This window comes from Perna viridis, chromosome 4, assembly GCF_037379345.1.
Source record: "Perna viridis isolate PV_CMFRI_1.1 ecotype Kerala chromosome 4, ASM3737934v1, whole genome shotgun sequence".
Taxonomy (NCBI): Eukaryota; Metazoa; Mollusca; class Bivalvia; order Mytilida; family Mytilidae; genus Perna; species Perna viridis.
The window spans coordinates 34,491,266-34,779,623 of record NC_142448.1 but is presented as its reverse complement, the minus strand read 5'-3'; the positions used below and the strand labels follow the sequence as shown (position 1 = coordinate 34,779,623).

At 32.2% G+C, this 288,358-nt stretch overlaps 9 protein-coding genes, 2 long non-coding RNA genes and 1 pseudogene across 28 annotated transcripts; 7 read left to right on the top strand and 5 right to left on the bottom strand.

The window, feature by feature from the left end:
* Nucleotides 1-14,076: 14,076 nt before the first annotated feature.
* LOC148619872 (uncharacterized) lies at nt 14,077-30,837 on the bottom strand. 2 transcript variants are annotated; one of them, XM_088580241.1, is made up of 9 exons: nt 30,666-30,837; nt 29,493-29,663; nt 26,933-27,042; nt 26,367-26,481; nt 25,423-25,545; nt 21,212-21,283; nt 20,571-20,696; nt 17,572-18,055; nt 14,077-17,132 (listed from the first exon to the last, which is right to left on the bottom strand). In XM_088580241.1, exons 1-9 carry the CDS (start codon nt 30,721-30,723, stop codon nt 16,589-16,591), a joined length of 1,803 nt encoding a protein of 600 aa, XP_088436367.1. In that variant the 5' UTR covers nt 30,724-30,837; the 3' UTR covers nt 14,077-16,588. The 2 variants fall into 2 exon arrangements, with proteins under 2 accessions (XP_088436367.1, XP_088436369.1); XM_088580243.1 differs by having other exon boundaries at nt 14,080-17,132; nt 29,493-29,648.
* An 11,183-nt stretch (nt 30,838-42,020) lies between these two features.
* On the bottom strand, nt 42,021-58,455 carry LOC148619871 (uncharacterized). 5 transcript variants are annotated; one of them, XM_088580237.1, is made up of 11 exons: nt 58,195-58,455; nt 53,134-53,283; nt 51,864-51,979; nt 48,917-49,040; nt 48,488-48,598; nt 48,081-48,152; nt 47,550-47,636; nt 46,299-46,442; nt 45,784-46,020; nt 45,512-45,575; nt 42,021-43,459 (listed from the first exon to the last, which is right to left on the bottom strand). In XM_088580237.1, the coding sequence occupies exons 1-11, from the start codon at nt 58,280-58,282 to the stop codon at nt 42,745-42,747; spliced, it is 1,908 nt and encodes a 635-aa protein (XP_088436363.1). In that variant the 5' UTR covers nt 58,283-58,455; the 3' UTR covers nt 42,021-42,744. The 5 variants fall into 5 exon arrangements, with proteins under 5 accessions (XP_088436363.1, XP_088436362.1, XP_088436366.1 ...); XM_088580236.1 differs by having other exon boundaries at nt 42,022-43,459; nt 47,550-47,675; XM_088580240.1 differs by having other exon boundaries at nt 42,022-43,459; nt 47,550-47,675; nt 58,310-58,455.
* Nucleotides 58,456-65,642: 7,187 nt separating this feature from the next.
* LOC148619870 (uncharacterized) lies at nt 65,643-71,750 on the top strand. Its single transcript, XR_015921660.1, has 3 exons — nt 65,643-65,742; nt 66,359-66,427; nt 70,246-71,750. It is a non-coding gene; the product is annotated as an uncharacterized LOC148619870 (long non-coding RNA).
* A 6,400-nt stretch (nt 71,751-78,150) lies between these two features.
* On the bottom strand, nt 78,151-82,467 carry LOC148619869 (uncharacterized). 2 transcript variants are annotated; one of them, XM_088576964.1, is made up of 5 exons: nt 82,257-82,467; nt 80,558-80,668; nt 79,874-80,029; nt 79,451-79,544; nt 78,151-78,951 (listed from the first exon to the last, which is right to left on the bottom strand). In XM_088576964.1, exons 2-5 carry the CDS (start codon nt 80,598-80,600, stop codon nt 78,867-78,869), a joined length of 378 nt encoding a protein of 125 aa, XP_088433090.1. In that variant the 5' UTR covers nt 80,601-80,668; nt 82,257-82,467; the 3' UTR covers nt 78,151-78,866. The 2 variants fall into 2 exon arrangements, with proteins under 2 accessions (XP_088433090.1, XP_088433091.1); XM_088576965.1 differs by lacking the exons at nt 78,151-78,951; nt 79,451-79,544; nt 82,257-82,467 and adding an exon at nt 79,553-79,682 and having other exon boundaries at nt 80,558-81,493.
* A 17,311-nt stretch (nt 82,468-99,778) lies between these two features.
* LOC148619868 (uncharacterized) lies at nt 99,779-107,522 on the top strand. Its single transcript, XR_015921317.1, has 5 exons — nt 99,779-99,926; nt 104,845-105,027; nt 105,434-105,649; nt 106,623-106,725; nt 107,151-107,522. It is a non-coding gene; the product is annotated as an uncharacterized LOC148619868 (long non-coding RNA).
* Nucleotides 107,523-114,173: 6,651 nt separating this feature from the next.
* On the top strand, nt 114,174-126,156 carry LOC148619867 (uncharacterized). Of its 2 annotated transcripts, none has more exons than XM_088580233.1 (7): nt 114,174-115,056; nt 120,168-120,407; nt 120,661-120,948; nt 121,644-121,670; nt 122,225-122,324; nt 122,781-122,927; nt 126,019-126,156. In XM_088580233.1, exons 2-6 carry the CDS (start codon nt 120,203-120,205, stop codon nt 122,914-122,916), a joined length of 756 nt encoding a protein of 251 aa, XP_088436359.1. In that variant the 5' UTR covers nt 114,174-115,056; nt 120,168-120,202; the 3' UTR covers nt 122,917-122,927; nt 126,019-126,156. The 2 variants fall into 2 exon arrangements, with proteins under 2 accessions (XP_088436359.1, XP_088436358.1); XM_088580232.1 differs by lacking the exon at nt 114,174-115,056 and adding an exon at nt 118,115-118,225.
* On the top strand, nt 123,313-130,679 carry LOC148619866 (uncharacterized). The gene is made up of 5 exons (XM_088580235.1): nt 123,313-125,132; nt 126,522-126,809; nt 127,152-127,175; nt 128,270-128,336; nt 128,761-130,679. The coding sequence occupies exons 1-5, from the start codon at nt 125,066-125,068 to the stop codon at nt 129,047-129,049; spliced, it is 735 nt and encodes a 244-aa protein (XP_088436361.1). The 5' UTR covers nt 123,313-125,065; the 3' UTR covers nt 129,050-130,679.
* Nucleotides 130,680-145,467: 14,788 nt separating this feature from the next.
* Nucleotides 145,468-154,584, top strand: LOC148619865 (uncharacterized). Its single transcript, XM_088580231.1, has 6 exons — nt 145,468-145,620; nt 147,016-147,255; nt 147,614-147,874; nt 150,087-150,185; nt 151,445-151,514; nt 152,730-154,584. Exons 1-6 carry the CDS (start codon nt 145,542-145,544, stop codon nt 153,058-153,060), a joined length of 1,080 nt encoding a protein of 359 aa, XP_088436357.1. The 5' UTR covers nt 145,468-145,541; the 3' UTR covers nt 153,061-154,584.
* Nucleotides 154,585-164,002: 9,418 nt separating this feature from the next.
* LOC148619864 (uncharacterized) lies at nt 164,003-166,450 on the top strand (annotated as a pseudogene). The gene is made up of 2 exons (XR_015921659.1): nt 164,003-164,078; nt 164,742-166,450. The product of XR_015921659.1 is annotated as an uncharacterized LOC148619864 (transcript).
* Nucleotides 166,451-170,237: 3,787 nt separating this feature from the next.
* On the top strand, nt 170,238-180,766 carry LOC148619863 (putative cytochrome P450 49a1). Its single transcript, XM_088580227.1, has 10 exons — nt 170,238-170,380; nt 171,967-172,199; nt 172,658-172,886; nt 173,543-173,721; nt 174,237-174,426; nt 174,857-175,040; nt 175,619-175,785; nt 178,338-178,419; nt 179,043-179,261; nt 180,150-180,766. The coding sequence occupies exons 2-10, from the start codon at nt 171,998-172,000 to the stop codon at nt 180,264-180,266; spliced, it is 1,569 nt and encodes a 522-aa protein (XP_088436353.1). The 5' UTR covers nt 170,238-170,380; nt 171,967-171,997; the 3' UTR covers nt 180,267-180,766.
* A 1,532-nt stretch (nt 180,767-182,298) lies between these two features.
* Nucleotides 182,299-193,006, bottom strand: LOC148619862 (cytochrome P450 10-like). Of its 3 annotated transcripts, XM_088580229.1 has the most exons (11): nt 192,923-193,006; nt 192,657-192,683; nt 190,964-191,206; nt 190,407-190,632; nt 189,588-189,766; nt 188,309-188,498; nt 187,724-187,907; nt 186,618-186,784; nt 186,254-186,335; nt 184,933-185,148; nt 182,588-182,857 (listed from the first exon to the last, which is right to left on the bottom strand). In XM_088580229.1, the coding sequence occupies exons 3-11, from the start codon at nt 191,160-191,162 to the stop codon at nt 182,735-182,737; spliced, it is 1,566 nt and encodes a 521-aa protein (XP_088436355.1). In that variant the 5' UTR covers nt 191,163-191,206; nt 192,657-192,683; nt 192,923-193,006; the 3' UTR covers nt 182,588-182,734. The 3 variants fall into 3 exon arrangements, with proteins under 3 accessions (XP_088436354.1, XP_088436355.1, XP_088436356.1); XM_088580228.1 differs by lacking the exon at nt 192,923-193,006 and having other exon boundaries at nt 182,299-182,857; nt 192,657-192,922; XM_088580230.1 differs by lacking the exons at nt 186,254-186,335; nt 186,618-186,784; nt 192,923-193,006 and having other exon boundaries at nt 192,657-192,795.
* Nucleotides 193,007-210,177: 17,171 nt separating this feature from the next.
* Nucleotides 210,178-280,566, bottom strand: LOC148619861 (multidrug resistance-associated protein 1-like). Of its 8 annotated transcripts, none has more exons than XM_088580218.1 (32): nt 280,428-280,566; nt 273,160-273,336; nt 271,260-271,385; nt 269,505-269,639; nt 266,868-266,993; nt 266,472-266,533; nt 264,320-264,451; nt 263,744-263,977; nt 261,424-261,601; nt 260,621-260,875; nt 258,054-258,119; nt 257,170-257,307; nt 256,563-256,709; nt 256,033-256,117; nt 254,475-254,541; nt 252,800-252,926; nt 252,061-252,237; nt 251,419-251,586; nt 250,720-250,915; nt 249,899-249,974; nt 248,525-248,545; nt 245,801-246,029; nt 244,743-244,962; nt 243,496-243,806; nt 221,814-222,013; nt 221,261-221,387; nt 220,295-220,396; nt 219,105-219,251; nt 218,117-218,275; nt 216,346-216,512; nt 215,427-215,621; nt 210,178-214,783 (listed from the first exon to the last, which is right to left on the bottom strand). In XM_088580218.1, the coding sequence occupies exons 1-32, from the start codon at nt 280,464-280,466 to the stop codon at nt 214,669-214,671; spliced, it is 4,704 nt and encodes a 1,567-aa protein (XP_088436344.1). In that variant the 5' UTR covers nt 280,467-280,566; the 3' UTR covers nt 210,178-214,668. The 8 variants fall into 8 exon arrangements, with proteins under 8 accessions (XP_088436344.1, XP_088436348.1, XP_088436346.1 ...); XM_088580222.1 differs by lacking the exon at nt 243,496-243,806 and adding an exon at nt 240,320-240,630; XM_088580220.1 differs by lacking the exon at nt 243,496-243,806 and adding an exon at nt 236,908-237,218.
* Nucleotides 280,567-288,358: the final 7,792 nt, after the last annotated feature.

The following is a 288,358-nucleotide window of genomic DNA, read 5'->3' as shown; positions in this document are numbered from 1 at the left end:
TACCATGATTTGCTTTCATCAGTAGGCACAGTATATTTTCCTTATCACAAGAGGCATCTATAATCGGAATTGTAAAAGTCTTTTAAAGTTGTACTATGTAAAATTATATAGTTAAGGGCTGTAGGAAAATATTTTGGATCTTCGTTTTTAAGTTGGAATTTCCATTGAGCAATAGGCAATGATCTATGGTTTAAAAGAAATAAACTACCCTCAGGGGCTTTAAACGGCCAAACACGTTATTTTAAGATCACCCAACATATAGCGAATGCAATCCGGTGTATGCGCAACAGATCCATACTCCTATGTTTAGTGCCTGGGTTCCTCGTTTACTTTTGTTTCTATTCACGTGTAATTTGGTTATTTCATTTGCTTTGTTGTGTGAGTAATGTTATGTTGTGTACTTAATTATTTTTGATCCATTACATGTTTCTACAGACAAGTATACTATAATGGACAGATTCAGAAACTGTATGACATTCTAGGATTGTTCACGCCTTATTGGTCAAGACGAGTATTAATGAGTGTCCTGAGACTGTGGTGTGATGTTGTTTTACATGGACGGAAGTTAAGTTTCTGAATTTGTTCATTATTTCAACATCTTCAGAAAAAAAAGAAATATTTGAATGGTACAAGTTACTCGGGAAATCAAATAATCTTATAGGTACAATATAATGATAGTAATAATAGTGTGCAAAAATACTTTTCAAAAGCCAAATTTCCGTCCTTTTAATCTAATACCTTTATTTACAGAGGAAAATGATAAAGTTACATGCATAATCTTAACAAAGAACTTTACAATACTATGGACCAATTTAGAACATGTGTGGCATTATGGGGTTGCTATTGTTCATGACTACATGACTTGGTCAAGATGAGTTTTATGAATGCGCTGTGATAATACGATGTTTTTAAAAGAAGTTTTATTTCTGAATCGGTTCAATAGTGAAACATCTACATAATAAGGTTTTCTTTTCATCAAATGGTGCAAGTAAGTATGAAAAGCAAATGACAATAATAGTCACGTATTAAAAATACTTTCAAATCTCTACTTCACCTTAAATTTAATTCTACAGATTTACATATTCGTTTAACAATATATATGTAAATAAAATAGTTAAAAAGTGTTGTTTACTTACAATTGTTGTTACGGCTATTGTAATTCACTGCCAGATAAGGCCGATGAGTACTAGTATTTGTGTGATTGTTTTGGCGAACGTCTATGATACACCTCAATCTTTGATTTTGAGACTGAGTTGGTTCTTCATTGTTTAATACATTTAGGTAGCACTCCAGCTAAGGATTATGTGATCCATGGGTACAAAGCCTACATATTTTTATTTTTGATATTTTGTTTGAAATGTCAGTTAGCAGAAATTAACATGTGGTTTTTCATATAACCCTTGTTCATAGGAGATAAAAAAACATATAGAATGCACTGTAGATTTAAGAATTCAGAATTCAGGGAGATAGGTCTGTAAATCACGCTGACAAACAATAGAATCAACTTGATTTTCAATGTTGATTATCTCCTAAGAGCAGGCAGATTTAAATGAATAATTACACATTTCATAAAATAGACCCATAAAACAACTTAATTACAAACATCACTATGTTTGTATTCAAAGTATAAATGTTTGATCTATGTTTCATATACAAAATTACTGCTGGTCATTTTTTTATAATTATTTTAAAAACTACTTAAGGGTAATAATAGTGTTCATGTCAAAAACCATTATAATTTTTTGTATCCATAATTCACATTTCAATAGTGCTTTCATCGGGATACGTATGAATTGTAATAATAAGATTTCGATCACAATGTTGCTATGCAGTATTAAAAAAAATATGTATTTTAAAAATCGTTCAGTCATGGAGCTTAAATCGATAATGATAAACAAAAATGATTTTGATTATGTTGGAAGGCCACTTGGACACGGATATGTTTCTGGGAACCACCTTTCATTCGGGTCCGTGTGGTTTCATTTCCGTTTTACGTTTCATTCCTTTGTTGTGCGTGCTTTGTTTAGACTATTTCGGTGCTCCTGATATTTCTATGTTGAAGTATTTGTTTTGATATATCTATGTCAATAATTTTGTTTTTTTACAAATGAGAAAATATTAAATATGTTTATGTATCTTGTAAATGTTTTTACAACTTATAAAAATGGATATGTTCTCCTTCGCCACAGATGTATTCAGCAGAACAGTTACCTAGAGGAGGTGTTACTGGTATATTAGTATAACATGCGCAGCTGTAACCATTAATACACAATAATATATGTAGAAAAAAAAGTAATCAAGGGAACCAAGGCTATAGCGGCAACCAAAAGAATGCAACCTAGGAACAAAGACCAGACACGGAAATAAGACATACACAACAAAGAAAAAGCAATTAAAATCATACATACAAAGTAACAAAAGCAAATGAGCAACTTGGACTTCACTAAATTATGGTAGCATGGACCAGGTGCACCGGTAGTATAAGCGTCCTCTGCTTCTCTAGAAACACACGCCGAGTTGCTCATAAAAAGGAAAGTCCGGGGTAGACTAACCAGGAAACGAAAACCATGACCCGTTGAGTAAATCAGTTTTCATGGTGCAGATGGATACACCATAACGATCCACGAGTTCATCATGACGACCATAAAACTTCGGTAGTGATGACTTCAATCTTGTAGCAACATAATTCTGTTCCAGAAGCCTATTTGTTAGAGTTCTGGCGAATTACAAAAAGTCTGCGTAGTTTCGGCATAAGCTCTGGCATAACGTATGAGTTGTGATATGAACACTCCAAACGCAGGTGCTGAAGGGATGTTGCCACAGATGAAAGGAAAGTTAACAATTCTGAATGAAAAGTCACCACGTTTGTCGTAAAGTTTGGTCAATAGTTTTCTTTACCATCGATTTCTAAAGGTAGGTCAAAATATGAGGCTGACCTCACAGTGTTTGTAGTACCCCATTTTCTTTTGGGTAGATGCGATGTATCAAATCCCCGAAATTAGGATTGTTTAAAGATAATACGTCATCAATATAGCGGAAACTGAGATTAAAGTGTATAGCCAAACGATATTTGTTCTTACGGATCAGATCAGTTATAAAGTCAGCCTCATAAGAGTGGAGGAATGGGTCAGCAAGTAAAGGAGCCCAATTTCATGCCACTGGAATGTCGACCGTTTGTTAAAAACCACATCCAACACACTGTATAAAAAATCTCTACCAAGAACTATATATTGTATCTAGGTGTAACATTTTTGGGACAATTAAACGATGTATAATGTTTGTAAGTCGGGATTTTAACTGAGTATGGGGAAAAGAAGTAAACAGTGCTGAAAAATCATAGGTTTGAATGCTATTATATTCAGATAATAGTCTTGAACTGATTGTCTCCAGAAGATCTTTCGATTTTTTTCAGGATCCAAATTGAATAAATACCACTACGGAAGTAATAAGTGTTGTGGTATGACTGCAGACTCTCTTTTATAGAAGTCAAAAGTTTTGGAAGAGGTTTGGTGGTACATTTGGCAGATCCAGCTATGAAACGTTGTTTGTATGCATTCTTGTGGAGTTTAGGAATCCAGCTCATAGACGGTAAATCACAATCATCGACCTCGGTAGAGAGACCAAAAGAGAATAGCGCAGATTTATGGTTTTCCACAATGTCTTCTTTCGAGAGTGTGGTAGAAGTATAGGTTTTATCATTGCTATCATTCTCTACGTCTACTGATATTAAACGTTTTATGTAAAACGTTTTGCAGACAAAAACAATGTTGTTTTGGGGTTTGTCTGCTGGTACGACAACATATTTTTCATGTATGATAAACAATGTTTTTGCTACATCGATGTCTTTGAAAACTAATGGAGCCTTGGCACTCATTGACCTACTGAAAACTTTCATTCGTTTCAAAATTAAAGACCTAACGGCCTTTAACCATTCTGACAGAGAATCAATGCCTTCTTGTTCTCGTTTGATCCATTTTTCTTGCATAGTCCTACGCTATATGTTGAAATGATGTGAAGCTTCGCATGTAATTGTATATAAAATCGAATGAATTTGACAATTTGACACTGACCCTTAGACTTTCTGACTATATTTGTGTTTCTAATGCAATGTTAATTCTTGATAAATCGACGTTTTTATTATGGGCATGTTTTTTTTTTGTCTTTATGTAAAACTCTGCGTGGAATTATGTTTGTTGTCGTTTGAGATTCAAAATCATATTACATATTTATTTCATCAATTTTCTCTATGGATACACTGAACATCTATGAATATCTCGATTTAAAGGCACACAAAAGCCCACTGTTTAGTTTTTTTTTAAACTTGAAGTATCTTTATTTAGCAATTTTGTAATGTAACTTTTTTTGTAAAATACATTACCACATAGTACTTTTAATAAACATATATTGTAGTGAAATTGTTATTTCTTACTTTGTACGCAAAATATGTAAAGTCCTTACAAAAGATTGAACATTTAATTTGGGTTTTCCTTTTATTCACTTAATGGCTTTTCAAAATCTTTGAGGCATTCTAAATCTAAAAAAACAATAATAAGTTGAGGAAATACACTGCAATTTTATTAATTGGTTCTAACACATTCCCATGTTCTTAATCTTTAGAAACTTTCTTCTCCTGTTCAGTCCTTAGAAAGTAACATTTCCCTGTTTTCGATATTGAGCTTAAAATGTATTTACTTAAAATATTTTTTCTTTGACATTCATACTCTAGAAAAAGTAGTATGTTGACATGAAACTTCAATCAAAGCTGGATCAGGTCGGAGTTTTGATAGATCATATTACAAATGAGCATCCCATAAAATACCAGTATCGTTTAAATGTTAATTTAAATATGCTGTTCGATTGTACAACAACAGTTTTATAACACAATAGATGGGAAGATCTTTATTTCGAATATGCAATTAATTTTGACAGAAAACAAATAAAATAACAATGTGCAAGTAAACCATGTCTGAAGATAAGCATGTTGTAGTATATAAGGTTGAAACGGACAAAAAGCTCATTGTTTAGTCAAAACGATTAAATTTCACTAGGTGATTCAATAGACAATAGTTGACAAGGGCTTATACATATTGTGAATAAGCTGATGAGTGATCTTAAACCGATAGAAAACTAACTTTTGCACGCAACAAATAGTCGCAGGGTTCGGTTCAGGTAATATTTACCGTAATGACTCATCCACTCAGTATTCATGTAAATTGATCCAGCCCAGCCTATTAACCTGTTATTTTGCAATTAATTTTGTCCAGCACTTCACAAAAAACTGTTAAACCAAAACATTTGTGTACCTGATAGCCACAATTCCTTTTCTGAAACCTAAAAATTAACTGATTTTGATTGCCTATTTATTAATGTAGTCTAAACGTTATGGTTATTTTCGTATTTACAACCACTCACTTTTACTAATCCTGTATTCATTTTTCTTTCGTCCATGACAAGCTACATGTTTTAACCATAGTCAATGTTCATCGATTATATGTGTTAAAATACATAAGGGTTACTAACAGTATATATCTACAAATACCTTTTTTTTCTAATTGATATTTTCTGCAATCTATAGTACTGATTGTATCGAAAAATATATAAAAAAAATTAACGTAAGAACACAAAAAACTACTGATTGGTTTGTTCAATAAAATAAGGGTGTACTTCGAGACTTGGTTAATTTGCCGAATTACAATGATGTCTGCAACTAGCAAAAGCAAAAAGAATATCATTTATAGTTACATTATTTAAGAATATTAAAAAGAAAATATTTATTTTAAAGCATGTCAAAACGAAATTGAAAAAAAAATGAATAAATCTGGGAAATTAAATGACATCCAATTAATCAGTGATTTGAAGACTTTGCACTACCATCCACTTTCAATATTCTATGGGGAATTACACAACACGGCACTAAACCATATTACAAATGACTTTCTGATAACAAACAAAAAGTGCGTATTAAATTTCTGAAGAAATTAATTTTTCGTCAAAATATGAACTTCTGATCAGAAGAATTTTTCGTTTTGGAACTCAGGCTCGTCAAGGATAATAACATTATATAGTCAGTACCCAAGTTGAAAGTAAATATTATTCATACATATATATCGTATAATAATTGTTTTCCAAAGACGAAAATAGTTTCCCTTAACATTTTGACCATGCTTATTGCGTAAGACTGGAATATAAGTCATATTGCTTACCTATTGGCTGTTCATTTGCACCAAAACGATAAGGGTAACTAAATCCATCATTTGTGTATTCGTAAAAAGTAACAAAAACATTTTCGATATAGAAAAAAAATATAAGTCTTCTGGAACACCAAGCTGTCAACCATAGGGAACGGAAAAGGCAAATAGAAATGAATTCATATTCTTGTAAAATGCGGAAAAAATCAAAATGAATTATTGATTATGCCTACTATAAGTTGAATGTTTGTTTACAAATATGATATAACAATAGAATAAAATTTCAGAATACGGATTATTCTCAAGCATTGGTTGACATAACGTTTTTAAAACAACTATGTTTTACAGCTGGTTTTCCTTACAGACCGATTGGCATGGAATTTGGCAGCAAAGGAATGTTAGTGAGCCATTCGATATTGTAGGTTCCTTAATCTGACACTGACACTAAAACTGACACTCGATGATTCTTCTGCCACCACAATTTACACCACTGCTAGATTTTGTGGATGAAAATTGTCTCCACTGTCTCTACCACCTCTTAGGATGTTCAAAATACTTTATTACCTAGTTTTTACAAATGGGCATTGTCTGTTCAATAAAGTTTGATGTCATGGGCGCTTATGCCACTGTATTTCCTTCATTTAAAATTAGTTTTCTAATAGTTCTATTTAATAGCCTTCGCCAAGTGGTGTATAATGTCATTATCGTCTTTGAAGCATATCTGACCAACAATTACAGTAGGTTTAAATAATGCATTGTATCGTAACAATAAACATTTCATGTTTTCAACCATCTGAATGCTAGTTGTTGAGTCAGTTAGGTCGTTGTCCTAATGGATTACTATAAAATCTGGTATGGGATTTTTTTCTTTGGAATTTCATGAAAGTATTCTAAAAAAGTTCCTTAAAAGTTAACCCCTTTTACCCATCCAACGAATGCTTATCCCTTCTGTTTGTCCCGATGAAGTTCCGCCCTGTTGATTTAAGCATCTATTTCTGCCCAATGTACTACTGATGGCGCGATGATCCAAACATTTCTTTGACCTGAAAATACTTATATTGTAGTGTTGGTATACTTTACTTGCATTTATAACATAAATAACTGCTTGATTATCTATGTGAAACAAAGGCTCTATATTACGGAATCGTGATTCCCAGGTCGCCAAGGCCGCGACCATTGGACACATCTCTAGCAATGTCATGTCCATAACAACTCCAACTTTTTTATGACAACTGTCCTGTACTTTTTCATCCGGCCATTAATAGTCTCATTATCATTTTCTTATATCGAATCCAACACCTTGATAGATCAGAGTGTCTGTTGAATGAACATTATTTTTTTCTAGTTGTGGGACGCCAATGTCTGAATATATTGTTCGAAAGATTTTTAATGCGTTTCCGGGATTTGTGAGATCATTGGGTTTAATAAAAAGGTAGAATACAATTATTTCCGCTATCCTGTTGGATAACCCATCGTAAAAAGTCAAAAATTTCTTGAAAAGATGCACCGAATGGACACATTTTATCAAAATGATTGCAATTAACAAACGTGCCTAATAGAGATAATCGGATAGCTAACGTAACGTACTGATGTAATGTGAAAAGCAATAAAAATACATTCCAGTTATTTTTCTTTTCACAGAAATGTCCTGAAATAAGTTCTAGATCCGGATACGAGCCTTCTTGACGCAACAAGCTTCAAATTTACTTTCGATTTATTCCCCTTTGGTTAGTTTTTTTTCTTTCAAATAGTTTGTTTGGAGATGCGTAAATTCTTAGTACAATGCAAAACATACGAATGATATGAGATTTGCAAGCAATGGTAGGGTTTAAACTTTGGAGATGGATTAAAAAGGATGCAATCTTGAATGGGTTTGATTTTTTCTAAGAAATCAGTTTACTAGGAACAGCTTTTACAGAAAGGGGAGTGGTAATTAAAAAGAAACGCCAACTATTAAGGCTTGGATTAATTACTGCCTCCATTTTTAATTACTGTCATACAAACCCTACGAATGATTTGCAGTGGTAAGGGTTGGACTATATTTTAAAAAAATATTGGTAAATGTATCTTAATTGGGGAAGGGTGGGAAGGGGAGGTTAGTTAAAACAAAAACAAAAACAAAACAAAAACAAAACAAACCAAAAAAAAAAACGAGTTAGGCTTGTCACCTGGTTGGTGCCTTAATTGATTCCATTCAAATCATGTTGAATATGTAATAGTAATAAAAAATTGTATTTATTCATAATGTTAATAACAAAGTTACAGCATACATTTGGTTTGAGGTTTGGCATTTTGTATCTGGTAGTTAATACTGAAGCGTTAAAGGGACTTGAGCTACAAATATACCAAAAGTAAAACAATATATATAATTATGTAAAACAAATTAAAACTAACAAAATTAATTTTATTGGTGCACTGAGCCATTCTCTACCTGGTAAAAAGCAGTTGCATTGACACTGCAATTAAGCTTAATTCCGATGACAAAACAAAACAAATTATAATAAAAAAAACGTTTAAAACCAATATAACTGTAAAAACTGGGGGTATATCCGTTACAGCATCATCCAGTCTAGAGATGTTGTTAGGTGGTAGACCTCCATCAACAATGTATCAAGTTAATTACGTAGATAATTTATATTGCTCAATCTTTTTTTCCCGTCATAATCGTTTCTTCCAAATTTGGATTAATTGAAGGTCAACATGAGAATTAAACAAAAAACAACCTCCGGTGCACTTCTAACAATGGCATCAAAATATACAAGTTGAAATGAAAAATGCATTTATTTAAGTTCATAGATGTCTGCAAATGATAACGTGACTGGTAAGGGGGTGCTTTTATTTCGGTAATTTTATTTTATTTTATTTTATTTTTTAAATTTGTGTATGTCGGTTCGTGTTTAACTAGTTCGCGAGGTATTCTTTCAAAAATATTAGCATTTTAAATTTTAAAGGTATAACCCCAATTTTAAAATATTTCAAAAAGCACACGTAAGTTATGATATAATAACATTTTTGGAAATTATAAACCAATTCATCATCATCGCTAGACAAATGCTTTATTTCAAATCTGTGATATATTCGAGTTGAGTTGAAGTGAGACGCCCAATATCTGGGATCCCTCTTGTATAGGTTATATACTAGTGTGGCTGCCTATTTTATAGTAGGAGCAAGCCACTTTGCTTCAACCATAAGAATTATGCACGTAAATATAGCGTTGAAGAAAACTATTCGTATTGCTAATTATACTATGTAGATCCAGACCGACATTCGTATTCAGCATATTGACCAGAGAGGCAAAACAGTCAAATACTACCAAGAACATAAAGTCACTAAAATAATACATACAAAATAACAAAAGTAAATGAGCAACTCGGAATCCACTAAAAAATTGGAGCATGGACCAGATGCACCGGTAGGGTAAGCGTCCTTTGCCTTTCTAGAAACACCCACCGACTTGGTTATAAAAAGACAAGTCCGGATTAGACAAAACAGGGGAGTAAAACTATGACACGTTGAAGAAATCAGTTTTCATGATGCAGATGGATACACTGTAACCATCCACACGTTCATGATGACGACCATGAAACTTAGTAGTGTTGGCTTCAATCTTGTACGTATGAGATAAAGATATTTACTACATGAAAGAGATGTATGTAGGATCTTTGAATTTACTTTTGTACGCCTGTCGGTCCCAGATCCCCTGTCGCAATGCCACCTCTCCGATGTGGGCGTGATCTAGTGATCATTGAAGCCTAGCTACGTCCCTGTGATACATTGTTGTCGTCTAACTTGTAACTAAATTTATTCAAATGTTTTTCAGCTGTTCATTTCGTCAAATAAGCTAAGATTTAAACATTTGCAAATAAACTGAAAATCTATTTTAAACTATAAATCCACTATTTTCTTGGCCAACAGAAGATAATGTTTATAATAAAGAATTAGCAAAACAAGTGGCGGATCCAGAGGTTTACACAAAAGAAGATATTTTCCCTTGGCTGAAAATACGCAAAGAATTCACGTTTGCTATACAATACTAAACAATAAATTGTTAAATTTCATTTTCGGAACTTTAAGTATTCCTTATTTGAATCTTAACTGTTACAGTGTATCACGAAACTTGAGATTAAGGAGATAATCATTATTTAAAATACTGACTCTTTTGAGATTCTTTCGTTGAGTAAGAACGTTAGGTACTTATGTTAATTATCCGATTATTAATTCACAAGGTAAAATAAGAAGAAGTCTGAATGCAGACTTCATATCACTGGAGCTGTTTGGCTGATGTCCCAAGTTTATAAATGAAAAAAGCCACATCGTCAATTTAACTATTTTGTACTGATCAAGACGTATAATCAGTAAAACAGTCTATAGTATGGTAGATGATGTATCGGTCTGTACTTGTTATTTTTCTTTGACAATAGCCTTGTTACTAGATATCTGTAATGTTGGTTATCGGGGATGTGTACGGCCCTGCAATACTACTTCCTTGTCGGTCGTTTCGGAGGATTATTCCGTCCGTGTGAAAATGAGGAAAAAACGTGGTTGTTGTCTAGGGCCAGTCTTCTCTAAGAATGAACCAAATTAAAAATCGTTTCTTTAACGGGGTAAAAGGATAGGAATTATGTCATAACCGAGACTTTCATTCGAGAATAACCTTAAGAATACCGGTGGCTATCAGACTTTATTTCTGCCTTGTACTTATTTGATGACTTACACTCTCGTACAATGTTTACCTCCACATGATTCACATTGGAGTAAGTACCTGCGACGAGGGTAAAGATTGGCAGTCAATACTCTTCAATACCTTGACTGTAAATCCTTCGATACATGCTTGAGGGTTTGTGTTTTGTGATTGTTTTGGGAAATGATGAATCATGTCTAGGGTTACTATGGTAATTTGAATTATATGCATATGGCTCGTTTAAGGTCGTGTTAAAGTTATATGAGAAAGTATGATTTCTTTGGAAAGGTGGTCAAGATCTGTAAGTTTTATATAGTTTTCTTGAAACGACATACACGAGTACATATTCGTGGCGTATAACTCCCCATAATGATTGTGGATCCCTGTCCTTTCTTAATCTCCTTACTAGTTCCTCAGCTCTTGTTCTAAATTTTTCAAACATTACACTCATGCATACCATAAAAACATATATCCATTGATCAATATCAAGAAAAACGTTTTTATATAATGCTAGCGTCCATGCCTAGTACATCGGCAGCCTCTTTCTCTCATTTCAAGAGTGTTTAAAGGTCAATGATATTTCCGGCCCATGTTTTCTCTTAAATTTAATGGAACGTTACCGCTCATGCTGTCGACAAAAAAAAGTAAACCATCACCAATCAAATCACTGATTCTTAAAATCTGCAGTTACCGAAATTTAATATTTCGAATGATATTTCAGATATCAAACTTGAACTGATAATTATAGCTGAATTACTAGGAATTCTGGATCGGAAAGAGGAAACTGAAAATGGTTAATACAATATTTGCCCTAAATATGTGTTTCAATTTTCAATATCCCATTTGATGGAAAGTTTTTTCAGTGCTTTCATATTTTTCCTTCATGTGGTCTATGGTCATCCTAGTTTTCTTTTCTTTCAGGTATCCAGAACTTGGATTTTTTAATCCAATTTTGAAAATACCCTATCTATTCCCATCCTTTATTGACCAGTAAGGTAACTATTGAAATCAATTTAAATGCTTTCTTTTTTATACTCAACTACACTTTGTTTATTTGTAACTTTTCATGAACGAGAAGTTTTCAGAAAATTAACATTACGGAAGAAATCATACATTTGAATAAATTTACCTACGAATTATAATTTTAGAATCGGAAAGATGAACTAATATCACGATAGTAAATTTCAGTAAATTCAGTTTTTGCAACGCCAACACACTATGCTTTATCTTTGCTTTTTATTGATTTGTTAATATTATCTTACTAGTAGCATCACAGCTGATATTTGTTAATGAATTACGAAACTGTTCATACACTTCAGTAATATACACTGAATATTGAATGCTAAATCTTTTTATTACAGCCGTACATCTCTGTTCTGTATTAAACTATAGTAGCACAAAAGTCAACGGATTCATGAGTAGTTTAGGGTTGATTTTACATGTGATTCAAATTTTGACACGTCAGATACATTATTTCTTATATGTGTGTTTTGGATAGGGGTGCCAAAATAAGGTATGAGCGATAGGCCTACGGATGCAATATAGGTAAATGACCTGGGTTTAAACGATCGCTTATAATGATTGAATTAAAATATATATATTTACATCAAAATGTATGACATATAGAAATAAATATATATTCTGTGAATATGCGGTTGAAAAAAAAACTAATAAACATCTTTTGATAAAAATGAAGGTACATTGATTTTATTTATAGTGTTGTTAATATATATTCTACTTTTAATATAACGTGTTCGTATCCGGTTTGCATCATCTAGTTTTGTTAGTATTAAGTTAAAAAAGGTTGGCATTTCCATTGACATATGTCGTTCTGATTTTTATATATCTGTACATTGATAAAATAATGTCTTAGGGGAGGGGGGTTTTTATTTGGGGGTGCTTTTCTCCTGATCCCACCTACACATCATAATACAATTACAAAACAATTAGGGTCAGATTGAGGAAGTTTTATTATCAAGGTTATTTAGATTTGAATGTCATCAATCAGGTCTAAAACGGGCAAATATAACATGTTGATAAAGAGTTTGAAAATATCATTGTTGATACTCCAGCTTAATTTGGATTATTAGACACATTTAACACTGAAACAACTCGGTCTACTTCTAAACATGATCTATAATAAATGAACTTATGAGACAGTTTGTTGCATATTACATATATTGTATGTACAGGGAAATGCCCATGAAATCTAATAAACAACGCATTTATTGTTTTTTTTTTTAAATGACAAGTTAAAAAGTTATCGAAATATACCCTAGGGGAAACATCTGGTAAGAAAGGAAAGGTTATGATGATTGTCTATTGTTCTTTGTCGTTTGTTCTTTGATTCCCCTTAATTCGTGAATGTTTCAAAAAAGGAAAATCCTCTATCAACTTACAAACAACCAACTGACAAACATATTAACTATTAGTTATTGTTTTATCATATCTAATCGACGCCCAAATTATCTGAACTAAGTTGATAAAGTCCTTTAAATATTATCTTTATTCTATATGAAATGAGTCACATTTATAAATATAAGCTCTTATGATATTTTAACTTGAAAATACTGCCTCCAATATTTCATAAGCACTCTTTTTTTATACTCTATACATGGTGTTTTAATTATGCTGTCCTTCAAGTCTTATTCGTACTGTTTTCTAAAATTTATATCCTAATTTGTCTTTGATGCATCATAACCAAAATCCATAACATACATACATACACTTGTTAAGTAGAATGGTTACTCTTTCTACTTCCGGTTACAATTTGAAAGGTGATACCAACTAAGTTCCTATACTTTTTTATAACTTCTTTCTTTAGGAATGAATTTAGCGGAAAGTCTGATTAGTGATGTTTTTTTCACGTAAACTTCAAAGTATCATACTGGTTATTACATGCGTCTTATAGTATGATGAATCGGTATAATGATCACCATGAATATTCGAATTGATAAGAAGCATGGCAGTTCATTGATTCAATATTTAATCTTCATTGATTTATTGTTGTTACATTTTTAAGAGGATTTAAATGTAGAAAGCCCAATGGGAGGCTTTAGTGGTAAGCTTTACTGAAAATGAAAGACGATGTTAACCGGAAAAAACGTTCAATAATAAAACTATGTAATCTTTTTTTTTATATATAAAATTGAATTCACTTCCAAATATCAAATTATTAAAAATGTTCAAAAATACATTTGACAATAGTAATGTCAAGATCACATTTCATTCAATAGTGCAAAGAAAAATAAATTATCTAACACCTTTTTTATAAGTGAATTTTTTTAAACTGAAATGATTCATGAAAATACTCGTTTTGTTTTATTCGAAAATTACACTGCCTGTTCGGAAAACCAGAACGACACAGACTTCTAAAATTGTGGACGGTTTAACCAATAAAATATATTCTTACCGTCTTTTGTACCAAATAACTGGTAAATTATTAGCTAAAAGTAGTACTGCAGATACGAGTAAGGCTAAAATTGCATATTCAGTATATGCACTGTCATTATAATTATAATGTAAGTTGTAGTTGTAACATATTACATGGTCTCGGTATTTGTGATTGCGTTTAGTCCAATGATAACAATAATAAAAAAAAAAAACTTTACTGGTACCACACACTCCAAAGAAGAGAAAATTGAAAACCACTATCCTCTTTTGGTCTCTCTGCCAAAGACAATGAAAGTGATCTATACCGTCTATGTACTGGATTCCTAAATTTCACTGGAATCCATATAAACAACGCCACATAAATGGATCTGCAACATGTACCACCAAACCTCTTTCAAAATAATAAATTTCTTTACTCACAGCCGTCAAATAGGGTATCCAGTCCTACAAAGACACTTGTTACACTTGCAATGCTATTAATTCAATGTTCAATCTGATCGACAGATCATCCGGAAACTCTCAATTAGATATGATTATCAGAATACAAGACCATCAAAACTTATAATTTTTTAAATCTTTATACTTCTATTCCACATACTAAGTAAAAATACCGATTCAAAAATATCAGACACCGTTGGTATTCTAAAAACAAAGACGGCATACCTAGATAAAAAAATATTGGTATAGATTCCTCATACTTTGTTAAACATGGTTTCAAATTATCTTCCAAATATACAGAACAAGATGTTTTATATATATGTAAATTAATATATTTACCATATATCAAACTCTTTGGAGTTGAAATTCTATTTATTTTATTCCAAAAATGTATTATACAAATACGCAAATATGAACACTTAAATAAATATGTGAAGCATGTCCACCCATTTTCGATTTTAAAATATGTTTAGTGAAGACAGATGTTCGCTCTTCTCTGGTAAAACACACACTAAAGTTGAATCAAGAGGTATTGGTTTAGACAGGTTTTCGGTTTTTGAATGTCTTGTTTACTACATGCATTAAATAATGAGTACTTAAGAAAAGGAAGATTCCAGAAGAAATTTTAAAGAATTTTAACCAGGTACAAAGACCAAATAAGGAAACTTTAAAAACACAAAAAAATAATAACATTCAAATGTAACTGAGGAAGAAGTCGAATCGAGCGGTCGACATTATGTCACCGCATAATAGTTTACTGTTGTTTCCTGAAAATTCGTGTTAACAGCGCACCCCCTTCTTTGACAGGAATGTTTTTCGAAAAAATGTCAGTAACCGCGTTATATGGCCATTGTTAAACGAGGAAATATCACAAGCAAAGGATCACATGCTGGATTCTGGTAAATGCCCTGAAAGACATATCCTTACATTAATATTCATTTCAAAAAAGTATTTTTTTTTTTATGTTTCCCTGTGTTTGCAGGCCATATATGAATTAAACTACTGAATTGGATCCATTCATCGATTCAGCTTTGTTCGTATGCAAATCGTGAGTTTCACAAAAACATTGATACAGAATGTGTATATGTGTATTCCATCATTTACAATTTTTAAATTTAATTACTACTTGTAGTAATAAAATTTATAATTTGTAAATGATGGAATACACATACTCACGAAATCATTATACTGCATGATTTTTTTTTTCATTTTAAACGTTAATCAAAACAGTTTTGCCTGATTGATACATTTAATTGTTTGAGCATGCAGACAGATGTTTAACAAGTTGCTTTGTCTATTTTCGTGTTTGAAAAAAGTTATTAAGAAACACGGCATAAATAAACACAATTAAAGCATATTCAAGCAAAATTATTGATCGAATTAATAAAATTTGATGTTTTCTCTCGTTCCATTTTCCATTAACAGAAATAAATTATTGATAATAAATTTAGTAAGTGTACACATATTATGTATGCATGCGACAGACGCAAACACATATCTTTTTCTTGAAATTATAAAACCAAGCGTGTACTATTTGGCCCTAAATTAATAAAAAAAAAGGTGTTGAATAGTCAATCGTATATAACTGCACATATTATTTACATTGTACCCACATCCGAAAAGGTAATCTGGTCAAAGCGAAAATCATCTAAATAATTTTGCAATTTCACCTGAATTCCATTTAAAGTTAGTAAGTGGAAGAAACTTCCAAATACCAGCATCGTTTGCTTTCATTTCAGCTACCTCGTGAAAGTCGCTTATTTGGTCGTCTGCTTTACAATTATATTTCATTGGATGCGACCACGATAGTAGTGCCTTTATTTTTCTTCTCAACCGACAGACGTTTGCTTCAATTATCTTCACTAAGGCCATTATCACTCCCAAGTAATTATTTTGGTTTAAATCGTTTTTCTGTTCGATCTGGCGCTTTTGAAATGTTGTCTTTGTTCAAACTGCCAAGATTTGCCCGTATTGGTCCGTCAAAGGAATGTATATCCTCATTAAATTTCGGTACATTGTAAATTATATCATGGAAATTAATACTTGATGAGTAGTAAGCGGCGACATCTCCATCTTTTGGTTTAGGTTTGAAAGGTGATCTTAGAAAATTGATCGATTTCCTCAATGTGTTTGACTTCTTTTGAACATTATTAGCTACATTTGCTGGTGTACCAATCGTGTATATGCTGTTGCGCAAAGTAAAATTTAGAGTATTATACTCGCCATCCAATGCGTTTGGTGTTTCGGTTGGATCGGAAGAATTAACACGTGAAAAGCCATATTCAAAATCGATTACAGGTGAGGTGTAGCAGTATATCGATTCAGTATTTGATTTTCGTTGCTCTATTTCTGTGTCAGCTTCACTAATATCATTGGATTTAAAATAACCAAGTCCACCAAAGGGGTTCAGGGATTTTTTGTACTGTGCCTTACTAAAATAAAAGCGTTGCATTTATTAACAGAAAATGTTTTTAGGACTATGCAATTTTCTAAACCTGAAATTTCTAACTTTAACTCTGATCTACTCATTAGAAAGACAAGCTGAAACAATATAAATAGCTAAAAAGATATTTAGAATTTTTTTTTTTTTTTTTTTTTTTTTTTTTTTCAGATCAGTTTGAATTAATTGATAAGAGGAAAATATTTTATTTATTTTGTTTTATTTTTTTAAACCTCTTTTTCTTCGGTTAATAAACACACAAACTTTTCAAATTACTACACAAACCCACACAACACAGACTGTTAAAATTGGGGACAGTTTTACCAATACAATACATTCTTACCGTCTTCTGCACGAAACAACTCTTTGGGAATACGTACGACACACTACTATCAAATGGAGACAGTTGAATACATAAAATATATTCTTACCGTCTTTTATACCATATACTTAGTACAATGACAGCTATAAGTAGTACTGCAGACACAATTAACGCTAAAATGGTATATTCAGTGTATGGACTGTCCTCATAATCAATGTTGCTTGTAGTTGTTCTTCCATTCTTCTTGGTCACGTTATTTGCGATTGCGGATTTCAAATTTGTATAACCATCTCCAGTAGAAGACATATATTTCCAGGGTTCTGTTGTTGAAGGTTTCCATGTTCCTTTTGATGTCTCGTGTAACGTTGCATGTTTATCTGGTATAATTGTTGAATCATATACTGTTGTTTTGATCATTACTTCATTTACGTCAGTAGTATTTTTCTGGTCCGTTGTTGCAAACATTGTATTGGTGTAAGTTAATGGAATTGGTTTCGTTCTTGATTGTACCCCAAGAGTTTGTTCTAATGTCAAAGTATCTGCTCTGTCTTCTGATATGTACGACTGACTTGTCATTCCCGGTAATGGTGTTTCTGAAGTAAACGTAATACATATATTATTTCAATTTACACTTAATAACACCAACGATGTTTCAATAACAAATTTACATGTTTAGGTTAAATATCGATCAATTAAATTTTCAAATGTTTGCGTTTACCATACAGACTATAAACGTTCAATATACGTACAACATCCTACCCTGTGGTGTTAACTGGAGAAGAATAGCAAAACGACAGAGAAAATAACTTTTAAAAAGTGAAATTTAGTTTAATTGTCTTTGTTTATTGTAATGACATTGGTATCTTACTATACAGATATTAAGTATGTTCAGAATATTGATCAATTCATACATTTCCAATTTAATGGAGATCCAGTATGTAATATGAACTTCAATGTCAATTAGAAACAATGGATGTTGGAGAAAGCAAATGCTAAACGACATCCAGTTGCTATCTTTTAGATCTGAATATATAACCTTAACTTCAGGATTGTATTTTGTTCCCGGACAGTAATGTAAATTACATGCAATGATCTAAGTTTTTAATTTGTTTCGTTAAAGTCTTTTTCATTGACATTTTTAATTCAGAAACTCTAAAGAAGATATCTACGAATGCATCAGCTAGTTAAACTCTTAGCAGGGAGATAAAAAAACAAGCTGTTTCTGCGTTCTCCCTTATTTCGAGCTCTGGTGAATATACGGACGTCAACCAAAAAGGGGTTGGTGATGGGCACTACATCATCAATATATCTGTATGTAAAGTTAAAGGTTTTGGCATCTTTTAAATTTATATTCTTTACGAGATTCTGCACAAATACAGTTTCGTATGAATATACAAAGAAATCGGTTTGGGAAGATCACAGTTAGTGCTCATTTGTTTTATATTACTTTTAAAAATCATTTTAATTACAAAAATACATGTATTGTACAGCAACAAAATAAATTTTGTATAACTCTACCACAATATTTAGTCGAGGTTGGTTTTTCATTATATATATCTAGAAATTGTTCTTACTACGTTCAACTAAACGTTACTATTTTTTATAAGCACGATACACAGATTGCGTCCGAAAAAAAGGTTTTTTATTTCGAAATAATTTTCTAGTATAGCATAGTTTGAATTCTTGAACGTATTTTGAATTGAAACAAGCTCTCTGCATCTTGCTTGTATACTTAATATATACTCTGTTATTATTGATAAGGTGCCCATGGTAGACATGGACAGTGGTAACACACACAAGGTTTCGTTAGTAAATGATGAGAATAAAAAGAGAGAGCACTTTGAACTATGAAAATATCTTTGATTTGTTTATTATTTAATTAGAAAACGTGAATCATCAATTTTCGGTGAAGGCAAATTCTAGAGTTTTTGTTTTTTCTCTTGAATCCAAATGATTTCAACATTTCATTGGGAAAAAAGATGGGGAAAGATTTGCTTTGTCCCACCCATTTAAAGAAATCTACTTGAAAAGTCTAGTAAATATACATAAACCTATAAATTACTCTGCGAAACCGAAACCATCGACCAATAAAAGATTTAGAGTTTTTCCCGCGTTATCAAAAGTTTCATATCAAATAATAAAAATGCTTTAGATTCAACTAAAATAGTAGTTGAATTAGGAATAAATCAGGGACACCCGATTTCATCACTTTTTTAACACGGACTGGCCATTTATGTCGCATTGTTTAACCCAGTTTAGTATACTGATATTATAAATGCAATATATTACGCATATTCAAATTAAGTACATGTAACACATGCCGTTTATGTGATTCTTAAAAAAGGTGAGTCTCGAGAGCTAGGTTGGACCGTGTGAAAATTTGTCATAAATTTGAAAAACATAGTATCAATATAATAGTTGGTAACTTTTAAAAAAAGCGTTTAAACTTGTCCCCTGGATATGAGTAACTGGGCAATCCTCCCAAATTACAATCGTACTTATGATTATAACTATCACTATATGCCGTTAAGAATCGTTAACAAGAGAACACGTACATTACATGTACTTATAGTTTTTGAAAATTAGAACATAAAAGACGTGGCAACATCACATATATTGATGCTGTGGACATCGCAAAATCTTTACATGATATCCACATCCATCTTAACCTGCATGCATTTACTTGAATGGGCACAAATGATTATACCAAACAAATTATTTAAATCAATGGTAATTTTATTTTGACAGCTTAACTTTAAACAATCGAATTCCACGTGTTTCAATAATAAGATAATTAATTGGAAAGACTGAATAACCAAAATATGATCACTGATGCCACGAACGCATTACGATTTAACTCGTGCGCGTTCACATTTTTTAAATCTTTGCGTTTTTCGGCACTCGTTATTATATAGATTTCATCCATTATTCATTGTTATTTACAACACAAATTTAAAATTTTGAGAACGGAGGATTGATATTCGTGTTGTGGCGTTTTGGCGGGAGAAAGCGCGAGAGTAAAATTATCGAACTTATTTCGGAAAAATATACACTGGGAACAATCCGTAAATCACTGCTATCTATATGATAAAAGTATATATTTCTTACGTTCATTCGTAACATTTTCACATATAGCGTGATGACGACGTCCGCATTTTTCCTCGGTTTTTCTGATTGTACCATTCTTTTCGTTCATGAGTAGACATAGTATATTTTCCCAATCCAAAGAGGCATCTATAATCGAAATCGTACGAGTCACTATTAAGTTATACATCAGTAAAAAAAAATGATCTAGGAATGTAGGAAATAATTTCGGATCTCCACCCTTAAGTTGGAATTTCCTTTGAGCAATAGGCAATTATATGTTGTTAAAATGAAATAATCTACTCTCGGGAACTGTATGAAATGCTTTAATTTATGTTATTCTAATAATATCCAACATAAAGCGAATGCATTCCGGTGTATGAATGAACACTATGTAGATCTTTACCTACCCTACCTGTGCGCATGGACCAAGCTCTCGTGTTTAGTCGTGCTCATTTACCTTTATTACTATGTACGTGTTATTTTGTTTATTGCATTTTCTTTCCTGCGTGATTAATGTTTTTTTTTTTTTTGTTTATAGATGTTTTTTACAGGATTTTGTCATTCTTTATTACAAATAGGTTCCTAGTTTAATTTGTTTCTGAATAATTGTTTATCATTAATTTTTGTTTCAAATATTTACTCATTTTTTTTTCATTTCTCACCGTGATATTTCTCATTATGGGACTCGTCGATCCATTTTATGTACTTCATTCTTATTAATTCAATACATGTATCTACAAACAAAAATATAATAATTCAATGTCACATAAGCTGGTTAAATAATGTAAAGAAAACAATGGACTGATTCAGAAAATATATGACATTCTAGGATTGTTCACTCATTATAGGTCAAGAAGAGTTTTAATGAGTGTGCTGAGACAGTGCTTCGATGTTAGTTTAAAGGTTTAAATTTATGAATTAATTCATTCTTTCACCATCCACAGATACAAATATTTAAAAGAGTAATCAAGGGAACGAAGGTTATAGCGGTAATCAAAAGAATGTAATCCAGGGACAAAGACCAGACATGGAAAACAGACATACACAACAAAGAACATAAAGTAACTAAAATCATATATACAAAGTAACAAAAGTAAATGAGCAACTCGGACTCCACTAAAAACTGGGAGCATGGACCAGGTGCACCGGTAGGGTAAGCGTCCTCTGCTTTTCTAGAAACACCCGCCGAGTTGCTCATAAAAAGTCAAGTGCGGGGTAGACAAACGAGGAGAGGAAAACTATGACCCGTTGAATAAATCAGTTTTCATGGTGCAGATGCATACACCATAACGATCCACGAGTTCATGATGACGACCATACAACTTCTGTAGTGATACTTCAATCTTGTAGCAACATAACCCTGTTCCAGAAACCTATTTGTTAGAGTTATAGCGCGATACAAGAAGTCTGCGTAGTTTCGGCAAGCTCTGGCATATGTTGTCGATTAAAAATTCCAGCATTTTGTAAACGTCTTCCTCTGTATATTTGGAAGATGATTTGGAATTATTCCTTACAAAGTATGAGGAATCTCTACCAAGAACTATATATTTATATCTAGGTGTACCATCTTTTTTTGGAAAAACAACGATGTATAATGTTTTTAAGTAGGGATTTTAACTGAGTATGGGGAATAGAAGTATACAGTGTTGAAATATCATAGGTTTTAATGTTATTATATTCAGATAGTAGTCTTGAACTGATTGTCTCCAAAAGATCTTTTGAATTTTTCAGGATCCACTTTGAATTAATACCACTACGGGAGTACCAAGTGTTGTGGTAGGACTGTAGACCCTCTTTGACAGTTGTGAGTATAGAAGTTAAAAGTTTTAAAAGAGGTTTGGTGGTACATTTTGCAGATCCAGCTATGAAACGTTGTTTGTATGGATTCTTGTGAAGTTTAGGAATCCAGTACATAGACGATAAATCACAATCATCGTCTTTGGTAGAAAGACCAAAAGAGGATAGCACAGATTTATGGTTTTCCACAATCTCTTCTTTGGAAAGAGTGGTAGCAGTGTAGGTCTTATCACTGCTATTATTTTCTACGTCTACCTCTGATAATAAACATTGGAAATAAAACGTTTTGCGGACAAAAACAATGTTGTTTTGGGCTTTGTCTGCTGGTACGACAATATATCTGTCATGTATAGTAGACAATGGTTTTGCTACATCGGGGTCTTTGAAAACTGATGTAGCCTTGGCACTCATTGACCTACTTAAAACTTTCATTCGTTTCAAAATTAAAGACCTTACGGCCTTCAACCACTCTGACAGAGAATCAATGTCTTCTTGTTTTCGTTTTATCCATTTTCTTGCATAGTCCTCGACGGCATCCATAAGAACTTTAAAATTATAATTCCAATTTATGAAGCGTGGTTCACGGTACTTGGGACCTTTAGAAAGGATATTACTCAGAGATTCGTTTTCGATAATGGTTAAATCTCCGGTAACGACGTGACCAGAAGGACCATATCTGAATGGAGAGGTTTTTCAAGAACAGTCAGGTGGTTTAGCCTTGAAGTCCTCAATCTCGAGATTCTGCAATAGTCTTTTATAATTGAAAATTTTTTATGCGATGGGTGAAGTACAGGAATATGAAACAATTGGTATGGATTTGTTATATTTGTTATATTGGTTTGAAAGGTTTCCTATACTTTTGATGTTGTCATTGCATCCGTAAGGTATTGCAGTACCTACTCTGCGTATCCAGTACTCCTCTCTTTCCCTACGATAGTTTTTACTTAGAACGGGACTGTTCGTAGGATGGTAAATGTTTTTCTAAAATACGAACCTTCATAGAGAGGATTGAATGATCTTGTTGATTAAAGTGTTTATAAATTGTTGGGAATTTGGTGGTGTTAATTCCCGAACGATGACCGCACATTCTTTTATTTAATCATTCTTGCGTTTCTCCGACATAGATTAAACTACATAAGTTGCATTCTAATCCATATATTAAGTTTGTTGATTTGCAACTTAAGTCATCGAGACTTCTTGTATGGAAGGTTTTGTTTGTAAGGGAACTGGAGAAGTGAGGGTCGGTTTTAAGAATGTTGCGTGTTTTGCAATTTTTTATACCACATTTTGATATGGTGCAATGTGGTTCGTCATCGTTGTAGTCAAATATATCGTTTAAAGTGATGGAACATGGTTTGATAATTTTAAAATAGCCAGAATTTTTGTACTGGAATAGATGGTCTGCAGACTGAACGTGTGATTGGATACTTTTAGTTGAATTGGTCGGGGCACTTTCTATACCAGATGTGAGTGTACTAAGATTCCCATCTGGGGACACCACATACTTACAAGACAACAGTGTCCGATCTGCTGTCAGGTTCGGACCTTTTCATACTGGGTGACGTTCGAACCAGTTTATCTTTCATTCCTCTTGTTAAAACCATTAATTTTAAAATTTGTACTACTGGGTTGATGATACCCTCGGGGACAAAATCCACCAGCAGGGATATCGACCCAGTGGTGTGAAAGAGTAATCAAGGGAACCAAGGTTATAGTGGTAATCAAAAGAATGTAATCCAGGGACAAAGACCGGACATGGAAGACAGACATACACAACAAAGAACATAAAGTAACTAAAATCATACATACAAAGTAACAAAAGTAAATGAGCAACTCAGACTCCACTAAAAACTGGGAGCATGGACCAGGTGCACCGGTAGGGTAAGCGTCCTCTGCTTTTCTAGAAACACCCGCCGAGTTGCTCATAAAAAGTCAAGTGCAGGGTAGACAAACGAGGAAAGGAAAACTATGACCCGTTGAATAAATCAGTTTTCATGGTGCAGATGGATACACCATAACGATCCACGAGTTCATGATGACGACCATAAAACTTCTGTAGTGATGACTTCAATCTTGTAGCAACATAACCCTGTGCCAGAAACCTATTTGTTACAGTTCTAGCGCGATACAAAAAGTAGTTTCGGCAAGCTCTGGCATAACGTATGAGTTGTGATATGAACACTCCATACGCAGGAGTCGAAGGGATGTTGCCACAGATGAAAGGAAAGTTGACAATTCTGAATGAAAAGTCATCATGTTTGTCGTAAAATTTGGTCAATAGTTTTCCTTTTCCATCGATTTCTAAGTGTAGGTCAAGATATTAGGCTGACTTCACATTGTCTGTAGTATCTTTTATCTCAAGTTCTTTTGGGTAGATGCGATGTATCCAATCCCCAAAATTAAGATTAATTAAAGATAATACGTCATCTATATAGCGGAAACTGAGATTGAAGGATCTAGCCAAACAATATTCTTTCTTTCTGATCAGGTCAGCCTCATAAGAGTGAAGGAATAGGTCAGCTAGTAAAGGAGCACAATTTGTTCCCATTGGAATGCCGACCGTTTGTTGAAAAACACGTCAACCACACTGGACAAATATGTTGTCGATTAAAAATTCCAGCATTTTGTAAACATCTTCCTCTGTATATTTGGAAGATTATTTGGAATTATTCCTTACAAAGTATGAGGAATCTCTACCAAGAACTATATATTTGTATCTAGGTGTACCATCTTTTTTTGGAAGAACAACGATGTATAATGTTTTCAAGTCGGGATTTTAACTGAGTATGGGGAATAGAAGTATACAGTGTTGAAAAATCATAGGTTTTAATGCTATTATATCCAGATAGTAGTCTTGAACTGATTGTCTCCAAAAGATCTTTTGAATTTTCCAAATGGTACAAGTAACTAAAATAAGGAAATCAAATAATCTTAAAATTGCAATATAACTATAATAATAATAGTGTGTAAAAACACCTTTCAAATACCAAAGAACTGGAAAAAAAAGTGGATTCAATTTATTCATATAAATCCATTGTATTTTTACAGAATACACCGAAAATCGATGTTTACTTACAATTGATTTTACAGTGATCGCAGTTAACTGCCATATAAGTCCCTTGAGTACTAGTGGTCGTGTGATTATTTTGGCGAACATCTATGGCACATCTTAATCTTTGATTATGAGACTTAGATGGATCTGCATTTTCAAAGAAATATACAAGCTGTCACTAAAGTGTTGGCTTTCATAATGTGTAGAATGATAAGTTCTTACATGAGTGGGTTATATATTGATCTTTTGCGAGTGTGAGAAATCCATTTTTTTTTCAGAAATGGAGCGTAGTGAAAAGATCATGAAATTCTCTAACGAGTTAAGAAAACCCAATCTTTGATCTGCAGCGGGCAGAAGTACATGTGTCATCCGTGAAAACATAAATATGTTTTTTGTAGTGACGTCTTATTTCCTCTAACCTTTGTTTTAAATATGTCTATGATGCTGCAAATTGTAAGGCGTTCCATCGGTTTAGAAAACGAGTTAAGATGAGTGCGTGTGAACTCGTCTAACATGCGTCGTCTCAACTCGCAAACGGCCAATGCCGGAATAAAATAGATGTTTGAAGTCTAGGTGTTCTTTTATTTGCAGTGTGTACATAGAATGTTTTAATTGTTATATTCACATGACAGTGTGGAAACGTATGTTCCATTATTTTGTCTGTTCCAATTACTTTTTACGTCATGTATGTTTGAGTAATTTCTATGAGCAGCTGATATGAATAAAGATAAAAATGCATGCGGTACCAATTAACGTTTCCAGACAAAACTAAAATAACAACCTATGTTTTGAAAGATGACTGCCACTCAATTTGTAACGTTATTGTTTTAAATTACGAATATAATCATAAAAAATAAATTGGAGACAAACTTTACCATGGATCCTGCATTAATTTCGATATCCGGAATCAAACAGGAATTTATCATTTTTTTTTAACAAATCGGGAAAAATTACAAAAGTTTATGTACCTGGAACATGTTTGTACGACATGTAAAATTTGTTTTCACCACAGTTACATTTCGCATCGCATCCATGTCGGGGAACTGTTGCTGGTTCATTCTGATAACATGCACATTCGCTACCCTTTCATGCACAATAATATATGAATAAAATAAAATGAATTTTCTATTCAGGTCTCGCCAATATCGTTTTTAAAATTTGATACATTTACAATTTGACAATGACCCTTACACTTGCTGACTGTTAATTTTTCTTGTTTATTTGTTTGTCTGTTTGTTGGTTTGTTTGTTGTTTTGTTTCTTTTGTTTGTTTGTTTGTTTGTTTGTTTTTTTTTTTTGTTCTTTGTTTTTTTTTGTTTTTGTTTTTGTTTTTCTCTTTTTTTTTGCCGCAAACTTGGTTCTAAACAATTCTACGTATTATAATATGACCATGTATACTAAAGCCAATCTTTTTGTAAAAATTTAGTATATCACTTTTATTTTCTCAGTTTTTTTTTTTTTTTTTTGTTTCAATTATAAAAGTTATAAAGTATTTTTCAATTGATTAAAAATGCTGTTGGTTGTTTATATCTTACTTTGTACGCAACATATGTATAGTTTCCACAAAAGATTGAGCATTTAATCCTTGGTGACTCAGTTATGTTCGTCTTTATTATGTCAGCTTTTTTTAAATCTTTGAGGCATCCTAAATGTAAATAAAGAAAAGGAACACATTTCAAGTGAATAACATATATTCCGCATTCCACATCTTCATTTTCTCATCTTGTAGGCACTCTTAAATTTCACAGCCTTTGGAAGGTACCCTATCCTAGTAATCAACGTTGATTTTTCAATGTAATATTGTAAATATGTTTATTAAAAATAGTGTTTGTAAATTCTTAAAAATTATAATCAGAAAAAAAATTATCTTTTGAAAAAAAATCAAAACCCTATTTCTCATATGCTTCCAACGACAAAATTTCATTTCCTGTTACAATAAAGCAATTAGTAAAAATCCAAAAAAATGAATGAAGTAAAACCGTTCATTAACGACGAAAACCGACATCATCCCTATCAAATTAAACAATTAGAACCAGAGACAACTAGTTATTTTCCAGTTTGATGGAGTGCTCGCTTTTTCTGTTGGTTTGATTTCACTATTTTTTTTTATATTTTTTTATATATAATAGATTGGAAATTGTTATTTGTATCCTGCTTTTTAATAAATTATGTGTGTTTTTGTTTATCAACATTTATATCTTTTTATTCTCTTTAGACAATATCGGAGATGTTTACAAAATGCTGGAATTTTTAATCGACAACATATTTGTCCAGTACGGTGGACGTGTTTTTCAACAAACGGTCGGCATTCCAATAGGAACAAATTGTGCTCCTTTACTAGCTGACCTATTCCTTCACTCTTATGAGGCTGACTTTATAGCTGATCTGATCAGAAAGAAAGAATATTGTTTGGCTAGATCCTTCAATCTCAGTTTCCGCTATACAGATGACGTATTTTCTTTAATTAATCCTAATTTCAGGGATTGGATACATCGCATCTACCCCAAAGAACTTAAGATAAAGGATACTACAGACAAGGTGAGGTCAGCCTCATATCTTGACGTACACTTAAAAAGCGGAAAGGAAAGCAAAACTATTGACCAAACTTTACGACAAACGTGATGATTTTTCATTCAGAATTGTCAACTTTCCTTTCATCTGTGGCAAAGCCCTTCAACACCTTCGTACGGATTGTTCATATCACAGCTCATACGTTATGCCAGAGCTTGCCGAAACTACGCAGACTTTTTGTATCGCGATAGAACTCTAACAAATAGGCTTTTGGAACAGGGTTATATTGCTACAAGATTGAAGTCATAACTACAGAAGTTTCATGGTCGTCATCATAAACTCGTGGGTATCCATCTGCACCATGAAAACTGATTTATTCAACGGGTCATAGTTTTCCTTTCCTCCTTTGTCTACCCCGGACTTGACCTTGGAACTCAGGGAAAAGCAGAGGACGCTTACCCTACCGGTGCACCCGGTCCATGCTCCCAGTTTTTAGTGGAGTCCGAGTTGCTCGTTTGCTTTTGTTACTTTGTATGTATGATTTTAGTTACTTTATGTTCTTTGTTGTGTATGTCTGTTTTCCATGGCTGGTTTTTGTCCTTTGATTGCATTCTTTTGATTACCGCTAAAGCCTTGGTTTCCTTCATTACTCTTTAAATATCTGCATAACATTCCAGGCGGTCAATTTGTATTGCATTTCTGACGGAATCCTAATATGAAATAAGTGAACTCGTCCGTGTTAGATCCGAAAGAGCATTCAAGGAAAAAAGCCTCGTGTCAGTTTAGCACTTTGTAAGTATTTTACATAGAGTTTTTACAGTCTTCTATCTTGTCGTTAAATACACTAAAACCAAGATATTAGATGTTGTCCATATGCTAGAGCTCTGGTATGACAATTACAGATGAAGATATTTTTTTTCGCAATAGATTGAATGGTACCATAGATGGTTTGAAGAATAATAGAACTGACAAACATCATTACGTTTGCTATAAAGTAATCCAACAAACTCATTATGCGCCCTTCTCCTTTAGATACCCTAGACCAGTTCCATTTAATCAGTTGACTCATTGATGGCGATACACGAGTTATATATGACGGATCGAAGAAGAATAAGTGACTGACAAGGGGCTGGTGAATGAGTTGTTGGATCGGAGATTTGACATGTAAAATCATGGATAGCCCAACCCCCTAAACAAATTATAGCAAAATGATTATATGGCAATTTGTTTTTTGCTTTTACATGTGAGTGACCAACACATTGAAATAACTTAATTTTAAATATGTTTAAAATTTTCCGATTGCAATTGATTTATCCCCCCCACAAAGAAAACCAAACAAAATAAAGTATTTTATGTTTTGCCGACCCACGAAAGCCAAGAAAATTGGTTCCCCACGAACAATAGTACTTTCAGTAAAATATTCTGTCAAAACCATCAAATGTCACCTGGAGCATGTAAACGCAATAGGTGACTAAGGCTAATGAATATTTTGAATGGGTTGATGAATGAAATGTTAACGATAGAAAAGTAATCACGGATCGCGAAAAAAAAATAGACGCACGGTTTGGTTCAGGTAATACTTGCCTAAACTAGTCATCCACTTTGTATTCATGTAGATTGCTCCAGCCCAGCCTACAAAGCTGCTTCTTTCCAAGGAATTTTGTCCAGCTAATTTGCACTTCAAAGTACTGTTATGCCAAGACATTTGAGTATCTGATTGCCACAATTGCATTCCTGAAACTACGACATCATGTTCTGCACATCATAAAATAAAGAATTAGTTTGCCAAATTATTGGTGAAGTATAAACATTTAATTCTTTTCCCATTGCCATTTGATATTTTTTCTCCAAAGTATTTGTTTCATTCCAATAAGTTAAATTCGTATGTTTATACTGCTGATGTGTTGACATTTTGATATTTAAACCCACTTACTTTTATTTATCATTTTTGGTATTTATTATTACAATTTTTTTCACTTTTCTTTTCTCCATTTCAAGTAACATTTTTACCATAGAAATTTTTAAACGGTTATATATGTTAAATAACATAAGGGCCACTAGAAGTTTGTATCTACAGATTTATAATCGTCTATCTGTAATTCGTCGATGTTTCGACTCGATATTATGTATATCTTCAATACTTGAAGTACCAATATAGACAATTTAAAATAAACACAGAATAACCCATTAATTCGATTGTTAAAGGAAAATCGATTTTCAAAATTAGTGTGTTCTTCGCAGCGAATTATATGATTTCGTTTGCAACGTTAACAAACTATGAAAACGATAAAAAAAACATGTTTTTATCACTACATTCTAAAAAACATTATTTTAAATAAGATACTAATAATACTTTCCTTTTTAAAAAAATGTTATAACAAATCAGAAATTAAAAATAATATATCTGGGGAAATTCAATGACATTCAATTAATCAATCAGTGGTTTGGAAACACTCTATGATACGACACGGTACTTAACCATACCACGAATGACTTTAAAAAAACGTTGCGTATCAAATTGCGGAAGAAAGTAAACATTTTTCGTCAAAATATGAACTTTTGATGAACAGAATAATATTTACTTTCATTTTGGCTCGTCAAAGAAAATATCATGATATAGTCAGTATCCTAGTGGAAGTAATTACTATTCTATACATACAGTAAAAATATAATTTGTTTCCATATACTAAAATAGTTCTCCTTAACGTTTCGAACATGTGTGTGGTGTTAGATTGAAATTGAAGTCGTATTGCCTACCTATTGAGCGAATGGTGTTAATATGCACCAAAACGATAACAATAAATAAATCCATCATTTGTGTATTCCTTAATAGTTACGAAAAAAAATCATTGTTTAAAAAAATACATTTTTTTCTGAAAAAAAAACACGTTGTAATCCATAGGGGATGGAAATGGCAAATAGAAATGAATTCATATATGTGTTAAATGCGGGAGAAAATCAAATTGAATTTTTTGGATATTCCTATTATTAGTTCAATGATTGTTTAAAAATGAATAATTGAATAAAATTTCAGAATACTGATTGTTCGCCAGCATTGGTTGACACTAGTAAGCCAAACATTCACTGAAACGACAAAAATGATCTGAACATACACTGAATTTACTGAACAACAATATGTTCAGTGTAAATCAGTAATTCAGTGCAAATTCAATACGATTTATTTAAGTCGTGTTCATTTTTTTTTCAGTAAAGCGGTCAGTTTGTTCAGTAGACCTTTTTCAAAGTCAATGTTGTGTGTTCGGTAGCCGTTTAGTAATTTTCAGTAAATAAAAACGTGTGTTAAGTAGCAAACATGAGATCTTCCATTATATTTCAATATATAGAAATATATTTATCTCATTTTGACATCCACATTGTTTAAACATGCATTACTATAAGGAGTTGTACACATTGTAGAAATCGTTCATGATAAATATGATAAAATAAACAATGCAGTTTTAAACATTCTTCATGATCGTGTAATTTTAATTTGACGCGTTTTCTCGGGACCGTGTTTGAAATACAGGTACATACATACATTCTCAAATGAAAGGAAAATAAGAAATTCAGGTTGCCGTTTCCTGTATCCTGAACCAAAAAAAGAATGTTATGGTCTTACAATGAAAGTTTTCTGATAGATTTATTTAGCTGAACCATTTCAGAGTCGGTTAAGGACACTTCGAAAAGAGGGTTGCCAGCCGAGAATTCTCAGAAAAAGGGGTGCAAGGACATATTATTTGCCATTTTCGCCAATTTTACACTCGAAAATGACAAAATAAAAACGGGGTACTAACCCCGTGAATACTTTTGAAATAATAGTCGTACAATCAACATCTCCACAAAAATAAATTCAAGTGTTGGATAAACCGACACCTGAAGTTTCTTCTGCCACAAGAGTGTACAAAAAAGGGAAGGGAGGAAAAGGCCAGGTAGATAACTGCTGAAAATGTTGCTGTGTAAACCTCTTGTGATTTTATGTAATGTTAGTATATCTATTCGTGTTCTAACATTTCTATTGGACCCTCTTGTCCTCCTCAATTCTTCTAGCGCTTTTCTTTCAATAAAGTATTTCGTTGTATCTACCAGGCTTTTTATTAATTTGTGATAGTATGAAATACCCGGCATGTTAGAAGTTGTTAGAAGCAGACAGGTTTTGTGTTGTTGAGAAAGCTATTAAGTAATACAGTTCATTTACGTCGGCCACCAACCTACGTGTTTGGCTTCTTTTCTCAATTTTCCTCACTTTGAATGAGACAGAGATTCTTATTTGGTTTGGATGGTATACATACTGCCTTAACTAGTGTGTAGTTGTGTAAGTTTGTCAAGGTCATTCTTCTTACTAAATGCATTACTTTGTTGGATTTAAAGGTTTTAGTGTTATAATTTCAATAACAAATTATGTATGTAAAATAAAAGTTTTATATTCTAAATCGTGATTGCCAAGAATTGTATGATGCATTTTTTTGTAATTTTACACCCATTGTGGACTAAATTAGCCTTCTTTAGAATGGTCTACCTGAGGCAATGACCCTTCATGCTAATTCATGAGGCTGAGTAGGCTTTTGCATTGTAACCAAGCTCACATTTCCTTAATTCTAAACTTATGTAACTTTTCAACTCAACCATTTTGTTTTAATTTTGTAGTCTCATTATGCATATTTTGTATCAAATTCAAACAGATCAGAGTTGTCTATTGGCTGTATGTACTTATGGTAGTGGGACGCCCATATCTGAATATATTGTTCGAACTATTGTTAATGCATTCCGGGATTTGTGTGACCTACAAGTTTGATAAAAAAAAGTAGTCATCATGGTAATGTAAAATATAATTAATTCCGATTTCCTGTTGGACTACAAATCATAAAAAAAAGTAAATACTTTTTTTTTAAAGATGCACCGAATGGAAATATTTTATCAGAATAATCGCACAATTCACAGACGTGCTTTAAAGGTCAAACTCACAAGGTAATAAAGGTCGAAGTCTGAATGCAGACTTTATGTCGCTTAAGCTAAGTTTGGCTGATGTTCCTAGTTTGTAAATGGTGTCTGCCACATCGTCAATTTTAATATATTGCACCGATGAAGCTGTCTTATCAGTAAAACGATTTATAGAAGCATTTACTATGTACGGCAGATGAAGTATAGGTCTGTACTCGTTATGTGTCTTTGATACTAGCTCCAAAGGTGATAATGTAAGGTTGGGAATAGCCCGGCAATACAACTTCCTTGTATTTCGTTCTGGAGGTTACGCGGATAACTCAGAATGTTAATGAGGTTCCTAAATTCGCTGTTGTCTTTGGCCAGTCTTCTGTCAATATCAATAAAAACCTTTGCTTTGCTTGACTCGGTCACCATTCTCTGATTTCTTTTTATTATTGTAATGTTAGCGTCCAGATCTAGCACATTGGCCGCTTCTTTCCCTGATTTCAAGAGTGTTTATAGGTCATTGAATTTTCCGGCCTATTTTTTTTTAATTTAACATAATGATAGCACCCACTTTGTCGACAAGAAAATAAACCAACACCAATTAAATCCCTTATTCTTAAGTTTTCCAGTTTTCCGAAAATTAAAATTTCGAATTAGTTTATTTCAGGCATCTAAACAAACTTTATATATAGCTGAATGACAGGAAATTATAGATCGGAAAGAGGAAATTGTACAAGTATCACCTAAATGAATTGCCCTTTAGTGTTGTTGTTTTTTTTATTATTACTATTATACTATATGTGTCAATCGTGTGCTTGAGATAACCTTTAATTTAATTTCATATCGTGTGTGATCAAAGTGATTATCCCGTGTTTGATATAAAGTGAAATCCGTCTAAATAGAACCCGGGATACTTTCTGTCTGATCAAAATTTTAATTAAAATTACGAGAAGTAAAATTGTCATATATTTAAATAAATATAATTCATTTACTAATTCTAATTTGAAATCACTTGATGTTTGGGAATCGGAAAGAGTAAAATATATAATAATAGTAAATTTGAATTAAGGGTCCTCATGCGATCTTTGCAATGCCAACACACCATGCTGTATATTTTGCTATTTATGGCTTATTTGATATTGTCATCACAATTTATATTAATTCATTAAATGATTTATGAACAATTCATACACTTATGTGATATACACTGAATATTAAACAATGTTTATCATGCCGTAGATTTCTGTATCAAACTGAGATGTCTATGGTAGCATAAAAGTCAACGGTTCGATATGTAATTAAGGCTTGATATGACATGTGATTCAGATTTTGACACGTCAGACACATTATTTCTTACATGTGTGTTTTGGGTAGGTTTGTGATATGAGATATTAGCGATAGGCCTACGGATACAATATTGGTAAAAACGACCTGGGTTTAAAAGATCACTTATGATGAATATATATATATTATGTGGATATTTCGTTGAAAACATCTTATAAACATCTTTTGATAAAAATAAGATATATAGATTCTATTAGTAGTGTTGTCAATATCTACTCTACTTACAACATAAGCTGTATGTATCCTGTTTGCATCATTTTTTTGTTAGTGTTATGTCGAAAATAAGGGTGCCATTTCCATTGACATATTCAATGCCGATATTTATACATCTGTACATTAATAAAATAAGGTTCTTGTTGAAGGGGGGTTTTTGTCTAGGGTAGCTTCTCCCAAGATCCCGTTTGCACATCATAATGAAATTAAAAATCAATGAGCGTCAGAATGGGGAAGTTTTATTATCAATGTCATTTAGATTTGAATGTCATCAATCGGTTCTTAAACGGGCAAATATAACATGTTGAAACAGTTGTTAAAATATCAAGTGCTTGTCATCGTTTTTAGCTTTATCATTTGGATAAATAGACACATGTAACATTGAAAAATTGTGGATAACTGCTCGTCTACTTCTATACATTATTCATAATAAATGAACGTATGAGAAAGTTTGTTGCAGATACATATATTTCATGTGTATGTACAAAGATGTGTACATGAAATCTAATGAACAACGCATGTATTGTTTTTCGAAAGTTTAAAAATTATCGAAAAATATCCTACGGAAAATATCTTGCAGAAAAGGAAAGGGTATGATATGTGTTGATTGTTTAAATGTATTAATATATCTAATCGACTCGCAAATCATCTTAACAAAAAATTGTTAAAGTACATTCAAAATTATCTTTGTCGTTTTGGAAATGAGTTACATTCATGAATATCACCATTTTGTAATGTTTCGAACAAATTCGATAAGGTTGTTGTTCTGTCCGGCAGATCTCATGACATTCTTCGTAGGTTTGACCTTGCCTTCAGTTTTTCAAAAGCATTTCTTTTTTATACATTATACATGTAGGATTTTGTTCACTCATAAGTGATGATTGTATTTTTTTTCGTACATCCGTTCGATCTTGTTTTTGTAAGTCGAAAGGTTATTCTTTGTCTTTTAGGTTACCTTTTGAAGGGTGGTAACAACAAAGTTCCTTATATTTTTGTGACTTCTTTTGAAAATTATGGATACATTTAGTGGTTGCACTGGGAAGTGGTGTTTCCGCTGGTAAAATTCAAAGTATCATACTGGTTATTCCACGCATCTTGTAGTATGACGAATCGATAGAATTATCACCATGAATAGTCGTATTCAAAAAAAGCATGGCAGTTCATTGATTCAATATTTAATCTGTTTAATTTGTTTCATTGTTGTTTCATTTGTAGATTTTTCAGAAGATTTAAATATAGACAGTCCAATAGAAGGCTTTAGAGGTTTCTGGTGATTAGCCCCGCTGACAATGAAAGATGTTCTTAACCGAAAATAAAGTTCAAGCATATGCGGTATAATTTTTTTTATAAGATTGAATTCACGTTTAAAACTCCTTTCAAATTTTAAATCGTTTAAATATTACAAATACATTTAATAAAAGTAATATCAAGAAAAATTTTCATATATTAATGCAAATGAAATTAATTTATCTACTACTTTTTTATAAGTAAAGTTTTAAAACTGTAATAAACATACGCTTGTTTTGTTTTAATTAAACTGCTTTTTCGGAAAACTAGCACAACACAATTTTTATTCAATAACAATATTTCAATATCAAACTTGTATACCTGCTTGTGATATTGACAGATAAAACTCCTAGATATGCACGTTTACCATACCGATAATAGATAATTAAAATTGGATCTGCCCCCTACGTTATTGTGATTGATAATTCGATACATGTTCATGTATATACAGCTGCCCGGACAGTAATGCAAACAGTATGCAATGATGTCGATTTTCTTTTAATGGAATGCGTTTAGGTCTCGTACATTGCCATTTTTATTGAAATAGTGATCCACGGACGAAACCGTACACAAATCAGTGATACATCTTTGAGACTTTTTGTGTTATTGATTGTTCAGGTATAATTTGGCAGTCATAAAGAATACATTATCAAAACGTTTTACACCCTGAGCTTTAGTAAAAAAATGATAAAAATACAGTGAGTTACCTGCAGCGAAAAATGTTTGCATCTTCAAATTAATATGACAGCTTAAGTTTAAATGTTGGTGTAATGATTCGATTTAAATAAAAAAAATGTCATCAAAAAGGAAGAAAACTAAATATTTTGAAAAAAGACGGTACACCGAGATTCAAATATATAGTCTGGTCTTGACTTGGTAAATAAACAACTTGGTGAGTGTTTCTAGAAAAAAAAAACAAAGGACGCTTACTCTGCTTGATACAATTGAATATATTGAATACATTCTTACCATCTTTTATACCAAATAACTGGTACAACGATAGGTAAAAGTAGAACTGCTGATACAACTAACGCTAAAATGATATATTCAGTGTATTGACTGTCCATATAATCAGTGTTAGTTGTTGTTGTATCATATTTCTTTGTCACGGTATTTGTATAAGCATCTTCAGTTAACAAATTATATTTCCAATTATAGTTCTGTTGTTGAAGGTTTCCATGTTCCCTTTGATGTTGCGTGTAAAGTCGCATGTTTATCTTGTATAGATAATGATAATGAATCTTGTAGCCAAAGAGAGTATCTGCACTGGCTTCTGATATGTACGACTGACTTGTCATTCTCGGTAATGGTGTTTCTGAATTAAACGTAATACATATACAATTTAAATTTGCACTTAACAACACCAACAATATTTAAAAATCAAATTTGCATGCTTATGTTTGATATTTACCAATAAAAGTTTCAAATGTTTGCGTTTACCATAGATACTATAAATGTTGAAAATGCTTGCAACCTCATCATGCTCCTATTCTTTGGTGTTAACTGGTGTAGAATAGCAAAATAAAAAAAACGACAGATAAAAGAACTTTTGAAAGGTGAAATTTAGTTTACTTGTCTTTGTTTATTGTAATGATATTGGTATCTTACTATACAAAAACAAATACTACTAAGTCAATTAAGAATACTGATCAATTGATACATTCCAAATTTAATGGGCATAATATATGTAATATGAACTTCAATATCAATGAGAAACAATGGATTTTGGAGAAAGGAAATGCTAAACGACATCCAGTTGCTATCTTTTAGATCTGAATATATAACCTTAACTTTAGGATCGTATTATGTTTTCCTTAAACTAGGTTCGGAACTCCCATCTAGCGTGTAATGTGTCTGTTCCGTTTGTACTCCGTGGTACTGCGAGCCTTATTCCATACAGGCGGTTTCCCTCATAGGGAAAATTGTTTTCAAACAGATGTGATTTTTTAAGAAATATAACCTATTCTATAGTTTGATATTACAAATGTAAGTAAATTCAATAGATACATATTTACTTCATAGAAGCTGAAAGAAACATTAAACGTCATTACAACAATACCGGAAACTGATCGATTCATTATCAAGTCTAAATTCAATCTGGCAAAATAGATATTACACCACTGGAGCAGCTGGTCCCGCATTGGTCATGAATTGGTACAGACATTTCAAAGAAAATTGTGGGGTTGCGCGCTAAACCTTACTGTTCCATTGTGGCGTGAATATACCGTTGGTGTTTAAACTGCATTTGAATGATATTGTCATAATCGGTAAATCAGCGGTCAAATCAGAACAAAGTACAACTTACATAAAGACAATCATTACTGATTATTTAAGAAGAAACTGAGTATTTTCAACCAAGGACTGATATCTCAGAAAGAATTTAGTAAGATATATATATATCGAAACAAGCTCTCTTCATCTTGCTTGTATACTTATTAATAAATACTCTGTTATTATTGATAAGGTCGCCATGGAAGACATGGACAGTGGTGACCTTATTCTGATTGCAAAACATTGTAACCCGTAAGATAACACACACAAAATTTCGTTTAAAATAAATGAGTGTTAATAAATGATGAGAATGAAAAGAGAGAGCACTTTGAACTATGGAAATATCTTTGATTTGTTCATTATTTAGTTAGAAAACGTGAATCATCAATTTTCGGTTCAGACAAATTCCAGAGTTTTTTTTTTTCTCTGAAATCCAAATGAGTTTAACATTACATTGGGAAAATGACGGGAAAAGATTTGCTTTGTCCCATCCATTTAAAGAAATCTACTTGGAAAGTCTCGTAAATAAACATAAAACAATAAATATATCTTACTCTGCGAAACCGATACCATCGACCAATGAAAGATTTAGCATTTTCCCGTGTGTCAAAAAAAAACGTCAAAAGTGTCATATCAAATGATAAAAAGGTTTCAGATTTAAATAAAACGGTGGTTGAATTAGGAAATATACCCGATTTCATCGCTGTTTTACCACAAACTGGTCATTTTTGTCGCCTTGTGTAATCCAGTTTGGTATACTGATATCATCAATGCAATATATTATGCATATTCAGATTTAGTACATGTAGCCCATGCCGGTTATGTTTGTGATACTTCAAAAGGATGACTTTTGATAGCTAGGTTGAACCATGTACGAAAATTGTCATAGATTTCAATTACTTAATACAAATATAATAGTTGGTAAGTAAACAAAAACGTTTAAAATTGTCCCCAGGATATGAGTAACTGAGCAATCCTCCAAAATTACAATCGTACTTATGAATATACGTATCACTATATGCCGTTAAAAATCGTTAACAAGAGAACAAGTACATTACATGTACTTATAGTTTTTTGAAAATTAAGAACATAAAAGACGTGGCAACATTATAAATATTGATGCTGTGGCCATCGATAAATCTTTATATGATATCCACATCCATCCTAACCTGCATGCATTTGCATTAATGGTCACAAATAATTATACCAAAGAAATTATTTAAATCAATGGTAATTTTGTTTTGACAGTTTAACTGTAATCAAGAATAATGAGATAATTAATTGGAAAGACTGAATAACCAAAATATGATCACGAGTGCCGAAGAACGCCTAGATTTAAAGGATGTGAACTTCTTCCGCGCACGAGTTAAACCTTAATGCGTTCTTGGCATCAGTGAACATATTTTGGTTATTCACGATAACCAATTGATTATCCTATTTTTATATAGATTTCCTCCATTATTCATTGTTATTTACAACACAAATTTTGAAATTTTGTGAACGAAGGATTAATATCCGTGGTTAGGCGTTTTGGCAGGAAAAAGCGCGAGAGTGAAATTAACGAATTTATTTCGGAAAAAATAGACTGGGAACAATCCGTAAATCACTGCTATCTATATGAAAAAAAGTATATATTTCTCACAATCATTCGTAACATTTTCACATATAGCGTGATGACGACGTCCGCATTTTTCTTCGGTTTTTCTGATTGTACCATTCTTTTTGTTCATGAGTAGACATAGTATATTTTCCCTATCCAAAGATGCATCTATAATCATTTTTAAGTTGTACATAAGTAAAATAAAACAATGATCCAGGAATGTAGGACAAAATTTCGGATCTCCACTCGCAAGTTGGAATTTCCTTGGAGCAATAGGCAATTATTTGTGCTTAAAATGAAATAATCTTCTCTCGGGAACTGTATGAAATGATTGAATTTACGAAAAAGGTTATTCTAATATTATCCAACATAAAGCGAATGCATTCCGGTGTATGAAAAAAACACTATTTAGATCCCTACCAGCGCACCTGGACCAAGCTCTCGTGTTTAGTCGTGCATGGGTTCCTCATTTACCTTTATCATTATACGTATTATATTGGTTATTGCATTTTCTTTGTTGTGTGATTAATGTTTCTTTTGTTTATATATGGTTTTCCAGGATTTTGTCATTTTTATTACAAATAAATTCCTGGTTCTCTTTGTTTCTGAATTTTTGTTTCAAATATTTACTTATTTTTTTCATTTCTCACCGTGATATTCCTCAGTAAGGGAATCGTCGATCCATTGTATGTACTTCATTCGTATTAATTCAACACATGCATCAACAAACAAAAATACTATAATTCAATGTCACATAAGCTGGTTAAAGAATTTAACGAAAACAATGAACTGATTCAGAAAATATATGACATTCTAGTATTGTTCACGCATAATTAGTCAAGAAGAGTTTTAATGAGTGTGCTGAGACGGTGCTGCGATGTTGTTGTATAGGTACGGACGTTAAATTTATGAATTGGTTCATTATTTCATCATCTACAGAAAAAACTTAAATGGCACAAGTAACTAAAATAAGGAAATAAAATAATCTTAAAATTGCAATATAACTATAATAATAATAATAGTGTGTAAAAACATCTTTCAAATACCAAAGAACTGAAAAAAATGTGGATTTAATTTGTTCATATAAATCCATTGTATTTTACAAGAATACACCGAAAGTCGATGTTTACTTACAATTGACTTTGTTTTATTTTGCGGACATGTTGTACAGTCCTTGAACCGATCCGATCCGCGCAACGATTTGACGGATCGGTGATCGTTGACTGATTGATCGCTGACGGATCGATGACTGATGACCGGTGACCGATCTGATCGCAGTTTTTTTTTATGTAAAATAACGTAAGATCTGTTTTAAAAAAAAGAAATGTAAAATAAAAAATATAAATTGGTGTTTAAATTTATTACATTATGTAAATATTTGTGTAAAATTGAAAAAGAAATTGTAACAAAAGTAAATGAGCAACTCGGACTCCACTAAAAACTTGGAGCATGGACCAGGTGCACCGATACGGTAAGCGTATTCTGCTTTTCTAGAAACACCCGACGAGTTTGTCATAAAATGCAAAGTCCGGGGTAGAATAAGGAGGGAAGGAAAATTATGACATGATGAATACGTTTCTTATTTAAAAGCGTATTGCATTTATTCTTCAAACCAATAATGTCAAAAGTTTGGTTCAAATCATCAAGGATGAGAAATCGTAGTTATTAATCACAAATACTTCATGAATAATGAATGGTTTTTTTTTTATTCTATATATATAAGTCTAAAGGAATCTGCCAACCAGCAAACTTAATGGGTATCGGATCGTCCAGTCATGACGATGCAGCACAAACAAAAATAATTATATAAGTCTAAAGGATTGTACAACGATACCGATAAAGATGTTTTTTGAAAGTGAAGAAGAATGAAAGGCTAAAACTCGGTAATACATATGTTATATCATTCACCATAATTGCGTTTTTTTTTAATTTTCTTTAAAGAAATATATTTTAGTTGTTTCCTACATTTCACCGATGGAAAATGATGAAAATAATACAATGCAACCAATCAAGTATTCTATTAGAATATACATATTGTTACCCTAACTAACTTAACAAAAATCTATGTACCGTACTAACAATACAAAAATATTTAATATAAATGTCATCCTGAAAATAATTTTAGCAATCATTTAGTCTCTAAGTATAGTAACACATAATCAAGAAAAGAAACTAACAAGTTAAACAAAAGGAGCTTATTAAATAGGTTATTATTGAAAACTGAATCAGCAATGATAGATGTTAGAAGAATGTGAATTAATGTTTTCTAGGGTTTATCTTTTTTTTCTATTTTGTAGAGAATATTGGCACTAACTTTTGTTATTTCTATTCCTGTTAAGATTTCAAGACCGTGCGATTTCCTTAAACGAACACCATTCAGGCATTGAAATGTTTTGTTTCATTTGTTTTATTTGCTTTGCGTTTTTTTTTTTTTTTTATTATTATTTTTGTGTGCGTGTTTTACAATGACTCGTCCAAAAGATGATCTGAACTTAGTATGTTTGAATAATTCCAATTATTTAGGTAACGTTTAATTTGATTAATCAAGTTTATGACAATCAAGCGAGTATTTTTGTAGAGGTGCATATGGCGTATTAATGCCGTCAGAGACACCATCAGGGTAATTATGATTGGTTGCGTTCACATCAATAAACTACTTTTAGAACTTAAATAAACCTCCTTTTTCTCAGCAAAATCATTTATTGATTAAGTGTCATAAACCAATGTAACAAATAAAGACTAGAAGATAATAAAATATTTACAAAAAGCAACAAAAATATTTTAAACAAAACACTGTAACTAATAAAAGCAAATGTTGGGAAAACACCATTTACATATTGATATTTCATCAAAACAAAACTAGATTATATATATTAAAATTACTAACACACAAGCTATAAAGTTTTAGGTGGGTGATTAGGGAGGACATAGACAAAATGAGAGGCATTCTGTAACATATATGTAACATGAGTAAGGCATACTGTAAGTGATACTTTAGTCATCGCTAACAATTTTGTGGTACATACATGCATTTTTGTTTTGTCTTTGTTTGAGTGTTTGTTTAATATGTAAGTTTCATTAATAAATAAGTTTTAAACAAAAACGAAAAATTATTGGAAAAAAAAACAACACTCAGATCGACACTATACGTTAAAAAAACTCAAATCGAAGTCAAAGTATTTAAGAAGTATTTTCTCAACAATTGCCATCTTCACAGGGAACAGAGGCAAATTCGTAGTTTTCATCATTTGTTTCATTAAATTTAGCGACTTGTTTTCGTTCATTTGCTTTCGAAAATATTTTAACTAGGGCGTCTTTAATTGACTGTCGTTTGTTCTTAGCAGCTGCTGATGAGTTACTGTTCACCACCCCAACAGAAGGTAGAGAACATATTGAGTTTTTATTACCCGTATTTTTAGATGTCTCGTTTTCTTCACTTTTGCCTCTGCGATCTGTAACATCTTGATTACTTTGTGTTGCGATGGCATTGGGGTCACATAAATGTTTTGGAACATCATAAACCAATTCATGAAAGTTGATACGAATTGAAGAGTATGCTAGTGTCTCATCATTCTTCGGTTTCTTAATGAACGGTGACCTTAGCAGGTCGATTGATTTCCTAAATATGTTTTTCTTTTGATAATGACAAGTCGGGTTTTTAGATATTCCAGTTTGGTATTCATCGTTCCGCATTGTAAAATTCAAAGTATTGTACTCGCCGTCTAATGTATTATGAATTTTGTTTTGATAAGGAGAACCACATGAACCATTATATTCGTTTTCCGGGGCTGCATACGTGTAAAGTGAGTCGACTCTCCTATCTCTTTGAACCATTTCTTCAGTATTTTCACTTCCAAGATTTGGATTGAAGTAGCACTTTGAAATTTGTTTATCATTTACAAATGATTTCCTGAAAATAATCACAGACATATATATGTGACATTTATTTTCGATCACATAACATGCATGTATTATGAAAACAAGAACGTATGACTCAATGTTAATAAGCATTACACAAAAACACAATTTGAAAAGTACAAACGAGGGGAAATCTTCGCAGGTTATAACGCCAGGAACACATTAAAAACAGCATGTGAAGAACATATCGTTCTTAAAAACGACATCAATTGGCAAAGAGAAAAAGTCAAATACGCAATACACAAGTTGTGTATTGTCATTGAATTAACCTAACGCAAGTAAAGCAGCTGTATCATTTTGTATATTATATACGACATCAGTCATATCAGCGCCTTTTGTACATAGCTAAAAAATACATCAATCGTAAGAACGTCTACCCATATATACAAATTATATCAATATATATATATATATATATATCAACACTATAGTAGGACAACCGGAAGCCCTTGCGTAGGAAATATCTAATCACAGGTGGTTGCTAATGAAGCCAATATGGCGGCGTTTTTTTTGGAAAATTTTGGGACCCACCTTTTTCCAAATTCACAGACAGTTACTGCTTAGATAGAAAATCGGATCTGCCTGTTAGATATCATAACATGGGACATCAGAGAGCACAACTAGATCAGTATAACCTCAGTAGCATAAGAAAAATATTTTAATATCTGACTAAAATTGCGTTCTAAAAATCAGTATTTTTTTATTTGGCAAAATACGAAGCAACGAAGTTTCGTGACTTTCGTAAGTTTTCAATACAGTAGCGAATTCAGAGTTATAGGTAAGGGGGCCCAAAAAAATTATAGACAGGATCACCGTTGAGGATCATTAAGTGTATTTCATGATTAAAGTTACGCACACAATTTTTCAACATTTTTTCCTAAGGGGAGGAGGTGCTGGATCCGCGCAACTGGTTTTGGGGCGTAAGTATTCAGCTAATAGTAAATATTTTTCATATATTTGTATTGCAACTACACACGTTTGATACGGGTAGTGTATACATGTACATGTATTTGTAGGCACTAACATATTCCTGACTATAGGTACCAAGATGACATTTGTAATGATCAGCAACTAAACGTAATCTGCATAATTAGGTACTTAGGTACAGCAGGTATGAGTTTGTTTTTACAGGTCAGTAAATATTTTTTTTCATTTAAAATAATTTTAACAAAAATGAATACAAAATTATGGCAAAACATGAAATTATTTATAACTGTAAACACTACTAGGTACTGAATGACACATGCAACGATATTGTTAACGTTTCGGTCGCGTGTAATTTAGATGGAAATAGGACAGCGATCGAGCCACTTAACGGCCTTAAAAATACAACTGCAATGCTTTTTTTAATATATGTTCTAATGCAGTTATTATAGATTAGTAGTAGAGAAGCATCAAACCGAAATATAAAATTTCATATGAAAATCTACAAAAAAAATACAATCCTCATTTAAAATTAGGTACGCTTTTAGTTCAACACTGACTCTCAATCGGACACATACGAAAATGTAGACAGGAATTTCAATTGCCAACTTTCAAGAAAATCCAAGAGGTAACATTTTTTTTGTACCTAATTCGCGTAAATTGTTGTCTGATCATGTGGGGAAGTGTCTGTAATTTTTTATCTATTTTTTTTTTCAAACCTAGACAAGAAATGTAGAAAGACTACTTTCAAAAGATCTTAATTTTCCATGGCGAAAAAATCATAGCTTTCCGTCATGTGGATGCAACACAGCAATCGATAAAACATAACATTGTCATTTTCAACGCCCTTTTTCGAACGGCCAATACACACGAAATAGTCCAAACGTCGCGGAAGGTCACTGATTAGGGATCACATTTTTGTGTCTAAAATGCACTTCCGGTTTTCCTACTGCTGACATTCGTTTGATAATAATCCTTTTATAATATATTCTACCATGACACTCGCAATGCATGTACTTGACAAAACATAATTGTATAAAGGATTTTGGGAATATTTTTTTGTGATTTTTTTAAATCGATTCCTTTATATATATGGTTGATATGTCCAGTACTTTATTACCTTCGCCTTTTATACATCACTATAACGGCTAAGAAGACTATTAAAATTGCGCATGCCGCAACACCTGAAAAAATGAGGACAATATCAAATAAGAGTTTAAACTGCAATGGAAGCTGCTGAATGAATATAACGTCAATTAATTAAAAGGTGATATTATTGAATTTGTATGGCATATCAATATGCATTGTTGTAAAATAAATGTATTTTTTTTTCAGGCTCTAAACATTGCCTCAGTATGATTGATCATACCTCCAGGCTTTTTTTTTACTTACTAATAACAATCGTAATTAAGTTGTAAGGTAAGTCTTGATCCACCCAACCAGTCGAAGATAAATCTATCGTAAACGTAGAAATCGTCTCTCCTGCGGTTGTAGATTGATTTTGTAAGCTAGTCGTGCCCTCGAAACCCACTGATAATGTACTAATGGCTTGTTTTCCGTCATATATTGTAGTTGGCTCCGCTTGTATAACAGTTGAATCTTTCTCTGGCACAAAAGTGGTCACATATGCTGCAATACAACCGAGAGTCTGTCGAATCGAAACTTTAGTTTGAATAAGATTAGACAAAAAATGTGTTTAAATGATGTTAGTGATATACTTGAGGAAAATTTATTCGTCCCTCGTATATTCTTATTTTAATTATCAATTTTGTGCGTATTTTAATTGTTACTGTTTCTATTAATTACTGATTATTATTTGCAATGATGAACAAATAAATTGCAGAAACAGAACTGTAAGTAAGCCAAAATAGAATAAACATATAAAAGATATACTAAACCGGGACTACCTGTACTTTCGGTATTGATACTGTTATTCAAATCCCGTGTATCTGAGTCGTCAGTTGTTCCAGTAGAATTTAACTGCAATTTAGTAGCTGTAGTTTCAACTTCTGTATCTGTTGTTTCTTTCGTTGTTGTAAGTGAGTTCGTGGCTGTGCAATTATGTGCAAATATTACAATCAATATTGTAACCCAATAATATAACGAAAACTGGTACGGTAAATATGTCTAACAGTCCCAGAGGGATAACAATGTCAGCTAAATGCTACCATTGGTCTACAATGAACAAAGACCGCGCGGACACCCTCATACAACAAGGCAAACAACCGCTTGCCTCAAAACACCATAATACACAAGAACAGCGAAAAAGTTACAAAAAGTAACAAGTTACTTAAAATGAAACTAAAGATGAATACGAAAAAAGACAGACAGGGGCCAAACATTCTGGACAGAGCGGAAAATACCCATTAACATCATTATCAGCCGAAACAACGCAATAAAACTAACCATGCATTTGTTGAAAGGGACACTGCCGGTAAGTGAAGAAAACAACAAAGACAGCTTTTCATGGTTTCACTAACTCATTGTTTAAAGAAAATAGATGAGACGTCCTCATTCAGTTGCATTAGTGATATTGCTCATGTTATAACACTTTGATATATTTTTTATAAATAAATCGAAAACTAAACAGAGTAATTAGTTGATATTTAACAAAAACCGCAAGAGTACTGAACAGTTACGCAGGTAGGGCAAAGATCTCCACCCAACGCGATTCTGAAGTGATGTGTAGTACCAAGATGATGAACAAACTTGAATATATCGTTCTATGAAGAACAGTGTCTCAATGACACCTTTTTTTTAATCTAGCAGTTAATTGTAGTTTTTGAGTGATTGGTTAATATTTGGTTTGAATAACGCTGTTTGAAAATATGATCCGTAGAAATATGTCATGTTTTGATTTAATTTATTATTACTGGGAGATATAAAAAATGATACAAAATGACAATCGGTCAATGAAAGAATGATGTTGTATCCCTCACAATGTAATTACTAATAAAATAAAAAAAATTCTTACAAGGAAGATTGAAGATGGTGTAATTAATATTCATTTCCGGGTCCCAAAAATATAAAGTCTTCGTAAATTAATATGCACTGTCTACAAAGTTGTACGCTTTGTAATATAAGCAAATGTTTTTGATTACGTATAGTATATTGAATGCCTGAGATGAAATATTTGACATTTTATTGTGCAAACTTACTTTCTGTTGAGCGTATATCACAAATACCATAGTGTTGTTCATTGCAGTTCCGTTCTACTATTATGTATTGATCTTCCTCTTTTCGAACTAAGAGACAATGAAAATTATGCAATCTGGATATATGACCTACAAATGCATATTCATAGTTATAATTGATACAAACTGACAAAAATCGTAAATAAAAAAAATGTTACTATAAGGATGCAGCATAGTGCTTTAACGTAATATATGATTAAATACTATTTGATATCATGTATAAAAGCTCAATATTGTTTTTAAGCACTTACTAATGTTTTACTACTTTTTTTGTCATTTCATTAGTTATTGTTAACTTATAAAAACAATTATTTTTGTTTTGTTTTGTATTTGATTCATTAATTTTGTTGTTGTTGTTGTTCTTGTTGTTCTTGTGTGTGCGCGCGCGCACGCGTGTGTGTGTGTGTGTGTGTGTATGTGTGTGTGATTTCGTGTCATTATACAAAACTGTTTAAGATGTTGGACTACAAACTTGCTAAATTCCATGGCACTTACTTTCTAAGTCTTCAGGCGTAGAGTTATGAGTTTCTGATAAGTATCTTTTCCTTAAAACACGAGTGCATTTACCTATTTAATAACAAACAAACAGTACACGAATTTTATAGACGAAACTCATGTTAATTTAATTGGGTATTTGTAATTCATTATAAGGATAGACAGGATTTCAGAAACTGTTGCTTAAATTGTATCATTGCTCAAAATGCATGTGTTGTAAAATTGCAATTATTCAAACTGACATTGTGTTAATTTTAATATCATTGATTTAGGTATTTTGCTTGAAATTACGAATTATTGATCACTTTATCTACTACGTTGACATAATATTCGTTTGAAGAACAGTGATTTGTTTGTAAATATGTAACTAAGACCGCATTTAGCAAATTTTAATTCATTTTACGTACCAGTTAAGTTTTTACATGAAGTGCACTCTACAGCTTTGAGGAAAGAACTGTTTTTATGTTTTAACCTTGTTGAACACCTCAATTGTTGATCTGTGTCATTCACTGGTTTCCCTATATTGACATATGATATTTAGCATTTAGATTCGGATTTTTCATCGTTCAACAGACAAAAACTTCTGTTTATTTTTTTAAAATACAATATTTGATGAAAACATGAATCTAAAAATATGAAGTTATTACTTCATTTGTCAGAGATTGTCATCAAATGTTTACTGTCTCCAATATAATTTGGATCAAACTATTGTTTACATGAGTTTATTCATGATATGATTTGTAGTTCTTGACTGTTTTTTATGTAATTATTTAATTGTATTGTATGTCTCAAAACTACAACTAAAAGTAATCGTTACCTTTAGTAAATACACGTACCTTGAGTATGCCGATAAACTTTATGGTAAAATTTTCCTCCACAGAAACAGTTGCCCTGACATGTGTTTTCCTTTGTTACTTTTTCATTACTACCAGAATTGTTATAACAAACACATCTTTTCTCCTTTAATGGTTTAAGAATTGCAAAATACTTGTTTCAGTTATAAAACTTTTCAGTTTGACAAGGACAAAATTTTTGTTTAGGTAGATACAATAAAATAAAAACAAAATCAACACATAAAGTCAAAAATTTGATGGCAACTTAATGCATAACATTAGCAGAAAACAAGGAAAAAATAAATATAATAAACTTCGAAACACCTTGAAAAATTATTCGCACTTCATTCATTTGATTTCATAGAGACTTTTATCTGAATAATATACCACATATGACAAAAAAGTGTGTTGTTTAAGTTTGTGTTCCTCTCATTTACCACTTAAACAGAGGTTCATGACAATACATCTGATCTTCTGCTGTGATATGTCTACTAGACCAGGCCCGATTCAATAGTTGCTAGGAATCACAGATGTGTTATATGTGAGGCTTGCAATTACTGGTGGCACATTTAATGTGCACACATTACACCTAGCGAATGCATGAGGATAAGCAAGGTCGATGAACTATACTTAATACATTGGAAAAAGCGAGTCTGATGAAGTATACTTAATACATGAGGATAAGCGAGTCTAATGAATTATGGATGTTTTATATATGTAATAGTAACACTTCCCTGATTAATATTTTGAAATCTTTCTTCTTTCTTCAACACTCAAACATGTTTATCAATGAGTTTACTAACATCCATCTATTTCTGATTTATTTTTAAAGAACATTTTCTTAAAATATATACACAATTGTGTTAATTATGATAGGAAAATAGATATAATTTGGATATGCAATTTAAATCGAAATGTCAGAGCATAAATAATGCATGTGCTATGTTTCTATTAATTGCAATTAATTATAAGTTTATATGCGTCATTGTAGATAGATATATATGATATATAATACTAATAAGAAAATAATTTTACTGATATACTGATCTAAGGAAACATTTGAAAAATATGAAAAGATAACAACAACTGGGAATTTTCAAACTTTCATCTCTTTCTGACTAATCTTTGTTTTAAGAACATTTGAATAAAAATATAGACAAATATTATGAAAAGTATGACATCATACTTGTTATTGGAAATATCAAAGTGTCAGAGTATGAATGATTTTTGTGATTCTTTTTCTTATCACAATTAATTACAAATCCTACATGCTACAAAACGCACGTACTGTATATACCATTCAAACAAACCGGAAAGTCTATGCCTTAACATTTCAAACATCCCTACAGGTACAGTATAAGCGACTATCACAATATTATTGTATTTTTATTTAAAAGCAAAGTACACGTTCAAAAGCTACCAATCACTTATAGAAGTTATAGACCAACAATAAGGTTCATCAAGAGAGAAAGATGCAATTAAGACATACCAACAATATGCAAACAATTTTACTGAAACACTGAAAAAGCATGCTCAAAAACAAATGAAAACAACAAACATTATGTACGAATAAAGAACTATACAAAGCCATTTACACAAAATAAATTTTAAACAGCCAATACACACAAAATGAAAACATGAGTAAAGTACCGAAAACAGCATGTAAATTTACGCATTTGAGCATAACTCGGCCAGACACAATGTTTTAGAAAGCTTTTACAGGTGGCGCGAGTAAAGTTCTACTGTCCTTCCATTTTTCTCAAATCAAAGTGTTTCCCGGGTGGTAATAAAATTGTATAACAAGAAATGATATAGTTGTAAATAACACAACAGTGTTGATAAAATTTAAATTAACTTTTAGTCAACCGTTGCAACAGATTGCTGAAGGTGCAAAACCCTTAGTATTATCTATATATACTAAGTGTACCAAATCTGAATAAAGTTTTCGTATTTGCATTAGACATACAACGTACTTTTATTTCATGAATATAATAATGTTATTTTATACACTTTTAACATTAAAATTCTAAAATTTCGAACCATGAAATAACAGGACAGTTTGCACCACACGCAAGAGAGTAAAGAATCAATAAAATGATTATACGTGATGTATGATGTTACACCAACATACCAACGATCTGTACATACAATGTAAAAGCTATACAAGAAACACCTGAAATAGGTATACTTCAATAACAACATATATAGGTTTATTAAGACAAATTTATTTATCAGGTCATAAGTTTACCGACTTGTCACCCAAACAAATTCTTGACCAAAGAACAGATAAGGTGTATTTGCTTACAATTTTAGGATGATTGAAACAACTAGTTCATATATTGTAGTTTCACCTGGAGTATCGCACTTTACCAGAAACACGGATACAACTTAAACTGAAATATGTATCTTTGCATTATGGGTTTATTCGACCAAATGTATGTATCAGGTAATATTAATATTAAGCCTTTATAGGTATAGTAACTTGTTCATCAAATGCCCAATGGACAGACTGGTCGCCCAAATATCTCGACCAAAGGTCGATCAGGTTCATTTATTCATTAATTCTTCTTTTGTGAAGAAGGAATGACCAAGCGATTCAAATATTAAGGTGTGACCTGATGTATCATGAACAATTTTCTAAATGGCACTTTACAAATAATATTTACATTGAAAAAGGGAATAAACGTGGAAGAAAAGAGAAACTCATTAATCACTTATGAATAAAATATATTTTCATAATTTGAAAGTGAGTTTGTCCTTTTAAATCTCTTAACAGTTTATATATCATTAGATGGTATGATTTGTTACATTCAAATAGTTACTACAAGATCGAATATAACGCCCACTTCAGATATTGCTTATTTGTGTTAGACTAGTTTTTGATCTTCAAGTTGTGTAAAAAGAAATTTTCAACAAAATGTTATATATACTAAATGAGTAATATGGTTACCTTATATGCAAAGAATACATAACTTCTGCAAATATAGGAGCAAATTATATCTGCATCCGAAGACTTGTTAAAGTTGTGAACTTTTGTTCCTGCAAAGAACAGTACTTGGAAGCAACCTGGAATTAAAAGCTAGATAATTGTATCTTCCTTTTATATAATTATTCAGTGGTGTACGTTCTTTTTCAGGTAGATCACACCATTTTAACGGAGCATCTTGTTTTATCGTTGCATCATCATACAGAGGTATGTACTTACAATGGGGGAAAATGTGTTTGAAACGATTTTTAAGCAAAATTATAAATAATTTCAAAAGCATTTTGACATAAAACTATGTATGGCTAAATTGTAATCATTTATAATAAAAAAAAATTTCTGTCAAGGATGAGATAAGCACGTGAGAAAATCTTCCACAGAAATATAATTTAGCACAAATTTCAGTGTTCTTTGAAAAAATTCCCTACATCATTTGTATACGATATTGTAGAAATCCCCTACATTAAGACTCCACAAAATCAATTTCAGTGACCTGTGTCAGTGACCAGGCATCAACAATGTTTCCTTTTTTTTTTCATACGCTGCTGTTATATTTTATACATCATAGAAAACTGTCCATTACTATTTTGAATGTTGCTTATCTTAAATTTAAATAAATGTTTTTTTTACAGATTAACACTAATGAAGATATTTCATATTTTAAGAACTGTTTTATCAGTCATAGGGAAGCTAGTTTTGTAGTTAACCTAAACTTAATCTAGATTTTCTTGTGCTAGCTCACAGGAAAAAAATCCTGTAATTAGAGTGCCACCTTTTTAATTGATTCAGCGCAAACCATTCGATAGGCTATTTCTATATGCCATTTACGCAGCTACAAAAATCGATGCTAAGAACCTACCGTAAAATCATCAACCACTACAAAATTATTGTTATGCACTATCGAGTTAGAGTAATCAAGGAAAGAACCAAGGTTATAGCGGTAGACATGAAAAACAGACATACACAACGAAGAACATAAAGTAACTAAAATCATACATACAAAGTGACAAAAGTAAATGAGCATCTCGGACTCCACTAAAAACTGGAAGCATGGAACAGGTGCGCCGGTAGGGTAAGCGTCCTCTGCTTTTCTAGAAACACCCGCCGAGTTGCTCATATAGCAATATAAAGATAAAGGGAGGATATTCATCATCTGATCGTCCGACTGGTAGTATATTTTGTAAGAGTAATCAAGGGAACCAAGGTTATAAATGACACCATGTTTTTTGCGACATACCTTCAAAGTGCATCCAATTGGTATTCAGATAAATTCCACCTGCCCAACCTTCCAACATGCTTTGCTGTGCGAATTCCGTTCCAATTAAGTTGCAACTTGTTCTACTTTGAAACCAAGTCGATTTGTTTCTCGTCAAACTAAATTGCTTTCCTTAAAATACAGGTAGAATAATTGAAATATTAACCATCTGCGACGATATTCAGCAACATACATTCGATTAAAAAGCAATTTAATTAACGAAATGTCTCCTGAACAAATATTCTGAGCTAGCATTTTTTTTATTATCAAATTAGTGGTGTTGAACTGCTTAAAAGACTATTCATTATCAACATTATTAATACCATAACATTAATGTTCAATTATAGTAAATGTATAATGCCTATTCCAAATTTCTTCCTCCCACATAAACCATCGCCCCTTACCCCTATGCCGTATTTCTCATGTATCATTTTCTATCATTATTCATCCTCTCACAATACGAAATGTTCATTAGTCATTCTTATTTCTGTATTAATTCATTATACATATTTATGAAATATAATATTTGGAATTGAGAATAGAAAAAAAATTGTGTTCATCAGGGATATATGCCTAATTAATACCTATTCCCGTTCGTTCTTACTTCTCCATATGCCATTCCCCATTGCCCCATACATATATTCCATTAAATTGAAAGTTTACCCCGTACAGGTGCTGAATATTGAAACAAAAGTGTAAGAGATTGAGATATGAATATTAACCGAACATTTCAACTTTGTTGTTACAATACTAAACTGTCCATAACATAGTAAAATATATAAATATATAAATGTGTTATGGCATTAGTTCATTGAAATGTCGTCATAATAGTGTCACATGTCATTTAACAAAAACTGCTTTTAATTTTAAATTGTGTTGTTTTTATTCTGATATAATTTCATCCAGAAAACTATGTCTCACCCAAGAAACAACTATACATGTTCACATATGATAAACTATTTTATATTCAATGTACAATGTATTTGAAGTCGTTTCGTGGGTGTATACATGACTTCCATGCCAAAATATCAATAGCAAGTGACCAAAAAGTACCAAATTTGATTGAATATGTGAATTTTGATAACCTGCAAGCATGTCTTCGGTCCTTTTAATGCAAGAATTATCATACGTCTTTGTGCTTTCTTTTTCATTTGTGTTAGACTGAAATCTCCATATTCATAATTAAATCTTCACCACTTATTGATTAACTTTAACTTGCATTTTAGGTCAATGAGAGCCTTAGTGACTCTTCACCATTATGATGCTACGTCAGTATTTTATTTTATGATATGAGGTACTTAAGGAATACTAAATTAAATTGCCCCACAAGTATGGGCTTGTTTAATTAGCCGATACATGAATTCATAATCTGGTTCTGTGTGTGCGATAGTTTGTTTGTCTTTATGTTTTCTTCTTGTTTTCATTTTGTCTATTTTTATTTTTAAACTATGTGTAAAAACTTCTTGCGGATATTAGCGAAAAAAATGTTAAAATATGATTTTTAATGGTTTTCATTATAACATGTTAAAAATATCAATACGTAAAATTGCAATAATAGAAATGCTTTATATGAAAACGATTATCCATTCATTTCTATGGGGTACTTCACAGCTTGCTTTATGGCATGTGTTTTGTCCATCATTAAAGATGTGTGGTGACCTGTAGAAGTGTAATTGTTCGGGCATTCATCCCACATATTCTTATTTCTAATCAACTCAATTAGTATCCAGTAAAATCAATGTTTTTACTTTTGAGGTTTTTCGTAAAGAAAAATAAATCTTTATGATTAAATTTACAATTATTTTCTTTCAAAACGCAAAGTAATAAGCATGACAAATGCATGTTTCGTATTGTGAGATGATGTATAATGATAGAGGAATGACACATGAGAATTGCGGCATAGGGGTGCTATTTTTAGGTAATGAGGAAATGGGGAATAGGCAGTATACGTAGGGAAAGAGAGGAGTACTGAATACGCAGACTAGGTACGGCAATACCTTACAGATACAATGACCTCAAAAGTATAGGAAACCTTTCAAGCCAATATAACAATAGCATAAATGTGATGAATTTATTTGACAAAAATCCAAGACAGGGAAGGAGTCATGGTCATCGCCACTACACGTCAACTAAGTGACATGATGTCTCCATAGATGGTCTCTTTCCCTTCATACAAAAACCTTTTGAACTTTATCACATTAAAACCAAATTCTATTCTATACCTTTCACTCTACAGCACTCCCTTTAGAAAACAAGTCTTGACACTCCTGCGTCTGACCCTACCATATCATTATACAGACTTGTTGCCATTATTTTGGATATTGGTTTCCACAGACTCTTTAAACCAGTTTGTGTGAAAAGTCAAGATGAAGAAAAACGATCATATCTTCCACTACCGTTTGTCAACAAAGGTATGGATGCAATATAAAAGACTATTGCAGAACCACGAGATTGAGGATTTCGAGGCTAAACCACCTGACTGTTCTTGCAAGAACTCTCCATTCAAGTATGGTCCTTCTAGTCACGTCGTTACGGGAAATTTAACCATCATCGAAAATGAATCTCTACGTTATAACGTAATATCTTTTCTAAAGGTCCCAAGTACCGTGAACTATGGTCCATAAAGTGGAATTATAACTTTTAAGTTCTTATGGATGCCGTCGAGGACTATGCAAGAAAAATGGATAAAACGATAACATGAAGACATTGTTTCTCCGTCAGAGTGGTTAAAGGCCGTGAGGTCTTAAATTTTGAAACGAATGAAAGTTTTAAGTAGGTCAATGAGTGCCAAGGCTAAATCTGTTTTCATAGACGCAGATGTAGCAATAACATTGTCTTCTATATGTGACAAATAATTTGACGTACCAGCAGACAAAGCCCAAAATATATTTATATTTGTTTTCTTTTTTTGCCTGGAAAACGTTTTACATCCATGTTTATTATCAGATGTAGCCGTAGAAAATAATAGGAGCAATATACTGCTACCACATTCTCCAAAGAAGAGATTGTGGAAGACCATAAATCTCTTCAATCCACTATGGGTTTCTCTACCAAGGACGATGACTGTGATTTACCATCCATGTACTGGATCGCTTAACTCCACAAGAATCCATACAAAAAACGTTTCATAGCTGTATCTACAAAATGTAGCACCAAACCACTTTCAAAACATGAAACTTCTATACTCACAACTGTCAGAGAGGGTCTGCAGTCCTACCAGAACACTTGTTCCTTCCGTAGTGGTATTATTTCAATTTGGATACTAAAAATTCGAAATATCTATTGGACACAATCAGTTCAACACTATCATTAGACTATAATATATTTAAACCTATGATTTTTCAACACTGTATACGTCTATTCCCCATTTTCAGTTAAAATCCTGAGTTAAAAATCATATATCGTTGTTTTTCACAAAAAGATGGTACACCTAGATACAAGATATATTTCTTGGTAGAAATCCTTACTTCGTAAGAACTAATTCAAATTTATCTTCAAAATATACAGAGGAAGATATTAACAAAATGCTGGAATTTTTAATCGTCAACATATTTGTCCAGTGTGGTGGACGCGTTTTTTTCAACAAACAATTGGCATTCCAATGGGAACAAATTGTACTCATCTACTTGCTGACCTATTCCTTCACTCTTATGAGGCTGACTTTATAGCTGATCTGATCCGAAAGAAAAAATGTTGTTTGGCTAGATCCTTTAATTTCAGTTTACGCTATATATATGACGTATTAACTTTAAACAATCCTAATTTAGGAGATTTGATATATCGCATCTGCCCCCAAGGTATACTACAGACACTGTGAAGTTAGCCTCATATCTTGATATACACGTAGAGAATCGATGGTAAAGGAAAACCATCGATCAAACTTTAAGACAAACATGATGACTTTTCATTCAGAATTGTCAACTTTCCTTTCATCTGTGGCAACATTATTTCAGCACCTGCAGAGTGTTCATATCACGACTCATAAGATATGCCAGAGCTTGCCGAAACTACGCAGACTTTCTGTATCACGCTAGATTTCATTCTAACATATAGGCTTCTGGAACAGGATTATGTTGCTACAAGATTGAAGTCATTACTACAGAAATTCTATGGTCGTCATCATGAACTCGTGGATCGTTATGGTGTATCCATCTGCACCATAAAAACTGATTTATTCAACGTGTTATAGTTTTCTTTTCCTCGTTTGCCTACCCGGGACTTGACTTTATGAGCAATTCGGTGGGTGTTTTTCAGAAAAAGCAGAGGACACTTACTCTATCGGTGCACCTGGTCCATGCTCCCAGTTTTTAGTGGAGTCCATGTTTCTCATTTGCTTTTGTTGCTTTGTGTGCATTAGTTTAGTTTAGTCATGTTCTTTGGTGTATGTGTCTGTTTTCCATGTCTGGTTTTAGTATCTGGTTTACATTCTTTTGTTTACCGCTATAACCTTGGTTCCCTTGACTATTCTTTAAAATACCCTTATCCCATTGGATAATCGGCTTTACAAGTGATGTTTAATGAGTCGATGAAACACATCTTTGAACTATTTATATAGGCCATGGCACACAACGAAGTTGACTGCTGCCATTGACCATTGATTACTATCTTTTGCATATTTTCTATGTAGTTCTCAAATATTAAAGACACGACATAAGTGGAACATATGAAATGAAATTATACGAATGAAATGTTTCATTTTCGATGTCTCAAAGGCATGCAAAAGCGTTGACCGGTCACATATTTTGGACAAGAAACGCATTATGCTTGTTCATGTCGATGAAACGTCAAAAATAAACATCCAATCCTTAAATAAACATCTTCTCATAAATTTGGTAGAGGGAAAAAGGCACTACATGATAGAATTGTGGAAGTCTTATATTCCTACCAACTAAACTATGCCATGGATTGTATGCTTAAGGCATTTGACAGTTATTTATATATAACTGTCTTCATTTTACTCATAACTGTATTTATTTTAATCAAACGGTAATTATACTCGTAAATTTATCGTAAATGCATAAAAGTGAGCAGAAAAGGTCTTACCTTTTGTTTTCGGAACTTGTTGACATATCTCAAAAAATAGAATGATTTGGAGTATTAACGATATTTTGATTGATCTTGATTTAGACATAGTATCTTTGCTTACAATTCTGCTTACAATGCTGAAAGTGTATTGTTTGGATAGATGTTCACTTTAATCTGCCTGTATTAAAAACATGAAACGAAAAATCGCATCCACTAAAGGCAATTTAAATTAATAAAGCGGAAACAACCATACACTAAATTTGTTGAAATAAAACCACTTGATATCTTTCAATAAATGAGGAAATTATCAGATTTAACCTTCCAATTGACATGTCAATATTGAGGGTTATTTTTAGAAAGTAAAATGGGAAATACATGTAGCGTAGTTTTCTATCTACAACATCAGCTCTGTGATATTGAAATACAGATCCAGATGAAATCCCGTGAAGGGTAAATGCGAATGATAATGTATATCTTTCAATGAGCGTATTTTGCCTTTGATGTTAACTCAAGACAGATCATTGACAGTATTCAAAACAAAAAATTCAGTCTAATAATATCTGTTTTATTGGGGTCACACTACTAACAATACCATGATATTCGTCATTATTATAGCATTGAGTTTAGTATTAAAAACAAAACATTTTTTATATGATAAATTACCGAACAAAATGACAATCATCTAGATCTACATGATAAAAATGTCAAAAGGCATAGCATAGATGATTTCGTATTGCGTTTCTACATCCCGGAAGTAAACAATTGATTTATTGATATGTGCTTTTCAGAAACATATTGTAAAGAAAAAAAATGTCTTGATAATAATTTATCGTGTGAAAATAATATGAAAAGGAAGATTTTTTTTCCTCTATATACATCGGAAATTATTGGTATGATGAATCTATAGAAATTGAACTTCAAACACTGTTTGAACTAACAATTACCAAACACACTTTTAATACAAATGTTTTCGATGAATATTTATCCGTTAGTTTGTCAACCCATTCAGCCCGATGTGCAAGATGAGTTTCACATTCACATATATATACTCGTATTTACATCCATCTTACCATAGAGAAGTACCTTTTCAATAAAAAAAGTTTTGTTAGATTAATTTGTTTTCTTTTCAGCTTAAAACAAATTGCTGAGGTATATGACTTATTACATACGGTATAATCTTTTCTCAAATAGCGTTTGAAGACAAAGAAATGTATATTTAAGATAAAAGAATATTCAATAGATTTTTTCACGTATTTAAGGCTTCAGATTTGATAATTTGTTTAGATAATCACTTAGCATGACAAAAACATAAACTTAACAACATTGGAAACCACATTGAGCATGTTTGTCATATCAATGTGTCACCTGGTGCGCACAGCACTCACTTTTAGTTTTAACATTAGCAACATTTCCGATACTGCCGCTATGATGCATAGGTAGTTTATGAAATGGTTGGAAATTAGGTGGATCTTAAATGTAATATACTCTCAGTGACCGTAAATCATCTTTAAATATATGGTCAGTGTATTTTGATTGCTCCAATATAACGAATGTAGTACAAAGAAAATTCAATTGACACGTAACTCTTTTTAAATATTAATATACCTAATTAAACTGTGAAGGTTCTGTCATTCAATATTTTTATAATGAGTTTTTGGGCATAACTTTTTGAAGGTTTTAACTGGTCTGGAGCTGGCATGTCATTCTTCGTTTGCGTTTTGTGTGACGTATAATCTTTTTTCTTTATCTTTGTCTACACAAGGGACAATCTCCAGCTGATTTTATGTGTGTTTGATTGTATAATATGTTTTCCTTAATAGCCGGATTAAAAATGGGAGGGTTGTGATTTATCCATATTACTTAAACCCAACCGCATTCTTTGCGCCTGTCAGGGAGCAGGGACTTTTAGTCTATAAATGTTTAAATTGGTTTTTACCCTCAGTTTACTTCTATGCTGCTAGAGTATATAGGGAATTTATAGGACTACTACTTCGCTGTTCTTATGGAACAAATATATTTTTTCGGTAGTCTGCACCCTGCCCAGTGGTTTGAGGGCTTCCTCGTCATTCCTCTTCATTTAAAACCTAAGGGTGACATTGAGCTGACATTGTTCTCCCGGGGGGAGGGGCAAGGGTTGTCTCTTTGACATATTTCGTTGTATTTCGGCAGCAATCCATTTGATTTAAAAATTTAAAAATATACAATGATCTAATATCATTCATCTTCTGTATCTTAAGGAAGCAAATTTAGTTTAACCAGAACCAAAATGACTTAGTTTTGAAGTTAATAAACTTGAAACTTAGTTGGACGGGAATACGCAATGCAAAACAGATTGAAAGATTTGAGAGGTGGAATATATCAAAATAGCAATTGGATGAACCTCCAAGGTGTGTTGCGATCCCTTCATTCTCAGAGCGTATAGATTAAATCCGGATTAATGTTTATGTCTACTACAAAAACAGGTTTCGATCTGTAAAGCAGCTCTTAAAAATATAAGATATTTGCATATGTGTTAAGCTGGTAAACAATCAATCGAACTTAAAATATGCAATGTTGATGCTATGCAGCCACCTTCAACTAAACAAAGGCGTACAAAGACTAACACAAAAATTAAAAAAAGAAACATAAAATATGAATAAACTTCAAAACATACAATATTTATATTCCAAAATACATCTAACAACATAACATAAGCTTTGCGAAAAAGGGATTAAAAATCCCCATTACAAACAAGCGAAAATTCATGCAAAGAACAGTAGTATGTAAAACAACTACAGATTGTATGTGTCTAATTACACCTTTTTACAACACGGTTATCAAGTATCAAGATTTTTTTGTCAAAATTCTTTCGTTCATTTAGTGTCGTTTTTTATTAGTCTGTAAATAAGTGTGTATTTAGAAAGCAAATGTGACCTAAAAGATAAAATAAATTATTTTAGAATAATGAATAGTTTTACTATTTTGTAAATACCAATTCCATAATATATAGTTATAATGTCTTCATTATCAGGTACTGGTACAAAGGTTTATATATTTCCTTTATCTCATATATCACAATACAACGCATGTGAACTTGATATCAATTTGATTTTAGACAAATTGGATAAAGCTTGTTTTTAGCAATACAATTGTTAAAACTAGTACGTATATAGTTGTCAACTTTTTTATGTATTTTTAGTAGCAGTATTGTGCCATGTACGTTTCTCAGTAACATGCATCATACCTAAGTGAATAATAATGTTATCAACTAGGTGTCATATGTCAAATAGTTAACATTTTAAAACTTGATAAATCATGTCTCTACAAAACAGGCGAGGTTCGCTGAACTTCCCCATCTATTACATGCTCTAAACACTGACTTGAAATCGTTCATTGTATATCGATTTTCGTGTATTACTTGTTGTTTACTAGTAATTTACTTGGCATGAAAAGCCACAATTTTCCATTCATTTTTATATTGAAACATAAAATTGCACAGGTTATTTCTTTGCTCGTTGCCAAGTATATATGAAATATGCTTTCAAAACTAGTTTTCAATTTGTGCTTCATCTTGTTGTAAAGTTGATTCTAACTTTGCTTAAAACTTCAATGTTGGTTGTTCTGTTAAAACCGCTTAAACAAATGATAACAACAAATGGAAATAATGGAGATATTTCTTGGCAAAACAAAGCCGAATCCCCCCGCAAAAAAGCCGGTAAATAAAAAAAAAACAGAACTACTTATACATCTAGTAACAAGTAGCAAGAACACTACTGAAAACAAAGATAGAATTTTACATGTAATACATTGCATTGACTTACATGGCATACAAAAACATGAAAAAAACTGTGCCCTTACAGTCATTGTTGTCGTGACCGAAATACACCTTTACAAGAATTGTTAGAATATTATGGAATATTGCTAATATATTTTACAGCTATTGTTAGCTAAAAGATTTTTGTTTTTTTTACACTTCAATCAATGTATGAAAATGTTGATACGATAAGAATGTGTGTAAATGATTGCTCTACTCTTATGATGAAGAGTATAGTTAGATCAATTCAGGTTATTACAACCATATCAATTTAAGATATCGGAAAACTCGATTGGAATCTAACTATAATGGCTTCCCGACGTACAAGCAGTGAAGTTATAGTACACTTTGTTACATATAGCCAGGATTCCTCTCTGTACATATATTTAACACAAAACCCATCTGAATCAGTTGTATAAATCACTATTTTGTTAAACATATTTTTATTGAAGTCAAAGAAAACTTACCTTCCTAAGTATATTTTTGTATGTCCAATCTCATCCCAGTTCCATAAACAAAATCTGAAATCCTCAAAACTTCCTCAACTAAAATGTTAATCAATCAAATCGATTGAAATAGAAAATTTTAGAACAAACTGAAGGATTTACAATTTTTTTTTTATAAAACCTAAGCCTGGTTCTTCTGATTTATGTTATGTTACCGACCATGTTAACATACACATGAACTATTTTGTCATCATCACGTTCAAATGCTTCAAACTATTGTTTGTATATACAAGTTTTACTTGATAATATTCTTAAAATACTGGATAAATCAAGAATCTAAAAAAAATACCAACAGAAAGGAATAAAGGGCCACTTGATTAACTACCGACAGAGGAGACCTAAGCTGTTGCGAAAATATGAGAGGCATAATTCTCCTTGCATTAGATAGTAAGATTATGTGTAGGGTAATACTGAACATGACAAAAATTCTTCGTAAATAGTTCTGCGTGAAGAATACGCAGGCTTCTAATGCAACAGAAGTTCCACTGACCAAATTGCAGCACTCCGAATAATTGTGGAGCAATCTGTTAAATGACAATTATCATTGTATATAAAAACCTGACTTTGACAAGCCTTACACAATGTCAAAAGAGATGTGGTAACTGCTATTCAATGTAATCGATAATTAAGCATTTTTAAGATCATGTACAAAAATTCTCAGTGCAACTGATACACAAAACGATTCTCATTTGCTCTTTTCAAGTTAATCTGGAGTACAGCGATGCCGCTGACTCTTACAAATAAACAGGGATCAATTGGTTTCCGAACAGATATATTTTGGTATTAACATTTTTTTCGTGTGTTGTGACCTTATTGTATGACTTAGGATGTACCGTGGTTTTCATCCCCGCTTGGAAAGAATTGGATTTGATTTTCAAATGCAATTTGGACTTTTTGTAGGTTTTAACTGGTATGGAGCTGGCATGTCAGCTAAATGCTAGTAATCTTATGTTCTTAAATAATTGTAATTCATATTCAGTTTCTTTATTTCCGTTGTTACATGGGACTTAGACCTTTTTGCAATGATTGGAGGGAAAGAAGTTGAAGAAGTGGAACAATTCACATACGTAGGGAGTTTTATAAAAAGGACCGGACCGATGGCATGGTCGATAACATCATGGCCAGAATAAGCAAAGACCATCAAACTTTCCAAATGCTTAAGCAGGTATGGAAAGCAAATGCACTAAATTAGAACACTAAGTTCAGGGTATTTATAACGTATATGCAATAAAATCATTACTCTTCTATGGGTTTGAAACCTGGAGATTAACAGCAGGACTACAACAAAATATCCAGTGAATGCCTAAGACACATATGTATAGTCTAGTGGAAAATCAAACGACTGTAAACTGGACTATAAACGTACTAGCTATGGAACAACATAACTTCAGTTTAAAAGAATCACATGACAGTGAATAGATCACACCTGGGAAAAACCTCAAAAAAGCATAACCAGGAAGACATTGTATTGCATTCAACAATGAAACATAAATCAAGGGCGACCATTGCACAGCTAAAGAAGAAGAAGAATCGGTAGCCAGAGTCCTTGGGTGGGGATCCTCACTTACCATGAATCATTCATTTGATATGTTGTATTTTTGTTGTAATTTGATATTACTTAATTGATATTTTATATTCAGAATTAACTCTGCATTATCTGATTTTTTTAATAAATGACCTTTTTCCATCAATTCGATTTCTTATTTATAGCAAAACAAGCTCGGGCTCTGAGCTTTGTGTGTGAAATGATGTCTGACAGTCTGTCTGTCTGTCTTAAAATCAGATAATGAAAAGAACAGCTGAAAGAGAACGAAATGGAAAACTACGACAGCAGCCCTATATTCTCCACAAGTACAAAGACGATTATATATTTCTAATCTAAAATAAATATTGAGAAGAAAAGTTAGAGTTATTTTTAGACGGTATCTTCATTAGATTGAACAGAGCAAAACAATAGTTACTTTTGATATAGTCTTTATCAAAATCGAATGTAACTATTATTGTGTTTATCAGTAATCCAATGAATGCATTTTTCAGATCAAGATAATTCTAGGTTTTGAAGTTCTTTTGTCGCGCAAAAGATCTAGTCCCACGTCCACACACTGGTATTGTGTGACGTCATTATCGATCAAAACTAAAAAGAAGACCGTATTATGTCACAATAAGTTTTGCGAATATTTTCGAATATCTTATACGACAGATTGAAATATTTCCGACAAGAGATATAAATGTAGTGATACTAAAACTTTTATTTATTGATCCTGAAAATTAAAAGAAAAAAGGGGGATTAAAAATTCTGTCAACTTTTCAAAAAATTTAAACGCTTTCAAAAAGTGGCACTTACAAGAAGAACACAAATAGGAGTATCTTAAAGTTTAAGAGAGTAAGAAAGTTGTTCAAAATGGTTGAAACTAAAAAGATAATCTCATCTATGTTTCTCACTACAAGTCTTTGTTACTGCAATTTTACAATTTTAGTCAATACCTTTGAGAATCTTAAACAAACAGAGTGGATGCAGCGAAACGAAAATTGTAAGTCAATGTAGATCTAGACCTATTGCTTGATATTTCATATTCTTTTCTGAAGTACATTTGATATTTTATCCATGATTTGCATGATTTTATCCATGATTCAACGGGTCATAGTTTTCCTTTCCTCGTTTGTCTACCCGGACTTGACTTTTATGAGCAACTCGGTGGGTGTTGCTAGAAAGGCAGAGGACGCTAACCCGACCGGTGCACCTGGTTCATGCTCCCAGTTTTTAGTGGAGTCCGAGTTGCTCATTTCTTTTGTTACTTTGTATGTATGATTTTAGTTACTTTATGTTTTTTGTTGTGTATGTCTGTTTTCCATGTCTGGTGTTTGTCCCTGGATTGCATTCTTTTGATTACCGCTTTAACCTTGGTTCCCTTACTTACTCTTGCAAACAGGTTTTGAACTGTTCATATCTTAACAAAAGAAATATGGACTTTATATGTTTTCGTTAAATGTATTTCCTTCTGCAAGCAACAGTTTCTATTTCAGACATTCGATTTCAATCGTAAAAAACAATGGAGATACATGATCAATGAACACTCAAGATGTTATATAAGTGTAATTAAGTAGTTCAATAGATATAAGTCTCTACTTTCTTCCGGTTAATGTACTTATATTAGTGTTTGCACTTCTCAACTAATTTCCGATCTATAAGTACATTGTATTTGTACTTTAAAATGATATAAGTTACTATAATTCCGTCTGTCTGATTTTTTTTTACTTGGTATGCAGGTAAGACTTATGTTTGTTTTTAATTATTATTGTTATTAGCTATATACAGCTTTTGGTTGTCACCAATTTCCTATTTACACCGTATATTATCCTCCTATTCCTGTATGAATGTTTTTTGTTAACAATAAATGTTCTTAAACTTCACTCAAAATCCAAAACCACCTCATTTCCTTGTAACATGTCGGCATATTTTATGAAATTTGTCCACTATTCAACATCCGTATACGAATAGAAGAATTAAGGATGTAGACTTAGTGTAAGGGGTACAGCTTTTACAAATCATTGGAACGTGTGTATGCACCATTTCACATCAGTCTTGTGTAAGAATCAAAGTAAATTGGACTGATTTCATTCTGTTTCAAGGGAAAACTTGATATATTTTGGCGACATTGAATAAGATACAAGCATATCACTGATTTCAAGAGTTTTTTTTCCGTTACCCTCTGTCTACCTTCTTAAATGAAGAATTGAATATATACTGAAGGTTCAAAGTAAAATGTATCCTGGTCAAAACAAATTACCAAAAATACACCAGACGAAAGACAAGTCACATAACACTATTAAAATACCACACAGTAACGAGTAACAAAACACAATTAGTTGTCATGTGCTTCAGAAGCGTGAAAAATTCATCTACACAGTGACACCATGCATTCTCCAGAAGCACAGGTTTTGGTCATTAAAGGTATGTAAACTGCAAATGTATTTATAATACGATAACCAGTTATGACGCCTTACTATTTTTCAACTTTTGAAAATTGGGTAATAATGCAAAACAAAACAAAATGCAACAATGCACTATTATTATGTACCTGGAAGTCGGAAGCTTAATACATGTACAAATTGGTCTTATGTTTTGCTTTTAATTGTAAAAATAGTATTTAAATGATAAAATAAAAAAAGACTAGTAAAACATGTCTTATATTTCGATACATGACCTATATTTATATGAAAATGACATTCATTACCTGTATTGAAGGAAAAACTATTCACATTATCAACGTCATCTTCAACAAGTAAAATCCAGATGTCCTCGAAGTGGTAGCTCTGAAGGAGGTGTACAAAAGCTGAAAGACTGTAGAAAAGAGAGTTGTTAATTGCTACAATGGATTATAATTCGTGTCCGATTACACCCAGAGAAAGAGTAATCAAGGGAACCAAGGTTAAAGCGGTCATCAAAACAATATAATTTAGTGACAAAGACCAGACATGGAATATAGACACACACAACAAAGAACATAGAGTAATTAAAATCATACATACAAAGTAACAAAACAAATGAGCAAATCGGACTCCACTAAAAACTAGGAGCATGGACCAGGTGCACCGGTAGGATAAGCGTTTCTCTGCTTTTTCTAGAAACACCCGCAGAGTTGCTCATAAAACATCAAGTCCGGGGTAGACAAACGAGGAAAGGAAAACTATGACCCGTTGAATAAATCAGTTTTCATGGTGCAGATGGATACCCAATAACAATCCACGAGTTCATGATGACGACCATAAAACTTCTGTAGTGATGACTTCAATCTTATAGCAACATAACCCTGTTCCAGAAGCCTATTTGTTAGAGTTCTAGCGCGATACAAAAAGTCTGCGTAGTTTCGGCAAGCTCTGGCATAATGTATGAGTTGTGATATGAACATTCCATACACAGGAGCCGAAGGGATGTTGCCACATATGAAAGGAAAGTTGACAATTCTGAATGAAAATTCATCACGTTTGTCGTAAAGTTTTGTCAATAGTTTTCCTTTACCATTTATTTCTACGTGTAGGTCAAGATATGAGGCTGACTTTACAGTGTCTGTAGTGTCCTTTATCTCAAGTTCTTTTGGGTAGATGCGATATATCAAATCCCCAAAATTAGGATTGTTTAAAGATAATACGTCATCTATATAGCGGAAAATGAGATTGAAGGATCGAGCCAAACGATATTATTTCTGTCTGACCAGATCAGCTGTAAAGTCAAATAAGCAAATAAACAACTCAGACTCAACTAGAAACTGGGAGTATGGATCATGTACACCAGTAGGGTAAACGTCCTCTGCTTTTCTAGAAATATCCGCCGAGTTGCTAATAAAAAGTACCCGAAAGAGGAAAGGCAAACTATGACACTTTGAACATGGCGCAGGTGGATACACAGTAGTAATCTACGAGTTCATGATGACGATCATAAAACTTCTGTAGTGATGACTTCAATCTTGTAGCAACATAGAGAAGTTGTACTATCATATAACTATAAATATTATTTTATTAAAGTTTACTTGAAATGATGTAATCACAAGGTGAGAAATAATATATAGTTATTAAATGGGTTGGATGCAATAGACCAGAATATTTGTCCTGAGGTACTGAGAATGATCAAGTGTTCTATTGCACGAGGCTAACGGCAATAGAACAATTGATCATTCTCAGTACCATAGGACAAATGTTCTGGTCTACTGCATCCAACCCATTTAATAACTGTTTTATTACCTAATTTGTCTATGAGATATAATAAAGAATAGAAATGGGGAATATGTCAAAGAGACAACCATTTGATCAGGAATAGGAAATTGACCGCTCCATGTTTACGAATTGGCAGACGAGAGTCACATCTACGTTTTTACACACGAGTTTTTTGTGTGTAAATTCCAATTCAATGAAGCGCTTAAAAAAGTTCAACCAATCAAAAGGCTTAAATAAAGGTCATTATGGGTTCAGTGCAATAGTCTCATCAAGGAGACTATTGCACCGTTGAATAGTACATCGACAGTGCAATAAATAAATATGTGTATATTTAATAAACAAGATAAAACCTTATAATTGGGTAATAATGCAATTTGTAAATGTTAACAGCATATTCCAATTCAGATCTTACGAATTTAACAGATTCATTTATAAATCAAAATAAACTGCAAATGAAATGAAATCAATCAAATGAGTTCCGATACTCATACAGTTATTTCATTCACAAACATTACATGAACGGCCTTAGGCCGTTCATTGAGTTTGGGAGTTCCGAGATCCGTTCACACGTGCATGAACGACCGGAAATAGCTGTTTAATCCTATAATACGTTATTAAGAATCATTTTAAAACTGAATTATTTCACAATTCATACAGAGTCGAATTTATGTTACTTTTGACCGAAAAATCAAAAATACTATTTTTCGCATTTGTTGATAAATCCTGACTACGAAACTTGCCAATATTCATCAAAAGAACCTCCGAAGTATAAATTGTGATAATACTAAAGAGAAAATACCAAATAAACAGTTTTTTTTTAATGAAGCATAAATAGTGTAGGTGTTTTGACTTTGAAAACTATGTCAATTAACGCGATTTTTCGGCGGGGTAGGGATGCATTTTGTTCATTTTACCGCAAAACCCTAAGTGTTACTATAATTTTCGTGGTACCATTATAAAGCTGAGACATTGGGATATTCGATGACTTCTACATTTGTTTTGTCTGTTTATACATGCTATCCCAGGAAGGCTAAGACCCTCCAACAATTAAGTCACGAAAAATCTTGGCTTTTTGACCCGGTTGGGTACAAATATAGGCTTATACTGAAAAAGAATCCGAGAATATTCTTTGGCGACAAATTGATTCAGTAATGGGAAAATAAAGGTACCTAAAAATCACCATGAAGCTGATGAGTGGAGGGGTGCACGGTGAACCCTCCCAGCCCACGGAATTTATGTTTTTGTTCCATGAAATAATTTTATCTATTTGTTTCTAATTTTGTATTTAAAAACAGGTCTAAAAAATACAACATACTCAGTGTTCAAACGAACAAAGAATTAAAGTCGTCAATTAACTTGTTTTAACTCGTGGGATCAAAGTCCAACTACAGTATTGTGTTTTCGATTGGCCTTTTCTCTTAATGTCACGTATAAATGCGGAAAAGGTGGTAGGTTTGTATTAAAAATATAAGTATTTGCAATAATGCATGCAGTCATGGGTGGACATATCTGTTTGATAAAAAAAACACAGGTTGTAATCATAATTTTTCATTGGAATGACCTATATATATGGCGTTACTATTTTCAAGCACAAACTTTTTATGGTAACTACTATTATATAAATAGTTAAAGTATATATTATAAATATTATTATTCTGTATTTTTATCTATTTATTTCATTTGTTAGTGGAAGAATTTATTTACATTGCAACGATTAACCAGCACAGCTATTCTTTTTGAGTTTACATCTGTTTTTGTTAATTTTAGATAACAATGGGACTGACAATTCAAGAATAAAGAAATAGTGTCTTCTAAGAAATATCACATCCCATCAATGAACTAAAATGGTTGTTTATATCAAAGGTTCAAATGAGACAATTTTTGTTTCTTGAAATTGAGGAAAAGAATAAAAAGACATTTTTTTTATATTTAGACAATGATTATCAATACATGTAACTGATCGTCTTGTCTAAAAAAGGCTTCAAACTAAAAATATAAAAATCATTGTCTATGAAAATCTAAAGGAAGTTACAGAAAATTAGTGTAATTCTTTTGCAGGTGTGAACATTTATAAGAACTACGAGAACAAAATATGATGTTTGTCAACAGTTTATGCAACAAATGTTGATGCAATGTGGGCGTATATTTAGGAGCAAATGTGGATAAAATAAAAAGTAAATTCAAATATACACAGCATCACTGAATCATTTGGGGCGATATCGTTGTATTGATATACATTTACATAAGCAAGTGTATTTGTTTAAATCATTTCACATTTCTGCCAAAGCTTCATGCTCTTATTTCTTATTTCAGAACAAAACTCATTTAAACTAAATTGTGAATAGATACAATGTTTTCAAGGTTTTACTTCATAGGATTTTGAATAGGTCATGTACAGTTTTTATATCATTGGTGATTGGTTTCATCGTGAACATAAGGTAATATCGTGAACTTAAGGTAATGTAAGAAATTTTAACATTTCATTTATATTTTTGGCATTTTAATAATTTCAGTGAGAAATACCACATACCATGTAAGTTTGTTTCATCGAAATAGTATCTGTCTGGAAACCTTTTTGATACGTTTATAACTGTATGAAATATTTAATTTGTACTATACTTAAATATTGGTCAACAAATATTCTTACATCAATATTCTTTATGTAGTTGTAAACTTAAACATGGTTTTCTCTTTCTTGGTTCCTTTGACATAAAAGAAAAGAAGAACATTGACAAAGAAGAAACATAATGCTATCGCTGCTATCACAAATAGTAGTGAAAGCACAAGACAAAGCAATGATGAAATGCTAGGAACAACTCAACCTATAGATAACTGCATATTAGATTAGAAAAGAAGACGAAACCCAGTACATGTCTGCAACAGACTGCATTTATGAAGTTTCAAACGGTATACGTCATAAAGAAAAGAATGACGTTGATATTTACGATCGAACAACTAATGACGTTTATGACGTACCAAATTCTATGTTGATACACATGATCACTCACAAACATCAGAGTCGATGCTTGTGACAAACCAGAAGGAATGCCTTAACAAGGAAATTAATTTATGAAACATACAATAAACTCAATGTTAGTTCCTGTGACAGTACTTCAAACCTTTTAAAGTGAAACATCGGACAATTGTTTACAAGTAGTGTTTCGAATTCCATTTATATCTGATTAAGATATCATGACATCTTATTTATTAAATTGAATGTTTTGTCAATTTGATATTAATTTGTGAAAGTTTTAATTGCATGTATAAAATTCTGTTTAATTTTCTAAAGTAATGTTGAAAAGTGTTGCATTTTATTAATTTGGATTTGGGACTTGAATGTTTTGTACATTTTCTTATTACGCAAATTATTTGAGTCTTTACAAGTTGTTATTTCTTGATACGTCATTATTTGTCATCATCAATGGATTTTCTACGCAAATTGTTTATATATAGCATGTACACGTCTTGTCACTTTTGGGTTAAAATTACATATATCTAGTTTGATAAATGTTTATGTACAGTGTATATTTAAAGAACATGCAAACTGGGTGGCCACTGAATTGTATATTGTATATCTACACTTTAATTAGAATTGTCTTCAAATTAAACTCAACTTTATACAGAAATTCTTCCTAAGGATCAAAAGGCGTTGTCGACAAAAAAAAAACAAAAATATACTTGGCAATTATTTAAAAAAAAAACCTTAAAAAATACTTTTAAGGAAACAACCACACATTTTAGAGATTAACTCAATCAATTATTCCTTTTGAACAACAACAATCAGCTTGGTTTCAAAGAAATTAACAAATAAAGAAAAAAAAACTGAAACCATGGTCTTAAAATCAACTTCACAACAAATCTAAAAATAAAAGAATCTTTGTTTTTCTTTTATTATAATAAAACGAAAGAAGGTTTGATCAAAATGTAATATAAATGTAAAAAGCATCAATTTAAAGCAAACATTCCATCCTGCCTTAATTTATAAATCTTCAACTATCGATTTCTGTTTTCTTTCAACTTCAACACCTACAACAAATCAAACCACTATAGTACTTTGTGCTTTCAGGAATCCTACCGCTGCCACCAAATGTAGAGTTGAAAACTAAGCATGTCGTTAAAGTCATCAAGTTAAACAAAGTCAGGGCCTTTACAAAGTCATACAAACCACGGACTCCATGTCCGTTAAAAACTACAAAGTCAACGATGTTATAAGAATGGGTTAGTTCGTTGTTGGAATTCATATGAAAGGAAACACGATATCTCTGGATTCAACACAAAGTACAAAGGTGATATGAAACTATGACAATTTATTGTGCGACACAAATAAATACGATATATTACAGAAAAAAACGATGAAAAAAATAATGTATAATTATATGTTTTTTGTCGGAATTTCAACTGAGTTTTTTGAAAAGTTTATAAAGGGTTATAAAAATAGGTGACGATGCTATTATGTTCCTGTAAATTTGTTTGAATGTTTTCTGCTATTTTTTGCAGTATTCCTTGATAATATTCCTTCCATTGGGAGATCTGCTTTGCAACACAAAATTACCGACGTATTGATATAAGCATTTTCTTCCAGTGAATGTTCAGACAGCATATCATCTTGTACCAATTAAAATTTATTGAAAGTTAATGAACAGTTTCTTCGCAGTAAAAAGACTTACTACAGGTACATTGATTTCCTACTCTAAATGTGGTGCAGTTTGTTTTCCAAGAACTATTATTTGAAAGGCTAGCAATAGCCGTCATGGAAACATGAAAGTTGTACTAGTATATCTTTTTCGATGGTTCATTTTCCTAATATTCAATTAATTTATTCTTAAGTTTAAACATTGCAAAAAAAGTTCGTTATTTTAAACCATGGGTCAAACACTGTTTAATTGTTATCGTGTCATGGAGTATATATTTGTTATACGTGGGCAATAGCGAATGTAAGGCGATAATTCGGGATTATTATTAGCTAGAATAGTAAAATCCTTAGTTCTAACAGAACACTTTGTTCGACTATAAGTGGGTTTAGATTTCAATTTTACAAATTGCTTGGAATTTTAAAAGCCAAAGATAAGCCATTGCAAATATAATCAACATGTTTCCTTCCGCAAGTTTCATTAGTTGTAATTAGTTTTCTTTTGGTTATGTGGTTATGTCTTCGTCCTCTTGTAAGATTCTACGTACTGTCCCATATAATTTATCAACCTGCGAAAGCTGCAAACCCGAGATACTGTTTTTATAGAAACCTGAAATGATTTTATTACGGTAAAATTCATGTTCACGACATAATCTTTTCCATTGTCTCCGCCTAACTAAACCTGATGTCCCGAAACGCAGACGCCGTAACAATTTATTGGTGTTTTGAATTTTCAGCATTATTCGAACCTCCCAATATCTACAAATTGCATTGACCCAGTCAGTGGTTGGGTTGAAATGGCCTCCCCTTTGCCATAAACCCTGGCGATACCCCATGGTCGGCTCTTGATGCTTGTCCTGTATCTGTCCACGAAGACATGGTTTTCTCCGTTTGGTGGGTGTTACATAAGTTCATCAACTTCAAATATCATTGAACAAATTTATCCAGGTGATAACAAGAATTGTTGATAAAACGTACTTGGCGGCCTCCATTTGTTAGCTTTTACTTGTAAGAATAATCAAGTGAACCAAGGTTATAGCAGTAATCAAAACAATGTAATCCAGGGACAAAGACCAGACATGGAAAACAGAAATATACAACAAAGAACATAAGGTAACTAAAATCATACATACAAAGTAACAAAATCAAATGAGCAACTCGGACTCCACTAAAAACTGGGACCATTGACCAGGTGCACCGGTAGGGTAAGCGTCCTCTGCTTTTATAAACACCCGCCGAGTTGTTCATACAAAGGTCAAGTCCGGGGTAGACAAACAAGGAAAGGAAAACTATGACCCGTTGAATAAATCAGTTTTCATGGCACAGATGGATACCCCATAACGATTCACAAATTCATGATGACGACCATAACACTTCTGTAGTGATGACTTCAATCTTGTAGCAGCATAACCCTGTTCCAGAAGCCTATTTGTTAGAGTTCTAGCGATACAAAAAGTTTGCGTACATTCGGCAAGCTCTGGCATAACGTATGGGTTGTGATATGAACACTCCATACGCAGGTGCTGAAGGGATGTTGCCACATATGAAAGGAAAGTTGACAATTCTGAATGAAAAGTCATCACGTTTGTCGTAAGGTTTGATCAATAGTTTTTCTTTACCATCGATTTCTAAGTGTAGGTCAAGATATGAGGCTGACTTTACAGTGTCTGTAGTATCTCAAGTTCTTTTGGGTAGATGCGATGTATCAAATCCCCGAAATTAGGATTATTTAAAGATAATACGTCATCTTTATAGCGGAAACTGAGATTGAAGGATCTAGCCAAACGATATACTTTCTTTCTGATCAGATCAGCTATAAAGTCAGCCTCATAAGAGTGAAGGAATAGGTCAGCAAGTAAAGGAACACAATTTGTTCCCATTGGAATGCTGACCGTTTTTTGAAAAAAAAACACCTCCACCACACTGGACAAATATGTTGTCGATTAAAAATTCCAGCATTTTGTGAACATCTTTCTCTGTATATTTGGAAGATGATTTGGAATTATTTCTTACAAAGTATGAGGAATCTCTACCAAGAACTATATATTTGTATCTAGGTGTACCATCTTGTTTGGAAAAGCAACAATGGAGAATGTTTTTGAATCGAGATTTTAACTGAATATGGGGAATAGAAGTATACAGTGTTGAAAAACCATAGGTTTTAATGCTATTATATTTAGATAATAGTCTTTAACTGATTGTGTCCAAAAGATCTTTCGAATCTTTCAGGATCCACATTGAATTAATACCACTACAGGAGTAACAAGTGTTGCAGACCCTCTTTGATTGTTGTGAGTATAGAAGTTAAAAGTTTTGAGAGAGTTTTGGTGGTACATTTTGCAGATCCAGCTATGAAACGTTGTGTGTATGGATTCTTGTGGAGTTTAAGAATCCAGTTCATAGACGGTAAATCACGATCATCGTAGAGAAACCAAAAGAGGATAGCACAGGGTTATGGTTTTCCACAATCTCTTCTTCACGGCCTTTAACCACTCTGACCGAGAAACAATGTCTTCATGTTATCGTTTTATCAAGTTTTCTTGCATAGTCCTCTACGGCATCAATAAGAACTTTATAATTCTACTTTATGGAGCGTGGTTCACGGTTCTTGGGACCTTTAGAAAGAATATTCGGAAATAGCCTTTTATAATTGTGCCTTTTATTTTAATAAACAAATAAAATTTAACGGCGATAAAGGTTCCTTATATGAAAAATAAGTTGAAAAGTTAAATTCATCACTTAAAAATTTCATCATTATCTTTGAATGGATAGCCAAGGTGATGAATATCCCTCAAATTTCGGACAAATATGATCTTTTAGGGCATTTTAAAGTAACATGAACTGTTTATTTTGAACGGAAGATGAAACATTTTGTAGTTTTGTTTGTTTGTTGGGGTTTAACGACCGAGCAGCAATATTTCAGCTATATTCAGACGATGAACATGAAATTGGTGATAAAATGAACATGAAATGATGATGAAATGAAAGAGGGATGGGACACAAGGACAATGGGGTTGACAAATTTTGATTGCCACTGGAAATATGGAGTGGTGGCTACGGTCGGGCAATTTAGCCTCCTGTGGCGGAGCCCTATGGTTCCTACTCCGGGAGAATACCACAGTAGGGTTCTTTAACGTGCCAGGATTGTGGCATCTTTTCAGAAAGCTAGCCGGGGGATAGGCGCTCTGCCCACAGAGCAACTGAGATGTGTGCCCCAGGTGGTGGAATGGGGTACCCTGGCGTGTTGCATGCTGGGGTTGTCAGGCTATAATACGGAAAAGCTGACCGCAAACCATAGTGGTGCACCGTGTTGGGAAATATGCCACGTTCCTCGCACGTTAAAGAACCCTGCTGTGGTATTCGATAGGAGTAGGAACCTTTACGCTCCGCCACAGGAGGCTAAATTGCCCGACCTTACCCATCCCCCCTTTTTCCAGTGGCAATCAAAATTTTGTCCACCCTATTATCCTTGTGACCCATCCTTTTTTTCATTTCATGTTCATTGTCTGAATATAGCTGAAATATTGCTGCTCGGACGTTAAACCCCAACAAACAAACAAACAATCCTTTCTCCCTTTAAAAGAAAGCTTTAGGGATAATCATAAAAAGTTTACCATACAATTGAATAAATTAGTATAAATTTGTGTATTCAATGCACATGTTCAAGTACATGCAATATTAATTATACTCATTTTATCATTAGCCATATCAGTCGCAGAACGGGATTCCAGTGGGGCGAAAAAAAAGGTGTGTACATGAAGGATAAGTGCAGTTAGGGGAGGCACTGGAGAGTATATCAGGATATCAATATATCTATTTTTGGCAATAATTCAACGCGAAACTTACAAAATTGTTGGGGCCCGACACCCGGAACATTTTGATATGCCAATACATATGTAATTAAAATGTTGACATCAAGAGACTACCCACGTATTATTATAAATCTGTATATTGCTAAGAATGAAGTATTACCAAACTTTACCACGACAATAGAATTAACCTTCCGATACACATATGTGAGTTATGTTTGTCGAAAAATCAAATGAGTATACTGATAGATAATATCTAATATTAAACAAGTACTATCTTTAAAAAAAAAAGATACCCGACGCATTTTCTCGCATTGTTAATTCTATATCCGATTTAGATTTTATTCTAATGAACTTTGTGATCACTTTGCTACAAATGTTTCGTAATTATTTAATTGGTCCGAAAAGTAAGTTATTTTCAATTATTCAACATCCTTTTTTTTAAATTCAAATATACCGGACATAAATATCCCCTTATTGAGCCTTGAATATCACGGTTGCTATCACATTTGTCTAATGAAATGTAAGGTTGTAAGCTCCATCGGTTACGTTACCATGGGTAAGCATCATGGGTGTCACGTGATGTCAAAGCAAACTCAATACCGACTGCGTCCAGCAAAAAAAATGCAGGAAAGTAATGAACAACTTACAAGAGCTAGTTTTAATCAGATTGAATGATATCCAACTGATAATAATTATCATGTCATTTTTATTGTTTTCTTCCCATCACTTGGTTGTAAATGAAAATGAAAGAACTTTTCACATTATGCAGTTCGTTTGAGTGGAAGAAAAATAAATATAGCATTATCATTAGGTTTAATTAGGCGGAAGGTTTGGTCAAAATCCCCTGACGTTTATCAACTTGAACTAATTTTCACGAATTCTTCATTCATGTTTATATATTGTAGTATGAACATGGACACATGTTTCTTAGTTTATTTTTTTTTCTTCTAATTATACTCTAGGATCAACTGAATTAATAGCAAACTGCCAAAAAGTCTTTTTTTTCTAACATAGTTTTTATTTCAACTTACATTAATTCTAGTACTTTCTTTACTTTATTTCAATTAGTCACATATTTATGAAACCTTTAAAGAGGTAAATAATGTAATAAACAAAATAAGAGAGAGAGAGAGAGAGAGAGCAATAGCTTTGCAACAGAACAGCATTACCTAGAGTGATGATTTATAACAAAAACTAAATTTGTTTTCAAAATTAATGCTATCGTCAGTTGAAATATCGTTGTCGTCGTAAGTAAAATATGTTTGTTTATTTTTATGTCTTCTCGATTTTATCTATTCAAGCACAAACTTGCCTCAAGGAAACACTGTAACCCAGAGCCATACTTGGAAAACAGACACACACAACAAAAGAACATAAAACAACCAAAACATGCAAAGGAACAAAAGTTCATAAGATAAGTAACTCGGACTCCACTTAAAAAACTGGAAGCATGAACCAGATGCACCGGTTGGGAAGGCGTCCACAGCTTTTTTAGAAACACCCACCGAGTTGGTCAAGAAAAGTCAAGTTAGTTCAGGTTAGACGAAAAAAAAAGGAAAATTATGCCTCGTTGACAAAATCAAGTTCCACGTTGCAGATGGATACACCGTAACGTTCTCCGCAATCATGATGACGATCATAAAACTTTTATACCAGGTATAAAAAAATCCTTCCACCTGCAAAAGATAGTGTAATCGAAAGTCCATACATCTAACAAAACAAATTAAAACAAAAAAACAAAAAAACAAAAAAAAACAAAACAAAACAAAACCTTTTTGCATTATACTTTGACGTTGATTAAGATTTCTAGTAGTAGAATCAATCATATGTATTCCAAACATTTGTTTCAAGTCATATAGGAATTAAGTTTATACTTTTTTATAAAAAAAAAAACTTAACACATATCATTATTCTTAAAACTCTGATATTCTGATAATTAAACAACAAATGATCAAATTGAAATTAATATTTTCTTAAAAAAGACGACAATTTGCATACAAGTGAACATACAGACAATGTTGCTTATGCGAACAAAGAATTACAACTTAATCATACATTGTTCAAATAAAGCACTTTACAAAACATGATAAACTCTTTGACGATGAAGTTTATTCGTGTTCATTATTCGTTTTAAAGAATTGACATTCAGTCAATACTGATACAAGTAAGCTGTTACATGATTATAATCATGTTACTGTTTCATATTGATTCTCTGTTACATCTGAATAAAGATGGCATCAATGATTTATGTATTGTATTTGTACTCTATCGGAAGTTCTGTGTGTCGGGAAGTAGTCGGAATCGTTTACAGTACTTCTTTGTCTGGAATAAATGGAGACGAGACTATTATAAAAAAAATGATTATCATTCTCGGAAAGATTCTTTTCAAATAAATATCATAGTTAATATAATATAGTTTTTTTATGAAAAAAATAAAATGTTTCTCGGATCGTAGGGATACACAGGGATAAATAAATATGTTGTACAGTATAAACTTATTCTGGTTTTAATGCTTTACGTTTCAAAATGCTTGGAGCAATAATAGAAGCAAACATTTTTTTTTTCGAATCTATTGATTTAGTTGTCCAATCAATGAAGAATAGTTCTACTCTCTACATTTCAAGTCATATATTGATAAATATACGGACGGGCCAAAATGCATAACCCGTCCACTTACCCGTACCATGAATATATTGGCAAAACATTATTTGAATACGGGGGAAAGTTGGTAAGGGCACGGGTTATTCATTTTCGTCCGAACGTTAAATTTTATAAAAAAAATTCTACACTCAAAATATTAAAATAATAATGAGTATCCTACCTCCCTTTGCAACAGACACATACAGATATTACGACTGATATCAATCCTACCGATGCTAATACAGCACCAACGATAACATGTATCATAGAATTTTCTAAAAAAAAATTGGAATTTATCAATTGTTTCTTCCACATTCCAACAGTATACAAGCGCACCTGGCAGGCAGATATAGTAGGCATGTCAACTGCTGTATACTTGGTGCTGCTTTAACATTGTGGTTGTAAAGTTTTGCCTACAAACGAACAGAAAATCTCAAAAATTATCATATGAATATTCAAGACAACAAAGAATAGCTGAAACCTTTGCCGATCTTCAAGTAATTTTTTTCTCGAATTAAAACAATAATACAATACGTTGATAAAATCGTGTACCATATTTTGAATCGAGGCAATTGAAAAGACAAAATGTAGCATTAAATCTTACCATTTGAAGTAAGATGAATAGTATCCAATGTAACACCACTCTTGTATATCGAAAATGAACTGCTAACTGCCGTTGCGTCGTATTTTACTTCGTAAGTACCCTCTGGTGATACATCTCTAGTAACGTTGATTGTTGATATCAGTTCTATCGTCGTTCCTGTAAGAACAATTTTGAATCGACAATATACAGCTTTTAACAACATTATACTACATGATATAGGATTTGATATACTAAAATCACACAGAAACTTGAGAAAGACCTTGCTCGTGTTCATTTTCATTGAATGAAAACAAATATAGAAAATATGGATTAATGCAGGTTTGTCAATCATTACAGAGGGGATGATATGAAAAAATAATACAGATTCCCGCCTTAAGACACAAATTGTTGTGTACTAAGTCAACATTTAACTTGAAATACCAATTCAAAATACAACACCACATACCAATTCAAACTGAACCGTTTATTATACTGATTTAACACTAAATAGCTAGGTAGCAGATGAGTTTTAATAAACTAATAACAGTCCATGTTGAGCAGAGTTAGTCGTAAAATACAACCCCACCAAAAAAAAAAACAAACAAACAAACAAACAAACAAAAACAAAACAAAACAAGAACGAAAACAAAACTTTATATTGGTAGTACTGATAGTATTAGTTCAAATTAAAGACTACATATTTACTTGGTGTGGTTATTGCTTCTGTTTCTTCAGTTGTACTTTCCATAGATGTTTGTATATGCTCTCTGGTTGTCGGGATAACGTTAACGCTAGTGTCAGTCGACCAAATTGTCTCTGATAAATTATTAAAATATATTTTTTTTCTCTTTGTTATTCAAATTTAGACGAGACTTTAAGACCAGAATTGAATTTATGTGAATTCGTATGTATTTGCAAATTCTTCCAATTCCATAACAATACGGCTTTATTTCAAATGTTTATTTTGCCCACATACATAATATTGATACATACTAAATAGAATGATTTTCCATTACGCAAAATATAATCTACAAAAGTTTCCTTCAGGTGCATATTCTCTGGTTTTGGTCCGGGTTTCTCATATATCCTTAAGTGGGTATATTAGTAATCGTACTTATTTTTATAATAAATAATATTTGTTATTTTCATTTGTTTTTGCTTTGATCTATGAGTAAAGGAATGCCGTTCTTTGTCTCCTTGTTTTTCTTTCAACAAAATTTACAACAAGATCAAGATTTAATTTTTATTCATGCAAAAACAAAATCATTGTACTTATATATAAGTTACGCGCTTTTGAAATGGTTTTACGAAACAAACAAAATGATACAAGTATACAGATATCAGGGATACATTTAGATTGAATCAAACTATTTAAGATTTATAATTCATTGTGCTTCATATTGCAATTCATAAAGCCAGAGCATACAATGCGACTTTGGACAAATTTTGAAAGTAAGAAAACATATAATGCAGAACATTCGGTCTGAAAAATTATTTTGCCAGAAATACAAATAAAAACTCTTCCACGCGTGGATATACAAAATATGCATTCACATTTTGGTTTATCATTGGTGTTATAAAGTGTTATTTAGAGTTAAAATCACTACGAAACGTATCTATAAATAAACACACTTGTTTGTGCTTTTTGTATTGGGCGTTTGGGCACTTTTTTACGTCATGGTATACAAAAGCGCTTTCACAAATGATGTTACGAAATATATGAGATTGTTAAAGCGTTTTGGTTTTGTGAGTGTGTGTGTATTTGCCTATATGTTTCGTTGCATTGAAGGACTTGTGATCTTCAAGTCATAACCTTTGGAAAATATTACTTGATGTACACATGAAATATGGTCTACAATGTTCTAGAAAACGCATGATACAGGTAATTTATTGGTGTGTCTTCGATATCATTGTGTAGTCAAACGAAAACATACGAAACAATAACAATAATCGAACCATAAAGATCCAGAGACAAACAAACGAAAAAAAAACTTTCAATAATACAACGACTCTTCAAGTTATTTTCAAATTTTCTCCCTTTGATAATAATTTGAAATACATGTTGAAATTACCGATCGTAGTTGCGCGGGTATGTTAAGGAGTTTTCTTGTACATCTGGTTGATGTCTAATCACGCACATACTACGTGACGTTTTAAGTTGGGAGAATTTTTTCCGGAAGTAACCATAATCTTTGTAAATAACACATAAGAATATTTTTTGTGTTAAATGAAGTCATCAGTTTTTTTAATCGATGAAATCAACCATTGAATAAACCCTCATTTTAATAAAGAAACACAGCATAACAAAACTGGCAGCATTTTTTGTATCAGATTTTGACGTCAGAGAGAAGCTTGAAACGTCAAAGCACTTGCAGAAGAAATTGCACGTCATGTTTGCATTTACCGAGACATTACACTTCATTGATGAATTCATGTTACCAGTATAACAATTCTCGAGGTTTGGGTAAGTTGTACTTTAAATTCTCTTTCTTTTGGTAAAAGACGCTTGTAACTATGTGCAGATCGGCTGGGCCGGGGTTCATTCATCACTGACATACTAACATACATCGAACAACTGTCATGATCGAGTTTCAAAAACCTTCATCTGCCAAAAATGTGTATGAAATTATAAATATAAACACAATCGCAAATTTGTAAATTGATACTAGCAAATGTTTGTTTATATAATCTTATTTAAATAGTTTTAATCAACTTGTAAATTACTTCTTTTAAATAGAATATCTAACCAGTATTCCAAATATTGTTTATCTTTGAGGTGTTAATGGAATCATATTATATAGGACAGGTACAGTGATCAATGTGATTAACACAACTTTCTATAATTGTCCTTACACTTCATATTGTTATGTATACATAATTATTTTGAAACATAAAATGTTAAAAAGAACATAATTCATATCATAAATATTTTGCGGGGAATTTTGTTTACAGTACATGTTCAAAAGAGTCATCAAGGAAACCAAGGTTATAGCGGTAATCAAAAGAATGTAATCCAGGGACAAAGACCAGACATGGAAAACAGACACACACAACAAAGAACATGAAGTAATTAAAATCATAAACTAAAATCATACATACAAAGTAACAAAAGTAAATGAGCAACTCGGACTCCACTAAAAACTGGAAGCATGGACCAGGTGCACCGGTACGGTAAGCGTCCTCTGCTTTTCTAGAAACACCCGTTATGTTTACGTAATTGTTTTCTCGCGTATCCGATTGGATGATCTTTTCCTTTTTCATCCGCTGCATGTGACAAAACTACTCCAATACCATAATCAGATGCGTCACAGAATAATATAAAAAAGCTTGTGTAAAATCAGGATATATCAACACAGGTGAGGTAACTAAAGCGTGTTTAAGAAACATAAAAGCATGATCACAATCATTGGACCAATTAAAGTCAGATCCCCTCTTTAGAAGTCTGGTCAAAACAGATGACCTCTTTGCAAAGTTTGGAATGAATTTCCGATAATAAGAAGTTATAACGAGGAAGGATCTTAACATTTTTACATTTCTTGGATTCGGGAATTAGCTTCAACTTTACTTGGGTTTGGTTTGATTCCATCTGCTGAAACTACATGTCCAAGAAAGGAAACTTCTGTTTGAACAAACGCACATTTCTTTGGTTTCAACTTTAAGTTGGCATTCTTCAATCTACTGAATACCTCTCTGAGCCTAGTCAAATGCTTCTCGAAGGTTTCAGTAAACACAATTAAATCATCAATGTAAACCAAAGCCATTTTCCATTGAATACCTGCCAATAGCAGATCCATCAACCTTTAGAATGTACTTGGGCCTTTGCACAATCCATATGTCATGAAATTAAATTCAAATAAACCCTCTGATGTTTTAAAAACAGTTTTCTCCTTGTCCTCCCCAGCTACAGGTACTTGGAAATATCCTTGTGCAACATCCATAACAGAAAAGTACTTAGCACTTTTAAATGACTCTACCATTTTCATCAATTCTAGGCAATGGGTACACATCTTTCTATGTTATCGCATTCAATTTCCTACAATCGACACAAAATCTTTGTGTACCGTCCTTTTTGCCAACAAATATGACTGGAGATGCCTACCAACTATGCCAGGGTCGAATTGCATTACTATTTAACATATTTTGAATTTGAGTCTGAATTCCCTGCCTTTGAGAAAAGGGAACCCTGTATGGTCTTTCTTTAATTGGGGATTGTATTTGAGTATCTATCCGATGAGTGACTAAATCAGTTTTTCCTAAATAATCATCATTCACAGTAAAGTTACTATCATATTCCAACAATAACTCCCTTATCCTATCCTGTTCAGATTTCTGCAGTTTCTCCCAATCAATTTGTAACTTATTAACCATATCATAATCTTTGACATCATCTTCAGTGATACTAACAAAATTAATACCAGCTGGAGTTTCATCAACTTCAAAAATGTTTTCACATTCACTTATCTCCTCAAACTTTCCAATGATAGTGTTTTCATAAAGATTTATGGTTTTCTGTGTAGGATTAAAAATTTTTATTGTCACCTCATCATGGCAAACTGTAGTAATGACACGTGCCGGTAACCTATTATATTAGTTGAACAGTTGCATTTTAGGTTCAACCATTCCAGTCTTCTCATTTACATTTCCCTTTATTTTAGCACTACAAATCACTTCAGACCTTGCTGGAATTTGTAGTTGCTGAATCAATTGAACTGAATAAACATCTGAAACACTTTTGTCACTACCAATGAATTCAACAAAAATATTGTTCTACCGTACTTCAATTTTTCTGAATATCAATCACTAGTCCCACACTTTTCATAATATGAGTTCCTATTATAGCATCATATAACAAATTATCAGCAATATATACAGTATTTTTTGAAGCATCCGTTTTCACTTTTATGTCACAGTTAATGGTTCCTAATTTTTTTAAAGGTTTTCCAGTAGCAGACAAAATGTACTTATAACTCGGTAACATTGTATGAAATTTATCCGAAGGCACCATTCATTTGTTCACCAATGAAACAACCGCACCAGTATCTAGAAGTAGAGAACTACTTTTGCCAAACAAATCTCCATTTATTTAAATGCCTTGAAAGTTATTATGATTCAAACTTTTAATTTCTATTGTCGGGTTAAAGATACTAAGGCCTGAATACATTTCAAAATTTTCGGCGTAACTAGAGGGATTTGAAAACATCTGAAAACTACATCATTATGCTTCCAACATGTCCAAAGAAGGGCGACCTGAGCAACTGCCAAAAACTGGAGAGGAAGTCAGCTACTCTCAAGAATTCGATGCGGTCGATCATGTATTGACCAAATGGCCACATTACGGGTCATTATTGAGGAGTAAATAGAATGGCAATCCGCCCTCTACATAAACTTTGTTGACTTCAAGAAGGCCTTTTTGCATAGTTCACAGAAATGCACTTTAGAAGGTACTAAGACACTTTGGAATCTTTGTCAAATTGTAAAGATTGTCCAAAGGACTCTACAAAAGTACCAAACGCCAATTCATCTACAATTCAACACTCTCACCATCCTTCAATAAACATACAAGAAATACTCCATGGTTGTCTCCTCTCCCCCTTTTAGTGTGCAAGAATTTTAGATAGATATAATGTACAATCATGAATTTACTCATATATTGCTTCTTGCCTAATTGATATATTTTGGGATAAAAAAAGGAGTAATCAAGGGAACCAAGGTTATAGCGGTAATCAAAAGAATGTAATCCAGGGACAAAGACCAGACATGGAAGACAGACATACACACAAAGTAAAAAAAGCAAATGAGCAACTCGAACTCCACTGAAAACTGGGAGCATGAGCCAGGTGCACCAGTAGGGTAAGCGTCCTCTGCTTTTCTAGAAACACCCGCCGAGTTGTTCATAATAAGTCAAGTCCGGGGCAGACAAACAAGGAAAGGAAAACTATGACCCGCTGAATAAATCAGTTTTTTCATGGTGCAGATGGATACACCATAACAATCCACGAGTTCATGATGACGACCATAGAACTTCTGTAGTGATGACTTCAATCTTGTAGCAACATATCCCTGTTCCAGAAGCCTATTTGTTAGAGTTCTAGTGCGATACAAAAAGTCTGCGTAGTTTCGGCAAGCTCTGGCATAACGTATGAGTTGTGATATGAACACTCCATACGCAAGTGCTGAAGGTTGCCACAGATGAAAGGAAAAGGGCTATAGACTCTAGATTGGCCATGCATAATTGATTGTGACTGCTTCCCTGCACAAGTCCTATATTTTCTCGTGCTCTGTATGGTTTTGAAAAAAAGAAGCAGCTCTTCATCAGTTCCTGGCTACAGAAAAAACATGTCTTATTTAGGCCAAGTAAAGTTCATCGAACCCTCATCAAAAATTGGAGGATTTTATTTTTTACTCCTTACCAGATTTTTGCTGGCCTAATTTTATCCTTTTTTTCGTGTATAGACATGTCTTAATCCATAGCCACATCAGTTTCAGAGAGGAAACATTATTTGGTTATCTATAATTGAAAGATTTGAAAATCATAATGCCTCAATACAAGAAACTGAAGTGAAAAAAATTCCTGATTTTCAAATTCTGTCACATTTTTTTAATGTCATTTTTTAGGAGCGGGAGATGAATACGAAACGAGACAAACGGTGGCGAAAAATTCTTGACTTTGAACAGGTGCATCATTTGAATTAATTGATATTCGGTCATTATGCTAAATTTTCTGGACAGAGCGAAATATACCCATTAGCATCATTATCAGCCGAAACAAAACAAGAAATTTAACTATGCATATCTTGAAAGGGACACTGCCCGTAAGTAAAGAAAACGACAAAGACAGCTTTTGATGGTTTCTCTAACTAATTGTTTAAAGAAAATAGATGAGACGCCCTAATGCAGTTGCATTGATGATATTGCTCATGTTGTAACACGTTGATATAATTTGTTAAAAATAAATAGAAAACTAAACAGAGTAATTAGTTGATATTAAACAAAAACCGCAAGAGTACTGAACAGGTACACAGGTAGGGTAAAGATCTCATCCCAACGGGATTCTGAAGTGATGTGTAGTACCAAGATGACGAACAAATTTGAATATATCGTTCTATGAAGAACAGTGTCTCGATGACACCTTTTTTTTCTAGCAGTTACTTGTAGTTTATGAGTAATTTGTTAATATTTGGTTTAAATAACGCTGTTTCAAAAAATGATCTGTAGAAATATGTCATATTCTTATATAATTTATGATTACTGGGAAATATAAAAATTCATACAAAATGACAATAGGTCAATGAAAGAATGATTTTATATCCAGTACAGTGTAATTACTTATAAAATAAAAATATCTCATAACGAAGATTGAAGATGATGTAATTAACATTCATTTCCGGGTTCCTCAAATATAAAGTCTTCGTAAATTAATTTGCACCGTCTATAAAGTTATACGCTTTGTAATATAAGCAAATGTTTTTGATTACGTATAGTATCATGAATGCTTGAGATGAAATATTTGACATTGTATTGTGCAAACTTACTTTCTGTTGAGTGTAGATCTCAAATACAATAGTGTAGTTCATTGCAGTTCAGTCCTACTGTTATGTATTGACCTTCCTTTTTCCGAACTAATAGACAATGAAAATTATGCAATCTGGATATATGACCTACAAATGCATATCCATACTAATGATTGATACAAACGGACAAAAGTCGTAAACAATAACAATATTTCAATAAGGATGCAGCATATTGCTTTTACGTAATATATGATTAAATACTAATTGATATCATGTAGAAAAGCTCATCATTGTTTTGTAAGCACTTACTAATGTGTGTGTGTGTGTGTGTGTGTGTGTGTGTGTGTGTGATTTCGTCTCATTATACAAAACTGTTTAAGATGTTGAACTACAAACTTGCTAATTTCCATGGCACTTACTTTCTAAGTCTTCAGGTGTAGAGTTATGAGTTTCTAATAAGTAAGTTTTCCTTAAAATACCAGTGCATTTACCTATTTAATAACAAACAAAATGTACACGAATTTTTATAGACAACACTCATTTAATTGGATATTTGTAGTTCATTATGAGGATAGACGATTTCAGAAACTGTTGCTTAAATTTTATCATTGCTCAAAATGCATGTGTCGCAAAATTGCAATTATTCCAACTGACATTGTGTTTATCTTAATATCATTGATATAGGTATTTTGCTTGAAATTACGAATTATTGATCACTTTATTAACTATGTTGACAAAATATTCGTTTGACGAACAGTGATTTGTTTGTAAATATGTAACCATGTGCAATTTTCAAAGTGTATTACTTTATCAATATGTTAATCTCGAAGTTACATGACTTTGAAAATCTTCATGTCATAAAACATTCGCTTAAAAGTAAACGATGAATGGAAGGGAGATCATCATCAATATTTCAATTTCGTTGAACAAGCAAAATCAGTATTCAACTTGTAAATCCGCATATTCACTTAGACCGCATTCAGCAAATTTTAATTCATTTTACGCACCAGTTAAGTTTGTACATGAAGTGCACTCTACAGCTTTGAGGAAAGAACTGTTATTATGTTTTAACCTTGTTGAACACCTCAATTGTTGATCTGTGTCATTCACTAGTTTCCCTATATTAATATATGAAATTTGGCATTTAGATTTGGACTTTTCATCTTTCAACAAAGAGAAGCTTCTATTTTTTTTAAAATACAATATTTGATGAAAACATAAAACTAAAAATATGAAGTTATTACTTCATTTGTCAGAGATTGTCATCAAATGTTTACTGTCTCCAATATAATTTGGATCAAACTATTGTTTACATGAGTTAATTCATGAAATGATTTGTAGTCCTTGACTGTTTTTTTATGTAGTTATGTAATTATATTATATTGTATGTCTCAAAACTACAACTGAAAGTTACCCTTCACTAAATAAACGTACCTGAAGTATGTTGATAAACTCTATAGTAAAACTTTCCTCCACAGAAGCAGCTGCCCTGACATGTGTTGTCCTTTGTTACTTTTTCATTACTACCAGAATTGTTATAACAAATACATCTTTTCTCCTTTAATGGTTTAAAAATTGCAAATTGCTTGTTTCAGTTATTAAACTTTTCAGTTTGACAAGGACAAAATCTTTGTTCAGGTAGATATAATAAAATAGATACGAAATCAACAGATAAAGTTAAAAATTTGATGGCAACTAAATGCATTACAGAGGTGTTATATGTGAGGCTTGCAATTATTGGTGGCACATTTAATGTGCACACATTTCAGCTAGCGAATGCATAAGGATAAGCAAGTCCGAAGAACTATACTTAATACACGGGAAAAAGCAAGTCTGATGCAATATACTTAGTACATGGGAAAAAGCGAGTCTGATGAAAAAACATGAAGATAAGCGAGTCTGATGAAGTATACTTAATACATGAAGATAAGCGAGTCTGATGAACTATACTTAAGACATGAAGAAAAGCAAGTCTGATGAACTATACTTAATACATGAAGATAAACGAGTCTGATGAAATATGGATGTGTTATATATGTAATAGTGTTTACTTCCCTGATTTATATTTTGAAATCTTTTTTTTCTTTCTTCAACACTCAAACATGTTTATCAATGAGTTTACAAACATCCATCTATTTCTGATTTATTTCTAAAGAACATGTTCTTAAAATATAGACACAATTGTGCTACTCATGATAGGAAAATATAATTTGGATATGCTATTTATATCAAAATGTTATAGCATAAATGATGAATGTGCTATTTTTCTATTAATTGCAATTAATTATGGGTTTATATGCGTCAATGTAGATAAATGTATATAATATACAATGCTAAAAAGAAAAACATTTTACTGATATACTGAACGATATGAAAAATGGACAAAGAGAAAACACCCCCACCTGGATGAAAACTGTCAGCTGAAGGCGATCAATGGGAGTCCAATGTATGGACAGACGACAAGATATTGAGTGTAAGATCTAAGGAAACATTTGAAAAATATAAAAAGTTAACAACAATTGGGAATATTCAAACTTTCATCTCTTTCTGACTAATCTTTGTTTTAAGAACATTTGAATAAAAATAAAGACAAATATTATGAAAATTATGACATTATACTTGTTATAGGAAATATCAATTTTGATATGCTGAATAAGTCGGAGTGTCAGAGTATGAATGATTTATGTGATTCTTTTTCTTATCACAATTAATTATAAATCCTCCATGCTACAAAAAGCACGTACATCATCTACTGTACACACCATTCAAACAAACCGAAAAATCTATGCTTTAACACTTTAAACATCCCTACAGGTACAGTATAAGAGACTGTCACAATACTATTGTATTTTCATTTAAAAGCAAAGTGTGCGTTCAAAAGCTACCAATCACTTATAGAAGTTATAAACCAACAATAAGGTACATCAAGAGAGAAAGATGCAATTAAGACATACCAACAATATATAAATAATTTCACTGAAACACTGAAAAAGCATACTCAAAAACAAATGAAAACAAGACACATTATGTACGAATATAGAATTATACAAAGCCATTTACACAAAATAAAGTTTAAACAGCCAATACACAAAAAATGAAAATCAAGAACATTAGTAAAGTACCAAACACAGCGCGTAAATTGACGCATGTGAGCATAACTCGGCCAGACACAATTTTTTATAAAGATTTTACAGGTGGTGTGAGTAATGTTCTACTATCCTTCCATTTTTCTCAAAACAAAGCGTTTCCTGGGTGGTAATAAAATTGTATAACAAGAAATGATATAGTTGTAAATAACACAACAGTGTTGCTACAATTTAAATTATTTTTTAGTCAACTGTGGCAACACATTACTAAAGGTTCAAAAACCTTAGTATTATTTATATATTCTAAGTGTACCAAATCTGAATAAAGTTTTCATATTTGCATTAGACATACATCGTACTTTTATTTCATGAATATAATAATATTAATTTATACCCCTTTAACATTAAAATTCTACCATTTCGAACCATGAAATAACAGGACAATTTGTACCACACACAAGGGAGTAAAGAATCAACAAAATGATTATACGTGATGTATGATGCTTACAGCAACATACCAACGATCTGTATAAACAATGTAAAAGCTATACAAGAAACACCTGAAATAGGTATACTTGAATAACAACATATATGGGTTTATTCAGCCAAATTTATTTATCAGGTCATAAGTTTACCGACTTTTCGCCCAAACAAATTCTTGACCAAAGAACAGATAAGGTGTATTTGCTTACAATTTTAGGAGGATTGAAACAACTAGTTCATATATTGCAGTTTCACCTGGAGTATCGCACTTTACCAGAAACACGGATACAATTTACACTGAAATGTGTATCTTTGCATTATGGGTTTATTCGACCAAATGTATGTATCAGGTAATATTAATATTCAGCCTTTATAGGTATAGTTACTTGTTCATCAAATGCCAAATGGACCGACTGGTCGCCCAAATATCTCGACCAAAGGTAGATCAGGTTCATTTATTCATTAATTCTTCTTTTGTAAAGAAAGGATGGCCAAGCGATTCAAATATTGAGGTGTGACCTGATGTATAACGAACAACTTGCTAAATGTCACTTTTCAAATAATATTTGCATTGAAAAGGGGAATAAACGTGGAAGAAAAACGAAAATCATTAATTACTTGTGAACAAAAAATATTTTCTTAATTTGAAAGTCAGTTTGTTCTTTTAAATTTCTTAACAGTTTATATATCATTAGATGGTATGATTTGTTAAATTCAAACAGTTACTACAAGATCGAATATAACGCCCACTTTAGATACTGCTTATGTGTGTAAGACTAGTTTTTGATGTTCAAGTTGTGTTAAAAGAAATTTTCAAAAAAGTGTTATATATACTAAATGAGTAGTATGGTTACCTTATATGCAAAGAATACATAACTTTTGCAAAAATTTGAGCAAATTATATCTGCATCCGAAGACCTGCTAAGGTTGTGAACTTTTGTTCCTGCAAAGAATAGTACTTGGAAGCAACCTGGAATTAATTAAAAGCTAGATAATTGTATCTTCTTTTTATATAATTATTCAGTGGTGTACGTTCTTGTTCAGGTAGATCACACCATTTAAACGGAGCATCTTGTCATATCGTCGCACCATCATACAGAGGTATGTATTTACAATGGGCGAAACTGTGTTTGAAATTATTTTTAAGCAAAATTATAAATAATTTCAAAAGCATTTTGACATAAAAATATGTATGTATAAATTGTAATCATTTATAAGAATAAAAGCCTCTTTCTAGGATGAGATAAGTACTTGAAAAAAATCTTAAATATTTGTAATATAATGTAGCACAAATTTCAATTTTCTTTTAAAAAAAATCCCTACATAATTTGTATACGATATTGTAGAAACCCCATACATTAAGAATCCACAAAATCAATTTCAGTGACCTATGTAAATTATTACATTATACTCGGCGTCACATAAATAACATTCTGTAAAAATTTGAATAAAAATATTTTCTACGACTTTATTGACACCTACCGTCGTTTAAATTGTCTTAAATGACTTGCTCATTCGTTTAGCCAAACGGCTTCTCCCTAAACATTGAATCGTTAAATTCCGGTCAGATTTTAATTCTTGGTGGCAATATTTACATTGTAAAAAATCGGCCATGTTTACAGTGATCGGGTTGCTAGGAGATGTTGTTTATGTTTAAATGGTGTGTCCAAAAACCGAAGGACCCAGAATGCATTTCGGCGTTATTTCGGAAATCTCGGATTTATTTTACGCGAACAACGTACAATACCGAGTTGTTGATCAAGCAGACGATTGTCACCGGAGTTCGACGGGAACTTACGAACTTCGTTTATGAACAAATCGTCCCGTAGAAACCAACATGGCGGATATTAGTATGGGATTTTCCCGTAAGAATTTGTTACGCATGATTAAAGCTAATAAGCGACTGGTTGGTACTAACACGTCATGCATATATGCGAACTATCTTCATATTAAATAAAAGAGAGACAACTCTAGCGGTAAGTCCCAACAGTTTAAAAAATAGAACTTCAATTCGAAAATGTGTTGTATGTGACGTCGAGTATACATAGAAATTAACAAAACCCAAACAAAACTTTTATATATATGCCAGCAAATCTTATAATACAATTTATTAAAGTCCAATACAATGAGGCATCAGCAATGTTTCGTTTCTTTTCATACGCTACTGTTATATTTTATACATCATAGAAAACTGTCCATATTTTGGATGTTGCTTATCTTAAATAAATGGTTTTTTTTACAGATTAACACTAATGTAGATATTTCACATTTTAAAAACTGTTTTTATCAGTCACAGGGAAGCTAGTTTTGCTGTTAACCTTAACTTAATCTAGATTTCATTGTGCTTGCTCACAGCAAAAAAAATCCTGTCATCAGACTGCCACCTTTTTAATTGATTTAGCGCAGACCATTCGATAGGCTTTTTCTATATGCCATTTTACGTGGCTACAAAACTTGATGCTAAGAACCTACCGTATAATCATCAACAACTACAAAATTATTGTTATGCAATATCGAGTTAGCAATATAAAATGGCGGAAAGATGAAAGGAGGATATTCATTATCTGATCGTCTGACTGGTAGTATATTTTGTAAATGACACCATGTTTTTTTTTGCGACATACCTTCAAAGTGCATCCAATTGGTATTCAAATAAATTCCACCTGTCCAACCTTTCAACCTGCTTAGCTGTGCAAATTCTCTTCCCATTAAGTTGCAAGTTGTTTTACTTTGAAACCAAGTCGATTTCCTTCTCGTCAAACTAAATTGCCTTCCTTAAAGTACAGGTAGAATAATTGAAATGCTAACCATCTGCGACGATATACAGCAAAATACATTTGATTAAAAAGCAATTCAATTAACGAAACGTCTCCTGAATAAATATTGTAAGCTAGCATTTGTTTATATTCAAATTAGAGGTGTTGAACTGCTTGAAAGACTATTCATTATCAACGTTATTAATACCATAATATTTATCTTCAATTATAGTAAATGTATAGTGCTATTCCCCATTTCTTCATGTCACAAAAACCATCGCCCCTTACCCCTATGCCGTATTTCTCATGTATCATTCTCTATCATTATTCATCATCTCACAATACGAAATGTTCATTAGTCATGCTTATTACATTGTGGTTTGAAAGATTTATTTTTCTTTACGAAAAAAACCAAAAAGCAAAAACATTGATTTTACTGGATAATAATTGAGTTGATTAGAAATTAGAATATGTGGTATGAATGGCCAGACAGATATGCGGCATAGGAGTGAGGGCCAATGGTTTATTTGGGGTGATGAGGAAATGAGGAATAGGCAGTATACGTAGGAAAAGAGAGGAGTACCGAATACGCAAACTAGGTACTGCAATACCTTATGACAACACCAAAAGTATAGGAAACCTGTCAAGCCAATATAACAATAGCATAAATGTGATGAATTTATTTGACAAAAATCAAAGACGGGTAAGGAGTCATAGGCATAGGAGTGAGGGCCAATGGTTTATTTGGGGTGATGAGGAAATGGGGAATAGGCAGTATACGTAGGAAATGAGAGGAGTACCGAATACGCAAACTAGGTACTGCAATACCTTATGACAACACCAAAAGTATAGGAAACCTGTCAAGCCAATATAACAATAGCATAAATGTGATGAATTTATTTGACAAAAATCAAAGACGGGTAAGGAGTCATGGCCATCGCCACTATACGTCACCTAAGATGCATGATGTCTCCATAGATGGTCTCTTTCCCTTCATACAAAAACCTCTTGGACTTCATCACATTAGAACCCAACTCTATTCTGTACCTCTCACTCTACTAAACTCCATTTTCAAAACAAGTCTTGACACTTCTGTGTCTGACCCTACCTCATCATTATACAGACTTGCTGCCATAATTTTGGATATTGGTTTCCACAGACTCTTTAAATCAGTTTGTGTGAAAGGTCAAAATGAAGGAAAACGATCATGTCTACCACTACCGTTTGACAACAAAGGTATAGATGCAATCAATTTGGCTAGCATCCTCTAACACAAAAAACGTTACCAACAAATTTCCCCCATATTTCAAAGACAAATCCATCCCAATTATTTCATATTTCTATACTTCGCCCATTGCATCCAAAATTTTTAATTATAAAAGGCTATTGCAGAACCCCGAGATTGAGGACTTAAATGCTAAACCACCTGACTGTTCTTGCAAAAACTTTCCATACAAATATGGTCCTTCTAGTCACGTCGTTACGGGATATTTAACCATGATCGAAAATGAATCTCTACGTTATAATGTAATATCCTTTCTCAAGGTCCCAAGTACCGTGAACTACTCTCCATAAATTGGAATTATAACTTTAAAGTTCTTGGATGCCGTCGAGGACTATGCAAGAAAAAATGATAAAACTATAACATGAAGAAATTGTTTCTCCGTCAAAGTGGTTAAACGACGTGATGTCTTTAATTTTGAAACGGATGAAAGTTTAAAGTAGATCAAGGAGTGCCAAGGCTACATCAGTTTTCATAGACCCTGATGTAGCAAAAAACATTGTCTTCTACACATGACGAATATGTTGTCATAACAGCAGACAAAGCCCCAAATAAAATTTGTTTTGTCTGGAAAACGTTTTACATCCAATGTTTATTATCAGAGGCAGACCTAGAAAATAACAGGAGCAATAGACTGCTACCACATCTCCAAAGAAGAGAGTGTGGAAAACCATAAATCTCTGCTATCCTCTATGGATTTCTCTACCAAGAACGATGACTGCGATTTACTGTCTATGTACTGGATTCATTAACTCCACAAGAATCAATACAAAAAACGTTCCATAGCTGGATCTGCAAAATGTACCACCAAACCTCTTTCAAAACTTTTAACTGCTATACTCACAAATGTCAGAGAGGGTCGGCAGTCCTACCACGACACTTGTTCCTTCCGTAGTTGTATTATTTCAATGTGGATACTAAAAAACGTAAGATCGTTTGCACACAATCAGTTCAAGACTATTATTAGAATATAAAATCATTTAAACCTATGATTTTTCAACACTGTATACTTCTATTCCCCATACTCAGTTAAAATTCCGACTTAAAGACATCATACATCGTTGTTTTTTCCAAAAAAGATGGTCCACCTAGATACAAATATATAGTTCTTGCTAGAGATTCAAAATCATCTTTGAAATATACAGAGGAAGATATTAACAAAATGCTGGAATTTTCAATTGTCAGCATATTTGGGCAGTGTGGTGGATATGTTTTTTCCACAAGCGGTCGGCATTCCAATGGAAACAAATTGTGCTCCTCTACTTGCTGACCTATTCCTTCACTCTTATCAGGCTGACGTTATAGCTGATATGTTCCGAAAGAAAGAATGTCGTTTGCTTAGATCCTTTTATCCCAGTTTCCGCTATATAGACGACGTATTATCTTTAAACAATCCTTATTTCGGAGATTTGATATATCGCATCTACCCCAAAGAACTTGATATAAAAGATACTACAGACACTGTGAAGTTAGCCTCATATCTTGACCTACACTTAGAAAATCGATGGTAAAGGAAAACTATCCACCAAACTTTACGACAAACATGATGACTTTTCGTTCAGAATTGTCAACTTCCCTTTCACCTGTGGCAACATTCTTTCAGCACCTGCGTATGGAGTGCTCATATCACGACTCATACGTTATGCCAGAGCTTGCCGAAACTAAGCAGACTTTTGTATCGCACTAGAATTCTAACATATAGGGTTCTGGAACAGGGTTACGTTGCTACAAGATTTATTTCATCACTACAGAAATTCTATGGTAGTCATCGTGAACTCGTAGATCGCAATGGTTTGAAAACTGATTTATTCAACGTGTTATAGTTTTCCCTTCCTCGTCCTACCCCGGACTTGACTTTTTATGACCAGTTCGGTGGGTGTTTTTTTTTAGAAAAAGCAGAGGACGCTTACCCTACCAAAGTACCTGGTGTGCCTGTTTTCCATTTCTGTTTTAGTCCCTGGTTAACATTCTTTTGATTACCGCTATAACCTTGGTTCACTTGATTATTCTTTAAAATACGCTAATCCCATTGGATAATCTGCTTTATAAGTGATGTTTAATGAGTCGATGAAACACATCTTTGAACTATTTATATAGGCTATGGCACACAATTAAGTTGACTGCTGTCATTGATTATTGTCTATTGCATATTTTCTATGTACCTCTCAATATATTAAAAACACGACATAAGTGGAACATATGAAATGAAATTATACGAATTAAATTTTTAATTTTCGATGTGTCATAAATATGTAAAAGCTTTGACCGGTCGCATATTTTGGACATGATGCACTCTATGCTTTTCCATGCCGATGAAACATTAAAAGTGAAACATCCAATCCTTAAATGAACACATTTTAATTGGGTAGAGGGAAAAAAGCATTACATGATAGAATTGTGGAAGTCTTATATTCCTACCAACTAAACTATGATATGTGTTTCTATGCATAAGACATGTAACAGTCATTCAGGTAAAACTGTCTTTATTGTATTAATAACTGTATTTATTTAAATCAAATCGTCATTATACTCTTGAACTTTTCGGTAATGCATAATAGTGAGGCGTAAGGCCTTACCTCTTGTCTTCGGAACTTGTTGACAAATCTCAAAAAATAGAATAATTTTGAGTATTAAGATAGTTTGGTTGGTCTTGAATTAGACATATTATCTATGCTAACAATTATGAAAGTGTACTGTTTGTGATAGATAGTCAGTTTAATATGAATCTTCCGGTATCAAAAACCAGGAAATGAAAAATCGCATCCACTAATGTCAATTCAAGTTAATGAAGCGCAAACATCCATGCACTATATTTGTTAAAATAAAATTATTTGATGATTTACAGAAAATGAAAAGATCACTTAAACTGTTAATATTGAGGGTTATTTTTTATACAGTATAATGGGTAATACATGTAGCATAGTTTTCTATATACACCATGAGCTCTGTAATATTGCAATACAGATCTAGATGAAATTAATTTGAGGGCAAATGAATGTGATAGTGTTTATTGTTTAAAAAAAGTATTTTACTTTTGATTTTAACACAAAACAAATCAATGACAACGTTCACAACAATAGTGTCAGTGTAAATATACATATATATTATTCAGGTCCCACTTTAAAGAATATACAAATTTAAGCATTGCACGTTTCTCTAAAATTAATTTAACTGGAACACTAATCAAGGGAACCAAGATTATAGTGGAAATCAAAAGAATGTAATCCATTGCAGGCGACAAAGACCAGACATGAAAAACAGATAAACACAACAAAGAATATAAAATAACTAAAAAAAATACATACAAAGTAACAAAAGTAAATGAGCAACTCGGACTCCACTAAAAACTGGGAGCATGGACTAGGTGCACCGGTAGGGTAAACGTCTCTGCATTTCTAGAAACACCCACCGAGTTGCTCATAAAAAGTCAAGTCCGGGGTAAACAAACGAGGGAAGGAAAACTATGACCCGTTGAATAAATCAATTTTCATGGTGCTAATGGATACACCCTAACGATCCACGAGTTCATGATAACGACCATTAAACTTCTGTAGTGATGACTTCAATCTTGTAGTAACATAACCCTGCTCCAGAAGCCTATTTGTTAGAGTTCTAGCGATACAAAAAGTCTGCGTAGTTTCGGCAAGCTCTGGCATAAAGTATGAGTTGTGATATGAACACTCCATACGCAAATCGCCACTTTGCAAATTTCCTTAAACCGATCTTCAAAATTGTAGATTGGCTGGATGTTGAAGAGAGAGATAATCGGATTCTAATTGTGTCATTCGAAGTCTAAACGACAAGAAATGTAATAGTTATAGATTAATACTTTTCGTATTAATTTAATTTTGATGTACAGGAATTATGATGTACATGTATAGACACTTGTATCCGATCATTATTTGGAGGATATTGTACTTTTAAAACTTCTTACTTTACTAAAGTCATTTAAATTTTATTTTGCAATTCATTGTGTGTCTTTCCCGGACTTGATTTCTGAATTTGAACGAAAGAAAACGGATTCTGTTTTATTTAGTTTTTTTTTTTCTTAAACCATTAGGGATGAGGTAAATGATCGTGCTAGATTCTTTGGAGGATTTTATCTCTAGATTTGATCGTAATGAGAGTCAGTTTTATGCAACAGCAATCCCATATTTCAATTTAGTAGTTACAATTACGCCGTTTCCTACATATTCATTAGGAATCACATGTTCTGTTCATCAAGTCCAAGTTCTATTTGACACATAATGATATATGATTTATTATCAATGCATGTTAATATGTGCATCAAAATAGATACTTCTAAGTAAAAACAATGTGTTGACAACTTTATTTAATACAAAATTGATCAGCAGTAACAGTCATAATGTAATCGAAAAATGAAATTAGATAAAAAAAAATGAAATATGGAATTAACAATACAAAAACTTTATATAAAAAGGGGGACAAATAAACCTTTATTCTACAGCAATGTCATTGTATTTATCTAATTTCATTTTTCGATTACATTACGACTGTTACTGCTGATCAATTTTGTATTAAATAAAGTTGTCAACACGTTGTTTTTAATTATTAAGATCAAATCTAGAAATAAAATCCTACAAAGAATCTAGCACGATCGTTTATCTCATCCGTACTGTTTTAAGAAAAAAAAACTAAATGAAACAGAAACCGTTTTCTTTCGTTCAAATGCAGAAATCAAGTCCGGGAAATATACACAATGAATTGCAAAAAAATATAATATAATCGACTTTAGAAAAGTAAGTACTTTTAAAAGTACTTATCCTCCAAATACTGAACGGATTCAAGTGTCTCAACATGTACATTATATTTCTTGTCCATCAAAATTAAATGGATCTGCACTTAATACTTATTTGAATTCAGACTAAATGGATGTTACTTGTTATTTATCTATCTATTTGATTATTGCGTTTATAGCTCAAAATTCATTTGCAGGTAAGGTTGTTCTGTAGGTAGGTCTTTTATTATCAACATACAATTGTTTAAACATACAACTGGATATTAATACAAATCTTGTATGAATATTTTAATGGCAGTATTGAGCCATGTACATATTTGTAATATATCCACGAGTTCATGATGACTACCAAACAACTTCTGTAGTGATGAAAAATACAATATATCAAAATATCAAAACAGGGAAATACTATACATGAAATTATAAATAAGAAAGCATACATGTATTGTCAAAGTTAAAGGTCAAATGTCAAAGTTTTACCGTTTTGCTTACCATCCCAAATAAATATTTGTAATAGTTGTTACATTTTGATCCTTTTGAACTTATCTGTATTTAACTGCCAAGAGCATTTGTAAGGTTTACGCTTGTTCTTAAATACAGAGGAAATCGGAGAAGAACTGTCTGATCTCACAATAGGTTTACAAAAGTTACCAAAGTGTAAATTGCGCATGGCGCCTTTCACTTGTCCGTGGTCAATGTAATTTGAAATCTGCACTTAGTCTAAAAACCAAATGTTTGTACAAAGTCAGGACCGTTTTTGAAGATCTATTAATTACACTTATTCAGGTAAAAAGCAAAGTTTAAATCTTTTGGTTTTCTGATTTCTTTCTTTCATGTTGTGCTACATGCAGAATAACTTGTGATTCAATGTCTCAGTTGCATGTAAGTACGTGCAAGTTAATAACGGAAACACTTACATGAATTTAAATAATGCATATCTAAACAGGGAAATAATGCACATGAAGTTATCAGTTAACATGCATGTATGTAAGGGAGTGTATCACACTTTAATGAATAAATCTTGGCAACATAAACATTTCTATACATAAGGGTAAAAACAAAATTACCGAACACTAATCCGTTTCATTATCAAGTGAAGTCGAACATAAATCGGGCAAAATAGATATTACACCACCTGAACAGCTAGTACCGCAATGATTCTGACATTTTACAGGCATTTCAAACGAAATGATGGGTTAAATCTAGGTTTTACAGCGCGCTAAATTTCCCTCTTCCAATGAGGCGTGAATATACCAGTGGTTATTAAAAAAGCATTTTCGTGCTATTATCATACTTAGTAAATCAGCGGTCACATCTGCGCAAAGATCAATTTACAAAAAACAATCATTACACATTATTTTAGAAGAAACTGGCTATTTTTCAACTAAGGACTAATATCCAAAAAAGAATTTGGTAAGATACCTTTTAAGACGCATTTCCTCATACCCCTGATTCAAGAGTCTATTGCTCTGATATTTATGGCTTTCAAGTAAATCAGAGTAGCTAGTACTTGCTCTAGCATAAGAAATTAATAGAGAAATGTAAACACCATATGCACGCGATGAAGGTATATCGCACAGGTAAGGAACATTTATCATATAAATATTAAAGTCGTTTCTTTTATCATAAATCTAAATGCTGAGATGATCACTGTTGTCAAATTTGAGATGTAGGTATTAAAAAGATGCAGGGCAAGCTGTTTCTGTAGTCTCCTTTTTCTCGGACTGTGATGGATAAATTGACTGTAAGCATTTTCCAAAAGAAGGGTTGTTGATTTACAATACATTGAAAATATACCTGTATGTAAGGTTAAAGGATTTAGCATCTTTTGAATGTTTATTCTTTATGAGATTCTGAAGAAATTCAGTCTCGTATGAATATAAAAACAAATTGGCTATGAGAGGAGCACAGTAGTGCCAATTTGAAAGCCAACTTGTTGTTGAAAGATAGATCCTCCAAATGTAACAAATGTTATCAATGTGGAAATCAAGCATATCGCAAACCTGTTTTTCTGGTTAGCATACTTTGCCCTTCTGCAATGTTTCAGAAAAATATGTGGATTTATGACAAAGAACAACACAATGTATTTTGAAACAGCAAAAGATTTACGAATTAGTCCTTTCAAACGAGATTTCAATTTATTATGTGGTAACGCAGTGAAATCAAAGATTTGGAGAGAAATAATTTCCGCGAAACTGCGGGATTTTAGGTTTTGAAGTAAATCCTTAGAACCTTTAAATGTCCAGATATGATTAATTCCACTACGAGAGTAGATGTTATAGCAACAAGCTTGCTGTCCATCTGTCACTGCGGACAGTACCTTAATAGATTAACTGACATCACCTTCGTGGAGGAAGATTAATATCCTGCTATATACCTTTCTTTGTATGGATTCCTATGAAGTTTTGGGAATCCAATACAAGTAAGGTAAGTTCACACATTTTGTTTCGATGTTGAAAGATGACAAGAAGGATATGTGGTTGTTTAAGATTTTATCATTGTCAAAAGAAGTACCTTTGTATGTGTTACTATCAATGCCCAATTCCTTAATATAGTAATTGGGGTAACGGCTTTACAAACAAATACAATGTTGTTTGAAGCTTTGTCCACAGAACGATAATATATTTCTCATGTAGTGAGGAAAGGCATCCAATGCCCCAGGTGACACATTTCTGGAGATTCTCGATACGATTCCACACCAACGATCGGTACACATGATACAATAAACTCTCTATTCGATATTAATTATATCAGTCAAAAGTATGGATTTTTTTCACATTTCTGTTATTTATTTTGTTTACTCTTCATATCGTTGCCATACGTTAAGTGTTTAAGTTTACAATTCATCAGTGAGTGATATCTTGTTTTTTTTATAACAATAGTTTAACAGGGTCTTGCAAAATCAAACAATTCATTTTATCATAAAAATACTTGTTAAAATAATATAGTCAAAGTAAAAGGTTTTAGTTTTTTTTACATTTTGCATTCCATTCCAATTAATTTTTTTGCAACAGTTGTTACATTTTGACCCATTTGAACTTATCTTTTTTTACTGCTAGGGGCATTCATAAGGCTTTCGCTTATTGCTAAGTACAGATGTAATCGGAAAAGAACTCTCAGATTTCTAAATAGGTTCAGAGAAAGACAACAAAAATGTTTGTCCAGCTAGCCAATTATATTACATAAATTCATACCATCGAAATGTCGAATAAATTATAAAAGATCTTAAAAAAACAACTGTTGCATATAAGCGTAAGCTTATGGCTCTTCAACTGTGAACCAAAGAATATCATTATCAATTTTGCCAACATATACTGAAAAAACTCCCCATGCGAAGAACATTTTACAAATTTCAAGGTATATGACTGTCCGATTGTTAACGTGTGTGTCATATTGTTCATACACATTAAAATATGAAAGGCATTTACATTAAATGCAAAGCGATTTGCATCTTAACTCGTATCTGGAAAACGCCCCGAAATGTTTTACTTTTGTATCCATTTGGTATCATTCAAGACATGGCTAAACGATTTTACAATCTCTACTAAAAATGTAGATTGCGATGTGCCTTATGCGATATGTACTAAATCATAGCCCTAGATTAATCCTACGACGAGGAATGACCCGGCCAGCGAAAGCTATATTTTTATATAGCCTAGCTGGCCGAGTGGTCTAGTGCGCTGGACTTAGTGTAGACGGTGTTGCCATAGATGTCACAGCAGTACGAGTTCGAGTCCCGCGGAGGGAACGACCAAAAATTTGCTTCGAAATTTGACAGTTCTAACATCGTTGGGAATTTTTCGGACCCTTATAAAAGTTTACGTTATCTTCCCAGGATCAATTTGATCCGATATAGCAGTGTAACGAATAGAGTCGTCACATTCTGAGACGTTGTATATATACATATATTAATGTTTCACTATTATCTTTCATGGAGAGTGCAGTTTATTATAAAGTAGTAAGAAAGTCTCTTACAGTCACATCTTTGGCTACGTTTGTAAATTATGTCCGATAAGAACATCTCAATTTCACAGCATCGGAATGATTAATTGTTTCTGACTATATAAGTTTATAGTGCATGACTTAACAAATTCATTATACGAAATTAAAGTTTTTTGCTTAAAAATTGAATGTACATTCGTGCAAATGTGTATTTATTTTATTTTACCTTGCATTTTCTTTGGCAAGTAAAGACATCATTATGGTACATGCATTTGATTTAAAAAAATAAGAAATAAGTTACGTCTAGAAATTGATGTAGATTTTTTTTAAGTGACCCTCTTTTAAGTGCAACTTAATCGTAAAACGTAAGCAGCTACATTCTTTAATTCCTTAAGTGCTTCCGTTGTACGATTTAGGAGAAAAATATGTCGAAACAGGGAAACAATGTACATGAAACTATTACTAAGAACGCATATATGTATGAGAAAGTTTAACATTTTCCAAAATAAACTGTGGCAATATAGTCATTTATATGCATATGATAATGTGAAAATTCTATTCGATGTTATTTTTAGCAGTTTAAGTTGTACAACAATTGTTACATTTTGACCACTTTGAACCTATCTGTATTTGACTGCTAGGGGCGTTTGTGAGGTTTGAGCTTGTTGCTACATACAAGGGTTATTGAAAAAAGAAGTCACTGATCTCTCAATACACACAAAGACAATAATAACGTGTAAGTCCAGATAGCCATTTACAATAATATTAAATACATTTATACCATCGAAATGTCGAATAAATTCTAAGAGATCATTTGAAAAAAACAACTGTTAGCATAAACATATCGCTCTTCAACGGTGAACCAAAAACATTATTACTACATTTTGCCAATATATAATGAACAAAATTTCCCATGCGTAGGAAGTTGTGCAAATGTCAAGATTGATGACTTTTTAAAATGTATGTCATATTGTTCGTACATATTAAAATATGAAAGGCATTTATATTAAATGCTTAGCAATTTCCATCGTAACTCGTATCTGGAAAACGCCCCGAAATACTTTACTTTTGTATCCATTTGGTATCATTCAAGACATGGCTAGACGATTTTACAATCGATACTAAAATGATGATTGCGATATGCCTTTCATAATATGTTATTATTTTTTAAAGGAAAGATAATAGATGAATATCAATTCATCGAAGATTTTGGCAGGTATTTGAAGTTTCATGGGGCCAAAAACAGTTGGAAAAATGCATCAAAAACATGAGAGAAAGAAGAAGGAAAGCTTGTAGTAATAGACAGCGATAAGAAGCAACTTGCCATCGAGAAGGGCTTCAAAAACATTGGAAATGGTAAGTGATATAACTATATAGGTATTAAAGTAATGCATGAACTTTTATCATCATCTTACCATTTATAAAACCATACATGTCATTGTGAATCGCTATGGTTTAAACCATCAATAAATGAATAAAAGTTAAATATATAAACATAATTAAAATAATTTTACAGACAAATACTATTTCAATCTTTTTTTTAACAGTTTCTAATATGTAATGTATCAAGAGAAACTGTGCTCATAAAGCATGATAAAAAAGCATTTTTCCCAATGAAATCAGCAATATCCGAAATTAGGAAGGTTCGTGCCTTATTCATTGAGGAGTGTAGCAAACATCATATGTTGAAGCTTGTTATAAAGGTAAAAGTACATTTCATGTGTACATTATTTTGTAATATTTATGGTCATGTTTTGCTTAGACCTCGAATGGTGGATAGGACGAAGTGATTTAGAGACTGAAGGGACGTTTAAATGAATAAATGGAGACAAGCTTGGTTACACAAACTGGAGTACATATCAACTCGTCTTTTTTGGAGAAGCTGATTGTACTTTACTTATCACCTACAGATCCTACAAATTATTAAACCATAATTGCAGTTATCCATTGAATTTCATTTGTGAGAAAGAGGCGGAAAGTACGCATCAATATATAAGTTTCTCTTGTACATTACATACCCCAAACTGTATATATGTTTCACTATTATCTTTCATGGGGAATGCAGTTTAGTATTAAGTAGTACTGAAAATACGATTATAAAGTATACGAAGTAGAATCTTAAATTTAAATGATCATATTACTAGATTAATGATTGCCTATTTATATATGGAATAAACATATACTTAAACAACCTAATGGATAAATAAAGAAAAAAAAGAAATATACAGAAAGTCTCCAACTGTCAAATTAATGTCCGACAATAACATGTTAATTTCACAGTGTCGGAGTCATTATTTCTGCCTATATAGGTTTTGCACTAAATCGATATGGCAATATGAAAAATATTGATTATGTTCCATTACTAAAGAAGAGCACTGTAATATAAGTTGAAACCCCCAAAAAATGTCATAGAACAAAAAAAACTTGCAATTGTGACCAAATAAATTTGCTGATTATTCAGGTCAATTGCAGAACACGAATATAGTATGTATTTGCTTAAATGCGGGAAATGCGGGTGGCTATGGAAAATTGCCCATCCTTTAAGAGGTCGAAGGCTAGAATTTAATTCCTTAAAATTCGATAATGTACATTTGTATTGTCGTTGTTGAATCTTATACTCAAGCAGCAAATATCATTACTTTGGGTGTTAAGCGTTTTTTTAAGTAAATGATTCAGTTTTGCTTTTTGGCGTAAAAAGGAAAATTTTAGGTTGCTCTTTCCATCTAAAGTCAACAAATCTTTTTTCGGAAATATTTGAATACATAGAATTATTGATTTGTCATAGTATCATTCAATATTGTTCTTTAAAGCAGGAAATTATAGGCAAGACTTAATTTCATATTGATTGGTGTGTCCAAGGCTTTTCCGACATGTTCCTTGATATTAAACTGAGCCATAGCGTTTGCACTTATTTCCTGATTTACAGATCATCCTACAATTTTTAATTGTAGATAAAAGGTATCAATCTAGTGAAATGGACTTTCATTTGGTCATCGGTGCTGTGGCAGGTGCAGCTGTAATTTTACTTATGATTAGTTCCTTAGTGTATATCAGGTAATAAGAAAGAATGTAAATAGTGAAAAAAAGTTAAACGATAATAATACAATTTAAAAACCAAAGCTTTCCTATTAAAATCCACATATTTCTTTTACGTACGACCTTTGTCTCAAAAACAGAAAAGCATCTCTGAAAGCATTTGGATTTTTATTACGTCACTTTTTGTTGACTAATTCTAAATTCACATAGAGCCAACCTCGTCTTGAACGATATCTAGCCAAACATAAAGTGTTTGAAATATCAAATAATAGTCAATTGCATTTACTTACGATGTTTCACTTCTATTGTACTTACATCTGTCCACTTGTTTTCAATGTTTGAAACAGTTAATACAATGATATATAATACACATGCATGTTTATACTCATTTGGTAATGAGTATTTTAGATCAATTAGTGTAATTATCATCTTCACTGTTTCAGATGTCGAAGAACTCGATTGGAATCTGACTATGTGGTTTCTCAGTGTCGAAAACTTGAAGTTGAAATGCAATATGTGAATCATGATTCTACTCTGTATACGGAGCTTACACAAAATCCATATGAATCAACGGAATGAATATGAACTTATTCAAACATTATGTATTTTACTGAAGTCAATTTACGATTTTGTGACCAACTGAGTACGTCCATTTAATGTACATAGGGCTTTATTTCGACACTATCTTTGTTTGATTTCATCGACCAATGGTAACACAAGTATTCCCCAGCATATGAAAATGCCTCGGAGTTCTATTGGCATCTACCACTGCTATATCAGACTAACTATGTGTCTAAAGTTTCCTCAAATAGATGTCTTTCTGGGTAAACGACACGTGTTTGTGTTATTTTGTTTTCATTTTGTTTGTTCATACATTCAAAACAGACACACACAACAAAGAACATAAAGTAACTAAAATCACAAATGCAAAGTAACAAAAGCGAAAAAGCAACTCGGACTCCACAAAAAACTGGGAGCATGGACCAGGTTAGCGTCCTCTGCTTTTATTTAAAAACACCCGCGGAGTTGCTCATAAAAAGTCATGTCCGGGGTAGACAAACGAAGAAAGGAAACCTATGACCCGTTGAATAACCCAGTATAACCCAGTTTTCATGTGGTGCAGATAGAAACACCTTAACGATCCACTAGTTCATTATGACGACCATAAAACTTCTGTAGTCATGACTTCAATCTTGTAGCTACATAACCCTATTCCAGAAGCCTACTTGTTAGAGTTCTAGCGCGATACAAAAAGACTGCGTAGTTTCTGCAAGCTCGGACATAACGTATGATATGAACACTCCATGCGCAGGTGTAGAAGGGATGTTGCCACAGATGAAAGGAAAGTTGCCAATTCTAAATGAAAAGTTGTCACGTTTGTCGTAAAGTTTGGTCGATATTTTTCCTTTACCATCGATTTCTAAGTGTAGGTCAAGATATGAAGCTGAATTCACAGTAGATGCAAATCAACAATACCAAGGCACTCAAGCTGCAGTATAAGAAAAGTCTACGTATGAATTTAAAAATTAACCTAGCAAGCATTGTTTTTGTCTTTGTTTTTGTTTTCTTTTGTTTTTAAGTGTGTGTCTCAGAGGAAATCATGCAAAATGGTCCAGAAGCAAGGTTAAGATATTGTTCCAATTGAGCATGTATCTTCAAATCGTGTATTTTGGGGTTCAGTGCTAAAATGAAGGGAAAAAAGTCACATTTTTTGTTTCAATGTTTTAAGCCTACATTGATGCAAATGACACAAGATTGTATGTTTTTATTATTTGGCTGATCTAAATGAGGTTTATCACAAAAAAAATATGTGTTTTTATCGAAAATTCGCAATATGCAAAGTTTCTGAAAAAATGTGGTAAATTTTGCATTTTTTGAATGGGTGCCTACAAAAACCTACGTCTTCTAAGGCAGGATATTTTTTGCAAAATATTTTGCAGTTTTATACCATTTAAAGCTTATATTTGTATTCTTCAAATTTTCAATCGCGGATTTTGTGAAAAAACCATGGTACATTTTTGTATTGATTTTGTGTGTAGTCAGTAAATAAATTGAACTTCTATTGAATGCTGACAATAAAGTGTATCTTTCTCAAATACAATTAGGATTTTGTATGTAAATGTTTCTTATTTGGAAAATTCTAATGACCTTGGGGTCTTATTTCAATGTCAAAATGCATAGTTAGTGATATCTGGTTGTACCTTTTTCTGTGCAGATTGGCTATTTGGTTGCACCTTATTATATGACGTGTTCTGGAGTGTTTGAAATTCTTCAACTTGTAGATAGAAAGAAGGCATAAATGGAACATTAAGTGATACCCCGCCACATATCGATAAAAAAAGTGGGATGACTAAAGTGGTCAAAACTAAAAAAAAAATACAAGTTTGATTAATTTTGCTAAATATTGAATTCGTGCTTTATAGTATCATTTTACAAACTTAAAAGGCTTTTCGACTTTCAAAAGTCATTGATCATTTTCAAAAAATCAACTGGAAACAACTGAGCAGACAAGGTCACTACATTGTACCTGTGTCAGTGTATACAAAAATTAAAAAACCATCATTGTGACTTTGCTCATGAGCTTGATTTTCCATAGTAATTCCATGGCAATTTTCTTCTATTTATACTTATAATTAGAGCTGACTATAAAATGTAAAAGGATACAATAACTAACGTAAAAATATATTAACACAAGTAACATTTATTAAAACAATTGCTTGCAAGACACATATTATTATTTATACATAATGCACATCATTTCAATTATATTGTTTGTTTGTTTGTTGGGTTTTAACGTCCTATTTCAATTATAGTGTATCTTCAACAATTAAAAGGATTTTTTTTTTTAAAGCAGCAAGCTAAGGCATATTAATGTATAAAGAAGATAGTGCAGTATGCATAGTATTACATCAGATAACAGTACGAAACATGGGGTTGCACATGTACATGCTAACTACATTTTATATCAAAAATCTTTCCTGTACCTGCTAAAGAGGAAGTTGATAATGGATAGCATCCAAATTCACTAACAACATATTTGTTTCACCAATATTAAGCTGCATACCAATTATGAAATCAATCTATTTAGTGGCAGCTGAGATGTGAAAGTTAAAAATAACGGAAAGTTGATAAAGTAGAGTAACAAAAGTAACAAAAATCACTATTTAAAGGAAATTTTGAAATAAATCAATTCAGTATAACCCAAGAAAATTTTGTCCAAAATCAGTCAAATGGGGGACTTGACTTGATGGAAGGACATGGTGATTCCAATATACATGTACCGCCAACTGGTTAAGTGTAGTAATATCAAAGCAATTCATGAAGTGGCTTCTGGGAAGCACAATGGTATCTACTGTTTATCAACAAAAAAAAAACAAGTATGCAGGTTTTCACAATGCAGCATAAATGCACCAAATATCAAAGACTGAAAATCAATCTTGAAATAAAAACCTATAAAATGTCCTCAAACACTTTGTAGCAAGGATTAATAAAACAACTTCCAGCATTTTAGGTTATAGCCTAACAAACTGCTCATACTTTGTCAGACAATATGTTATGAAGTGAGTTATCAAACAAGAATTAAACACTTTATACACACTATCCATGTAGTTTACAGAAGACTAATATCATGAATATAAAAGTGTCAAAAATGAAGAAAATACTATCAACTTCTTGCATAATTATTATTGTACACAGTCTATTTTTATGAGTGTTTTATGAGTTTCACTAATACGTTTAAGCATGATACATGTAAATGTAAATCTACAATGTGAATTACCTCCCTTTTTAATAAATCATTCTTACATGTTGATGTGAAAACCATTGCAAAATCCATCAAAGGATGAGTTGAAATTTTAATAAATATGTAAGATAGTCATGGTTATTTTATACATCCCAAATTTTGCAAAGGTACATTGTACTTACAAATTACAAATTGACCTCTGACAAAACATTGTTAACGACTACAGATACGTTAGCATTAAAACTGTTTGTCTCTAACAACCTCCGATAACTTCTTGTCATCCTGAGGTATAACCTCTTGAAGTTCTAAACAAGTCTTCTGTTTCTTTTGTTTAGGTTGTATTTCAAGGTGTTTATCCTTTGATAAAAAAAATTCCAAAACATCTTCTAATTTGTGATGGAGTAAGCCATTCACTCTTTTCTAATAGCATTTCACCACTTTCGTTGGTGACTTTACGAAGCTCTTCTGACAACCCAATATAATCTGGTCGACTACTTATCTGTTCACATGACAAACATAAATACTTTTTTTTCACTTTTTCCGAGAAACAATTTAATAACACGTCTTGTCTTTAAAGCCTATCCTTTTTTCATCACACAAGAACTATCACTATTTGTTTAAACCTTGAAAATACAGTTTCTCTTGGTAGGTCTTTAACGATTCTGATTGCTCAAAATAAATTCTGGTAGCCATGTCATGACCTGATTGTTTTTCATCATCATAAACATGATTACCAACAGCCAAATGCCTGTCAAGATTATAAGACCTCACAAATGTTCTTTTACATGATGGCTCAGGACAACAGTAATTAGTCTTATCAGAGGAATCATCATGTTGATCATGTTGATCTATATCATCTTGTTGGTCGCTCTCTGTCACCATGACGCGTTGACCAAAAGATAATTTTCCACTGATGGGTTGATCCTTTGGATATGGCTCTAATATCTGAAAAAAAAATAGAAGATAAATAAAATTGCATAATGTAGCAACTTTTCCTTCTTACAAGATTGCTACAAAATTAGACAAAACATAATGCTGGTGCAATATAATAAGTTCCTTAGAAAATAATCTGCTATTTATCCCAATGGTATATTTTCAATGATGGCATTATGTTTATGACATCCCCATACATGTTCTTTAGAGGATACTCTAAACAGATTCTGTAGATAATACCCAAATGACAATTCTACTTAAGTTTTTTTTTTCTTTTTTTTCAAATTTCTAGTAGTTTTATAAAACTAGAAGAATGTAATAAAAAGCACATGGTCCCCTCTAATCTCAATCACTGACAATAATCATTTTAAATGCCAGTTTGTTTCACATTGTTTTGTAGGATTTAGGCACTTAGGCTATTTTTGTATATGAATCTTTCACACAATAGAATTTTGTTCTAGATATAAGTCATCTCAAACCACGGAATGGATTTAGTTCAAATTTACATATAGTAAGATTGTTCTTTTTGACATATTACACAACCATAATTTTTCAATAAATTTAATGGGAGATGTGCAATTTAGTATCATACAATGTACATGTACATGTAGTTAGTAATGTCAAAAAATTATGTCTGAGTATGCAAACATGTTTTTTTTTAAATTTATACAATAGAGAATTTATACATGTAGTTACATGTAGTTCACATTATATAAAAATTATACATGTACGTATAATTATTATATGTACAAGTATATTATATGGCACCAGCATTTTTAATTAATAATTAAGAGTAAATAATGTCACAATATTGAAAATTGTGAGCAATGTGTACACGTATGGGCAGGTTGCAAGACTTTGCAGAATATTTGTATATGGATAACGATGCCAAAATCAGGTTAGAGGTTACAGATTGTAAATGTACAAAATGTATATGCATTATAAACCCAATAACAACTGTTAAAATTTTGTCATACCTGTACTAACAGAGAGAGTTTCCCTTGTTGCTATCCAGTATTCTTTGCAGCTCTGTACTGATGCACCTCTGTCAGCCTTGCATTTACTGGATGCTGGATTATCTGGAAATCGTTTTTGTTCTTTTCCAATAAATTCCAAAATAATCACGATGTGTTTGGCAAATGTTAAGGCTCGAAGTAGATGGTGAAATGTCAAACAGACCACTCCGATAAAGGATTAGCATTGCCTCGGGAACATTGTTATTACTAGTGCAATTGTGTCCTTGAAGATGGAAGTTTGTGTCCTAGTCACAAAGATAAAGAGGGAAAATTAATGTTTCATATTGCTTTTTGAAGGTATCTTGTGAAAAAATACTCATATTCACACCCTTTTTGCCATAACTTCGCATGTTGCCAATCCTTATAAAAATTACTTTTAAAGCTTGAATTTCTCATATTAAGTCATCAAACTTCTTAAATAATCAACTTTGAATCAACAAGATTCATTCTGAGTGTGAATATGGAGTGGGAGAAGAGTAACTTTTTTTCAAATGCTGCAAAAACAAATATTTCCCATGTTTTATGCATCTATAAATATAAATCTTTGTTTCTAAAAATAGAACATTGCCAGGGTCAACATTTTTGTGACTTAAGTTTCTAGGCATGGTAGTCAACCAAATGCACCATGACAAATATCAATTTGAAAACCTTGTTTCCGGACGATTTTTGTCGATTTTGCATGGTTTTCTCCGAAACATGCACTTAACTATTGATTGTGTTTATATGTAATTACCACATTCCACATCCACATCGGTATCATGTTGCGTATGCTTACTTAAAAAAAATTACAATAAAAAGCGGTTATCAACCCCCGACTGATAACTTATTTTTATACCCGGTATTATCAATTACGCAAAACTGGTCGTTACAAGAACAACAGTGTGATCATAGATCTTAACAAACAAAAACAAACATGTTTTCAGTAGTGTAACCTTAATACCTTACAAAATCATCTAGAGTGATCGTTCGTTTGCCTTATAATGATTTTTTTCTTTTTCAACTGCCGATACTAACCGAAAAAATGTCTAAAGCTTAATCACTAACGAAGAACAAATCATTGACAAATGTTATAAGGAGGCTAAAAATTAATAACAATAATATAATAGATAGATATTTGATATCAAAATCATAAAATGCATGCGGTTTAAATACTGCGCGACATAATTGAAATTACTTTGAAGTTTCTGTTTCCAATATAAATAACGTAATTTCGAAAACTTGGCAGAATTTCAACAAGCTCGAATGTCGACAACGGAGATTTTTTTCGGGAAGAAAGGGATAGACCATATGATTAATTGCTATCAAATTCAAGTTTGTGGACTGTGCTTATATTGATTTTTTCGGAAGCAAAACAGTTGGACAAAAACGCGAATATTTCAGCAATTTGATTAACAATAAAATCATTAAAGTACTGTTTCTGAGGAAACTAAATTCGAAATAAATATGTAAGTCAATAATTCAATAATTATAACTCATTTGTTTGAGGTTATGTTTAAATAAACATAAATAAAAAGATTAAAAAAGTGTTTGGACTTGCCATATGTCGTTTTAGAAATATTGGAAAAACTTTGGTTTTCTTTTTTTAAGCGGATTATGTTTCAGCGTAAACGGACCCAAATTAGGTTATAGCGTATAAACTAATCAGAAATTGAATACATTCATTATATATTAATTAAAAATAATAATAATAAAAGATATATCCATCACTTTTATTAACACTGAGTAGACAGCAACTTTAATTTTCCGGCCGTGTAGTATTTCTAGTGTACAAATTGGCCGCCATTTTAAAATCAGCGGCAAGACGCTGTCATTTCATCACTGGGAAATGTTCAGTTATTTTCTAAAATTGAAGAAACAGTTATTAAAGCAGGAATTTGACATAAACCCGGCGGACATAAAGTTAGCAGAAGTGAGTTCAAAATTACCATATCCAATCGGATCCCCAGTTACGCGTGTCTGATCATCATGGTTTACGTTTTGTGTAACACGTGTGTCATTGTGGAGAAGAGGTACCAAACTTTTTTCAGATATATTTGATGATGATGTGGTTGGTGTAAAAAGGTCGGCAATGGTATCGCTCATTGTTTTTTCTGCATTGTTGAACAATGGCGATTGTAACCATGGGACGGATGCCCCGTTTTTGTGACCACTCATGTGCATTATATGGCGAATCTCAAAGCCAACATCATGTATGCTCTGATTTGTTGTGGCACGTAAGCAGTGTGCAGTGTATGTGTTTGTGAATTTTGCAATCTTTGAAATGTCAGCCATATACCTTGAGAACTGATACCTTTTTGTTGGAATGTTAGTATACCATATATCTTGTGACGGCGGATTTGCAAGTGCAATTTTCGATCAGATTTGTTTTTGAAATAAACAACAATAACGATTTCACAGGACACGAATCACTTGCACCTGGAATGGCGTACATCCTTTTTTCCTTAGGATCATCTGAAACATCAATTCCAGCTTGCCAGTTTTTTTTTGTTTTGTTTCATGTGTGAGGCACATATATGCATTGCCATTTTCATCATTTTTGCTTATAAATGAATTTAATTTAAGTTGTTCGTGGAATTCTAATCCCCTGGAACAAAAATGAACAGCAATTAAAAACCAGACACGGAATCTTAAAACTATTGGATTCATTTCTCCATACAGGTAAGTGGAAATTTGTTTTAAGTCATTTGGAGATATGATATCTTTGTGTTTTGTTGGACGAGCCAAACCTTCTTGCAAGTTTTTTTTTTTTAGTTTACCGTTTAAGATGTTATTGCTTGTTCTGAATCCCTCCCTCCTACAATATCGAAATCTATCCTCTCTAAATCCTGGAGATGTCGGTTTATTGCTGAACAAATTGATTTGTATGTGTTTTGGGTATATTCTGCGGCCTGCTCTGTTGTCGTTTGTTTCGCTCTAATTTCTGTGTTTTAGGTTGGGCTTCAGCATGAAATTTCCCTAATTTATCGTCGAGTTGTGTAGCTGTTATATTTGAAAAGTCTGTAAATTCTCCCAAAGACTCCAAATTCCATTCTGAAGAAAAAGAAGGATATATTTGTGTCAAAAAAATTATTTCATTTGTAAACATTGATAGTTTTGACTTTGAATTGTTTTTTTCATGTACTTATCAGCTTATCAATTTATTTTAAGAAGCCCTAGATAGCTCAATGAAGAGCAATCATTTCATGATAGATCCAGGTTCAAATCCTGGTCTAGGTAAATATTGATTGATAGTTTTTGCAAACCTCAAACTATGAATTGATAGTTTGAAGTTTGAAAAAATATACAAATTTATAAAAACCTAAATAAAAGTAGAAACACACACATTGGAAAAGTCTGACACCCCGTTTAGTGCTCTTTTTTGTTGATTTTGCTTGTTTTTGTTCTCTTTAATTTCTTGAAGGTCGGTCTCCGACACACTTTTGAATCTTTTTTTCTGTTGATTTACTAGAAGCTCAGGATTTGGAAGATTGAAATTTTGAAATCTGTCAACAGAAAAATCTTTTTCTAAATCAGCATTAGCCTCACAAGAGGATGTGGAAGCAAAATTTTCTGTTGTTATTTCCTCAAATTAGTTTTTAGGGTTAAAAAGGAAACTCAAGACGTCTAAATTCCCCTTTTCATCATCAAAGGGAACATCAAAGGATGTCATTTTGTTAAAGGTAAACAAGCAGACAACGCACGAAAAAAATATTACAAGAAAAACAAAACATATGTTTTTTTTTTATTTATTTAATATCACATCATAAATTTATTAATTTCAGGTTTAATGTGCATTTTATACATAATCAATAATTTATGGTCACAAAAACGTTTCAACGTTACAATGTGACTGAAAACGTTGTTTCGGATGTTGACAAACATAAACAATAGTTCCGTAAAAGGTAGGCGTGGACTAAATAGCAAGTTAGTTTATACAATTGAAACAATGTTGTTTTTTGTCAACAAACCAATCAAATGGCAGAATTCTCATCAAATTAAACTATAACAATATAAACACAGTAAAGACACATTATGAAATGAAACACAATATAAATTATTTTAGAATAATGAATAGTTCTAAAACCAATTCCATATTATATTGTTATACTCTTCATAATCAGGTACTGATAGAAATGTTTATATATTTCCAATATCTCATATATCACCCATAACGCATGTGAAATTGATATCAATTTGATTTTAGACAAATTGGATATAACTTGTTTTTAGCAATCTTTTGTACATCATGAAAATTAGTTTTCACATATATTATCTTATACAAATGCAAGGATGAAAGCAACAATCATTCTTTCTAAACTCACATACTGCAAACGTATTTATTTTTTGTGATTTACTAATTATCGCTATGTTCGCGGGAAACAAAAAAAAACGTGAAAAACAGTACCTCCAAAATTGACATTCAACACTATATAAAACCCTTATCATTTTTTAAATCACGTAAAATGAACCGAACAAATATGCTGGAACACCCGAAAATTCATACGTTTACAGTAGCGTATGATATTAGCGTTTACGAAGTCAGTATTGTTCCACACGTTATAGTCTGCGATATCAAATGAATGTTCTAGGACAACTATTTATGCATAAGTCAATTTTGTTAAGCGTTTCAATTAAAGATGTGATCTGTGATGAATGTTTGTGTATAATGTATATTGTGCATATCATGCAATACCGGGCCCTTATTCATATTTTATTCAATAGTTGAATACATGTCTACACTTGAACATGAATTGTTCTCTATGGTCAAACTCAATACCTTAAACCGAAATTCATAATTATACTATTAATTATACTTGACAAATATTAATAAGTAATTTAAAAACAATAACATGAAGGAGGAAACAACAACTTATTATCAGACATAAGCGTAAACACTTATTCATGTCGCACGATATCAATTAGTTATGTTTTAAAAAAAAACAATTTTGGTTTACAAACATAGAACATACAGGAAGCCTAAAATGATTGTATAAAAATCAACTTACGTTGTATCACCACTCAAGATTTAAACTTACACCTACGTATATACAATAACTAAAAATATGGAAAAATGAGAAAAGGGAAATTCAAACAAGAAACAATGAAATACAAAGAACATATTAACAGGCTAATCATACTGGCATATAAGACAAGTGATATAGAATAGGGAAAAAAATGTGTTTACATGATACATGTACTTTGTGAAAACACAAGAAAAAGTATAAAATATTGCCCATGCGGTTTATTGTTAAGTTATTGGAAATTCCATATGAACTAATTGTGCACCGCTTATTACAGACCACTTTATGTATTATTACGATTCATAACTTATGCCTAGAATGAATATAGACCCTTTCAAACAACATTTGGTAGAAAAACTCATAACACCTTTAGATATTTGGAAGATATTTTGGAGCTAAATTACGACTACTTCAATAATTAATCTAAAGATATATGTCCTGTAGAACTTTCACTTATAAATAATTTCGCATTAAGTGACAAACCCAAATTTAACCACCACTATCCAACCCAATACCCCACACACATACAAACACAAATTGGACTTGAACCTGCATTCGATGCTCAATTATTTTATTGAAAACTTGTTCTAAAATGAATGACGTGATATACTACACTTTTAATACAAACATCTATATATTTTGCATATTATATAGAAACAAAATATTCCTTATAATTTACATATATAAGTATCTGTACTTCTTAAATTTCCTAACTGTTACAAATATATGCGTATTTTATATCTATTCAATGGCGGACAAAATGGAAATAATATATTTTTTAGCCATCTCTTTGATTATTCACTTGAAAGAATATAACGCATATGTAGGTAAGGCTTTTGCTTAGATTCAGTTGAAAAACAACTTTTTTTTTGCTTAAACAGGCACGTATATGGTACAGTAAAAACCTGTCTGAACCGAAAACTGACAAAATCGAAACATTATTTAAACCAGGCACTATGTTAATCTCTTTATATATCTTTAATTGTTATTTGAACCAAAGTCCTCTGCTTGTTCCGTTTAGATAGGTTACATTGTTTATACTTCTTTAGTAGCAGTATTGTGCCGTGTACGTTTTTGTTACATGAACCATTGTCAAAATATCTGATCATATTTTCCAATAGATGTCACTGATCAGGTTGCTTAACCAATCTCTCTCACATGACGTCTTGTATTTTCTAGCTGTCAAATTTGCGCTTAAAACTTAATTTTATTTGTCGTTCTTTTTTTTTCTGTTTTTATAAAATTGACAGTTTCTTCAGTTTTGGTTTCCATTTGACAATTAAAACTGCTTTTACGAGTAATAACAATAAGTGAAAAAAATGAAAGTTCAAGCGCAGAGATATTTCTATGCAAGGTGATATATTTAGTTTACAAACACATTCCAGCATCACGAGATTCTACCATCTGCAATGCAAAGTATGAGCTTTGGTGCTTAAGAAATAGGTTTCAAAATACAATATACTTGAAACATTGCCCCATGCAGGTCCGGGTGTTATAAGAATAGGCCTGCAGCAGCGCCACGCTTGTCGTAAAAGGCGACTAAATAGTGCTCAGAAACATAGCCAGGGGCTAGGCGCCCTGCCCACATAGCAACTGGGATGTGTGCCCCAGGTGGTGGAATGGGGTACCCCTGGCATGTTACATACAGGCTATAATACGGAAAACCTGACCGCAAACCATAGTGGTGCACCGTGTTGGGAAGGATGTCACGTTCCTCGTACGCTAAAGAACCCTGCTGTCGTATTTGATAGGAGTAGGAACCTTTGCGCTCCGCCACACCAGGCTAAATTGCCCCACCCTGCCCATCACTCTCTTTTCCTAGTGGCAATCAAGGTTTGTCGACCCTATTGTCCTTGTGTCCCATCCTTTTTTTCATTTTATCATCATTTCATGTTCATTTTACCGTCCTTTTCATGTTCATCGTCTGAATACAGCAGAAATATTGCTGCTCGGACGTTAAACAAACAAACAAACTTGAAACATATTTTGTTTTTTGTACATTAACAAAATATTTAAATCATTTTGAAACAGCCATGTTTTGAGGTTAAAAAAAAGTTGTTTTAAAATTCACTCATTTAGTTACTGGTATAAATAAAATTGCTATATATGTGAAAACACCTTATCGTTCTATTGAAAACGATTAATGGTTACATTTAAATATAACATCATCGATTTCAGACATTTATTTCAGTTACATGGCAAAAATCAAGACCGAAAAAAGCGAATTTCTAAGATCTGAAATTTGCCTTTTTTTAATTTGTTTAAACCTGATGGCTTTTTTGTCGTAAAACTATACCTCCATATTCAATATTTTGTTTCAACTTAATTTCATCTAGTTTCCAACTAATTCTTCCAGTTATACAATTTAACAGTAAGAATTGTAATATTGTTCATAAATTCATAGTTTTGTTTTGGGTATGAGTAGGTTTTTCACTTCAACTCCTTTTAAAGACATCAATAAATGATTTAATGTTTGGACCCATTGTAAACCAGGAACGCTTGAGGATACTTTATGATAAGGGAAAATAAAAAAAATATCTAAAATTAACAACAATGGTATATTTTAAATTGATTTTTTCATACTTTGCAGTAATTGCCTTTGACAAATTCAAGTTCGATAGATTATTAAAAAAAAATAAAATGTGGTATCTGATGTTCTGTAAGGAGGGAAGGTTGTATGTGGCCCAAGAACTAAAATGTCAGATCAAAATTAGATGAAATGAGGACTAACAAACCCAATAAAGTCAAAACTTTCTTGTGTTTTGATAGATTATCTATACTTATATGGAAATGACGTTGAAAACATGAACTGTAGTAAAGGAAGAACTATTCACATTATCAATGCCGTCTTCAATAAGTATGAGTCCAGTTGCCCCGGAGGACGTAGCTGCAAAGAAGAGATTCATAGACTAAGCGACACATGTTATGGAAAAGACAGTTGTGAAGTTGCTACCAGGGACTACTATTCGTGCCAATGGACACCACGCAAAGTTACGATAGAATATCGATGTAATTAGATATAATAGAGATTTTCCTTATGTGTGTGTCTTTCAAGTAATCCCTTCTGCAGATTCAGTTTGAAATTATAAAATGTTTAAGATGAGATTAAACAGATAAAAACTAATTTCATTGTAATTGTATTCAGTCCCTTTCGTAAGTCTTCTTTTAAGTATAGTGTATACGGTAATTTCTTTCATTCAAAATAATATAGACTTTTTGTGTCATTTTTTTACTGTCTGTTTTCCATCTTTTATGTCTACAGGTCTGAATAAGAACACAGTAGAAAAAAATCAGCGTGTTATCTGTGGTTCTTTAGAACCTCTTCATTGTCCAAAGGAACAGATTATTGATGTTGTAAACTTTGATTACGAGTACAATGCTCATTTTCCTGAAATTGGAAGGAACTTTACACGCAATTGCATCAACAGTACAATTGTCAAGTCATGTGAAGATAACCGTAGTCGATGTTCGATTCTTCAAATTCCAACTACGGAGATATGTTTTCATCTGGCTTTTAATCTTAATATTACGTTTAGATGCATAAAAAACGGTAAGATTAATGAGTTTAGGACTTGATACATTTAACTGAAATAAAATAATGGAAAAGAGCGTTTTTGTAGGTATTTTGAACGTGCACATTGTCCGAACGAAAAAAGAATCGAAGATTTCAACTTTGATTATGAATAAAATGTATCATTTTACATTGCGGAAAATGAGATGAACATGATATGCAGTTGTATACAAGGAATGATTGTTATGTCATGTGTTAATAAACGTCGTCAGTGTTAAATTGGTGAAATTTTAATTGTTAAAATGTGTTTTTAATTTGCCTTTTCTTTATTTCACATACAAATCCATTAAAGTCGATATATATTGTTGTTTGAGTATTAGTGCATTTATTGATGAAACGATTTCATTTGCATTAATGCATTCAATTTATATGACGCAATATAGTATATAACGATATAGTATACAACAGGCAAAAGAAAATTTGCAAACATGATCGACCTTGTTCTGCCAATGGACACGAAAAATGAATAATTATTATCTTATTTCTGGCGTGGTAAAAAATCTGATATTGTATAATTACTTTAGTTTTGGTTGAGATTAAATAATAGTCTAATAATAGTGGTATTTATTTTTCATATTTAAATTTCTTTCATTTGTTTATGAATATTTTTGTTACATAACAGTAATTTATGTTAGTTGACACATCAAGTATATCTTTGTTTTTTTTCATTGTAGACAGTACTAGTAAAGACAAAAGTTCAGGTATAACAAAATGATTTGAAAATTTCACATCCCTAATTCGTCTAAAATGTATGACTCATCTATACAACTTCCATACGAACTATTTTTTGTACATATTTCAAATGAACCATGCATTTGGATTTGATGAAGTGTTAACATATCATGTATTTCTTCACATATACGCATGACATGTCTTGCTTAACTTGAAGACAATATTTTTATCATTGGAATTTATTTCTTAAGCTAGATACTGGAGAATCTACTCTTCAAACTATGACTTATATGATCGATCACATCAAATGGAGTTCATTATAACAAAAAATCCTTTTAAATATCAAACAGAACTTTAACCGTCTGTAAGGCACATGTACATGTTTTGTCTCAAAGGCGTCGTACGGCGATATTTAAAGTGTTATAACAATATGGACAAGTCGGACAAAAGCCGAAATGAACAATATTTCTTCGGATTAATATCAAAACTTGACGTTTTAGATTAATCCAGTACATATCCTTTTCTACCTATCTCATATATATTTGATAATTGGTTAAATTTTCTGAAATAAATTTGTTTGTAGATAAATGGTACCACGTAAACAAAAAATATATCCCTATCATCGTAGCTGTGACAGGTTCTGTTGTTATTTTACTCATAATCAGTTCTAAAGTGTATATCAGGTAACATCAAATATTGTCGCTTTAATGAATAAATGCTGTTTTTTTTTAAACATTTCAACGTAAAATAGTCAATGGTAGAATTAAAGAAGAAACCGAACAAAACAAATTATTCATCAAATACACAACAAAAACTACTAATACACATAGTATTTGTATTCAGAATATTCATCTAAAGGAATCTGTTTTTAAATATTGTTGACTAAAATGTTAAATTCACCTTTCTTGTTGAATGTAATACACTTCACATAAATGTTTGGAAGGCTATACATGTAATACATGTTAACTGAGAATATATTTGTTTTACTTTTATCGTGCAATGAAGATCAAGTTCATCTTTGCTTCCTTTAAACAATTGATAAATGATAAATGGCGAACATGTTCACATGGTTACTATATTCATATGTTAGTTGGCATGATTTCGAAAAATCATTCTAATTATCGTCCATTTTGTTTTAGACGTCGAATGCCACTGTTGGAATCCTACTATATGGATGTTCAACAACAAAACAATGAGGTTGAGATGCAGTATCTTAATCAAGATTCTTCTCTGTATACGGAATTGTCGCACAATCCATATGAATCCGTTGAATAAACAAGTCTACAGTGAGCAATTAAACTTCTTTGTTTTATAATATACCGGAAACAATTAACTGTAATAGAATTGGGAGTTTAAGCGTTAAAAATTAGTTTCACCTAGTATTTAATTCGGTAATTCTTGTACAAAAAATGACCATTCTGTTCGTTTTTAACTTCTAGATCTTTGTCTTACTAATCTCATTTGTATATGGTATTTTCTTTTTTCGTTGTTACAGTTGACATGCAAAAATGGCATCTTATGTGCAAGTATTTCTCCGTTGCTTTTTCGTGGAGGGCATAGGGTGTTTGACCCTCAAACTGATAATATATACGTGTAACGATTGTTGTCAAATCATTGGTAGAAATTATGTCGTAACTTTACTTTAAACTAGGTATCCTACACCCAACTCTTCAAATTAAAACTGGCACTTGGTTTGCATATTAATTTTTTTGTCAAGCATACCAAAGATTTTAAAGTCTCTGATCCACTTCATTCTGTGTATTGAACTGATATTCTTGCACGACATTAGTTGGAATTTAGTGTCTGTCCAGTACATCTTTTTCGTCTGACTAAGATCAAAGTTTGAGGTATAAGGTCATTCATTAGATGCTTCAGAAACGAGAAAGACGTATTTTGTTGTATTCAGAAAATGAGTAAAAAAGTGCATTTGTAATTGTTCGAACTTTGACGAACAGAGAATGTCAGTCTCTGATGCTCCCGTTGGTCAAGACATCAGTGATATAACAACATAGCGGTGCATTATTAACCAGGTCAATATCATTTAAGTACAAATGACTCTGTCCCTCATAAGCAAAGGCTACATTTATATTAGTACAAAGAAGATACCTTGTAAGCGGTAAGCGGAGACATAGTTATAAGAACGGCAGCAAAAAATAATAAATCGCAAAATCTTGAGACCATGCAGAGTCAACTATTTAAAATCAACTAGATGCTGCGGTAGGTAAAAAAATTGCTGCATTTCTTGACGAGAACTTAAGACAACACATTTCAGGTGGTCCTATGCATTAATTCTAAATAGGTGTTTTGTAACATGCGTCTTATTGTTAATTTCAAAGATCAACATGTTTATTCAACTGACCAGTTATGTAAACCTTGACCAGTGTTGTTCATTCTGACGTGAGGGACCACTCTAAACAAACTCATTAAAATCTATTATCGGAATATTGATCTATTTTTAATTTTGTCATCAGTAAATGCTGTCGAATTTTATTATCGGGAAGATGAAGGGAAATATTGTCAATATTTTAATGTATTCATTTAAGTGTAAGTGTGCTATTTTCAATTTTGACCTAATTTTTTTTGTTTTTCTGTTAATTTCATTTATTTTGCAGTGTTGTCGAAATGTTGTTATTCCTTAGTACAAGTAAATAGCCCGACAAACTTAAATACTTGCTGAAGAAATCTTGTCTAAAATTTAAAACAATACAACGAAGTACAAAATACTTGAAGTAATACACTCTAGGTGATAATAAAAATAGATTTGTAAAGACGGAAAGACCATATAAACAATGTACTTAAACGTTATATTAGGTGTATTATATATATGTTATCCCTTCTAAATGTTTGCTTGCATACTTGCGTGAATTAAAAAAAATAGTTTCTCATTCAGTTATCGATTTAATCGTTCTTTATCCTTTTCTTTCATTAGAATTATGTATTTGCACGAAAAGTAACCTTATAGAACAAATGTAAAGTTATTTAAACAACTAATGAACAAATGAGTCACGTTTAATATATAGAACATGAAATAACTCCAAATTGATAGATTTTTTTAACTTGAAATATGGGATATTGTTTGCGTACATATGATTTCTAAAATATTTTTAAAACCTTGCAATGCAATGTGTCATATAATGTTTTAGTTCTCGTTTTTGTTCCAATTGCATCAAAAATAGGTCGGCCATATAATGATTCAAAGTAAAAAGTATACAAGAACAAGTTTCATCGAAGATAGTTAAAAAATACACATTATTTTCTTTATTATTATCATCAGTAGTTTCAACGCACATAGCGATAAACATATAAAACACTTATATTTCTTCCTCATAACGATCATGTTCAAGCGTCAATGCTTCATAAAAATCTTCGATATTATACTCGTCTTAATACAACGCACGTATACTTTGTGTCTGTTTAAGACAAAATGGATATAATGTGTTATCTACCCATCTATTTGATTATTCACTTGAAAGCATATAATTCATATGCAGGTAAGGCTTTTTTCTGACTTATTTTTATAAAGGAAACTGTTAAACAAGTAATATTATACTGCTCATGAATGGCATAAACATTGCATTTGCTTTTGATGCCTTCTTTCCATACCCAATTGTCCCCATCCTCGTTCCAAACAGAAAATACCACATTACCATTTAAAAAATCCCCTTTCCACATTTTATGTTTGTTTATTGGATTATAACATCATCTTATTTTCCATTTTCCGATTCGCCAGCATTTAAAATGATATATTATTTTAATCAAATATTCCTTCATACAAATAGATATTCATAATACACATGTATTTATCAAAATTCCTCCTAATAGAGTTAGACATGTAAATTTGTAATTTGCCTTTTTTTAATTTGTTAAAACCTGATGGCTTTTTTTACCGTAAAACTATACCTCCTTATTCAATATTTTGTTTCAACTTAATTTCATCTAGTTTCCAACTAATTCTTCGAGTTATACTATTTAACAGTAAGAATTGTAATATTGTTCATAAAATCATAGTTTTGTTTTTTGGGTATGAGTAGGTTTTTCACTTCAACTCCTTTTAAAGTCATCAATAAATGATTTAATGTTCGGACCCATTGTAAACCAGGAACGCTTGAGGATACTTTATGATAGGGGGAAATGAAAAAAATCTAAAATTAACAACAGTGGTATATTTTAAATTGATTCTTTTCATACTTTGCAGGAATTGCCTTTCGCAAATTCTAGTTCGATAGATAATTAAAAAAAATAAAAATGTGGTATCTGATGTTTTGTAAGGAAGGAGGGTCACCTAGGTTGTATGTGGCCCAAAAATGTCAGGTCGAAATTAGATGAAATGAGGACTAATAAACCCAATAAAGTTAAAACTTTCTTGTGTTTTGATAGATTATCTATACTTATATGGAAATACCGTTGAAAACATTAACTGTAGTAAAGGAAAAACCATTCACATTATCAATGCCGTCTTCAATAAGTATGAGTCCAGTTGCCCCGGAGGACGTACCTGCAAAGAAGAGATTCATAGACTAAGCGACACATGTTATGGAAAAGAGAGTTGTGAAGTTGCTACCAGGGACTACTATTCGTGCCATTGGACACCACGCAAAATTACGATAGAATATCGATGTAATTAGATATAATAGAGATTTTCCTTATGAGTGTCTTTCAAGTAATCCCTTTTGCAGATTCAATTTGAAATAATAAAATGTTTAAGATGAGATTAAACAGATAAAAATTAATGTCATTGTAATTGTATTCAGTCCCTTTCGTAAGTCTTCTTTTAAGTATTGTGTCCTATAGAGCGTATACGGTAATTTCTTTCAATCAAAATAATATATACTTTTTCTGTCATTTTCTTACTGTCTGTTTTCCATCTTTTATGTCCACAGGTCTGAATAAGAACACAGTAGAAACAAATCAGCGTGTTATCTGTGGTTCTTTAGAACCTCTTCATTGTCAAAATGAACAGATTATTGATGTTGTAAACTTTGATTACGAATACAATAATCATTTTCCTATAATTGGAAGGAACTTTACACGCAATTGCATCAACAGTACAATTGCCAAGTCATGTGAAGATAACCGTAGTCGATGTTCGATTCTTCAAATTCCAACTACGGAAATATGTTTTTATCTGGCTTTTAATCTTAATATCACCTTTGAATGCATAAAAAATGGTAAGATCAGTGATTTTAGGAATTGATACATTAATTCATAAAAAATGTTTTATAAGAACTTAATCCAAATAAGTGAAAGGATTTATATGTAAGCAAAAAACAAAACACGTTATTGTGAAAAATCTTACGCACTGATATTTGCATACAAGCCGACACAAGCCATTTATTACAAATTTGATGTTCTATAGATCATTTATTATACTGCAAAAATATAGCAATCTGTAATTAATTATTTGTTTATAATTTATTTCATGGTTCACCGTAAAATGTATTTGTTTGCAATGAATTACCTTTTAGTTTAGCTATGCCTTCGGAAGTAATATATTCTATTGCAAATTGTAGATGGCGTTATTAAAGACAATACAGGTATAAAATAAAAATAAAACCTTTTAAGATGACTTGTTTGAATATTAACATATAATGTATTGCATTTACTTTTTTATATTTATTTTTTTATTACATTTTATTAAATCACATTTTGTTCTTTTTAAGAGAATGTATGTTTTTTATTATTATCGTAGCATAAAAAATAAGATTCAATATAGGAAGGAAAGTAACATTCATACTACATTTAAAATATTTGACCGGCTACATAAAAATAGCTTACAGAATGAAAGTTAATGATCGTGTTATTTCATTTAAGAGCAAACCAAATAAAAAAAACTTCTATGACTTAATATTGTGATGAGAACTTCGATACATATATGCTTCTTACAAAGATATTGTCAACACATTTTGTATAATAAGACACCTCTTGTGATGTATTAATGTTCAACAGTGGTAGATACGCAACACTTGCAAATGTTGTTAGTCACGTTCGATCCGGTAACGTCCTACAAATGAAGACTATAATTTAAAAACGGTCTAGACGGCCCTGAACAAAGGATTTCAATTTCATTCAAACAGTGTTTGCATTACAGAGCAAACCAAGTATAACATAATCCAATCCAACGTAGAGTTCGATAAATGATGCCGCACAAGTTAGCAGTATCACATAAAGGTTAAATTTTGCTTAATATGTTAAAATTTAAAAATAACAATTTCTACAAGCGTATTAGTATAAAGGATGAAGGGTAATAACACAATTACCGAATTGATAAACTACTATGCAGGTGTCAAAAGGAATAGTCAAAAAGGAAAGTCCTTATATCAAATGACAAGATCAGGGAAGAAACCGGAGATTTTGATTACCACCGCAATCGTCCTGACATGCTACAGTCATTTCAAAAAGAAATGTGAGTTAATCCGGTTTTTTTATAACGCACTAAACCTATAATCGATTATAACGATAAATCAGTGAAAAAAGGTGATAGATAAACTGATTTGATGAAAATCCTAGCCACGACTTTTAAATAATCTTTAACTTTGTGTGGAAAGTGCATCAAGTTCAAGATGGAAACGCATATATAACTAACTTGAATTTAAATACTGATATTAAACTTGTAACGTTTACTTTGTAGGATTGGTTACAGGTTTTGTATCTGTTGCAGTTTTGACATTTGTCATTGGTACCATAGTGTACTTAAGGTAAGATCAAATGCAAATGTATAATTTAAGATAATTCATTTGCGTAAGGTTCTGTAAATGATTTCAATGTGAAATACATGTTCAATACAAAGATAAAATGTTCACTAACTCCCTACGTTTTTATCTAAAAAGAACCACTCTCCATGCTCGGCTCCCGATGAAGCATAACCTAGTAACTGTCTTCGGTGACAATGTCTAGGTTTCAGAACAAAATTTGCGTTTGGATTTTTTTCAATCCTAAGTTTTTCTTAAATCTTCAATTTCAAGTGATATGATTGGTCATATTTTGAAATCAGATTTGAAGGAAGTTTAATTTGAGATTTTTTGTAAAACAGGTTACATCGAAGAAGGGAAAGCACCTAGACCTGTCAATTTATTTTTTTGTTTTATCACATTTTTTCTTCTTATCTTTGTTCTTTCATAGATATAAAAGACAGAAAAAACTCTCGAAGACGGTAAAGAAACAATATCCTTCCAGTGCTGAAAATATTTTGAAATGCAAAAATAGAATCAGTGAATCAGTGGATTCTTATAGAGATGTTGAAACCCAATACATGTCTACAACAGAAGGTATTTATGACGTTTCAAACGATAGACGTCATAAAGAAATCATTGGCATCAATATTTACGATCGAACTATTAATAATGTTTATGACGTGTCAAACCCTGATCGACAATACCGAGATAATTATACAAATGATTTCTCACAGTGAAATCAATCTAGCGCTTATGACAAACCGAGAGGAAAGTGAAAACACGGAAACAAAGTACACGAAACTTACAATAAACCCAGTGTTTGTGGTTATGAGTGTGTTTAACGACCTACGCAGTAAACACTCGGCGATGAAGTCAATATTTTACATGAAATATGATTCATATGTACCACTTAATTTGAGGAATTGTTGACATTAACTTAATTTGATATCCACATATATTTTGCTTTTGGTAGTTATAATTGCAAGTATAATTATATAATTACTCATGTTTTACTGTCTTGTTATATTGTGGGTCTTTTTTTTATTTACGATTCATATTTATCATTTATTTAATACAAATGTAATTGAATGTTAACTTAAAGTTAATTTCACACATGTATCAGTATTATGGTGGTTGGAAGTACACACACACACACACACACACAATAGTAAATGAATGTCAAACACGTTTAAGCATGACTTCAAATCAAAAAGATACGCCACTCGAAATAAGAAGAAAGAAAATAAACTCTGGTAAAACTTCCCTGTTTCAATTTGATCCGATGGAGCAGTGTAGCAAATAGAGTCGTCACATTCTGAGACGTTGTATAATATTGATTTGTTGTGACATGCATCATTAATTTGATCCTCTATCCTACATATTAACATCTAAATGAACTGTCCCGTACCACCATACATCGTGTACTAAGTTACAGCCCTAGGTTAATCCTACGAGGAGGAATGACCCGGCCAGCGAAAGCTATATTTTTATATAGCCTAGCTGGCCGAGTGGTCTAGGGCGCTGGACTTTGTGCAGGCGGTGTTGCCATAGATGTCACAGCAGTACGAGTTCGAGTCCCACGGAGGGAACGACCAAAAATTTGCATCGCAAATTTGACATTTTGGGAATTTTTCAGACCTTTCTATATATATATATATATATATATATATATATATATATATATAATACCAGAGTTTATATTCTTTCTTCTTATTTCTAGTGGCGTATCTTTTTCATAAATCAAAATATATGATTTGAAGTCATGCATAAACGTGTTTGACATTCATTTACTATTGGGTCTTTAAATAGCTATACTAAAAAACAGTAATTACATTCTACTTTACAGTCACAAATGTGACAACCAAAAATATCCACTATTTAGTTGATGTTGATGTTGGTTAAGAAGCAGTCTTTTTTAATAATCATACAAATTCTGTAAAATATAATACACCTGAAAAAGGTTTTAACGGAAGATATGATGATATGTATAATTATTAATCTTACTTCTCTTAGGAGTTAATTAACAAAATCCAATAGTTTCTATTCTGTTTTAGTGTCATTTACAGAGTTATCTCCCTTAATTTACATTTCTACACTGCATTTGATAGTTGTTATTTCTTATAAACATGGGTTCAATGAAACTTCACATGAAAATTCAGTTTAATATAAAATTTTTAACAAAATGTCAAAAATAAAAATATATGTAGACTTTCCAACCATGTATCACATTTTGCATGATTCTTATCTGAAGAGCTACTGAACATGTCACACATGTAGTTTGCAATTTTCTTGGCAAATTGTTCATGAAAGATATAACTTGTTGTCTCTTGAATATCATGTTATAACGTAGCTAACATAGCTCAATAATATGAACCCTTTAAAAAAATTAAAAATTATTTGATATCTTTTAGTTTGTTAGACTAAATGAATGTTCCAAGCAAATTGTTAATGCATAACATATACACGTCTTGTCAAAATTGTGAAGCTCTTCAAACTGGATTTGTACGTTGTATACTATACAAATCATTCAAACTCAATTCTATCCAATAGTTATATACACCATTTTTTTCATTTACAAATTTAAACTCAACCTTGAACCACAATTCATAAGGAACAAGAGATGGTGTCAGCAAATGAACAAGAAATATACTTGACAAATTGTTAATAAATACTATAACATTCAGGAAAAAAACACTTGTTATCGCATGATTTCAATCAGTTTTGTTTTGAAGAAATCCATTTTGGATTGACAAATTTAGAATAGCCGCCAGGAAGTCTGAAACCATTAAAATCAACTTGGCACCACTCTTCTATGTATGACTGGTCTTTAAATGAAGTTTTACCACGACCCAAGAACAATGTAATACAAACTGTTGCGGATACCAAGAGAGGTTTTTTTTTTTGTTATGTCGAATCATCCTAAAATTTAGGCTACTTTTTAGTAAAGTATATGTCATTATTTTAAATAAGATAAGTAAAAATATTAAAACTGTGAGAAAGGGAAATTCAGGAGAACCAGGATTCAAAAGGGATAAAAATACATAACCCAGGAGTAACGACTAGACAATGAATTATTAGAAATTCACAACATTTACATGCCGCGCGATAGGTTGGTGCATTTTAGTACTCCAGGCGCTATTAACAACAAAAAAGAACAGATCAGTACAAATATTGGAAAGTATCATATCAAACATAATATAACACATATACAGTTCTTAAAAGGCTACACTAATGAATAAGATTGCCAAAGCAAAATATTAGTTTTCCGACGCAGTCGGTATAGTTTCGCTTTTTCCATTGGACCTTAGAGACGCTATTCAATAGAAACGCAAGTCCCCTGATCGCAATTCTGTTTCCCGATTGGCCAAATACTGATAACTAAGTGGCGTTTGATAAAACTGTATCAAAAATTTAAACTGTGTGCCATGTTGTTTTCTTAAATGAAATGTAGAAAATTTTAAGTAAAAAGAACAAAATTTTGCTGCGTCGGCTATCTTTTTTCTAAGAGTAGTTCTTGTTAGTTTTTACCACCATAATTAGACATATTATGGTTCTTTTCTTGACCGTCAGTGTTTGTTATTTAAATAGGCTTCATTTTCATACAACATTTCTTGATTAAACCTTCAAACATTAAAAGAACAAACTCAAAATATCGTGTTGATGTGGTTACCCGTTAATTGAAAACACGTATTATTATTTTTAGGGCTACTAGGAATTTAAAGTTTTGTCAATAAATAAATTTTAAAATCGATATTTATTTTAGAACTGAAATCTAAATTCTTCTTTGAAACCTTTAATTTTGAAGTTTTTTAAGCGTTACGTATTGATAAGAGATATATTCATTATCATCTTATAACATATTTTGTGCTTGGTCAAATTAGCTGTGTGTGTTTCTAAAAGAGCTTTCATTTAAACAGTGTTATAGTTTCAGTGTACAAACGTAACAAAAAAGCAGGTTATTACGTTTGAATTTTTTAGTCAGATTATAGGTAATTATTACTATTATTGACAATTAAAATTAAAAAAAAAACAAATATATCACTATACCACGGAAGTGATGTTTAATTTAGGGAGAGATGGTACATGTAAACCAGAATAATTCATTTTTGTAAACCAATGAAACGTAGAGCTTTCTTTATTAAGGATGGTATAATTTTATATTTTATCTTTCACTCTTTACTTACTTATTTAAAAGAAGGCTATCCCCTATTTTTCATTATTAGTTTAATGTTATAGATATTTTAAAAAAGAGATGAACTGAAAGATGACTGAGTTCATACACAGAAGATAATAAAATGCTTGCCTTTTGTATCATCTACAAGAGATAATTGGTTTCACTTTTAAAGAAAACGAATGTCTCTTTGGTCATGTCTTTGAATTTTAATTTCTCTTAATTGACATTTTGTTTTGTTGCTTTAGTGGTTTGCTTGATACATATATTCAATACAATAAGGGATGTCAAAAGGATAAAGATAAACTATTAACGTATTAATTTTCGCGGTTGCAAATTTTCGCGGATTATCTCAAATGAACATATTCGCGGTTATCAATTTTCGCGGTATCAGAAAAAATGAATAGCGTTATGTAGTGTTAAAAATTAATTTCGCGGATACTATTTTTCGCGCTTTTCTGTCCACCGCGAAAATAGCAAAAATTGGTACAACGACAAAATTAACACTTTTACAGTATTGAAAATTGGTTCATCCTGATTTTCCAAACTTTTCGATGATAGTGATGCGTTGCATTTGATCACAAAATATATAGATATTTTTCTAATTATCTCCGTAATCTTTCAAAGACAACTTTTTTCATTTTTTTTTCTACTGTTTTTGGGAGAATGTAAAAAATCGTCTCATTCTCGAAATTTGTCACAGCAGTTTACGCAAATCAGTAAATATTGGTATATGTCTTTCTTTGTTTCCTTTTTCATTACAGGAAAAGACCACCTTTGCATTAAATTAGGTTCTTATGATTAATCTTAGCCACGTAAACAAAAATTAATAACCTTTAATGCAAAATGCGCTTTTACAAAATGCTCAAGGCTATGCAAAGTTCGAAATCCTTGAAATATAAGTAGATAGCCATCTCGCAGAACACTCCTATCTGAAGGAAGACCATAGTCAGACTTAATTGATTTTTACCGATAGCTTTCAATTGGCTCGTGACGTCAGTAAGTCGGTTTGGTACAGATACAAGTACTGAAAATAATATGTAAACAAACAATTAATCACATATTTTCTTTTTGTCACAATTATTGAAACCTTCTATTTTCATTTTTAAATCTAAAAACTTTGAAGAACTCAATTGAATGTTGCATACTATATAACCTGCCACACCGAATAGGTTAATCACTAGCATTACTGCTATTTCAAATAGACACAAAAATATTACAGCCATTTCTTTTAAATGACTCGCGTATGAAAATTTAACGAGTAGATCACGAGAAAAAGACAAATACAGTTGCAATCACTTCTAACCTATCTTTAATTCAGTCAGACTCTGTCAGGAAAACAGTTCTACGACAGCAGATAGAACAGAAATCCTGACAGGGTCTGCCAGAGGCTGTCCTGACTCAGGACACAATTTACCCTATTCTCTGACAGATCCTAACAGAAACTATCCTGGGTCGTGACAAAGAAAATACAAAAAGCTGTTCTAAATTGTCATACCCCTGGGCAGTTCCGGACACTAAATCTTTCTATTCCGTGTGACGTAATTTAGAACAATAAATGAAACCATGTGACTGATGTAAATTATCAAATCCGATTAGGAAAAAAATCTTGATTTAAAAATTTACATTGTATTTTCAATTATTTAGAAAATAATATTGATAGAGAGCTCGTCGTTATCATCATCCCACAATCACTGGATTGTTGGTCATGTTCCAATTTTTGTCGATCACGGTCCAGTCACTCATCGTTCAAAAATTATTATTATTTACATGTATATTTTTTTTTACATTCTGTCATAGACCTGCGATATTAATTTAATTAGATTATTAATAAAATTAATGGTCTATGTTTCTTTTCTAAATGTAAAAGTGGTAACCGATTACTTTCAGATGTTTGGAAATTCTTACGAAGTTCAATATTGACAAAGTACTTTTTGAGTGAGAGCATCTATACTATGTCTTTTAATAACATAAGGGTCACAAATCATTCTAAAAAAATGTTAACATTGACAATTTTAGCATTAAATGGGTGACTGATACCTAAACATTTCGGTCAAAGTTCATCAAAATGTCACTTTTGGCAACTAAAATGAGTGTGAACACTTCCAATCTACATGGTCTTATATGTTGAAAATGTAGAAAATAAAAATGTTAGTTTCATATTAGTGATTGTGACACATGTATTTAAATAAAAATTCAAAACAAATCTGCAAAATGTATGAATGCTTTATATTTATCAATGGTCTAAAACTATTGACTAAAATGCTAATTTTTTTCGATATAACTATCATGTTGGTAACTGTGACATATATTTCTGTCAAAATTCTTCATTTGTCATATTCCAGCATATGGATGAGTGAACATTTTTTTAATTTGTATGGGGGTCTAAAATTAATGACTAAAATGCTATCTTTTCAATATAACTATCATATAGTGACTGTGATAAATAAATTTGAGTCAAAATTTATTTATAATTGTCATATTCTTGCAAAATGTATGATTCCGCACACTTTTAATTTTAATGAGGGTCTAAAATTAGTGATTGAAATGCATATTTGTTTACTATAACTATCATATAGTGGCGGTGGCACTCCAAAATGTCATATTCCAGCATATGTATGATTGCCCACACTTTTAATTTCAATGAAGGTCTAAAATCAATGACTAAATTGCTAAATATTTCCATATAATTATCATATAGGGGCTGCAAACTATCAATTTGAGTCAAAATTCTTCGAAAATGTCATATTCTTTCAAAATGTATGATTGCGAGCATTTTTAATTTCCATGAGGGCCTAAAATTAATGACTAAAATGCTAAATGTTTTAATATAACTATCATTTGGTTGCTGAGACACATCAGTTTGAGTTTAAATTCTTCAAAAAATGTCATATTTCTGCAGAATGTATCAGTGCGCACACTTTTAATTTCCATGAGGATCGTAAATTAATGACTAAAATACTTTTTTTTTTCAATATAGCTACAATATAGGGGCTGCGACGTATTAATTTGAGTCAAAATTCTTTAAAACGTCGTATTCTTGCAAAATGTATGAGTGCACACACTTTTAATTTGTTTGATGGTACAAAATTATTGACTAAAATTCTTCAAAAATGTCATATCCTTTCAATGTATGAGTTTGAACTAGTTGAAGTTTCGTAAAGGTCTAATTATTCTGTATAAACTATTTAAAATTGTATATATATAACTCTCAGAATGTGACGACTCTATTCGCTACACTGCTCCATAGGAACAAATTGATACAAGGAAGATACGTAAACGTATAGAAAGGTCTGAAAAATTCCCAACGATGTTAGAACTGTCAAATTTGCGATGAAATTCTAATACAAGTGTGATAACTCAGGTAGAATAATATTTTACTTTTACGTATTGAAAGTAAACCAGTAATATTTGCAGTATTTCATCATTTTGGATAGTATTGCTCCAAAAAACAAAAGTAATAAAATTAATTTGCAAAATGTGTGCACTTATATGGCAAAATTCTTTAAAACTGTCCAAAACTATAATAGGATATTTCTGATGATTTTATTCTTATAATTTACTGTCACCACTATGCCTAACTCAAGAATCGAACAAGGATAGCAGTTAACAACAATCCAACAGCAATCACTCTGTCAGTAATACACATAATAAATGATAAGTGCCTACTCAATAAGTCGACCTAGGGAAAAAGAAAACATAACTCTTGAAATCAGAAATATATTTGTATCGTATTCAATTTCACTAAAGCCTCTGAAGCTTTCCTTTAAAACAGAATGAAATAAGTTTGAGTTCCTGTGATGCTTACATGAGTTGATGAATTGTATGAGGTAAGGTATAGTCAATTTGATTGTATACTTTCGTGTGCTTGAAATTCATTTTAAATAAAAATATTGTCCATCAAATTGATTCTTAAATAAAGAATGATTTTTGCATAAATTTAGAAAAATGTAATAAATTTCAGTCATATTATTTAACTGACTACTAAAAATGGTTTATTTAATCGTGAATATTCAAAAGTTGATAGGTAATTTATACTTCGGTCCTCTGATTTTTTGGACGGATATCAAGTTATCTCTCATATATTATAAAATATTCGAAAATATCAGCAAAACTTTCCAGTAATTTTTAGGAATTTTAAATTTCCTTTAAAAACCTGCTTGAGAAATAATCTAGAAAAGCAAGGTTATAGCGGTAATCAAAAGAATGTAATCCAGGCACAAAGACCAGACATGGAACACGGACATACACAACAAAGAATATGAAGTAACTTAAATCATACATACAAAGTAACAAAAGCAAATGAACAACTCGGACTCCACTACAAACTAGGAACATGGACCAGGTGCACCGGTAGAGTAAACGCCATATGCTTTTCTAGGAATATCCGCCAAGTTGCTCATTTAAGTCAAGTCCAGGGTAGACAAAAGTGGAAAGGAAAAACATGACACGTTGAACAAATCAGTTTTCATGGCGGATGGATACATCATAACGATCAACGAGTTCGTGATGACGACCATAAACGTTTGTAGGAGGTAGACCTAAGGTAAAAGGGACACAACCCTAAGCAATCATCGAAACGTTTGTATTTACACCAATCTAATATAAGAATCAAAGTAACTTGGATTTATTTCATTCTTTTTCAAATGAGAGCTTGATAAGATTTAGTGAAATTGAATTTGATACAAACTTACCACTGATGTCAAAAGTTATGTCCCTTACCCTAGGTCTACCTCCTTAACCTTGGGGTTTGATTTACATATGACAACTTTATAGTGCACATGCAAAATATTTCTAAATGAAGATAAAACGTGAGGGTAATGAAACTCCGATCGCTTGAACACAATAAAATTATTTGATCATTTTAAAAATTTGCATTTTATAGTATTTTCGACTCTAAAGGAAAGGAACGAGCACTCACTGATATTGCATTGCTATGCGACATTGTAATATCACGGTTTTTTTTACATAAACAGGTTAGACGAAATTTGAATAAACAGTTTTAGATTAACCAAGTTAAGTTTTGGTTTTTAAGGTTTACTTCCTGGATCATATACGATCTCTAATTGACAAAACATTTTATAAGGTGTGTCAACAAATAAATCACGAAGCGTCAACGAGGAGATGAAACAAATACGTCAAAATCCAAAAGCGTGGTCTTAACATGATCACACGAAAAGCGAGATTGGGAAACTGATTTTTTAAAGTACTGAGTCCAAAATTATAATTTCAGTATTTTAAATATAATCCTATACTTTTAGAAAATATTTTTTTTAATTTTATTTTCTTTTCTTTTTGTTGTTTCTTTTTGTTTTTGTTGTTTTGTTTGTGTGTGTGTGTGTGTGTGTGTGTGTGTGTGTGTGTGTGTGTGTGTGTGTGTGTGTGTGTGTGTGTGTGTGTGTGTGTTTAAATTCTAAAAAAAAAAGTAAAAACAGCGATTAGTTGTCAGTATGAACTCATTGTTCTCTCCTTGCCATAAACCGGACAAGGGTTCATGAAGTACACAAGTATCATTCTTTTTATTTCAATTATCTGATATCAACACTTAATAGATGCATAGTATGATGAATCAAGAAAAAAATGCATATCATTTTGAAAAATTGAGTTTAAATTTCTTAAAATGCACTAACAATGAATATCCCAAGGGCAGACAACTCTGTCAAAACCTCATTTCAATAACATTCTATTATGTCGGGGCAAAGCCAGTGATGCAGAGATCAAATAGTGGTCTTTTCATATAGAGAAATCATTCTTGAGTAAAATTATATTGACAGATCGGTGCATGCATGTGTCTGATTTGACTTATGCCTGATTATTACTAAAACTTGCATTTAATAGTCGGACGTACGTGTATTAGTTCTAAAACTTGTCCTTAGATAACATATCATTGTCCAAGTTAAAAGGAAGTTAACACAGTAAGGAAATTGTACTTTACATCAGACAGTGTTTGCAACATGATTTAAACATGTTAAAACCATTAAAGTGTAATTTCATTGCTTTTTCTGTACGAACTAAGGTCAAAATTATTTTTATTATATTCTGTATTGTTTTGCAAATGAACTACCCTCGGGGAAATATTTCTTTCATATTACGTGAAGCAAGAGTTTCAAAAACTTTATATTTAATCAAATATGTTCTCATTTTGTGCATTAATAAAGATATTATTTTATGATCCTTTATACATGAAGGATACTGAAAGTAATAATTGCTGTCCATGTATATATATGCTGAGATAGTACATTACAACCTCATATTATGAACTAAGGATATCAATATAATCTTAAAAATCTAAATGTCGTCAAGAACCAAATCGATGCATTTTCAATGTTTTTGCAACCTTTCAATGACCAAATTGTGTTTAAAATTATCTTCTTAAATGTTTTTTTTGAATTATTGAAAATCATAAAAATCGAACACATTGATATAAGCACTGTGTCTATTGTTTTCAAATCGGAAATAAACGTTGAACACTTAAACGAATTCTTTTGATTTATTAGCATACATCATTATGAAAGGTGTAAAGCACGGTTTTAAACATAGTGTGGGATAATTACTGTATCGGGAAACAGTTAAGTATAATTAATGCAATAAGTAAAGAAAGACAAAACAAGAAGTGGATTCTAATCTCAAATGATTTTGAAATATTGCTGTTTATAGCTACAAAATAAAACAAAACACGGATAAGATTGAGGTCCAATCTAAAGTAACAATAAAGAACTATTCATCGACAGCGTTCAGAAAGTGGAAGTGTGGAGATGTTCCTCTTAATAAAATTAATTAACGTGTATCGTGTTATGATGTAAGGTAACTGATTCTACCAGATTATTTTCAGTAGACAAAAAATACTTTCAAAATGTGAGGTATCAATATCAAATCATTCTAATATTTGTGAATAGTTTCAGTGTTGACGAGTACAAAAATTACTTGAAAGAGTAATCAAGCGGAAATCAAAAGCATGTAATCCAAGAGAAACGACCAGACATGGGAAAGAGACGCACACAACAAAGGACATAAAATAACCATAATGACATACAAAGTAGCAAAAATCAAATGAACAACTCGAACTTAACTAGAAACTGTGTGCATGGCCCGGGTGCACCGATAGCTTAAGCGCCCTCTAGAAACACCCGCCGAGTTGCTCATTAAAAGTCAAGTCCAGGGTAGACGAAAGAGGGAAGGAAAACTATGACACGTTGAACAAATGGATAGACTGTTTACGATCTAAGAGTTCATGATGACAACGATAAAACTTCTGTAGTCATGACGTCAATCTTGTAGCAGCATAACCCTGTTTCAGAGGCCTAGTTGTTAAAAGTCTAGCGCGATACAAAAAGTCTGCGTATTAACGGCAAGCCCCTGTTCCAGACGCCTAATTGTTAAAAGTCTAGCGCGATACAAAAAGTCTGCGTAGTTTCTCTGGCATAACGTATAAGATGTGATATGTAAACTCCATAGGCAGGTGATGAAGAGATGTTGCCACAGATGAAAGGAAAATTGACAAAACGGAATGAAAAGTCATCGCGTTTATCGTATAGTTTGGTCAATAGTTTTCCTTTACTATCAATCTCTAAGTGTATGTCAAGATATGAGGCTGGCGTTACAATGTCTGTAGTAGTATCTTTTATCTCAAGTTCTTTGGTAGATGCGATGTATCAAATCCCAGAAACTAGGATTGTTTAACGATAATACGTCATTTATATAAATTAAGATTAAAGGATCTAGCTATACGATTTTTTTTTTCTTTTTGATCAGATCAGTTATAAAGTCATCATGATAAGAGTGAAGGAGTATGTCAGGAAGTAAAGAGCACACTTTGTTCCCATTGGAATACCAATCGATTGTTGAAAAACTCGTTCACCACAAAGGACAAACCTGTCGATCAAAAATTCGAAAATTTTGAAAACATCTTCTTCGGTATATAGTAACAACGATGTTTACTGTTATTGAGTCGGGATTTTAATTAAGTATGAAGAATAAAAATATAAACAATAAAAAATCATAGGTTTTAATGCCATTGTATTCTGATAATAATCTTGCATTGAAGGTTTCCGGAAGATTTTTTGGAGACCCTCTTCATAGTCTAGAATGTAAAGGTTTTGAAAGAGGTTTGATGATACAGTTTGAAGACCCAGCTATGTAGTGTGGTTTGTATGAATTTTAGGAATACAGTACATAGACGGTAGATCACAATCATCGTCTTTTGTAGAGACCAAAAGAGGATAGCACAGATTATGGCTTTCGACTATCTCTTCTTGCATAGTTGAATGTTCGCATTTGAAACGAACGAAAGCATATTTTATAAACGTCATGAAAACATTGATGCGTGTGATAAGTTTTTTAAACGATCCTCAGTAAAAGAAAATGTATATAAATGAATTAATGAATTTACCCTAGTGTATGTATTTTATTTCAATTATTTTTGTCAAATATTATAATGGTTCAAATTCTTTGTAGAAATGAGTGTCATGTATACAATTGATAATTTATCACAACTAGTTCTGGTCAATACGGTAGACCTTAAATGTTTTTACACGAATATCGATGAATTTGTTCAAATGATAATACCTCATTATTTTTTTTATAAATTCACAGCCATTCATCTTTACTGTAATAAAGGTGAAGCAATACTGCTTTAATAGTTAAAGGTAAGTAATGGAATCAAAATTGGAAGGATTTCCTTCAAATTGTAGGGTCTGACCAGTCTTTCAATATTACACGGAACCAGTATGTTTCAGGGTGCATTAAATTCATATATTCGAGTTATTAACCGACCTACAGAAATAAATTTAATTGTAGATGAATGCTTCAAAACCTATGATGGTCCTGTGGTAGGTGCAGCTGTAATTTTACTTATGATAAGTTTAATAGTGTACATTAGATACATTGTAATATCAAATGATTTCGCGTTGATAACTGCCTTCCTGCTTTAATCAATTTGATTGAAAAATAAAATGCAATGTTTGTACCTTCAAGAATGTTCTTTACTTTTCAATTGTAACTTAAAATTTCTATCTTGTACGTGATATAGCTATACATGAAGTGTTGGGAGGTTGTAATGAATTATAAGAGCAATGTGATATCGTTCGCAGTATTATATTTTTATAACTGCAAAGTCTTGCAAATTCTCATATTTTAGTGATTGAGTTAGATCTAGACATTTTTTATAGCAAGTGAAGTGAAATCTCACTTGAAACGTTTCAACAATGTTTATGTTTAAATCACGTACTGTGTATAAATATTAACTTTATATATATTCCAGAGTGGTGTTTCTCTCGCAGCAGAAAAAAACAATGCATTTTCCGGGAATCGTTTCTTTTTCTGGTCATTGATCTTTTGTTTTGTTTTCTTATCAGTCAAGAAGTGTTGCTAATGAATTTAGATGGGCTGAGAGTTTTTTTTTTCTCGTATATTTGAAGTAGGAATCACCCAATCATAATAGTACTTGAGTTAAAGACTTTGTCATAGTTGCCATCAATTTTGTGGAGCAATCACAGAGTGTACCGTGATACACATTTGTATCATTGCATATTGTGCAAACTCTTTACCCCGTCAAATATTCTATGCAACATTTCTATGTATATTAAAGTTGTACGAAGCCTGTTTTCAATCTACAAATTGTGACTCAAAACATAAGTAAGGTTTACACTGTATTACCAGGATCCAAGACGTTTCAACTAAACGAAGGCAAAAATCTTCTTGACAAACATTTCTAAAATTACAGTTCAAGAAAAAATTCAAATTTCAGTTCCGGTGTAAGGGTAAAAACTGATCGCATCTACGAGATGTTAATCAGTTTGATTTAGGAGAAATCTGATTTCAGTCGTCATTTATAGAATGGTTAGAAAGCCTTAAAACATCGTTGAAAACTTACACAAACCACTATTGATGGAAGTATTTTCTGCGAGTTTAAGGTTTCCCGACATCTTGACAAAATCTGAATTTCTTATACACAATCGACGTTTTACACCCAACCTCCGTTTTAGCAATACCCGGTCAATGCTGGAGATCGTTCTTACCGGTATATACTCATAACAAATATGAGGACAAAGCGTTTTGCTAAAATATATTTTTGTGACTTCGTGTGTGTGGAAAATAATATGTACATAGACATTTATTGACCGGTTACTAAATGACCATGTCACAATATTACATGTACAATTGTTGAATCTAAAAATCATACCAAATGTAGTTTGTTTTCAAAGTGAAACTTAATTCAGAGCAAAAAATTGAGCTGATTAAGAATTATGGCAAAAAAAAGTTAAACCATATAAACTTTCGTATTTCTTATACCTGGATAGTTTCTTCAAATAACATTTTTGGATTTCTCATTGTACAATGATTAATACTTCAAATGTAGGCTACGGTTGCATTTTGAGATTAGGACCCTAACCGTTAAGTTTATAGGAACCCAAATCAAAACATTTTGCTGGCTTCTGGGCAACAATTTTAATAAATGCGAATGAACCTCAATCAAAGTTTATATGTTGTGTACCCTGCGAAAGAAAACTGGGATTGCTTTTCCTGGTTGAGTCTCTTAAGATAAGAATTAGTAGTCATTCATAAAATGAGACAATATCGGGACTGAAACGCTGAACATTGAACCCATTGCATCACCTGATATGGATATTTTATGTTGTTTATCAAAATAAAGTCCAGTAAATAAAACCTTTACCTTGTCTGCTACGTTTCTAAAGATAACATATATAAAGGTTCTTTTTTTAATCTTACAAGGGCTTAAATTCATAATAGTTTTCTGATTATAAATATAAGTATTTATGGCATATCATCAGTATAGTTTTATCACTGTAATGTTTTTGCATCTACTATAGTATTCCAGATATTGGCAATGTGTCGCTTTTCAAGGGCAATAACTGTAGCAAAGAATTGACTCACAGCTTAGGCTCAATAATTCCAAATTTCTTTTCGTCTCTTATTATGGATATCTGCAAAACATCATTGTTAACTTCTTAAGGGCAATTACTCTTATAAGTACTCCTGCACCTTTGAGTATATGGAGACTTCTTAGAGATCTTCACGACGACGAAAGAAAGCGTTCTTCATTTTGTTCTGTCTCCCATAGTTTATTTCTAAATATCACAGTTAACAATGTTGTTCTTCGATTAAATGATTCAAAACGAATTTTTATGTATATTTAAAAAGCTTGTCCTGATTTCAAAAAGACTTATAAATAATACAAGTCTGAAATTTCCGAGAACATTATACCAAAAACATACCTATACATGATTGTACTGTTTAACTTTGAATATTGTTTTTGCACATTTATTGGATAATTAACATTTATTTAAAAAGTCCTTGCGTGTGAACGACTCCGCCTAAATATCTTCATATCTTAAACGCTGTGTCCTTGATTTTATCCCAAAAGTTTGTAAATTTCCATTAGAATTAAAGTAGACGTTTTGGCTATTTCAATATTACAAATCTTTTGTGGATGTGTGATTATATGAAGGCAATGTATTGTATGTAAATTTTGTGTTGTATTGCACTATTTTGTACATGTGGTTTTGATACAGCGTCACGATGACCTTGTTTCACCTTGAAGTGATCCAAGTCAAATGGCTTTGTAGAAAGTGCTGGCAGTGACTATTGAATTATTGTGTATTGCTAACCACTCAGTGGAGTTGTGTCGTAATTTTATTTCATTTACTAGACTGTTGTCAGCATAAATGTCCGGTCCGAAAGGCAGAGATAATTGGCCTGCTTAAAATAAATTTCCTTTCTGGTTGAGAAATACACTATATAAACAAAGTTTGTCAATTCTTCCAATGATTCCATTAATACATTTCTTAGCATTGTAAACGTTTGCTTTAATGGCCCTTGTTGCATATGCCAATTTAGAATTCCTCAATTATCCCTTTCTACCTTTGTCTGCTTGCTGCATACATTTATCTTCCCGTCCGACAAGATGTAGACGAAGTTCATTAATCTTATTTGACAATATATATATATTAATTAATATACTTATTATCTAAATATGTTTTTAGAATTGTTTAAAAAAACCCTTAATTTATACTTTGAGAGATGATGAATCATATTGGGAAAATTCAATGTGTTCCTCCCTAAGAAAGTAACCTGAACCGCTTACAGTTTTAAATCCAGGACACCCCATTTCATATTTTGTGAGTCCTTTTTCCTTTCATGTTTAATAGAAGTAAATGATAGTATTGAGAAATTACCACCAGTTTACTTAACTATAGACGGAAGAATTTTTATATAATTGTAGCACAAGATTTCATACAACAAACAGGAAGATGTAATTATTTCATGATCCATTTGAATGTTACTTAATTATTCGTATTATGAATCGAATTCCCACTTACTTAAACTTTTTGGCCCGTTTTGTTTAAATTATCTGACATCCTTCATTTTGTGTCGTGAAAAGTCGCAAATAAACTGAATCAAGTTATTATTATACTGACACAAGGACACCTTTGTGTACCAGCATTCGTTAATATGCCCATTTTCTTATACATAGGGAAATATAACGTTGCGACACGCAAAACTAACATTGTTACAATTAATTGTATCTTCTAATTCTTCAATGGAAATAGCTTTTGTGTCACAAGAGAATTATATAATTGAAATTATACTTCGAGGAAAAAGAGTGATGTTTGGACTTTTAAACTCTCTTGAAGGCGGGAAGCCATTCGTTTTTATCATGAATATATTTAATAATACATGTACACAAGGAAGAAGAACTAAATGCTACGATAGTGGAAGTTAGGACATATTATAAATTCAGAATAGGCATGGTACTAGCTCTGTAAAGACATCTATTACACAAACTGGTTCATTCTACCAGTTAAAATCGCTGTCAATGGCAGAACCTCCATGAAAATCTGTAGATACAAAACACCTGATTTCGGAGACGGATATCTCATTCGCCATATTTGTATTAACAATAGAAGGAAATGAGTCACTATCATTTATATAATTTCCTTGTTCTCATATTTTCAGTAAGTACCGTAAGAATATTTGTTTTCCTTATATACAAAAATATTATTCCTTATAATATAAATCATTGACGATTATCATTTAACATGGCGGAGATACTCAGCTGTTTACTTTTGGTTGTGGTTTGTTGGATATCATGTTTTGAATTGATTTTTGCGTATGCAGGTATGGCTTAGAAAAAAAAAGAAAAAAATGATTTTATCAATTAAAGGTTTCTTCTAAATACCAATATTATTTTTTAATAGTAATAGTACATTTTATAATGTGTTTTCAATATGATTGTGTACCTATTATCCATGACAAAAGAACAGGCCATATATCGATATTTGCACGTAATTGAAACAAAAACTTAAACTAATAGTCTTCGACGATTGAACGTGATCTTTAAAATTATTTTTGCGATGTTCAAATGTGTAGATAGTAAAGCATTTAAGTATCTTCATAAGTTAAAATATGCTGAAATTAAGAAAACAGATAAAGTTCCTCAAGATTACGTTTAACATTTACATCAGGAAAATGATCTCCAAAAACGCTTCAGACATATTGCTCTATTTATCTGTTTTGCGGAGCTGCATTATTGTTAAAAGATAATTTGCGAGTTGTATTCACTTGCAATAGAACGGGTACCGCTGGCAGAACAGTATATACTTACCCTTCCGGAGCACCCGATTTTTACTCAAGGATTTTTTGGGGAGTTCATGTTGCCAATGCTTCATTTTTTTGTATGACGGGTACCACTGGCAGACCAGTACATACTTAACCTTCCGGGGCATCTGATTTCTACTAACGTTTTTTTTTTGTTGGAGGTCATATTGTTAGTTCTTCATTTTTTTTATTTGACGTCTTGTTTCCCACATCTTCAGTATTTATGTGTAATATATTTTGTATTTTATTTGGTTCGCTACATTTGTGCGTGTGAGGATCGTCAGTGTTTCATGTGTTCACGCCATGTTTTTGGAATATGACCTTTTTGAATCATCCCATTACTGATACTTCGGTATTTTAGGGGAATATTTAGTAACCTGCAAACGTATGATGGTATCATTTCGGATAGACAAACGTCGCAATCAAAATATTTTCAAGTCAGACAAAGCCATGATCGATGCCTCAATTAGTTACTTTTTTCACATTTCCCTAACTAATAATCATTTGTCTATAATCGAAGGTTATCCCTGCTGTTTTCCAACCCAGTGCCGTTGTATCAATACGTATTATAAGGCAGTAAGAAAATCAGGACTCGCTCGAGCGATAACGAAAAAGTATACGCATGAATTATATGGGTAAATCCTTGAAACACATGCGCAGCATACCAAAATGTGCAAAAATATGATTGGTATTTTTATGTTTTATAAGTTAACGTTTTGTCCTATACATTTTTCAAAGTATCTACAATTTGTATTAATTACTCTCAATACAATTAAGATCTTGTTAAATGACATTTTATTTTGGACGATTATGCGTGTAAATAGGAGGAAATATATATATTATCAACACAAAGACACAGATATATGTGTCGATTTATTTCAGAAATGTTGTTTCATGTCGTAAATTTCTCAACAGAAGACGTTGTTTTACAAGAAAAGGAGACCAGGCGAATCAACTGTAGTAGAGCAGAATCCATTTACATTCATAATATCACTTTTAACCAGTATGATTCTTTGTGTCCGCAACCTGACAGTTGTGAAGACGAGATCCAAAGGCTTAAAGACACTTGCGATGGAAAACAAAGTTGTGAAATAGCAACTGAAAATTACTTTTCTTGTCCGTTGAAGCCATTGAAAGTTGACGTAAGATATCAATGTAAGAAACACGTTTATCCATATTTTCTGGTTAAGAGTTTAGTCGAATTTTGAATAATTTTATATATTTGTACTTCACATGCTAAATAAGATATTTGGTTATTAACGAAGATATAAAATTGAAAAAATAGCGCGATATATAAACACAGTACATAATAATAATAATAATAATAATAATAATGACAGTTCAAAGAGTGAAAACAAACATTTTTATTTTTATTCTTGATGGCTTTAAAGGAAATCTTACTGATCAAAATTATGATGAAACAAAAGACTTCCAACGTTGATTCTTTCAAATGTCAAGTGATGACAATAATTTGCATTTTTTAGATTAAGTGATTTTGAAGATTGAATTGCAGGTTTAACAGACAAAATATATACAAAGGATGTATGTGGTTCTTTAACAAATATTCATTGTTCGGAAGGAAGGAAAATTTCACAGATTAGTATTAAACATGCTTACGTGCCCGGGCCTAGCCGAAAAAAATGCATTGAAGGTTTCCTCGATAAACACTGTTCATCTCATCAAAACAAATGCTCGAATGAACTCAGCCAGTCTCGTGATACGTGTTTCTTTTTGAATTTTACCATAAAATTCGCTTACAGATGCATTAAGCAAGGTAATTATAATGTTATGATATCGTATAAACGGTTAACCATTATAATTAGTGAGTATTATCTCTTGAACTCTAAATATAATATTTTAATGTTTGAAAAAGTAAAAAAGAAAATATTTAATGAACTACTAATACTGATGTGCGCCCAATTTTTTTATATAAAATTAAGTTAAAAAATAGGATACAGTTTAAAGCAGTATATAGCAATACAATAACCACTGTGCGAGTACTCTTATTCATAGATAAAAAAGATTTGCGGATTGCAGAACCATATTTGGGTAAAGAATATTTAAATGCGGGGTATGACATTCCCCACAGTACAAATAAACAGTAAATTTGTATATCGTCGGTAATGTTATTTCGTGGTTTGAGTCAACCACGACATCCACGAAAATTGTAACCAAACAAATATAAGTACTTTTACAGTAGTACAATGATTTATGATGATAGAACTAAAAATAATATACATTTATATGACAATAATTCATCAAAACCTGTCTAGTGACATAACGTTCATATAACATTTGAAATGTGATAATAATTTTAATATTTGAATTCATGTATTCTACGTCTGCCTTCTTTTTAAGTAGTATTGTATTCATACAAAACGGACGTCTCATATAACTTTAAAAAAAAGGAAAAATTCGAGTAAAAAATATACATTTTTTTTCTGAGGTGCTAGAGGTGAGAGTATTTTGGAAAAATCGTTCTTGGATATCATGACATCATATTAAAAAAAATCTGCAATATCCTCATAATAGACTTTGAAATAAATTCATCATCTGGCCGGTTGATCCTAATCCTCAAGTTTATAAACCGTGTTAAACCAATAAATAAACAAGAATTCCTGTGCACATATACGTGCAATCACTAATAGTAAAAGCATACTTAAATATTTACCAATGAGTAAATAACCTTTTATAATTGATCTAAATATGTTTTGTGTGTGTGTGTGTGTGTGTGTGTGTGTGTGTGTGTTGTTACCAAACGGATCGATGGATTTATGATCTTTACTATTGTGGATTAATATGAGACAGATGTAACCTGTATGAGGATGTTTTAGACCGGTTTTATACACACAATTCAAATATCGGTTGTTTATTATTATTATTATTGTTATTATTATTATTATTATTATTGTTATTATTATTATTATTATTATTATTATTTAAATTGCTACTAATGTCGTTTAGGCCGTTAAACATCTGGTTTTGCCCCTTTTCATTTCCCGATGAATAAAATTAATATATTTGCTTTGGCTATTGGAACCAGACAAAACTCTCACGGCTGATTTATGAGTTGTATTCTCAGTGTTCGATCTCTGGTCATAGTTCACTTAGCAATTGGTCGACCAAGAATCACTATTCAACGTACAAATTGTTCATGATAAATGTAAATCGTAAATGTATAATTAAGTAATGCAATTGAATGAAATGTTAATTTGTTACAATAATTAAATAACTGTGGTTATTTCACAAATAATTTATCAATAGATAAATGTCTTCTTTTGAAATATTTGTTTTGATAAATTATCCTAATGAAAAAGATAATCATGTAAACGTCTATTTAAATACATTTTTTTACATATGGGCCGTCAAGCATATGCATTTACCATATAGTTCACCAAACATGCGTCTATCCCAAATAACATTTGACATATTTGCCTTCAATTATGTGTTATCTTAATACACATTTCGGGTCGAAAAGGTGGTCTTAAGGTAGCTTGCGTGCCTAATTTTGGTAGATCGATTCCCGTACAATTCTTAAAACATTCTTGTCCTAAAATGTATGCAATAATAGCCAAGGATGTTCAATTACTGTATTTTTACATTGATTAAGAAAATGACCAATATATTGCTTCTTTTTACGAGACTCATTTTACGACAACCAGTTTCAATAAATGACCTCATTAATGGTATCTTTTAATAAGTAATTTATGTACACAACAAAAACTCACTAAAATGACATGAAATGTAAGAGAAAAACTCCTTTCGTGGAATATATATATTGTTTTGAATATTCATTTAACTAATTAGCTGGATTGCTTATTCAGTATAGGAATAGTTGATTTACTCATTATTTTTAAATTATCAAACTTGATTAACTATCGTTCTATCAGGCAAAACAATACGAGTTTAGAGAATTTTTTTATCATGATGTTTTATTTACTTGTCATCTATCTAGTATCTAAATGAACTATTTTTTTACATTGCAGAAATGACTGATTTAGAAAACACCTTGAATTTTGATGCTACAACTGAACTACTTCTACAGGCAACAACTACTCCTGATTCGGGAAATGGACCCCATTTTGGTAGCTTTATAATACATTAATAAAGGTTTTAACGAAGGACAGAATAAATATACTTGGCACTTTGACATTCTATTTTAAAACGTCGTGCAATATATGCATGTGTATGTTTACTTTTTTGTAAGAATCAGGCACAATCGGAGCAAGTAGAAACATGCATGTCAAAAATCTACCGATCTGACGATACAATTTCACTCAACGATGTCTTTTTTTCTATTGTGAAAGGCCATTATATGATCTCTGTATCACTGGATTAGCCCCGATTTTTTTCAATAGAATGTAAGTATAGGTTTTTGACAGAGTTATCTACCTTGTTCATTTTTCAATGCATGGCAATCAAATTTTAACTCAATTTACAAATAAAAAAAATAACAAGAATAGTCTATTGTTTGTTTTCCTTGATTTTAATGGGTCAAAAAGTCAAATTGATTTTCAAAATGAAGGTTTTTTTTTTCATAACATGTTTCACCCACTGCCAGATTATCACAGAAACTGGCACTTTAATATTCAAATAATTATTGAAACTTACATTTGAGTTATCATAGCTGTCTTTGGTGCGCTCTGGTAGAATTTTATATGACAAATATTTTTTAGCCACTATTTTACTCTAAATAAAGCAAAATGAATTTAAAGAACACGTCCATAGATATTTTTATACGTTGTTTTCTAATTTAAAAAAAAAACTGTTCTTTGGACTGATTTGATCATAGAACACATATTACAATACATAAAAATATCATATGACTTAATACCCACAAGAACTTCTCCTTGTAACGCGGAGTTAATGCACGCCCATTTATATAGTTCTGCAAGAAATATATTTTCTATACGTGGAGCATGTTCGTCGAATAGCCTATAATTAAGACCAAAAGGTTTTTAATTTACACAAAGATAAAGCAGATAAGCACGATTCGGACATGAGTATAAATGTAAATAGAGAATTTGGTAAATAGAACTATATGAGTACACACTGTAAAATTTAAGCAGATAATAAAAGGGTTTAGAATCCCAAAGAAAATATAGGCGAAAGTAAAAAAGAAGTAAATATTACAAATTTTAAAGTTTCTTTTTTCACTGAACGATTTCTTCTGTTTATTTAATGCGTTGAAGCCTTATTCATATTTATTGTTCTTTGACACTATCTTTGAGTGACTCACCAACTAAGTAAGGTTGTCTTAGTGAAAATTAAAAAAAACAAACATTATAATTAATAATGCATACATTGAATGTGTAAACGATGTATGATATTGTTTTTGTTGTAGGAATTATTCTTGGAGCTGTGATTGGAACAGTTCTACTTTCACTTTTCAGTATTGCAATATTTTGTGTCAGGTATGATCAAGACGATTTTGTTTATGAACTAATTAACTGTTTGCTTGAATTCTTACTACGCCAAGATATTTTATTTTGACAATTTTCAGCTTATTTCAATGTGCATTTTGCTAGATAACTTTATATATTCATTTATCAGTTACATGACCATTACTAAAATTTCCGAGCATTCAAATATTTTGTTTTCTTTTTTTTCTAAAATAGAATACATGAAGTATATAAAGACAATCTGTGCGAAATTCCAATTTCGTATATCAAAATTTTAGTCATTGCTCTGTTATTATATTTATATTGCGACAAAAGCAAGATGACGTTTTCTATGTTGCTATAAGATTGAAGTCATCACTACAGAAGTTTTATGGTCGTCATCATGAACTCAACAAACAAATAACGGTGCATAATAAACAAAATAAAATGGTAATTGAGTCCATATAGCTCCGTCCCGCAAAGGCAAAGCCTAAAATAATATGATCATCTGCACCATGAAAACTGATTTATTCAACGGGTCATAGTTTTCCTTTCCTCGTTTGTCTACCCCGAACTTGACTTTTTATGAGCAACTCGGCGGGTGTTTCTAGAAAAGCAGAGGACGCTTACCCTACCGGTGCACCTGGGCCATGCTCCCAGTTTTTAGTGGAGTCCGAGTTGCTCAATTACTTTTGTTACTTTGTATGTATGATTTTAATTACTTTAAGTTCTTTGTTGTGTATGTCTGTTTTCCACGTCTGGTCTTTGTCCCTGGATTACATTCTTTTGATTACCCTATAACCTTGGTTCCCTTGATTACTCTTTCATTAAGAAAAATAAAGTTGCATTTTGACTGCTCAAATAGAACGGTTACATTATAAAAAAAAATAACACAATATGAACCGAAGAATAAGAACAGTGTATTATGATATTTACTGTTTACAAAATGTTGTCTCAAAAACGATATTAAGTAATGAGATTTAAGTAATTTAATATACAACTATATAAAAGCGAAATACTTATCCTCCCATTCATTATGTCGGATGGATTTAACAGAGAAATTATTGATATTGTTGACTCTAAAGAAAAATATGAACAAACAGTTATATGTAACTGTTATATAACGCCTGTTTTCACAAAATGGTATATGGACATGAATTGAACAATATAATAAATAAATTGGGACCTCAAATATTACCACATTTGATACATTATCATGCCTTCATTATTTATATATCTTTCTTTCAGAAATAGAAGGAACCATAGCAGGCCAAATGTATACCTAAATACCGTAGCTACGGAAACCCGTTCAGTCTATGATACGAGTTGGTTGCATACAACGGTTGATTCTGTGGAAAACCGAAACAATCCGCAAAATCAAAATTACTTCGTTTTAGAAAGAGAGAATGAACTCCAATACATGTCTATAACAGAGGATATATATGACGTTTCAAACAACAGACGTCATAACGCTGTAAATATTTACGATCGAACGACTAGCGGTGTTTATGACGTGTCAGATCTTGGCCGACAACACCGAGTTGATGACAAAAATGTTTACGCTGAATCACATTTCTGAAAGAAAGTCTATTTTTTGGCAAATTTTAGAAAATATCTTGAAACTTATTACAGATAGAAAAAAAACTTTCAATTTATTATATGATCCTATGATTAGGCTTATTAAAGGATTCTTGAGTAAAAAGTGAGCGATTCATACTCTTTGCAGCATTTTGTTTTCTTTTCTCTTTGTCACTTTGCTCTGAGATCATTACTATCCATATTCATGTTCAGTTGCCATATTCATAGTTTAACCCATTGATGTAAAAACATCATTGTAAATCGGTTCTCATGATGCGGATGGAACGATCCACGAGTTCATGATGTCGACCATAAAACTTCTGTAGTGATGACTTCAATCTTCCAGCGCGATACAAAAGTCTGCGTAGTTTCGGCAAGCTGTGATATAACTTATAAGTTGTGATATGAAAACTCCACACACAAGTGCTGACGGGATGTTGCCACAGATGAAAGGAAAGCTGACAATACTGAATGAAAAGTTATCGCGTTTGCCGTATAGTTTGGTCAAAATTTTTCCTTTTCCAAATATTTCTAAATGTAGATCACAGTGTTTGTAGTACCCTATATCTCAATTTCTTTAAGGTAGAAGCAATATATAAAAACCTCGATACTAGGATATTTTAATTATAATACGTTATCTGTATAGCCGAAATTTAGATCAAAGGATCTCACTAAACGATTTTTCTCTAGATCAGATCAGTTATACTAGTAAGTCAGCATCATACATGTAAGAGTGAGGGAATAGGTCAGCGAGTAGAGGATCACAATTTGTTACCACTCGAATTCAGATCGTTTGATAAAAATGCGTCCATCACACTGGACAATTATGTTGGCGGTCAAATATCCAGCATATTGAAACCTTCTTCGGTATATTTGGAAGATTATAAAAAAAAACTCCAGCAAACCGATCACCAAATACTCTGTGAAGCAGCTTTATTCTCTTTGATCTGCAAAAGTAGGACATGTAGAGTTGTAACCGAAAAAAAACATGTTGTACAAATTGCAAACCTTGCAGTTAAGTGCTTTATGGGTTATTTCTTTTGGACAAGTTAATGATCAAACTGTGAACCTTTCTTTGTATGTTTTTTTTAGTATTAAGGGATGACTTGTGTGGTATAATTTAGTAATCGATAAGTCCAATTTATAGTAATGTTAACTTTAAACGTTAGGGAAATGGAGTTATGTCAATATGATTGTACATATAAAAAATGAGGAATTTTATATGCGCAGATATGATTTCAAAATATATCAACTTTATACATTTTAAAGTCATACGTCTCATCCTTTTCAGTACAATCAAGGTACGATCTTATTTTATGGTTTATAAGTTTTCTTAGATTTATTTACGCGCTCAGAAGACACAAGTATCATACCAACATGAATAACTTGCGTCGTGCCTGATTTTGTTAGTGATCTTTATACTGAAAATATATAATACTTCAATTAATGAAGTTTTGCCAAGAAATACAAATCTGTTGTACGTTAATGACAATCTAAAAAGAGAAAGGTGCGAGACCGCAAAATTCCTCACATCTTGGAATTGTTAATTCAGATGGTGTGACTTTCAAAATAAAATATGTTTAAATCTAAAAAAATAGACAGTTTATCTTGAATCTTGGGTCCCTTGATCCCTCATTGAAACACGCAATATTTTGCCTTAAGCATATATATACTGAAAACAGTCAAAACCGACCTCTGAACAATTTTAAAACCTGTCTAAACCAGACACTTTTTTGAAGTCCCACTATATCACTTCAAATATATTTTGAACCTTGATAAACCGAACACCTGTCCGAATTGAACAACTCTTGATATCCGAAAGGGGTTCAGTTGAGAGAGATTTCACTGTATAAGGTATAAATGGTAGAAAATTGAAATACTCCATACGCTTCATCATTCATCAAGAAGAGGTTGTTTGTTTTCTTGAAATTAAATCAATGTAGTTTTAACGCAGACCCAAAGTTTTATTTTGATCTTGGTAGGTATATTACCCCAACCTCAACCAATACCAAGCATATTCAAGTAATGTCTTTCCAATTTAAATCTCATTAAAAACATTATTTAATTATTTCACCAAAATACTAAACAATTCCATCATATTAAAATATCTTCCGCATATACAGAGTGTTAACACTTCTCATTTCCGATTTCTTACTCATTTTAGTTCAAGGACAATGTACTTGACTTTTGTGACTTTATGGATATCAAGTGTTATTTAACTCCATGTTTGGTAATTCATTCCAAAGTTGAATATTCAGAACAACATTTAGGAAAAGTATGTATGAAGCAATGAAAAAAAGTGCTGACAAAACAAAGCCTAAACATTAGAAAGATAGCATGCCTAGATTAAATAACAAAATACAAAGAAACAAAAGGTATGCAAAGTTACAAACAGAACGAAGCGCACTGAAACCTTGGATACCACTTTTTTATCGTGTAATATACAGTTTCTTTATTAATAGTTATATTGTATTAGTGTTTAGAAATCTCTACAAAAGTAAAGTAACAAACTAAATCATCGGGAAGGATTTCGTCTTCTTTACTATTAGTTTGACTCAGGTTTGTTCTCCTATTCTCATAATACGTAATTTTGAAGGAAATTCAAATTCCTTCGATAAGAAAAAGCCACGACGTGTTTCCTATACTTCATTCTGAGAAGTAATTTGCCCAAGTTTAGATCGATCAATTGTTAAGTACATATTTCGACTGGATGTAGGAGTAATATGAAACATTTAATTAAATTTAATTTAATTTAATCTCGATCCGTCCTTCCTCGCATTCCACTTTTAAGCTTTAAGGTATACTTTATGGTACAAACGCCTTTTTTATGAATAACACTGCATTTTAAGTATCCTCATTTGTTTGATAAGATTACCAGCAGTTACATGAAAAAAAATCTGAAGTTATATGGAACTGAAATAAAATAAAACTCATTAACTGTGGTAAAGGAAAAACTATTCACCTTATCAACGCTCCCTTCAACTAATAAAAATCCAAATGTTATCGAAGTGGTTTCTGTGAAGTACCGATTAAAAAGCTGAACGACACATGCTTTGGAAAACCAAGTATAAAAAAGCTTCAAAGGACTAATTCTTTCGTGCCTGTTTACACCAAGAGAAATTATAATACCATATAGATGTAATAATTGTTATTTTAATATTAAAGTATATCAAGCTTTTTTCAAGCATTTTCATCTTTCTGTTAAGGTCTTCTTTATTATAAACTAAACTGCAATTTAAATCAAATCAAATAATTACAATTAATATTTCAATTACTGTCATAATGGAATGTCAATTTGTTTTAGTAAGTAGCTGTCTTTGTAAGAATCATGCAAAATCTGAAAAATGTGATACATCCCAAAAAAGGCTACATATTTTTATTTTTGTAACTAAGTTGTTTTATGGGGGTATCTTATAAAATGTGCAATTATTCATTCCGATCGGTCTGCTCTTAGGAGATAATCAACATTGAAAATCCAGTAGATTCTATTGTATTTGATGTCATTTACTGGGTTATCTCCCTTAATTTTGAAATCTACAGTGCATTCTATGTAATTTTTGTCTCCTATGAGCACGGGTTATATGAAAAACCAAAGATTGATTTCTGTTTACTAAAGCAACTGGAGTGCTACTTAATCATTTCATGTACCAGTCTATATGAAATTATGAAACAAATCCCACCGGACAATTTTTTTTTTTGGGATCTACGTATGGAAAGAATTACAATACATGTCTACAACAGGGAGTATATATTTGATATTTCAAAGAACAGACGTCATAAAACGAAAGACAAAGTATATATTTATGTACCAACGACTGACATTGTTTATGACATGTCAAATGCTTGTCGGAAACACCGAGATGTTTGCTTTCATTAAAATAATGAAGGTTTCTATGACATTTCTAAAAATAGATCTAAAGTAGGAAACAATGCTTATGACAATTTCAGTAAATTCTGTAAGTATGTCAGGGTTTCTCGTGTGCCGGAAAAGACTATGGCTAGGATACATCTGACAGTTTATTCAAATGTGATTGATATTGTCCATATATCTTTAGTTCAAATGTACATTGCTGTTATGTTACAGTCATATTTAGTTAGTCATTTTATTATAAACGTGGTAATCAATAGTTACATCGGTTTCAATGCACATATGTTGTTTTTTTTCTTCTTATGACGTCATTGAGCTAGTTTGATTTAAATCAATTCATATAATTTAAGCTATGTTTTCTTTCTTTTTTATTTTCATGTACCACACGTGTCTTTAATTGTGTGTTTCTCTCTTTGCTTTCATGTGTTTAGTGTTTTACTAAGTTACCATTTATCTACTTTTATTCATACTTTAACTGATTTAAATTTAAAATAATTTAATATAATCCAAACATTTTGTCATAATCAAAATCAATGGATTTTGCAGTAGTCTTAAATTTATAATAATTTCATTGATATAAGTATCAGAACACCTAACATATAGATGTAAGGGCTGAAGGCTATGGTTATTTCCAAAAGAATAATAACTCTGTTATAATAACATAAAAATTGTTCAAAAATAATAAACAATAATAAATTACCAAAACAAATGTTAGTGACAACAGTTCGTTAAAATAATATCGTAACGATGCCACAGTTGTACATCATTTAACAAAATTCAAGATGTTTTCATCCAAGAAACAATTTAAAAAGTTTATATTTTACATGTACGAACACAGTGTCATAATGATTTTTTTCTCTAAAGATGAAGTTGTTTTTTTAGTGTTGACACCATTCCATTGCCATAAATATTATCAAGAAGTACATAATCGACAGAATATCCCAATTGCAGTCAACTGCCATGTAATTATTGTCCTTATCGGAACATGTTTTATATATTGTTATAGATTCGAACTTCCAAGTTCACAATTAACAGTAATGTTTGTGTGTTTTTTTTTTTTTGTTTTTTTTGTTTTTTTTTTTTTTTACTTTTCTAATGTTTTTTCCCTCTTTTCATGCATGGTAATGTCTGCATTTTTACAAAACAATTAATTGTGATTGTTACGTTGATTAACCGAAACATTAGGTAATTTCAAAAAGGACTAAAAGTACACTTAAACAATTTCTTAATATAGTAACATTAATGATACAACCACTCCTCGTCTGTAAACTTCTTTGTTCAACACAAAGTGGGATGTAAACAACGAAAAGGTAATTATAAAAAAGACGCATGATCAGAGACAAATTCCTATCAAAGTGTCAGCGAAAACTGCACCAAAGCGTAAAAAACGAATAACAAATCAAGGACATGACCAAAACGTATTGACAAGAAAACAGAGACGTCCGACATACAATGCAAAGGGTAATCAAGGGAATCAAGGTTATAGCGGTACTCAAAAGAACGTAATCCAGGAACAAAGACCAGACATACACAACAAAGAACATAAAGTAACTGAAATCATACATACAAAGTAACAAAAGCAAAAGAAAAGCAGAGGACGCTTACCATACCGGTGCACCTGATCCATTCTCCCAGGTTTTAGTGGAGTCCGAGTTGCTCATTTGCTTTTGTTACTTTGTATGTATGATTTTAGTTACTTTATGTTCTTTGTTGTGTATGTCTGTTTCCATGTCTGGTCTTTGTCCCTGGATTGCATTCTTTTGATTACCGCTATAACCTTGGTTCCCTTGATTACTCTTAGAGTTAAAGAAGACGGAGCATTATTAATAAATAATAACTTTGTAATGGTATTATCGAAAAAAGTGGAATATATGACGACCAAACTTTTTACCTTCATCCGTAATTGTTTCTTAAGGGACGTTTCCACATGCATTGTTTTTGACAACTTTGTATTACACTTTTATCAGTTAATAAATATTAAGAATATACATCTTGATTATACAACCGCATTCAACGGTCATCAATACTGTGTATTTCATTCAATTTTTCGATGAACTTTTATACTTTTAAAATTTTGAACATCTATTCAAATGTGTCGATTGTGAGGAAAGTGAAATTCGTGAATTTCAGTGTACACAAGAAACAAATTCAACATATGTTGTCGTATCCTGAGGACCAACATGAAGAAAGTGGATTAAAACCATAAGGTAATTATATGTATAGGATTTCATATTTAAAAAAAAGGTATGGTTTTGCATGATTATATGATGTTGTTAGATGCTCAGAAACATATATTAATCATGCTGGTCATTAACATATGATTCCAGGGTGTTAAAAGAATAGGCCTGCAGCAGCGCTAAGCTTGTCGTAAAAGGCGACTAAATAGTGCTCAGAACCCTAGCCGGGGGCTAGGGCGCTCTGCCCACAGAGCAACTGGGATGTGTGCCCCAGGTGGTGGAATGGGGTACCCCTGGCGTGTTACTTGCTGGGGTTATCAGGCTATAATACGGAAAACCTGACCGCAAACCATAGTGGTGCACCGTGTTGGGAAAGATGCCACGCTTCGCCACAGGACGATAAATTGCCCGACCCTACCCACCTCTCCCTATTTCCAGTGGCAATCAAAATTTGTCGACCCCATTGTCCTTTGTCCCATCCCTTTTTCATTTCATCATCATTTCATGTTCATTTTATCACCAATTTCATGTTCATCGTCTGAATATAGCTGAAATATTGCTGCTCGGACGTTAAACCCCAACAAACAACAAACAAAAAAGCCCTTTATATATATATATAAATAAACGTGTTGTAATAGGACAGTGGTTAGACATTAATAAAGGTTAGTCTTTGAGAAAGGGAGGAAAATGTTCGCACACTTTCCTCCTTTTCTCAAAGACTAATATTATTTAATGTCTAACCACTGTCCAATTACAATATGTTGCAATTTTGCTTGTGTTCATCAGCGGCAAAATTAACAAAAACCGATGCACATTTGTTACTTGTTTGCGTTTATCATCACTATTATTTTATGAATAAATTTATTTTATTGAATTGGTGTTGCTGTATCAGATGAGGTTAAAATAATCAAAGGTGCAACCTCAGGGCACATCAGCCAGTTGGAATCCCAAATTAAATGTTCCACCCAATGAAGACAATAGAATGACCTGACCATAAATCCATGATTTTTAAGGATTCATTAAATATGAAGTATTTGGAATTACTAGGATCTTGATATCAACACTCTGAATAGATTCAAGATTAAATAAAAAAATCAAACTTGATTAATTGAAACCTTTTATCACGTGCGTTTATGGGTTCATTTTTATCTAGAAAGGAAAAAATTACCTCATCCGTTCCACAGTGGTGAAAAAATGTAATTTTGGAAAACGTTTTTCAAAAAGGAATACTGTGATTTTAAAAGATTGAGCTACTTTATTATTATTTTTTTTTATTATTATTTTCTTGGGGTGACAGGTATATCTTGATCAACGAGTCGTCGATATAAGAGTTAACTAAAATGCGAGTGCATAGAGCTATGTTTGTCTGTACGTGTCAAATCAATGGATATTGCACACCAACCCAGTGAAAAGAAGCTCTGAAAAGCAATTGTTCTCCATGTTGCAGTAGGGGGAAAACCTCATAAGAATATATGATTGGAAAGTCGTTAAATGGTTTCATTCATTCAATCGTCATTTGAATAAAGAAGAGACGATTACAAAAATGTGGTTCCGAAGAAAATACATTGTCTTCCTCTAGCAAAATAAGTTCAAAAAGTTGAAAACTGGATCTAAATTATTGGCGACTGGGATTAGAATTGAACTGAACAGAACAATCTGATGTTATATCGATCACGTTTAACCTATCAACTCCACCACTACAATTTTGAAATAAAGGACTGTAGATTCAGCTCTGGCAGCAACGTACGAGGGAAACTCCATATGAAGAATCTGTTTAATCTTGCCGCCTCAATAATTTCCTGGTACAGTTGTAGGGGATGAATATTTTCTTAGACCACCTACGTATTACCATCATGTAGGGATCTTCCTTCTCTTGTGCTGAAATAAACTACACCTACAGGATGAAAAATGTTACATTGAATTACTTCTAGAGAGCAGGTGCGAGATGGTTTTATATCGTGTCAAGAGAGAAACTGAAATTTTAGACGCAATAAGAGTACTAGTATCTTTATTTTTATCCAAGTTTCTTAGATCATTTGTACAAGTCGCACTAAACTTGCAAACCTATGATCTAGAGCAGAGGGGCAGGCATCTAAACATTTAAAACCTTGAAGAGATAAGGTTATTCAAATATACCTCAGGAGAAATTTGCAAATCTCTCAGTAAAGGGTCAACTGCAGACGGACAGTGTTTCGCAAAAACTACCAACTTGAGAACTAAGTATTCATAAGAATGTTAAGACATACTCAGAAAATCGTAATTCTTCAACAGGTTTGAAGTGAAAAGAGGAAGTGAAAGACTTCAGTTCACAAAAACGCAAATCTATCCAAGAGGTATTAAATTATTTACACTCTACAGATTGTGAATGCTCATAAAAAAACAAGAAGAAGACCACTGACTTCGAAATAAAGAGCTATGTTTACTGATGTTAGTCTTTAACAAAGAATGGTGGTTAAAGAACACAGCCACAACAGACGAAATAGACTGCCCAAAGTCATCTAGATTGCTCTTGAACTCACCCGAAGAGATTAAGAAGCCTGATTGATCTGGGGCCTAACAGAGTTAGTAGGCACATGATCATGACTATACTCGCTTAAACTAGATGATACTACTACAGGTGGAGCTTGGATCCACAACTACTAGAAGTAACAGTCTGATGAACAACAGTCGGAGTGGCTTAGGGAAGAAGTTCGTGGATTCTTGAATTCATCATTTTCAGTATCCACGTCAATGACAATCTCCTTTTCGTTGGGAACAAAATTTTGTGATTTGGCATACCCACAAAAAAACCACAAAAAATTGGTACCCGACGAACAATAGTACTTTCACAATATTTTATCTAAAGGCGGTGAATAAAGATTAGCTCTTTATTTTTGCATTAGATAATATACGTAGTTTGAGGATTCTGCCAGTCAGAATAACGTAGATGGACCTACTATGAATTTAAGATCGTATTTATTGTAAACAATATCCACTGAACTGTTCAACTACTATTGATTTTTAGAACATGTAAACTGAATGTTGGATAGCAGACTTTTATCATTTATTACATAAATAGCAGTGATTTACCCAATTTTCCCTGTATAAAAATTTTCGATAAATAAATTCTTTAATTCCATTCTCGGATCTTCTCCCGCCAAAACGTCCCAACACGAATATCAATCTGATGTACACAAAGACTTTAAATTGATGTTGAAAATAGCAACGAATGAAGGGAGGAAACTAAATAAAAATAGCATAATCAATTGATTATCGGGAATAACCAAAATATGAACACTTGTGCCAAGAACGCATTAACATTCCTGCACAAGTTCCGCACACACGTTAAATCTAGGCGTTATTCGGCATTCGTGAATTTATTTTTGTTATTCACTCTTAATTCCAATTAATTATCCTATTATTGTCATGAATAACATTCATTTTTCAGAATTTGATACATTGCGCGTATGTAAAAAAAAGTATTAGAAAGATTGCCGACGCATATTTTCGCGTTGTTAATTAAAATCCGATTAAGATTTTATTTGTGTAATCACTGTATTAGGTTTAAATATGTTATCTCCATTTTTTCAATATATAAAAAAATCATTATTATTCAATATATAAAAGTGATTGAAAATATTCCGGACACAAATGCCCCCAATGGAGCCTTAAATTTCCCTGTTGCTATTACATTTGACCAATGAAATGCGAGGTTGTACGCTGCATCGATTAGTTTGCCATGGTTTAGTGTCGTGCATGTCACGTGATGTCAAAGCGAACTCAATACAGACCGTCGGGAATAAAACTTTAAATTTCAGACGTTACCATAGTGGAAAACTTTGTCTATATTTCATATGCGTCTGAAAACAATAGTGTGTTAACTATTTACCGAAACTCGAACAGTTCTCCTCGGAAGACTAGTTAGAGCATGCGAAATTCTAAATATAAACTGCAGGGCATTGAAGCATGGACAACGGAATAAACCAACATGATTTTAATGTAATTTGATGAAGATTGTAGTTGCAGACCGGTTCAAATATGCGTTAGAATTATCGACGTCAGAGGTCACACAAGTTAAAGCTCTCACTTCCTGTCAGAATAGAAGACTTTTGGTAGAGGGTTTGCCAATTTCTGTTCTGGAATTGGCGCCACATGCATGAACTCCGATGATGTGCGATGTGCGGTAATAGTAACAAAAATGACTTAACCATCTACTTTATTTCTGTAGTATGCTCTGTGGATGAATGGTCCGAAACAGAAATTTAGAATGCTTGTGAATGATAACGTGAATATTTGATACATTTTCTTTCAGTCAGGTAATTTGGTGACTTATGTTTGCAAGGAAAATATTGTACGAAAGATTGCCGCGCGATAATAGGTCATAATAAAACAGTCAAATTTACCAATCTTTTGGATCGGTGGTCCTATAACACAAAACTAAGTCGACGATATAAAAAATGCGCGCGACTTTTTTAACTGGGCTTTGATTAAATTTCTGCGAAAGTTTTCACATCATTTTACACTTTCAAAGTTTTCTTTTTATTTCAATGGAGAAATCGATACCTTTTCAGCCTTTTCTCGTTTCAAATTATATCTTTGTCCTCTATAGTAAAATCGAAATTTTGACAGGCTCGCTAGAAATCTATATATATATATATATTACGGTAATTTTCCATATGATTTCTAAGCTACGGATTTACAGTTTCTTTTCAACTCTCATCTCTTTTTACTCCAGACGGAGATTCAACATGTCTACCTTAAAGAAAAACCATATTCAATATCTACTATCCTCTAAATATCCTCAAAGTATTTGAAGTATAACATATAAACTTACAAATACAGTATTGACCCAGATAATTCATTTCACAAAGCATTTTAACGATTAAAGGTCACATAAAGTTTAACCATTTGTTTGTTTACCTAGTTGTCGCCCTTTGACGATGTAAACAAACAAAATCATATCAACAAAACGTCCGGATTACAAGTACGTACAAGGTATGGTACATTACTGGATCAATATATATATATATATATATATATATGTGCATGTGTCACGGAACTGAAGTTTCTCTATAACGCAAATTTCAAACGAATAAAAATTACTAAATATTTTTTATGTAATATTTGTTCCTAACGACGTAAACCTAACATAACTAATGTTCCTAAAGGAAATTTCATTATAAAATTATCTATAAGAAATGTTCCATTTAAACTTGTATTATAGGAACAAATATACGTAGACAAAATGTACGGGATGTACAGATCTATTGGTTTGTTTTTATTATTCTACGTCAATGTATTAGCTCCGTGTAAGATTCGTGCATATCTGTTGATTTAACTAAGCGTAAGTACTTTTTTTTCTTTTCACATTTAGAGTCCATTGGGCAAGTAGTAGGGTGATTTGTAAAGCAATCTGTTACTATGTAATCGTGAAATATTTTAAAATTATTTTATACACCAAACTCATGTACAACTAAATAAGAGTCAAATTGTCATAAAAGACATAAATACAGTTGAATTAAAGTTTGTTTTATCAAAGAACAATATTATATAGCCACAGTCCAATGAAATAATTACAAAATGCGTATAATATTATAATATGATGTAAATATGTCATTTAGATTAAGTTATTGGCATCCGTCAATTTACTTTTTTCAGGTTAGAATGGCTCATGTATGCAGTATCTGCGTTCAACGACAAGAAACAAAGGATCCAGTAATCTGGTGCTCTGTTTGCGAAGAGGCTTTGTGTTCTGCCTGCAACGATCACCATCGACTTTCAAAACTCTCACGAGATCACACAACCATACCATATGAGAACTACAAAAAGTTACCTCCCTTTATTTTGAATGTTCAGCTTTATTGTTCAGCACATAAAGAGTGATATCAATATATTTGTAGAAATCATGATGTTCCAATATGCAGGGACTGTCTCGTAGAGTCTCATAAGAAGTGTCAAGACACACCGAATTTGGATGGTATCCTTGGCAACGTAAAATCATCAACAGCCTTTGAAAATGTCGATTCAGATTTAGTCGAATTGAGAAAGAAGTTACTTGATATTATTGAAAACAGGGAGGAGAACGTTGACAAATTACAAGAAAAGAAAAATGAGATGAAAAGGGCGGTTGAAAAAAGATGTGAAAAGCTAATAAATCATATCAATGAACTCAAGAAAGACATGGTGTCCAGAATAGATACGGTCATTTCCGAAAGGGAACAAGACATACGAAATCTGGTTGGAATACTTAAAACAAAAGAAAAGAGCATCAAAGATATCACAGATCAAAAAGATTTGATTAAACAATATGCATCTGATTACCAGACCTTTATTGGTGTAAAAGATATGGAGAAATTCGCTATTGAAACTACAAAATATATCCAAGAACTAACGGACAAGAAAAGGCTACACCAATTGACTGCAGAGCTCCAGAATAATGGTGATGTTGAAGGCACAATTCTCAGTATCACATCACTAGGTCATGTTAACACATTGAGCTGTCCGTCAGGTCTATTGATAAAAGATCAAAACCGATATCAGGCTCAATTTAATGTGCAGAAAACAACTCCAATAAACCTAAAGTTTAAAGAAAAGGTAAAACCTAAGTTCGGTCATTACTATGGTGTTAGCACTCTGTCAAACGGGTTGATTGTTTTCCCAAATGATGAAAAGGATATTGTTTATATACACAATGCTGATGGGTCCTTCCGGTCTGAAATTAGCTTCAAGGAACAAAACAGATCAGTTTACGATGTGACTACCATTGACGAAAACAGAATGGCTATTTCTAGCCCTGGTAATAAGACAATAACTATAATTGACGTTCCAAAAGGAGAGATCGAGTATTCATTTTCTACTAACCATGTAATTACCGGGATGGTTTACGAAGACGGCGATATCATATACTGTGCAGAAAATGCAGGGCTTATGAAAATAAACATCGAAACAAACAAAGTAGAGGAAGTTGTTTTAGATACCAATGTTGAATTCCATTCTCAGTTTGCAGCTAACAGCCAAAGGCTTTGTTATACATGCCCAAGCAAACATACTCTGACTATTTTAGACTCGAACTATAAAGTTTTGTTCAATTTCAAGAACGAGTCCTTACTTAAAACTCCACAAGGAGTCGCAATAGATGACAAAATGAATGTTTTTGTTGGTGGTTGGTCATCCGGAAATGTAGTCGTGGTTTATTATGACGGGAAGACCTGTCTTCAGCTACTAAATAAGAATGACGGCTTTTTCATGCCGAGTGACGTTTACTTCGACCGCGCTACGAATGAGTTGTTGGTTGTTGATTACTTTGGAGGACTTTTCAGATATTTAATCGAAAAATAAAACCTTTAATATTAAATACTGTAACAAAATCTGATTACTGTACAATACTTTGAAAGAGCGAAGAGGAATATTTGTGTAACTGCAATGTGATTCATATTTCCTAGAATGTTTCCTTGTTCCATATTAAAGTATGCAAATGGGAATGAAATGCCTTCAATGTTACTGTGACCATTTGACACAATCGCATATTAAATACCAATTAGCAATTGTGAATGTTATTAACCAAATAACTGATTTTATACACGAATTTCAGATATTTCTTATGGTTTTCGAGTTTAAGGGGTCGAGAACAAAAGTAGTTTATGAGCACTTTTAAAGCAGAACGTATTCCATTTTCAAATATTGTACAATACTGTGTCCAAGTCATTTGTGTCCAGAATGAAATGTAAGCCCTGTGTTTAAGCATGTATTAACTAATATCGTGTCCTTACTCTAAGTGAACAAAGTTCAACATGTTGCAGTCGTATTGTGCTGCGCTCGGTCAAGCTCTGTATTTTTTTTATCAATAATTGATACTTTTATTTTAACATCGACTATCTTCCTAAGACAATCATGAATTTCAAAAAGGAAATTGAGGTTCTAATAAAAAGATATTGACAAAAAGCATGACAAAATGCAATGTAGATTATCAGCCGTCAGTTCGAAGTTGGTTTCATTACCAACAGTCAAACTACGTACACATTTCAAAGCTGATATTATCAGAATTCTTTGTTTAACACTTTCAGGACGGAAAGCTGTCCATGCAAGTGAAAATAAATGTCGATATGAATTTTTCAAATTCCTAGTACCTTTCTTTCGCCCATTGCGCGAAAATCTCCGAATATGACCATGTATAATGTATATTCCTGATGAAGTGGACTGCATTCGTTACAAAACTGTTGTTTTAGTTATAAGTTACTGGCAAGTCTAACTCTCGTGACTGAATTTGCCTTAATACCCTAATGTCTGCCTTGACCTTTGGGATAGAGGTATGTCTAATCATTAAGTTCTTTGATGAAAAACATTCAAAAAAAAAATACTTAATTGTATTGTTTAGGTCGATCTGCGTTCCAATTAGAACATATATATATATATATATAAGGGTCTGAAAAATTCCCAACGATGTTAGAACTGTGCAAATTTTTGTCGTTCACTCCGCGAGACTCGAACTCGTACCGCTGTGACATCCATGGCATTCATAAAAGAACTCTAGACATCATAGAAAATCTCGGTACATTATTTTTAATTTGGTTATATTTGGAGCAATTCAAATGAACAACCAGCAAAGTGATATTAGTATCACGTAACGTTTATTTAATTTATGTTGGCATCCACCCGATAGTGCATTGAATGTACCTTTAATAAAAGATGGAAAACCATTTTAATCCTATGTAAGCATCTACGAAATATTGATTCTTTGAGAGTTACCGACATACTTATGTAAAACTGAGAAAAAAGTTACCCACACATCGTTTTGAAGTTACGGACATCCTATATGCTTGCGGCAATCGGACTGTGCTCGTTTATTTTGTAGTTTTAAGTAACTTTTTTTTTTACATCAAGGAGATTCCCTCAATTACTTTTTTGTCACTTAACACTTGAAATGTAAGCGATGCCTTCATTGTAAAAAAGCAATATTTCATGCAAAATATAAAAACAAAACAAAACGAAAAAGTCTCCCAATTTATTATTTTTGGAGGGAAGCATACGCCTGACACGCCTTTCCTTGGATCCCCCAGACCTATACAGGTATATGCTAACAACATTAACTATTAACTTGAAATTACTTCATCATGCATGGACATCATCTGCACTTCAGAACAAGTTTACTTAGATTTTGAAATCATTTTTTTTCCTAATCGGATTTGCTAATTTACATTAGTCACACAGATTCCATTATTAATCGCTGACTTCCTGGTCTAAATTACGTCACACAGAATAGAAAGATTTAGTGTCAGGAACTGTCCAGGATATGACAGTTTAGAACACCTTTTCGTATTTTTCTTTGTCAGGATCCATGACAGTTTCTATCAGGTACTGTCAGGGAATAGGGCAAAAAGTGTCCTGGCCCGAGACAGCCTCTATCAGACAGTGTCAGGATCTGTTAGGATTTCTGTTTTAACTACTATCGTAGAACAGTTTTCTTGACAGATTTAAGAGAGGTTTGAACTGATTGTAACAGCACTTCTCCGTTTATGAATCGGGCAAAATATGACTAAGTTGTGGCACATGAAGGAAAAATCGAGAGATTTTATTGCATTAATCAAGTTTATACCTGATAATCTCCAGAAATAACCATCAAAGTGTTTGTACAATTTGCCTTCTTAAGATTTTGATGGGTCAAATTTAGTTGAAATGCACAATGACAAAATGGCATGAAAATGGAATGGTACTTAAGAGCCTCCATCTTCTGAAGTAGCCATAATTCCTCTTATTCTGGTAAAAGTTTGTGTTTTGCACACAAGAGTCAAAATGGGCAAATAGAAGTCAACACGGCGTTATTTGCTCCACTGTCTTATCTGTGGCCTTCAATATGCTGGTGAATCTAAACAGCCTTTTCGCAAGCGCTTGAACGGACACAGGAGCAACCTACCAAAAAGCCTTTACTTCCAGTGAGTCAACACCTCAGATTGCCAAACCACTGCCTCGATGATTTCAACAAAATGAAAATCTTTATCGTGGAACAAAACACGATCTGGAGCGATCTACAGAGAGTGAAGCGGGAGGGATTTCGGATAAAAGAAGTGTTTGTAAATATTTTTAGTTTTATAGTTCAGTGTTTAATATCAGCCCACAACGTGTGTCTATAATACAATGTTCAAGATCTTTGTTAACTGTTTTACACCCACACGTAATTAACCAATAAAACATCAAGTTCTTCTTCTATTGTATAGTTTCTTATTACAGTGTTTGTAAATATATTTTTAGAACTGTCAAATTTGCGAAGCAAACGTTTGGTCGTTCCCTCCGCGAGACTCGAACTCGTACCGCTGTGACATCTATGGCAACACTGAATTAAGTCCAGCGCCCTAGACCACTTGGCCAGCTAGGCTATATAAAAGTTTAGCTTTCGCTGGCCGGGTCATTCCTCCTCGTAGGATCAATCTAGGGCTGTAACTTAGTACACGATGTATGGTAGTACGGGACAGTTCATCTAGGTGTTATTATGTAGGATAGAGGATCAAATTAATGATGCATGTCACAACAAATCAATATTATACAACGTCTCAGAATGTGGCGACTCTATTCGCTACACTGCTCCATCGGATCAAATTGATACAGGGAAGATAATGTAAAATGATACGGCCAGCGAAAGCTTTATATTCATACAGCCTAGCTGGCCGAGTGGTCTACGGCGCTGGCTTTATTGCATGCGGTGTTGCCATAGATGTCACAGCGGTACGAGTTCGAGTCTCGCGGAGGGAACGACAAAAATTTGCTTCGCAAAATTGACAGTTCTAATATCGTTGGGAATTTTTCAGACCATTCTATAAGTTTACGTTATCTTCCCTGTACCACTCTGATCCGATGCAGCAGTGTAGCGAATAGAGTAGTCACATTCTGAGACGTTATATATATATATATATATATACACACACACTCTTTTCCGTGAAATGTCGATAATTCGAAATTTTCTTTATGATTTGTGCTATATGCTTGCGGAAATCTGAATTTCGCTTTAGTGTTCAAATATCTTTCGTTGTCTCATTTGCAGTTACTGGAGCGAAAACAATAATATATTCGAACCCGTTTTTAAATACTAATGTAGTCTTTACCTCTTGACATACACGATCCCCGGGATATGATCCTTTCATTGACAAGTACATAGTGTATTTTTAAACATTTATACATCATGACATTTATATTACACACATGGCTGAAAAGTATGTAGACTACTGACTGAACGGCATACGAATCATCTAAAATACAGCCGGAGTTTACACATGACTTGTACTATTTCATGATTTTCTGAAAAGGAGGTAATCTTTTTTATATACATTCAAAAATTGCTCTTATTTTAAACTGGTTGAAAAACGATTTTTGTAACATGATAATGATACGACTAAGTGCCATAAAGTACATGTAGCTGGAAGGTCATTACCACGATATTAACATAATACGTCGAAGGTAAAAAATGAAAAGATTACAGAGTCGTGTGAGATTATACAAATCAATTCAGTTTTATTCTGTACCTCAGTCAAAGAAAAAAACGGAGAGGCGAGCAATAGCTTTTTTCTGCAAACGACTATAAATTTTTGAAAATTCCGTAAAGAGTATACTCGAATACTTCCATATGCCATGGCGGCCGTGTGCTAGTATGTGCAAAGCTCTTGACTGGTATATTTTGACCGCAGGCAGGTTGCTGGTTCACGAAATAAAGAGAAATGTCATCAATCTACAGATTATTACTATTATACAGAAAATACATGTTACAGGATGAAAAGTTAATTTGACAATTACGCAAATTTATATATACGGTGCACTCCTATTATTCTCCATAAGTTCTAAAATTTACAGGCCCTTGGGACCAGGATTTTTTTTTTTTTTTGATTTAAGTAATATTTAATCATTTTGTTACCAGATTTGAGTTATTATTTGTGTTCTCTGACATGTCCAATTGTTTTTTAATGTTGTTTATACTATGCCCCAGTTTTCATCTATATACTTCTCTATAGATGAAAACTGGGTATAGTATAAGCAACATCAGGGGCGGATTCAGGCGGATGCGTGTCGGTCGTGTGCCCCCCCCCTAAAATTTGCAAAGCATAGGTTGTCGGGGGGGGTGATTTAGGCGGTTTTAGGTTGAAACTAATTTCTCGCTAATTTTACCACAAAAGATATCTACATTGCACTCACTCTAGTAGGAATATTTCAAATATTTTACCTAAAAAATTTTTCGCTGTGCGCCCCCATAATCTAAAATCCTGGATCTACCCCCGTATGATATATTTAATAATCGTGACAAAAAATGATATGTAAATTTACTTTGGGTGACTAATTTGTTATTTGATTAATTAAATGAAAATAAAATAAATGCACGTTGCATACAAAAAAAGTAATGCTTTAATAGTGTTAAATTCGACAGTCAAATCATGATCACGATTTAAAGGTCAAAGTTCGCGAATTGTACATATACATGTAAAGGTCAATAGTGGGATTGTTCTCATATAACATGTATATATATATACATTTTAATTTTGTACCATTATACACGTTCAATTGTTAATATTTAATGTTTTGTGGATTCTTATACATTTATCGGTTGATTGGAAGTTACTTGTTTGATTTTCTATATTGACATTTGGTTTCTTTTTTGACCCGTTGAATTTGATCCTTTAATTAAATTATGAGACTGTTATAATAACTGTTATAATTTGTTTCTGTCTATTTGAAATAACCCCAATGCCCGTGTTATTTACCAGGTTGTTTAGTGTGCATCACGTGATTGATGCTATTTCTTCATAGACCGAAAAAATATAACATTTATTCCTTAAATTGCGTTTAGGAACTTGATTGCTGATCGTTGAATAAAAAGCTGAACAGCTAATTTTTTTAATTCTTCCAGATGCCGTTTTGACAACAGTTGAGAAAAGAGCATGATACCAAGACGGGCGCTATTGCTTTCAAAATATGTGGATGTGTCTGGATTTCGAGCATTGGCGAGACTGTCATCTATAGCATCAAGTGTAAAGGAAAACAACGTTCATCCAGATATCAAACCTTTCAATCAGGTTCCTGGTCCCGGTGGTGTATATAATATACCTTACATAGGAACAGCTTTCCACTTCCAACCTTTCAGTTAGTAGATTCACCAGTCACATTCTTTAATTATAGATCAAGAATATGTACTTGTTCAAAACGAGTTAGCAGCCGTTTGTTAAAAAAAACAAATATGATTTAGGTATGTTAGTTGCTCAGTCATGGAATCGCAAGCCGACTGGCCGATTTTTCATCTTTTTTTTCAAAATGCCAACATAACATTGTCTGAGTTTATGTCATTTTAAAAAGAAAAAAAAACAACAGATTTTCATATCAGAATTATCCTATATTACCGATGACATACGGAGTCTACAGAGAAACAGAATCTACGGACTCTACCTAGTTATAGTTTCAAATATAAAACGCTCGACGAGCCTCGCGTTTTCAATTTTAATATATCTCGTGTATGGAAACGCAATTTAACTTAAGTTAAAGTATGAAATTCGGTATTTTTTCTTTTGAATTAGTACATTAATTTTCTGATAAATACTTTTTAGCAAAATACGGTCCCAATGACCTTGGAAGACTCCTGATTGAATTGAAAGATAAATATGGAGACATTTTAAAAATTAAGCTTGGAAAAGATAATTTTGTTATTGTTTCACATCCTAATACTGCTCGGGAAGTTTTGCAAATGTCCTTTGAGGAAAACATCAGACCAACCTTGGACTTATTTGAAGCACTGTACAAACGCAATCCTGAAATACCAAGGAACATTGGTACATTGTAAGTACATGTACACGTTAGCGATTATAATTTTGAAATTCGTTGGATGAGTGATGACACTCTCATCTTGGTTAAAAGTTGCTGAGTAAAATTTTCTTGGATTCAAAGTTCAGTCGACTCAATTTTACGACTTAAAATGTAGTTGAGAATGCTGTAATTTTTAATGTGGTCGTCCGATGTTCAAGTAATGCCACATGCTGATTAAAATATTTGCATGAAGTATGTGGTATGATATACAAGAATGGCTTAATCTCCCTAGTTTCATGAATACTCAGGGCGGATCGAGGATTTTCTATTAGGGGGCACACAGTTAATAAAAAAATTTTCAGGTTAGATTTTTGAAATATTACTAGAGTGGGTGCAATGTAGATATCTTTTGGTGTAAATTAAGTTTCAACCTAAAACCGCCTAAATCTAACCCTGACAACCCATGCTTTGCAAATTTTAGGGAGGGGGTGCGCACGCCCGCTACGGCCCGCCAGAATCCGCCCTTGGTACATTGTACATATAATATATATTAGAGTAGATAGATAGACGTTATATAATTAGAGAGAAAAAAAGCAAATCTTAAATTCAAATATGTAATTGCTATGATGTTTTCAGTAGAATTGATTCTGATACATTTATGGTTTATATGATATTTAATGTATTTGCAGAAGGGGTGAGAAATGGGCAGCCCTTCGGAAGCCTACGCAGGAGAAAATGATGCGACCTGCTGTCACTATGAGTTATATCCCTTTGATTGGGGACGTTACTAATGATTTTATCGATACCTTTAGGAAAAAAGAGTCAGTCGATGATTTGTTGAATGAACTAATGCGATACACCAGCGAAAGTAGGTGTACGATAGAAACTAAATGAACGCTTACGAAACAAAACACAAGTGTTTTACAATTTGTTGAACTACATGTACTCAGCTTTCTCCTTACAGATTTGTGTAAATGCCGGAAATGACCGAGTAGATCCGATTGAGTCGAAATTTGTTTTTATTTTTGTTTGTTGTTTGTTGTTTGTTGGTGTCTGGTAGAAAAAGCTGCGTAATGATTTCTCTCATATTATTGGCATGCTTTGACGGATATTGACTAGTGTACTGATGCCGTCCATCTGTATGATAAGTAATACGATAACTTACAAAAAATAGCGAAGTGTGAATTTCACTTAAAAACTAAATATTGACAGCACAAAATCCAACACACATGTGTTACTTATCACAGTTGTCCAGTTCTATTTTTTTTAACCTGAATATTATCAAGAACCAATCATAACTGTCGTAATTGTTTTTATCTGAAGGTAAGTCAATAAATTTAGTACTATTTGATATATTTAGCGATATATATATATTTTTTAAAGGTGTTGGCATGCTTTGCTTCAACAGACGGCTTGGATTCCTTGATGGTGAAAACGTCAACGACCTGAATGAAAACGTAAAGAAGTTCTTCGCCGCTTTAGGATTGTCTTTTACAATGCCTTTCAAAACTTACTGTTACTTCCGAACTAAGCTGTATAAGGATTTCGAAGACACAGCTCTATTTCTACACCGGTATGATTGTTTTTATTTATTCTTAAACATGGCTGTCAATGTATCAATGTTTACCCGCCTCCGGTTTCCCGCTTTCATATAAAGGCTGGTTCGTAGACCGAATGCCCTTAGTTATCCTAATAGGATTTAAGGCTACGAAGCACATTCTGTGTTTACGGTGCAGCGCCATGTTGCTGTGGGCGAAATTTCATTCGGTGAGGACAATGTGTGAGACTTTCTTTTGGGAAAGTTTAATACATTTCTACACAGCCAATATTTTCTAAATTATTATTAGAATAGATATAAAATCGTATCCATCGGTGTATTAAAAGTAAGAAAAAATTATAATTTTCAAAAATGTTTTTCATTTTTTTTTCTTTATTTATTTTCCCGTATGCGTTGATATTTTGTAGCATTAACTTTTTTTTATATAATATAAATATTGTAACAGAATAATAATAAAAGAGACAGAAGCTCAGATGCAATTATTAAAGAAGCTAGAAGCAGAAGGTAGACTTGAAGAGGAACTTCAAAAAGAACCAAACTTCATCTATTCCCTATTGTCAGATCCCCGGATGTCGTTCGACAAAATTATAGGAACTATCACGGGACTTTTTTCTGGAGGTATCGACTCGGTAAGTAGATTTAAACCACCCTGGTTCACTAGTACTGATGTACGAAAATTCAAAAGTTGCTAATATCAGTAGAGGTATTGGTTCCAGTTTTGCTAGCATTGTGATTTCTTTAAGTTGATATTGTTAACATAAGCATTTTTTTTTCAGGGATATAAAGTGATATGGGGTCTGTCCTTCCGTATGTACTTCCTCACGTTCTTCTTTCTTTCCATCTGTACCGCAGAAGGGTACACATTTGTTACACCTATGAATGAAATTTAATGAAACTTTCACAGAATCTTAATTACACATTTCCATTGCGCATCTCCTATTTTAGATTTTGATCCAAATCAGTTGGTGAATGATGTAGAAATGGGGAAGTAGCAATATCAATGAGTATTGCATACAGATTTTCTAGTTTTGTATTAAAAAGAGAATATTATTTTGGTATATTTTTCATTTCACACTTTTGTTTTGTTTTGTTTTGATTTGTTTTTTTGTTTGTTTGTTTGGTTTTTTTTTTTTTACATGCCTGAAAACATTTGGTTAAAGATATTGTTATCGCTTTGAGAAAACCAATGTATACCTTTGTAATTTAGACTGCAAATTCGCTCACATTCCTCCTCGCCAATCTCGCAATGAACCAAGATAAACAAGAGAAATTGTTCAACGAAATAAATGACGTCATTGGCGGAAGTGCTCATCTGACAAAGGAACACCTTTCAAAAATGTCTTACCTGAAGGCATGCGTCAAGGAATCATTGAGGTTTGTATATACTACTCTATTAAATTTCAGTTTTGACCTGGCTAGATAATGTGAAGTTATATTCAACACTTGACAAAGAACTACTGGTGAGAAAAAAATCATGAAATGCAAATATAAGTTGCAAATATAATTTGATGAGTTTTGCCAGTCAATCTGCACGTATGATATATTCGGTCTAAAATATAGGACATTACAAAGAAACCTCGATCGATACGTCTTTTATGTATGTAAAACAAAAAAAATTATCTTAGTGCTATTTTTTGGGGGGGATGGGGGTTGTTGTTGTGGGTTGGTGTTTTTGTTTTGTATTTTGTTGTATTTTGTTGTTGGTTAGTTATCAATTTGATTACCTTAAGTTAATTATAACCATCACTTTGAAGCAACTGGTATAAAAGATTACTTTATCTTGTAAACTAGCGTCCTCCTTAACTTATGCAATAGTTTTAAGCACCAATCCATAAAAAATTCTGACACTGCATTTGGCGAAGGAAAACCCACCAAACAAACGATGCTCTTTTTTTTTTTTTTGGTCAATATATGCTATACTTTTATGTGACAAAAATCGTTTCAGTATTTAGGTCTGTACTTTTTTTTTTTTTTAAAACATTTTTTTTTTTGTAAATCATATTGGTCAACCTAGATGTCCTAAATTATCATTAAATCGTTATGAATTGTTGGACTTTAATAATCTTTGAATGAAATCAATTAAATCCAACCAAATCAGGAACGATAACTTTTGCAAAGGGTCAATTTCATACATAATCTATATCATTTTTATCTCAAAAGCGCAACACTCAAATGAAAAACTAAGACGGAGCTCAAGTTGTCTCCTTTTTCCTTTTTAAACATTCGAATTCAAAATTGAAAAATATCATAGGGAACATCTCAAAGGTGTTTTTTTTCACAAATGAAATATTTTTAAGTTCTAACAAATCATTAAGCACCCAGGAAGGACTGTGAGAGGGGTTCGGGGTGTTGGGCTAGGGCTCATTCCAACATGCATATTCCCTTTCAAGATTCATTTCCTTATTAGGCATTTAATGTCGCACAGAGATGAAAATGGTCGCAATCGACTCGGGGGAGGTCAGAGATCTCATTTCTACATTCATTTTCTTATTCGCCATTTTAGGTCGCACAGAATTGGGAAAGTATCAAGTGTGAAACTGTCAAAAAGAAAAATACAAATAAGCCATACTTTTAGTCAAGCATAAGTTTCAAGAGGTGATGGCATTGGACAAACATGTCAACTACCGCGATATTTCCTTTAAGTAGTTGTATAAATTGTGCATTTAGCTAAATAACCGCATGACTGCAACCTCTTGATAACAATAAAAAGAATGTAAACATCAAACTTTCTGATAATTATCAAAACGTCATTTGAATAATTTCATTTGTGATATCAAATGATGACCAAATTATTTACCTAACCAGATAATGTATGAATGTAGACTTTAACTAAAACAGTGACAAATTCATTCGTAAAGGGGACATTCAAATGTACCTGAAAACCATCGTGTGTTGATGAGTAGGGTGGTGCAAGGTTGACTCGCTCAGCCCAATGACCACATACACGAAAAAGAAAATGACATAAAATGTTGAAAAAGGCAATGAATGTTAAAATGAGATATTTGACCCCTCCCGAGTCGATTCCGATCATTCTTAACTCTGCGCGAACTAAAATGGAGAATAAGGAGATGAATGTTGTAAAAGGAAATTAAGCTTGAAAAAGGAAATGAATATTGAAGTGAGATCTCTGACCCTCCCGAGTCGATTGCTATAATTCAAAACTCTGTGCGAACTAAAATGGCGAATAAAGAAATAAATGCTGAAAAAGCTGGAAGTGAATGTTGAAATGAGATCTCTGACTCTTCCCGAGTTGGTTGCGACCATTCAAAATTTTGTACGGTCTGAAATGACGAATAAGGAAATGAATGTTGAAATGAGATCTCTGATCCCTCTTGAGTCGATTCCAACCATTTCCAACTCTGTGGGGGCTAAAATAGCGAATAAGAAAATGAATGTTGAAAAAAGCCCTTGGTCCCTCCGGAACCCCTTCTCACAATCCTTCCTCAAAAGAGGCTTAATAATTTCTTAGAACTTTAAAATATTTAATTTGTGAAAAATACCTTTCAGATGTTCCCTATGATGATTTCCAATGTTGTATTCGAATGTTGAAAAAGGAAAAAGGAGACGACTTGAGCTCCGTAAAACGAAGACTGTCTATATGGTCTGTAACTGATTCTGAATAAGAAATAAAAGTATATCCCGAGGTTTTCTGACATGCATGAATCACTTCCTATCTGATTTTTATAAAGACTGTTACCTAATACATCTCAGTTGATGTTTTGAAAGAAGTGAAAACACGCAGGAAACCACATACATATAAAAATTTGTATGCATATTTTAATCTAAGTTTTTCTTTGTGTTTTATTTTAGTTGCTACATATACGGTATTATGTTAGTCGTTTTCCATCAATACTGTTTGGTAAATGTATACATTCTTGGCATACACTAGGAAAAATAATTTTTTATCGTAACGTGTAATTTTCTAGGAAAACATTCCCTGTAAATGTAGGCGTTCCTAGGGTAATGGAAAGAGACATAGTGGTCGAAGGTTACCAGATTCCTAAAGGAGTAATTATCATAATTATTTAAGATATTTTTTGTCAAAAATTAATGGCGAACCATATACTGAACGTCAATCACAGTTTTATTAAGCAAGTCAATTGTCGTACATATACCGCATGTATTGCTCCAATCAAAAGAGAATTCTTGATAATGAATTCTAATCACTTCGGACAACTTCAAAGTACCATAAACGAATCCACAGAAAAAGTAGAGGAACATAAATGTTATGTCACTCAAAAGGAATAGCGTGTACTGTGATATACATGGGTTTTACATGTAATCCACTTGTTATTTATTTTGAGTTTAAATGGTCTGTCCCACCAGTCAGATAAGTGTGTGCAGTAAGCACTTTGAGTAAACTAATCATATATACTATGTATATTGTTAGCCAAGTGGATTTAAGTCTTAAGGTATGTAGCTTGTTTTAAAAACTGTAAAATGTCCAATTCATTTCACACGATTTCCACTCATTGACAAACTGAACAAATAAAATGTGGGGGAAGTTTCACGTAAAATTATATTAATTAAGTGTAAAGTTTGTGTGAATTTTACACGAAACTCGATTCACAGGAACTTAACTTGAGCAGTATTTCCATGTGTAGTGGTATGTTCACATCTTTATGTTGTAGACTCAAGTTATTGCAAATATGCTGTCGATGTCGACAGATGAACGATTTTTTCCGAAACCAAACGAGTTTGTCCCAGAGCGTTGGCTGAGAAGTGATCGAACTGTTGACATTGCTAAAGGACAGGAGTTTCCATTTGCACATAAACCTTTTGGATTTGGCCCTAGAATGTGTGTAGGACAGAGATTTGCTGAACTCGAAGTATTCATCGCTACCACAAAGGTATTCTTTATATGTGAAATTTCAAAACATTTTTCATTAAAATTACTTGTATGCCAAAATGGTTAAATTTCCAATTGGTGATGGGATAGTCATGGGAATTTTGTTTAAATCAGACACATGCAGTATATCAATAAGATTTTCGGAATTTACATTAAATGTAAAATAATGTATTGAATTAAGAAAATTCTATTCGGTACATGTATATCCTGTGATTTATAACCATGAAGCGAGGACGGTTCACATGAATAGGTAATGGAGTATGGGAAATGAAAAATGTGAATGGAGAGAGTGGAAAGCCCCCACTCCACCCCAAAAAATGAAGATTTAAATAATAAAGAAATAATTCATTATATGAGCATTTGAATATAACATTTTAAGATGACTAGAACCAATCTTCGCTATATGAAAAAGAAATCACATAATATAATGTTGGCGTTTATGTATTGTTAGTTATAAACAATAAGGTATACTACCGAAAAAACTCCCTGTTACAGTTCCTGGCAAATATCTATAACGATAAAGCTAAACACTTATTCGTTTCACGACTTTTACTGCATGACATTGTTTTTTTTTTTTTTTTCTTTAAGGTGTCTCAGAATTTTCTGTCTAGGCGATTACAAAGTTGTTAGTGTTTCATTGTTGGGTTGTTTTTTTATTTTGTTTTATACACTTGTGTTTGTTTGTTTGTTTCGTAAATGTATGTTTGTTTGTTTGTTTGTCATAGTAGAAATTTCATCCCTAATGGTTTCTTCCTCTCATTTCTGACAGTACTTTATTTCAAATGGATCCGTGCTGTTGTTTGCCCTGTTTTTTTCTCAATACATTGACTTCTTTCCTCTGTCTCAACATACATGATGTGAAAGCCTAAAACTCTGTTTTGCATTTTAGATAATTCAGAATTTTAAGATATCGGTGCCACCAAGAATGAAAGAACTGACCCCCGTTTATTCAACCTTTACAATGCCGAAAGAGAAAGTCACCTTGTATCTACAGAAAAGAAATTGATGCATGATATACATTTTGTGTATGTAAGCATAGACCTTCTATCCGATCTGACATGATTCGGTGACTACTTTTGAAAGACTTTTCTCGGGAAAAAAAATAGTTTATGCGTGAAACATTTTAAAAAATACGTTTTCAGACTCGAAGCTTTACCTGCACATGTGTGGCTTTGTCATTTTTAGAATGGAAAAACTACATTAAAAAGACGATAAGAATAGAATAGGGGACTAACGATGTTTTAAAACATATAACTTAGTCATGTGCCAGCATAATATGACTGTCCACCTCATTTTATAATGTATTGATCATATTGGGTCTTTCAGGTTGTAATATTATTTGCCCAAAGAAAGCTTTTAAATACTCATTTTCAGATGCACTCAATCTGATTTTTAGTCGCACAGTATTTTAATGTGTAATTGTATAGTTGAAGTGATTATACGCATAATAGTGTATAAAACCTTTAACAGATAAATTTTAATAAATGGTATAAAGATTAAAAAAAACAATCTTCAATGTTTTTTTTATTTTTAAATTTTGCACCACAGCTGATATGCGAAAGAGTAATCAACGGAACCAAGATTGTAGCTGAAATCAAAAGAATGTTATCCAGATATAAAGACCATACATTGAAAACAGACACGCATCAAAGAACATAAATAACGATAATAATACATACAAAGTGACAAAACGTAAATGAGCAACTCGGACTCCACTAAAAACTGGGAGCTGAAATCATGAATCCAGTAAAACCTAATGTTTACCAATGAAAAGTTTGGTTTTTTTTAAATCGGATGTCTTATTTAAAATGAAGCAATAATGTATGGGAGAATCCACAAGTAGTTATTTAAACCTCTCAAATAATTCCATCAGGATGGGATGACAAAAACTGACATTAAACTTTCATCAATCACAAAATTGTACTAATAGCATACATAAGAAATACGAAAAAAACTAAAATACATATTGTGCACCAGGTCATCGTCGATTGACAATTCCTCCGTGACTGCGGACGTATTAGATGTAAATAAATTGTTTTGCCGATCCTTTATGGGATACAAACACTTTAAAACTCTATGTATTCAACGAAAGCCAATATGCAACATACAATATTTATGTTTTACAGAAGTAAAGCAAGCAAACACCATAATTGTTGTCAACAATGACCTTCAGTCTTACTACGACAAACAGTTCACTGCGAAATTGTAAATTTTATGCGAGTTTTGAAACATACAAAAGATCCTTTTGAAATTGCTATTCAAAATTACTGTCAAAGTACAATAGCAATAATTAACAAAATGTTCGATTTTTTTAACGCATTTTACTTCAATGTTGAAATCTAAAAACAGAAACATCATGCATTGCTTCTATACTAAGAAAAATAGACTTCCAAGATCTGCAAGATATTGCACGCAACGTCGTACAAAGAATATACACCTAGTCAACTTTTTCAGTCAACCCATGAAGGTAATATTGTACAAGGTATCTTGCAAATGCTTCCATTATACAACTTCTAAAAACTACTTTGTCGATCGGTAAACAGGAAGTAGATGAGCTATGAACCTGAAAAGGTGAGACACCGTACCAATTATTATGCAAAAGCAACGTACCAAATATCTAAGAATTCCCTCCTACAGAAGCTGAGAAACCTGTTAGGTAATTTTCCATTTATGCATCACATAAAAGCTACAAAGTCGATCGGTAAACAGGACGTAAATGAGCAATTAACTTGAAAAGGGCAGACACGGTAAAAGTCATCATGCGAAAGCAATATACCAAACATCTATGAATTCCCTCCAAAAGAAGTTGAGAAATCTATTACGAAAATTTTATTTTTGACATCACCTTAAAATTACTAAGTCGATCCGTAAACAGGAAGTAAATGAGCAATTAACCTGAAGAGGAGATAGTGGTACAAGTCTTCATGCAAAAGAATAATACAAAATTTTAGCATTCCTTCCAATACTAGTAGATACAAATGTATCATGAAAAAACCATGTCACTTCACTTCTATCCCATCAATGCTAGAAATGAGTCATTCACGATAGTTCGTATTTTATTGACAATACTTGAAAATTTAAAGAGCAGAATTGAATGAACTCGGTGCTTAATGAATTCATTCAATAAAAATATTAAACATCAATACATGTACTGAAAATATATTATTTTTATCCTTTTTTATACATGTATGTCTTTTCTTAAACTGTACAATATAAATTAATAGATTAAAGTTCATAAAATATTAGACCTAATTGAGTACAGTTTAGAGTGATTACATATAATTATTACATTACAAAATAAAAGTAATCAGTCAATTGAATTTGTATTTCTTAACATTAATGGGTTATAATTTTTTTGCAAGTACAATGCAGCATCCAAACCAATCCCAGCTAGATGTAACGAAATAATGGACTTTAAACAGGGACCCAGTTAGAAAAATTAGTACAATTTATGAGGTGGTTGATTCTTAAATTTTAATTTAATTTGCGTTCAACAAAGTTCATCTCCACTTTTTCTGCAGGTGAAGCAAAAGTTCTGTATATACTTTTCACTTTCGTGACTCCTGCTGGTAGTTTAACTTCAAAATTCTGGAGAATCTGAAACAGGATGAGTAGTAAAATAACTAAGTGAAATGTGGCAATATCTCATTGCCTTCTTGTACTGCTTTCATACAGTAAGGGAGCACATGCATTTGATGGAAGTTTATCCAAACAAAATTGCAAGATTTGCACGACTGCGTCATTTAGTCATTAGTGTACCCTGGACTTGATTTTTTATGAGCAACTCGGAGGGGGGTGTTTCTAGAAAAGCAGAAGACACTTACTCTAAGGGTGCACTTGGTCCATGCTCCTAGTTTTTAGTAGAGTCCGAATTGCTCATTTACTTTTTTTATGTTGTATGTATTATTATTATGTATTATATGGTAAATTAATGTTCTTCGTTGTGCGTGTCTGTTTTCCATGTTTGGTCTTTGTCCCTGGATTACATTCTTTTGATTTCGCAAGCATCAAGGTTCCCTTAATTATTCTTAATACGCTGGAAATTTTTCTTTTTTTGTGATTCGAAATGATTGTATCAGTCAATTATTTAAAAAAGAAACATAACTATTATGATGTATCCATCAGCACCATAAAAACTGGTTTATTCAACGGGTCATGATTTTCCTTTCCTCGTTTGTCTACCCCGGACTTGACTTTTTATGAGCAACTCGTTGGGTGTTTCTAGAAAAGCAGAGGACGCTTACCCTACCGGTGCACCTGGTCCATGCTCCCCGTTTTTAGTTGAGTCCGAGTTGCTCATTTACTTTTGTTACTTTGTATGTATGATTTTAGTTACTTTATGTTCTTTGTTGTGTATGTCTGTTTTCCATGTCTGGTCTTTATCACTGGATTACATTCTTTTGATTACCGCTATAACCTTGGTTCCCTTGATTATCCTATTACTCTATTAACAATTAACGACCTAAGAAAGTTTTTTTTCCTCAGACGCACAAATTCTCATTCAAGCCAATTAAATTATGACGTGGAAAGTTGAATAAATGTTAAATTGAAAAATATAATTGTCAGTCTCATCAAGAATCATAATTAGTGCAACTTAAAGGAGAAGACCATGTTATTGTGCAAGTCATAAATATCGAAACTAATCTGTTAAATATTCATGAAAATGAAATTGAAAAAAATAAATTCCTTTTCTTAATTAATTAATCGAGATTTATAGTTAGGAAATTTGAATTTCCCGCGCCTATGGGCGCCACCATGATCAGTTGAACTGTGACGTCACCAAGCAGTCGGTTCGTAAAGTGAAAGTAAATAGATTATTGATTACGATGTCCGAAGAAATCTCAGATTTGGGACTTTTCCGCTATAATTTCAACCCAAAATAAATAGAAGAAGAACTTGAAGAAAAACGTGTAAGCAAATGTAAGACAACATTGACGAACAACGGGATTTGCAGCCAGATGACTAATATTTGTAAGGAAAATCTTATGTCTGCTTCCAAAGAATGTTCGTGTTGCTAGTAAAAGAGTAAAATTAGATTATTTCACTTTTATCATTCGTACAATCGTAAGCTTGACAAGGCATCATGTTTTGGTGATTAGATAAACAGGATCGTAGAAATATTTACGGAATATTCTTCATTTTACATATTATTTGCAGTACTTGTATCAGTACCAAAGCGACTTAGTGACGTCACGAGCCAATCGGAAGCTACCTGTAAAAATCAATAAAGTCTGACTATGATCTTCCGTCAGAGAGGAGAGTTCTGCAAGATGGCTATCCACTTATATCAAGGTTTTCGAACTTTGTACAGCTTGGAGCATTATATAAAAGCGTATTTTGCATTGAAGGCTATTTATATTTGTTTACGTGGGTATGATTTATCATAAGAGCCTAATTTAATGCAAAGGTGATATTTCCCTTTAAAATGAATAAGAAAAATATTTCAAGGTCAGCAAATTTCCTTAAATACTAATGTAGCGGATCGAAAAGTACGAATGTGTCATTCAGGTGAAATTCACAAAGTCAATGGCCCGAATACCAGTAACAGAACTAAGAATGCGAAGCTAGAGCCTTCTTCGGCGACGATAGCAAAGAACTTTAAACTTGAAATATACAAACGGTACAAACAAAACCATGCTTTAATCAATTACTGGAATGCAACTGAGTCTCACCTTCGCTAGAGCAATGTACATTTCAATTTCTGCAAACCGTTGCCCCAGACATCCTCTAGGACCATGACCAAATGGCTGCGACGCAAATGGAAAATCTTGTCCCTTGGCAATTTCTTTGTCAGTATCCCTTAACCATCGTTCTGGTATGAATTCATTGGGGCGTGGAAAAAATCGTTCATCCATGCACATGGCTGACATATTGGTTATAACCACCTTCTGTTGAGGAATATACATTCATTATACATTATGACCTGTGATGCTTGCTAATTTGAATATTGTTTTTATCTTAAACTCATTTCCATGCAATCTTATTTCTTTCCTTCTGAGAGAAAGCATCACTGAGTGAAAATATTTTATCAAAACTGTGGGTTGTTGACTTGCATCTTTCTTATTCTACCCGTTTTGTTTGATTCTTACAAAAACTAACACTTAACACCTTTCTGTCACAATTATAAGCGATAAAAGATAACGTGAACACAATTGATTTGTTCATGAAACTAGTAGTTTTGCTAAAATAATTGAAAAGGTAACATTTTTTCCACGGTACTTATATAACATCCTCCATCGTAAAATTCATAACAACTGACATCCTTATCGATAGGTCAAAGATCACAATTATCGACTGACAGTGTTAATATGTCTCAATAGAGTTTATGACTAACAATTACCATTAAATGGGGAAAGGACATTAAGGGCTCTTATTAGCATTCATTACAATTAAAATGTATCATCAGGTCTTTAAAGCATTAAGAGCTCTTATAAGCCTAAATTACAGTTGAAAATGTTATCTGGTCTTTAAAGTTTTAATCGTGAATTTGAAGACTTGAATCATTAACAACTTGGGAACATATGGATTCATAGACATTTTTGCAATAAAAAAAAATTATATTTGAATTTAACCAAAAAGCAAGCAGAAATTCTACAAACTGCGTGCTTTTAGCTACTTACATGTCTCATTTCAGGCATTGAATAAGCCTCCACACCCAAGAAACGATTTTATATGAAGTAAACTATTGCATAGTTTAATGTGTGAAAATATCTAATTGTTTCTTTGATCTTGGACTTTTCATGATGTACATGTTTCCAAAAAAAAAAAAGAAAAGTATAACTATTTTCAATATAGCTGTGACACCACTTTCATGTCACGACAATGAATAAAAGTCACTAAGCACTCACTTTCCAAATACATATATTTATTAGTATATTTTGAACAAATTGTATGTTATTACAACAGAGTTGATAGTATTAAGCCATTATTAAGGCAACATGCTTCTATACCTTTGGCTTCTACAACGAAACACGAACAATTGAGCCAACTTACTCCAGGGGGTATGCGGTATCCTCCAATAACTACGTCAAACTCTGTCACCCTTACCGGTCCTAACATGACTGGAAAGGTTTTTCTGCAATACGATAATTGCGATCAGGTGAGTGAATCGGTGTGGACAATTAACAATTTCAAATTATAAGTAAAACAGTAAAATGTAAGATGGTGATCAGATGTGTTTATCATGATATATTTAACTTAAAAATAATTAGAGGAAAAGGTTGTGTTTATGTAATCATGACAGGTCTACCAGTACTCTTTTGTACTATCAAGAATTTGTAAACACAAAAATAACCCCTCCTCCCACCCCTTTTTTTCTAAAGACCACTACCAAAGTTAGATACACTTAAAAATATACCTCTGAGATTCCTTCACACAAGCTTTTATATAATGCATCTTGGCCAAATGCTCTTTCGTCAATTCAGGACTGTCACTTAGAACACTTTGCACCTCCCTAAAAGCTGTCTCTTGTTTATCAGGATGTAAAGCTAGATCAGCAAGAGCAAAGACTAGGCTGTTTGCCGTCTTAAAGTTAAAGTAATGCAATCGGATTTAAAGTATTGGTAAAATTTTGCTATCATTTATAAAAGCAACATCCCCAAAACACAGAAAAATAGCAAATATCACTGTCAGTAGACAAAAAGCAATATATATATACAATCGAAAACTTAACTAAAATGAGCAACTCGGAAGACCTGAATTATGGTATCAGTTCTTAACGCTTGTATCAATTGATTCTATAATTTATACTACACAAGTTTTTTCTTTAATGACTACGTATCAAATGTAGGTTTGATTCTGCTTCGACGACTTGTGGCGAATGATAGAGGTTAAACAAATTTATTTTATACCTAGGCCATTAACTGATAATAGGGTCAGAAAGTCTCAATCTAGTTTCATTTTCCTTACCAGAATTTCCGAAGTAGAATGTATTGAAATCCGAAGAGTGATCTGAATTTTATTGTTTACATCTGGGATGGGTTTTTTTACTTTTAATACTGAACTTTACGCTTTGTAAACGACAAATCTCCATGCATTTGAATCGTAGACTAGAACTTTTCGTAAAAAAAAACAACGGAGTCATATGACGAGTCTTACATACCCTATGCACATATGATGAGTTATGATGGGTGACAGAGAATGTTCATGTCCATGTTATGTTAATCTCAATTAATGAATGAAGAAACTTTCTGAGCTTGGTCTTTGAGTGTTAAAAAAACAATATATCTAATCATTCATTTTTGTCTTATTGGATTTATTTTATCATTAAGGTGAATTAACATCTCTATTTCTAATTGTGCTTGCTTTGTAAAATATGTACAAAGTTATGGCCTATTCATTTTGATTCTGCAGCCCTTAGAATTGTTTGTATTGTTAAAATACATTTTTTTTCAAAAGCTTGTCCAATAAGATCCTCCCTGCATTGTCTTTTAAATGAAATTTTAAAAATCTTTACGGACTTACAGAATCAATTCCCGCTGAAATCAATGAGATTACAATTCCATTTACAGACTCATCTGCCATTCTTGGGTCGGACATTAATGAATACATAAAATTTGGCTCTTTTTCTAAGTACTCTTCTAGTTTGCCGTCTTTTTCTAGCTCCTTCAGATATTCTACTTGTCTGTTTATTTCCCTACTCACAATTCTAAAATTGAAAAAAACAGTGAAATTTACCATTTGGTTTACTTACTTGTTCACTTGGAATTGGAAAAGTTTCGTCCAATACATCTTAGATGATAGAGAAATCAGGGGACCAGGACTCAAATGGTAGTCAAACGAAATTAACCCAAGGATAACAACTAGACTAGGGAAATACACACCTATAACAAAGAGCATGTAACAACAAAAATTACATATATGAAAAAAAAGTATATGAGCTACCCGAACTCCAATCAAACTGGTAGCATGGATCAAATGCTACAGTAGGGTAAGCGTCTTTTGTTTTCTTGATTTAATGGAGTTTCTTGCTAATTAACTATAGTTATACTCCCTTTCCCCTTTAGAACACTTTAAGTTTTACTTCTCATGGTATCATATACAATTTACCTGTCAATATTCAGTCTCGCAGTTTCGAATTCCTTATACATTTTCGTTCGGAAGTAAAGAAAAGTTTTAACTGGCGCATAAAATGATTCCTGAAGGCATTCGAAGAGAGATTGAATATGTTGAATTATTTCAGCCGGTGGACCATCTTCTAGACAACCGAATCTTCTGTTGAAACATAACATGCATACGCCTGTAAAAACAAAATTATAAATTTCATGGGATGTCGAACTGTTGAAACCCATTCTTGTAACACGTTACGTCATGACGTCCCAATCATATTGCAATCAATACCAGTTTATACAATATGAAAGGATTCCTCCAAGTAAAGAAAATATGTGCTAAAGAATTCACATTCAAATGTCACAAAAAGTTGAAATTCGGAAGAACTTATATTAAGAGAAAATTTAATACTTATTATATCTAAGCTGTGTAAAAAATATGAAATTATTCTACGAAAAATTAAACTTTGAAAATCTTACCAAAATTGTTTTCATTGAAATGAACAGAGGCACTAATAAGTTCAATGCAATTTCGATTTGTGATATGATAAATGAAACATATATTGTATATGATTGTTTAAGGATGGTCTGGTATATTTTTACTTTCTTTGAAGAAATAACCTTAACTCCGTGGTGTACAGCAGCTTATTTTCAAGTGTGCACCACGGGCATTTAGGTTAATTCAAATAGACATAATGATAAAACAGAAATTCTTCATATTTAAATTTTAAAATTAAAATTTAACGAGGAGACCATTTAAAAAGATTGATGACGTCACAATCATGATACAATATTTTGTCTATTAGACAATGGACTTTTTTATTACTTATTAATAATAAAGCGTGTAACTTCTGAAATTATATCGAACGGGAAATCAAGAGAACCAGGATTCGAATGGTAGTAATGGACATGAGCTAGGGATAATGAGTAAACAAGGAAAATAAACACAACAAGGATTACGAATGAAAAACATAGAAACAACAGTAAAAATGTATACTCAACCAACTTAGAGAAATTTACATGAACAACAAAATGTACTGTAAAGGAAATATGTCATTTAATGGAATGATGAAAGCTCTATCTCTTTATATTAATATGAATTGGAATTTCGTTCTCCTTAGCTGTACTGAACTTACTTGTTTAAATAGAGCAGTTAACTTATAGATTTATCATGCACGTATTTTCGATTAGTTCTTTTTTTTTTTTCATTTTGAATCCATTTTGATATGAGATGACTTTTGTGATGCTATACTACAATTATGGGTAAATTTCAAGCTTACTTTCTGTAGTGTATTTCATCAGTTCTTGTAGTAAATCGTCGATGTTTCCTCTATGACGAAGTCGTCTAACAAAATCGTTTGTAACACCCCCTATTAGAGGTGCGTAGCTAGCCACTACAGCTGGCCGAAGCATTTTTTCCTGTGCAGGCTTTCTCAAACTCTCCCATTCTTTACCTTTCCTTTTTATTAAAGACATTTAACGATATCAAAATATTGAAAACTTACTTACATTCCTATCCGCAGATTTGGAAGCGTAATCAAGGGAACCAAGGTTATAGCGGTAATCAAAGAATGTAATCCAGGGACAAAGACCAGATATGGAAAACAGACATACACAACAAAGAAAACAAAGTAACTAAAATCATACACACAAAGCAACAAAAGCAAATAATTTATTCCGAAAGTATCTATCTAGCATGGGGATTTGCCCTATTGTGTGAAGGATACTAAATATGTTTAAATTTCCACACCTGCGAATATGAACGTTTGTAATGAATTTAGCTTCTGTAATCGTTAAAATAAGTCAGTATTCAAAATCTGAAGACAAAAACGAGGCAAAATAAAACAATTCCTCCGCCATTTCAAGATAAATTGATTAGGAAATTCGAATATTCGCGGACAAAAGAAAATCAATCACAACCAACATTATATTTTGATTTGATTTTGTTTTGTTTATGTATTTGTTTCATTTTCGTTTTTCTCGTTTTGTTCTCTTTTTTTCTTTTTTTTTATTTTATTTTCTTTTTTTTTTTTTTATTTTTTTTATTTTTTTTTTATTGCTTACAATATACTGGAACCGACCTAAGTCTTTCAACTTACAATATTGTTAATGTCCTTGTTGCAACGTTCCTTCGATGGAAAACCTCAATGAGATCTAAAGTTGGTCGCATGAATAGTTTGTACGGTTGTTTGAAAAGGGTTTTCACGTAATCTGGATGATGTATGAGTACAACCTTTGATTTTCCAAGAGTTAACGTATGAATATCTCCATATTTATTTCTCAAATTGTTCACTAGGTTTGGAAGGCTACGGTTTGTAAATTTTGCTGAAAAGAAGATGATACTTTAAGTATTCTATGTGACGTAATTTGGACAGGTATTTGATTTTAGCTCATGACATGATATAAATCATAACATCAAAGAAGCCACGACAAAAATAATTATAGAGTAAGCGTTAAAAAGTCTGTTAGTAATTTTTTTTTTTTTTTTTTTTTTTTTTTTCTGTTTGCTTTTTTTCGGACCGAACTGGATTGTTGCATAAGATTTAGATATACGCCACCAGGATGAATATTGGAATTATTTCTTTCTCCAAAAACTATTGGGTAAGGCTTGACTAGTGAAATTAAGCGGTTACACTTGAAGATATTAATCACTCACTGTAAGATTTGAAAGTTAGATACGTTCCCAGATATGGAATGGTGAACAGACCAGTTGGTCCTGGAATTTCCCAGAACGGTTTTGCGTTCTCATTTCGTAATTGTTCATTTTGAGATACAGTTACTTGGCAACGTGATGATAAGTTTGTGTAAGGTAAAACATTCCGTAAAACCTGCTGACATCGGCCTTGCAACATCATTAGTGATGGTTTCAAATTACATGTAGCTTGAAGTAATAATTAATCTAAAATATAATTCAATTCACAATTAGTTTACATGCACAGTGTAAAAATTCAGTTGTTTGAAGAATTAAATTCTGCATTGCAGAATAAAAATCAATAGAAATGTCTTTTTGGAATTAGAAAATTTCACATTTCAGCTGTACGATTCAGTAGGTATGATCGATAGTAAAACTGCATTATAGCCAACAATCGAACAGAACGTCACTTTCACGTTCCTAAAAGAATACTGAAATATGTTTCAAGTTCGTCATGAGATGTGTCTATATTGATCAAACATACCACTGATACAGCGACTGACATATATATAGCATATTTGCCATACAAGCTCTCCTTTCCATATACTATCTAACATTAAAACGATTACAAACATGTAATTTGATTGCAAAAGTATGCAGTAGTCTGAAATGATATTAATTCACAGTTCAAATAAAATGCTTTAAATGTATTAAAATGAATGATAAAAGCACAAAATATATGAATGAAACATGAATATTACAAGTCCTATGTTTATACATGCGGTTGTATTATAAATGTTACAATCGCATATTTTGTACTTTATTCAATAATTTGAATAGGGTGTTCCTTTTTTTTCAGTCGATACCGCTGGTTTGAATGAAAATTGTTTTCATCTTACAACATTAAACATATTTTTCAACAATAATCATATTATTTATTTTTAAAGGCCAAGGTTGCGTGAATAGTGCATAATTGAAATATTATATGCATTTGTGAGTGCCTTTCAGGCAGATCATATCGGCAATCTTAAACGTAAGAGTATATGTCAGTTAAATAGAGCATGAGTGATTTGATTAAAATTTCACACCGGTTGTTATTTAATCTATATGTTTTGTATCTTAACAAATGGCGATACTTTAATTCCTCAAGTAAAACAAATTATTATCTTAATCATTTTAGTTACAAATTTTGTACTGTCAATAACTCAAACTGAAGATGAAATAATAATAATATTTGTTGTCATTGACGGATGCAAGGCAAGGCACATCTAGAAATTTCGAAAAGAAGATTTCAGCCTTTTGTTTGCTATTTTTTGCCCAAATTTTGCTCGAATGCAACAAACTTTTACCAACAGAGATTTTCTACCCCAAACCCCCTTGAATCCGCCACTGCAAAAGGGGGCACGGTTTATGAAATTTGATAACAACTTTTATGTTTAAACAAAAGAAATACATCTAAATAAATGTGTGGGTCAATCAATAACATTTTCCAATTTCTAAGATGCTTCGTTTATGTATGCAGTTTCATTAAACATTAATATCCATACATTTTCTTCTATCAATGTTCATTACAAAATTATGAAAAATAGGGCGGCGTGCAAGGATAATAATGTATAGCTAACCTTGTTTTAAATAGTCTCCTATCATAATGGATAATAGTCGAAATATTTCATATAAAATCATTCAAAACTCGCAATGCAATAGTTCTACAACTTACCTGTAATTCATGTAAGTGGACATCCACCTACAACCAGCAGTGAATATTTACAAATGTATAAATAGTACTACACACACATCCATGAGTGATCATGAATTATAAAAAAAACAATCAATGCGACAGGCCGAACTAATCAAATATGTGTAAAAAATATAATAATAATTTTCCGTCGTTATCACTAAGCTTATCCTAACGTATCATACAAAAAGAAAACACATACATTTTATGCTATTTTTTAGTGTAGCATTTAAATATATAGATCTTACGTATATATACTTGTGTATAATCAGATAAAGGCAGTCCTTAATGTTGATGCATTGCTTCGCCATCTAATTATAAGTTTTTTTTATTGATAAAACTTAAAGCTGATACATGGTATTCATGGATCTAGGTCGATCAAGCTTGTATGTATAAATATCATCTGTAAATATTTTTTTTATTGACAGGTCGAAATACCCTCAAAGCTAAAGAATCTTACCATTTTAATTTTTAAAATTTTACAATTTCGAGTCGCAAAAGGGGTCAAACCTTTCACAATGAGTTCTATTTCGAAATTTCGAGTACATTAAAGACGAAAATTCAGGTATCAGAAAAGTCCAAAGTCCAACTTTACACATGTTGATTTAATTACAATGTACATTAAAATAAACATAGGATAAATCTAATCTAGGTAGTATACAAATATTGCATCACCTCATAGCTATTGAAAAATTACGGTATCGAATGTAAATTGCACGTGTTTAGCAGCTGTTATGTAACAATATTATATTTGTCCTTGAAAAAGAATCTGTCTATTTTCTTATATTATTTTAAACTCCGACGTTTATAGATATCACGTATCATTTACTGAATTTAAATGAACATAATAACTAATGCTCTATATGTCCTTCCGTCAACTTTGTTTTGGCGGTTAGTGTTACCTTTAACATCACATTTTAAACACAAATCACAAATACTTTTATTGTGGAAACTAATATTTTTTTTTTTTTTTTTAATATTTTTAACTAATTTACATGTTTTAGTTATTATTTTATATTTTTATTACGTAAGAATATCAGCTAAATATACTTCTTTTTAAAATCGTTTATCTCTCTGTGCAAGATTATTCTGTAAAATTATATTCAGTAAAACTATAAATTTTCACAGTTTGATGAACAAATGTCTCCAACTATTCATAGTTAACAGACTAGTAAACATATTTTGTCTGTAAATGTGCAGACTTGTGGGTGGAAATCAGTGCAAATGTATTGATGGCTTGACATATTTTTTTACTTATGTTACTGGTTCTTGTTGACCATGGGACTTGTTGTACATAAAAATTGTTGCATTCTTCATTCAAATGTGTAAATTTCCAAAAGCATAATTATGAATGTATTGCATATAATTTTCTGTAGAGAATTGACTTTTTGATAATATTCTGTGTAGCATCTATTACCTGATGTTCACACAAAAGCATAAGCAGTAACCCAATCTGCAAGTCGCGTCGATTCGACGTTGATTTGTGGTCGGCATTGGTCTATCGAAGTTGGACGAACATCGAACCGACGCAAGTGATATGCCGACCTTTGATCGACATCGTTTCCACTTCTTCTTGCAGACTGGGAAGGAACCACTAAATAAGGATGATAATAAAAGAGTAATCAAGGGAACCAAGGTTCTAACGGTAATCAAAAGAATGTAATCCAGGGACAAAGACCAGACATGAAAAACAGATATACACAACAAAGAACATGAAGTTACTAAAATAATACATACATAGTAACAAAAGCAAATGAGCACCTCGGACTCCACTAAAAACTGGGAGCATGGACCAGATGCACCGGTAGGTTGTTCAACGTGTCATAGTTTTCCTTTCCTCTTTCGGCTACCCCGGACTTGACTTTTTATGAGCAACTCGGCGGGTGTTTCTAGAAAACAGAAGGCGCAATACTACCGGTGCACCTGGTTCATGCTCCAAGTTTTTAGTGGAGTCTGAGTCATTCATTTACTTTTGTTGTTTTGTACGTAATATTTAAATTATTTCATGTTCCATGTTGTGTGTGTTGGTTTTTCCTGTCTGGTCTGCCGCTGGATTTCATTCTTTTGATTTCCGCTAGAAGTTGGGTTGATTTCTCTTTTACATAGAGAGTAATGAAAACTTTACAAATGACCGAATGCGTTTGGCACGTCTCTGTATGTATTTATTACAAGGCTACAGTGTGGAATTAGAACCAAATAACTAGGAAGATCAAGATTAAAAAATGAATTATATAAAAGAACTCAAAACCAAAATATTGAAATAGATGCAACATCCAACACCAATAAGTTTTCCCTGCCAGATTTTGTCAAAGGAGCTACAACACAGTATTCCCAGTATTACGGCAAGTTTTGGAAGGTAATATATGATACATACTTTTGGTCAGTGAATACCCCCCGGGTACCCGTGGTCAGTTGCAGCAGTAGCCTCGGCACTGTGGTTTCTTTATACAAAAATACAATTATACCAACCATGTAAAAACTTCAACGACACATGATATTCGCAGATATAGGACATGGTTTTTACCGTTTGCACATACTTCTTCCCTTGAATAGTAAGAACATATTCAAAAGCTTATTGGGAACAAACGAATATTTCGAAATCGAGACCAATGTTTAAATTTCGAGTTTCGCAAAAGAAGTCAAAACTTTAATAATAAACTAAACTTTTTAGAAATACCTTGGTAAACCAATCAACCAACACTGAGTCATCTCCGAGTAAAAAATGATAGATATTATGTGAACAGTTTTACGTTAGTCCTTGAAAATGCCTCTCCATTACATATTTTCCCTCTATTTGTTTAAAACCCGACGTTCAAAGAGTTTTCATGTAATTCATACAGTAAAATTATCGCGATAACTAATATACTAAGTAAAATTCGTGCATTTCCAGACGGGTCCATTATGACTTTTTAAAACTAGGCAATGTTACTTAAAACTGGTGCATGTGTAGGTATGTCGATTTCAGCTTATAATTTCTTGTTAAAATGATACAGAAATAAACTGAGCATTTAGAGTATATATTCATAAAACTTTATGTACATACAACCAATACATTTTAAAGCTGGTTAATACATGTATTTAAAACATGTTTTTTATTCATAATCGACCAGTTATACGCCCTCGATCAGACATAATGTCTTCAGTTGGGCCATGAATACAGACCTTGAATATTTAACTGGTAAAGTAAAGTTGTGAAGTACAACTATAGTTGGAAGCATACAAATGATAAATACGTAAGTTTGTCACATTCCAGGTGATCTCAAATTTTTCACAAGTGTTTGGGATGTTTCGGAGGGGTTGTAAATTGTTATATTAAGCTGTAGATATTACTGTTCTATTTTATTCTATATGATAGACGATTGTATTTTTTGTACAACACCGTTTGATGAGGCTGTTGACCGTGGATCAGTTGTATGAAGAAATTGACCAAATGGATGAATAAGTAGGTTTTCGTAAAGATCATTTTATTTTCTGGAAGTTTCAAATGAAGGAAATGATTTTAAGACATTTTAATACCCTGCCAATGCACATGGTCTGTGCTACCAGTTTTTTTAGTTAAATGTGAGTTATTCATTTCCTTTTGTTTTGTTTTCTTTGTTTTGTTTTGTTTTTTGTTTGTTTTTTGTTTGTCTTTTTTGTTTGTTTTGTTTTGTTTTGTTTGTTTTTTATTTTTTTGTTTGTTTTTGTTTTTCTTATCATATTTTTGTTTGTTTTTGTTTTTCTTATTATATTTTTGTTTTTGACTTATTTTTATTAATTATTTTGCTTGCCATATTTTTCTTACCCCGTGTTCTTTGTGGATGGTGTCTGTTTTCCCTGACTTTATCGTGGTATCATTATTATGATTACTGCTTGAATATTGATTCCTGCATTAATCTTAAATATATTCCATTATCGTAGAAACGTAATTTGAAAAAAAAACTACAGACGCATTAATTTATATATATATATATATATATATCAAAAACTGAATTCAACAAAAAACACCAATCATAATAATATAAATTTTGATTTGCTCTCCAAAATGACTTTTTATATAATTATGTAATACATTCTGGAAAACCTGTTCAAAGGTATAGAGGTAAACTTATTATTTCATACATAAATATATTTGCGTAATTGTTGAGAAAGAGACATTAAAAGGTTACAGTTGTGAACAAATAGCAAGAATATAATGAAGTGTAACAGAGAATCCAGTATATCATTTACAACTTTGACACAGTTTTCGGAGTTTTGATTGTTTGTTGGATTAATTTCAGCTTTGAATTTTATGATATTGCAATGTGTAATCAATTTGTTATCAAAATATTTATTTCTGTCCGCACGTAAGGCACTACATTCAATTTTGTAATAGCATTCATCCCGAATTGCATTCCTACATAAAAGTCTTTACCACTTTGGTTCATGGGTTAATTTATCGTTACCAGTAGTGTCGTGATCGCACAACAGTCCGCTAAAATTATGAATAGCAGCAGTTTCGTATAAATATCATGGTACATGTATGATCTACTTTGCGTACCATATATATAAGACTGGGTCACATCCTTGAGGATCTTTGGTAAATGCTTGCTTGGAATTCAAAAGACCCCTAACTTCATGTTTGCAGTAGTGTTAAAAAATATAATTCCATTCAAGATAATTCATCACAATTGTTCTAAACTCACATGGCCTAGATGGCAATGTGACCTTATGCCATTACTTTGCGTCCGTCGTCGTCGCATTTAAACAATTCTTTTCTAAAACTGCTTGACAGAATGTTGGCCTGAATGTTTTAAGGATGGCAAGCACAAATCTTACGTCAAAATGCTTGTTTCCTAGCTGTCATGTCGATTTATATGATATAAGGGGATTTTTTTTAGGTAAACCTCAAAACTATCATAGAAGAAAAAATGAACCTCCTACTGAGTCGTGGTATGGAAAGGAGTTGCTGTCTTTGAAAGGTCAAAAACTGCTATTTTTGGTTCATTATCTTTCGACAAATATTGACTCAATTTCACCACAACTTTCCCTTTGATTACAAACATAGCATTGATTCTTTTTCAAAATATTGAATCAAAAACTGACTGAACCTTATAGAAATCTAACATAAAAATATTGAAATTGTTAAAATGTTTTTTTTTTTATTCCTGTCATCAATCATCCATAAAGGAAACAATGAGTTACATTTGGATGAGTCATGCAAATCGGGCATCTTGATTTTCAAACAAATAGATTCAATTATATTTTTTTTTAGTTCTTGATAGAAAATCTGCACAAAATACTCTTCAAACGATATTCATACATCACTTATAATCGGTCTGTGCATCATCCTTTTGTGAATTTACACTCCGTAAAACTAATATTTTTCATAATTATGTCTTGATCAAAGAAGCGTAAAATTTAGCATTAACAATCAAATAGATTCAATTATATTAAACAGACGCCACATCTCGTTGGTAAAATTAATGGCCTATAAATTATCATAAAATTGTGAGAAAAAAGTTTCAAGGTACTGAAAACTTCTTTATTTTGAATACTGGTTCCTACCGCAATATTTTTATATAAATTGCTGCCTTTTCGTTTAGAATTGTTCGATCTTTCCAATACCATATCTGTATAATTTTTATATAAAATGCACAAAGGAAACAAGAACCAACGATTTATTAACTCAGTAACAATGGAAACTTATATCAATGTTTGAATAATTAGTTTTCTTGTGATGATTATTAAGAATTTACGGGATGTTAGTTGTCATCGCTATGCACAACCTCACATCCCCCCCCCTTGAAACAAAGTATATCATAACTGGTTTTAAACCAACAATCATAAAAAAAGAAAATTACCATATAATTGCAATTTATCAAAAAGACACATTAAACATATTTAAAACATAAAAAAAATAAAAACAATATATTTGGTTAAAAGTCTTTATTTGGGGCGACAACAAAATAAATGTCCCCATCGGGCTTCAGTTACACGTTTAAATCTCTCAATTTCAATTATGTGTTCTTTCTCCTCTACATATTCGTATTTGAGGGGAGGCTGTACATTTCCAGGCGTCCGGAAACATGGATTTGTCTTCCTTACACTACAGGTGGTAGCAGCATATCTGCTTGCATTATGACTGTCAAATAGGTGGCACGTCATCAAATGTCTACGGAGACCAGACCTATGATTAAAGGTATTGACACATACTAGGCGCGGAAAGAAATTGATAAGAGGTAAATGGTACTTCCTCTAGTGACGCACATACTGATTCTAGGCAGAAAAAGTCCTGACGTCACAGGAGGGCACTTGGCAAGTAAAACCAGAATGAAAAACGGGTCGGGTGGCTATCCTGGAAATAAATATAGGTATGAGTCATCCATATAAATTTTGCTAATGCATCACAAAACTAATGTATGTCTGATAAAGCAAATACTTATGTGTGTATTTTAATGACATGTTATAAAGTAAAAATAGCACGATTGTTTTAAAGCTACAAAGTTGTATGTCAACTTCATTAGCATAATCCGCTATTAACAGATCAAGTTATAACATTAATATTATAGCACAATTTAAGTTGGATCAAAGAAATATGCTGTTACACAATCCTTCCATCTTTTATAAATGACGGTCTTTTTTATGGACTCAAGGAAGACTATGCGTAGACAGATGAAACTCGTGTAAACATAACAATATAACAGAGATCTTTAATACGTAAGTATTGCAGTTAAATATGTTTTACACACAAATACATGTATATAGATGACTCAGTAAGACTTATATCTGTTGACCTTTTTTCTTTTTATTTTATAAAAGTTATTCTATTTATTTTTAAAATGAAATTTTCTGTCACAGAAATATAGTGGCTTACATACCATATGTACAACATCATTCTCCCTACCATTTTCAGCAAAATAAACCGAAAATATTGAATTAAAATTTCCCTTTTTATTCATACATCAATCTACAATAATAATAATACATATTTACAAAATATATACAATTTTCATGTTAAGGGGAATATTTATTCGATTTATGAATGGCTTTACCTGGTGTTTATAGGGGAGGGTCTTCTTAACACCGATTTAATTTGAAGTTTCTTCTGAACCCTCTGTAAATTCTTGCTTATTTGTAGTAGTTTTATCTAATCTTTACTCTGAATCTGAGTCTGAATGGTAACTTTTATTAGGATTTGTTAACGCAGTCCGGATTAGAGGAATCTCTCCCAGAAAAGGTTTTAAATGGTCTATATGAACATTGATAATTATTTGGAGTTTTCTGGACAGATAAGTAACATCAGTCAATTTATTAAGAACTTTATATGGTCATACCCATCCTAAATCTAATTTAACAGTTGCTGTAGGAGGGTACCATCCCATCTCCAAACAAAATAACCCATATAATAGGTTCTAGGTTTTATGACCCTATCATAATTATTTTTATCTGGCTTTAAGCGGCTTTGGTCAAATTTTGCTTAGCAAAATTAAATGTTAACTCAAACTTGAAGTATAATTAAGCCACTGAACATGTTCTATTGGACATAATTTCACCCAAGAAGAATGAAGGATTCCCTACTATAACATCCATAGGACAAGAAATTTCCCTTCCGAACATCATTTTATGTGGGGACACACCTGTACTGTCATTTTCACTAGCCCTTTATGCCATTAGGAGGTAAAATAAATGATCACCCAATCATTCCTATTCTTACTAACAAAACTAGACAGCATCACATGTAAAGTTTTATTAAATCTTTCAATTAGCCCATCACTTTGAGGCCTGTAAAGAGCAGTTCTAGTTTTATCTACACTTTACCTTGTACAGACTTTTACAGCAAAACGTTTTGACTCAACTTCTCTCCCTTGATCCGAATTAATTTGCTTAGGAATTCCAAACCTACAGTTTAACTCTGTAACAATTTTATCTGCTACGGTTAAAGCATTATGGTTGGGACAATATAAGCTTCTACCCACTTTATAAAGTAATCAAACAAAACTAATAGGTATTCTTTGCCACTTTCTGTTATAGGGCAAGGATCAACAATATTTATGCCTATCCTGCTAATAGGAAATTTCTTTACCTGAGATAAAATGTCTGAAGTCATTTTTGGCTAGTGAAGTCTTTTTAACAGATTTGATAGTTTTATCACGTCCTAGATGACATGCAAGCCTGTGATCATGAAGTTCCGTTAAAATTTTACCTCTTATCCGCTTTGGTGCAACTAAAATAAGTTCACCTTCTCTTATGAGATAACAAATTCCCTCTTGAATCTTAAGTAATTCCCAAAGACTCCATAGATTTTTGAGTTCATGATCACAGTCTACGATAACTTCCCTATTTGGTTTATTTTCTTATTGGTTCAATAATTGAACTATTTTGAAAATACTTTAATCTTTTCCTTCCAAGATTTATTTTCGTCATTGGACCAAACTCTTATCCAGTTTGAACAATTTGGTTCTATATTTATACGTGAACATCCATTGATATTTTGTACGATTTGTTCCAGTTCTGTATAATCATTTTCACAATAAAGTATAGTATTATCTAATGGAGTTTCATTTTCAACAAATAACGGGCGCAAGTCTTTTCACTGCTAGTGGCTTTACAAGAACAATCATCATGTTTACAAATCATGTAAGGCTTTCTAGACAATCTATCTGCATTAGAATGCTGACTTCCTTACAATGTTCTATTTCAAAATTATAAATATTTAAAACTTTGATCCACCTAGCTATCATGCTTTAGGGTTTTTTTACGTTTTTAAGCCATATTAAAGAAGCATGATGTGTTCTAATTTCAAATTTTGTCCTATGAGATATTGCCTAAATTGTTTAACCAAAGTTACAAAGCAGAGGACGCTTACCCTACCGGTGCACCTGGTCCATGCTCCCAGGTTTTAGTGGAGTCCGAGTTGCTCATTTACTTTTGTTACTTTGTATGTATGATTTTAGTTACTTTATGTTCTTTGTTGTGTATGTCTCTTTTCCATGTCTGGTCTTTATCCCTGGATTACATTCTTTTGATTACCGCTATAACCTTGGTTCCCCTGATTACTCTTAGTATATATTGTGACGTAACGTCATTCATTGTTGGTGCTTCGTTGCAACAACAATTAATAATTCTCTATCATGCTCACTTGCATGGCAATCTAGTATGAACAAGTCATTTTCAGTCGGGTAACTGATTACAGGAGCAGAAATCAAATGTTCCTTTAATGTGTCAAAAATTTGTTAAACTTGATGCTAACTCTGAAAAATCTGTTTAAGCATGATCCCAAGTTATGCCCTCCAGATATTAAATGATCAAAAAAGAGAACTTCATGATGGAATACTGAACATTGCCCATATCCTGAAGTTAAATCAATTGTTGAAAACCATTTTTCCCCACCTGGTGAATCCAAAGAAGTGTCTATACTGGGTAAGTGGTACGCACCCTTATGGGTTACTGAATGTAATTTTCTGTTATCTATACAGAATGCCTTTCTTTAAACAAACGAATGTGCGGTCATCGTTTGGGAATTAATACCAACAAATTCCCGACAGTTAATCAACAATTTAATCAACAAGACCATTCAATCCTCTCTACGAAAGTTTGTATCCTTTGAGAAATTTACCATCAAACGAACAGTCCCGTCTTAAGTAAAAACTATCGTAGGAAAAGAGAGGAATACTGGATACGCAGACTAGGTACAGCAATACATTACGACATTACAACATTAAAAGTATAGGAACCTTTCAAGCTAATATAATGATAGTATAAATGTGATGAAATTATTTGACAAAAAGGAGTCATAGCCATCGCCCTATACATCACCTTAGATACATGATGTTTCCATAGATGGTCTTCCTCTTTTCATAAAAAACCTCTTGAACTTCATCACCTTCGAACTAAACACCATTCTATTCCCCTCACTCTACTACACTCCCATTACAAAACAAGTCTTGATACTCTTGTTTCTGAACCTTCCTCATCATTTAACAGACTTGTTGCCATCATTTTGGATATTGGCTTCCACACTTTAAACAAGTTTGTGCAAAAGATCAAGATTTCATAACCGTTTGTCAACAAAGGTATAGATGCAATTGATTTGGCTAACATCTTCCATCACAAAAATGTACCCGACAAAATTCCCCCATATTTCAAGGACAAATTAATACCGATTATTTCATATTCAAATACTTCACCGATTGCATCAAAAAAGTTTTCAAATATAAAAGGCTATTGCAGAACCTCGAGATTGAGGACTCTAAGACCACCTGACTGTTCTTGCAAAAACTCTCCATTCAAATATGGTCCTTTCGATCAAGTCATAACAGGAATTTAAGCCTCATCAAAAACGAATCTCTGCGTAAGGTCTTTTCTAAAGGTCCCAAGAACCGTGAACCACGCTCCATAAATTAGAGTTATAACTTTGAAGTTCTTATGAATGTCATGGAGTACTACGCAAGAAAATGAATAAAACGATAACAAAAAACATTGATTCTCTGTCAGAGTGGGTAAAGATTGTGAGGTCTTTAATTTTTAAACGAAGGAAAGTTTGAAGTGGGATAATGAGTGTCAATGCTACATAAATTTATAAAGACCCCGAAGAAGTTGAAACATTGTCTACTATACATGACAAATATGTTGTCGTACCAGCAGACAAAGCCCAAAACAAGATTGTTTTTGTCTGCAAAACGTATTACATCCAATGTTTATTATCAGAGGAAGACGTAGAAAATAATAGCAGTCCTATACTGCCCCTACACTCTCCAATGAAGAGATAGTGGAAAACCATAAATCTGTGGTATCCTCTTTTGGTCTCTCCAACAAAGACGATGATTGTGATTTAATGTCTATGTACTGGATTCCTTAACTCCCCAAGAATCCATACAAACAATGTTACATAGCTAGATCTGCAAAATGTACCACCAAACCTCTTTCAAAACTTTTAACTTCTATTCTCACAGTTGTCAAAGAGGGTCTCCAGTCCTACAACAACTCCCGTAGGGGTATTAATTCACTGTAGATCCTGAAAAATTCGTAAGATCTTCTTGAGACCTTCAATTCAAGATTGTTATCAGAATATAATAGCATTAAAACCTATGATTTTTAAACACTATATACTTCTATACTGTGTTTAAATTCCGATTTAAACATTATACATCTTCGTTTCTCCGAAAAAGATGGTACACCTAGATACAAATATATAATTCTTAGTAGAGATTCCTCATACTTTGTAGAAAATAATTCCAAATCATCTTCCAAATATACAGAAGAAGATGTTTTCAAAATGCTGGAATTTTTTATCGATAACATATTTGTCCAGTGTTGTGGACGCGTTTTTCAACAAACGGTCGGCATTCCAATGGGAACAAATTGTGCTCCTCTACTGGCTGACCAATTCCTTCACTCTTTTGGGGCTGACATTATAGCTTATCTGATCGGAAAGAAAGAATATCGTTTAGCTAGATCCTTTAATCCCAATTTCTGCTATATAGATGACGTATTATCTTTAAAAAACCCTAGTTCCTGGGATTTGATACATCTCATCTATCCCAAATAACTTGAGATAAAGGATTCTGTGAGGTCAGCATCATCTCTTGACCTACACTTGGAACTCGATGGTAAAGAAAAACTATTGTCCAAACTTTACGACAAACGTGATGACTTATCATTCAGAATTGTCAACTTTCCTTTCATCTGTGGCAACATCCCTTCAGCACCTGCGTATTGTGTTTTCATATCACACCCAAACGCTATGTTAGAACTTGTCGTAACTACGTAGACTTTTTTTTATCGCACTAGAACTCTAACAAATAGGCTTCTGGAACAGGGTTATGTTGCTACAAGATTGAAGTCATCACTACAGAAGTTTTATGTTCGTCATCATGAACTCGTGGATCGTCCTGGTGTATTCATCTGCAAAACTGATTTGTTCAACGTGTCACAATTTTCTTTTCCTCTTTCGTCTACTCCGGACTTTATTTTTATGAGCAACTCGGCGGGTGTATTTAGAAAAGCAGAGCATGCTTACCCTACCGGTGCATCTGGTCCATACTCCCAGTTTTAGTGGAGTCCTAGTTGCTATTTTACTTTTTTACCTTGTATGTATTATTGTAGTTACTTTACGTTCTTTGTTGTATTTGTCTGTTTTCCATGTCTTGTCTTGTCCCTGAATTACATTCTTTTGATTTCCGCTAGAATCTTGGTCCGCTTGATTACTTTTTAAATAATGTAAGATAGGCTAAACCATGGATAATCACTTGGTTCTATTATGTCATAAAGTTTTATCAATTTCCTAATTTTTTTTCTTGTCATCCCACGAGGTGGAATTTTTAAAGGGTTTAGCTGTTCCAGTATCTATAGTGTGTTTTACCAAGTTGGTTCTTTGGAACCGGATTAATAAATCCTTGAATTTATTTTTCTCTCCAGGACTGACTTCAGGTAAAACTTTGTGTTGTTAAGGTTGTATATGTTCAGGAAATTCTTTTATTTCAGAAGTATCTTATTCTATTGGCTCAGATACTTCTTTAGCATTATGGATATCATCAACTACTTTATTTCTTTTAAGCACCATTTCAGAATTTAAACAGTTAATAGTTGAAGAGTAATCAAGGGAACCAAGGTTATAGTGGTAATCAAGAGAATGCAATCCAGGGACAAAGACCAGACATGGAAAACAAACATACACAACAAAGAACATAAAGTAACTAAAATCATGACTTAATTTTCTTAACCATTTTCAGCTGTATTTGATATTAGTATGCTGTATTTGGCAAACTTTAGGTTTGGTTCAACTAAAATTTCATCATTTATCATACATGTATTCCTAGAAACTTTAACTTGAAAGACAGTCTTGGAGATAGCTGGCAAAGCCAGTTTTTGTTTTAATCTAGTGTCGTCTGGTAACACCAATAATGATTTGGAGACGTCAAGATGTGCCTGACTAGATTCTAGAAATTCAATGCCTAAACTTCAAGGAATTGCATCAAGATCTACTATGATCAAATTCAAATTCTATGTCTTGTACTGAAATGGATGTTGAACCTGGCCATGCACGTTTAAGCTATCTCCACCTACTAATATAGCAGTTAGAGTTTTTATTTCAAATTTTCAATCTTATCAAGTACTGATTTAGAAAGACAACTTACCATACTACTAGTATCAACCAAAATAAAATCAAACTTAAATCTTTCCAAAACAACAGGGTCATATTACTGGGACAGATTTGCTAAATTTTTCAATTTTCTTGCTTAGCTCTTCAAAACAATTTACAATGGTTTTTGAAAGATTTGCCATTTCTCCACTAACTTTATCATTGTTACTCGACTTGGCGGCAGTCTTACGGACTGCATCGAATGGTAAATCATATGACTCTTTTGGCTTGTGAACGTCTTGCGCCGAGGAAACAAAAGCCTCATATTTTATAGCAACGGCAATGTCATCATCTGGTGACGTTGGATGTGTAAATTGAACTCTTTTCTTTAGCTCAAGGTTGCCGAGACCTTTAATAAATTGGTCAATGGCACGATATTTCGTTTTATCATGATCAGGTTATGCCAAACGTACTAAACGTCGCAATGCGTGACCGTAATCTGATAAACTTCCTTTTTTCCACGTGTCCGAGAGTTGAATTCGTCGAGTCATTATTTCTGTAAGATACAAATAATCGGCTCGATCATCAGGATGTGCGTCACCGAACAATTTCTAAGCCGGACCCCATAAACTCATAGCGAGCTGTTGCACTTTTTCATATGTATCCCAGTATATATAGTAATCTCTCCAATCTCCTTTTTTGCGATCAAATTTGTTGGGATTCTTTCTCGCAACGTAATGGAGCTCAAATTAGATTAGAGCCTACATTTCAATGGGCTTGTAATTCTGTTTTTTTATGAGAATTGGCTTCACTACTGTTATATTTAGCAGTTCCACCGGCTTCCAAAGGGGTACTTGCTTGTTCGTATTTGGATTAGCTATAGCCTTTGTTTCCAAAGGTATTATTCCTAAAGTTTCGCTATGGTCATGATTCACCTTTGCGGGACAATGCTCCATTTTCCTTGGATGTGGTGTTTCCAGTTGAGCGAACTTTAACGAGCGTATTGTGCCTGAAACAGGTGTTTCATGGTGTCTACTGTTTAAGTCAGCAGATTCCTCGTCGCACTTTTGGAAGAATAATTTAAACATTTTTTTCCTTCAAGAGCATGGTCTCCCTGTACATGAACAGTGCAAGTATATTTTCACTTTTATCATCATGATGGGAAAGTTGCCGATGACATTATACTCATTTCTAGTAATCCGTTTGAATTTCAAATTATGCTTGACGTACAAATTGCATACGCCAACAAACAACAATATCTTAGCAGTTAACAAAAGTCGATAATAAATGACAAAGAGGAAAGAGAACGTGGCTATAACATGACAAAGATGTTGGAGTCTTTAATTTTGCAGCTTATCTCATCATTTCAATGGATATGCAGTTAAAATCCGAAACTAATGATGTGTCATCAAAGCTAGGCGAACTTTATATGCTCTGATGGGGTTGGCCTACACGCCCTCATCGGATTAAACCCTACTGTATTGGCACATCTCAATAAAATTTATGTTATAAATCGGCCTCCATACGGACTCAATGTCATCAAATCTTCAGATCAAAACAACATTGAAACTTTTGTATCAAATGATTAAAGCAAATACATCATATTCTATTCAGAAGAGCAAATTGTGCTACTCTTTCTCTCTTATGGGAAACTCCTATATCGGAGAAATAGATGAAAGGATTTTAAATTGTTTTATGAATATCATATGAAATGACAATTCCAGTGAAAAAAATATTGCCCACGAACAAAAAAGCGATGAAGAGAGACGCTTCATTTAGTTGATTCCGGTAAGTGACCGAAATAGCAAACAAATACGAATTTCCTAGTCCGCAAGACCAATTAAAATCCGCCTACAAGGAGCTCCTGAAAAGTATAGATTATCACCTTTCAAAATACAGAGTGAGAAAACAAATCCACGTTGAAATTACTTTAGTTCAGCAATACTGTGCCTGATAAACCACACAACGTTTTGACAAGCAGCAGAACTCAACCGCTTGCTGTTACGATGGCCAGCATGGAAGTAAAAAAACACATTTATTCTCCAAGGTCAAACATTTTTAAAAGTTTCCCAAATTATCCATCTCGCCAATGTTATAGTCTGTTTGAGTTCATCGAATCATAGAAAAAAATTCCTTTATAAAATCATTTTTCGAAAGAATTAAATTTTTCAACTGCAATTGGTTTTCTATAGTGCATACGAACTCTAATAAATATTTTCAGAATTTTTACCTCAACAGATCTAAGAAATTCCCATTAGGCTTAATCCAATTTTAATTTTAAATATTTAAATATATTTTTTTCAGTTTGAACTTTAGAACAGCTATTTGAATATTTGAAGTAAATATAAACAAAAAGCGGTGTGCTAAGGCTACATAATAAAACTAGGCTACTTCAAGCAATTTGAATATCTATAGGAGTCAACACAGGATTAGAAATGATGTTTTGTGATGTTCAACAGACATCTTTAGATATACAAATGAGTAGATGTCACATGACTTAGTTATTCATCTGAATATTCAAATAGCACTTACAATACTAAGGCATACAAAAATAATATAAACTTACAAATTGGAAATTACATTAAACCTAATAGGAAAAGTTGTTTATTCCGATAAAATTCTGAAAATACTTCTCAGCGTTCGTATGTACTATAAAAATGGATTTGCAGTAGAAAAGTTAAAATATTTTGAAAAATAAATTTATAAGAATTTTTTTTCGAAGATTTATAAAACTCATATGGACATATCTACAAAACTAATAATATACTGTACCTGTTTTGATTTTCTTGAAAAAGATCAACTTGTCAGATATCGGCAAAAAATTACCGAAGCGTCAGGTGTGAGATGAGTCAAATACGTCAAAATGCCATAACGACCTTTATGTGAGAAAATATATCTCGTGGTCTTTGCTATAACCACGTACAGAGGAAAGCAAAACTACTATCATTAACTTTAATTTCAAACTATGGAATGTCCCTATATAAATCAGTCAAAACAGTGATTTACATAGGAAGGATCTATGGCATATGTATTCAGGTATTTTTTTTGCGTCATTTTTTCGATACTCAGAGAATTGCAAAGACCAAATTAGATTACAACCAATATAGTGTGCGAGAAAACAACAAAGGACGTAAAGTGATGAAATGACTCATATGGGACTTTGGTCAAAGGCAGAGAATTGATAAATATTATCACCACAAAGTGTTTGTATTTCAAAGGCACATACGTGAACCATTTAAGGAGGTAGATATAGGGTAAGGCACATAACTCTTGAAATCCGTGATATGTTAGTATCGTATTCAATTTCACCAAAGCCTATCTAGCCTTCATTTGAAAGAGAATGAAATCAATCCAAGTTACTCAGATGCTTACATGAGATTGACGTAAAATGCTGAATACAAACATTCGAATTATATGTAAAAGTTGTGTCCCTTATCTTAGGTATACCTTCTTAAAAGAGACTCATCGAAAACAAAACATAACAAGCAATGTTTTTTTTTTATTCAAAAATTATCATTAAATCAAATATTCTAAAACTACTAATTAAAAGGTAACCATTTTATCTCTACACGGGGAGGACTAGGACCAAATTTTATTATGAATGTTCTGTGATGTAATTTCTGATCTAATCTTTTGTTTTTAGTTTTTTATCATTTGTCTAAACATCTTTATCAATTGTCTATCCATTTTTTTTACAAACAACTGAGTATTACGACTGATCCTAGACCCCTTAGAACATATAGTTACACCCTAACATTCAACAACAAACATTGACTAGTACATTAATAGGCACAAATCAGTACATTACCGAAAGGAGTATAATGATCTGATCTAATCAAATTTTCTTTCCTTCATATTGTGGATTTACGATACTTGACCACATAAAAATAACTAAAGTATATAGAAAACCATTATTTGTGTTGTTATATCCCTCATGCCCCAGCCCACCCCCTTTCGGTCATAAAATGACTTGTGACGCAACAAACTAGATTTCAAGAACGCAGAGACTGTCATCCTTAAAACTAGTAACAAAGAGCTATACAACCATTTTACATTATCCAAGACAATTTATAACAAAGGGCCATGCAATATTAACGAATTGGTAATCAGGTAAAATACTGGATAAACAGATTTCAATCGAAAATGAGTACATATCAACTCGGACAAATTTAACCTATATAAATATATCGGGAGGCATTATCTTACTGGAATTCTCATACAGAGTGGGTTAACATCTCTGCATAAGGTAACAAATTAAACAATAACCTGTGCATTTTTAAATTTTGAAATGAACGGCAATAACTCCTAAGCAGTGTGTGTGAAATACAAGCTAATGTAGCCTATCCTGTGTTTCATGGTCCACATTATAGTTGTTTGAAAATGAAAATCAAGGCGTAGACAAAGTCATTTCCATGCACAAAAATTATTGAGCAGGGTTAATGATGAACAGAATAACAGACGTAATGATAACCACGTTTCTTTTATTTTCCAAGACCTTAAAGCAACTTCTGTATTAATCAATTAAGTAGCAGTCTTTGTAAGAATCATGCAAAATCTGAAAAATGTGATACACCCCAAAAAAGGCTACATATTTTTATTTTTGTTATTAAGTTGTTTTATGGGTCTATACAATGAAATGTGTAATTATTCGTTCAAATCTGCCTGATCTTGGGAGATAATCAACATTGAAAATCCAGTAGATTCTATTGTATTTGAGTGTCATTTACAGAGTTATCTCCCTTAATTTTGAAATCTACAGTGCATTCTATATAATTTTTATCTCCTAAGAACACGGGTTATATGAAGAACTGAATGTAAATTTGTTTACTATGGCATGTCAAACAAAATATTAAAAATAAAAATATGTAGGCTTTTCACCCATGAATCACAATTTGTATGATTCTTAGCTGGAGTACTACGTAAGTATTCATGGCCTGAGAGCAACCTGATTAACGATCAACTAATAATCCATAGCCTTAAAGCAAGAAGACGAAATAGTTTGTGTCAACACTCAAGAAAATAAAACTTGCTGTTTGTAAAACAAAAGGTACAAATTAACAATTAATTAAAATCTAGAACTAATTCTAAATAAAGCTCCACATAAAAATCACACAGAATGGAGATAAGTCCATATTTCTATGGTTAACTTTCATAATACTGTGAAAATATCATTATTGATTAGAGATGCAATAAAATTAATGACAGCAGTTTTGAAAAAAATCATCATTGGCTACATTGTGAAATTTACAGAACATAATTTTTTATAAAATTCAACAAAACTGATTTGATTGATTAATTTATTTTTCAAGCCTTACATTTAAGTACCATTCTGTGTAAGAATCAGGCAATTAGTGGCACATCATTTTTCTCAATTTATTCTATTTTAACTCAAACATATTCAAATACATCTATAAAAAACTGTAAAGCTATTTAAATTTATCCTGAAGCATTGGTGACATCGATATTTTTGACTGCTTATACAACATTTAAGGAAAAATTTGGGAACATTTCCTAACATATTTCCATAGTGCATTTTAACTAAATTTGACCTATCAATATCTTGAAAAGGCAAACTTTACACTTTGACAGTAATTTCTAAAGGTTATGAGGTATAAATACTTGGATAATGCAATAAAATCTATTTTTTCTTCATGTGCCACAACTAATACACATGTGCATGATTCTTAGACATAGAAGTACCTAACTCATAATGGCATTTTTAATAAAAATGTGACTTTGAAAAAGATTTAAGGTTATTATAGAAATTGACAAATTTCTTTTCTTTTCTTTGGTGAACCTGTAATTGCAAGCTAAAAATATACAATTCAATTCATGCATTAGGTACATGTAATTAAAAACTAACTAAAATGGATTTGTTAAAACTTCCGAGATCAGTTGACATGCAATGAAATAATGAACTTCACAATAATTTTAAGTTATGCTTGAATGATTTTCTAAAATATTGTAACTGTTTTATTATACCATTATAAGCATTAAAATTATGTACAAAGCAAATAAAAATTATGATACATGTACATCATGATAAAGATTCAAACTTCAGTCTGAAACACCAGTTCATCCTGATTCTATAAAAGATTTATAACATATAAGTATAAAAGAGATATGGCAGAAATTTAAAAACCTTCATTTAACTTGAAATGTCCATATTCCTGCTGATGGTGAGCATTCAAAACAAATGTTTGATAGAATGAGGTTTTTACTTTAAAATTTTTAGAGGACTAAAGAAAAACCTTAATTATTTGTCTCTATAATTCAATAAAAGTTGACTTCCTCAGCAGCTTTTCAACTTCATGTAAAATGGTGGGCTATTGATAAAATTACTTATATCTTTTTTTTTTAAAAGAGGGCTGTCTTTAAACTTTAATTTTCATATAACCATTCCATTTGAGTTTGTGTATGTCCAGGATTGGAAGCTGTAGTGTTTGATGAAATGTACAATCAATACTGACGATTTAAATACGAAGATGCACTAATAATTAGATTGAAGACAACAAAATACAATCAACCTGCAAAGTCTGAACTAGATAATAAGAACATGTTGTGGAGTGGCTACTGGGTAAATGAATACGTAAAATGTACCCACAATTAAAAGGTAAAACCAGCACTGAATGAAACTTTCAATAGGTTTTTTTTTTCATAGCATGTTTCACATTTTGCCTGATTCTTGCAGACAATGATACTTAATCACTACACATGCTCCCTGAATCTGGATGTTGAATACAGCAGTCCTTTTCACAAAAAAATTGTAAGTGTAAAATTAGTCATAAGTTATGATGTCATAATAGAGTTAAGTATTGTGACATCACAACTTAGGACTAATTTTACTCTTACGATTTTTTGTGGAAAGGGCTGTAGAATCTTTTATGAGTAGCTAATTTAAGTAGCAGTCAGACAGGAAGTGATCCATGCATGTCAAAATCCCACCAATCTCATTTTTATTTCATGTTCAGAAACTGTTAGTGACCACATAATCAGTCTAAGATTTTTATTTGGTTATTGCGGTTTTGAAAAAGAGAATACAGATTGTGTATGAAAGTGGCACTTTGCAAGACTTATCTTTCTACATGATTATAGTGTAAGATAAATTATAATTTTCTGAAAAATACAGATCTGAATGCACAAAAGGCAAAAAAATATAGTTTTTTTGTAGACTGAAAAAAGTATTGTTTGCTTGGTGGGTATATCTACATCATGAATCACTTTACCATTGGCAGTGTCTGAATTTTACATGGACTTGTACTTACAGATGAAACTCTTCAACACATTTTAGTTCTTAGCACAGTTTCTGATTGTATAGATAAAATACAAAAAATACCAATCATATATGTTGAGAAAACAGAAAATGAAGAAATATTAATATTTAACTGTTCAACTTTGTAACTTCAAAAAAAAAAAATATATATATATATATAAACAACAACCTGCACCACTCATACAAAATAAAACATATTATTCAGTCACTCCTCTTTCCAACAACTAAACATTATAAAAGACAATTCATAGTTAATGTTGTCTTAATATTATAAACAAAAAATTACATAATTACAGTTTCACTCTAAACAATGAAAACAAGGCTTTAATAAAATGGAAGGGAGGGGGAGGGGGGTTAAAAGAAATCCACTTGTACTTTAAATGGGCAGACACATAATCTTTTAAAAAATATATAAATATAATGATTAAACAATTTATGTAATATTGTTAAAATTTGAAAACCACATATACATAGTTTGATTTTGGTGCAAATATTTACAGTTGCAATTTTGTTATTTTTTACCAAAATGCATTTTCTTTTTTGCAATATCAAGAATAATCTTCTTTTCATTTAAAAAAAAAAAACAGAATATGAGTTAAAAATTTGGTAAGTTCTGCCTCGATTCTTTTTTTTTTTTGTAATTTCATTTTCATACCATGAATTGTCTCATCTCATCTGAAAGCACGAAAAAATTTATATAGAGGCGGGAAAGCAAATTTGAAAGAATGCACAAAACCAGAAAAGTTTATACATTCTAAACAGCATTAACCTTCTATTTTGGAAACACTAAGACCAACTTAAATGTAGTTTCAAATTATTCTATTTCAACAACAAAAAATTAAGAGCAAAAAAAATTAAGGCAAAATTTTAATTATTGTGTATTGCATGTTGCTACATGTACCCATGAATATTGTATTATTGGTTCATTAAATCTCTCATTTTGGAGCAGAAAAATAACTGAAGGGACTTAAAGACAGAAAGCAAAATAAAAAACTGTCAACTTTCTGTGAAAGTATTATTTTTTGCAGTGTTTAAATTTTTGCTATTTTCATGGTGGACAGAACAGTGCAAAAAATTGTACCCGCAAACTGACTTTTAACACTATAGTATGCTTATCACTAAACTTGATATCTGTGAATGTGTTCATTTGACACAATTGGCAAAAAATTACTATGTTTACAGTAATTCTAAAAAACGGAAATTGCTGCTTCTTTCAAGAATATGTACAATGTAAAGGCCGCTAACTTTCAATATTATAATAAGGCTGCTCACTAATACTAATATCAACATAGCAATAACTTCAAACTTATAAAATTAAGTCTGTCTGAAGGTATGGGAACATTTCAATGTCAAAAAACTGTACACAGTATAAGTTTTGCTTAGTTTTTAAAATGTTTTCTCCTTCATTGGGACACTTAAGGTCAAGGTTTCCACAAAAGAAACTAATTTTTGGATTTTTTTTTTTTTTTTTTGTCACCTCAAAATAGTACCTTTTAGTACCAAATCAAACCCCCAAATAAAAGTAAGTGAACAATTTTTTGCAGACAGATTCACTTTGATAATTTTTGGCAGATATATAACTTATGGTGAAAAAAAAACAAAACTTGAGATACCCGTGTACAGACAACACTTATAAGGCAAGCATTTTTACTATTATATAGATAATAGTTGTTGATTGACTAAGATACAAGACCAGCATCCTTAGCCATTCCATAGAAAGTACTGTTAGTGTCTTCGATCAGGTTCTTAGGAGTATCAAACTCCTTAATTATTCCAGCATCTAACACCATTACCCTAAAAAAATAGAAAAATAACAAAATCAAAACATTATTTCCCTAAGAGTCAGGCAAATAAAGAAAAACCGATAAGAACTTGATCTCTGAAGTTTCAATAATCCATTTTAATTGGTTAATAAGTTCAAGTATCCGATGCATAAATTAAGTTCTGTGATTTACATTCAATGCAGCTTCTAAGAACAGGTTCACCAAAGAAGAGATGCAGATGTCAGAAATATCTGCTAACTTTTAAAATAACCTAAAATCTTTCAGCAAGTTACTTTTGTGATAACAAGGAGCTCCAAGGAGACTGAATTGCTCACCTGGTTCTCATTTTGCCTTTCAGAGCAATAACTCTAACAAGGAGTTGTACGACAATTCTGACACCAAGATGACTTTGGTAGAACTTATCATCATGATCATATCATCAATTGGAAATTTATTTTTATCTATTAATCATTTAATTTCTGATGTAACAAGCTTCCTGATTGGATAACAAATTATATTCAGTCTATTGGCTATAGTTATCTGGTATAATCCATGATTGTATTCAGTCTATCGGCTATAGTTACCTGGTATAATCCATGATTGTATTCAGTCTATGGGCTATTTAGTTACCTGGCGTAATCCATGATTGTATTCAGTCTATCGGCTATAGTTACCTGGTATAATCCATGATTGTATTCAGTCTATGGGCTATAGTTAGAATGGTACAATCAGAAAACTCTGCTCTTATTGTTTTTTGTATTAAATCATCTGTTTCTAAATCTACAGCTGCTGTAGCTTCATCAAGGACTAGAATTTTTGTTTTCCTCAGCAAAGCTCTGGCAAGACATACTAACTGTCTTTGACCAACACTGGAATAAAAAAAAACTATGATTTAGACAACATAAAGTATTACTGTTAAATAGAGGGTTCTAACTTTTTTTCCCTCAGCAAAACTCTAGCTTAACACATTAACCATGAAATATCATTTTTTTACAATTTTTATATTGTTTTCAATGGTAATTCATTAACATAATTTTAAAACATAAAATAAAAATCTGACCAAATAAAAGTAAAGAAAAATCCATAAGAACATTCTGAGTTAATTTCCTGGTTCTCAGGCCATTTCCATGAAAATTAATGAGGGAGGAAGGAGTTTCTTTTTACCTTTCTATTGCCTAAATACTTACAACATATCAAAGAGAAAAATATCTATACCCTTGATAAATTGGCAACCTGACTCAACAAGACATCTTCTGAAGTCAGTATCTTGATAAATTGGCAACCTGACTCAACAAGACATCTTCTGAAGTCAGTATCTTGATAAATTGGCTACCTGACTCAACAAGACATCTTCTGAAGTCAGTATCTTTATAAATTGGCAACCTGATTCAACAAGACATCTTCTGAAGTCTCTACATGTCAGTATCAATGTATTTTAACCTCTGTATAGCAAACACCTGTCTAAACTGAACAAAACATTCAATCTGGAAGCCACTCAGTCTTTATAGATTTCACTGTACTTTACAAAATGTCTTCTTTTTTCTCTAACCAAGAAAAATTATAGTCATAAAAATATATAAAACTACAGTATACCTGAGGTTTTCCCCACCCTCGCTACACTCATGTTGTAAGCCCTTTTCCAGACTCTTAACATATGTTTTCAAGTGGGCATGCTCTAATGCTCTCCAAAGATCGTCATCTGTGTAAGATTCAAATGGATCAATGTTCATCCTAAGACTACCAGAAAATAACACTGGATCCTGAAAATACAAATACACCACCATGCATGAAGTAAAAATGATACTGGGTCCTCAAATTCAATAAATTTTGTACAAGATCAACTGTGAGTCAATGCTTATGTTATAAAAGTTATTTGTTGTACAAAAATTAAATTAACCTAAGAGAGTTCACATAACTGAATGTGAACCTCCACTGGAAATCTCACCAAAGGCAAGCAAAAATTGTATTTGGCTAGAGCTAATTATTGACCCATTGGCTTGGGGCAAGTGATAATTTATTGACCCTGCACAAAATAGTTTTACTTACTTCCTGAATAGCCTTTTATTGACCCTGCACATAACAGTTTAACTTACCTTAAACATCATCCCAAAACATTTTTGCCAAGATAACACTTCATTTTATGTAACTTGGCATACCTATAAAAAGCTTTTGTCAAAATATCAAACATCTGTTGCAAGTAGTTGGAGATAAGACCAAATTAAAAAAAGATTTGTGTTTCCTATTACCCTACCCAAATTAGTTTATCAACTAAAAAAGTATGTCCTAAAATTTTTATTTGTCACTTTTCGAAAAAAAAAATGTTTCAGTCAGAATGGTTATCCCACAGAATCAATGGGGAAAAAAATAAAATAAAACCAACTTTTTATAAAGTGTAATAAGATTTTTTTTCATTGCTTAAAACAATAGATGCACATCCAGAATCCTCTAGATATAACAATTCAGTCTTCCCCTTTTTGGTTATACACAATACTTTAAGCTAACCTAATGCTAATCAGGAACCAATTGTTATATAAATGTTACAGCTACAAACTTTTTGCAGAATTCAAACACTCAGGGGGTGTTTCAGGTGAAGCAAGGGACACTTACCCTACCAGTGCACCTGGTACATGCTCCAAGTATCAAATTGAGTCTGGGTTGCTCTTTTACTTTTGTTTCTATGTACATGTTTTTTTTTAGTTATTTCATGTACTTCATGTGTGGGTGTATTCTCTTGTCTGGTCACCATCCCTGAATTATGTTCTTTTTTATTACCATTCCAATCCTGGTTCATTTGATTATCCTTAATATTACAATGTTCATTCCCATAAATTGCAAAAAAAAGGGGTGGCAATGGTCTCCTTTACAGTAAAATGAGGGGGGCATTTTTAGAAAATAGGGGGTCAATATGGTTCTTTTTGCAATAAAATATGGATCATTTTCAGGTAACAGGAGGGAATAAAGCCAAAAAATAAGTTAACCTCTCATTTGTATATAATTAACTGTTTTGTTTTCAATGTAACATGAATAATGAGAGGAGTACACTTCATGAATGTCATTTTGACCCAAAAAAGTTGAACAGTGACTGCTGCTGTTATTCTTCCTGACATGTTTTCTGATGTTTTTCCATGAAACAGTCAAGGTCACTGGCACTATTGGACATGGAAGTATGAAGACTATACTAAAAGTAGGGAACAACTGATAGAAATATCATTTAGTTCCTCCATTAGATAATGGATCTCTCAAAATGATAGTTATGACACAGGAATAATCAGACCAAAAGTAAGGTCATAAACTATTGTCCTAAGTTGAGATCACCTTCCCGGGAAACTGCCTATTTTTACTCTATTTAGTTAATGTCACTTACCTGTGGAATAATTGTCAACTTTGACCTCAGGTCATGAAGACCAATTGTAGATATATCAATACCATCTATTTCTATACACCCCTGGGCTTTTTCCAGGATTCTAAACAGGGCTAAAGTCAGGGATGATTTTCCTGCACCAGTCCTTCCAACAATACCAATCTACAAAAACAAAAATGTTTTAAAGTAAATATACAAAGTGTTTTACATGTCAGAGTATTAGTGTAGACTACCTAATTGATTAACATCAGAATCTCATCTATTCATGATAAAGACATAACAATGCACTTGCAATATAAGTACATGTATTGTAACATGATGGATGATTAGTGTTACCGTTCTTGAATATATTTCAATGATCTAAGACATCTCTCTTTTTTTCCTATAACAAACTAAGGTATTTCAAACTAATCCAAAAGTTGCTGACCTACATGTATGTCCAATTGTCAAAAAAGACTGGGTGACATTTCCCACCAATACAACTAGTCCATCCCTAGAAATTCAGAACTGACTTCACCATTCACCATTTCCCATTACCCAGTAGTTCAAAAATGACAGAGCTTCAAAACTGACTGAACACAAATTGAGGGTTAAGCGCAAGCAAGTTAAATCCTGCCACACACATTATGTGCCTGTCCCAAGCCTGGATTGTCAAGTCCAGTGGTTGTCATTGTTTATTATGTCCACTGTTATCCGTTTTACATTTTTTCTATAGATTAGGTCGATTTTCATCTTTTATTAATAGTTTCACATCATTTATTTTGGGTCCTTTTACAGTCTGATTTATGGTATGGATTTTGCCAATCATTGTGTGGTGTCCTGTAGAAGTTTAATTTTCATTGCTTGGCAATTGGTGGATGACTATATCATTGGCAATCATACAACATCCTGTATTTTTATATTACCCAAAACAGTGAGCCATTTCAAGTTATAGGAGACTGACATTATTAAATTATATATTCAGTGGATAATTTGGTAAAATATGTTTTACCTTCTCAGTTGGTTCAATTTTACAAGTGATGCCCTTCAATACAAGGTCTAGACCCTCTCTGTATCGTACACCATAATCTTTAAACTCTACACAGCCCTTGTCTGGCCAGTTGGCAGCAGGTTTCTTATCTTCTATTGTCCAGGCAGCCTGAAAATCAAACAACAGTTTCATCATATCTGGTTTAACTATATAAGATAATAGCAGTTTTAAAGGTTGAAATAGAAATTAAACTTATGCAGCAAGTCTTGATAGGGCAATGTCTATGAAAGCCTTTACATCTGTACCAAAGCAACTGTCAATAACAAGATCTGATTTTAAAAGTATCATTACAACTGCAAAAAAAAGTACGGAAAACTTAAATTCACTGAAATTTTCTGAGTCCAAGGGCCATAACTTCTGTAAAAATCATTCAAACACTGACGGACAAACAGACAACCGACATCCAGCATTTCCATGTTCCCTCTCAATGCATCATAAAGGACCAAAAAATATAGGCTTTCACACATAAATCACATTTTCCATGATTCTTATCTGGAGTGCTACTTAAAAATTCCCATATCTGTCAATAACATACATCAATTTAAATATATTATGAACCTCAGTAAACTGAAAACCTGTCTACACTAAACCAATTTAAAGTACAAAAAGGGTTCAGTTTAAACAGGTTTCACAATATTTTGTAATGATCACATGACACAACATTTTGCTTAGGTTGTATCAAAAAAATTTGAAAAAAAAATCAATATTTCACACAATTCTGAAACAAAGATAAATGAAGTGATCATTCATAGTTATGAAATATATAAAGGAATAGGATTAACCAGGATAATCTGTGACCCCAAAATAGTACCAATCCATATAGAATTAAGACACTGATAATGGTAGTGGTGATTTATGATGTAGAAAAACCAACTGAACAAACAATGTTTTTTTTTTTTTTTAATCTACCATATTTTCAAAACTACTGTCCTTTCTGCATACAGATTTGTACTTTGGAGAATTCCATACATTTATCTTTAACTTTAATCAATTAGATCAAGATGGATAACTCTAACAAAGTGCAAATTTAACAGTCATGAATTACCCCAGCTTCATAAATAAATATAAAGACTGCTCCTTAAACAACTGAGAAAGTATATATTTACTATTCTTCAAGCAAATCAAAAACAAAAAAAAATAGGACACTGTACCTCAGTTGGTGTCTCTGTATATTCCTTTACTCGCTCCACAGCTACAATGTTTGTCTCTAACTCAGTGGTCATTCTAACCAACCAATTCAACGTTTGTGTTACCTGAAACAAATAAACACATGGGTAATGTCAAGATCTTCGTTAACAATATTTTTGGGGTTTTTTATGTGGTATCTATAGTGGTAATCAAAGAAAATTTGAACTTTAGGAAATGTTCAATCAAATTCTACAAGTAAAAGAATCAAGCAGAACTTAAAGTTGATTTCTTTTTTATTCAGTGGCAGCTGTCTAAACCAAATACCTATTGAACTCTAAAATTAGTGGGGTTTTGAATAAGTTTGAATAAAATCTGTTAGGCGGTCTCCGAGGAGTTGAGTCCGCAAAATGTTCCTATAGTGAACCATGTAAAAAACCAACAAAGTCCAATTACTTGTGACTAACAACCCTACAAAAGTTTGAACAAAATCCATTCAGCAGTCTCTGAGGTATTGCATCCACAAGGTCCTGATGGATGCACAGATACTGGAATTTTGAAGTCCCCTTCCTACATAATTAATGTAAATTTAGACAGGTTTTTTATTATTCAGTGTTTGGGAAAGAATAATCAAGGGAACCAAGGTTATAGCGGTAATCAAAAGAATGCAATCCAGGGAAAAAGACCAGACAAGGAAAACAGACATACACAACAAAGAACATAAAGTAACTAAAATCAAACATACAAAGTAACAAAAGCAAATAAGCAACTCGGACTCCACTAAAAACTGGGAGCATGTTCCCAGGTATAGACAAGTTTTGTATCTGAGGTTTGGTTTAACAGGTTTTTTTTAATTATTCAGTGTTTGGTTTAAGCAGGTTTCACTATATGTCCCTTCATAAATTCACTCTTATCTCGCAAAATCAAACCACTTTGAAAAGGATGAGCACAATCTCAAAAATTGTAAAAGATAAAAATTCCATTCAACTTACATTGAGAGCATATGAAATGGACAAACCCACAATACCGGCTGTCAGGGAATCTCTGGCAATAACAGCAAACAGGCAGGCAAAAAATATGATACAGTTACCAACAAACTCAAGTCGAATGGCTAACCATCTATAATGCAAATTGAAACAATAATACACACCTGGAAAAAGTATAAAACATATACTCCCCTCCCCGTTATCCCCCATGTAGTACAAAATAAACAAATCAATCATGATTATTGCCCCTGTTGTGACAAAACTGTATCCATTCCAGTATAATTTATGATTTACAGAGTTTCATTGCAAACTTAATCAATTCCTAATGTTGTTCTAAATTATTTCATCAATAAAGTTGTTTGAAAGGAAATATTATAATTTCAAAATATTAAACTTTACAAAGCACAATTTTATAAAAGGAGGTGTCAAGCTTTTTGCCCCAGATTTGGCACAAAATTACAAAATTGTAGGACACAAAGGGTGATAATACTCCCTGATCCACCCATCCAACCTGTCAGTGAATTAATTCATGAACAATAAATACCTATCTATAACTTACCTATTGGCTATAATACTAGGAAAATAACAAATATTGTTTTCATCAACTCTCTCTTCCGACTCAGCAATGAATCGTTGTTGTTGCTGATAAGCTCTTATTGTTGTTACTCCCATTATGGTCTCGCCAAAATGTGAGTAAATTGGTGACCTACTCACTGACTCAAGTCGTTTGAGCTGACGAGATGTAGCTACATAAAATCGCTGAAAAATATGAAAGTACAATTGAATATTTATGTCAGAATTTCCACAATCTTAAATGTGAAAGAAAAAATTTACTGATTTATCATATCATTCTTGAACAAGAATATTTCAATATCTAATATTCAACTTTAAAACTATAAAATGTCATTTAAAAATAAGCATTTAATCAAGTAATAATATTGTTTTACTTAAACATTAATGAGTTCAAGATCAATGCTTTCCAATTAATTTTTCTTTTCTTTCATTTTATAAAAGTTTTCTGTCATAATGCAATCTTCAACAAAATCTAGTTATCTGTTTATCAATGTATAAATTGACTAGTCTGTGAAAACAAGCAGTTAGTAGAAGCATGCAAGCTAATTATGAAAGTGACAGCCTGACAGTAACAATAAGAATATACACTACAGCCATGATGAATCATATCATTTACACTTGTCTTGGTGTGAATATGCCAATATCATTTACTAAAAATGAAAATATTGGAGGGGAACTAATTTTTGTCATTTTCATGAACAGGTCAACAACAAGATTAACTTCCAAACAAAACGCCAATTCTGTATTGAAAATACATGACTAAAATGTTATATAATAAATTAAAAACATAAAAATTTGAAATTTCAACAAATACTGGAAAACTAATACCTGAAAATGATGGTACCTTCAAAGAAAATGGTAACACTGACTTGTTCCCTACATTTTTTTACACATAAGAACTTTCAAATTCATCACACAATGAGGCAAGCAACAAAACAGCATCTGAAAAGGGAAATCTACTATAGGTGCTGCAGCCAGCCCTCTCAGAAAATGCCATTATCTTGCTAAGTAGGAAAAAGTGAATGATTTAACATGATATTATCTGATTGTCAAACATGATTCAAAAGATGTTTAATAATTTCAAAAGGCCACCCCAGCTGTCTATAGCATTTTGTAAGAAAAGAAACAAACAACTGCCCCTGCTTAGAGATTGGCAATGAGGTAGTGGAAATGATGGTTTCCACTTTGGCTGTAGTGTACAACAATATGCATTAGACAAGACAGCAAACATGCATTACACAGAAATATATGAAAATTTCAATTTCAAAGTCATGATTTCATTTGTATCTAAAAATAGTTTCATGTTGTAAAAAGGTAGACATTAAAAAGCTTTCACTTACAAAATGATATATTTTCATCAAACCTTTCCAGAATATATGCATATATAGCTTTCAAAGTAAAGAATAGGCAAAATTTTCAAGTTTATATGATAACTCAAATCACAGAAAACTTTATTTCACATTTGCAGTATTGGCTGTTTGTTGTAAGAAATATGGAAAGCAAAGCAAGCCTCAGGAAATATCCTTAAAATTGAAAATTTTGAGTCCTTATCTAGACAAACTGCTTCTGATGCTGCATTGCAAAGTATTGCATTACATCAGAGCCTAGAGCCAAAAGCTTTATCATATTTACCCCTGGATCTTCAAATATTAATCTTTCTGCGGTCATTGATCAACTATTTGTCACAACTAGAGGACTTGCAACATCCTATTTACAAATTCTTGGAATCTTTAAATAAGTATTTCTATCCCTGCCTTTTTACTACAAATAAGTTCCTAACAAACTGCCAAAATGTTGATGAAATTGTGACATCATTTCTTCTAATAATCCACTTAAATCAAAAACTAAATATCTGCTCACCTAATAATACACTTATCAGCAAAACAATATGCAATAGCATCAAAAAATGAAATGGTATAAGAACACCATTTAAGCAAAAATAAGACTTTAAATTAGTGGTTGATAAATTTCATCTACTTGCTTAAATACATAATAGTAAAAACTTATAAGAATGACCTCAACACCTCTTTAGGTCATTTACTCTTTATTTCTTGGTTTCCGCACAATTTTTTTTAAAAGAAAACATCCTTCATTTTAATATCTCACACCTTATTTTATTACGTTTTCCAATAAATATAAATATATTATACTCATACTTTTTACAATACAAAGCTGAATCTTTGTCAAAATGGCGAGGAGAGAAGGAAGATCCTAAAATGAAAATCTTGAGTCTACCCATATGAATGATGTTACTTGGTGAAAGTAACATTGATTGTTACAAAATACAATGGCTTACATAATTAGGTGAGGACTCATGACCTAACTTCTGGTGATCAATAATACCAACATATTCTTTAAGTTACAGTAGTAAGAAATGAACAGTTTGCTGTGTTCCGTTCCCTGAAATTTCCTTTTCTAAGGGGGACAACTCTCAAAATATTAGCTTTTTACCATCTATTGTTGAAATGTATATTTTTTAACAATTTATTAAAAAATTTAATTTCAGTTTGGAAAGGTTTTGGTTGAATATTATCACCTCAAACCCAGTACAATGAGAAACTGATGGACATACAAATATGAATGAGGATTATTTCTGTTTAAGCTGAGGTATAAAAAAAAAATTTCAATTCCATTTCATTCAAAAGCAGTTAAACTGAATCAAAAGAATAAAATCTCATTCAAACTGAGTTGCTTGGTCACTGTCACTACAAAATTATATCACTCAAAAAAAGTCTAAATTTTCATAGAAACTTGCAAATCCCTTTTCTAATCAACAAGTAACCAGCAGTCATTTCACAAAATGTAGTCCAAGTAAAATAAGTTGAAAGTAATGATGTCATGATAGAAAAGAGCTTTTTGATGTCCTTACTGATGGCAAATTTTACAATTTACAGCTTTTTTGTGAGTATAACGACAGTAATCAGATTATATATTAATCAAACAGATTATAATTTACAACAGAGATGTAGCCAAGAAATGTCAAGGGTGAGAAAATTGGAAGTTTGGATCGGGGGGTGGGGGGGGGGGGGGGATTCATGTCTTTAAAAAAAATAAACATTGATGCTATCCATGTCCAGAAAAGACACACATAACTGTGATTACCATAAATTGCAAAAAGAAGTTGGGGGGGTGGGGTTGTGATTTACATTTTCATATCCCCTCTGGCTTCAACTCTGCAGTGTATATAGCATTGTCAACTGGCTAAGAAAAATCATGTATTCTGAATATAAATAGACAATAATATGACTGCGAGAGTACTATAGTCTGGGTATCAATAGTAAATAATTTCAATCAGTCTAATTAACAAGAAACTAAAGATTCACAAATAGATACCCTACATCCCCCTTCAACTTCACTACATTCAGTGATTGGAAAAGCAGCAGCCATGTGCCATTTATCCCACCCCAGCTGATAATGTCCAATAAAAAATGAGAATTTTTCACAATTAATGTCAAAGAATAAAAAGTTTTGAGTGTCCTTAAAAATAGTCTATTATTGCAATTCTGATCCTAATCACTTTTATACCTTTCAGTTGGATTATCTGAGTTCAAAGCATCTCAGAACAATAATCTCTCTTCATACACCACGACATGATACCAAACTAGAAAAACACAGGGTCCTTACCCTACCACTGCACCTGATCCACGTTCCTCTCTTCAACATGATACAAAACTTCCTTAACATTCATCCAAAATTTTGACAGAAATGGAAATGTATTACCTAATTTGATATATGGATGAATGTGCAAACAACTTACATGCTAATTACTAACAATTAACAAGGGGTATAATTAAATTAATTTGTAATTTTTTATTTTTTTTAAACAATAGATCATTAACTCTTGCTGAAACATAACATATTGATACCCTAAGATTTTAGTACTTCCACTTTGGCAGGTTCAATAACCTTCATGTCATTTGAGTCTCAAATGAAATCTGAAATGTCAATAAAACATAATAAGTCAGAGCACAGCAAAAATGCTAAAGCTTTTTGAAAAAAAAAAAGAAATCTTGGTAGATAAGCAATGAAGCCATAAGGAGAAAGGAGAACTACAGATAACTTATTTTTGGCTTGGTACCTATTTCGTTCAGTTTTTGTGGTTCAGTCTATCAATAAATTGAATAACAAAAAATGTAAAATTTCTACTCAAAACTTCTATGCCCTACTGCAACTCTGCAACTCAAGGTTCAAAAAATGGGCCATAGACAGAAACTGCCAAGTTATAGTACTGGTTTCTATAATTTATCTTGGTGATAAACCTGCAATCACATCCCAGGCTGCAGTTGCATACCAAATATCTAATGACTGTGATTTATAGTTGCTGAGAAAAATGTTACAAAAAATTATGCATTTGACCAGAAATGTTAAAAAGAAAAAAAAATACACCAAGTTGATAAACAAGCAGTTAAAGTATGACAGACCTGAAATGACATCCCATGATTTGGGAACCTATACTGAAATTACTATCATAAATATATTTGTTGAGGAAAATATTACTAAACTATTGGAATGTTTGCCTTCAACAAGATAAACAAACACAAAAATAACTGGTCATGAACAGGTCATTAATGCTCTTTTAAACAGAAACACCACAACTTAGACTAATAGTCGTGAAATAAATTGGGTCTTTTTTTAAATCAGGAAATTTTTTAGGGCAGTTTCATTACAGAATGAGATGGGTCCTTTTTTAGATATTATTCTGAACAAGCCCATTCAATACTTCAGTAAAGTAAATGCAATAAAAAAACTCTAACATTGATTAGGTTTATATGGAGAAATGTTGTATTGTATTAGCCTCACTCAAGTAATAACTGATCCCCCGGATATTGAAGTGGAAGGGCCTATTGGGATACTTCTGTCAGGGGAAACAATTCTTATTTTGAAGCTTATCTAAGACAAAAAATACAACTGCATCCCAACCTTGAAAACTGAATATTATTTTATATATAATAATTTCTTTTTATACTAATGACTTTTGTTAACCAATTTATTCTTGCAGTTACTTTATTTTCTGTGTATTTAAGTACAGATCATTGTATATTAAAAATCAGGTGGACTTAATAGTAATCTGCCTGTATTTTACACAGACTTATACTTATATTCAATACAACTGGAAGTAGTTTCAGCAATATAATTCATATTCTGTGTTTCATTATTGAAACATAAATAATATTTGTAACAACTTAATTTAAACTAATTACAATCAATGCAAAAAAATGATTAAAAATGAAAACACCAATAACCACAACAATTGATTTTCACTTTTGTTTTGTTTTTGTTTTTTTTTTGTTTTTTTTGTTTTTTTTTGTTTTTTGCTCATTGCAAAAATAACATGGTTAACAGAAATGAAAACTCTACCATGCACCCTCATCCAGTGAATGCCAGTTTTTGTATCTATCAGGCTGATTCCAACTTGTTAAAAAAACATGCAAAATATAAAGTAGACACAGTTCAGCAGCAGATTAAATTCTTAATCTAAAAGCTTGAGCCATATATTCACAGAAATAATGAAAGAGAAATGCATTACTTTTAGTGTGTAAAAAGCAACAGAATGAGGAAGTTAAAAGCTTCAAACAGCAAAGTTCAGCTTCAAACAGCAAAGTTCAAAGTTCATTTTTTTTAAAGTACAGTAAAACCTATCTAAACCAAAACCTTGTAAATCTGAACACCTGTCTAAACCAGACACTTTAAGTAGTCGAGAAGAATGGTCAGTTTAGACAGGTTTTACTATGTTTATTTTTACCCTGTCCTAATTAGTAGACTTGTATAATAAAATTGTATTTATTGTTTCATTTTAGTTCTTAAGAGATTCAAACTTATTTTTGACCTTCCTAATTTTCATAAGCTCTTCAATTGCTATAATACATTAATTTTTAAGTCAATATATTAAAACCTGAGCATATACTTTTCTACTTTTCTACTTTATATAAATCATTAGTGTACAAAAATTGATATGAAAAATTACCATAAAAAAGTAATATAAAACAGACAGTGGCACCAAGACTGCAATAACCATCGGTGTTCCCATGGAAACAACAAGTATGGCAGCAAATACGTTGAGAAGACACAAAAACCAGTTTTTAAACATTTCTGGGACCTTGATATCTACAGAGTCTACATCCTTAGAAAATCTATTCATAATCCTCCCAAGGGGTGTAGTATCGAAAAAATCAACAGATGAATGTAGAATATTTCTCAAAAGTTTTTCATGTAATTTTCCTGTAGCCATGACCGAACCTTTGGCTAAGCACATTCCTGCAAGCACTGTAAATACTCCTAAAGAGACAAAATTTAATTTGTATAAACATAGGCATATCTAGCTAACTGCTGTGACACTGAAAGAGAACTTTCCAAATCTCTCAATGCTGTAATATCTTCAAATATCAAAGTATAAAACAAGTCATTTTCATTGTCTAATTTACACCCACCATTTTAAAATGTCAGCCATTTTTAATCTTGAACAAGACACTGGTACACTTGATAACCTACTTTGGATGCAGTTTGTCAATTCCTGTCTGAATTAATCCATCAATAAAAACCAACAATTATATAGGAAGATAATGGTCCAGAGAAGTACCTGTTTCTTTGAAAAATAGGAAATGGGAGCATATAGACAGATTCAAGACAATAAAAGATAATCCATATACAGCAAAGCAACTTATTTTCATAAGCAACATATTTATGTTCAAGTTGCGGCGAAAGAAAAATCACAAAAATAAATTGTCATTAATAAATTCCTTTATTTTTATGTAATAAGTTGCAAAGTAACACAGAAGTGAAACTGAATAGATATTGTGAAAAACGAAGATAATCATCTGAGAATATAAGTTGGTTTAAAGTATCCTCTTAACCAAGACCAGTAGAACTGGTATCCACTTAAGCAAGACCAGTAGAAGTGGTATCCACTTAACCAAGACCAGTAGAACTTTAGAAGAAGAAACTTCCAATTTCATATGAACACTATTTACATTGTCAAGTGAGTTCCACACTACTGTCTCAAATCCAGATAGTAACAACAACTAGGCAAACCAAAGTTTAAAAGCACTGAATACATAACTCAACATATACTGTGGAAGCACTTTAATTCATGGATACCCATTGTTGTGGATCAGGGAAGAAACATAACTTAGTTGATTCTTGAATTTGTGATTTTGAAGTTTTCAGTATACACATCAATGGGAATCTACTATTAGTTGAGAACCAATTTTCGTGGTTTGTTCTACCCACAAAAACCACAAAAACTGGTACCCCACAAACAATAGTACTTTCACAGTAGAATACAGATTTGGACTCTACTCATCAAATGTCTACACACAAATACATAGATACTGCACAATTCCAAACAAACAAAGCTGTTCAACACACAAACATAAAAACATGTACAGAGTAGTTGAAAAGGTAGGTGCTACCAAGCTCAACTAGCTAAGATTGTGATAACTGAAAGGACCAGAAACCAGGAAAAAATTTCTGTTTATTTATATATTTATGGATGAATTTATTATTGTGATTTAGTCATTACCATTGTATTTGCAAATTTAAGTATTAATTTGGCCAAAAATATAAATATTTCACTATGATAACAATGAAATTTTTTTTTTAATTTCAAAAGCAAAGAAATTGTTAAAGAACAGTATTATTATTTAGTTAATGCAAAATATCTGGAACTTTCAAGAAATTAATAAAAAGCTGCTGCACATTTAAATTAGGTACATAAATGTAATATACAGCACCATACTGCACACGTATTTACTGAACATGTTATACAGTACTGTCGAAGAACACAGCAAATAAAGCCCCAGTAGCCTTCCAGCTTTTGTATAAGTGGACACTGTTATTATGAATACCATGATTAAACTTTCAAACGTCCATTACATTTGTACATGTACCGTATACAGCCCATTGAGTTTTGATTTTATAGAATGTCCTAAAAGACCCTATCGTACTATTTTTCTGGGCCCTCTCAGTTTGTACTTCAGCCAGGAAAATTCAACACTTTCTGGAAAAATTTGGTTGAACAGTATTAGCTATCTATCTTGCTGATGTACTAACTGGACATGCTCAGAAAAAGAGCATAAAATGGTCCATAAGAAGTTTCAATGATGCCTCTTAATCTTAATTATAATTAATAAATAATATCTAAAGTTACTGATTAGATCCTTTCTCCATATTCAGGAAATTAAATGAATCTAGGGGGAACGTCCCATCAATATCCGCTACTAGTATTGACCAATAAAATGGCTGGTGCTTTAATGTATCATTTCTTATTTTTTCAAGGCAAGCAAAATTTTTTTTAATTAACTTTTATGTTTTTCTAACATTTTTCTTTGCTGTGTGGTACTCTATGGCACAATTTTGAAACAACTATATCAACGGAGACATGAACAGCAATTTAAATCACAAATTGAATAAAATATGCTCACTGTTATTAAGCATTGAAATTCATTTAAGGTTAAGAGCATACTTATTTAAATTAGGGAAGGAGACTTTAATAACAAATAAATCATCATGTGTCAGCATTCTAGATAGTTTTGTAATCATTCAACATGCAAGTTCAAAAAATCAAAATCTAAAACTTAGCAAAATATAATAACCAACAGCCATCCATAATTACAGTCGTTATAAACAAACCATGCCAAAACAAAAATTAATAAAGCCACAAACTTGGAAACATTGGCAATTTTACAGAGGAAATAACCATATCCTGACTTTGCAACTTAATTTAATTTTTTTTTTAAATTGACGTCAATGAGTTAACAAGTGTTACAGTAGGTTCGTATATCACTATAATTTTTAATCCCTCTATTTTTGGTTGTTATTGTTCTCGTAACATACAGTACAGCTGTAGACACTGTTCTCTTAAAAAAAAAGAAGTTCCCTGAATCTTGGTATAAAATTTATACATCCAAATTCAAACTTTTTTTCTAACATAAATGAACCTACTCCTAAAGTGAACTTATTAGAAACAAAAAAAAATCTAGACATGAAATTGAGAATTACCATGATGCCAAAATACAGGAAGGTCAAAGGAGCTAATGCCAACAGAACCAAGGGTGTTGCCATGGATACGACAACAATTACTCCCAGAACATCAAAAAAGCAGATCAACATGTCTTCTGCTATTTGAGGGATCTTCATATCCACAGCATCAATATCTTTTGAAAACCTGTTCATTATCCGTCCAACAGGAGTAGTGTCAAAAAAATTCAAAGCTGAGCTAAGGACATTTGTTAAAAGCAGCTGATGCAGCCTTCCTGCAGCTTTTAAGGACCCCATGGCTAAGAATATAGCTGCCAACACTGCAAATATTCCTGCAGAAAGAAAGTATAAATAGTATAATATAGAGGTAGGAGAAGTATCCATGAGACAACCAAGCAAGTAGTCATATCAAGGGTTCAAAATAGTGATGATACCAGATTTCTGACTTTTGACCTTGAACCCTTTTAAATGACACTTTATTGAAGACTTCTGATTTTCCTCAAGTGGACCATTGATTTCAAATTTGCATGAGTCCAGGACCTTCCACTCAAAAAAGGTAAATTTGAATTCCATGCATATGCAAAGCAAAAATCAACATGAGGCACTGTATAGCCTTCAAAATTGAGCATGACACACACTAAAGGGTGGAAAAAACATAAATAAAACTTCCAAAAGTCAATGCTAAAATGGTCAGACAACAAAAGAAGTTCCATCATAAACAAATGCAATGTAGATAGTAAGTTTAAAAGGAAAATACTAAAACACTTAGTATTTGGAAATGTAGGAAAAATCAACCATTGAGAGCAAAAATACTGTACAAAATCTGAGAAGGATTATACAACATTACAGCCACAGTAAACCTTCAAATCTGAACAAAGCTAAAATTGCTTGACAAGTTGTTGTTGTCCAAAAAGAGTTAACGATACTACCCTAGTCATCTAAAAACAACAATAATAATTAAGTATAGGTCTGTTTAAAAACCAGGCAGGGGTGATTCATCAATGAAATTGTTCTAATACATTGCTATGTACTTAAAACATCTCTTGCCAAGTTCATTTTCTTGACCTGCTATATACTATGAAATAAATTCAGTCAACAAATTTCCCTGTACTTTTCTTTAGTCCAACACAACCAAATTTTAAGTGTTAATCTCCAGTTCCATTTTAATTTAATTATTGAATACAGTTTCTATGTAGGCTATAAAAGGATTTCCAATCTCTCCAAATTTCCTAAAATGACCAAAGAAGATCTTTTGATTCATCATGGTCAACCAAATTTAAGTATAATTAAACAAGTTTCTTTAGTCTCTAAGGGAAAAAAAAGACAACCTTTAAAGACAATATTTCAGGAATACTGGTACACAATGTAAATTACCCTGAAGTTACCATATTACCCAATACTGAATCTTTCCTAACAAAATACAAGTAGGACTTATGTAAATCCCTAATTTCAGCTAACACAAAACACCCCTACATTTGACCCTTCTGGTCCCATATTGGATTACTTAGGCAATTACTTTAAAAGGCTATTTTTCAATTATTTCATGTTAGTTGTTCTTCCACCTTAGCTAACAAAACTGCTGTAATAAGCTCCACAACAATTCATATATAACATTAAGGTATTAGGATTAATGCAACTAAATACATGTATTGCCTATCAAATTTTCAATGTCAAAGTGTGAAGTTGTCGTTCATGAAATTTCCCCTTTTTTATTATACAACTAATGTTATGAGCTTCAATAGTCATCATGAGATGCAATATTGTCTAAATATTACTGTACTAGAATAATGAATAAGAAAGTAGCAAATGACACTGTATTGCTAAGATCCAATCAGAACCACTCAGCCTTCCTCCGTACACTGAAGAAAAACATTGTACCCACAGGACAGAAGAATCTATCTTCACTTTGTCTGATCTGAGTCTAAAATTAAAGTTCAACTTGTAAAAACTTAAGTTTAACTTGTAGAATTTTTATCACAACTTTTTTGCTTAGCTTCTCTTTTCATGGCAAACTTCTTCAATGAGTGAGTTTCTTTAATTGTAGTAATTATCTGACTAAAACTATTAGAACCACAAGGTTGGTAGAACTACTTAGGACCAAGATCACTACATTTCCAGCAAATTATCAAAAGGGATTTCTTCATTCTACAGTGTAGCAGAAATGGCTAAGTAGTTCTGATTGAACTAAGATCTACAACAGCAAGAAAGGAAGTAAGTACACTACACTTCACATAGCTTTTGCCATTTCTGCATGTCAAAGTGAAAGAGGGCAGATAACCAAACATATAAATGGTTCTTGGTTTTAGCCATTTTGAGTGAAATTACTGGAAACATAATTTTATTTCTAAGATCCATTATGCAATGTGCCTTATGCAACACTAAAAGATTTTTTAAAATACCTTTTCGGCAATAAATTTCATCCATAGAAAAGCAGAAAAAGCAAATTTCAATGAGCTTTCCAATAAAGTGTAACCTACTCATATCATTTCAGCATATAACCATCTACATCACTTATCTTTTCAAACTGATAAATAATAGAAGTTAGTTTACACTATTTTGTTTTTATTCCAATATGCATGAGGAACAGGTTTGTGAATTTTGTTTTTATTCCAATATGCATGAGGAACAGGTTTGTGAATTTTGTTTTGATTCCATTTCAAAGTTACCTAAACAACTAATTCTTCCATATCAAAAGTAATAAATGAATTTGAAAGTATTTTGTTAATAAGGGAATTAATCTCATTCCACTCAATAAAAGGGAAACAACTCTAGCTGATAAAAAGTATTAAAGTACCTGGATGAAAAAGTACATAATTCCAAACAATGGGATGATGGCAGAAAACAATGGTGTAGTATAAACAATGACCCCAAGATTCGACAAGGTTTGTAAAATAACGTTCAACATGGATCTCAACGTAAAGGGAACTATAAGGTCTAACTCCAAGATATCGGCAGTGTATCTGTTCATGATGCGACCCATGGGTGTCTGATCATAGAATGACATTGGTGAGCGAATCAAGGCAAAGAGCAGATGATTGTAGAACTTCCTAGAAGCAACCACTCCACCAATGGCCATTACAAATGCCGACACCATTACCAAAAGACCTGTGAAGAAAAGAACAGGTCTTTTAGTATGGTGCAGGGAAAATTGGAGTGCTGGATTTAAGTAATGATGAGACCTCTTTGCTGCAAAGCAAAACTAAATGTAATGATAACAAGTAAAAAATTGATTAAAACAAAATCAAAATAAAGAGGTAGTCCAACTGAGAAGATGATGCATGTTGGGCCAAGAAACAGACATCTGCATATTACAGAATATTCAAGAAGCAATAATTTTCATGTAGGTTATAAAGTTCACAGAATTTTATGCTTATGCATACCATGTTGAAGAGGCATAATCCTCTGAAAAAAACCTTTAAAATAATATTTGATGGTACAAATGACAAAAGAGGAACAGATCAATATCTCAATATGCCACATAAAATTAATGCATCAGTAAGCATAATACTTCCATCCTGGTTTTACTAATATAAAGGATAGATTATCCTAATGGATAGACAGACTAAAGGTAAGAAAATATGGAGAAGAAAAAAGTCAAAGTGAAAAAAAAAATTAATACAAGTAAAGTGAGAAGCGAGATACTAGAACGATATTGACAGGAGTTGCTTCCCTTAATTCCGCTAGATTATCTCCCTTTTCTTTACAGAAAACAAAAGCCAGCATCATGAACACTACAAATCTAAAGGGCCTTCATGACCAAAAATTGGAAGAATGATAACAAACGGTATCAGAGAGAGTCAACTAAAGTAGTTATTACAACTGAGGATCAGCAGTACAGTCATACATTTTTGTCAGTTTCTAAGCAGACAAACCTACATGTATGTTTATCAACATACTTTTTCTGATATGATAACCTCAACTTTAGTAATACCTTTTTTCCTTGAAAGACAGAAAAAACAGAAAAACAAAAACAAAAAAAACTTCACAAAATTGGTACCCACCAATACCAGTGAGTCTATAGAAAATTTACAAGCCACCAATCTTTGGTCATCTTACAGTTACAATTTTCTTGCAATTCTATTAACTCAGTAAAATCCTTTTATTTCTGTGCAGAAATTTAGTTGACAATTTTATAAAGAATTTTAAGTGTATATTATTAGTAGTAAGTAATGACATCATAATAGAAATAGCACTGTGACATCATAATTAACAACAAAGCTTTCACTTTTAATTTTTATAAAGACATACAGTGTAAAGCATAGCACACAATGTAAAGCATGCCACTGTGTATTTTAAAGCAAAGAAAACCCAGTACTTGTGGTCTACACCAGGTTTTTTTGGTTTTAAACCAAAACCAAATCTTTGGGCTTATCAGAATTTTATTCATTAAGATTTTACTAATTTTAAATTTAATTCAGCTTGGTTATCAAGAAGAGGTTGTAGAACTCTCATACACAAAGTCAGACACAAAATGTTTGAACTTTTTTGCCTTGTAGAGGCTATAGTACCCTAAATTATAATGGAATGAATGGCGACTCAAACTCATAGGCAGTACGCTATCTTTAAGGAACATCTATGTAACTTTTAGATACTTGTGTTCTCAATCATTCACTCAATGATTGGTATTACACAGGTCTAATTTTTCTTTAACTTTCTGCTAAACACAGTGAAATCTTTCCAACTGAATCCTTCATAATTAAAACATCTTGAATAAATCAAAACAGAACTTTGGACCTGTGTAATCTGAACATAGGTTACGATGTACAAAGTATGAAAGTGAAATACAATAAGAAACCAGTTTTAGCTGAAAATTTCAGAAGACATCAAGTTTCTCTAGAATGTTTGTTGCCAGATTTCAACAGAAAATGCTTGCATAAGAACAAAAGCATGGAATGGGTATATGTAGTAACCAATACCATAATAAATAATAAACAAATAAACTATTCCTCAGCTCCATATTTTGTGGTATTTCATCCAATCATTTTTTTGTTATACCAAGTGCTTCAAATGTCTACAAAGTAGAAGAGTTTCAGAAATTTGTGCTTCAGGCATTATGCAAGTGAAGAGGTGTATAAATGGTTGAGGAAAAACTACTGAATAGAAACATGGTTAGAAAGTAGCATTAATTAAATTATATTAGGGATGAAACCAGTTACTTAAAGCAGAAACAAGTACATGCATCCAATTTCAACACCATACAAATTACACCCAGGCTAGCAAATGCTAAATATTTGATAATAAAAACTACTGTTTACATATGCCATAGAGTGAAAAAGCTCAACCTAAGTTACATAAAAGATTTCAAACTAATCTTTTTTTATCTGAAATTCCTGAAAATTTCCATAAATTTATAGTTTCAGCTGGTCGATTTTCAGCTGAAGAGAGATTGATGGAAAACCTCAATTAGAAGTTATTCATGTTTAAGAACAATAAATTTGGAGGAAATAAGTATATTTAAAATAAAAATTGCATTTTTTTTATATTTCAGAATGTAATTTTTTTCTGGTAACAAAACATAAGAAACAACTAAGTAATGTAACTGCAATCATCAATCCACATTTACTAAAAGAAAAAAAAGCAAACTACAGATGTACACACTAAATATACTCATATAGCACAAAAAGCAGTAACAAAAAAATAGAAGTGACATACAATAGAGTGGCAGCCTACTTAGTCTCATGCCAAAGATTACTAAAATTAAATTAGACAAGGAAAAATATTTCCTAACTAACTATGCATCAATAATGTGTGGAAAATTTCTAACTAATATCCTTTTTTTTTTCAAAATTTAATGTTCCATAAATTCAAAGACCAAACGATTCAAAAAGGAAGCTTTCTTCCATGAAGGCAAACATTCTGAAGAGATTAAAAGAAAAAAACTATCAAATCATTTTGAATATTGAATCACACTTCAACTTACTGATATTTGAAAAGTTTATGGACAGCCAGACAACTGTACACCATAAAATGTCGGCTTAAATACTGGTCTTTCATTAGTATATTAAAATGTTTTGGTACAGACTGCAGACAGTGGTTTGTAAGTAATTTCTGCCCAAAGCACAAACTAAATAGAAAAGCGGCTATTTAACTGAAATATTTCAAACCTGTACGAGAACATAGAAGATCATTAGAGGAACCAATGGAAGAAAGAACCATGGTGTAATTAAGCCAATAACTGCTGGTACAGTTATAACTTTCAGCAAGCATCCAAACCATGATCTCAGCTTATCGGGCAGGACAACATCTATCACATCAATATCACGGCTGAAGCGATTGACAATTCTGCCTAGCGGGGTTGTGTCAAAGAACATCAAGGGAGCTTTAATAATTTGGTGTAATATACCAAAGTGAAGCTTTCTTGAAGCATCAACACATGCAATGTATAGAATTAAGCTCTGGAACAAAATGGCAAGACCTGGAATGATAATAAGCATAGTGAGTTTAACTAGGACACCCTTACCATTGTCATATTTTGTGTATTAAGTGTAAATCAAGGTGCTGACATTTAATCATATTTTTTTCTGTAAAACCAAGAACACTTTTCAAACACTGAGTTAATATTCACTGAGAATTTTTCCATTCAGTAATGGTTCTTATATTTCAAATATGTCTAGTGTCTTAAATTTCGAGAAAAACAAACTATAAAAACTTCAAAGAATCAATGAGTCAAAACAAAGTAAAGCTCACAGACAGACAGGCATACACAAGACTAGGCCTAAAGAGAATATCTAGCTTGGCATGAGTTGAGTCCAAAAAAAGTGTGAACAAGCAAAAAAAAATGTATATGAAAGCAAACACAATTTCTTTGGATTACATTTCAAAATACTTTTCCAACACTGCTACGCACGGCTGCTGGAAAACTTCAACATATCGTAAACATCTAACAGAGGCTGTCAACCAACAAATAATTCCTCAAAAAATTTGGTGGATAATAAAACCAATTTTGAACCATTATGAGCAAGCCTTCGCAAAAGATATTAACACCTCTGCTCCTTGCTTCAGATATAGGAAAACATTCATTTGACTGGCAATAGGACTCTGGAACAATTTTGAATAGGAAAGCAGTTGAAGTACTAGCCAGTGGATAAGTTGGAGCAGGTAGGATAGTTTGCACATTAGCTTTCATCTTTTTCTTGCTACTTATAACATAAGTATGACATACCTTTTCTAGTGTAACAATAATTGCATTTTCATTGTTTAAACTTTGCATCAGCCTGCCTACCCTATATCAGATTATTTTAGTTACACTATAGTTGCTAATAAAAACCTTGCAGCGAACACCATTATTCAGCACTCCTTTTGAATAACACGTTAGTTTCCCCAGACTCAAAATCCAGCTTCAAATTCATCAAATCATTCAAATGTGGTGTCTAAATTTCACTCAATATCAAAATATAACACAACATTTTATATGTTTTTATAAGGTGACATGTATAACAGTGCATAATAATTAATATCAATCTATTTTTTTAAATTAACCTCAGGCCTTCTTCTGAATTCGTTAACAAATTTAACATGGAGAGCAGGTTTGCTTTAAACCAGGTTTAACCCACCATTACTACCAGACATGACTGAACCAAGTCAGCATGTTATTTCCAAGTTTTTGCCATAATATTGCCTATCACTATAAATGAAAATGTCCTGGTTTTATACAGGCACTGTCCATGTTGTCAATGAAAATGTCCTGGTTTTCTACAGGCACTGTCCATGTTGTCAATGAAAATGTCCTGGTTTTCTACAGGCAATGTTCATGTTGTCAATGAAAACGTCCTGGTTTTCTACAGGCACTGTTCATGTTGTCAATGAAAATGTCTTGGTTTTCTACAATGTCCATGTTGTCAATGAAAATGTTCTGGTTTTCTACAGGCACTGTCCATGTTGTCAATGAAAATGTCCTGGTTTTCTACAGACAATGTCCATGTTGTCAATGAAAATGTCCTGGTTTTCTACAGGCACTGTCCATGTTGTCAATGAAAATGTCCTGGTTTTCTAGAGACAATGTCAAATGTAAAATAATAACATCAACTGCCAGCTTTTTATACCCATCAAATTCAATGATGTGGTATTATGTGAAAACCTCAACTAAATTGATAGGTATGTGTCTGTCTTCTGACTGTCCATCCCCAATTGCTTTCTACTGTAAATGAAAATGAGTAAGGATCACCAGAATGTTTCCAAATTTTTTACCATTGTTTAGTACTATAAAATACAGAACAATATTAACTATCCGATTCATAATTTTGAGTTACAGTTTTAAACATATGACAACCTCCTTTCTGCAATTTCCATATTGTAACATGCATGAAAACAAATCAAAGGAGTTTATCAAAACATTGCCTTAACTGTTGAGTACTTTGATAGTATTATTGTTTATCAGGTACCAATTTTCCTTGGATTTCGTGGGTAGGCCAAACCACAAATTTTGGTTCCTACAAAAAAGGAGATTTTAACTGATGTATACACTAAAAACCTCCAAACCACGAATTCAAGAATCCACAAACTTGTGTTTCTTCCACAATCCACAAAAACTGGTATCCACAAATAAAAGTAATTTTACTGATAAAATACAGATGGAGCTTATTAGAACAGTTTCATTTCAGGTTCTCAAATTCTGTGGTTTAAACTTTAACCATCCTCCATTTTCTGAGGGTTCATTTTCGATAAGCTGATATTATTGCCCCAAAAAGTGACCAGAAACCATTAGATCCCCTTTTTTTGTAAATGTTACAGCTAAATTCTGCACAATTGATTTATCTAGATGCGAAAAATTCGACCAATCATATATGAAATGCAAAAAAAAAGATCATATGATGATAATAAGATATAGCACATAAATAGTGTTTATTTTAATATGTCAGTCCCTGTAAGAATCAGGCTGTAGGTGAAACATGGTATGAAAAAAACCATCATTTTGATAGTGTAACTTGACTATTTGCATCATCAGAATCAAGGAACACAAACAGTTTTTCCACATCATGCTGGACTATTGAGTTCCAATTTCAATGAAAAGCACTGAAAATGAATATTTCCAGGGCAGATAACTCTGTCAAAAAACTAAATTTTTCTAGGATTCTATTGAAAAATTTCTAAGCAAAGCCACTGATGCCAAGATCAAATAATGGTCTTTTCAAATACAGAAAGTACCTATAAGTGATATTAAATGTACATTGTCAGCATGTTTCTGATTTTTCCCATTTTGCCCAATTCTTACAAATACTTACACTTAAGGTCTTGTGCAGTGCTGTGATGTGAGGACAAATTTAAGAGGTGGTCATTGGCCATAGGTAAATTGGCAATGATAATATTTAAACAGTAGCTATGAACTGGAGAAGTAGTGTCAAAACCAAATTTTGTAAATTAGTAATGTACTATCTGCTTCAAGTCAAAGTTTAAGAAAATTTTAATATAACATATAAATTCTACAAAAGCAACATGAACCAACATGTAACATTAAAAGGGCAGCCAACTAGAGGAAAGGGTTACCATTGCAAAAATAAACAATTCTTTAAAAAATACCTGATGAAAAAGGTAGATTACTATTACTGGTGGAATTGTTACTAAGAAGAGTGGCGTACTATAGCCAATCACAATGGGCACAGTTAAAGCTCGAAACAGCTGGAAACACCAGCCTCGAATGTTACGTGGCAAGTTAAAGTCAATAACATTGGTGTCGTGACCAAATCGGTTAAGAATTCGTCCAGTAGGTGTTTTGTCAAAAAAGTGTCCTGGTGCTGAGATGATAGTTCTGAGTAATTTTCGATGAATTGCTTTTCCAGAGTATACACCTGCTAAGTTCAATGAAAAGCTAATTGCAAACACCATGATACCTGAAAATTAAAGAAACCTTACAAAAAATGTGGTACTTAAAAAACTATTAAAATCTCAGTTGATTATTTTCAATCACAAGTTTTCCCAGCCTTCTAGATAATTTACATATGGCTTTCAAACATTCCAAAATAACATAGAATAACAAAACTGTTTGAAAAAAATGGAAACAGAAAATAGATAATTTATTTATAAATGGACTTGTATTCATATCTTCAGCACAACTATTCATAGATGTGCATTAAGAAAATTTTAGAAAAAAAGACCATATTCAAGTACATGTATTTATGGATCAACATGCATAAATCATGTAAATGTTAAGCATTCATTGCTAGATCTAAATTTAAGATCTTTTGTATACAATAAAAGATCGTTTTCAAAAGGTTCTACATTTCATGAATCAGGCTTTCAGATCAAATCTTAATCATAAATCAGCACAATTTTTCCAAGGTCTTAGTTCCTCTGATCCATGAATAATGCAAGTAACATGAAACTCCAGTACTCCTCAAAATACTACTCAAATTTCTACACAAAATATCAAAACTGAAAAGAATTCAACTAGTTTTTTCTGTTGTGAACTTAAGATGTAAGAAAAATCAAATTTGATATAAAAATTACATACTATTATAAAAGAACAGTGCATGTGTAATGTGTAAAAAAAACATGTGTTAATCAATCAAGTCTATCTGAATTTTCAGGCCAACCCAAATAATTGTTAATTGTTTAAATTTTCCATTATCTAAACCAAACAATAAGGCTTAAAACAGGGAAAGGTTGTTTGTTTTTATTATTATTATTTCTTAGATGGGGCATAATATATCAAAACATTGATTTGGGCTGTGAAAAAAAAAATCACAAAAACTTCAGTTGAAACAAAACAGAAAAAAATCAAGGCACAAAAGGAAAACAAACAAATATTGGTTTTGGCCTTGTTTAGAATTTGGTTTGATCTGGTCCCAAAGAACTGCCAGACTAGATAAAACTTATTTCCAATGGGTTTAAAGACAAAACAAATCCTTGCCTCTTGTTTAATTATATAGTTAAACGCAATGAGGAGAAAACATTTAAGTAGCACTCCAGCTAAGGATCAAGCAAAATGTGATTCATAGGTAAAAAGCCTACATGTTTTTATTTTTGATATTTTGTTTGAAATGTCATAGTAAACTGAAATTAACATAAGGTTTTTCATATAAATGGTGCTCTTAGGAGATAAAAATTATAAAGAATGCACTGTAATTTTCAAAATTAAGGGAGATAACTCTAAATGACGCTCAAATACAATAGAATCTACTGGATTTTCAATGTTGAATGTCTCCTAAGAGCAGGCAGATTTGAATGAATATTACACATTTCATAGTATAGACTCATAAAATAACTTAATTACAAAAATAAAAATATGTAGCCTTTTTTGGGGTGTATCACATTTTCAGATTTTGCATAATTCTTACAAAGACAGCTACTTAAGTACTTTTCTGTCTAAGAAAAAGGCAAAATGTGTATATGTGTTTGTTGGCATTATCGATGTATTTATACCTCATCACCTCCGGGAATATCCATCAAAGTGTTTGTGAAGTTTGTGGTACTAAGATATTGATAGGTCAAATTTAGTTGAAATACACTAAGAAAAAAATGCCGGGAAAATTTTACCACACTTTTTCCTATATGAGCAGTCAAAAAATATCTACACCACAGATGATTCTGGATATATTTCAATAGCTTTCAGATGTTTCCTAGATCTATTTATTACATATGAGGCAAAAAAGAATAAATTGATAAAAATGATGTGCCATCCATTGCCAGATTCTTACACAGTATGGCACTTTAATGTTAATTTTGAGTCTTTATTTTTAACTTGTTCAACCCAAACACCTGCCAAACTGAACAAAACTCAACTGGGGTAAGGTTAAATAGTTGCTTCTGTTCCTATGTCAAAAAAATGCACAATAGTTGGGAGGAAAAGGGCTTACATTTTAAACTTTTCTAAATTAACTTAAAAATTAGTTGTGCACAAATAAATTATTTAACAAGTGTATTTGAAAACATGCAGGACTGCATATCATTCAAATTTTATTGCTTTCTAGTCTCAGTAAAGAGCATACAGCTACCAAAGTATAAAAGCCTAAATTAGCTCAAATAGCAGTAGAACTACTTAAAAGAATGCACACTATATCAAGCAAAACTACAACAGCACAGTAACTGAGTTAGTATACAAACCAGACAAACTTAGTGAAAGATATGCTTATATACTACATGAACTCTACATCAGGCAGTAACACTGTGAGTAGTATGAATCCAAAAAATAACACTGTCTTCAATGTGCAAATAGGAGAAAACATTTTGCTGAATGTGAAAACAAGTATTATGAATATCAACCCACTCTGGGAATGACATAACAGAGAAATGAAAGGAAACCTATGTTAAGTTAATTTCCTCCTTATACCAGTTTAGCTGCAAAGTTTTTGTCAATTTAACACAGAAATAACCAAATTTTTCCTATCTGTTTTTCTTTCACTTTGTATTCAAAGGCCTAAGATCTGTCAATCATTGAAAATAAGCACATATGTCCAGTCTGGTAGTGATCTTGTCTGGCACCTCATTAATTTCACGTAATCACTAAAAAGAACTAAGAAATTTAAGAGAAAATTTAGTAGGAACTTTGGCTTGATGGTATCACAGACAAATCTTAACAATGGGTATTTGATTTTTTATGTTTCAATTAAGTTGAACTTACATTGAAAATCAAAATGGCCACAATATAAAGCGGTGTTCTTCTGTTTTCATAGAGAAATGTAAATCTACTAATAGCACACTGGAGACAGTGATAAAAAACAAAACCATCCAATAATATTCGAAATAAAAATTCACACCTGTACTGCTATGTAGAACACAGTAAGTGGAATCAAAAGGGTCAAAAACAAGGGTGTGCTGTAACCAATGACAACAGGTACAGATAAAACCCGGAAGAGACAGGCAATCCAAGACTCTACAACTCTGGGGATGACAGTGTCAAGAACATCAATATCTTTGCTGAATCTATTCATGATTCTTCCTAGCGGTGTAACGTCAAAAAAGGACATTGGGGAAGCCAATGAATTTTTCAACATGTCAGCGTGCAATATCCTGCCTGCTACAACATTACCCACGTACAATAATAGTGCAGCAACAATTATTACTGCCCCTGAAAATAAAGTGATCATTAATACATAATCCTGAAATAAAAGGCATGATATATTAAATAAAAATTAATAACAAATTGGTTTTTTAACTTTTTGTGGGTTCAAAATGATTCATCTATCCAATGTTAGTTTCCGGATTCTCAGTCCATTTTGCATGGAAACCAATGAGAAAGGAAGGCATTTCTTTTTTATTTCTCCAAAATGTAATGAGGGAGCTTAATACATTGTTTTAAGTCAAAAAAATATTATATTGTTTTGTTTTTTAAGCAGCACTCCACTTAAGAATCATGCAAAATGTGTGGTTGGAAAGTCTACTTATTTTTATTTTTGACATTAAAATGTTACGGTATACAGAAATTCACATGTGGCTTTTCGTATAACCCTTGTTCTCAGGAGATAAAACTTACATAGAATGTACTATAGAATTCAAAATTAAGGGTAATAACTCTGTAAATGACACTAAAATACAATAAAAATTTTGAATTTTCAATGTGGATTATCTCCTAAAAGCAGACAATTTGTAATGAATAATTATACATTTCATCAAATAGACCTACAAAGCAACTTAATAACAGAAATAAAAATACATAGCCTTTTTTTTTAAGTATATCAAATTTTACAGAATTTGCATGATTCTTACAAAGACTGCTACTACAAAATCTATTGATATGTGATCAAAATTGGCTTTTGAGGCACCCACCTAGGACCTGAGAATTAAGTATTATTTATAGTTGGCCTTAATTACTCATATCTGCTCATTCATTACCACAAATGTAACTCAAAATAAAACACATATCAACAACCATGAACGTTCCACTGCAGAACAGGTAAGATTTCTAAATGCAATCAACATAACCTAGAAAATAGACTGATGGACCATAAAAACAAAATAGCTCTTCCATAATGGCTTTTAATCAAATATAATACACTTAACTTACCCTGTACAAAGCCTATTGCACCATAAACACCTAGTCTCATGTCTCTCTGTTCTGTGTCAATAGTTCCGTTGACAACTGTGACATTGTCATTGCTCCAGTCACTGAGCCAGATGTTGGAGTAAATACTCGCAGCGTTGTAAAGTACATAGAAGAATATGATCAAGAAACTTAATAAAATTCCTATAGATCTGATATATGCCATGAAGATTCTGAACTTCACCTGAAAAAATAATGCTTACAAATTGAATGTAAGACCAATCAAAAGAAATACATAACAGCACATTCTATTATTACTGACTGTAGAAATTTTATTTCAAGATTAAAAAGTTAGGGGATTTTAATATATGTAATTAATATATGTACATTGACTGTAATTTCGTGTTTTGTTTTTATTTCAATATTAAACAGTTTCAAACTCAATGGGTAACACTTGTAATGAGAACAACTGCAGATCTAAATTTTTGGAGGTCAAAATTTACACTCAAAAATGCATACAGTTGGATTTCACATATACTTTCTTTACCCGGCCCATGTTCTCTTAAATATTAGTAGAAAATTCTTATTCTATGAGAGAAATAAATGCATTCATGATTTAAAAAAAGATAACCATTCACTGTTCAATAATCCATTTGCTCATCTTACCTTGCCTGTTTCCACTTGCCAAACACCTTACCAGTTTCCATTGGCTTGACAAACCTTGCCATTTTCTACAGGCTCAACAAACCTTACCAGAATCCACTGGCTCAACAAATCTGCAAGTTTCCACTTGTTCAACTTGCCTTGCCAGTTTCCAGTTGCTAAACTTACCTTGCCAGTTTCCAGTTGCTAAACTTACCTTGCCTGTTTCCACTTGCCAAACTTACCTTGCCAGTTTCAACTGGCTTAACAAACCTTGCCAGTTTCAACTTGTTTAACTTACCTTGCCAATTTCCACTGGCTCAACAAACCTTGCCAGTTTCCACTGGCCAACAAACATTGTCAGATTCCACTTATTTAACTTACCTTGCCAGTTTTCACTGACTCAACAAACATTATCAGATTCCACTTGTTGAACTTACCTTGCCAGTTTCAACACCTTCAGCTTGTATTAATTTTTCCTTTTTCTTTTCTTTCACTTGTTTTTTCAGTTCCTCTGATTCTGCAGACATGGTAGATTTTTGCCTTTTAGGGGCAAATGTTGGACTTGCTAAGGCCCCAGATCCTTTCCAGGAAGTTGCCAGTTTATCAGAAAGCCCTTCTGACATTTCTGATTCTGTCCTGGTACGATTTGATAAAACTGAAACTTGCCTAAAGAAAAAACAGAAAAAAATTAACAGGGCTTTTATTTAAACAATCTTACATGTGCAGGATCATAGATTGTCAGTTACTTTGTTAATATTGATTCAGAGCTGGACATTATTAATTAAAAAAAAAACACTCAAATGATAATGTATGATATAAATCTGTCAACAACCAAAGTTTTACAATACATACTATTATTTGTAGACTTTAATTTTACATAAAAAGAAAAATTGTCTGAGTGAAAAAAAAAATTTTCAAAACAATAGAAGTGGATAGCCAAATTGGTAAGAAAATTCATGGCACTTTTGAAGTGTATCATAACTAAAGGGCCAAAACCAATCAGTGGCTGGAATCAAGCTGAAGGCTGTAAACTGTAATATAAACAATACACCTGTACCCAAATCTAACATGCATGCAAAAAACTGTACAGCATTTGATTTACTATTTGGGGCACAAGTTCTAAACAGACAAAACGAAATCACAAGATATTCACATGAATTTTTAATGGTTTTCACCAAAATGGAGCAAATAAAATCTGTGACAGCTCATGTGAATTTCATGTGAATCAAGCCTTCAATAAAATTTTATGTGAACTTTTCACATGAAATTAATGAAAAGTGGATTTCATATGAAAATCAATTAACTTTATATAAATTCACATGAAATTTACTTGAAGCTCGTTTCACAAGAATTCCACATGACAAATATTTGCCTGTATAGAATAGTGTGCAAAAAGGGCAAAAGATTTGGCCAAAATAAAAAACAACATAGATTCTCATCTTCTCCCAACTCAATTTTTTCACCCTACCTAAAAAAAATTAATTTGATTTTTTTCCTAATTAAGGTCAATTTCTTTCTAATTTTCAGTGTTTTTACTTAAATCGATAAAAAATAAATATACAATTTGCCCGCCCACCACCAATTTTGAAAACTTTTGGATGAGAATCTTGGAATTTTTTATTCATTATTAACATCACTCTGAACAAAAACCACATCTGCTGTATTTGTATAATGATTATTAAATACATGTATAATATTGAGTAACTAAAGATACAAAACATTTTGTGAGGAATTCTCATGATATTCCAACTTAGCTTCAATATAAATTAATTGATTAAAGTATTGAGTAATTTGCAGTACTCTTCATTTTTATGAGAAGGTCATAATATGCAAAAGTTTGAAAAAATAAATACTGGAACATAAAGTATATGAAATATGAATTACAATGTGCAAAGGTTGAGGTACATTATAGGGAGAAACTGTCTCCTTAGTTTTGGTAAAAATTGAAGTAAGGGTCAAAGGAAACTGAACAAATGTGCTGTACTTTGAGTTAAATTTCATATATTTATACTAACTGCACTGCAGAACTTTTGTAATTTTACATTACCAGGAACTTAATTACTTTGTACATGGCATTGATTCATTGCAGGAATTTTTATGTGATGATAGATAAGTTTGGTATTTTGTGAAATTTAATATAGTAGTGAAAATATAAAATGCTGTATAGCAACTTGCTTCACCTACAACAATGTAAATCATGCATAAATAAGTTTTAACTATAAATTACTATGTGTATTTCATTGATAAGCTCAATATCCAAAATGTATTCTATAACACTACTTGTTTTTGTTGAAAGGTACTAATTAATTTTTATAATTTGAGCAAAAAAAATTGTGTAAGAAACTGAAAAGTAAAAATTTAATATATAAATATGCTGCAAAATGATCTCTTGTTCCATAGCTTAAATAATAGAGAAAATACATGATTAAGAATTTAAAATGCAAACTGATCCTCTTTTAAGAATAAGGCAATGGGTGGCACATCATAATTTTTCAATTTGTTCTTTTTTGCCTAAAATATATTAAATACATCTAACTCATGAAGTCATTGATATGTTTGTATCATATTCAATTTCACCAAAGGCTATCAAGCTTTCATTTGACATAGAATGAAATTAATTTAAGTTACTTTGATGCTTACATGACATTGATGTAAAAAGCTAAATACAAACGTTCTAATGATTTTTATGGCTTGTGTCCCTTACCCTAGGTCTACCTCCTTAAATTTATCCTGAAGCATCTGTGATATGGATATTTTTTTACTGTTTATTTAAGGAAAAATTGCAGGAAAATTTTCTTAAACAGAGAAGTACTTCAAAATTAAATGAACATAAAGAACAAAGCTGTTCATTAAAGTGAAAAAACTTGTGCATACATAAACTTAGTTGTACCCCCTCCCCCAAATAATTTATTTTTGTATGGCTATCAAGAATTTTCCCATTGTTATTAGTAAATAAATGTTTAGCTAAAATAAGCACGTATCAATGAATATAATTGTATAGCATGTCCTCCTTTTAAACAAAAAATAAAATAAATGTGTCAAAACTTAACACGTAGTTAATTCACTCAAATCTCAAAAAACAGCAATGGCAACAAGAAAATGAACTTTAAATGAAATAAAATAGCAATGCAACAAAAAAAATTATAAACTCAAGTCAATACCTTTCCAACTCTGTAACTTTGCTGTAAATACAAGACATATGTAAGATTTTTCCTGTTTTTCAAACCTTGGAAAGACATCCAAAAACATTTTTGTACAAGGGAGCCAAAGAAAAATAAACAAGCAGACTTACCAAGTACTGTAAACGTATAAATTTGGCAATGTACTATGTATTTTTAGCTATTTCCCCAGCTGACAGATATACTGTGGAAGTACATTAATTTATGGATCACAATTTTTGTGGATTAGGGAAGAAACACAAATTCATGGATTCTATGAAACACTAATTGTTTTATAGACCATGAAAATTGATACCTGCACTATATTCATTTGACAGAACCTGTGAAAAATTTTCAACCACAAAAATAAACCTGTTTACAGAAAATATACGACATTCAGCTGTTGTTTAACAATTAAAGTGTCAATGTTAGACTACACTGCCAGCAGTATTTGCAAATACAGGTAAAAGACAGGAATAGCCAGGTTGCCGTATACAGGAAGTAGAAGTGCGTAAGGCCCGAAATCACACATCACAATATGGGACCCCATACTGAATTTGTGTACAAAATATCTAGTGGCTGTGATTTATAGTTGCTGAGAAAAACATTCCAACAATCCGCCAGCTGCCCATCCACTTGATATTTGCCATTCTATAAGCAGGATTTGCTCAAGTCAGATGAATGATATAGCATCTTATCATCTAAATAAAGTATTTCTCAACTTCCACAGTGTTATACCATAGGTATGGAACAACAACCATTTCTTGACCCAAAAAAAATACCGGTAGTATATCTGATTCCTGTTACCCTACCTACCTGATTTTCTTCTCTTTTTTTTTGCACCTACTTTTAAAGTCCAGATTGTTCCCCCATTAACTCAATACAAAATGTTTTTGAAAAATAAAATAACTTCCCTAACTACCTATCCTATTTTCTTTTTACTGGTAGCAGGAAACAAGACTGCTATTACTTTTGGCTTAGGAGACAATGAAAGTTATTTGCTCCTAATTAAAAAACATGAGAAATTAAAAAAAATTCAACACCCCTCAATCCACCCCCACATTCTCACACATATAGCTATTGCTGACACAGTTTATAATTTAAGAAGGTAGACCTAGGGTAAGGGACATAACTCATGAAGTCAGTGACATGTTTGTATCACATTCAATTTCACTGAAATCTTTCAAGCTTTCATTTGAAAAAGAACGAAATCAGACCAATTTAATTTGATGCTTACATGAGATTGATGTTGAATGCTGAATGTTCCAATGATTTGTATAAGTTATGTCCCTTACCCTAGGTCTACCTCCTTAAAAGCAGTTACCTTTCCAATTTTTTTTTTCAACCAGTATACAAAAGATCTACATGTATACTTACTTCTTTAGGAGTTTGGTTTTGCTGTCGTCCATTACATTTTCCAACTGATGAACCATATCTTCAGCAATTTGTAAATCTTCAAAATATTTGGATGTCATTAAGTCTATTTTTTTATAATATAAAATATACCCATCCCATATTTATGTTAAATCTATGAAAAAAATTGGCATATCTTAACTGAGTGTAAATTCCTTATAAACAGGGCATATAATCAAGCTGCCAGTTTTTAGTGGAGTCTGGGTTACTCATTTACTTTTGTTTCTATGTGCCTGTAAATTTGGGTTATTTCATGTTCATTGATAACCATCTCCTTTTTTTGTCTAGTCATTATCCCAGAAATATGTTTTTGTTGACCAGTCTTTTTTCTTTGTCTAGTCATTATACCAGGAAAATTCTCTTTGTTGACCAGTCTTTTTTCTTTGCCTAGTCATTATACCAGGAATATGTTCTTTGTTGACCGGTCTTTTTCCTTTGCCTAGTCATTATACCAGGAATATGCTATTTGTTGACCGGTCTTTTTTCTTTGCCTAGTCATTATCCCAGAAATATGTTATTTGTTGACCAGTCTTTTTTCTTTGCCTAGTCATTATAACAGGAATATGTTCTTTGTTGACCAGTCTTTTTCCTTTGCCTAGTCATTGTAACAGGAATATGTTCTTTGTTGACCGGTCTTTTTTCTTTGCCTGGTCATTATCCCAAGAATATGTTCTTTTTGAATACCATTCTTATGCTGGTTCCCTTGATTTCCTTCCTAAGGACAGACAGACAGACGAAAAAAATCTATATTTTGTATAATGGACATAAAAGTAATACTAGCATACCTTCTTCCATATCTTCATTCATTTCTTCATTCTCCAGTTCTTCTTTGAGATAATTCTTCAAGAACTCAGCAAAAGCTCCAGCATGACTTATCAAATCTTTATATGATCCCATCTCACTGACCTTACCATCAACAAGGGTAATAATCAAATCAACTTGGGGTAGGTAACTTATACCATGGGTGACAAGGACTCTTGTCTGAAAAGTTACACAGAACAAGAAATGTTAAGAATTAAATATTGGTCTTATACCACAAACCTACATGTACCTGGGACATGGGAAGAGATTCTATGATTTTCAGTTTCAATTAAATACTTTTGACTTATATTATTGTATATTGGAGAGCAAAGTTACAAAGAACAATTCAAGTCAGGAGTCAAACTGGTTCAATTTTCATTCTATTTTAACTAATAAGGGGTAGGTGAATGTTCAAATTGTCTATTCACTGTAACACTGAAAAATCTTGCCACAACACCGCATTTAGTAAGCAGTAATATTTTATTGCCTTTTTGAAGTTCAAAGACCATGACAATCTTCTTTTACTTCGTCACTAGAAAAAGGAGAGGAAGCATCCTCACAAATTTGTAAATTTACTTTATTATTCCCTTGCTAGAGTGATCATGGAGCCCTCCCATCCATCCCCTAGCCCACTGGTCTGTCAACAATTTTTTTTCTCTGTATTTTAATAAGATCAATTCTACCTTGTTCCTTAGTAAACCATTTGGTCCAAGTACTTCATCAAATATATGTTTGCCAACATGAGAGTCTACGGCACTGAGTGGGTCATCTAGAAGGTAGACATCAGCGTCCTGATAAACAGCCCTGGCAAGACTTACTCTCTGTTTCTGTCCACCACTTAAATTTATACCCTGAAAACAAAATGTTCTTGTAATATTTACTAAACTCAATTTCTTACTATTTTAAGCATACAAAGAAAGAACTTTTCTTCATTGGTACAAGATTTCCTGGTTTAGGTAAAAAACCATGGTTTGTAGATTATTATATTCACAGATTTAACAACTCAAATTTACAAATGCATTAGAAATTTCCTTTTCGTTGGGAACCAAACTTTGTGGTTTACCAAATTTACAAAACCACATAAAATGATACCCAATAACATTTACACAGTATTTATAGTATACTTTTTGAAAGGCATAAATAATAAACTATCCATAAATCACAGAGAAAAATTAGAAATCTGTTGGCATTTATAATAGGAAGAACAAAATAAATTTAGCTTTGAAAACCAAAATGTTCCACAGTGTCAAGGCATTTTTTTGTTTCTATAATGTACAAGTCATCAGCTGTTTTTTGTTTTTTTTTTGGATAAATTTCCAACACACCTTTTCTCCAATTTCAGTTTGATCACCACCAGGTAAAATTTCTAGGTCAGGCCTGAGAGCACATGCATCTAATACCCTGTCATATTCACCCTGGTTCAATGTACGACCAAATAGGACATTGTTCTGTAAAGTGGAGTTCTGTATCCACGCCTGCTGGGCTACATAGGCCATTGATCCCTGTTAAAAATAAAACCAGTGATTTTGATATATTTTAAAATAGAGAAAGTTCCCATGACATTTTTTGTTTGAAGAAATAGTGCCATTGGAAGTATTTTAATCACACTTTTTCATTCCTAATTATTTCAGTTTAAGGAGGTAGATATAGGGTAAGGGACACAACTCTTACAAATCATTGGAACATTTGTATTCAATATTTTGAAGCAATGTCATGTAAGCATCAATGTAACTTGGACTGATTTCATTCTGTTTCAAAGGAAAGCTTGAAGGCTTTAGTGAAATTGAATATAATACAAACATATCACCAATTTCAAGAACTATGTCCCTTACCCTAGGTCAACCTCCTTAATTGTATTTTAAACCTAAGTAAACTGAACACCTGTCTAAACAGAACAAATTCTACACTCTGTACAGGGTTCAGTATTGACAGGTTCCACTGTATCAATTATGAATTATTAATACTACTAAACTTACGACTTTGCTGCAAATATCATCAACCAAATTAAAGAATTTAAGAAGTGATCTCCACGTGAAATTAACAAAAAAGAAAAAGCAATGCTACCTTAACATTCACTTTTCCTGAGACAGTTTCCATTTCTCCAAGTACAGCTGAGAGCAGAGATGATTTACCACACCCTACTTGTCCCACCACTGCCACCAAAGAACCATCAGGTATCTCTAGTGTGATACTGTTAACAGAAAGAAAAAACTGAAATACATCTAAAGTGATATGCTTACCTGAAACTGTTAACAGACAGAAATATAAAATAAAAATCTCTAGTCAAACAGACAAAAAATATTAAAATATCTCTACAGTGATACTGTTAACAGAAGAAAATATTAAATTATCTAAAATGTGATACTGTTAACAAACAGAAAGTATTGAAATATCACTAATGTGGTACAGTTAAATGTAAGTATTTGTAAGAATCAGGCAAAATGGGATAAATCAGACACATACATGTCAAAACCTCACCAATCTGACAACATAAAATAACTCGATACTTCCTTTATATGAAAAGATCATTATTTGATCTCTGCATCACTGGCTTTGCTCAGAAATTGTTCAATAGAATGTTAAAAAAATGAGGTTTCAGACAGAGTTATCTGCCCTTGAAATGTTCATTTTCAGTGCATTTCAATGACATTATAAGTCAATCCACCAAAATGGTATAGAAAATATTGTCTTTTTTCCTTGATTCTGATGGTGTAGATAGTCAAATTATGCTCCAACTGAGTTAGAGAACATTTAAATTTTACCAAAGAGTGTCTGGGATTTCCTAGTCTTGCATTTCCTGAATGTGTTTGATCCTTTTTCTTCCCCTTTTTAAATGATTTTGTGATAAATATGATAATTTAGAATGCCCTGTTTGGGACTATTCCTTGATACTATGTATAAGCCGTACTAAAATACTTGATTATGATGTAACAAATTGTCTTGTGTATTACCCTTGTCTCAAAAATGAGAAATTTTCTACACTTAACCTTGGATGATATTACTTAAATACAATGTTACATCATACCATAGATTTTGAAGGGTTTTAACAAAAGCAATCACCAATATCACATTTGTCACATTCATGCTCAACAGGATACTGGTGATTGTTTCTATCTCAACCATTAATGCTTCCATCTTCAAAAAAATACCAAATAGCAATAAATAAAAAAAATTCAACAAATGTTACACAGGGGAACTATTTTACATATATTGCACAAGCCTTTCTCTTAAATTTGTGACTGAGCTTTGGTTCACTCTTCACATGGAGTTTAGTGTTAAGGATGTTTGCTGGTCTATTTAAGAATAAGATTTTAAAGGGCCGTGAAATATTTCAAGATCTTTTGTGCTAGAACAAAGTAAGAAGAAAAAATGGATGAGTCAGTGTGCTTGTCTTTGAGATATAAGGAATTAAAATTTTGGCAAGAAAGGGATTTCTCTACATTTTCCAAAGGTTTTATCTTAACTGATTATATCTATTAAAGCTACTGAAGAAATAACAAGAATTTCATAAAAATTTTCCCAAATAACATTTAAGGTGTGTTTGATAAAATTATGAAAAGAAATGTGGGGTCAATGAGCAAATAGTATTACTACTATGATATGGAAAAAGCCAGAGGAGTCCAAAAATCAGACCGGTATGTCTGAAGATGACCACTGAACATCTTTAGTGAATTTTTGCCTGTATACAATACAAATCTGACAAATGTGCATTATGTAAATTAAATCATTCTTGACTTACTCTCTAAGATTAGCTGTAGATTCTTTTTCCCATGTGAAGATACCTTTCTCTATTGTAATAGCATGCTCTGTAAGATAAAAAAGAAAATGTGTCAAAGTAACATTATTGTACCAATAATTCTACATTTAAGTGTACACTACCTAAACATTTTTATTTGTTTTCAAGTACAATATTTTTGTATTGTACCCTTAATTGTATCATAATCTATTTATCATACAGATACTACAAAACACTAGATAAACTGCAAACAATGCTCAGTAACTTGATACCCCACTCCCCCACTTGATATCAAGCACCTTTTAACCCCAAAACTGATTTGAATCAAAAGTTAAAATAGTAGGTGCACAATGGGAATATGTAATAAAGGTTCTGTGGAAGTTTTATTAAAATATACTCCATAATGTAAGAGGAGTATTGCATAGTAAGAGATAGGTACCTATCTGCGTAACAGAAGAAAGGAAGAAAAGAAGGATGGACACCACTATCACTAAATACAAACCCCCACTCAAAGTGAAGGGTATATAAAGTTATTATTAGTTTCCCTGATATACAATTTCTGAACACTTACTAGCGATGACATTTTTGTATGACTTTTTATACATGATCCAATATGAAAATCATGTTGTTAACAATGACATCATTCAATATGAAATCTAAAGTGTTGTACTGTATGTGACATTAATCAGATATTTTCATTGGTTAAAAAATATAATAGTGAAGTCAATAAGATGTCCATGAGATAATGATACAAGCAGTCATATTCAAATAAAACAAGATATTGCACTATATGTCATGCTAAGAATATCCCCACACCACCATTTCTGTCGAATTAAGTCATTCTCAGTAAATAGGAAGTAGAAAAACAAGGAACCTAAAAATGGGAGGCACAAAACAAGTCAGCAAAAGCAATATACCAAATATCTAAGAATTCTATCCAATACAATTTGTTACAGAAAGGTGTAATGAATGGACAGACTGATGGACAGATACCGTTATTGCAATATAGCCCGTACTGCAATAAATTGATGTTTACTAAAACTAACCACAAAATGGCATGGGCTAGCTTTCAACATAGAGTAAGACTTGCATCAAGGCAATTCTAAGTTTATTTTTCTTATACATATGTAGAGGGGCATTAAGAATCTAACACCTGTATGAGTGCAAGGGAAATCTCGCATGAGAAAAGCTGATGTTTGATATTTTTTTTTAATTCGAGTTTGTTTTCCAATTAAACTTTGAATTAAAATGACCTACATTTAACAGCTGATCAATCATATATCATGAACAGGTGTAAAATACAGGTCACTTAAAAACAGTTACTGGATATAGACACTGCAAGAAATAACCAATCACAAGTTATTTTCAGTAAAGCTATTATTCTAAATGATTTTCCAAACACATATTGGTAAGATATGATCGTTCACCAACTCTTTACTTAACTGTGCCGATTTTTCAAGGGAAAGTGCATGCATTCCGTCTCAACCCATTGATGAGATATGGAAATCTCACATAGATAAAAATAGAAATTTTCTTGTCTGTTTATTTCTCTCAAACTTACTGGCATTAATATCTCTAGTGTAGGAACTGTAATCAAGTTCTTCATTGTTCAAAAATGCTTGAATTCTCTTTGTAGACACACTGGCCTAAAACAAATGCAAAACAATTCATTATTGCATGTACAGAAGGAATATAGATTTTTCTTGAGGCAGGAATGGTTTAAAGTATTCTCTACTTGAGACGGCAAAATTTTTCATTTTCAATCTAACATTTAGAAACTGTGGAGACTACTTTGAACTTCACTGAAGGACATTGATTTCCCCATGAAACTTGTGAAATTCCTAAAAAAGGAAGAAGACTCTCTGTGAAATTTACCTGAACAACCACTGAGATGACCTAAAGTAAACTTACCTGTACTACCACTGAGATGACCTGAAGTAAACTTACCCGTATTACCATGGAGATGACCTGAAGTAAACTTACCTGTACTACCACTGAGATGACCTAAAGTAAACTTACCTGTACTACCATTGAGATGACCTAAAGTAAACTTACCTGTACTACCAATGAGATGACCTGAAGTAAACTTACCTGTACTACCATGGAGATGACCTGTGGTAACATGGACAGAGGAAATCTCAGGATATTGAAGAGTGACAATGAAACGAATGCTTTGTCAGCATCCAGGATATTGGCTGGGTCTATCATCACATACACTGCAAATGTCACCAGAGATACCTGTCACAGGTAATAAGATAAAAACAGTTACAAAAATATGTGAAAATAATTTGTTCTCAAATCTATATTTGGAGACAAAATTATGCATGTAAACAGAGGATTGGAATCTTGACATTAACATTTTTACTGATAACATTCACCATCAATTTGAATTCACTTAATGCTTTCGGAAGGGCATATATTTTTAAATACATGTTTCATAGCTTTGTGGCTAGTTCCTATGACAGGAATTTTACCCTGAAAAAGAAAAATAGATATTTCAGGAATATGACTAGGCACAGTTTTATGACAATATGTGATCTAATTTGTGAATAGCTTTTGTGCATCATAAGTTCTCAAAGAAACCTTCAATCAATTATGCTAATTTTCTGTAATAAAAAAAGGGGGAAGCAATTGAACTCACTGAGTGTATTTAGGATTGCCCTCAATTCACCTACATATTTTTCATTATATAACTTACAATAAATGGAGCAGTAGTCCATGTAAATGATACACAGGCATTTAGATAAGCCATTCTCTTCAATATCACTAATTCTTTGTTCCTAATGTTTAAAACTTGCTTCTCAAAGGACGGCTCCCAAGCGTACAATTTCAAAACCTGCAAAAGAAGTTAAAAATATGAAGAATATCTACTAATATATTAAAAACTCTGTACCCAAACCCTGAAAATTAGGCAGGTTTATTTCAATCAAAATATTTTCCATGCTTTCAGTTTACTTTTGAGAGCCAGTGTGGGGCCAACAAGTCTGTGAAAGTTACTTCCCTTCATTAAAGTAATTACTGAGGTTTTGGTATGTTATTATAAAAAAGTTTAATTTTTATTTCTTTTCTACAAGATGTGGACATCTAGCCTGTCTGGTGTGTGAGTTATTTCCCTTTGCATGAAATTCCTTAAAATATGGCATCTATTTATTAAGGAGAATAAATGACACCCTGAAGCACTGCAAAATACTTTTTAGGGTAAAAACAACTTAAATGGCAATAACTTTTGTGTAAATAATCCAATCAAACTGACATTCAAACTTGAACTGTATTTTATGAACAATGTACTTCAATGTCCAATGGACAGACGGACAGACACGCAACTTTTCATAAGGTATCATATAATACCTTGACATTTTGTGTGGGTACAAAAACTGGAGTGCAAACCGTAGCTGCAAAAGGGCTATTGCAAACAGGAACTGCAAAAAGACTTGCAAAAAGTAACAGCAAAAGGACTTTAGCAAACAGTAACTGCAAAAGGAATATTGCAAACAGTAACTGCAAAAGGACTTTAGCAAACAGTAACTGCAAAAGGAATTTTGAATGTAAGAGATACTGTGACTTTCTCTTCTTAGCACTTACTTTGATTCCATTGAGTACTTCATTCATCAACTTAATCCTGGAATCTTTTAATCTCATTTGTTTCATCTACAAAATAAGTAAAACACAGTTAAGCTACAGTACATGATATGCTTTTTCAGTATTCAAAGGTCTTAATTATGATATCAAAAAACCAAAAATTAAAAGGAAGATTTCTTTGGTAAAGACAAGCAATGTGCAAATAATCATACAAATGTCTTCAGTTGTTTTTGAATTTATTTGACAATAATTTGAATATAGATGTAGCAAGCTTTTTGATTGGATAAAAAAAATTGTCCATCATCTCATAGACCAAAGTTTTGTAATATGACTGACATCAGCAACCTTTTTTTTGCTGATTTACTCCTTAAATTTTGATACTTAAATTAAATTATAAGGAATGGCTGTTATATTTTTCGGCCTATTTGAAATAACCTCAATGCCTGTGGTGCACATTTTAAAATAATCTGCTTCACAGGTTGTTTAGAGTACACCACATGATTGAGGTTATTTTTTTCATAGACCAAAATAATATAAGTCATTCCTTAAATACTCATAAAAACTTATACCAATAAATAACTGTCCCTTCAAAGAACTACTGTTGGTGTGCTAAAGTTAAAAAAATTAATACCATATGGTGGTTCTTTCTTTTCCTATTTTCAAGATATCCTCTAAAATTGTTGATACATATTGCTTTAATTTGTTATAATCAGGCTCTCACATCATTGAACAATAGTGAAATTTGAGTCAAGTGCAGAAACAGATTAAACTGAATGTTCTTAATTTTTGAACATGTTATATAAAATAATATGGTTTGGTCCAGTGTACAGTTTTTATAAACCACTTCCAGGTTTATAAGTGTAAACTGATGCAAACCATTGCACCTGTCCCTGGTCAGGAATTTGTGGCCTCTGTATGTATTGTTTCATTTCAGCTGTAGTTTTTTTATGTAACTTGAGTAAATAGGGGCAACTCTTTCCCTGTTCCTGTGTATAATGATGTTTTGGGGCCAGCTACAGCCTACCCTGTGGTGTGAGTGTTTCTTCCTCGTTCACTGAAGTCCAATGGGTGGCCTTTGACTGACATTTTCATCCTGGTAGGGTCATTGTCTCTTTGACATATATACCACACCTATTCTCATTATATTTTGTATAACCTGATCAAAAATTTAAAACATTCCTTAAGGGGTAGACCTAGGATAAGGAATATAACTCTTGAAATCAGTGATATGTTTGTACAGTAGATTCCACTTAATTGCATAGCCTATTTGCCAGTAAAAATTATGCAAATAACTGGGCTATTCTTATAACCGAAATTACGATTTTACCGGAAGTGTGAGTTCAGGTAAGACGACGTTACTGTGGATCAACCAGGGATATCAGTTATCACTGTTCAACATTTCTGATCTGGTATTTAATTGTTATAGACCTTCACATTGTATTGTTCTTTTATCAATAAATAATAATATATATTGTGTTTATCTTGTTTATTGACCTTCTTTACGTCGTGTGTATTTATAAGTAAAACCACGTGTTTCTCATCTATAAATAGTCAAGTAATTTCCTGACCTTTCTATGAAAGAAAATCCCATATTTCATATTTCAGCCAGGATTCAGTGTAATATTCATCAATGTTTGCAGTTTCTGGGCTTTTGAAATGGTCTGTGCGTTTTTATTCCTCTGTTCAATCACCATTGTACACTGATAGTTGTGTATTATATGTGTCATTGACCTCAATATATTCCTATGAAGTGTGGATAGTATGGGGCACCTTAGGGTAGTTGAATTTCATTAGACATTGTACTGAATGAATGATTAATTTTCTGTTGATATTTATGCCTAGTAACCCAAGCTCATTAAAAACTGTTCAGCTCATTAAAGAAAATTAAATTTACATTGATAATCATTTGTAGTCGGAAGAATTTAAATAGGGACAAAAAATACCCCAAGCCGAACCCCAGGCCGCATCATAAGGTGATGTTTGGCATGTCGTCAGAAGTCATTGTTGACCTAGGTGCTTGTTTATTTTAATGTAATTAGAAATCATTTAAATTGTCTTTTATGTCCATTATGTTTTTAATCCATTATTACACCTCCTGATTGATGATAACCTAGTTTTTACAACAATAAATATGATTGACATATTTATGACCCGAAGGCTTAAAATAGAATTTGGGAAAACTTGTCTTGACCTGGATGAGGCAAAATTCTCTATGCAATAAACCAAAATGCACCTGCAAATAAGCGATTTTTTCCCTAATAGAATAATAGGAAATGGTTTTGTGCAGGAGAAAATTATGCTAATAACCGAAATATGCAATAAAGCGATATGCGATTAAGTGGAGTCTACTGTATTATATTCAATTTCACCAAGCTTCTCAAGCTTTCGTTTGAAGCAGAATAAAATGAATTGAAGTTAATAATATGCTTACATACGATTGATGTAAAAAGCTGAATACAAATGTTCCAATGATTTTTAAGAGTTGTGTCCCTTACCCTAGGTCTACCTCCTTAAATAAAATTTTTCACTAACAAAGGTACAAGACTGTTTAAAATTTCTTGGTGTTTAACCTGTAAATCTCTTTGTTTCTTTGCAATAACAGCATTTATAGGAATGAGTAGAACCATAACACCGAAACCAGCCATGATGGAAGGTCCGAGAGTCAGCCATAGAAAATACAAGGATAAGGCAATCTGGAAAGGTCCAGACCACATGGTATGTATGTAGGTCATTAAATCCATGAATCTCTGGGCATCCACGGCCATCAAGTTGACTATTTCTCCAACAGTGGAGGTCCTTCTGGCAGAACTTGACAACCTTAACATCTACAATGAGATATATTACTTAACTTGTTTTCCTTTATAATGTGTACTTCAAAAATTAAGAAATAATGTTGTAACATACATGTAAAATTGGGTGTAACAACTTTTTTCATTTGAATTCAGTGTTTAAAATTTTTGTTTTTGTATTGTATACAATGCATCATTTCTGTCTCATGACTTTTAGTACTCTGAAAATTAAATCAAAATTTTACTACTGTCAACTTTTTTCATATTCAAGGGTTCCCTTTCTACTAAATATACATTATTTGCTACAAAAATTACATTTATTATTGAAGTTTCAATAATTTTCCACTAGAGACCCTGTTTTGTTGACATGTTCAAAATGTCAACAAAACAGGGTCTCTCGTGGAAATTTATCGAAACTTCAATAATAAAAGTCATTACAAGCGGTTGAAAGGCGATGCTCTGCTGTACAGCTAAATCTCCAACTTTTTGTATGGCACATCATTCTGACCCAAACCCGACATATCAATATCCAAATAAAAAAGAGGAGGGTTGCAGGGTCAGAGGAAATTCGGACTACTTCATACCTTGTTATAAACAGCTGCTATGATTGTAGTCCTTAACCTCATACCAACAAGTTGTGTTCCATGGAAATATTGATGTAAAATAAGTGACTGTACAATAGCTACCAGGAACATGAGGACCGAGTACAGATACCCTCGCCATAAATACTCTGTCTTATCTTTTGTAAATCTAATTAACAATCTGAAAACAAATCAAATCAGCAAATACATGTTTTTGTAGTTAATATGAGGAGTTGCACCAGGGCTCACGCTACTGAGCGATTCGGGCGAATCAGTCGCCCTGGAGTCACTCACTTCCCCCTCAGGCGACACCAAAAGCTAAGTGGAGTTGCCCTCTCATTTTTAGACATCGCCCATGATCGGGACTGTATTCCGTCTTTTAGCAGAATTTTGACCAGAGTTATCTCTCTTCCGATAACTGGCGCCCGTTCGGGAAAGTAAATTGTAAAAATTTTCGAAATCTATCAAATTATCAGTTACAAACAAGAATTTTAATCAGCTTTTTGTTTCAAACTTTTAAGTAAGGATACGAAATGAACATTCTTCACTTCTGCTTTGGTCTCACTAACCACTTCCGGGTCAAATGGCCACCTCCCTATGTAGTACCAAAAACACACTGAACCTAGACATATGCATTATAAGTGCATTATTTGTGTGTATTATGATTAAAAGTAGTCAAAATAAAGCTGAGAATGTGTACTTTAAAATCATATATGTAATTAACTACAAAAGTGTATGAATATTGTTTACATGTGTGAGTAATTTGCCTCCATGCTGTCAGTTAGCAGAACAGGTAAAAATGTGGATTTTCAGTATTATTTATTCAAGTAAATTTTGTGAAGAATTTCTACTATCATCGTGTCATTAGCATAATGATTTTGGAAGCCTTATTTTCCAAGCTTCGCAAGGTTATGCAGCTTTAAGATGTCCTGGGAATTTACAGTGAGACTTTGAAAATTACTTTTTTAACATGTAAAGTAATGGAAACGTTAGAAGTGGTTAGTGAGACCTTTAATACAATAATTCATGTTTTATCGTTCACAATTTGTTACAAAACTTGCAAATTCATTGTGCGGGTTCTTGGAGTTAAGTTAAATTTATCTCAATTGTTTTCGGTAGAAAACCTGAAGCTTTTCTTTTGATCTTCATGTTTCATAACAGAACAATTAATTCTCCATTTCAACAGAACATTTCTTTAGCTAGAGATAAGTTCATGCCGACCGCTACAATACGTGTCAATAATTGAATAAAGTTTCAGTATTGATTTGTCAGTAATAAAATGTTTACATGTTTGTTGATACTCTTGATCAACTTATATCAATGGACTGGTTATTTTGAACAAGAAATCAATATGGATTAAGTGGGATCAGGAAAAAAAAACAAATGAAAATTCCTACAGAGTGTCACTGCTTGAAAGTTTCTATTCCTGTGCTGCTAAAAAAGACAAAATCAAAAGAATGATGCAATGCAAGAAGCTTTGCTTTGCTCAATCATATATTAATTTTGCTGTAATAAATTTGGTAAACTGTAGAGGTATAGATTAGAAATTCAATTTCATGAATATATGATACAGTCAATCATTCAGTCAGCAGGTTGATTTCATTTTGTCCAAAATATTTAGTTACTTACATATGTAGCTTAAAGAAAAAGTAATATTTATCTCAATAAAAGAAAATGCTTGCTTATATTGTGTGCATGTAAGTAACATAAACACATAATTTTAAAAAGCATTAGTAAATGATGCACGACTGCATTCACTTCTCCCTATTCATCTCCACTTATCCTTAGTGTCTCTCTGAAAGAAAAGTCACTTCTCCCTGTTTTTCTCAAGTAGCTTGTGCCCTGAGTTGCACATTAAGGCATTTAATAATAATCTTATGACTGTAAAAGGGAGGCATTCTTTTTTACTTCTTTTATTGTCCTAAAATGGAAACAATTTTATTTGAAATGGCATTAAAAATGAAACTTGAGGCTTCCTTTAGTACTTCTCTGTATAAGAATCAGGCAAAGTGTGTATAAGATGTCTCACATGAAGAAAAAAACACAGAGATTTATTATTCCACGTATTTATACCTCATTCCTACATAAATAACCATCACAATATTTGTAAAATTTCCCTTTTTAAAATATAGATAGGCCATATTAAGTTGATAAGCACCAAGGAAAAATGGTGAGAAAATTTTCCACTCTTTCCCTATATATAAAAAACTAAAATGATAACAAATCCTTCAAACTTTTTTCTTGAAAATCTTTCGGGCTAAGATTTAAAATTGATACATCCTATATAAAAACACAATTTTTTCTTAACAATCACCAAACTTACTTCAAAATAAGAGGGCTGAGAAACTGGAGTATATCAAATAACAACTTGTAGAATGCATGTAAGAGACAGACAGGTCCAAACACTTTGATGAAGCAGATGAGAAGTTTTTTTTGTGGAGGTTTCTTTCCTCCATCTTTGACCTCAACTTCTGTATAGAGTTGTCCATCTTGATTTCTGGTTTTCATTTCCAAACCATTCATATCCTGAGTTTCTGTGGACATTTTCTGCTTCTTCCTGAAAATGTATATAAGAATACAAAAAAATGGAAAACCAAAATACTTCTTTTCACAGACTAGCTTTTAAACCAGTAAGTGGAATAGTACTCAAGAAACAAATCTCTTCGGTTTGATTATCTCCCTTTAAAACTATCAATTCTGCAAATCCAATAATGATCTAGCTTCATGAAAAACACAATGGTTGCTTAGCCTAACATTTTTATAATGTTAAATCAAATTCCAAATTAGGAGTTGTGCCCACAAGTTTCATAGAGGGACATGAAGAGAAAATGATTCCTTTACACTCACAAACTTTGTTAATCATGAAAATATTTACTCTTGAAAATACATGTATAAATACCTTTCCACTCTTTGTTCTTCCTTCTTCCAGAATTTTTCAAACCTTGGGAAGACATTTGCAGAGTTATCTTCCTGATTCAGTGACCACAAATTTTTCCTCTCTATAGCACGCTTGTAACCTTGGATCACCATTCTGAAACATGACATAATACTGACATTTGTTTTTGTAACTTACACCAACTATAAGAATGGGTAGATTGAAAAATATTTTTTTAATAAACAAGCAATAACTTCTGCTTGGTACTGAGCATGATTTTATTAACTTCTGTTTGGTACTGAGCCATGATTTTAATAATTTCTGTTTGGTACTGAGCCATGATTTTAATAACTTCTGGTTGTTACTGAGCCATGATTTTAATAACTTCTGTTTGGTACTGAGCCATGATTTTAATAATTTCTGTTTGGTACTGAGTCATGATTTTAATAACTTCTGTTTAGTACTGAGCCATGATTTTAATAACTTCTGGTTGTTACTGAGCCATGATTTTAATAACTTCTGTTTGGTACTGAGCCATGATTTTAATAACTTCTGAGCCATGATTTAATAACTTCTGGTTGTTACTGAGCCATGATTTTAATAACTTCTGCTTGGTACTGAGCCATGATTTTAATAACTTCTGTTTGGTACTGAGCCATGATTTTAATAACTTCTGAGCCATGATTTTAATAACTTTTGTTTAGTACTGAGCCATGGTTTTAACTTCTGCTTGGTACTGAGCCATGATTTATTAACTTCTGTTTGGTACTGAGCCATGATTTTTGGTTTTTTGCTGTTCATTTTCTTGTGTGTACTATTTTGTAGGGGAGCAACGATACATTTATTCAAAAAATGATACACAACACAATATTGGATATGTTTGTTGATATATGTCATGATACATATTAAGAGACGTAGGTCCTTCATGGGCACTGCCATGTTTACTTATGCACAAGAGGAAATAAAAGGATAGAATGATCCATCATTCCATTTGAAATAAAACATTAAAGCAATATTACGTTTTTCTCTGCATCTTGAAAATAATTTTAGCCATAACACTAACAATTTTTTTTTAAAAAAGCATCACATTGTTTGAATCATATTAAAGTGGCCATGACATACCGTGAACCTAATTGTCCCAAAAAAAAAAACCTCAATTTTGGTACATACAGTGAATTGTTTCCTTTTAATTTTGTTCTTTTGTGCTGTACAGTTTTTTTTTTGTTTGTGTTGTCCTTTTGGCAAGCTTGCTGTTGTTTCCATGAAGAAATTTGTCATTAACAAATACAGATTTTAAATGTGGAAACGTATTTTGCAATTTTTCCGTAGTAGTAGAACCTCTATAAATCTGGGTTGAACCATCATTTCCATCGGAAGTACCTGTACCAAGTCAGGACTATTACAGTTTTCAACTTTCCAGTTTTTACTCTGATATTCTTATACAGATTTTTCTTTTTGACTCTTTCACTATGGCTTACAACTTCTTAGTATGGTTATTTTACCATTACTCTTCATTTCATTTCAAAGAAACTTAAATTTCAATCTGACCAAACTACAAAAACCATGATCCACATTTTAATTTCATTACAGGCCTCCTATGTTAAGAATATTCTCAGACTATCAAAATAGATACAGCTTTTTATCTTTTGTCCTATTTGTTTAAGTGCTTGTATTCAGTATCGATCTTCAGAGTTAAATCTAAATTCAACAGATTTTTATAATTTGTTTTATTTTTTTGTATTATCCCACCACTGTCCCAGGGGGAGGTTTGAGCGCTCGTAAGCATGTTTAACTCCAGGAAACTGTAGTGATTGTTGATGTTCATGTTAATCCTTTTTACATTTTTTTCTACAGAATAGGTCAATTTTCATCTTCTATGAATTGTTTCACTTGATTGATTTTCAGGCCTACTTGCTTTATTGTATGGGTTTTACCCATCATTGATGACTGTGAGATGAACTGTAGAAGTTGAATTGTTCATTGCTTGACTGTTTCATTGGCAATCATACCATATCTTATATTTTTATAAATCAAATTAATGTAATGTGAGGTCATGATCTGGAGTGGCTCTCGTAAGGACATTTTTCTTTGCTTTACTATTTCTTTTGAACTGTATGTATAGATCTTTGGAAACTGAACACTTCAACATTTTAATCTTTCATTTTATAATACTTACGGATTGAACCACCAAAATGTAATTTTGGACAAAAATGATGACTTCCCTTCTGGACAAGGCGTCTGAAATACAAAACGAAATTTATCAGTAGCCATCATTTATTTTTATTAACATTTACATAATACACAAGCATGAGAAAATTATACGGTATAGTAAGCTTAAATGTCCTCTTAAAATACTACAATATATCTATGACTAAAGAAACTGTTGAGAGTGTTGGGGAATATATAATTCTACACTGTCTCTACAGAGCCATGTTCAGATTGATTTATTTGGTTTAGAAAGGTGTTTGGTTTGTTCAGGTTCACAATCATACCTGTTATCCTGTAAGCAAATTTTCTATGTAAAAATTCTATTTTTTAGTATTTTCACAGAGAAAAAAATAGTTATACATACCTCATCTTGAGTTACTTGATAAATAGTAGCACCACTGTCAATTAAAGCTGAGAAAACTAACTGTACAATAACTAATGGAAAATACAGGAAAAATATCACAAAACGGAATATATCAGAAATACCATCCTGAAAAACAAATAAGAACAATTACATATAAAATACAGAGGCAAAGCAGCCCAAAAATGGTTGGTACTGCAGAATGAGTAAAATACAATGTTTAGTATTTTTTTATAGAAATTTCAGGTATTGCATGCTGTACCAATGTACCTGCCATACTAAGCACTACACCCTTGAAATGTATATATTTTATTTTGATTTGTTTTTTTCTATACAGACATTTAAGTCATGCTGACCAGCAACATCTGTGCAATTTATTCCTATCTTACAATGCAGAGCTGTACTATAATGTGGAAGGTGAAACTTACAAGAGGATGATATTGAATACATGTATATTGATGTTTTAAAAAATAATCATGCCTTAAAAGTCACAGTTTCACATCAACTAGGATTTATTTATCTCCATGAGGTAAAAAATCTTTATGATGTGAGCTGTAAACAGATAAACAGATTTATTTTTGTTGACAAAATGAACCTAAAAAAGTTCCAGACTTGGAATTACCCTTGGTATTACAAGTTAACTTCCTGTCAGACCACGCTCTCTGTGTTTCTAAGGTCAAAGGTTAAATTCCTATTGATTACCAATAAGAGGACTTTGTACTCTTATTATTTTGACATGCAGACACATGCCGTGACATTAAAGCAGTATGAAACTTTAAAATGTCATTTTCTGTCAACCCAAGTCATTTTTTTTTCAATTCACTTACAAAAAAAACATGTGTACCAGTAACTAATAACACTGATTATTTCCAGAAAAATGTGATGGAATCAAGAAAAATGTGATGGAATGAGATTCATATGAGTTATATTTCTTAACTGTAACATGTGTAATGTAAATTATATCTAATGACCTGTTTTTGATGTCATTCAGCTACATTTTGCTCAAGAACATTATAATTTTCAAATAAGAAAATGTAACTCAGCAATCCTCTTTTGAATATATCAGTCACAAGTTGAGAATCCTTACATCAATGATAGTGTGAGTCACAATCATTATAAGAACATTCCCATAATTAAATTAGCCCTACTTTCACTCGAACATGACCAAACTGCAGTGTTTGTCCTGCACTGAAACATTTCTACTCGGAGGAAGATCCAGACACTATGGAAAGGAGGGGTGCAAGCCATGGATTTTCAGAAAAAGGGGGTACTAAGAAATTATTTACCAATTTTTTGTCAATTTTACATATGAAAATGACAAATTTTCCAATAAAAAGGGAGTGCAAACCCTTGCATCCCCCATTCTTGGATCCACCACTGCTACTTCTTTAAATGTATACTATGAGAGCAATCTAATGTATACTGTAAACATATTAATTTTCATGGTTACTAATTTTTAGCAGATTCCGTCAGGGAACACATTCACAGGCATTAATTTTCATGGTTACTAATTTTTAGCAGATTCTGTCAAGGAACACATTCACAGGCATTAATTTTCATGGTTACTAATTTTTAGCAGATTCTTTCAGGGAACACATTCACAGGCATTAATTTTCATGGTTACTAATTTTTAGCAGATTCTTTCAGGGAACACATTTACAGGTATTAATTTTCGTGGTTTCAAAAAATGGTTGACCATATAAAGTGTTTAAAATCAATTTCGCGAATATTATTTTTCAGATTTGCAGCCAAACGTAAAAAAAGCGAGAATTAGTATTTTTACAGTATGTAAATAGTACATTTAAAAAACATGACACATTTTGTTACCTAGAACTCATATTTATGCTTATTTCTTGTCCTTAACATGTTGACATAATAAATGTTTCCTTGTAAATATATGTATTAACTATTGCTTCAAGACTTTACATGCCTTCTTTCTTAATTTTTCCTTATTGATTCAACATGGAGTAGCGTCTAAAATACATCAGCCTAACCCAATAATATAATAAAATACAAATATGACAATCTAAATATTATAAATTTAACCATTGAATATTTCTAAAGGGGTAAAACTTTATTTCACATAAAACTGTTCTCAAAAATACAAATTGGCTCCATGTTGTCTTTTGTTGATGACTTTGGTTCTGATTCCCTGAAAATTATGTCTCCAGAAAAAAATCTAGAAACTCATTATTTTTGTGTAAACCATGTACCCGCCTCCTCAAAGAAAGAAAAAGTCGAAAAAAGTGTTTGGTATACATGGAAGAACACGGTACCTTTATGGCTGTCCTAACATTTAATTATTCAAGGTAGGCCAAACTAATACCATTCAACTTCTGTTTAACTGTATGGTTGTCCTAACAGATAATTATTTAAGTTTGGCCTAACTTTAACTTATATTTTCTTGTTTACCTTTATCACTGTCCTAACATATAATTGTTAAAGGTTGGCCTTACTTATACTGATAACTTTTGTTTACATTTCTATGGCTGTCCTAACAGATAATTATTTTAGGTCGACTTAACTTTGTTTCACTTAATGGCTGTCCTAACGGATAATTACATTAGGTTGGCCTAACTTTGTTTACCTTTATGGCTGTCCTAACAGACAATTACATTAGGTTGGCCTAACTTTGTTTACCTTTATGGCTGTCCTAACTAAGGACTGGAATGTAAATATTCCAGCTATTGATAATAATAACCAGAATATCAACATAAACCCTGATGAGAATATCCCTCGTCTTCTTTCATGATGGATCATCAGGACAGTGACTATCTGTAAAAATAAACAGATTCTTCCACTGCATAATGTGAGATACATCGTTTTTCCATGTGAGACAGTTAAGATTTCATATAACAGTGTTATATGCCTATTAAGAATTCCATGTTCGACTGAAAATTTGGTTCAGTTTATACAGATGTTCAATATGATGAGGTTCAAAGTGCATCAGAAATTACATAAAGGCACCATAATAGGACTGGTTCAGACAGATTTAATTTTTTTTTCAGAGTATTAAGTTAAAACAGAAATGTAAAGGAAGTAACAACCAAGAAAAATTAACCCTACGAGAAAATATTGAACTTTTACAAAGAGCTATTATGAAATACTGGTACAGATTTCAAGGGTGAATTTAAGCCATTTCTCATGAGTTACTGTTTTCGATAATGTATTCTCATTAAGAAAGTATAATTTCTATTTTATTTCTCAGCTCTACCTGAAATGAGCTACTTAATACCATAAAAAACAGAAATGTTTGTGGCAATCTTGTTTTCAATTAATTTTTTTTTAACCAAGAAATTGCAAACATTTAAATCATGACACAGAATTTCATTTTATCTTCAAGTAGCTCCAAAATAATTACAGAGTACCACTATGGGCTTCAAAAACTAAATTTAGAAAAAATGATACAAGCATTTTTGGCAGCAAACTGTAAAAATTTTGTTGCAAAACATTACCAGTCATACAGTAACAGCTTCTGTATTTTCATAGCCAATTAAGATAACTGTTACATGTACTAGAAACCCAGCAAAATTTCTAAGCAAGGAGTTTAATTTTTTTAATCATGATGATCAGATCATTGTCCTTTAAGTACCAGTCCACAAAAAACTTAAACACTGCCAATGGTTAAGTGATTCATAGTGAAGAAAAACCCACCAAAAAAACAATGCTTTTTCAGTCTACATATGCTTTATTTTCACATAACATATCTTTTCTGCATTCAGATTTAGAAAATCATACATTTATCTCCCACTAAAATCTACCAAATGAAGCAAAATCAAGAACAATAACTCTTGCAAAGTGCTAATTTCATGTGCAATCTATATAATTTTTATCTCAAAAGATTAACTAAGACTGGTTATGTGATCAGTAACTGTTCCTGAACAAGAAATAAAACTGAATTTGGTTGGTTTTAGACATGCATGAATCACTTTCTGTCTGATTTTTAGAAAGACTGCTACTTAAACACATTATAACTAATAAAAAATGTTACAAACATTTCTGGGAGCAAACCATAAAAATTTTGTTCCAAAAGAATTACCAGTCATACAGTAATAGCTTCTGTATTTTCATAGTCAATTATGTTACTAGAAACCCAGCAAAATTTCAAGCAACATTTCATTTTTTTTAATCATGATGATCAGACCATTGTTCTTGTGACTTTATGGAGGTAGACCTGAGATAAGGGACACTACTCATGAAATCAGTGATATGTTTGTATCATATTCAATTTCACCAAAGCCTTTCAAGCTTTCCTTTGAAACAGAATGAAATTAGTTTGAAGCTTACATTAGATTAATGTAAAATGGTGAATACAAACATTCCAATGATTTATAAGAGTTGTGTCCCTTACCCTAGGTCTACTTCCTTAAATACCTTACAACTAATAAAACATACCATTGACAAACATAATATGAGAGGTGAGACAAAATTTACAGTTGGAACTAAATCTCCTGTGGCTAACTCTTGTATACTCTTTCCTATATTGACTACTGCTAATAAGGCTATAACTATGGACAGAATCTAGAGGGAAAAAAAATAAGATAATTAACTGGATGGTTACTTTAAATAGTAAGCAAATACATTTGTAGTTCATGACACAGTGTGATATATTTGGCAATATACATGTATGGGCTGCCTGATGTTTATCTCCACCATTTTAATTTTTTAGGCCATCAACCTGTCCAAACATGTTTTTCCATTTAACCCATAAATATCATACTATTTGTAATACTATACTTTTTTTCAAATGTAGTTTTTTTCCAACTTGAAGTATTCATTATTCATATGCAAGAAAAGAGAAAATCATACATCCCTTGTTAAATCATGACATCAATTTACATTCATTACTTGAAAGCAGGACAGTCCATACAAGTTCCTAAAGGTCAATATTACATCATACATACATGTATAAAAATATTTCTGGACAATAAAAAAGATAATCATTGATAAATCATGTTAAAACGTGTTTATTATCTGGGTTGGTACTTTGATCAGAAACAAAAAAATAATTGATAAAAAAGGTTATGTCATATCACCTTTCAATCTTATTAAAATTTTAATAAGTGTATTGCTTTCTTCTAATTTAGTCTGCTTGTTGAAGATCCAACAACAAGGCAGAGGTAAAATAATTTTTTACATTAAAATCATGAAAAATCAATTTCATGTGAAAATCACATGAAATTCATGTGAGACCAAATAGACACTCAGGAATTTCATTAGTGGAGACCAGATATATCATTTTTGTATATATTCTTAGCTTTACATAAACAGCTTCAGCATGTTAGTGGTTAAAATAAAATAACATCAAGCCTAAGTTTTATACATTGCTGTAGATAACTATCCAATTAAGGAGGTAGACCTAGGGTAAGGGACATAACTCCTGAATGATACATTTGATCACAGTCAATTTCACCAAAGCCTATTAAGCTTTCATTTGAAACTGAGTGAAATCAATCAAAGTTATTCTGATGCTTTCATGAAATTGATGTAAAATGCTGAATAAAAACGTTCCAATGATATTTTAAGAGTTGTGTCCTTTACCTTAGGTCTACCTCCTTAAGGGTGTAATTAATTTTTATAGTAGGCACTTATCGGTAGTATCAAAACTTATTAAACTTGGCAAGCTATTATATGATACATGCACATCCTTCCTATGACAAATGTGTTCAGTCAAAGTATGATTAAGCAAGAAACAAAAAACAAGAATTTCCTCACATATAAAACCCTTTGACTATTAACCACTTTATGAGTTGATAATATCCCATTATTTGGTCACTCACAAATTATATACAGTACTGATCATGTGGATCCTACTATTTCCACTAAACCACGGTGGACACATTAAAAAAATGCACTAGTTATTATTGTTTTCCGTGGTGATGAGAATCAATCAGATTTTTGGATTGATCCTTAGAGGTTCAACAATTATTAATGATCACTGAGTTATTTCAATAACAAGGGAAAGTTCAAGAAAAATCAGTGTATCTGGGCTAAGTGTTTAATGAGCAGAAGCTGAAAGTCATCATTTGCCAGCAAAAAAGTGCTTAATTATGAAGATCTTGTCTTTTTCTTCAATGCAAGACAATACCAATGTCAAATATTGAAGATTAATGATCTGCAGTAAAAATGAACCAAGAAGCAACAAAGCATCTGTGATGCTAATGATCAGTGCACTACAAGATACATGCATACTTATTTGTATTTTGAAGTGCATGTACTATAATTACAAACAGACAACTTTTGGGCTAACACACACACTGTAAATTGTATATACTGTGATGATAATGATACATACTGTTTTGGCTATATTGAGCCATGAGAAAGGTAGAGCCTGAGCTTGGCTCTTTGATAGCTGGAAGATGCGTATTGGAGTTCCTAACACAAGATATGCACAGGGTACCCATAAAATTATGGTTTTCTGGAAACATGGTGAAAAATCTGGATCCTCTGTTTCCCATGTATCATTTATACTCTGTAAAGAAAAAAAAACATGTTTTATTGTTAAAAATTGCATAATGTAAATATATTTGTAAAAATAGATACATCTACATTGTACTTAACACCTTTTCTTGTTCTGAACTATCTGAGCATTTATCTTCATTTCAGTGTTCTCTTCAGGCCATTATAGCGCAGTACTTTGCAGTGCTATGATTTCTTAGCACTGTGCTATCAGTAATTAAAGGGGAAGACCATCTTCCTTCGTATTAAATTTGGCTCTTATGATAAATCATACCCACGTAAACAAAAATAAATAACCTTTAATGTAAAATGCGCTTTATAAAATGCTCAAGGCCATGCAAAGTTCGAAATCTTTGAAATATATGTAAACAGTCATCTTGCAGAGCTCTCCTTTCTGAAGGAAGATCATAAGCAGACTTCACTGATTTTAACCGAGAGCTTCCGATTGGCTCGTGGCGTCACTAAGCCCACTTTGGTACTGATACAAGTACTACAGATAATATGTAAAATGAAGAATATTCCGTAAATATTTCTATGATCCTGTTTATCTAATCACCAAAACGTGTTGTCTTGTCAAGCTTACGATTGCAGGAATGATAGAAGAGAATATTCTAAAAGTTTTTGATCGGCAACACGAATATTATTTGGAAGTAGATTTTCCTATGACATATATACTAGATACTAGTCTTCTGGCAGCAAATCCTGTTGTTCGTCAACGTTGTCTGATATTTGCTTACATGTCATGCCTCAATCTCTTCTTCTGTTTATTTTGGGTTGAAATTATTGGTGAAAAGTCCAAATTAGAGATTTCTTCGGACACCGTAATCAATTACCTATTTACTTTCACTTTACAAACCGACTTTGTGACGTCACAACTCAACCGATCATGGTGGCACCCATAGACGCGGGAAATTCATATTGCATAATTTTAAATCGCAATTAATTACATGTAGTTAATAAAAGGAAATAGTTTTGTTTCAATTTAATTTTCATGAACATTTAAAAGACTTGTTTCGATATTTATGACTTGCACCATAACATGGTCTTCTCCTTTTAATTTTAGTTAGAATGCACTGTGCTTTATTTTTGGAAGAAGACCAAAAGAGATGTTCTATGCCAGTAAGCACTGTGCTATTTAAAATTATGGAGAGAACACTGCATTTTATGAAGAAGAAAAAACTACACATGTACAAAACTAACATTTCGGAATGTCAATACATATACATACATCTGTATTTGTACAATTACAATTACATGTACTACTTAAGTGACTTTTTTGCCACTTTTGCAAGAATAAAATACATATCTTAGTCTTAAAATTACATTATAGTTCAGATCCAAGAGAATGAAAAAACATAATAAAAAATAAGAAAATTTGATGAAATGCACTGTCAGATTTTCCACCATTTTTATTTCCAAATAAGTTATGCCATAACTCTCTTTTCGCCATGCTTTCTCAGCAGTCAGTACTACATTTGTATTAAATAAACGGAACCCTGAATAATCAGACAAACTGTCTTAAGCAAGCACTTATCAAAGTCCCTTTATATCAATTTAAAGTACATGTACTTTAAACCTTGGTTTGTTTGTTTGTTTGTTGGGGTTTAACGTCCGAGCAGCAATATTTCAGCTATATTCAGACGATTGAACCTTGGTACATGTAATCCAAACACCTGTCTAAACCAATTTTAAAAGTCATAAAGGGGTTTGGATTTGACAGGTTTCACTGTACAATTTTGTGTAAAGAGTTTTTTTAGGTAGGTTGAATAATTTCAACAATATTTTATTTGAATCACCATCTGCCAAACTTTTACACAGACATATATGGACAAGGCATCCCTTACAGGGGGTTAAGCTCAGTCTACTGTCTTAACCTTCTTAATGATGGCCTCAGGGCTGCAGTCTTTTGGGCCATTACAATGTAGCTTCATCCAGCAACTAACAGCCAAATTAGATAGTGCATTTCAATGTAGCAGTTTATTATTCTTGGATTTTCCAATCCTCACTACAGTAAAAAATAGATCCAAAGGAGTGCAGGGGTTTGCACCCCTCCTTTTTATTAGAAAGTTTGTCATTTTCATCTGTAAAAGTGACAAAAAAATGGTTAATAATGTCCTAGCATCCCCCTTTTTCTGAGGAACCCGGGCTTGATGGCATCCCTCCTTCCCAAAGTGTCTAGATCTGCCTTGAGTTAAATGCATCCTTTCCTCTCCCTTTTTGTAAATCTTTACATCTACCATACTTTAATGTTACAAAAATTCTGATAATTCAACACAGTGCAAGTACATGAAAAAGTAGTAAAACCTTTTAAAATATATATAAGGTATTCCTTCTGCACCTATCTAGGCAGTGTAAAACTTTATTCATCTATACCCATCTAACATTTTAAAAGTCACAAATGGAAAAATAATTCAAATTCTGAAATAACCTAATAACAGAGAATATTATCTGAAGGTAATGTCATACTGCACATTATCAGATAAACTATATTTGGGTATAACACATTCCATTAGAATTGCACCATCAGAGAAGGATTGGTTATCAGAGTGATAAAAGAAAGGTAGTAACAAAAATAACTAACTGATCAACTCTAGGCAATATTCACAAAGGATTGTCTGTATAGCAAATGGCAATATCAAGGAAAAAATCATAAAGTTGGAAACCACTGCACCGGTCCTTACTTGGTAGGCATTTCCTCAAAGTTAATTTCCTGGTTTTCAGATAGTACTCATTGAATGCAGACCTGTTTATGCTACACTATAAAAGTCTGTATTTTTGGCCGTGTTTTATCAAAATAGCTGGTAATACCATTTTATCTGGCTTGGACAAGTGATAATTACAGGTCATTATAATAAAGTATGAAATATACATGTCATAATTTTAACCAACATAGATCTCTATAAACTATCAAATTACATAAATCGAAGATGGACAACACAGCACATCTCAGCTGCAGCTTTTTATCAAGATCATTTCACCTACCAATAAAACCATTATCAAAACATATTATATCAATAAGATGCCGACATCCAGCCATACCTAGGACATAATACAAATGTGATTCTCCAATTAATAACCATAACTGACCAGTGAAAATTAGATCAAATGTGGCGTGGGTTCTGATGTATTAAGACAAGAGTCGAAATGTTCAAAAATGACTTGAAATACACATTCAAAACACTTCGGAAATGTAGCCAAAAACTTGAAAAAGGATACAAATGTATCCACACCTTCTTTTCAAAAGCAATTAATCCTGAAAATGGACCAGTCAAAATTTGTGTGTATTCTCTGTTTAATTACGAAAACAGTATCAATCAGTCTTTTAATAATTGTAGAAGTGAAATGTTTATAAAAATTGGGTATCAAAAGCTTTTACTTTTCACACATTTAGAATATAGCAAAAAAAATAAAAACGATAAATAATTACTTTTATTTTAATATTTTTCATCTTGACTTTTACTTCCATGTTTATGTGCTCTCCTCGACCCAATTTAAAAAAAAAAAAATCATGTAAAACAGATTATAAAAAATTTGTTGACCTAAATTCCTTATCTTTGTGAGTTTTGACATTGACTGATGTACAAGTGCTACTCACATCAAATTCAAAATCAAACTTAAAATCAGTTTCTTCTTATCAAAACCACTGTGCCTTCATGATATGTATCCTAACTTCCCAATGTAGGGTATCCCACATTAACTAAAAAACAAGTACTATCTTTAAAAAAAAGATAGTCGACGCAGAAAAATTTTGTTCTTTTTTACTTCTAAGTTTCTACATTTCTTTCAAGAAAATAACATGTGGCACACAATTTTTAAGGTTCCAATAAAGTTTTTTCGAACGCAATTCCAAGTTTTCGACACAGATTTTTCGAACACCACTAAGTTATCAGTATTTGGCCAATCGGGTAAAAGAACTGCGATTAGATGACTTGCGTTTCCATAGAAGAGCATCCTTAAGGTCAAAGGGTAAAAAGCGAAGCTATACCGACTGCGTCGGAAAAACACTTATACAATTGTACACTTTTGTAAATTGAATGACTAGGTACCCTGACATATGACACATTTCAACTTGATATATGTATTTGACAAGGTCAATGTGGCACAGTGTCCAAATTAAATTTCATTTAGAACAGCAATACAGATATACATTTCTGAGTTAACAACATGTACATATTCTAATGAAGAAATTGAATAGATCCAATTTTCCTTGAAATTACATGTAGTAATAAACAGTGTGTAAAAGACTGATCATGTTGATCCCCTAGTAATAATTTGATGACATGGTCTATCCAACTTTTCAAGTCCATCTCTTAGAACTATGAATTGAAAAATGCTGTACAAATAAAAGTTACATTACTTTAGAAATCAAGAATTCAGTAATTCCTTCCAATCAGCATACATGCCTTTAACCAAACATGTAAATTATCCTGTATGTACATGTATACAATTCTATATGATATGAAAGTGTTTCATTTTGCCTTTATCAAATAACAAATAATTGTCTCATACAAAGTATAAATTAGCCAGGCTTTACTGTAGTATTTAAAAATCTTCTGAAATCTGATAATTCCATTGAGTTTAACCTTCTAACAGTCATAATATAGGACATAGAAGTTTTGTAGAAATTAATAACCAAGTGCAGAAATTTCTGCTAATCATCAAACAAACAGATTAAAACTATCCTATATTTTTCTTGGACAATAGAAAAACATACAGTACATGTATAAATGAATTACAGTGTACTGAATATCTTATAATAAATGTATGTGGGATTTATGGAGTTATTTAGATAGATTGAATTGCCTCATCCTGTTTAATTCAAGTGTATCATTTACACTTAACAAAATTTGACATAAATTACACGTTTGCCTCTTACATAATTTCAAAACGGTACATATATATATACATTTACTTAAGCAGTTTTATTTATATTGAAAATCATATACATAAACATGAATGGTAGAGTTGAAATTAGTCTTTCATTTTGGGAAACTTATCAAGGATTTTTTATTTAGCTCTTGTGTTTCTTACTCATTCCTGAGAGTCAGTTGTCTTTGCAAAATCAATCAAAAGATACAAAAAAAAACATGTTTTACAAGACACCTTAAGCTTTTAAATAAAAATCACCATGAGTGTCCATTCCAGACCGTGCCCTTGTGCCACTGGCATGGATATGTTATGCATACCACACAAAAAGTGTGGCATGTGGACCCAGCAGGTGCACAGTATTCCATAGGTTGATCTCTGAATTTCCGGATTTTTTTTTTTGCTCTATGTCCCCAACTTTTCACAGATCAAAAACGATTTAATGAAACTGCAGGCAGTGTGCAGAGTCTGGAATTTCGAGTGAAGATGAAACTGTTCATTGTCCATTGGCTAAAAAAATACATTGTCACCCTCAGCTATGCCTTGGGCTGACACTAAGCTGTAAGTTATTTATATATTGTCCACAACTAATCAAGGTTCGCAAAATGCCAGCATTTCAGGGGTGAAGATAGGAAATACAAGCTGGTACCCAGACCATATTTTTGTTTAACATTTTCTACATGTTCAAATAAATTTTACCCAAATAGGCTACTGCTACGGTAATTTTTGATCCCTGCATTTATCCATATTTTCCATGCAACTGGTAAATACCAGTTGGGTTGGAATTTACCACCCATCCTAGTATGTTAGATGGGTATTGTAAATTAATATACACCATGTTAGTCATGTACTAACTTTCAAGAGTTAAAATTCATAGTAAATTGTTTCATGTACATGTTAAAGATGAAGAAAGATTGATTGTAACTGTCCAAGCTACAAACTGGAAATATTTGGTTTGATTAATTAGAATGGTAATGTTAACCACTACATTTTTACTTCATTTGATTTGAGCAATGCAAGTTTGTTAAAATTTCAAGTGTCGGTGCACATACAGGAATCAGGGCTCCAGATAAGGGAAATATTTGAGTAATTACTCAATTAAAATTAGCAAAATACTTTCTTGTGTTGTCATCCCAGGTTAGAAAAGGTTGATGGGTGAAAAATATTTTGTTCATAGAAGCAATTTCTGATAACAGATGAAAAAAATAACAATATATTTAGCAAGAACTCTACTCTGTCTGTTTTTCTCCCTTAAAACTCATCAATTTATAGCATTGCAATGTGTACAAGTGTAACCATGTAACTGGTTGTAACCATACCTTTTATAGGGGTTACAAATATTGATATATTGGATTTTGCACACATTTCTTGCCATAGATGATATCTTTTCACCCTATTTACATGTATGTAAGTGAAAAATGAAGGGTTATTTCACTCATTTGACCAATTTCTATGTGGAGCCCTGAGGGATCACTCAACAAAGGCACTTGAGATTTCACACCAGTCTATGAAACATAACAGAACGGAGCATACACGATTTTTAAAACTGGAATCTAACAGAATATTCCAAAATTCTGCTGAAAACTTACATTCCAAAAGTAACAAGCTCCGCCTACACTCTATTACGATTCAAAATATCAACAAGAAAGGGTATCTCATAAAATATGATCAAAACTTCAAAAAAAAAAATGTACTTTTTGTAGCAAATATGGTATCAGCATACAGGAATATGATTCTGGAATCAAACTAGGTAGAGGTGACGTGCACAATTTCAACTTGAAAGTTGTTACACGCGGTTGAAGGGCGGTACTCTGTGGTACCATAGAATCTCTAATTTTTTGTATGGCACATCATTCTAACCCCAGCCCGACATATCAATATCCAAATAAAAAAGAAGAGCGCTGCAGGTTTTGAGGAAATTCAGACAAGCCTATGCCTTTTTATGGGCTATCAAAATTACATAGCTGCAAAGCAGCATTACTTTGTGTCACTATATTTCTGAGATACAAGTTAAGATTATTAAGTGAGTTTCCCATTGAAAATGAATGTTATTACAAAAAAATCAAAAGCAATTTAATCATGTCATGTGAAACATGTGAACGTTAAACTGTGAAACGTCAGAACACTTCTTCGACTTCAAGCTTTGGTCTTAACATATATACTCCATCTCAATAAATAAACAAGGACCAAACAGAATAAGTTGTTTTCAAATAGAGCTATAAATCGTGTTATACTGACCAATAAAGGAGATTCACAAAAGCCTATATCCACGTCCATTTCATAAAGAAAACTTGCTTCACCTCCAGAGTTTCGGCATTTTCCCAGATAACCGGAAGTTAACACTTTATTCTAAATCAGTCACAGTTCCGGTTGAGCGCTTAATGTATACCCGGAATTTCAGGGGGTGCTAACATTGACACAGAGGACATATTCATCGTTTATTTGGCATTTAATCTTCACGATATAATCCCTGTGTTTTTTATTCTTTCTGGAAATGTTGCAAAACGATTTGTCTGGTTTAATATAAATAATGTCCATTTCCTCGTATTTTTTCATAGTACAATTTAACTGATATCTACTAAAGCCAACTTCCACTCACCCACTCTTTTTTGTAAACAGTCTTTTATGCATTCTGAAAGGTTCTTTAAAATATTTGTGCTTCTTGAAGAAATATGCATGAAGCACTCGGCTACTGTCTACTTTCTTTACGATTCTTAAAAATAAAGGTGGAACCAAATTTATTTTTTTTATGTTCTGGGTTTATTTTCATCAACATTTTTTCCAAAGGGTACAGGAAAGGGAAAATAAAATAATCAACAAGTTATTATAATTACAGCATTCATTTGTTTCTATGGGATACTATATTTACATCAGACACCTATAATTACATGTCTATGTTTACATGAACATGCAGGCGTACTATGATTCCAAAGATCACAGAATGCAATTTATTTATCTTTTTCCATTTTCCATTTTTCGTTTTCTTCTTTTCCCGAAAAAAACTCCTTCGTTTCAAAGAGCCAGCTAATTACATATAGAAGAAAACACACCTACATGTATAGACAGGCAGCTGATTCATCATTCCACTGATTTGTAAAATATCTCAATCATTTGTTGTTTTGACATATTAGATCTACAACAGGTATTTGAAAAAATGTGATATACTATTCATCAACAATTGTAACAATTATATTACATAATTTTGATGAGGTGCGAATTAAAGATCATAAAGATATTTATCAAACATCAAATTTATTATGTTTTTATTGTCGCTTCGTTCCGGCAATTTTATTGCGTATCAAATACCAAGAAATTGAATTTCGCCATAAGGGTTTTGACATTTTATCATGGTAATGACATTTCCTTTTAATTTGAATGTACATGTATGTCCTATTAAATACATCGCCCATCTAAAAACATATATAGTCTTTTTATAACCTAGATACTTCAACTAAGTGAAACAGAGCCTTTGCGAGGCGCCTTCTATAACCACAAGGGTTTTGTGCTCCAAGCTGAGCATATTTCTTACACTTACTGTTGTGCTATCCAGTATAGCTTGCAGTAGCACGTTATTTTTTTATTAACAGTTCTGCACCATCCCCCTTTATTCCATCCACAGTCTCCTTGAATGACCTCAGATGTATCTCTCTGGATTCATCTAATGCCTTGCATTGCAATATAAAATGTTCTGTGTCCTCTACTTGTTCCTTATACATTTTGCACCGTCCTACGTTGGTATATTTCTTGAATTATCAGAGTGGTATTGTAACATATGTATGTATCTGTGACAAGCCTGGCTTTGACCTCTGCCTTCTGTATATCATGTTATCTATTTTTTTTTTTGTTATAGATTTCCAGATGTTATGTGGAGTTCCAGTTGGTTCTTGTTGTATCTCAAGGTGATGCATAATTGTCTTTGTAGCCTTTTCAGCTCAGTATTTCTCATACCAATGTTTATTGACGGCTTTCTTCACTATTGACCTCCATATATTCTTCCTGGGTGGATTTTGCATAAACTTGGTTGGACATGACAGTTGATATTTCTCCAAAATACGCGCTACGTTGTTGACAAATAAATTTTCCTGGTCTCCATTCTGCATTTCCCACAATACGATTGTTTTATTATAGCTGTGTCTAGCCTGGCTATCCGTAAGATTAAGTTCATACATATCTTGTCATAAGTGGCTTCTACTGGTTCAGTCACTATCAGTGTGTATACTGCGGCAGATGCTGTACGGCCTGGTAGGCATTGGAATTGTCTGAGCATGGATCGTTGCATATATGTTCTAATTTATTCGGGTTAAATTTTGTTGGCTTTTGTATTTCTATTCCATATATACATGAACCTAGAAACTACATATACATTCCATATTTTCAGTTGGACGACTGGCGACATTCGTGATCGAGCATGGAGACCTGGTCCTAAAAGTGCATAAATCATATTCCGTCCAATTTGTGCTCTTTCGTCAACATTTACTTTATTTTTTTCTTGATGGGTTATTCTAATGTGTTTAAGGCTTTGGACTCTTCTTATTTCCTTCTTTCTAGCGTGTAGCTGCTTTCTTTGTGATTTTTTTTTTTTTGGCTTTTGACGTTTTTATAAATTCTATTTTTCCTGGATTAAGTTTTACTAGATCTCGTCTGGTGTTATATTGAACTAGGTTGATCGTGGCTTGCATTTCAGTATTTGGTCCTAACAAGACTATGTCATCTATACAGACCGGAGAGTCTACATTCATTTGTCCGATATTCGCTCCTAGGCTACTGGCCGTAGGTATCGAGTATAGAGTTGTTGTATCGTTTGTATAATAGATTAGATAGTTTTAGTTGTGGTATACCTTGAATGATATCTATGTCATTTGTTACTTTGCCATCATATTTTATTTTGAATGTCATGTTCGTGTACATGTAAGAAAGTAGAGTCCACATGTCTCCTAAAACTCCATCGTGGTACAGCTTATTAAGCAGGATATCACGATTTACTGTACCAAATGCTTTTTCAGCATCTAACTCTAGGGCCCCCAGATCGCAGCCTGTGTTACGGAATATGGCTATGACTTCACTCATTATAAATGCTGTGAATTTACTGGATGATTTCTCTGTAAAGCCACTTTGGAGTTGTTCTTCAAGCCAGTCCTTCAGTATTGATTCTAAGATTTAGATAATGTGTTGGTGACTACTATTCCTCTGTAGTTCCAGGGATGCTTTTCTCTTCGCCTTTTTTGAGTATAGGAGTTAGAATGCCACTTTTCAGTGATTGTTGAGCAGTAAACAGTGATATATTTGATTTTATTTGTAAAAAAATGAGTTGAAGCGAGGCACCCCCAAGTGAAGGATCACCGTTTGTAAAGGTTATATACTAGTGGGGCTGCATATTTGATATTGGGAGTAAGCCCCCGTCCATGGGTCATACAGCCACTGTCAATGACTGCGCATACAGCCAACCGTGTCAATTTGACCAAAATATTTAAAAATATTTCCTATGTAGTACGCAAAGATCTTAATAGAAAAGAGGCGTTTCTTAAGAAATAATTGTTATTGACTTTGTTGCTTTAAGTATCAGTCTTTGCAAAAATCAGACGGGAGGTGATTCATGCATGTCAAAAACCCACCAAATTTACTTTTATTTCTTGTTCAGAAACCGTCATAGACCATATCCAGTCTTTGATTTTCATTTTGGTGTTGTACTCTTGAGATAAAATTTATATAGATTGTACATGAAATAAGCACTTTGCAAGAGTTATCGTTCTAGATTTTGTTTGATTTGGTTGATTTTAGTGAGAGATAAATATATGATTTCTCAAAAGTGCAGATCTGAATATGGAAAGTACAACTGTTTCTTAAAAATATAGCATATGTAGATTGAAAAAGCAGTCTTAGATTGGTGGGTTTTTCTTCATCATGAATCACTTTAATAGGGACTGTGTCTGAATTTTACATGGACTGGTACTTAATACAGGCGCGTAGCTGAGGCCAAATTGAAGTGTAGGCAAAATTACGGCAGGGGTCTGGGGGCCGCTTAAGTCCCCCCGCAGGTCCAGGGCAGAGCCCTGGTAGGGGGTCCAGGGGTGCTCCGCGGAGATAACGTTGGCAAAATTAAGTGCAGGCAAAAGCTTTTTTGCCTAACGGCAGCTACGCGCCTGTAATATATAGTAAACGATTACAATCAACGAATACAATGAAAAGCGACCTGTTCGTTACAATGATTGCGTAAGTGCGAGCAGGGTTTTACCCTAAGATTTAGAGGCCTTTGTTTACAAAGCAAACGTGTCAACGCCATGTTAGAATGAGAATATATAGAGCTACACAATGCGAGGACATTGACGCTATTTACATGTATTGTTATGTCAGTATTATGTGACGTTTATTGCGCTTTTCCATTCGCGATACAACATATACACGTAAACTTCGTTCTTTCCTATATGCGACATTTTGGTGCAGTTACCAAACTTTCAGTGCCACTGAACATTTTTTCATGTTTTTCTCTTCAGTGCCACGGTTTGTTTTTTCACTTTCAAATATCTGTTCAGTGACGTTAACGATGAACTAACGTCACAAAGCGATATCTGGGAAATGGCGTTTTCACCACAGGTGCTTACTTGCTCCCTTTCACATATTTAGCCTAAATATACGTGATGCATACTAAATATTTGAGAGTAGGAGCAAATATCTGCATTTTCAGACAGAACGCACTTATCGATTATACAAGGCACTTGGAAACATAATTGCAAGGTACGGTAGCGAAAAGATATTTTCATTGTTACTGGTTTCCGGTAATCACATTTAATTGGTTGAAGTCCAAGAAAAAGAGCCATACACACGACTAGAATGATTAACATAAAACCAACGGACAAGGAAAAGAAACCTAAGAAGGTACACAGAAAAAAAACTTAAAATACACTTTAAAAAAAGCAGTAAACTTAGTAACACGTTTACCGCTAAAGTGAACGTGGAGCCAGTGTAAATAAAATCCTCGGTTAGGAATTCCGTTTCTCCATACAGGCACGGCGTCTTAAAATATCTTTCGAGACAGTTTGCAACCTTGAGCACTGCTGGAGTAAGGTAGCCTATAATACATGACTTTTTATTTATTTTCAAAATTATACACATATTAATAAAGAAACACAATAGACAATACAAGAAGATAATATTGTGTATCTTGATGTATAGGAGAACTCTTGACAGACATGGACTTTATTTCCGAAATCATATAGCTTACTTTACCAAGTCGCTTATTTCAGACAAAAGTTTGGGTTTAAACGTGTTTTTAGTTTATTGAATGGTTGGTTAGTACTAAATGAAATAACAATGTCACTTATCTTAGAAAAAAGGCAACATTTTGATTGCTTCTAATAACAATCAAAGACTGAAGTCTTCAAAGTCGCTGCCACTGATTTTGGCTTACATCCAATATCCGAAATGGCACAAATGCGATATGCTCTAAAATCGGATCTTCCGCTAGAATCTTGGTTCCCTTGATATAATTGCGTACTCTTTCGTAACCCTGATGACCCGAATGTTTTCAATCAAAACTTTTAACTGGTTACCCGGAACCAGATTAAACAACTGGCAGTCGCTATATACATGTATATTTATTGGGGTCCTGATAATATACAATGTAATGACCTATATAGTCAATTTTAACGAGCCCCTGTGTTTGAATCGGAAAATGGGTAATATTACATAAATTCAATGATAACCGATGATTTTAACTTTTCATGTAAATCTTCCGTCCTCATACAAGCAAAAAAAAAACACATTGACATATGTATTGTATTAATTAAAAGAGGTACATTAATTTTAGGAAACTTCAGGTCGCTTATTGACCACGGAACCAGATGAGGAACCAGATAAAACAACTGGCAATGAATATTCATAGATATCGGGTCGTGCCAATGTATGCGACCTATATATAGTCTTGTAACGAGACCCTGTGCCTGTTACACTGACGAGCAAGAGAAATGAACGTGAGCAGTCGATTACTTGATCGTGAATGGAGGATGTTAAGGATCGTGAATAACAATAATCGATGAATCACGCGCAAGATCACTCATGTTTTACTAATAATGTATCTTAATTTACGTTATTGGCAAAAGAACGTCTGTCAAAATGATGCTATATACACTTGTACATTATATTTCAAAGTAATAGCCAACGTCCAAAACCAAATAGTTTTCACGTATTCGCTTTAGGCATGGGAAACCCCTGCGTGTTCAAACTCAAAAACACTGTAAACAAATCACGTATTTTTATGTAATGAAAACGAAACAAAGATTTATTTACTTTGGTAATCAGCATGAATATATACATATTCACTCTAACTCGACCCTCTCATTTCAGATTACAAGTTCTAAATGCCATTTATCAAAATCAATTTTTCATTAATAAGACAAAAGCGCACTTTTGTGATCGTGAAGAAGGAGGCAAATAAAAGTCAAGTTCGTGAATATGATCGTGAACAAATTTCAAAACATTTTGTCAGTACTAAAAGCATGTTTTACTTATCTACAACAACTGATTTCATTTTATAAATGAATATAAAAATGTCAGAATTCTTACAAACTACAATCAAATGTATATATATAAAAGCTAATTTGAAAAAAAACCCTACATTCTGAATACAATTTTGCCTGAGCTTATACAAGGAAAATACCGATCGAAAGTAAAGAAAATCAAATGAAAATTGCGATTGAATGTTGTCAAGGAAATGTTCTTGTGCAATGGCCTCAGCAAGCGGACACCATTGCGTAAATGACCAGTTGATTATGAGTGATTCTGAAGGGGACGAATTGTCCGACATAAACAGCAATGGAGGGAACAGTGATTTGGAGACCGAAGTTAACAGCAGCGACGAATTAAGACGAAGTATGATATTCCCGTTGCGGAACCTCTACAACCATGGTTCCGAGTTCTCCCACCAGAAGATGTTGACTATGTTGGACATGAGAACTGAAGAAATAGGACCAAAAATAAATAAAAGTTCAATGTGTTGCGGTCATATCATACTGCGCCCGGTGAAGCTCGTTTTGTTCTTTTTTCTATTACGAATAATATCCATTGAAGAACTGCATGACCGTGTTTTAAGCAGCTTTCTTATAGGATTTACATATTTGAAAATTTCAAATTATTTGGTATAAGTAATTTACGCAAAAAATCAACTACAGATTTTTTTCTACTTAAAATTTATTCCGAGCAATTAATATATTAAAATGCGTTGCATCTATTCGAACGCCGCATCTACTATCTACAGAAACTATTTCTAACCCAAAATAAAACCCAGGCTCCTCTCGAGATGAAAATGGTTTGTGTCTTTAATCTCCTCTCATTAAATAATTTTGACTGCTCTTTAATTTATTTATCGAGAGTTACATGTACAATTTTATGGTTGAAATAGTTGATGCGCAATAATTGTTTAATTGCCTGTAATTTATTTGTTGTGGTGTTCAAACAATTATAGGAGGTGTAATGATTTAAATAGTGGTGCAGTTATTTGGATAAATGTTCTGTACAATAATGGACACCGTGAAAAGTTGTAAATACGATTCAGGGGTGGGTCCAGGTAAGGGAGTAATGAGCGCATGCCACCTCCCCCTTTTCAAGGAAAAAAAACAAACGAAACAACTATTTGTAACCTACTGCATATTTTTTTTAATATGGATATTTATCATATTCATTCATTAAACATGTCATAATCTGCTTTTCTTTTATACTGATTCTCATAATTACGCTTCCTCTACACAAACTAAGTTAGCTGCTGATAAGTAAGAACATGTGAATATATTCCAGGTATGCTAGAGAATTTTTTAATAATTTTTGGGATTGAGAAAAATATTTTATGGGGCTTGCAGCTATTCTTTATCAACTTGACATACCTATCGATTCCAAGAATTCAAGCAATAATTATTCATTATAAATAAACTATATAAAATAATCCATATACATAGTCTATTTCTTATTTGGCGCGATTTTCGTTCTACAACGAAGCACCAACAATGAATGACGTTACGTCACAATATATACTAAGAGTAATCAAGAGAACCAAGGTATAGCGGCAATCAAAAGAATGTAATCCAGGGACAAAGACCAGAGATGGAAAACAGACATACACAACAAAGAACATAAAGTAACTAAAATCATACATACAAAGTAACAAAAGTAAATGAGCAACT

What these genes read in the sequence shown, in the direction of transcription:
- LOC148619872 (XM_088580241.1), bottom strand. Translation starts at nt 30,723, where the DNA reads ATGATGGATTTATTTATTGTTATCGTTTTGGTGCATATTAACACCATT. An exon ending in AAAGTGGATGACTAGTTTAG is followed by an intron (nt 27,043 to 29,492) that starts GCAAGTATTACC and finishes ATTTACATTTAG; the next exon opens with GATGCCTCAAAGATTTAAAA. An exon ending in AGTATATGGTATAAAAGACG is followed by an intron (nt 17,133 to 17,571) that starts GTAAGAATATAT and finishes CTTTTATTTTAG; the next exon opens with TAAGGCACAGTACAAAAAAT.
- LOC148619871 (XM_088580236.1), bottom strand. Translation starts at nt 58,282, where the DNA reads ATGTCTAAATCAAGATCAATCAAAATATCGTTAATACTCCAAATCATT. An exon ending in ACAAGTTCCGAAAACAAAAG is followed by an intron (nt 53,284 to 58,194) that starts GTAAGACCTTTT and finishes CTGTATTTTAAG; the next exon opens with GAAAGCAATTTAGTTTGACG. An exon ending in TGATATACGCTCAACAGAAA is followed by an intron (nt 46,443 to 47,549) that starts GTAAGTTTGCAC and finishes ATAATTGCACAG; the next exon opens with CCACGAACTCACTTACAACA.
- LOC148619869 (XM_088576964.1), bottom strand. Translation starts at nt 80,600, where the DNA reads ATGGAAAGTACAACTGAAGAAACAGAAGCAATAACCACACCAA. An exon ending in TATTCATCTTACTTCAAATG is followed by an intron (nt 79,545 to 79,873) that starts GTAAGATTTAAT and finishes ATTTTTTTTTAG; the next exon opens with AAAATTCTATGATACATGTT. An exon ending in TGTGTCTGTTGCAAAGGGAG is followed by an intron (nt 78,952 to 79,450) that starts GTAGGATACTCA and finishes CATTTATTCCAG; the next exon opens with ACAAAGAAGTACTGTAAACG.
- LOC148619867 (XM_088580232.1), top strand. Translation starts at nt 118,147, where the DNA reads ATGGCGGACAAAATGGAAATAATATATTTTTTAGCCATCTCTTTGATT. An exon ending in GTTTAGATGCATAAAAAACG is followed by an intron (nt 120,949 to 121,643) that starts GTAAGATTAATG and finishes TTTTCATTGTAG; the next exon opens with ACAGTACTAGTAAAGACAAA. An exon ending in AGTTCTAAAGTGTATATCAG is followed by an intron (nt 122,325 to 122,780) that starts GTAACATCAAAT and finishes ATTTTGTTTTAG; the next exon opens with ACGTCGAATGCCACTGTTGG.
- LOC148619866 (XM_088580235.1), top strand. Translation starts at nt 125,066, where the DNA reads ATGGATATAATGTGTTATCTACCCATCTATTTGATTATTCACTTGAAA. An exon ending in CGTTATTAAAGACAATACAG is followed by an intron (nt 127,176 to 128,269) that starts GTATAAAATAAA and finishes TTTACTTTGTAG; the next exon opens with GATTGGTTACAGGTTTTGTA. An exon ending in GGTACCATAGTGTACTTAAG is followed by an intron (nt 128,337 to 128,760) that starts GTAAGATCAAAT and finishes GTTCTTTCATAG; the next exon opens with ATATAAAAGACAGAAAAAAC.
- LOC148619865 (XM_088580231.1), top strand. Translation starts at nt 145,542, where the DNA reads ATGGCGGAGATACTCAGCTGTTTACTTTTGGTTGTGGTTTGTTGGATA. An exon ending in ATTGATTTTTGCGTATGCAG is followed by an intron (nt 145,621 to 147,015) that starts GTATGGCTTAGA and finishes ATTTCTCAACAG; the next exon opens with AAGACGTTGTTTTACAAGAA. An exon ending in ATTGCAATATTTTGTGTCAG is followed by an intron (nt 151,515 to 152,729) that starts GTATGATCAAGA and finishes TCTTTCTTTCAG; the next exon opens with AAATAGAAGGAACCATAGCA.
- LOC148619863 (XM_088580227.1), top strand. Translation starts at nt 171,998, where the DNA reads ATGATACCAAGACGGGCGCTATTGCTTTCAAAATATGTGGATGTGTCT. An exon ending in AATGCGATACACCAGCGAAA is followed by an intron (nt 173,722 to 174,236) that starts GTAGGTGTACGA and finishes TATTTTTTAAAG; the next exon opens with GTGTTGGCATGCTTTGCTTC. An exon ending in TATTCATCGCTACCACAAAG is followed by an intron (nt 179,262 to 180,149) that starts GTATTCTTTATA and finishes TTTGCATTTTAG; the next exon opens with ATAATTCAGAATTTTAAGAT.
- LOC148619862 (XM_088580229.1), bottom strand. Translation starts at nt 191,162, where the DNA reads ATGATGTTGCAAGGCCGATGTCAGCAGGTTTTACGGAATGTTTTACCT. An exon ending in GATGAAATACACTACAGAAA is followed by an intron (nt 188,499 to 189,587) that starts GTAAGCTTGAAA and finishes TTGTTTTTACAG; the next exon opens with GCGTATGCATGTTATGTTTC. An exon ending in TGTACATTGCTCTAGCGAAG is followed by an intron (nt 182,858 to 184,932) that starts GTGAGACTCAGT and finishes ATCCTGTTTCAG; the next exon opens with ATTCTCCAGAATTTTGAAGT.
- LOC148619861 (XM_088580218.1), bottom strand. Translation starts at nt 280,466, where the DNA reads ATGGACGTGGATATAGGCTTTTGTGAATCTCCTTTATTG. An exon ending in TCATATTATGTTTGTCAATG is followed by an intron (nt 269,640 to 271,259) that starts GTATGTTTTATT and finishes TTATTTTTACAG; the next exon opens with ATAGTCACTGTCCTGATGAT. An exon ending in TCATCTCCATGGTAGTACAG is followed by an intron (nt 256,118 to 256,562) that starts GTAAGTTTACTT and finishes CATTTGTTTTAG; the next exon opens with GCCAGTGTGTCTACAAAGAG.